General features: G+C 40.2%; 1 protein-coding gene, 1 long non-coding RNA gene, 1 other non-coding gene and 2 pseudogenes across 5 annotated transcripts; 2 read left to right on the plus strand and 3 right to left on the minus strand.

Annotated features, from left to right (window-relative positions):
• Positions 1-23,102: 23,102 nt before the first annotated feature.
• On the plus strand, positions 23,103-203,367 carry TAF4B (TATA-box binding protein associated factor 4b). 3 transcript variants are annotated; one of them, XR_001711287.4, is made up of 16 exons: positions 23,103-23,986; positions 60,965-61,110; positions 63,323-63,430; positions 70,375-70,536; positions 70,643-70,765; positions 77,664-77,753; positions 81,569-82,186; positions 87,948-88,083; positions 89,128-89,233; positions 115,605-115,774; positions 121,481-121,611; positions 127,416-127,541; positions 135,637-135,693; positions 158,118-158,222; positions 187,413-187,539; positions 191,533-193,379. XR_001711287.4 is itself a non-coding variant. In XM_054672158.2 (15 exons), exons 1-15 carry the CDS (start codon positions 23,644-23,646, stop codon positions 203,357-203,359), a joined length of 2,475 nt encoding a protein of 824 aa, XP_054528133.1. In that variant the 5' UTR covers positions 23,103-23,643; the 3' UTR covers positions 203,360-203,367. The 3 variants fall into 3 exon arrangements, 2 of the variants coding, with proteins under 2 accessions (XP_054528133.1, XP_016788970.1); XM_054672158.2 differs by lacking the exons at positions 187,413-187,539; positions 191,533-193,379 and adding an exon at positions 203,306-203,367; XM_016933481.4 differs by lacking the exon at positions 187,413-187,539.
• On the minus strand, positions 51,800-52,579 carry LOC104003112 (SIN3-HDAC complex-associated factor-like; annotated as a pseudogene).
• On the minus strand, positions 94,995-95,094 carry LOC112206324 (small nucleolar RNA U3; annotated as a pseudogene).
• On the minus strand, positions 166,716-166,821 carry LOC112206341 (U6 spliceosomal RNA). Its single transcript, XR_002940564.1, has one exon. It is a non-coding gene; the product is annotated as a U6 spliceosomal RNA (small nuclear RNA).
• A 21,254-nt stretch (positions 203,368-224,621) lies between the features above and the next one.
• Positions 224,622-227,603, plus strand: LOC134808590 (uncharacterized). The gene is made up of 3 exons (XR_010151876.1): positions 224,622-224,932; positions 226,562-226,741; positions 227,494-227,603. It is a non-coding gene; the product is annotated as an uncharacterized LOC134808590 (long non-coding RNA).
• The last annotated feature ends 24,010 nt before the right edge of the window (positions 227,604-251,613 follow it).

The raw sequence follows: 251,613 nt of genomic DNA on the forward strand, positions 1-251,613 counted from the left end.
TGTAATCCTAGCACTTTGGGAGGCCAAGGCAGGCGGATCACTTGAGGTCAGGAGTCCAAGACCAGCTGGCAACATGGCAAGACCCCATCTCTACTAAAAATATAAAAATTAGCTGGGCATGGTGGCACATGCCTGTAATCCCACCTACTCAGGAGGCTGAGGCAGGAGAATCGCCTGAATCCGGGAGGTGGAGGTTGCAGTGAGCCAAGATCATACCACTGCACTCTAGCCTGGGTGACAGAGTGAGACCTTGTGGCAAAAAAAAAAAAGAAAGAAAGAAAAGAAAAAATGCTAATGATGGCTTCCTATTTCTCTGTAGAAGAAAGCTAACTTACATAATCTAAACTAGTGCTTTTTATACTTTAATGTATATACAAATGTCTGAGGATCTTGTTTAAAATGCAGATTCTGACTCTATAGACCTGGAGTGTAATCCAATAGTCTTTTCTGTTAAGCTCCCGGATGATACCAAGGATGCACTAGCATCACCTGCAAACTTACTAGATCTCATTAGCTAAGTATTTAGGATAAATCTACATGCAGCCTGTACTTCGGCCTTTGTGATCTTGTCCACCCCTTTGATACACACACACCTCTTTGTTTATCTCTTGTCATTCCTCCTCTCCCTCCCTCAGCTGCAGCCACACTGGCCTCCCTGCTGTTCCCTGCTCCCTGAGGCATGCTCCTGCCCCAGGGCCTTGGCACTGTCTACTCTGCTTGGATCACTCTGCCTCACCCCATACTGGCATGACTTTCTTTCACTTGTTGCACAAATATCACCTTATTAGACAGGATTTTTCTGACCACAATACATAAGATAGACCTCGCATCCCCCAATACCTAATAACACCTGAAATATGTGTTTGTGAAATACATGTATGCATGTGTTTACTGACTATTTCCCCCATTTCAACTGTAAGTTCCATGTCATTTTATTCACTGGTATATGGCCAGTGCCTGGAAGAGCTCCTAGCACATAGTAGACACTTAATAGATACTCATTGAATAAATAGCAGAAAACCATTCATTTAGATTAAAACTTAAAAAATTCAAAATCAGGCTGGGTGTGGTGGCTCACGCCTGTAATCCTGGCACTTTGGAGGCCAAGGTGGGTTGGTCACCTGAGGTCAGGAGTTTGAGACCAACCTGGCCAATATGGTGAAACCCCATCTCTACTAAAAATACAAAAAATTAGCCAGGAGTGGTGGTGGGTGCCTGTAATCCTAGCTACTTGGGAGGCTGAGGCATGAGAATTGCTTGAACCCAGGAGGCGGAGGTTACAGTGAACCAAGATTGTGCCTCTACACTCCAGCCTGGGCGACAGAGCAAGACTCCGTCTTAAAAAAAAATAAAAATTCAAAATCAGATGCCAGCTGCTTTATGCCTCTCACTTAAAAAATGTATGAAATTACTGGCTAAGAAGATTTATTTTTTAATCTATTGTAGCACTTATATTTATTTATAATGGAGAAAACAATAGGAAAAGAGGTTTTGAAAAGTTCCCCAAATAGGTGATTCCGTCCTGAGCAGCTGCTCTCTGGAGCAGTAGTCGTTTATCTCTGTCCATCTTCTCTCCCCACTAAGTGCACGCCTCCACCCCATGGAAGATTCGATGGACATGGACATAAGCCCCCTGAGGCCCCAGGACTATCTTTTCAGTTGTGAACTAAAGGCCGACTAAGTGATCACTTTAAGGTGGATAATGATGAAAATGAACACCAGTTGTCTTTAAGAATGGTCAGTTTAGGGGCTGGTGCAAAGGTTGAATTGCACATTTTTGAACCTGAGGCAATGAATTACGAAGGCAATCCCATTAAAGTAACACCGGCAACTTGAAGTGTATATACAGCCAACGGCTTCCCTTGGGAGCTTTGAAATAACACCCCCCCATGGTCTTACATTTGAAGTGTGGACTTTGAAATAACACCCCTCCATGGTCTTACTGTTGAAGTATGGACTTTGAAATAACCCAGCCATGGTCTTTCAGTTGAAGTGTGGTTCAGGGCCAGTGTATATTAGTGGGCAGCACTTAGTATCTGTGGAGGAAGATGCAGAGTCAGAAGATGAAGAAGAGGATGTGAAACTCTTAAGTATATCTGGAAAGCAATCTGCCCTGGAGGTGGTAGCAAGATTCCACAAAAAAGAGTAAAATTTGCTGCTGCTGAAGAGGAAGAAGAAAGAGGAGGAGGAGGAGAAGGAAGAGGAGGAGGAGGAAAGAAGGAAGAAGAAAGAAGAAGAAGGAGGAGAAGAAGAGGAGGAGGAGGAGGAAGAGGATGAGGAGGAAGAGGAGGAGGTGGAAGAGGAAGAGGAAGAAGAAGAGGATTTTGATGATGAGGAAACTGAAGAAAAAGTGCCAGTGAATAAATGTATATGAGACACTTCTGCCGAGAACACCCAAAATTCAAACCAGAATGGCAAAGACTCAAAACCATCAACACCAAGATCAAAAAGACAAGAATCTTTCAAAAAACAGGAAAAAAACTCCTAAAACACCAAAAGACCTAGTTCTGTAAAAGACATTAAAGCAAAAACGCAGGTACAGAAAAACATGGTTCTCTTTCCAAAGTCGAAGCCAAGTTCATCAATTATGTGAAGAATTGCTTCCGGAAGACTGACCAGGAGGCTATTCAAGATCTCTGGCAGCGGAGGAAGCCTCTTGAAGAAAATAGTTTAAACAGTTTTTTATAAGTTTTCCATCTTATTTCACTTCTGTAATAGTTGATATTTGGCTGTCCTTTTATAATGCAGAATGAGAACTTTCCCTACTGCGTTAATAAATGTTGTCCAGGTTCCATGGCCAATAATGTGTTGTCCAAAATGCCTGTTTAGTTTTTTTTTTGTTGTTGTTGTTTGTTTGTTTGTTTGTTTTTTGAGACAGAGTCGTGCCCTGTCACCCAGGCTGGAGTGCAATGGTGCCATCTCGGCTCATTGCAACCTCTGCCTCCCGGGTTCAAATGATTCTCCTGCCTCAGCCTCCTGAGTAGTTGGGATTACAGGCACTCACCACCACATCCAGCTACTTTTTGTATTTTTAGTAGAGACAAGGTTTCACCATGTTGGCAAGGCTGGTCTCGAACTCCTGACCTCGTGATCTGCCCGCCTCGGCCTCCCAAAGTGTTGGGATTACAAGCATGAGCCACCATGCCCAGCCTAGCTTTTAAAGATGGAACTCCAGCCTTTACTTGGTTTTAAGTATGTATGGAATATTATGATAGGACATAGTAGTAGTGGGGGTCAGACATAGAAATGGTGGGGAGACAAAAATATACATGTGAAATAAACTCAGTATTTTAATAAAGTAGCACATTTTCTATTGAAAAAAAAGTTCCCCAAATAACATGTATTTGGTGAAGTACAATCCTTTCTTTGAAATACATAAAACAGGTGAGCGATCATGCATATGAGGTTGGCCTGGCTGCACTAGGAATTCAGGGACAATTCAAGACCATCTAATTCAGGCATGGTACTTGCATTTTGCTGCATCATGTTTTCTCTATGCCTATTTCAGTTGAGATCTTTTGGTTGAAAGAAACAAAGGTTAACTCAGGTGACCTCAAGGACACAAGGAAATAAAGGTTCTTGTGAAGAAATACAAAACTGGAAACTGTGGCATTGTTTTGCCTGCTAGGAACTGGCAACCCTAGCAACCCTAGAAATGTCAGCATCAAGAGCTTTTGGATTTTAACTGTAATATTGAAGCAATAACACGATTAGTTCCTTTCTACACATCTGTTCTGTTTTTCTCTCCTTATCATATCTGACTTTGTCAGCCTCATTTTATTTCTTTAACTTATTGCCTATGCCAACTCATAGCTTCTTCTTTTTATAACTTTGTAACATATACATATGCATTATGGTCTCTTTAGCTTCTATTGAATTTTGATCATGTAGCTTCAGCATTTTTTTTTTTGAGACAGAATCTCACTGTGTTGCCCAGTCTGGAGTGCAGTGGCACCATCTTGGCTCACTGCAACCTCTGCCTCCCAGATTCAAGCGATTCTCCTGCCTCAGGCTCCTGAGTAGCCAGGATTACAGGCGCCTGCCACCACGTCAGCTGGTTTTTTTTGTATTCTTAGTAGAGACAGGGTTTCACCTTGTTGGACAGGCTGGTCTGGAACTCTTGACCTCAGGTGATCCGCCCACCTCGGCCTCCCAAATTGCTGAGATTACAGGTGTGAGCCACTAAGCCCAGCCAACCTTTCATAGTTAACTCTCCTCCTCTTTCCAAAGTCTCCAGTTCCAATTCTACAAAGAGTAAATGTGCTTAGACCGGCTGATATTTTTTGTATCAGGGTCACTGTGGTCAGTCAAAGGATTGGCTGTCCTTGGGACTGCATCCTATTGTTTGTCCAGACAGCAGTGACAGCAGTATAGGGTCAAGTGGTCCCAGCTGGGGATGTCCTTTGTGTCACTAAAACAGTTCTCTTGCAAGGGACTGTGGATGGAGCAGGCATCATGACTTACTTGTGTAACACACACACGCTTCTCTCATTGAAAATACTTTTTTTTTTTTTTGAGACAAGTTCTCACTATGTCACCCATGTTGGAATGCAGTGGCACAATCACACATCACTGCAACCTCAACCTCCTGGGCTCCAGCAATCCTCCCACTTCAGCCTCTCAAATAGCTAGGACTACAGGCATGCACCACACACCCAGCTAATTTTATTTATTTTCTGTAGAGACAAGTTTTCACTATGTTGCCCAGGCTTGTCTCAAGCTCCTGGACTCAGGTGATCCTCCTGCCTTGGCCTCCCAAAGTGCTGGGATTACAGGAGTGAGCCACCATGCCTGACCCTGAAAAGACTTCTTTTTCTCTTCCTTTTTATGAAGCAGACTGTGGAAATGTCTCATGACTCACCACAATAATCCTCCTCCAAGGTGCCTATTCTCAGACTCAGTTAGAGGCCTGACCTCTTTATTGTAACCTGTGTCACATTGTCTAGTAATCCTATCATATTTGTATCTCCTGTTAGATTGTGAGCATCTCACGCTCAGATCTGTAATCTTAGAGTCGGGGCCTCAGTGAATGATTACTAAAAAAGCAAGCTTTAACTTGATTAAGTATTAGGCAGGGAGTGTTATTCACTCCCTGAAGAAAAAGAAGGGAGTGGGGACGGATTATTGTTTTTGACAGGAAAGGTGTGCAGCTCATTAAAAAGGTTGTCCTGGCCGGGCCCAGTGGTTCATGCCTGTAATCCCAACACTTTGGGAGGCTGAGGCGGGTGGATCACCTGAGGTCAGGCATTCGAGACCAGCCCAGCCAACATGAAGAAACCCCGTCTCTACTAAAAATACAAAAAACAGCTGGGCATGGTGGGGCGAGCCTGTAATCCCAGCTACTCAGGAGGCTGAGGCAAGAGAATCGCTTGAACCTGGGGATCGGAGGTTGCAGTTAGCCGAGAATGTGCCATTGCACTCCAGTCTGGGTAACAAGAGTGAAACTACTCTGTCTCAAAAAAAAAAAAAAGGTTATCCTTATTAAGAACTGGCTTTTTGGCCAGGCGCAGTGGCTCACGCTTGTAATCTCAGCACTTGGGGAGGCCAAGGCAGGCAGATCACCTGAGGTCAGGAGTTGGAGACCAGCCTGGCCAACATGGCAAAACCCCATCTCTACTAAAATACAAAGATTATCTGGGCGAGGTGGCACACACCTGTAATCCCAGCTACCTGGGAGGCTGAGGTAGACAAATCACTTGAACCCAGGAGACGGAAGTTGCAGTGCACTGAGATCATGCCACTGCACTCCAGCCTGGGTAATAGAGTGAGACTCTGTCTCAAAAAACAAACAAAACAAACTGGCTTTGGTGGGAAAATGTATGCTATTTGGCAAAGGAGCAGCCTCAGCAGTTTCCCAAAGCTTATCTTCCTAAAACTCCTTGTGCAATGTCATTTGATCAAATGTTCCTGGTTGGCGAAATTTGTGAAACATTGTCTTAAAGAAAGTAAAGCAGGCTGGGTGTGGTAGCTCACGCCTCTAGTTCCAGCTACTCTAAAGGCTAAAGTGGGAAGGTGGCTTGAGCCCAAGAGTTCCAGGCTGCACTAAGTCACCCAGCCTGGTCCACAGAGTGAGACCTTGTCTCAAAAAACAAAACAAACAAAGTAAAGCAGTTTTCTTTACTGTAGAGGTTATCAAAATGTGGTCTGTCTACCCCCAGGTATCTGAGTCCATTTCATGAAGTACATGAGGGTCTTAATTATTTTCATACAATACTAAGATGTTTGCTTTTTTCACTATGTGGAAAAAACAGTATGTGGCATTACATTTCTACTGATGGTATAAAGGCAATAGTGATTTATATTGCTGGAGCATTAGAACGTTAAGGCAATGACATGTGATGGTTAGTTTCATCATCATCATCATTATTATTATTATTATTATTATTATTATTTTGAGACAGAGTCTTGCTCTGACCCCCAGGTTGGAGTGGAGTGCAGTGGCGCGATCTCGGCTCGCTGCAAGCTCCGCCTTCTGGGTTCACGCCATTCTCCGGCCTCAGTCTCCTGAGTAGCTGGGACTACAGCACCTGCCACCGTGTCCGGCTACTTTTTTTTTGTATTTTTAGTAGAGACGGGGTTTCACCGTGGTCTTGATCTCCTGACCTCATGATCCGCCCGCCTCGGCCTCCCAAAGTGCTGGAATTACAGGCGTGAGCCACTGTGCCTGGCCTATTGTTATTATTTTGAGACAGAGTCTTGCTTTGTTGTCCAGGCTGCAGTGCAGTGGCGCATTCACGACTCATTGTAGCCTTGACATCCTAGGCTCAAGTGATCCTCCTGCCTCAGCACCTCCACCTGCCCACTGCCCCCACCCACATCCACCTTCAACAACAGCTGTGACTACAGGTGTGTGCCACCAAACCCAGCTAATTTTTAAAAATTTTTTGTAGAGACGGGGTTTCATTATATTGCCCAGACTGGTCTTCAACTCCTGGGCTCAAGTGATCCTCCCACCTAGGCCTCCCAAAGTGCTGGGATTATAGGCTTGAGCCACCGTGCCCAGCAATGGTTAATTTTAGATGTCAATTTGGCTGGGTGAAGGGAAGCCAAAAGAGCTGATACACCATTTTTTATGGGTGTGTCTGTGAGCTGTTTCTGGAAAGAGAGTAGCATTTGAATCAGTGGATTGAGTAAAGAAGATCTGCTCTCACCAATGTGGGTGGACACCAATGAGCTGCAAATCAGATAAAACAAAAAGGCAGAGGAAAGGCGAATTCACTCTCATCTGGAACTGGGACACTCTTCTCCTCCTGACTTGGACATCTGAATTCCCAGTTATCAGGTCTTTGGACCTGGGACTTGCACCAGCAGCCTCCCCAGGTTCTCAGGCCTTCAGCCTTAGATGGAGAGTTAACTCATTCTGAGGCCAGCTTGCAGGTGGCTATCATGGGACTTCTCATAGTTGTGTGAGCCAATTCCCCTAATAAATCCCTTCCTATCTATCTATGATCTATCTATCTATCCAGCTATTTATATGCTATTTGTTCTTTCTCTCTGCAGAACCCTAATACAGACACCAAACTTTAGAGTAGTACTGCATATTGTACATATATAGTAGTAATTGTATTACTTACTGCCAACTACTCACAGTTTAAAAACAGAGGCAGTTTTACTTTAAAATATTCTTGATGAAGCAGTAAAACATCATGTCTTTTAAATATTCTGTGCAATATAGTGGGGAGCACACATAAAATAGTTCTCTTTAACACAATAAGATGACTGATATAAGGAAAGGCCCTTGTGTGATTGTGTGAATTGCCAGCTGAACTAACCACTTTTTCATGAACCACTGTTTCTTACTTGAAAGAACAACCAACAAACTATTTTTGCTCAGACTTGGTTATGTGGCAAACATTTACTCAAAAATGAAAATAATAAAACTGTCACTGTTAAGAAAACAACTGACAGCATTTATTGCCAATGACAAGGTTCAAGATTTTAAGCAAAATTTAGAATTTTGGGAGACTTCCGTATACTACTGTGAGACTGACAGCTTCCCAATACATAAAGCTGATGAGATTGATGGTGTTATTGAGAAAAATAAATTTTTGGTATTGTATAATGAAATATGTCAACCTTTGGAAGATCTGAATAACTCAGTGAATCAATATTTTCCAAAGACATGCACAATTCAATAAAACCATGCATGAGTAAAAGATCCAGTCAGAGGTCTAATGTAATCAATGGACTCCAATGTGACAAAGTATGAAAAGTTAATAGATAGGATTTCAATTTCTACACTGGAATTCACCTTGAAGAAACTACCACTTGTCAAGCTTTGGTGTAACATAAGGAAAAATTTCATCCACAACAATCTGAAAAGGCTATTAAAATACTCTTCCTTTTTCCAACTACCTGTTTGTGTGAGGCCATATTATCTTCAAATACTTGAACTAAAATAATATATTGCAACAGAGTGAATGCAGAATCAAGATACACAATCCAGCTGTCTTCTACTAAGCCAGACATTAAAGATATTTGCAACAATGTAAAACAATGTCACTCTTTCACTGTTTTTTTGAAAATTATAGTCATATTTAATTTAAAATATTTATAAGGCTGGTTGTGGTGGCTCACGCCTGTAATCTCAACACTTTGAGAGGCAGAGGTGAGAGGATTGCTTCAGTTCAGTAGTTCGAGACCAGCCTGGGCAACACGGTGAAACCCCCATCTCTATAAAAATACGAAAAAAAAGAAAAAAATTAGTCAGGCGTGGTGGCACACACCTGTAGTCCCAGCTACTTGGGAGGCTGAGGAAGGAGAATCACTTCAGCCCAGGAGTTAGAGGCTGCAGTAAACTGTGATTGCACCACTGCATTCCAGCCTAGGTAAAGATCCTATCTCAAAAACAAAAAAACAACAAAAAAAAACAGATGAAAAAAAACTTAAGGCTGGGCACGGTGGCTCACACCTATAATCCCAGCACTTTGGGAGGCCAAGGTGGGTGGGTCATAAGGTCAGGAGTTCAAGACCAGTCTGGCCAGCATAGTGAAACCCCATCTCTACTAAAACTACAAAAAATTAGCCGGGTGTGGTGGTGTGTGCCTGTAATCCCAGCTACTCTGGAGGCTGAGGCAGGAGAATCAGGTGAACCCAGGAGGTGGAGATTGCAGTGAACCAAGATCACGCCATTGCCCTCCAGCCTGGGTGACACTGCGAGACTCCGTCTGAAAAACAAACAAACAAACAAAAAACCTTAAAAGTATTTTTTCTGAAATGTTATAAAATATTGGTATGTGTGTGCTAGTTTTCAATTTCTTGTCTGTCAGCTATAAAGCCACCTTCCTTTGCTCTCCTTTGTGATAGTGGAGCCTAGACCCTGTCCTGAAAACATTTCTTTGCCCACTGGTGAAATGTGAAGCTGCGTCAACAGAAGTCACTGAAGTGTTTCATAGAGCTAGAGCAGTAGGTTGCTACTTGGCTTCTGGATTCTGGTACTCCATTATTATTTATTATTTAGTGCACATGAACTCCACTTACTCCCTCCAGCCAGCTCTCTCCATCTTCAGTGGCTTTATAGACCCGCAATGGGCCATTATGTCTGGCAAGTTTCTTCAGCCAACCAGCCAGTGTTCCAGGCTGTCTTCGAGAGGTCTAAGCCTCAGCCCTGGGGAATGGCCCTCTTCCAGTCTTTGGTTTTATTTATTGTCCACTCTCTGTCTGGAAGGAGTATGTGCCTTTTTGCACCTGCCACTTCTTGATGCCATGGGGCTCCTCTTCTACCCTTTTTAGAGTTAACTGCCATCTACTAGCCAATCTTTTTTTTTTCTTTTTAAATACAAAGTCTCACTCTGTTGCCCAGGCTGGAGTGTAGTGGTGTGATCTCAGCTCACTGCAACCTCCACCTCCTGGGTTCAACTGATTCTTGTGCTTCAGCCTCCTGAGTAGCTGGGATTACAGGTATGCGCCACCATGGCCAGCTAATTTTTGTATTTTTAGTAGAGATGGGGTTTGGCTATGTTGGACAGGTTGGTCTTGAACTCCTGACCTCAAGTGATCAACCCACCTTGGCATCCCAAAGTGCTGGGATTATAGGCATGAGCCACCACACCCAGCCACCAGCTAACACTTCTTTATGTTAAAATATGACTCTTTAGATAACTAATGCAATAACTGTCTCCTGACTGGATCCTACCTATAGAACATGTAATGAAGCTTGTATTGTTATTTTAAAATGAACTAATTAAAAATTTATACTTTTCTCAGTTTTAATTTCTAACATAGTAAATAGTGGTAGATATAGTCCATATAAAGAAAATAGTTAACACTTTTAAAAGTGTAAAAATAGGCCTGGTGTGGTGGCTCATGCCTGTAATCCCAGCACTTTGGGAGGCCAAGACAGGTGGATTTGGTCAGGAGTTCCAGACCAGCTGGGCCACCATGGTGAAACCCCATCTCTACTAAAAATACAAAAAAAATATAGCCGGGCGTGGTGGCTCATGCCTATAATACCAGCTACTCGGGAGGCTGAAGCAGGAGAATTGCTTGAACCTGGGACGCGGAGGTTGCAGTGAGCTGAGATCGCGCCACTGCACTCCAGCCTGGGTGACAGAGCGAGACTCCACCTCAAAATAAATGAATACGTATAAAAATAAATAAATAAAAGTGTAAAATTTTCACAAGATGAAAAGGTTTGAGGGGCAGGTCCAGCGGCTCATGCCTGTAATCCCAGCACTTTGGGAAGCCAAGGTGGGAGTCTCACTTAAGCCAAGGAGTTCAAGACCAGCCTGGGCAACATGGTGAGACCTTGTCTCTATTAAAAATAATAATAATAAATAAAAATGTTGAGAACTGCTGCTTTACTGCAAGTCTTCTGCGAGTCTTTGATATACTAAAGCACATTGCAAATCTGAATTTAAACCTAAGTCTAATATATAATAAAGCTGTAGGAGGCAGGGAGGTTGACAACTTTTAAGTCTTGAAAACTTGAAATATTTCTTTTTCCTTATTCAGAAGTTCCTCTTTAAAAAATAGAAGAAAGAGATCACACCTTATCAACTAACAAAGTAATTAAAATGTAGTATATTTGCTGGAATTAGTTGACAGTAAAGGGAAGATATAATGGAACACTTGTTGATACTTAGAAGATGAAGTGTCTCTGGAGAGCAGTACCTGCGAAAAAATAAAAGAAAGGTGATGGTAGCTGAGAGGTTTTAGCCCAGTTACAACAAAATCTCACAGTAGTGTGTCAGAAACTGCAAGTTAAACAGTAAAATAACCCAGGCCCTTTTGTTAAGGAACTTAAAAGTGTTCTGGGAAGCCAGGGAAGTAATGAATATACCAGGAGGAAAAGAGAAGCACAACGAAGGACATTTGTTGGGAAGAGGGTCAAGGAAGACTTCCTTGGGAAAAGCTCTTCAGCTACCTCCTTGCCTGGCAGGAGGAGCATGGTGTCACGAGGAGATCAGTGTGGGAAGACAGGGGTAGCTAGAGTGATGCCAAGCAGAGGTCGCATCTCAGGACGGAACTTCTATTCTATATTAGGATTTTACTCTTGAGGCATTGGGAGGGTGTGGTAGGGTGTCTGAGGGGGCCATAGAAAGGTTTTTTTCTTTGTAGAGACGGGGTCTTGCTATGTTGCCCAGGCTGGTCTCCAACTCCCGGGCTCAAGTAATCCTTCTGCCTCGGCCTCCCAAAGTGCTAGAATTACAGGCATGCACCATGATGCCTGGCCAGAAAGTTTTTACCTATGGAAGAGCAATTAAATGTTTCTTTTTAGAGAGGCAAACAAACAATTAAACCACTTGAGAAACTAATGTATCAAGAACAAGACTAGAAAGCATGATATTGTTATTATTCAACATTTTTCTGGAGCTATAATCAATGCAATAATACTACAAAAACACATGATCTACAAATTTATTCATTCAAGGCTGGGCGTGGTGGCTCATGCCTGTAATCTCAGCACTTTGGGAGGCCGAGGCGGGTGGATCACCTGAGGTCAGGAGTTCGAGACCAGCCTGACCAACATGGCGAAACCCCATCTCTACTGAAAATACAAAATTAGCCGGGCGTGTTGGCACATGCCTGTAATCCCAGTTACTCCAGAGGCTGAGGCAGGAGAATCACTTGGTCCCAGGAGGTGGAGGTTGCAGTGAGCTGAAATGGCACCATTGCACTCCAGCCTGGGGAAAAAGGGCGAAACTTCATCTCAAAAAAAAAAAAAAAAAAAAAATTCAGTCAGTCAGCAAATATTTATTAAGCACTTACTATGGGACAGGCACTGTAAGAATACAGCAATGAACAACAGTAAGAAGATCCCTAGCTTCAGAAAGAATCATTCTGGAAGAGAAAAAGTTGAAATCCTACTGGTCTGTCAGCATTTTATCTAGTAAAACACTTTCATCTTGGCTTCCTGACTTCACTCCTTTTGCTTGTTTTCACCCGCCTCTGCAGCCTCTTCTACTTTACCAGTTCCCTTTATTGACTTCTTTTTTTATGTTACTGCTAAATGCTGAGGTTTGATGTGGGTTCTTCTCTCTTCCCCGTACCTTCTCTTTGTTAGTGATAACATTCAGTCCCATCACTTCAAGTAACATCTATACTGTGCCAGGAAGTGCAGGCACTGGGGTAACGTAAAACCTAGACTGCATTTCACTTTCAAGTTCCGTTTGATCTTTCCCATCAGAGCTGTTTCACCTCTAGTCTTCCCTATCACTGTGAATAAAATCACGAAATCACCCTCCACCCAAGTTCTTAAGCTGGAAATGTTGGAGACATTCATAACCATTCACTCCCTCGGCTACTTTATTTAATCTACTGCTAAGATCCATAGGTTTTACCTCTATGGATTGTGCTTTTGGCACTGTGGTTTTGCATTGTTGAAATTTGCCATCTGAGTCAGGTGCGGTGGCTCACACCTGTAATCCCAGCACTTTGGGAAGCTGAGGCTGGCGAATCGCTTGAGGCCAGGAGTTTGAGACCAGCCTGAACAACATGGCAAAATCCCATCTCTACTAAAAATACAAAAATTAGCCAGGCGTGGTGATGCATGCCTGTAATCTCAGCTACTCGGGAGGCTGAGACAGGAGAATCACTTGAACCTGGGAGGCGGAGATTGCAGTGAGCCGAGATCACACCACTGCACTCCAGCCTGGATGACAGAGCAAGATTCCATCTCAAAAAAAAAAAAAAAATTTTTTTTTTTGAGTCAGATTCTCACCCTGTTGCCCAGGCTGGAGTGCAGTGGTGTGATCTCGGCTCACTGAAGCCTCAACTTCCCTGACTCAAACAATCCTCCTGCCTCAGCTTCCTCAGTAGTTGGGACTACTGGCACATGCCACCACACCTGGCTAACTTTTTAAAATTTTTTGTAGAGATGGGGTTTTACCATGTTGCCCAGGCTGGTCTCGAACTCCTGAGCTCAAGTGATCCGCCACCTTGGCCTCCTAAAGTGCTGAGAATGCAGGCATGAGCCACCGCACTCTGCTGAAAACCATTTCTTCTAGTGGAATGGTAACTGACAATGTAAAAGAAATGAGTTAGAAAAATCACTATTTTGCAGCCATCATAGTGATAATTAATTCAGCCAAGAGTCATGAATGGATGCTAAAATTAATAGGTAAAATCTTAATGGAGAACAGGATATTTACATAATTGCAAATATGTTTCACATGTTTATTATTAATTACAGAGAGGAAAAATAATAACTTTACATAAAATCCTGGCAGATATCATCATAAACAAATGGCCACATTTAGCGTAAACAATGGTAAGACAGACCTACATCTTATGTCTCCTAATGTAATACAAAAGTCATAACATCATTTATATAGTATCCTGTCAAAATGCATAACCTCAGCTGGGCATGGTGGCTTATGCCAATAATCCCAGCACCTTAGGAGGCTGAGGCAGGAGGATAACTTGAGCCCAGGAGTTTGGGAACAGCCTGCACAACATAGCAAAACCCCATCTCAAAAAAAAAAAAAAAAAAGATTAGCTGGGCATGGTGGTGCACAAGCATGGTCCCAGCTACTTGGGTGGCTGAGGTAGGAGGATTGCTCGAACCTGGGAGGTCAATGCTGCAGTAAGCCATTATTGTGCCACTCTACTCCAGCCTGAAAGACAGAGCGAGCGAGATCCTGTCTCTTAAAAAAAAAAAAAAATTGGCCAGGCGGGTGGCTTATGCCTGTAAATCCCAGCACTTTGGGAGACTGAGGTGGGCAGATAACCTGAGGTCAGGAGTTCGAGATCAGCCTGTCCAACATGGTGAAACCCCATCTCTACCAAAAATATAAAAAATTAGCTGGGTGTTGTGGTGCACTCCTGTAATCCCAGCTACTCAGAAGGCTGGGGCAGGAGAATCACTTGAACACAGGAGGCGGAGGTTGCAGTGAGCTGAGATTGTGCTGCTGCACTTCAGCCTGGGTGACAGAGCGAAACTCCATAAAAAAAAAAAAATATATATATATATATATACAAAATATAAAATAAAAAAAGATGTATATATTGAAGTATTTAGGGGTAAGGGAAGGGACATGTCACAACTTATTTAAAAGTAGTTCAGGATAAAAGGTGTGTATAAAATTGGTTCTTATTATTTAAAGTAGTTATGTTCTGTAAAGGCACAACCAACACTGAATTAGCAAGCACCGAATTGCTGCTCCTAGAGTAAATATAGTTAAGCTCCTTCGAGCCTCTAGTCATGACATTTTTGACCACTGACCAATACATGACCTTATTTCATGTGTGTTTCTATTTAAAGACATCTTATTCAATGTAGATTGTTGATTCATTAACATTGAACTAACAGTCAACAGCACTACAACTCACGCTTGAAGAAGCTTCTCTAACGTGTGTATTATTTCTCTGTAAGTGCAGCTTCCTTGCACTTAGGAACACTAAACAGCTCTTCAACACTTTGCCTGGGGGCTGTTTTAAACAGCAAAATCACCAACAGAAAGCACAAAAATATGAAAAACATGGCACTAACTAGACTACAAAAAAAGGACGCTTGTTTACAGTATAAGAGTGAAAATAAGAGGCAGAGTGTCACCTTTTTCAGTCTCAGCTGGAAATATGCGGATCAGGCAACTCAAATTTGTGCTGCTCTGTGCATATCTATAAAAGACAGCAAAAGTCCTTTGATTGATGATTGATTTGGCGGTTATGAATACATTTTGGCAAGTAGACAAATTCACAAATACAGAATCTGCAAATAATGAGGACCGAAAGTGTGTGTTTGTGTGTGTGTATACACGTACACACAAACACATATATACACATGGAAAGAGAGAGCAAGAGCAAATGGTAAAACAAATCAAAATGTTAAACATTAGTGAACCTGGGTGAAGGATATATGAGAGTTGTAAGTAGTATTTATTTTTTGTGAGACAAAAATATGAAGAACATGGCACTAAATAGACTGCAAAAAAGGACACTTGTTTGCAGGGTCTCACTTTGTCATCCAGGCTGGAGTGCAGTAGTAGGATCAGGGCTCACTGCAGCCTCGACCTCCTGGGCTCAAGTGATCCTTCCAACTCAGCCTCCCGAGTAGCTGGAGCTACAGGCACATGCCACCACATCCAGCTAGTTTTTAAAATGTTTTGCTATGTTGCCTAGGCTGGTCTCAAACTCCTGGGTTCAAGCAATCTTCTTGCCTTAGCTACTCAAAGTGCTGGGATTACAGGTGTGAGCCATTGTGCCCAGCTGCAAGTAGGACTTCTTGCAACTCTTCTCTAAATTTGAAATTATTTGAAATGAGAAGTTTAAAAATTCAATAAATTCATATTACTCCTCGGCTTAAAATATTTAAATTGCTTTTATGTGCACATCACACATCCTTTAAGACCCTGAAGAGTCAGGCCTCTATCTGCCTCTCCAACATAATTCAGGCCACTGGCCCTCCAGCTTACTCTGGTCAGTCTCAGAGGCTTTCTTTTAATTTCTGGAACACTTCCCTAGCTCCCTATCTAAATTAGATTCTGTTTATTATTCTCTTTCAAAGCACAGCATTTATCAAAATTTGTAATTATACATGCAAACAATTATGTGTTCTTGTTTAATAAATGTTATGTATAAAATAATAATTATGAAGACATTTTAGAAATGGGGAATTATTGAGGTGACCAGCTTTAAATGTTTAGGCATGGAAAATTATTTAGGCAAAGTTAAGTTCTACATTACATACAAAATTATTCATACACTGCATATAGTAGCAAACATCAAAATGGACAAGAATTAGAAATAATATGCAAATGCCTGATGTGGTGGTTCATGCCTATAATCCTAGCACTTTGAGAGGCCTCAAACAGGAGGACTTCTTGAGGCCAGGAGTTCAAGACCAGCTTAGGCAACAAAGCAAGAGCCCCGCTGTCTGTACAAAAATAAATGAAGTAATATGCAAAAATGAGAATTCAGGAATAATGATGGAATTATAAACAGATGAAAATTAGTAAGTTTTTTAGGCTGCTTTTACTAAGAAAGAAAAATAATACCACTTCAAAGACTGACTAATTACAATGTTAATGCTAAATAAATATTTTGAATAAAAATCTCTGGCTAGCCATGGTGGTTTGGCCCTGTAATTCCAACACTTTGGGAGGCCGAGGCAGGAGGATTGTTTGAGGCCAGAAGTTCGAGACCAGCCTGGGTAACATGAAATACTGTGTCTACAAAACAAACTAAAAAATTAGGTAGATGTGGTGGTGTGAACTCTGTAGTCCCAGCTACTTGGGAGGCTGAGGTGGGTGATTGCTTGAACCCAGGATTTTCAGGCTGCAGTTAGCTATCATGGCACTACTGTTCTCCAGCCTATGAGACAGAGAAAGACTCTGTCTCTAAAAAATAAAACAAAATAAAATAAAATAAATAATAGACTAGAGTACAGAATGAAGAAGGAGCAAGGCTGGAGGTGTGGAGGGAACCCAGTTAGAATAATTCAAGTGAGCATTCTTAGGTATGAATTAAGAGAGTGACAGTGGGAATGAGAGAGACTGATGGATTCTAGGCATATTACAGAATTGATTACGAGATTGACAGGATCTAATGACTGATTGAAACAAGTGAAGAATGGGAAAAACTCAAGGTCAATTCTTTTTTTTTTTTTTTTTGAGCTAGTTTCCCTCTGTCGCCCAGGCTGGATAGCAGTGGCTCGATCTCAGCTCACTGCAACCTCTGCCTCCTGGGTTCGAGCAATTCTCCCTGCCTCAGCCTCCTGAGTAGCTGGGATTACAGGTGCCTGCCACCACATCCGGCTAAATTTTGTATATTTATTAGAGCCGGGGTTTCGCCATGTTGGCCAGGCCAGTCTTCAACTCCTGACCTCAGGTGATCTGCCCTCCTGGGCCTCCCAAACTGCTGGAATTACAGGCGTGAGCCACCACACCTAGCTTAAGGTCAATTCCTAATTTTACATTTTGGGTCACTGGAGGGAGGTTGATCTGGTTCACTGACATGGGGACCATAGGAAAAAAAGCAGGTTTGAAGATGAGATACAGCCGGTTTTCTGTATCCTTGGGTTGCATATCTGCAGATTCAACCAAGTGCAGGTTGAAATCTGCATATATGGAGAGGCAACTGCTGACCGTAATAAGTTTAGCTTTAACTTATGGGACACCCAGGTGAAGACACTAGGCAGTTGTTTGTATAGGTCTTGAGGCCAGGAGAGATATCTGGGGTCAAAGATATAGGAAGTCAAAAACATACAGATGGAAATTAAGTCATGGAGGTAAATGCCATCACCCAATAAAAATATAGACTGAGAAAAGAAAGCTGAAATATTTAAGCCCCTATTACTATATGAAGAATTGTAGGAGGCACCACGGGTACACAGACAGGACAAAATTTCTGTCTCTGAGGTGCTAAAGCTTGGGAGTGGGATAGGAAAGGGTCAGACAAGTGCTTTTTGTCAGGTATCTACTAATTATTTGGTTCTCTCTTCTCGTCCTCAAATTGACAAGACACAGCCCACTAAGCTATGGGAGAGGATAGGCAAGAAAAACTTGAATAACAATATAATGAGTGCTATGATAATGTGCTATGGGACGGGGAAGAGAGGCTTAGATTATTGACTTTTGAAGCCAGATAGGAATTGGCCAGGTAGAACATGGGGAAGGTCTTTGAAGAGAAGTGAAATAATGTATGCAAAGTCATGAAGTCAAGAGAGACCTTGGAATATTTGCAAAATTCCTGTAGTTCTCTATGCTGCCATTATAAGGTGCCCATGGCTACATGGCAGAGTAGAATTGATTGGACAATTTAATAGGTGCCAGATCATAATGAATGTTATATGCCATGCTTCTTGAGATTTTATCCTGTGGGTAACGGGCGGATGTTAAGAAGTGGTAAGTAGGAGAGCTGTATAATTAAATTTGCATTTTAGGAAGATTGTCCTAGAAACAGTGGGAGACATAGATTGCACTGGAGAAAGGGAGAATGATTAGAAAGGAATTTACACAAGTTCCCACCACCACAAATATCCATCTACCAGTGTCTATAGCCAAGAACTCTGCCTTCCCTTCTTTTGCCATAGATGAATGGTCTATGGCTCTTATCAAAGCTCAACCCCTCCACTTGTGCACTAGATTAAAAAAAAACTTTTTTTTAGCGATGGGGGTCTTACTATGTTGCACCAGCAACAGTGCAGTTGCTAATCACAGGCAGGATTATAGTGCACTACGACCTCAAAAGTCCTCAAGTGATCCTCCTGCCTCAGCTTCCCAAGGAGCTGGGATTACAGGCGCACACTTGTGCACTAGATTTTATCCCTTTTTTTGCCTTCAAGGACATGGCTCCAACAATTCAAATATTCCTCTTTATTCCTCTATCAGCAATTTTCCCTCCCTACTGGAACACTGCCATCAGCATACAAACATGCAGTTATTGCAAAGAAAATCTCTTTCTTGACCTCATCCCTTCCCCCATGGCCCCATTTTTTTCTCCCCTACTTTGCATTATAACTTTACATTTCCATCCATTCATTCATGAACGTACTCTAAATAGGCTTTCACGCCCACATTCCACAGGACTAACTACTCTTGTCAAAGTTACCAGTGATGCCCACATTGTGTTGCTCTATTGAACAGGCACTCCTCAGTCCTCATTTTATTTGACCTACCTGCTGCATTTGATACAGTCAATCACTCTCTTCTCTAAAGCTAATTTTTTTTTTTTTGAGACAGAGTCTTACTCTGTTACATGCTGTAATGCAGTGGCGTGATCTCGGCTCACTGCAACCTCTGCCTCCCGGGTTCAAGCGATTCTTGTGCCTCAGCCTCCCAGGTAGCTGGGACTACAGACACGTGCCACCACACCAGGCTAATTTTTGTATTTTTTGTAAACATGGAGTTTCGCCATGTTGGCCAGGCTTGTCTCCTGGCCTCAAGTGACCCACCCTCCTCAGCCTCCCAAAGTGTTGGCATTACAGGCATGAGCCACTGAGCCCAGCCTGACTGATGTATTCTTTATTGCCAAGCTCATAGTAAGCACTCAATACATATTACATAGATGAATGACTGAAGGTAGGTAGGGAGGAGAGGTTTTTGAAAATAATATAATTCAAGAAAATTGGTGTTATAATACAAAGTATAAAATCCTGTGTTTGCAGAATCTTTTACAAAAGAAATTCTATTTTTGGGATTTTTGGCTTCTTAAACAGTCTTATTACTTTTTCCACACTTAATGTGAAGTGAAAAGAAATGATTACTCTCACTGAGAAAATAGCCTGTCTTCTTAGGTTAAGACAGTATTTGTAATAAGTTTCAGCTTGGCATAGCTTCAGCAAGCTACCATATTTGTCCAGGTTCATGAGATCCATTAAAGGTACTTGGATGCTATGTTGAGGAGACTGGAGAGTATTTAGCTGTGCTTACAGATTTCAATTGTCACTAAGAATATGTATTTTAAGAAAAAGCTTGTTTTAATTTTGGATTATGCAAATAAGACGCATTCACTGTAGGAAAATTAGAAAATGCAGAGAGACAAAAATTATCACTTGGAATGTCTCTAAATAGAAATATCTTCCATTAATAGTTTTGTGTGTAATCTAATTTTTTATGAGTATCTGTTTATTGGTTAATAATTGTTTTTTTCTTTTGAGATGGAGTCTTGCTCTGTCACCTAGGCTGGAGTGCAGTGGTACGATCTCAGCTCACTGCAACCTCTGTCTTTCAGGTTCAAGCGATTCTCCTACCTCAGCCTCCCAATTAGATGGGATTACAGGTGTGTACCACCACGCCCAGCTAATTTTTGTATTTTTAATAGAGAGGGGGTTTCGCCATGTTGGTCAGGCTGGTCTCAAACTCCTGGCCTCAAGCAATCCTCCTGCTTGAGGCCTCTCAAAGTGCTAGGATTATAGGCAGGAACCACCACATCAGGCATTTGCATATTATAAACAATTATAAGAAAAATGGGTGGCTCACGCCTGTAATCCCAGCACTTTGGGAGTCTGAGACAGGAGGATCACTTGAGTCCAAGAGTTTGAAATCAGCCTTGGCAACATATTGCCGAAATTACTTTTGCACCAACCTAACAGTTAGACCGTTGTCTTTGCAAAACAAACAAACAAGCAAACAAACAAAATTAGCCAGGCATGGTGGTACAGCCTGTGGTCCCCAGCTACTTGGGAAGCTAAGGTGAAAGGATTTCTTGAGCCCAGGAGGTTGAAGCTGCAAGTGAGCCATGATGGCCTCACTGAACTACTCCGGGTGACAGAGACAGGGATACCCTGTTCTCCCTTGCACGACCTCACCCCCACCCCGCCCTGCCCTGCCGAAACACACACACACACACACACACACACACACACCAGAGAGAGAGAGAGAGAGAGAGAGAAATGCATAAGGTTAACTTTATGAAAAAATATAGTTCCCCAACCAAGTCTCTTTGTAATTTGATGGTGGAGGTTAATTGCCTATCTAAACAAAGTGCGTGAATTGAGGGTGGGGGTCTAGTGGAAATTTAGAAAGGGAGAGTTCTATAAACAAACTTTGATGCTTCCGTACCCAAGTATCTATTGAAACATACTATATGGAGGGAAAAAAATCGGGGATAATTTGGCCAGTTAGTGAAGAACATATCTAAGATTCAAATACACTACACCATTTTGCTTCACTGAAAATGTTGCATAGCTTCATTCAATTCATTACCTTAGCAAATATTTATTAAATGCCTTTTATGCTCAAGGCATTTTGCCAAGGGCACTGTGGGATACATGATTAATCAGACGTTTTGGAGTAATGGAAAGAGATGTACTTTGGCATCATACTGACGAGTTTGAATTCCAGCTTCTTGGAAACATTACTCTTTTAACTGCAGTTTTTAAGTTTGTAAAATGAAGCAGTTAGAAAAAGGAAATGCATCTCTTGGTGACCAGCACACAGGAGGTGCTCAATAAATTGAGTTTTTCTCTCCCCAACTCCACTTTGAGGCATTTGCTAGAAGGTAAGTGATCAGGGAATTCACCATAGAAAGGGAGGGTGATTGGTTTAGGTCATGAGATGGATTTAGACTGGTCAAGAAGTGAGAGACAGTAAAGGTAGTAAGTGTGTGGACTTTACTAGATCTTGTGAGTAGATCTTATCTAAACGTGCCGGCACAGGTTTACAGAGAGGTGGAAAAGCAGGAGCTGTAACCATCAGGTTGCCTGCTATTTTAGTCCACTCGGGCTTCTATAATGAAATATCATAAACTGGGTAGCTTATAAAAAGAGAAATTCATGTCCCATAATTCCAGAGGTTGGGAAGTTCAAGATCAAGGCAGATGTGGTATCTGATGAGAGTCTACTTTCTAGACAGCAGTCTTTTTACCATAACCTCACTTGCTGGAAGGGGTGAGGGATCTTTCTGAGGTTTCTTTTTTTAAAAAAATTATTTATTTAATGTATTTAACTAACAAATAATAATTGTATGTATTTATGAGGTATCATGTTACGTTTGTATGTGTCCTGAAATAATTAAATCAAGTTAACATATTCATCACTTTAACATGATTTGTCCTGAATGGAATCCCATTCATGAGGGCTCCACCCTTATGATCTAATCACCTTTCAAAGGCCCAACCTTCTAATATTATCAACTCCAGCTTTAGCATTTTAACACTCAGTTGGGGGTATAATCCTAGCACTTTGGGAGGCCCAGGCAGGAGCTCAGGAATTGGAGACCAGCCTGGACAATATAACGAGATCCCGTTTTTGCTAGGCATAGTGCCGCTCCCCTGTAGTTCCAGCTACTCGGGAATCTGAGGTAGGAGGGTAGGATGATCACTTGAGCCCAGGAGGTGGAGGCTGCAATGAGCCAATGGTGCCACTGCACTCCAGCCTGGGTGACAGAGTTAGATCCTGTTTCCAAAACAAAACAAAACAAAACAAAACACCACAACATTCAGATCATAGCATCTGCCTACTTGTAAAATCGCCTTTCAGTGCAGTGTTGGTTCCTACAAACATACAATATAATGACTTTAGCTTGAAATTAAGGCATCTTCTCTGACTGCATTACAAACAGGCAAGTTTTTTCATATCGATTCACTCAACACCTTTTATTTATCCAGATAATATCTAGGATAGCGCTTAATATCTAAGTGCTAGAATCTAATTATATAGATATCAAAAGGCATTAAGTTTTTCAGAAGACAGACATACAATTTTAATGTTTAGAGGTGATAGAGACACCTATAGCAGCACCAAAGAAGAAACGATTCTCCATTTAAGATTTTAGGCAGTTTAACTCTAAAATATGAAAATAGGCACATCTCACAGACTGTAAAACTATACACCATTTTAATTTTTACAATGTCAATTCTAACTGCGAATTTTAGCAACGCTTCAGTGTGAAGACAGCAGAGAAAAACAGTGAAAATGCGTGATTGAATTCTTATTGAGTCACTCTTCTCGGAAATCAGTCCTCCCCATTTTCTCCTTAAAAAATAGAATCCTGGAGATAGTCTAGTCCTGGCTTTTCGAGGAACACACTACAGGGGACACAAGGAGAGGAACACGGATGCCGCAGTTTTCCAAGTGCAGCTTGTCCCTCCCACGTGATAGGTTTCTGGCATCGCCCCTCCTTGCTGGCGATTCTGGGGAAGATTTTAACGCTCCCTGGAGCCGTCCCCAGTGATGTCACGGGCGCGGCTCCGCTCCTTGGCCAATCACGCGGCCGGATCCCGGGGAAACCCGGGGCGGTGGCGGCGGCCTGGGCGCGTGCGCGAGGTCTCCGCGTGGCTATATAAACATGGCTGGCGTGGCCGCGCGGCGGGGCCGTGCCAATCGCGCGTAGGGGGCTGTGGGCGCTCGGGGTTCGTAGTTTTGAAATTTCTGGCGGGGGAGCAGCTGCACAGTTAGGCTCGAGGTGTGAGCGACGACCTTCCGGGAGCCGCAAGTCCAGGCTCCCCCGCAGCGGGACCCGAGCCTGAGGCGCAGGGCTGAGGCAGCGCACGTGTGAGCGCCGCTGAGGAAGCTGCGAGAGGTCGGGCGGGTGTCGCTCCGGGGGCAGCCCAGGCTCGCGCGGACGAGAGGAAGGTCCGGGACGCGCGTGTCCTGCCGTGCAGCCGGCGCCCGTCACTGACTTCGCTGCTGCGGCCCCCGCGCCTCTCCCCAGCGATGCTGTGGAGCCCGAACCGCACCGGAGTCGGCTGCCGCGCGCCAAGCCTCCCCTCACCTCTGCTCCCGGAACCGCAGCGCCGCAGCTGCCGCTGAGCCCCTGGGGGATGCCCGCCGGCCTCACCGAACCCGCCGGCGCCGCTCCCCCGGCTGCTGTGAGCGCCTCGGGGACCGTGACCATGGCCCCGGCCGGGGCGCTGCCGGTGCGGGTGGAGAGCACTCCGGTGGCCCTGGGCGCCGTGACTAAGGCTCCTGTCAGCGTCTGCGTGGAGCCCACGGCGTCCCAGCCCCTGCGGTCCCCCGTGGGGACCCTGGTGACCAAAGTGGCTCCGGTCAGCGCCCCTCCTAAACTCAGCAGCGGCCCTAGGTTGCCTGCTCCTCAGATAGTCGCCGTGAAAGCCCCCAACACCACGACAATCCAGTTTCCTGCTAATTTGCAGCTTCCTCCAGGTATGTTGATAACCCTTTCCAGCCTTGTCTGTCGGTCCAGCTGGCGGCGACGGGAAAATTCGCAGCCCCAGATTGCTCCTAAAAAAACTGAGCCACGGGAACATTTCATAATCTTGACTTTACAGTTAACATATTCTTTTTGTGTCATTACTGCATAGTTTTTCTTTTCATATTTAAGGAAAGAATCTTTTCACCTAAGTGATACAGTAAAAAGCTGCATCAGCGTATTCGGGGGGGCTTTCAGGCACTGGCTCTTAGGTGGGGGAGATAATATAGCTGAAGTTAATTTCCATGTGGAGGATGGATCGGTTTATACCGTGGATTTCCATACGCTTAGATTATGTAGAAGTGCGTTGTACTTATTTTATTAATTATGAATGAATGAATGAACGAATGAGGTAGGGTTTCGCTCTGTCGCCCAGTCTGGAGTGCAGTGACACGATCATGGCTCACTGGAACGTCGAACTCCTGGGCCCAATCGATCCTCCCGCCTCGGCCTCCCAAAGTGCTGGGATTACAGGCGTGAGCCACCGCGCACGGCCTAACAGTGAAGTTCTTGTGTATTACAACCGAAAGAGATTTTTAAATTTAACCAAGTCAGAATCGGTTTACTGCTTTCTAGTACCAAGTACGAATAATGCTGTTCCTGCACCATCTTTAAATGTCTTATGATTCTAACTTTCAATTAGCAGAACCCCTGACTGGGAACACGTGCCACAGTTGACAAACAGATCAGTCATGCAACTGTTACAGTTGCAATTGAAGCCATGTGTCAACGCTACTGTTAATGAGTCTTTCACTACTTTCTATCCTAGGGCTTTTTACTCTATTGGGCTGTATTTCATGGTTTGTATAAAGGTTTTGCTTTGTGATAATTTACATATTGTAAATATGCTGAATGATTTTGGGGTGTTCAGCCTTTCTTTACTGAAAGTCTCTTGGAATTTGCTGTTAATTTTGTTTAGCAGTAATTGGAATTCTGAACTGCAAAGATGGTAAAAAAGGGGAAGCATTGATTCAAAAGATTCTATATCCCCTAATAAAATGACAGGGACCCTTTTTGTATCTAATGTTGTAGTTAGTCATACACGTTGTGGATAGATTTCACTTTTTATGAAGTTCTGTTTCAGTTTTATATGGTATACAAGGTATGTAAAATTGTTAAGGCACTGTTACGGCAGTGTGCAGCACCGAATACATTATTTGGCAGTTCTAAATTGTTATTCTGAGTTGTTATTCTGCATATATGTTTATAAAGTAGTTCTGAATGTGTTAGAATGAAATTACCCCCTAATTTGTTAAACTGTAAATCCTGTCTAGTCACTGAAGTTTGTTTATAAATAGTCAAAAAAAAAAAGTATTAAGAAAGAACTGTCTGAGAGGCTAAGGCACGAGAATCGCTTGAACCTGGGAGGTGGAGGTTGCAGTAAGCCAAGATATCTTGCCACTGCACTCCAGCCCGGGCAACAGAGTGAGACTCTGTTCCTCCCCATCCCTCCCCAACCCCCCAAAGAAAGGACTGTCAAGAGTGAAAATTTGCTGGTAAGTGAGAGTGAATCACTTACTGGAGGATTGGGGCCTTATCATGCTAAGCACTTTTAACAAATTATTTATATTCTTTTATTTGTTGGTCATAATAGGTAGGTAGCAAATAAGGAAAGAGGTCTCTAAGAGTAAATAATTTGTCCAATGCCAGGCAACCCATAGGTGTCGGGGGAGTTTTAGCTCAGGTTTGTTTATTCTTTCCACAACGCTATGCTTATTTTTTTACTTGTATGTGTACGGTATGCCTCATTGAGTGTCAGTACTGAAAGGTGATTCAGAGAACTTTAGATTCCAGTCTTTCATTTTATATACCAAGGAACCAAAACTGAAACTTGGCAGAGTTAAAATAATAGCAAACTAGGACCATAGTCTAATTATGTTCCTAGCACTGTATTAAAACATTGCATGCTATTTACCTCTGAGAAACCCATACAAAAGAGAGAAAGAAGATAATTTGTCTTTAGGAATTGGTCGTTATAGAGGAAGTGGGGATTTGCTTTTGGGAATTTTCTGCTGACGTGTGGCAGAAGGGTGTACTAACTACATCTGTGCTCTTATTGGATAGAATAAGATAACCAATAGTTGAAGAATGAAATGGAAACACTGATTAAAGTAACTTTTTAAAAAGGTTATGAATCTTATACTATTTCTTTTATTTATTTATTTCTTTCTTTCTTTTTTTTTTTTTTCTCTGAGACGGAGTGTCACTCTGTTGCCCAGGCTGGGGTGCAGTGGCATAATCTCGGCTCACTGCAGCCTCCGCCTCCCGGGTTCAAGCAATTCTCCCGTCTCAGCCTCCCGAGTAGCTGGGATTACAGGCACACGCCACCATGCTCGGCTAAATTTTGTATTTTTAGTAGAGATGGGGTTTCACCATGTTGGCCAGGCTGGTCTCGAACTCCTGACCTCAAGTGATCAGCCTGCTTTGGTCTCTCAGAGTGCTGGGATTACAAGCGTTAGCCACTGCGCTGGCCTGAATCTTGTACTATTTCCTTTGCATACCAAGAATTAGCACTTGATTACACAAGGGTGCTTATATATGTCAGTTTTTCATTTTTCAAGATAATGAATACTTTAAGTATTTGATTCTCTTTACTTCAGAGTTTCATCTATGAACAGAACTGGTTTAAAAAAAAATATATATATATACACACACACACACACACACATACATATACATATATATGCACCACAGGTTTTTCTAGGGAGCAGGAGCTTGAAATAAAAAGAATGCACAAGAGAATATTTGAGGAAATATTAATAAAAGGTTTTCAGTAATTTCTTCAGTCTTTTGTGAACATGTGGGGTTTTAGGCTGAACTGTGGTTCTTCTTGATATTCTTCATCTTGTCTATCACCTATTTGAGAATGATAAGCAAGGACTTGGTTCCTTCTTTTAGGTCATAAACTGGGATAAATTCTGCATGCCAGTCATACTGTACAAAAGTGTGAAAGCTACTTATGAAGCAGTGAGGTCCCTTTTCATCAGCCTGTTTTCATGCTGAGACAGGGCATAGAATTTGCATCTCCTTTCCCAACTTCTTGATCCAGTCCTTGGATAAGTTCTTTGTTTCCACTCTGGCTTTATCAAAGGGATACAGTGTACATGATCATCACTTCCACAGTTGTCACAGTGCTGCTGGGCTTCGTGAAATGAGGGGTATTCTTTTCAGTGTTCACCATACACCATCCACTGTTTGATTTTCAGACTGTAGAGTTGGCGTAAAGTGATAGTGGCCATGGCATTACTCTGTCGGTAGTCAGCCCACAGGAGAAAGTGCTGGTGCTCCTCTCCTGCGGATCTTCCTCAAGGTGAGGTTAGGTTCTCCTGTTACGTGTTTCCATTTGGATGCCGTGCTTTCACCCTCATAGTACTCCCACACTTTGTTTTCTTTTTGATTACAAGGTCCTTTTTGATTACAAGTCCCTGCTTCTGTAATCAGGGACTCTATGTCGCTATTATTTATCCTCGGGGCCTAGTAAGTTGCGCACGAAGGCGCTTAAGTATTTGAATGTAGGCATATATGGAGAGAGTAGGGGGCAATAGGGCTGCAGCCCCTAAGGGATTCTGAGGGTCATCACACATATCAGTGTGTTGAGTTTTGATTTCTTTGCTTATTCTACTTACAAAAGCAGTATATGTTCATGTGAAAATCACTAAAATGTAATTTCCTCTTCAAAGTAATTAACAAACTTGTGGTGTGTTGTTTTGCTTTTTTTTTTTTTTTTTTTTTTGATGGATTTTGCCCTTGTTGCCCAGGCTGGAGTGCAATGGTGCAATCTTGGCTCACCACAACCTCTGCCTCCCGGGTTCAAGCGATTGTCCTGTCTCAGCCTCCTGAGTACCTGGGATTACAGGCATGCGCCACCACCCTTGGCTAATTTTTGTTGTATTTTTAGTAGAGATGAGGTTTCTCCATGTTGGTCAGGCTGGTCTTGAACTCCCAGCCTCAGGTGATCCACCCACCTTGGCCTCCCAAAATGCTGGGATTACAGATGTGAGCCACCCGGCTGCTTGTGTTTTTTTTGTTTGTTTGTTTTTTTTTTTTGGAGACAGAGTCTCACTCTGTTGCCCAGGTTGGAGTACAGTGGCATGATCTCAGCTCACTGCAACCTCTGCCTCCTGGGTTCAAGCAATTCTCATGTCTCAGCCTCCAAGTAGCTGAGATTACAGGTGTGTGCCACCACACCAGGCTAATTTTTTTCTTTTTAGTAAAGACAGGGTTTTGCTAAGTTGGCCAGGCTGATCTTTGAACTCCTGGCCTCAAGTGATCTGCTGATCTCAGCCTCCCAAAGTGCTGAGACTGCAGGCATGAGCCACTGTGCCCCGTCTATTGTGTCTTTTAAGTATTAGTGTGTCCAGAGTTGGTTCCTTCTGGTGGGTTTGTGGTCTTGCTGACTTCAAGAATGAAGCCGTGACCTTGGCGGTGAGTGTTATAGCTCTTAAAGATGGCACAGACCCAAAGAGTGAGCGGTAGCAAGGTTTATTGTGAAGAGCAAAAGAACAAAGCTTCCACAGTCTGGAAGGGGACCTGAGCGGGTTGTCGCTGCTGGCTGGAGTGGCCAGCTTTTATCCCCTTATTGGCCCCTCCCACGTTCTGTTTCTTTCCTATCCAAGTGCACTTTTTTCAGTTCTCCCTGCGATTGGCTACTTTTAGGATCCTGCTGATTGGTGCATTTTACAGAGCGCTGATTGGTGCATTTTATAGAGCGCTGATTGGTGCATTTTACAGAGTGCTGGTTGGTACATTTTAGAATCTTCTTGCTAGCTACAGAGCACTGATTGGTGTGTTTTTACAGAGTGCTGATTGGTGCATTTTACAATCCTCTCGTAAGACAGAAAAGTTCTCCAAGTCCGCACTCAACCCGGGAAGTCCAGCTGGCTTCACCTCTCAATCTCCCCCCACCCCCGTCTAAACAGGACACCCCAGCTGCTGTTGGGAATTGGGTGATGACAGCTCTAGTTACTTCTTGCTGGATAGGGGCGAAGAAGGGGCCCTGCAGTTGTAGTGTCCTCTGGAGGTGAATGCTCTAGGCCAGTCAAAGGGCCAGTGGGTTGGTCCAGGGGTCCTCAGTAGAAGTTGTGAGTTGAGCTCATTTGGGGTGCCATTTGTAAGACCATCTGTAGCTTGATGGCCTCGATCCTGAAGGAAACAAATTTGACAAGGAGATTAAAAACACAGGGCCTGAAGGCGAGTAATAGCAAGATGGCTGTCACAGGACCTAGAAAGGGGAGAAGCCATGTCGCCCAACTCCAGAGGTTGGGATGAGTTTGAAAGGCATTGTCTGATTTCAGAAGCCTTTTCCTATAAACACCTGGTGGCATCTCGTACTATCCCTGACTGGTTAGTATAAAAGCAACACTCTTCCCCTAAGAAGGTGCAAAGTCGTCCTTTCTCAGCAGTGAGGAGGTCTAGGCCTCAGCGGTTTTGGAGAGTCACTGCTGCCAAACAGTCTATTTGGGATTGTAGAATAAGGATAGATTTTGTTATTTCTTGCAAACTGTGTGAGAAATCCTTTGAGAGTGTGTGGTAGTAGGATAATGAAGTAGATAAACTGGCTATTCTGGTTCCTGTAGTGGTGGCCATTCCTAACCCTATAAGTAGCGGTATTAGTTGTATGGCCCTGCGCTGATGGACTTGAGCTTTGAGGGGCACTGATAGGGTCTGATTTCCTGGGGCAATGTCAACGTTGGGACTTAGGAAGACTAAGGTGCAGGTGCCTGTCTAGTTGGTGGGGAGGCAGATATAGGTTGAAGTTCCACATAAGAGGAATATGGCTTCGCTGGGTAGACAGAACTGGTTGTGTATGTTAAAAAGGTGTGTGAATTTATTGTTTTCATTTTCCCATACTCCTAAAGTACTTGCCAAGGTAGCTCTGGTGAGCGGCTGGGAAGGGGTGTTGGGAGCAAACTGAGTGGCTCTCTGTGTTCTATTTTCCCATTGGAGAAAAAACCGTTTTGTATCTACTAGGAAGCATTCAAGAAAGTAATTGAAAGAAGGGAGGAGAAGGCATTCACTAGCGGTGGGGGCGCTGCTGCAGGGGGTCCAGAGGTGAATGGTCATGCAGGGAGTATGTTTGCCATTACAAAACCCGGACTGTTTGTTAAGCAGGGAGGAAGTGATGATTTTTGGAGGCCCTGAGAAGCAGACAGGCAATCTGAATGGAGCTGTTTGGGTGACTCAGAAGTTACTATGATCAGTTGGGGCTTGAAGTTGTAGGGTGTAATTATGCTGATGGGATAGTAGGTGCCCCAGGGGCGGGCCTGATAACAGGTTGCGCTGGATGCATAAAGGGGCTTGGGAAGTTAAGACGGTTTCGTGGTTACAGGGCTGTGTATGGGCTTTTCATTGCTCGTGAATTATTTCATGAATTAGGACTTAAACCACTTCCTCAGCCTTCTCTGTCTTGCAGGGGAAGGCTTCTATCCAATTTATAAAGGTATGAACACAGACCAACAAGTATTGAAATCCCCTTGACTTAGGCATATGGGTGAAGTCTAACTGCCAGTCCTCTCCGGGATAGTGCCCTATTCTTTGTTCCCCCAGAGGGGCCTTACGATGGACCAAGGGATTATTCCTTTGGCACACTTCACAGGTTTTGACTACTTGCTGGATGGTGTGGAGGAGATTTGGCCCTGTAAATAGGGATATGGCCATTTGATGAGTGTTCTCAATACCCTATATGAAAAGTTTGGTGGAGGGTCTTAAGTATTTTCCACTGGCTGACTTTGGGTATGAGTACCTTTCCCTCTTCTGTTGTTAACCACCCCGAGGGGAGAAAAATATGCCCCTGTGAAAGTCCCCATTCTGTTTCAGTCAGGGAATACTGGGGGTTAATCTCTTGGAGAGGGTTGTTCCATACCAAGGGTTCCTCCATAGGTATTCCTAATGGGAGATTCTGCCTGGCAGCAATTTTGGCCTCAGCGTCTGCCTGACGGTTTCCTTCTGCCTTTTCTCCTTCACCTTTTTGATGGCTTTGGCAGTGTAAGACTGCCACCTCCTTGGGTTTTTGCACTGTGTGCAATAACTTCATGATTTCCTTGAGGTATTTAATGGGGGTTCTCCCAGAGGTTAGGAACTCCCTTTCTTTCCGTATTGCAGCATGGGCATGTAGGATTAGATAAACATACTTGCTATCTGTATACACATTTATTCTTTTTTCCTTTCCCAGTTCTAAGGCTCAGGTAAGTGCCACTAGTTCTGCTAACTGGGTGCTGGTCCCTGGGGGAAGAGGCTTACTTTCAAGTACTGTTACATCACTAACTATGGCATAACCTGCCCTTTGTATCCCATTCTCCACAAATGGACTTTCATCGATATATAGGTTAAGGTCAGGATTAGCTAAGGGGACTTCTAAGAGATCCTCTTGGGTGGCGTAAGTCTGGGCCACAATTTGTTGGCAGTCATGCTCGATTGGTTCTCCATCCTCTAGGAGAAAAGTAGCAGGGTTGAGGGCTGCACAAGTACATATTTGAAGCACCGGTCCCTTAAGGAGTAGCGCCTGGTATCTAAGCAGGCAGTTGTCTGATAGCCATAAACTTCCTTTGGCACGTAGTATGCCATTTACATCATGAGTAGTCCAGACAGTGAGATCCTTTCCTTGTGTTATTTTGATACCCTCTGATACTAAGATGGCCACCGCTGCAACTACCCGTAAACAGTGAGGCCAGTCTTTTACTACTACATCAATTTCCTTACTTAGGTATGCCACTGGTTATGGGGTTGTCCCATGAGTTAGAGTAAGTGCTCCAAGAGCTATTCCCACTCTCTGTGGCGTATAAAGAGAAGTTTTGTCCTGTGGGAAGGCTTAAGGCTGGAGCTTGTACTAGGGCCTGCTTTAAGGTTTTGAAGGCTGTTTTTGCCTCTGGTTCCCATTCTACTAGATACAGTATTTGCCCTCTGGGTCTCCTTGATTAGCATATAGAGTGGCCTGGCCATCTTGCTGTAGCCGGAGATCCATAGTTGGCAAAAGCTGGTGATCCCAAGGAACCCCCGCAACTGTTTTAATGTCATAGGGCAAGGATAAGCCAGTATAGGTTGTATTTGTTCCTTGCGGAGGGCCCTGGTTCCTCTGGCTAAGATTAGGCGTAGATATTTGACTTGTTGTAGGCAGAGCTGGGCCTTCAATTTAGACGCCTTGTACCCTTGATTAGCTAGAAAGTTCAAGAGATCTAGAGTAGCCTGCTGGCATGAGGCTTCCAAACTGGTATCCAAAAGTAAATCATCCACATACTGAAGGACCAGAGTGCCTGGACTTGAGAAGTGGCCTAGATCTTGGGCCAGTGGCTGATCAAACAGACGAGGGCTATCCCTAAACCCTTGAGGCAAGACTGTCGATGTGGGATGTGTGGTCTGTGGGATCCTCAAAGGCAAAGAGAAACTGAGAGTCAGAGTGCAGGGGAGTGCAGAAGAAGGCATCCTTGAGGTCCAGAGCAGTGAACCATTCTGCTGCTTCTGGTATTTGAGAGAGCAGGGTATAGGGGTTGGGTACAACTGGATATAGAGGAATTACTGCCTCATTGATGAGTCTAAGATCTTGCACCAGTCTCCACTGACTGTTCGGTTTTTGTACTCCTAGAATTGGGGTGTTGCAGGGACTGCTGCATTTTCTTACTAAGCCTTGAGCTTTTAAATGTCTAACAATATCCTGTAATCCTTTAAGAGCTTCAGGCCTTAAGGGATATTGCCTTTGATAAGGAAAAGTGGTGGGGTCTTTTAGCCTGATTTGGACTGAGTGAGCATTTTTAGTCCTTCCAATGCCCAGACTTCAGGGTTGATTCCCTCCTCAACTAGGGGACAACAAATGGGTAACTTGTTATTCATGCAAATAATAACTCCAGCTTTGGCTAATATCTCCCTCCCTAATAAGGGTGTGGGACTTTCAGGCATAACAAGAAAGGCACGTGAAACGAGCAAAGTCTCCCAATTACAACTGAGAAGGTGGGAGAAATACCTGGTTACAGGCTGTCCCAGGATTCTTAGGATGGTAATGGACCTTGAGGACGGCTGTCTGGGGCAGGAGATTAACACTGAGAAGGCCGCGCTGGTGACCAGGAGGAAGTCAATTTCCTGGCCCTCAATGGTTGAACTTACCTGGGGCTCAGTGAGGATGATGACATGAGCTGGTGCTTGCCCTGAGCACCCTCAGTCCTGTTGTTGGATCATCTGGTCGGGGGCCTCTGGCTCAGAGAACCTTTGTTTTCTAGGGCAGGGTGCCTTCCAGGGATTGCCCTGGCATAGTGGACATGGCTGAGGGGGCGCTTGTTTCTCACCGGACAGTCTTTTTTAAAGTGTCCTTGCAAACCACACTGATAACAAGCCCTACCGGGTTATTGCCCTGCTCCATTTTCTGTCCTCTCTGAACCATCAAGGTTTGTTTGTCTGAGGGCCATGACTAAGGCTGCGGCCTTTCTCTTATCTTGCTTTTCCTTTTCGTCTTGTTCCTCTTGGTCCCTATTATAGAACACTGAGGTTGCCAGGTTTAATAATGCCTCCAGATTTTGTTCAGGGCCCAGGGCTCACTTTTAGAGCTTTCTCCTGATATCTGCAGCTGATTGCATAATAAACTTATCTTTGAGGATCAATTAACCCTCAAGGGTGTCGGGTGACAGGGGAGTATATTTTCTTAAGGCCTCCCGTAGCCGCTGGAGCAAGGCAGTAAGATTTTCTTCCTTTCCCTGAGTTATGGTGGACATCATTGAATAATTCATGGGCTTTTTCCTAATTCTCCTTAGTCCTTCTAGAACACAGGTCAACAGATGTTTGTGACTCCAGTCCCCATGATCTGAGTCTGGGTCCCAGTGGGGATCCATACTGGGGATGGCTTGCTGACTGGTAGTGAATTTATCCCTTTCTTTGGCTGTTATTCTGTCCTTTACTTGACTAAGAGACCAGGTATCTTTGAACTCTTGGGCTGCAGCTAAAGCCACATTCTTCTCATTAAAGGCCAGGGGTTGATCTAACAATAGCAAGACATCTCCCCAAGTGAGGTTGAAGGTTTGCCCTAGACCCTGTAGGACATCTGTATACCTATCAGGATTATCTGAAAACTTCCCCAGGTCTACCTTGATCTGCTTTAAATCAGAGAGGTAGAAGGGACATGTATCCAGGTTGGGCCAAATTTCCCTTCCCCTACAGCTTGAAGGGGATGTAACCGATAGCCTGGGGTTTTTTTGTGGTCCCTTGGAGATTTCTTGCTTGTTTCCTTCTGGGTGGGGGAGATTAGAGGAGGCTTATCATTAATAGGAAGGGGAGCTGTAGGGAAGCTAGGATATGGAGGTAAGCTGAGAGGTCCTCCTGTGGGATGTAGATTGCAAGCTTTGCATAGTTGTGAATTATCCTTCAATGAAAAGAAAGCTTGGACGTAAGATACTTCACTCCATTTGCCTTCCCTCTTACAGAAAAGGTCAAGCTGCAGGATAGTATTGTAATTTATACTTCCCTCAGTTGGCCATTTTTCCCCATCAGAGAGAGAATATTGGGGCCAGGCCATAGTGCAGAAAAAATAAGCTGCTGCTTTTTCAGGTTTTTTGGGTCAAATTGGTCCCAGTGGCTTAGGATACATTTCAAGGGTGAGCCTGTTGATGCCTGAGCGTTTCCCATCAGAAAAGAGAAAACTGCCTGTGGTTTTTTCCCCCTGCCAAAGAACCTGCAACGGTCCGTGGACCCTGCTGTTCAGAATAGTTGTGCTCACCGAAGCAGCAGCAGAAACAATAGTTTTCCTCTTAGACCACAAAGAGGACCAAGGAATGTCAGATTTAGTGGCCCTTACTGACGCATTCTCGAAAACCTGTACCTTTGCCTTTCCTCTTAGCTCACAAAGAGGACCAAGAAAAATCGGATTTAGTGGGCCTTATTGACGCATTTTCGAAAACCTGTTAGAGTCCTAAGCATTTTCTCCTGTTGGTATTGGGACCTTACTCTTGTCCTATAAAGCTGATGTGCCTCAAAATGGAGTGGAGGGCCATACCCTGAGGAAGGGAAGGGATCTCCAGGGTTGGAAGAGTGATGCCTTTTGTCCTCATTTCTTATCATATGAATAGGAAGGATATAATTTCTGAGGCTCCCCATATCCTAGCTTCAGGAATAGCCTTTGTTAGGCCTGCTAGTCTGAGGAGGGATCCTAAAATTCCAGATAGTCCCCACTCTGCAATCAGGCTTTGGGCAAAAATTATGTCTGATTGGTGAGCCCGGGTGCCTAAAGAAGGAAACAGAGTCCTGAAATTTATTTATTTATTTTTTTATAAGTAATGAACTAATATTTATACCTTATTTTTTTTTTAAATTATACTTTAAGTTCTAGGGTACATGTGCACAATGTGCAGGTTTGTTATATATGTATACACGTGCCATGTTGGTGTGCTGCACCCATTAACTTGTCATTTACATTAGGTATATCTCCTAATGCTATCCCTCCCCCTTCCTCCCACCCGACGACAGGCCCCAGTGTGTGATGTTCCCCACCCTGTGTCCAAGTGTTCTCATTGTTCAATTCTCACCTATGAGATAGAACATGCGGTGTTTGGTTTTCAGTCCTTGCAGTAGTTTGCTAAGAATGATGGTTTCCAGCTTCATCCGTGTCCCTACAAAGGACATGAACTCATCCTTTTTTATGGCTGCATAGTATTCCATAGTGTATATGTGCCACATTTTCTTAATCCAGTCTATCATTGATGGACATTTGGGTTGGTTCCAAGTCTTTGCTATTGTGAATAGTGCCACAGTAAACATACATGTGCATGTGTCTTTATAGCAGCATGATTTATAGTCCTTTGGGTATATACCCAGTAATGGGATTGCTGGGTCAAATGGTATTTCTAGTTCTAGATCCTTGAGGAATTGCCACACTGTCTTCCACAATGGTTGAACTAGTTTGCATTCCCACCAACAGTGTAAAAGTGTTCCTATTTCTCCACATCCTTTCCAGCACCTGTTGTTTCCTGACTTTTTAATGATTGCCATTCTAACTGGTGTGAGATGGTATCTCTTTGTGGTTTTGATTTGCATTTGTCTGATGGCCGGTGATGATGAGCATTTTTTCATGTGTCTTTTGGCTGCATAAATGTCTTCTTTTGAGAAGTGTCTGTTCATATCCTTCACCTACTTTTTGATGGGATTTGTTTTTTTCTTGTAAATTTGTTTGAGTTCTCTGTAGATTCTGGATATTAGCCCTTTGTCAGATGGGTAGATTGTAAAAATTTTCTCCCACTCTGTAGGTTGCCTGTTCACTCTGATGGTAGTTTCTTACGCTGTGCAGAAGCTCTTTAGTTTAATAAGATCCCATTTGTCAATTTTGGCTTTTGTTGCCATTGCTTTTGGTGTTTTAGACATGAAGTCCTTGCCCATGCCTATGTCCTGAATGGTATTGCCTAGGTTTTCTTCTAGAGTTTTCATGGTTTTAGGTCTAACATTTAAGTCTTTAATCCATCTTGAATTAAGTTTTATATAAGGTGTAAGGAAGGGATCCAGTTTCAGCTTTCTACATATGGCTAGCCAGTTTTCCCAGCACCATTTATTAAATAGGGACTCCTTTCCCCATTTCTTGTTTTTGTCAGGTTTGTCAAAGATCAGATGGTTGTAGATGTGTGTGGTACTGTTTCTGAGGGCTCTGTTCTGTTCCACTGGTCTATATCTCTGTTTTGGTACCAGTACCATGCTGTTTTGGTTACTATAGCCTTGTAGTGTAGTTTGAAGTCAGGTAGCGTGATGCCTCCAGCTTTGTTCTTTTGGCTTAGGATTGTCTTGGCAATGCTGGCTCTTTTTTGGTTCCATATGAACTTTAAAGTAGTTTTTTCCAATTCTGTGAAGAAAGTCATTGGTAGCTTGATGGGGATGGCATTGAATCTATAAGTTACCTTGGGCAGTATGGCCATTTTCATGATATTGATTCTTCCTATCCATGAGCATGGAATGTTCTTCCATTTGTGTCCTCTTTTCTTTCATTGAGCAGTGGTTTGTAGTTCTCCTTGACGAGGTCCTTCACATCCCTTGTAAGTTGGATTCCTAGGTATTTTATTCTCTTTGAAGCAATTGTGAATGGGAGTTCCCTCAGGATTTGGCTCTCTGTTTGTCTGTTATTGGTGTATAGGAATGCTTGTGATTTTTGCACATTGGTTTTGTATCCTGAGACTTTGCTGAAGTTGCTTATCAGCTTAAGGAGATTTTGGGCTGAGACGATGGGGTTTTCTAAATATACAATCATGTCATCTGCAAACAGGGACAATTTGACTTCCTCTTTTCCTAATTGAATACCCTTTCTTTCTTTCTCCTGCCTGATTGCCCTGGCCAGAACTTCCAACACTGTGTTGAATAGGAGTGGTGAGAGAGGGCATCCCTGTCTTGTGCCAGTTTTCAAAGGGAATGCTTCCAGTTTTTGTACATTCAGTATGATATTGGCTGTGAGTTTGTCATAAATAGCTCTTATTATTTTGAGATATGTCACATCAATACCTAACTTATTGAGAGTTTTTAGCATGAAGGGCTGTTGAAGTTTGTCAAAGGCCTTTCCCCCATCTATTGAGATAATCATGTGGTTTTTGTCTTTGGTTCTGTTTATATACTGGATTATGTTTATTGATTTTCATATGTTGAACCAGCCTTGCATCCCAGGGATGAAGCCAACTTGATCATGGTGGAAAACCTTTTGATGTGCTGCTGGATTCGGTTTGCCAGTATTTTATTGAGGATTTTTGTATCGATGTTCATCAGGGGTATTGGTCTAAAATTCTCTTTTTTGGTTGTGTCTCTGCCAGGCTTTGGTATCAGGATGATATTGGCCTCATAAAATGAGTTAGGGAGGATTCCTTCTTTTTCTGTTGATTGGAATAGTTTCAGAAGGAATGGTAGCAGCTCCCATTTGTACCTCTGGTAGAATTCGGCTGTGAATCCATCTGGTCCTGGAGTATTTTTGGTTGATAGGCTATTAATTATTGCCTCAATTTCAGAGCCTGTTAATGGTCTACTCAGGGATTCAACTTCTTCCTGGTTTAGTCTTGGGAGGGTGTATGTGTCCAGGAATTTATGCATTTCTTCTAGATTTTTTAGTTTATTTGCGTAGAGGTGTTTATAGTATTCTCTGATGGTAGTTTGTATTTCTGTGGGGTTGATGGTGATATCCCCATTATCATTTTTTATTGCATCTATTTGATTCTTCTCTCTTTTCTTCTTTATTAGTCTTGCTAGCGGTCTATTAATTTTGTTGATCTTTTCAAAAAACCAGCTCCTGGATTCTTTGATTTTTTTGAAGGGTTTTTTGTGTCTCTATTTCCTTCAGTTCTGCTCTGATCTTAGTTATTTCTTGCCTTCTGCTAGCTTTTGAATGTGTTTGCTCTTGCTTCTCTAGTTCTTTTAATTGTGATGTTAGGGTGTCAATTTTAGATCTTTCCTGCTTTCTCTTATGGGAATTTAGTGCTATAAATTTCCCTCTACACACTGCTTTAAATGTTCCCAGAGATTCTGGTATGTTGTGTCTTTGTTCTCATTGGTTTCAAAGAACATCTTTATTTCTGCCTTCATTTCGTTATGTATCCAGTAGTCATTCAGGAGCAGATTGTTCAGTTTCCATGTAGTTGAGCGGTTTTGAGTGAGTTTCTTAATCCTGAGTTCTAGTTTGATTGCCCTGTGGTCTGAGAGGCAGTTTGTTATAATTTCTGTTCTTTCACATTTGCTGGGGAGTGCTTTACTTCGAACTATGTGGTCAATTTTGGAATAAGTGCGATGTGGTGCTGAGAAGAATGTATATTCTGTTGATTTGGGGTGGAGAGTTCTGTAGATGTCTATTAGGTCTGCTTGGTGCGGAGCTGAGTTCAAGTCCTGGATATCCTTGTTAACTTTCTGTCTTGTTGATCTGTCTAATGTTGACAGTGGGGTGTTAAAGTCTCCCATTATTATTGTGTGGGATTCTAAGTCTCTTTGTAGGTCTCTAAGGACTTGCTTTATGAATCTGGGTGCTCCTGTATTGGGTGCATATATATTTAGGATAGTTAGCTCTTCTTGTTGAATTGATACCTTTACCATTGTGTAATGGCCTCCTTTTCTCTTTTGATCTTTGTTGGTTTAAAGTCTGTTTTATTAGAGATTAGGATTGCAACCCTTGCCTTTTTTCGTTTTCCATTTGCTTGGTAGATCTTCCTCCATCCCTTTATTTTGAGCCTATGTGTGTCTCTGCACGTGAGATGGGTCTCCTGAATACAGCACACTGATGGGTCTTGACTCTTTATCCAATTTGCCAGTCTGTGTCTTTTAATTGGAGCATTTAGCCCATTTACATTTAAGGTTAATATTGTTATGTGTGAATTTGATCCTGTCATTATGATGTAAGCTGGTTATTTTGCTCATTAGTTGATGCAGTTTCTTCCTAGCATTGATGGTCTTTACAATTTGACATGTTTTTGCAGTGGCTGATACTGGTTGTTCCTTGCTGTGTTTAGTGCTTCCTTCAGGAGCTCTTGTAAGGCAGGCCTGGTGGTGACAAAATCTCTCAGCATTTGTTTGTCTGTAAAGGATTTTATTTCTCCTTCACTTATGAAGCTTAGTTTGGCTGGATATGAAATTCTGACTTGAAAATTCTTTCTTTAAGAATGTTGAATATTGGCCCCCACTGTCTTCTGGCTTGTAGAGTTTCTGCCAAGATATCTGCTGTTAGTCTGATGGGCTTCCCCTTGTAGGTAACCTGACCTTTCTCTCTGGCTGCCCTTAATATTTTTTCCTTCATTTCAACTTTGGTGAATCTGACAATTATGTGTCTTGCAGTTGCTCTTCTCGAGGAGTATCTTTGTGGCGTTCTCTGTATTTCCTGAATTTGAATGTTGGCCTGCCTTGCTAGGTTGGGGAAGTTCTCCTGGTTAATATCCTGCAGAGTGTTTTCCAACTTGGTTCCATTCTCCCCATCACTTTCAGGTACACCAATCAGATGTAGATTTGGTTTTTTTACATAGTCCCATATTTCCTGGAGGCTTTGTTTATTTTTTTTATTCTTTTTTCTCTAAACTTCTCTTCTTGCTTCATTTAATTCATTTGATCTTCAATCACTGATACCCTTTCTTCCAGTTGATCGAATTGGCTACTGAAGCTTGTGCATCACGTAGTTCTCGTGCCATGGTTTTCAGCTCTCTCAGGTCATTTAAGGTCTTTTCTACACTGTTTATTGTAGTCAGTCATTCATCTAATCTTTTTTCAAGTTTTTAGCTTCTTTGCAGTGGGTTCAAACATCCTCCTTTAGCTCAGAGAACTGTGTTATTACTGGTTGTCTGAAGCCTTCTTCTCTCAACTCGTCAAAGTCATTCTCCATCCAGCTTTGTTCTGTTGCTGGTGAGGAGCTGCGTTCCTTTGGAGGAGAAAAGGTGCTCTGAATTTTAGAATTTTCAGCTTTTCTGCTCTGGTTTCTTTCCATCTTTGTGGTTTTGTCTACCTTTGGTCTTTGATGATGGTGATGTACAGATGGGGTTTTGGTGTGGGTGTCCTTTCTGTTAGTTTTCCTTCTAAGAGTCAGGACCCTCAGCTGCAGGTCTGTTGGAGTTTGCAGAAGGTCCACTCCAGACCCTGTTTGGCTGGGTATCACCAGTGGAGGCTGCAGTACAGCAAATATTGCAGAACAGCAAATGTTGCTGCCTGATCTTTCCTCTGGAAGCTTCGTCTCAGAGGGGCACCTGGCTGTATGAGGTGTCAGTTGGCCCCTACTGGGAGATGCCTCCCAGTTAGGCTACTCGGGCATCAGGGACCCACTTGAGGAGGCAGTCTATCTAATCTCAAACTCCGTGCTGGGAGAATCACTACTCTCTTCAAAGCTGTCAGACAGGGATGTTTATGTCTGCAGAAGTTTCTGCTGCCTTTTGTTCAGTTATGCCCTGCCCCCAGAGGTGGAGTCTACAGAGACAGGAAGGCCTCCTTGAGCTGCAGTGGGCTCCACCCAGTTCAAGCTCCCCGCCTCTTTGTTTACCTATTCAAGCCTCCGCAATGGCGGACCCCTTTCCCCCAGCCTCACTGCCGCCTTGCAGTTTGATCTCAGACTGCTGTGCTAGCAGTGAGCGAGGTTCTGTGGGCGTGGGACCCTCTGAGCCAGGCACGTGACATAATCTCCTTGTGTGCTATTTGCTAAGACCATTGGAAAAGTGCAGTATTAGGATGGGAGTGTCCTGATTTTCCAGGTACCGTCTGTCACGGCTTCCCTTGGCTAGTAAAGGCAATTCCCTCACCCTTTGTGCTTCCTGGGTGAGGCGATGCCCCTGCAGCTTTGGCTCACACTCCGTGGGCTGCACCCACTGTCCAACAAGTCCCAGTTAGATGAACCCAGTACCTCAGTTGGGGATGCAGCAATCACCGGTCTTCTGTGTCACTTATGCTGGGAGCTGTAGACTGGAGCTGTTCCTATTCGGCCATCTTGGAACCTCCCCCCGAAATTTATACTAGAAATTATCCTTATAAGAGAAACTAGAAGAGCAACAGGGACAGGGAGTGGTTTTTAGAAGTGGGAGTAGCCTTGGAGAAGAGAGGTGGGAGGAAGTTTGTCTGACAGGCATTAGGACGCAGGAGGCAAGTTTCAAGATAGATAGGATAGATGGGTGAGTCTCGCTTGGGCGACATAACTTTGAGAGTTCCGCTCACTGCTGCAGGGTCAACCAACTTTTTGTTGGGACCCCAGAGCTGAATGTCTTTCCCCTCTGTCGACCCTTGGCTCAGCCCAGAAGTATAGGAAAAGTGGAAGCTGGTTCCAGGCAAACCAACGCTCCGAACTCCAAAGAGTCTGGGGTTGTTAGAGAGCCCTTTCCCAGAAAGCCTGACACCCGTGTCTTTAGTCTGGCGGCCATGCTAGTCACTTTTAACAGGCCAACAGGTGCCCAGTATTTAGCCCCCGAATTCTAAGGAAAAATAGGACAGAATAGCAAGCAAAAGGGGTCCGATGGTCCTTATCACGTGGCAATATCCTGAACAAGCCCCCAAGATGTGTCCAGAGTTGGTTCCTTCCAGCAGGTTTGTGGTCTCGCTGACTTCAAGAATGAAGCTGCAGACCTTCGTGGTGAGTGTTAGAGCTCTTACAGATGGCACGGACCCAAAGAGTGAGTGGTAGCAAGGTTTACTGTGAAGAGCGATAGAACAAAGCTTCCACAGTATGGAAGGGGACCCAAGTGGGTTGCTGCTGCTGGCTGGGGTGGCCAGCTTTTATTCCCTTATTGGCCCCTCCCATGTTCCATTTCTGTCCTATCAGAGTGCCCTTTTTTCAATCTTCCCTGTGATTGGCCACTTTTAGGATCCTGCTGATTGGTGCATTTTACAGAGCACTGATTGGTGCATTTTACAAAACGCTGATTGGTGCATTTTACAGAGCGCTGATTGGTGATTTTTAGAATCCTCTTGCTGTCTGCAGAGTGCTGATTGATGCGTTTTTACAGAGCACTGATGGTTGCATTTTACAATCCTCTTGTAAGACAGAAAAGTTCTCCAAGTCCGCACTCGACCCAGGAAGTCCAGCTGGCTTCACCTCTCATTAGTACCTATAACTGCTTCATTTTTTCAACTGCATTGTAGTCCACTGTATTGACATAACATTGTTTTTTGACCACTTGCCTATTCGCAGGCGTTGATACCGTTTGCACTACTTTCTGCTGTTAAAAATGATGCTGTGATAAACATCTTCGCATGTGTATTTTTGTGCAGTTTGGAAACGTGGATTTCTATAGGATAAATTGCTAGAAGTGGAATTGTTGGTTCAAATGGTAATATTTCAATCGGCATTGCTAAATTTTACTCCCCAAAAATTGTTTAAATATGTAATCAACAGTATTAATACTTAATTTTAGAAAACTACCCATGGAATCTAAGAAGTCATTTTTCAGACATTAATTAATGGTAAGAATATATGAGCATTGTAATTGAGGGGGAAGGTAGGATTTCAATATAGAGAAATGTAGGCTGGATGATAATACCAGGGTATGGGTTTGTTACTTACTGAATGACTATGTCTAAGAAGGCTCTTGTTACCTTGTAGTAAACTAGGTATATGATACATAGTTGTCTAGAAAGTTCAGTCCGAGACCACAGAATAAGGCCTAGATGGTATGCCAATCAAGTTTGTAGATAATAATGGGCTTGGAGGGTTGGCTTTTTGTGGAATGTAATAGAGTGTAGCAACATAGGAGAGAACATTGGTCCTGGAGTTTGAATCCCAGCTCTACCACTTGATAGCTTTGTAATCTAGGCAAGTTATTAATCTCATTGTTTTCGTTTTTGTGTTTTTTTTTTTTTTTTGGATGGAGTCTCACTCTGTTGCCCATGCTGGAGTGCAGTGGCGCGATCTCAGCTCACTGCAACCTCCACCTCCCAGGTTCAAGCCATTCTCCTGCCTCAGCCTCCCAAGTAGCTGGGACAACAGGTGTGTGCCACCACACCTGGCTAATTTTTTATTTTTAGTAGAGATGGGGCTTCACAATGTTGGCCAGGCTGGTCTCAAACTCCTGACCTCAGGTGATCTGCTGGCCTTGGCCTCCCAAAGTGTTGGCATTACAGGCACGAGCCACTGCACCTGGCCTAATCTCATTCTTTTTTTTTTCTTTTTTGTTTTCTGAGATATAGTTTCACTCTTGTTGCCCAGGTTGGAGTGCAGTGGCATGATTTCACCTCACTGCAACCCTCTCCCCCCCCCCCACTGACCCCACCTGGGTTCAAGCGATTCTCCTGCCTCAGCCTCCCGAGTAGCTGGGATTACAAGCATGTGCCACCATGCCTGGTTAATTTTATATTTTTAGTAGAAATGGGGTTTCTCCATGTTGGTCAGGCTGGTCTCAAACTCCCGATCTTAGGTGATCCACCTGCCTCAGCCTCCCAAATTGCTGGGATTACAGGCGTGAGCCACCATGCCTGTCCTAATCTCATTCTTAATGTCAGCTATATTGTCTCTAAAATACGGTTAATACCTTCTTAAAAATATCATAAGTGTTAAATAGAATAAGTATACAGAGTCTGCATATCACAGAATTCTGGGGAACACCATTTATGTGGAATACAATGTTGCACAGCAGAAGTGTCATGAATATTTAAGGTAGTTATGCAGCATTTGTTGATAGGTACTCTGTGGTTGCTATTTAGCTAACATGTATGAGGACCCTCCAAATTCTCAGCCGTCTGAAAGTATGGGTCTTTAAGTTATCTCAGTGCCTACCTGTCCCAATTTTTTAAATTAAAAAGATGATGCTTACTATAGAAAATTTGGAAAACAGAAAAATTACACAAAAATATTACCCTCCCCCCAAAGTTTTGAGTATATTTTAAAAATCTTCTTTTAAAAAAAATTGACACAGGGTTGGGCATGGTGACTCACATCTTGTAATCCCAGCACTTTGGGAGGCCGAGGCAGGCAGATCACTTGTGGGCATGAGTTCGAGACCAGCCTCGCCAACATAGCAAAATCCTGTCTCTACTGAAAGCACAAAAACTAGCCAAGCGTTGTGGTGCGTACCTCTAATCCCAGGTACTTGGGAGGCTGAGGCACGAGAATCACTTGAGCCCAGATGTATGCAGTGGGCCAAGATCGTGCCACTCCACTCCAGCCTGGGCAACAGAACAAGACTGTCTCAAAAAAAAGTAAAAAAAATTGAGACAGGGTCTTGCTGTCACCCAGGCTGGAGTGCATTAGTACAATCAGGGCTCACTTCAGACTGACCTCCCTAGCATAAGCAGTTCTCCCACGTCACCCTACTGAGTGACTGGGACTACAGGTGTGCTTCACTATGCCCAGCTAATTTTTTTTTTTTTTTTTTTTTTTTGGTACATTTGGGATCTCACTGTTTCCCAGGCTGGCCTTGAACTCCTGGGCTCAAGTGATCTTCCTGCCTTAGCCTCCCAAAGTGCTGGGATTACAGGCGTGAGCGACTGCACCTGGCCCCTAATCTCCTTTTTAAATGTCATCTTTATTGAGGTAAAATTTTTGTTATTAAAAAAGGGGAACCCAGGCTGGGCGCAGTGGCTCACGCCTGTAATCCCAGCACTTTGGGAGGCTGAGGTGGGTGGATCATGACGTCAGGAGATCAAGACCATCCTGGCCAACATGGTGAAACACCATCTCTACTAAAAATACAAAAATTAGCTGGGCGTGGTGGTACGTGCCTGTAATCCCAGCTACTCTGGAGGCTGAGGCAGGAGGATCACTTGAACCAGGGAGCTGGAGGTTACAGTGAACCGAGATTGTGCCACTGCACTCCAATCTGGTGACAGAACGAGACTCCATATCAAAAAAAAAAAAAAAAAAAAAAAAAAAGAGGAACCTGGCTGGGTGCGGTGGCTCATGCCTGTAATCCCACCACTTTGGGAGGCCAAGGCAGGTGGATTACTTGAGGCCAGGAGTTCGAGACCAGCCAGGCCAACATGGCAAAACCCGGTCTCTACTAAAAATACACAAAAATTAGCCAGCGTACTGTGGTACATGCCTGTAGTGTGAGCTACTTGGGAGGAGAGGCTTGAGAATCGCTTGAACCCAGGAGCAGAGGTTGCAGTGATCCAAGATTGCACTCCAGCCTGGGCGACAGAGCAAAACTCTCTCTCTCTCTCAAAAAAAAAAAAAAAAAAAAAAAAAAAAAAGCCCATTTACGGTGAATTGAGTGCTGAAACATTTAATAAAGGTGTAGCACCAATGAAATTAAGATATAGAGCATTTCATTCCAAAAGCTTTTTGTCTCTTTGGAAATAAAAATGTTATGCACACGTTCTCTATTTTTCACATAATTGGGATTCTGTGATACCACTTTTATATCCTGATTTTCACTTATCATTATATGGTGATAATTTTCTATATTATGAACTCAACACTTTATTTTTTTTTTGGAGACAAAGTCTCATTCTTTCTTTCGCCTAGGCTGGAGTGCAGTGGCATGACCTCAGTTCATTATAACCTCCACCTTCTGGGTTCAAGCAATTCTCCTGCCCCAGCCTCCTAAGTAGCTGGGATTACAGGCGCATGCCACCATGCCTGGCTAATTTTTGTATTTTTGATAGAGATAGGGTTTCACCATGTTGGCCAGGCTGGTCTCAAACCTCTGGCTTTATGTGATCCACCTGCCTTGGTCTCCCAAAGTGCTGGAATTACAGGCATGAGCCACTGCAGCCGTCCAGTTTTTTTTGTTGTTGTTGTTGTGTTTGTTTTTGAAACAGGGTCTCACTCTGTCCCCCAGGCTGACGTGGAGTGGCTCGAACATGGCTCACTGCAGCCTCAAACTCCTGAGCTCAAGTGTTCCTTGCCTCAGCTTCCCAAGTAGCTGGGACCACAGGCAGGTACCACCAGGCTTAGCTAATTATACAAATTTTTGTGCCGGGCGCGGTGGCTCACGCCTCCTATCCCAGCACTTTGAGAGGCCGAGGCAGGCGGATCACGAGGTCAGGAGATCGAGACTGTCCTGGCTAACACGGTGAAACCCTGTCTCTACTAAAAATACAAAAAATTAGCCAGGCATGGTAGCAGGCGCCTGTAGTCCGAGCTACTCGAGAGGCTGAGGCAGGAGAATAGCGTGAACCCGGGAGGCGGAGCTTGCAGTGAGCCGAGATCACGCCACTGCACTCCAGCCTGGGCAACAGAGCGAGACTCCATCTCAAAAAAAAAAAAAAAAAAAAAAATTTTTTTTTTGTAGAGATGGGGTTTCACCATTTCGCCCAGGCTGGTTTTGAACTCCTGAGCTGAAGCGATCCACCCACCTCAGCCTCCCAAAGTGCTGAGATTACCGATGTGATCAGTGCTAACTATATCCTGGATTCTACACTAAGTGCCATAGATGCAGTAATAAATAGGGTAGATATTCTGTGGGTTTAGTTTTTGTCTAACAAACTTATTTTTGTAAAATAATACATACATATAAAAAGACCAACAAATATGGAAAGTAAAAAGAAGAAAGTAAAAATCACCTGAAATCTAACAACCTATCCTTAAAAAATGAAATTTAATAGAGATAAATAGAAGCTCAATTTTGGCAAATCAGCTGTGTAAATGGAGGATAGGGGAGATATACCATAACTAATAGCACGACCTGGGATATAAACTTCTTGATTGCTTTAATTTTTTCTTTTATTTATTCAATTCAGGAAATGAGGGAAATTTAAATGACTTTAAGCTCTTTGTAAGGAAAACTGTGACGTGAAAAATGGAAGAAATTTGGCCTCTAGTGCCTGAGGAAGGAAACAACTTAGCGTCTAAGTGTTTCCAGTCCTATGGAAATGAGAGTGGGCTTATTTTGTGTGGTTGCAGAAGGTACCCTCACATCTCTGGATATTAATGGGAGGCACGTTTGGTTCCATATTAAGGAAGGACTTATATTCGTGATCTGCTTGTGAAAGAGTGACACAAAGAAATCTGCGTTTTCCTAACCCTGGACTATTTGAAAAGAGGCTAAAAGGTGACTAGTGAGGCATTCTGTATATGTATTAAATTGTACTAGATGAATTCTAGCATCTTTAAGGCTCTTAGATTTGTAAGGATCTGCTATTTTTTCAGGGGCAGTATTTACAAATGCTGTGAATGTGGAGAAGTCAGAGAACTTCCATTCAGATCAGCTTGACACCAAGAAATTGGCATTTTTGGATATTGGGATGTAGCAGTTCACTGGGCTGAAGGGTAGAATATGTAAATCATGTACCAAGTACAGAGTGGACACTGGACCACGATACACTTTAATATCTTAATATTTATAGAGGAACGGTGCTATGTAACCTAATATATGATTACATTCTGTCAATACGCTTGTAGAATAAACAGGCCATTCTTTTATGATTGGAAAAAGTGAGTCTCAGATATTTATCAGGATTGGATTCAAAGAAACTTGGTCACTGGTCTTCAGAGAAGAGACTAACATTCAGTTTCCCTTTGTTTTTAAGTGCTTTCTATTATATTATTGCTTCTCATTGGCATTGGGCCTTTGAGATAAATAATTGGTTAAGGTTGCAAAAGGAGTGTTTTGCATCTTGAAAACACTTTGGTCTGAAGATGAGCTGGTTATTTTATTCTCAGCATTGCCTGTCTACAGCTATTCTAATATTGCCTCCTACTGATGTTTTGAGTACTTAGTTGAAGAAAAGTTTGAATTGTGGACCTCTTGGCATTAATAGCTACCTGCTCAAAAATTCAAAAATCCTCTCACATATATTGTCTCATTTGGTTCCTTTAACAATCCAGTGAGGTAGGTCTGAGGTTTACCCATCCATGAACATGGATATCTTTCCATTTATTTAGATCTTCTGTAATTACTTTCAACATACGTTTTTCAACGTGTTTTTTACATGTTGAAAGTAATTAAAGTATGAAGACATTTCTTAGTTTTCATAGTGTTAGTTTTGTACTTTGTTAAATTTATCCTTGAAGTATATTATTCTTTTTGGTGCTATTGTGAATAGAATCATTTTCTTAATTTCATTTATGGTTATTCATTGCAAGTGTATAAAAATACAGTTGATTATTGAATATTGATCTTGTATCCTGCTACCATGCTAAATTGATTACTTCTAATTGTTTTTTAGAGGGTTCATTAGGATTTTCTATATATAGTAGTTCCTCTTCCCTTATCTAATGGTTTCATTTACCCATGGTCAACTGCCTCCAAAAATATTAAGTGGAAAATTCCAGAAATAAACAATTTGTTTTAAATTGTGTGCCATTCTGAGTATCGTGATGAAATCTCCCTCCATTCCACTGCATCCTGCCTGAAATGTGAATCATCCCTTTGTCCAGTGTATTGACACTCTGTACACTTACCTACCTATTAGTTACTTAGTAGCCCTCTTGACTGTTATAGTACACAGTATTACAGCGTTTGTGTTCAGGTAACCCTATTTTAATTAATAAGGGCCCCAAAGCTTACAAGAGTGGTGATGCTGGTGGCATATTTTTTTATTCTATTCTATTTTTATTTTTATTTATTATTTTATTATTTTATTTATTTATATATATTTTATTATTAGTTATTGTTGCCAGTATGTTACTGTGTGTAATTTATAAATTACATTTTATCATAGGTATGTATGTATAGAAAAAACATAATATGTGGGGTGTTCAGCACTGTCTGAGGTTTTAGGCATCCACTGAGATTGTGGAACCTTATGAGATCATGCCATCTGTAAATAATTTTACTCATTCCCTTCTGATTTGGATGCCTTTTATTTCATTTTCTTGCCCAGTTACCCTTGGTGGAACTCTGAATATAATGTTGAACAAAAGTAGTGATTGTAGGCATCCTTGTCTCATCCTTCATCTTAGATATCCTTGTCTTATTCCTGATCCTTGGGAGAAATTCAGACTTTCACCAAAAGTATGATGTTATCTGTGGGTCTTCTGTAAATCCATTTATCAGGTTGAGAAAATTTCTGTTTCTCTTTTTTTGGGTCTTTTTATCTGAAAGAAAGGCTTGTTGAATTTTGTCAAATGCTTGTTCCGCATCTGTTGAGATGATCATGTGGTTTTTGTCTTTCATTCTATCGATAGGGTGTTTTATAGTAGTTAATGTTTGGATACTAAACCACCCTTGTATTCTTGAGATAACTATCACTTGGTCATGATATATAACACATATAAAACATTGCTGGATTCAGTTTGCTAGTACTTGGTCAAGAATTTTTGTGTCTATATCCATAAGGGATATTGACCTGTGGTTTTCTTGTGATGTCCTTGTCTGTTTTTGGTATCGTTAATACTGACCTTATAGAATGAGTTGGGACATGTTCCCTGCTTTTTTATTTTTTGGAATACTTGGTGAAGGATTAACATTAAATTTTCTTTTAAATATTTGGTAGAATTGACCAGTGAAGTCATCTGGACCTGGGCTTTTCTTACAGATACTCTTTTGATTCAATATCTTCATTTCTTAAAGGCCTATTCAGGTTGTCTATTCTTTCTTGAGTCAATTTCAGTAGTTTATGTGTTTCTAGGAATTTGTTTCATCTAAATTGTCTAATTTATTAGTTTATAATTGTTTATAGTCTTCCCTTATAATCCTTATTTGTGTAAAACTTATGCCCCCCCCACCCCCCCATTTTATTTTGTTAATTAATTAATTTTTTTGAGATGGAGTTTCGCTCTGTTGCCCAGGCTGGAGTGCAGTGGCATGATCTTAGCTCACTACAACCTCTGCCTCCCGGGTTCAAGCGATTCTTCTGCCTCAGCCTCCTGAGTAGCTGGGACTACAGGCATGTGCCACCATGCCTGGCTAATTTTTTTGTATTTTTAGGGGAGACGGGGTTTCACCATGTTGGCCAGACTGGTCTCGAGCTCCTGACCTCAAATGATCTACCTACGTTGGCCTCCCAAAGCGCTGGGATTACAGGCCTGAGCCACCATGCCTGGCCTCACACCTGATTTTAATAGTTTGAGTCTTTCCTTTGTTCTTAGTCATTCTAGGTAAAGGTTTGTCAGTTTTGTTTATTTTTTTTCCAAAGAACAATCTTTTGGTTTTGTTGATTTTTCTTTTTTTTCTCTTTTAGTAAATTTTAGTTTTAATACAGAGTGAAAGAAAATAGAAACTTAATAGGCTAAAACAAGTCAGACACCCATTCTACACAGATAAAAACCTTCACAAAGGTCAACTGAAGTAATCCGGAGCTGGAACTGAATTGTGCAGATTTTCAATGAAGTCATCAAAGTCATGTAACACAAAAATCAATTACATTTACACACTCAGCAAGCCCTCTAAGAAATGTGCCCCAAGAAGCATTAACCTTTGTTTTGTGCCATCCCGAAGACTTGCACATTTTTTCAGATAGCTTAACATTTTTAATAGAGTGTGTTTTCTACTGTGCGGTAATGCTTTGGTACTATTCATACAGGGTCTCGCCTGTCCTAGAGACTTGCCATTTCCCTAAGAGGAGCTTTGATTCTGCTTTAGAAGTTTTATATAAATTAAAATCTTTATCAAATATTAATATGAAGGGAGGCACAGGATGCAACATATATAGTCAAGTTACCTTTCTGTATATTTAGAAATTACTTTCTCCTCCAAGGGATTTGCAACAGAAAGCTCAGTCTGTCCTGCTTAATAATCAGTAGTACAGGTTTGAATCATCAGAAGCTTGGCAAGACCTTAATATTTCAAAATTATTAACAACTGCCTCTAGGGGCAAGTCCATGTTACTGAGTTATGACAAACTTACTATCATGAGGGAAAACGAGTAGCCAGCCATCTTAAAAAATGCCCCAACCACTGCTTCTCAATACAGAAAGACTGAAAACTACATACAGTTTATCATACAACAAATCCCATCTCTGTCCCCTGAAATTCCCCTGGTTTCATTCATTAGAAGGGGATTAAAAAAAAAAGACTGAAAGAGCACTTTACAGCAGCATTAAGCTTTCCTATGAAATACTCAGCATCTTAAATATTATGTACAACTCTTTTTTTAGTAAGTTAGACACTGGCTTCAGAGTTTGTGGGACTGGGGGAAATCAACCCATTCAAAACTACTCTAGAAATTGTCTTTTGGCAGAATAGCAGGTATCCAAGTTAAAAATAGGAGGGTCATTTGAGACCAGCCTGGCCAACGTGGTGAAACCCTGTCTCTACTAAAACTAAAAAATTAGCTGGGTCTGGTGGTGGGCACCTATAAACCCAGCTACTCGGGAGGCTGAGGCAGGAGAATCACTTGAACCCGGGAGACGAAGTTGCAGTGAGCCAAGATCACGCCACTGCACTCCAGCCTGGACAACAAGAGCAAAACTCTGTCTCCAAAAAAAAAAAAAAAAAAAAAAAAAAAAAAAAAAAAAAAAAGGTCAGTTTGTTGCTTTGTGGTCTTCAAAATTTAGATGGTTTTTTTTGTTCCCCTTCTACATAAAAACCTCAGTCACCACTCCTGAGTGGAGATGGGCAGAAGCTGTGGCCCCTGCTCCTCTGGCTTCTCGGCAGCTGCTTTCTTATTGCTGCAGCAAGGCTTGAAGAGATGTGTGTCAATGAGGACTTCCCCAAAACGGCCTTTATAGATGATCCCACAACATGTCTTCTGTCTTTTCTAGTATGTGAGATCTAAAAAGGAAACAACTGGTGTTCTGTTAGAACCAGAAGCCATCTCTGTATCTGAGCCGTCATCTGACTGGTTACTGTAACAAGGAGATTGAGCTGGGAGGCACTGGAGGTGGTACTGTGAGCATCAGAATTACGATGTTTAAATTCCTTCTGCAGTTTACTGATATGGTTGCTCTTTATCCTGTTCCCAGATAGAGTCACTTTCTTTGGTTTCAATGTAGTCTTTAGACTGGGTCCAGCCCTTGCATCTACCACATGATTCCAGTTTTTTTTTTTGATCCTGCTGGCAACTTCTTCCATCTTTTCACAAGCAGGACACAGGCATTGCAGATGTCTCCTGAAGGAGTCTCATGCAATCCAGAACAGCTCTGAAAGTCCTTTTCATAGCGTTTACTGTCAGTGAATCGAGAACTAGAGGACTTAGCTCTGCAAATACAGCAGCCCTCTATACTTCGGTACATCTTCGGCGTGTGAAAACCAAACATCTTTTCTTCTGGGCAAAAGTCTTCCAAAAGCAGCCGTTCCACGCGCAATAACGTCCCCGAGGTGCAGAGTGCACGCCAGGCCAGTCCCCCTCAAGCACTCCCTACTCCAGTTTTGTTGATTTTTCTCAGTTGTTTTTCTATTCTCTATTTGCCCCTGCTCTTAATCTTTATTATTTCTTTTCTTCTGCTTGCTTTAGTTTTCATTTTGCTCTTCTTTTTCCAGTGTCTTAAGGTAAAAGGTTGTTAGTGATTTGAGATATTTCTTCCTTTTTAAGACAGGCATTTATAGCTGTACATTTTTCTCTGAATATTGCTTTAGTTGCATCACATAGATTTTGGTATGCTGTATCTTCATTTTCATTCATCTCAAAAGTATTTTCTAGTTTCCTTTATGATTTCTTCATTGATCCATTGGTTACTTAGAAGTGTGTTTATTATGCACATATTTGTGAGTTACCCCACTTTTTTTTTTTTTTTTCTGTCACTGTTTTCTAATTTCATTCCATTGTAGGTGGAGACCATACATTGTATTAGGTTGGTGCAAAATAATTGTGTTTTTTTTGCCATTACTTTCAATGGCGAAAACCGTGATTACTTTTGCACCAACCTAATATAATTTCAATTTTTGAAAGTTTATTGAGGTTTGTTTTGTGTCCTAGTATATGGTCTGTCTTGGAGAATGTTTCGCATACACTTAAGAATGCTATTGTTGTTAGGTGAAGTACTCCATAGATCTGAGTTAGGTTTAGTTGGTTTATAGTTTTTTCAAGTGGTTGATTTCCTTGCTGCTTTTCTGTTTAGTTCTATTCTTCATTGAAAGTGGGGTATCGCAGTGTCCAAGTAATTGTTGAATTATTTTTCCTTTTATCACTTTTTGCTTCATGTATTTTAGGCTCTCTGTGTGAGGTATATGTGCTTAAAATGTTACATCGTGTTGATCTGTTAGCCCCATCATTACAAAATGCCCTTCTTTATCTCTTGTTTAAAGTCTATTTTGATATTAGTATGGCCACTACAGCTTTCTTGTGGTTCTGTTTGTATGATGTCTTTTATTTTCAACTCTTTTATATCTTTGAGTCTAATGTATGTCTCTTGTAAGGAGCATATAGTTGAATTTTGTTTTTTATCCAACCTAGCACTTTCTGCCTTTTGATTGGATTATTTTGTACATTCACATTTGCATTTAATGTTGTTATATATATATAGTTGGACTTAGGCCTGCCATTTACTTTTGTTTCCTATATGTTTCTTTTACTTTTTTCTCTATACTTTTCCTGCTTTCTTTTGTATTAAGCAAATATTTTCTAGGGTAACACTTATCCTTTGTAATTTTTTCAACATGTTTTTGAGTGTTTTTCTTAGAGGTTGCTTTAGGGCTTACAATATGAACCTCATTGGAATCTCCTTCATGTGTATATTAACTTATTTCAGTGAGACAGAGAAGCCCTTTCTTTTATATAGTTCATTTCTGGCTTTCCTCTGCGTGCGCGCGCGCGCGCGCGCGCGTGTGTGTGTGTAATTATTGCTTTATACCTTGCATCTAGTTATATTACAAACCCAACAATTATTATGTTACATAATTTTATGTCTTTTAAAGAAGCTGAGGCTGGGTGTGGTGGCTCATGCCTGTAATCCCAGCACTTTGGGAGGCCGAGGCAGGCAGATCACGAGGTCAGGAGACTGAGACCATCCTGGCCAACATGGTGAAACACCGTCTCTACTAAAAATACAAAAATTAGCTGGGCGTGGTGGCATGTGCCTGTAATCCCAGCTACTCAGGAGGCTGAGGCAGGAGAATTGCTTGAACCAGGGAGTCGGAGGTTGCAGTGAGCCGAGATCGCACCACTGCACTCAAGCCTAGTGACAGAGCGAGACTCCATCTCAAAAAAAAAAAAGCTGAGGGAAGAAGAGAGCAAGGACATGTTTATGTCATTTGTTATATTACCTTATTTGTCTTTTCTGGATTTTCTTCATTTGTTCCTTTGCTTCTGAGCTACCATCTGAAGTACCTTTAGTACAATACAGCTTTGCTTCCACCCATTTCCTCTGTGCTTCTATTTGTAAAAATTTTACATTCCTGTATGTTAAATTTCCAAAGATGTAATTCTATATATATTGTTCTATACAATAGTTTTTAAAAACCCGTTATGAAAGAAGAAGTAATAATACATTTATACTGCCAAATTACATAATTACCAGTGCTCTTTGTTTTTTCCACGTGAATTTGAATTACTGCCTTGGTCACTTGTTTTCAGCCTGAAGAACTTCATTTAGTGTTTTTTGTATGGAGTATCTGCTACTAATGAATCTTCTCAGTTTAAATTAAAAAAAATTTTTTTTTCGAGACAAGGTCTTGCTCTGTTGCCTGTGCTGGAGTGCTGTGGTGTGATTATAGCTCACTGCAACCTTGAATTCTTGGGCTTGAGTGATCCACCTCAACCTCTCCAGTAGCTGGGATTACAGGTGTGCGCCACCACACTGGGCTACCTTTTAATTTTTTTTTTTTTTTTTTTAGAGATGGAGTCTTGCTTTGTTGTCCAGTCTGGTCTCAAACTCTTGGACTTAAGCAGTCCTCCTGCTTCAGCCTTCCAAAGTGCTGGGATTACAAGTCACTGTGCCAGCCTGTTTTTAAATTTTAAATGTCTTTGCCTTCCTTTTTTCTTTGTTTTTGAACATTTTTACTACCATGTGTCTTGGTGTGGGGCTCTCTTTGCATTTAGCTTACTTGGGGTTTCTTGAGCTACCTTGATGTCTGGATTATTTTCCTCCAAATTTGGGAAGCTTTCAGCTGTTATTTCTTTGATTTTTTTTTTTCTGTTCCTTTCTCTCTCCCCTCTCTTTCTGGTACTAACATTATGCCTATGTTGGTGTCTTTAATGGTGTTCCATGTTTTCTGAGAATCTGTTTATTTTTCTTCTTTTTTTTAATTATACTTTAAGTTCTAGGGTACATGTACACAACATGCAGGTTTGTTACATATGTATACATGTGCCATGTTGGTGTGCTGCACCCATTAACTCATCATTTACATTAGGTATATCTCCTAATGCATCCCTTCCCCCTCCTCCCACCCCATGACAGGCCCCAGTGTGTGATGTTCCCCACCCTGTGTCCAAGTGTTCTCATTGTTCAGTTCCCACCTATGAGTGAGAACATGCGGTGTTTGGTTTTTTGTCCTTACAATAGTTTGCTGAGAATGATGGTTTCCAGCTTCATCCATGTCCCTACAAAGGACATGAACTCATCCTTTTTTATGGCTGCATAGTATTCCATAGTGTATATGTGCCACATTTTCTTAATCCAGTCTATCACTGATGGACATTTGGGTTGGTTCCAAGTCTTTGCTATTGTGAATAGTGCCACAATAAACATACGTGTGCATGCGCCTTTATAGCAGCATGATTTATAATCCTTTGGGTATATACGCAGTAATGGGATGGCTGGGTCAAATGGTATTTCTAGTTCTGGATCCTTGAGGAATTGCCACACTGTCTTCCACAATGGTTGAATTAGTTTACATTCCCACCAACAGTGTAAAAGTGTTCCTATTTCTCCACATCCTCTCCAGCACCTGTTGTTTCCTGACTTTTTAATGATTGCCATTCTAACTGGTGTGAGATGGTATCTCATTGTGGTTTTGATTTGCATTTCTCTGATGGCCAGTGATGATGAGCATTTTTTCATGTGTCTTTTGGGTGCATAAATGTCTTCTTTTGAGAAGTGTCTGTTCATATCCTTCACCCACTTTTCGATGGGGTTTGTTTTTTTCTTGTAAATTTGTTTGAGTTCTCTGTAGATTCTGGATATTAGCCCTTTGTCAGATGGGTAGATTGCAAAAATTTTCTCCCACTCTGTAGGTTGCCTGTTCACTCTGATGGTAGTTTCTTACGCTGTGCAGAAGCTCTTTAGTTTAATGAGATCCCATTTGTCAATTTTGGCTTTTGTTGCCATTGCTTTTGGTGTTTTAGACATGAAGTCCTTGCCCATGCCTATGTCCTGAATGGTATTGCCTAGGTTTTCTTCTAGGGTTTTTCTGGTTTTAGGTCTGACATGTAAGTCTTTAATCCATCTTGAATTAAGTTTTGTATAAGGTATAAGGAAGGGATCCAGTTTCAGCTTTCTACATATGGCTAGCCAGTTTTCCCAGCACCATTTGTTAAATAGGGACTCCTTTCCCCATTTCTTGTTTTTGTCAGGTTTGTCAGAGATCAGATGGTTGTAGATGTGTGGTACTATTTCTGAGGGCTCTGTTCTGTTCCATTGGTCTATATTTTTCATCATTCTTTTTGTTCTTTGGATTACATAATTTCTATAGATTTATCTCCAAGTTTGCTGATCTTGGTCTTTTGCCAGTTTAGGTTTACTTTTGAATCTCTTGTGAATTTGTTACTGTAATGACAGAAGTTCCATTTTTTAAAAATAATATCTATCTCTAGTGATATTCTAGGTGTATCACACCTTTCTTCTTTAAGTATGGTTCCTTTTATTCCTTTGAACATACTTATAATTGTTACTCTGACATTTATTAAATCTGACATCTAATCTGTCTCACAGGTGGTTTCTGTTGCCTGCTTTTCCCTCTGTGTTTATGTCACACTTTTCTGTTTCTTTACATGTCATAGCTTGTTGTTAACTATAGTGTAGCAACTCTTAATACTGGTCCCCACTCCCTTGGGTGTGTTACTGTTTTTTGATTTTTAAAAAAGGTCTGGCTAGACTGTTTTAGTGAGGTCTCCTTTTGCTACAATAAGCAGCTGCTGATGTTACTTTTTAGAGGGCACATCCTTGAACATGAGCACTGTCATCTTTAGCAGGACTCTGTCTCTGCCTCATCTCTCTGTTAAGCTGTCTGCTTATGCTGGTATCACAACTGGCTGTTAGGATCCACTCATTGCCAGCTGATTGCCCTATTGTTTTCAACAATGCCCTAGAGCCTAACTTGTTCCACAGTCTGATCCAATTAAATTTGGGCTCCTTTACAGAGATAATTTTTTAGGCCAGTGTTTGAGGTTTGTTCTGACCCAAGGAGGACCCTTAGTTGTCTCTTTGGTTTTCTTTGGTAAACTAGTAGACTTATGGTTTAGCTTGTATCTCTCATGAAGCTACCAGCCTCCTCTTAATTGCTACTTTGTATTTGAGGGTGCCTTTAGCCTTGAACTTCTCCACTCTGTTTAACGTAAAGACATTTCATTTAGGGAGATATTGGGAGCAGAGGTCGGGACTGTGGCTTTCTTCTCTCTGAGTGATATCCCTGCTCTAGGAACAAGGTACTGGGTGTGGGCAGTACTCAGGTCTTTTCTGCTCACCTCTCCCAACATGGAACACCTCCACCCTGTGAAAGAGCTGGGGTGAGACACTTGAGGTCCAAGTGTTCCCAGTGTGCTGTCCTTGAAGTACAGATTTCCTTTTATGAATGGGAATGGGTGAAAGAAGGGAGACTTGAACCCTAAGATGCACCTGTCTCAAGTTTATCCTCTTCAATATGTAGCTGGGATGGGGGGTGAGGATTGAGGGTAGATGAGAAATGCAGGTGACTTCCTCCTCCCGGGAAGATACCATAGCCTTAGATTGGGAGGTTAGGAGAGAGGGAACCCTGTCTTCTTGGCCACACTCCCTGGAATGGAATTTCTGTCATGTTGAGCTGAGAAGGGAAAGAGAGGGGAGTTGGTTGCAGCAAATGCCACATATTCTTGCTATTCTTACTGAGTTTTAGCAGATCTCCAATAACTGTAGTCATTTTCTGCATGCCTTAGGACAGTTTCCAAACACTTTTTTTTTTTTTTTTTTTTTTTTTGAGACAGAATCTCTCTGTGTTGCCCAGGCTGGAGTGCAGTGACGTGATCTCGGCTTACTGTAACCACCGCCTCCCAGTTTCAAGCGATTCTTGTGCTTCAGCCTCCTGAGTTACTACTCAGGATTACAGGTGCCTGCCACCACCCTCCACTAATTTTTGTATTTTTTTAGTAGAGACGGGGATTCACCCTGTTGGCCAGGCTTGTCTCAAACTCCTGGCCTCAAGTGATCTGCCTGCCTTGGCCTCCCAAAGTGCTGGGTTTACAAGTGTGAGCTACCATACCTGACCGGTTTCCAAAAACTTTGAATGATTGTTTTATAAAAATAATTTTCACCAGTTATGCCTATTTTACTGGGGAACAGAGTTGTAGAGATCCTCTTGCCACCATCTGAAAGTGGAACTCCAGCTGTGAATATTTTTGTCTATGCCTCCTTTTGACACAAAAGACTTTTTTTTTTTTTAAAAAGATTTTATTTAGAGGCAGTGTTGTGCTCTGTCACCTAGGCGAAAGTGCAGTGGCACCATCATAGCTCACTACAGCCTTGAACTTTTGGGCTCAAGTGAGCCTCCCACCTCAGTCTCTTGAGTAGCTTGGACTACAGGCACATGCCCACTGCATTTGGCTAATTAAAAAATTGTTTTTGTAGAGACAGGGTCTCACTTTGTTGCTGAGGGTAGTCTCAAACCCCAGGTCTCAAGAGATCCTCCTGCCTTAGCCTGCCAAAGTGTTGGGATTACAGGCGTGAGCCACCATGCCTGGCCAAGAATTACTTTAGGCTAGAAATACTGAGTTACAGGATATGCAAATGGAAATAAATTTGATGTAAAGTTGAAGAAAGTAGTTAGTTGTACTAAATTGTACTACCACCACCAAGATGTTAGAATTCCGTTGATACACTTTTCTCTAACCCTTGGTATTGTCATTGGTCATCTTAATCTTTGCTTGTCTATGTAGATATGAAGTGATATTTCACTGTGGTCTTAATTTACCTTTCCTTGTCCTTGGCCTCTGTGTTTCTTTTGTGCATTTTGGATACTCATCCTTTGAATATATGTGAACCAAAATTTTGCTTCATTTTATGGCGTGTCCTATTACCTGATGGTGTCTTTTGCTGAATAACAGTTTTTACTTTTAATGTAGTTGAGTTTATTGAACTTTAAGAAATTCTTCCCTATCCCAAGTTCAGAAAGCCCTTTCTTTCTTTCGCTCTTTCTCTCTTTCTCTCTCTCTCTCTCTTTTTTGAGACAGGGTCTTGCTCTGTGTCCCAGGCTGGAGTGTAGATGCGATCATAGCTCATTGCAGCCTCGAGCTTGTGGGCTCAAGCTGTCCTCCTGCCTCAGCAGTTGTCCCAAGTAGCTGGGACTACGGGCTACAGGCATGCAGAAAGATAATTTTCTACATTGTCTAAGAGTTTAAAAATTTTTGCCTTTTACTTTTATATTCTTAATACACCTGGTTTTTGTGAATGTGTGTGAAATAGGCATCTGAAAGGTCTACCCAAAAGAAAGAAGCTGAGGCAGAATTAATATAGAGAGTTTATTTGGGCCGAGGTTGAGTACAGCTGCCCAGGACACACAAATTGCCTTGGGGAGTGCCTTTGTAATAAACAGGTTTTTAAAAGCAGAAAAAAGATAAAGAGTGGGTTGATTAAAATATTATTTGTCAGCCGGGTGCAGTGGCTCACACCTGTAATCCCAGCACTTTGGGAGGCTGAGGTGGGAGGATCACCTGGGATCAGGGATTTGAGACCAGCCTGGCCAACATGGCAAAACCTCATCTCTACTAAAAATACAAAAAAATTAGCTGGGCATGGTGGTGCATGCCTGTAATCCCAGCTACTGGGGAGGGTGAGGCAGGAGAATCTCTTGAACCCAGGAGGCGGAGGTTGCAGTGAGCCAAGATCGTCTGGGCGACAGAGCGAGACTCTGTCTCAAAAATAATGAAAATAAAAGAGTTATTTGTCAGGAATCCTCATTGGTTTACAGAAATAACATTGATTGGTTATAGATTGTTGAACTATAGAGTGTGGTTTATGTTATCTGGCATGTGGCATTGTTAGGTTACTTTAGAGCTACTTGTGGCTATAGCAAGCAGTTTCAAGAGAGGATTGATTACATAGCAAAGGAGAGTAAGACCTAATTGCTGTCTCATTTTAATGCCTCTCTGGGGGAGATAATTTTAAAGGGCCCACATTTACATATATTTTTCTTTCTCAAATTTTATCTTTTCCGTATAGATAGCTAATTGACCAGCCCCACTTACTGAATAGTCTCCTTTCCTCATAAGTCTACAGAGCCTTTTAGGAAAATGTGATATGATATATCTACATGAGTTGATTTGGGGGTTCTCTATTCTATTCCAGTGGTCAGGTTATTCAGTCTTATGCTGTTAACTACACCATCTTAATTACTGTAGCTTTATAGATAGTTTTGATGTCATGAAGGAAAAGTGTTTTGCTTTCTTCAGGAGCATCTCATTATATTCATAGATTTTAAATTTTTAAATAGCTTGGAGTAAAAACATTTGTTCATCTTTGTATATAAGTAGCAGACATGAAATTCAGTATGTATTGAAGACATCTTTTTAAAGTGTTGAAAGAAATGGGAGAAGAAAATATGTGATGGTTATGCTGTATTTAGTGGCTCAGAGGTCACTTTTTTTTTCTTTTTTAAATATAGGAACCGTTTTGATTAAAAGTAACAGTGGTCCGTTGATGTTGGTATCTCCTCAGCAAACTGTAACAAGAGCCGAGACCACAAGTAACATAACCTCAAGGCCAGCAGTACCAGCGAATCCTCAAACAGTCAAAATCTGTACAGTGCCGGTAATATACCTTAAATATTTTTCATCTTTCTTTGTTTGTCAGCTATAATTTTCATATAAATGTTGTGTATATGTTTGCTAGTAAAAAATAATGTAAGACATGATTCTATTCAGCTTTTTAGGTCAGCTTGCCTTGAATATGTCAATTTAATAAAGATTTTTGGCTTTGTCCTCTGATAATTGCCAAAATAGTAAATTCAGTCTTCAGATTTTATGTCCTCAAAGGAATGTTCAGAGGGCTATCTGCATCTTTTTTGAGACAGGATCTCACTCTCTCTCCCAGGCTGGAGTACAATTGCATGAACGTGGCTCACTTGGTTCACTGCAGCCTCAAGCTCCCGAGCTCAGGTGATCCTCCTGCCTCAGGCTCGCATATAGCTGGGACCACAACTGCATACCACCATGCCCGACTAATTTTATTTTTTGCACAGATAGCATGTCGCTTTGTTGCTCAGGCTGGTCTTGAATTCTTGGGCTCATGACAGTCCTCTTAGCCTCCCAAAGTGCTGGGATTATAGGTGTGAGCCACTGCACCTGGCCTATTTGCATCTTAAATGGAAAGAATATAATAATTCTGCCTCCCGAGTAGCTGGGATTACAGGCGCCCACTGCCATGCCTAGCTAATTTTTGTGTTTATTTAGTAGAGACACGGTTTTGCCATGCTAGCCAGGCTGGTTTTGAACTCCTGACTTCAGGTGATCTGCCTGCCTCCGCCTCTCGAAGTGTTGGGATTACAGGCGTGAGCCACTGCACTTGACCAGTTCTGCTTTAATTTTAATTTTTGGTAAAATAGTAATATTCTTTTTTTGTTTTTTGAGATGGAGTTTTGCTCTTGTTACCCAGGCTGGAGTGCAATGGTATGATCTTGGCTCACCGCAACCTCTGCCTCCCAGGTACAAGTGATTCTCCTGCCTCAGCCTCCTGAGTAGCTGGGATTACAGGCATGTGCTACCACGCCCGGCTCATTTTGTATTTTTAGTAGAGATGGGGTTTCTCCATGTTGGTCAGGCTGGTCTCGAACTCTTGACCTCAGGTGATCCGCCCACCTTGGCCTCCCAAAGTGCTGGGATTACAGGCTGAGTCACTGTACCCAGCCTATAGTATTCATTTTTATTTGTATCTTACAGAAATTATCTTTAAGAAATACAGAAATCTGCTGCATTTCATTAACTTGGCATTGTTAGAATGACCTATTTTACATCCATGGTGATCTTTCTAGATAACTGAAGCTTATCTTGTTTGATAGAGTTAAAAATATTTTTATGGGGCTGTGCGCGGTGACTCACGCCTGTAATCCCAGCACTTTGGGAGGCTGAGGTGGGTGGATCACGAGGTCAGGAGATCGAGACCATCCTGGCTAACACGGTGAAACCCTGTCTCTACTAAAAATACAAAAAAATTAGCCCGACGTGGTGGCAGGCGCCTGTAGTCCCAGCTACGTGGGAGGCTGAGGCAGGAGAATGGCATGAACCCAGGAAGCGGAGCTTGCAGTGAGCCGAGATCGTGCCACCTCACTCCAGTCTGGGCGACAGAGCGAGACTCTGTCTCAAAACAAAACAAAACAAAACAAAAAAAACAAACAAAAATTATATATGTATATTTTTTAATGGGTATTTTATTTAAATAAAAATACTGAATGTAGTTTAGCATTTTCTTGATGACTCAGGCTCATTGTAATGACAGATTGCATTGTTTTTTATAATAATCATTCTCTGCCAGTGTTTTTCATTTTTGTGCCCTACTAATTTGATTCTAGGTCCTGAAACAGTCATTTTCTCTGTTACTGTATCTGTCAATAATAGCCACTCCTTCCCTTTCTAGTTTGGTTTAACTGCTGTGGGTTGAGAATGTAGATTAGCAGGTTTTTGTTTATAATTAAATATTACATAAGAATCTATTTTTTCTGTATGAACCAAAGAGTCAAGATTAAGATTTTAATGTTGAATACTGTAATATTTATTTAGTTTGAAATTTCAGATAAATGGGTTATTTATTGAATCAGTTGCCACCTTAGAAATATGAAATGAGTGTCATCTGGGCAGCTGACCAGTTAGGTTTATAGTATAGAATGTGCGTAAAACACATTAGGTTATAACTCCAGTCATAACAAATACATTTGCTGTCATAAAGTGTTCTAATGTTCACTGTAGTACTGATCTTAAATTACTAACGCTAATGACTTTGTGTTATCTTGCTCCCCTCCACCGCCAAGAACTCTAGCTCACAATTAATCAAGAAAGTGGCAGTGACACCTGTTAAAAAATTGGCACAAATAGGAACTACTGTGGTAACCACTGTTCCGAAGCCTTCCTCAGTACAAGTAAGTTGTGCTGGCCATTCGTGCACTCGTTGTTCTCTTAACTTTTTAAAAAATCATTTAGCTATCTCCTGTTAGATATATAAGTTACTGTGTGACATTGAAGATAGCAATTCAGTAATATATGATGGCACTTATCAAACTGGGAACTGTTGGAGGTATGGGAAACAAGATAAACATGGTGTACATTCTTGGAATACCAGTTTTACTTCAGTGTATTAAGTTAATACAAATCTGCCTAATAGCCATGTGTTGCAGTATCTGGAAGCAGGTTCTGAGATAAAATTTGGGATATGTAGGGATAAATACCCATGGAAGGAAAGGAGAGTAGATAAGGGTTTAAACTAGATGCAGGCCCAATAAAGCCTTAGCCATCCTAATGGAGAACTTTGGAGGATATATGGCCGGTCAGCATTGTCCCACTATGGGTTAACATGGTTGGCTGGGCCTTAATTCCTACTCTCTGTTCAGTCATTGGATGTGGACTTTCCTGGGAAAGTTACCTTTGGGCAAGGTGATCCTCTGCAGCTGAGGGAAGCCTGATGGAACTTGTAAATGGAGGCTGTCTAATATCATTCCTAGCAGCTAGCTAGGACAGTACATATCACTCCTTGTCATGGTTCATCACAGGCTACTCCTTGCATCACTTGTATGTGTTTCCTCATACATGTTGGAGATCAGCTGTTCTGGGATTCTCATGGTTTTCGTCTTTGGGGAAACAAAGAGGAGGTTAATACGATGAACTACAGTCCCCACTGCTGCAGCTGGTTTCTGGTGGCACCTGATATTAATTATTTCCCTCTTCCACTGTGCCTTCCTAGATTCCCTTCCCCTCAACTACCAACTATACTGGTCTTTGTTAACTTAAATGATAACATGACCAGACCCTCATCCCTGAGGGACCTGTGGTCTTAATAACCATGTTCATTTGAGGTCAGGGTTGCTACGGCTTGTCTATTTATCATCACAATTGGGCAAGGAAATACAAGGAGGCATTTAAGTGAATCACCTGAATCACGTGGATTTGCCACACATACTTCTTTTTGCCTCCATTGCGTAATAGCAACCCTACCTCCTCCAGATGATGGGAGTCGATTACTCTTCCTAAGATAATTACTCCTGTCTTTCCTGCTGGATCATGGTTACAAGGAACCATAGTGCAGCCATAGTGTCTATTTTATTTTATTTATTTTTTATTTTGTTTTGTTTTATTTTATTTTTGAAGACAGAGTCTCACTCTATCACCTAGGCTGGAGCGCTGTGGTGCGATCTTGGCTCACTGCAACCCCTACTCCCTGGGTTCCAGTGATTCTCCTGCCTCAGCCTCCCAAGTAGCTGGGATTACAGGTGTGTGCCACCATGCCCAGCTGATTTTTTGTATTTTTAGTAGGGATGGGGTTTCACCATGTTGGCCAGGCTGGTCTTGAACTCTTGACCAAGTAATCCGCCTACCTCAGCCTCCAAAAGTCCTGGGATTACAGGCATGAGCCACCGCACCCGACTCTTAGTGTCTGTTCTTAGTGTCTATTTACAGGAACTCTTGCTTTGTCCTCTGGTAGAGGTGTTTGCTTCCTGTGGGCAGAAATGGGAAACACAAAGTCCTCCAGTGAGTGTTTGTTGTGAGTGATGGTAAGTGGGGGCCATTCATGCTTCTTCTCCTTGATTCCTTGATCTATGGGTTTGTCCTGTTGGGGACATAGTACCATATGGAAATTTTTGATTCAATGAGTATGCTGAGTCTTGGAGGATGGAATCCCATACTCATAGAGTATTGCCTCTATGTTTGTACTTCACCTGTACCTCTTGCTGGCTGTTCTAATATTTTACTAGACTCCTAGTTTCCGAGTCAAGACATACGTGATAAAACCAGTGGATCTGATAGTCCTGGGACTATGCATCTTCTTGGAGCATGCTATGTGGAATCCCATGCTAGTAGATCAGACCTTCTTTTGGTGTTCCAAACTTGAACCATACTGCTCACGTTCTTTTCATCTAACAGAAATGATGAGCAGTGAATCTGATTTTAAACATAATATTTTTCTACTAATACCATTTGTTGTCACTTAACATGCTTGACACTTTTTTAGGTGCCTTACATTCATCATCTCGTTTCATCCTTGTGACTATACTATAAGGAAGTGTTATCTCTATTTTATATGAGAGGTTAAGAAGCTTGCTTGATTTCTGCTAGTATGTGGCAGAGTGAGGATTTGAGCCTTTATCTGACTCTGGAAACTGTTCTTAATGACCTATGTACTGATTATCTCAAAACCTACTGTATTTTTTTCCTTAGGATAAATTCTAAGGAGATTATTGGGCCAAAGAATATAAATTTAGGCCTATTGATAGCTACTATCATATTGTTTTATGAAGAAGTTAACCACTTTAGACTATCAGTACTTCGAGTATATCAGTTTTTCATTGGATATAGTTCTTAAAGATTGAGTACATAAATAACACCACAGGTTAAAAAAATATATTGCGGAGAGAAAACATACTTAGCAACATGATCTTAGATACTTAAGACTGCTGTTTGTACATTATGGCTCTTCAGGACACAGAGAGCAAATTATGTTGTGCTGGGATAACTGAAGGAACTCCACTACACTACTTCTTCAGGGCCCTTTTGGGAGCCAGTTTAGTGGTAAAGTGAGTTTCTTGGATATTACTTCTTAGAGTGTATTGGGGATTCTCCACATCCATGGGCTTTAATTTGTCCCCTGCCAGCTACAGCCACAATTCTATTTCTGTGCTCTCTGAATATTCGTTGAAGTCTTAATAGTTCTAGAACATGAAAGCTTGTGTTCATTTACTTAGTAATCATAGCCAGTGATCACTAATTATATTTGTAGTTTTTAAAAAAATTACTTTATTTAAAAAATAGAGATGAGGTCTTACTCTGTTGCCCAGGCTGTTCTTGAACTCCTGGGGTTCAAGCAAATCCTCCCGCCTCTGCCTTGCAAAATGCTGGGATTATAGGCATCAGCCATTGCACCCAGCCTTTATTAGTAGTTTTTATAAAAGAGACAACCTGGAGCCTGTGAATTCAGGTGAAGGGGAAAATCTTTACTAAGCTTAAACTAAAACTTAGAATTTCTTTCAGCTACAAATGTAGGCTTCAAACTACAGAACCATGGAGTATTACATTGTGTTAGTACATATCTGTGACTTTGTCACAATAGAAATAATTGAAATTTGTATGTTTCCTCATGTTTGTAGTTATTTTAAAATGCTCATGTTAATCTGTCATTGATATTTTTGTGTGGACCATTTATTTTTCTTAGCTAATTTAGGTTGATGCATATTTTAAGTTGGGCTACTCCTTAGTGGTAGCCTAGAACAGTGGAATTAGTAAAGAATGAAGTTAATGATATCTGTCCACTTTAAGGGATAAGCATCTCAGTTTTAGGCATGGAAATAAGGAGCTAGAACTTAAAAATGAGAGAAGATACAACTCCTTGTACTTGATTGTCAGACTGTAAATGCAAATGTGTGTGTTAAGAAATTTTGAAAGTATTTTCCTATTAGGCTTAGTCTGATAAATATAACACAAGAACTAGTTAGAAATCTTGTGTTCACTTTTACCTTGTATTTGATGAAGATGTAGTTTGGCCCATTGTTAGATTGGAATCTAATGTGCAAGTGACTAGTATTTCTAATTAAATGTGAATAAACCTAAAGCAATTGCTGTTTCAGACAGGTACAGAAAATGACCCTCCTTGAAATGCTATTTCATCTTCTAAATTTCCATACAACTCATTTTATTGGCTCTGTGTAGAATTGGTTTTCACACATTTATTTCACATATACTTCAGTCCGTTTTCCTCCTGTCCTCAAGACATGCCTAGTCAGTCAGTGCAGCCTTGAAAAGCATTGAAGTTACCATTGGCTGGTCTGTTGAGTCAAAGGCAGAGTTGTGATTGAGTTTAAGACACTTTGGGCCAGGCATGGTGAGTCACACCTGTAATCCCAGCACTTTGGGAGGCCTAGGCGGGTGGATCACCTGAGGTCAGGAGTTTGAGACCAGCTTGGCCAACATGGTGAAACCCTGTCTCTACTAAACATTCAAAAATGAGCCGGGTGGTATGGTGGGGGGCGGCTCTCATCCCAGCTACTCAGGAGGCTGAGGCAGGAGAATCACTTGAACCCAGGAGGCGGAGATTGCAGTGAGCCGAGATCGCACCACTGCACTCCAGCCTGGGGGACAGAGCCGGACTCCGTCTCAAAAAAAAAAAAAAAAAAAGACACTTTTAAGGGTGAGGGGGAATGGAATTTATTAGGCGAAAAGAAAAAAAAAACTCAGCAAAGCCAGAGGGGTTCCCGTTAGCAGGCCCCCATCTCACAAATTGAATCTCGGGTCACCACACAGGAACAGGAGAGGCCAGGCTCCTCCCCCTTGCAAAGGGCCTGATCTTCCCGAGGCTCCACCCCTCCTCCTCCCAGTGGGCAGGCGCGTGGGGGATTCTTCTGGAACCTTTCCCCTAATCTTCCGGTTGCGTCTATCAAGATCATCAGGCATTAGATTCTCACGAGGAGAGTGCAGCTTAAATCACCTGCATGTGCAGTTCACGAGAAGGTTCATGCTGCTATGAGACTAATGGCACCGCTGACCTGACAGGAGGCAAAGCTCAGGCAGTAATGCTCACTTGCCTCCTCTGTGTGTCCATATTCCTGACAGGCCACAGACCTATACCCGCCCGCGGCACAGGGGTTGGGGACCCCTGTGGTAAGATACAAGTAGTAGCTATACTAGAAAGTGTTATGAAGGACAGATTTTTTTTTTTTTTTACTGGAGACAGGATAAAACATTGACAAGGAAAATAGAATTCCATAAATGCCCCCTCTACTTATAAACGATAGGACGTTTTTCCTAAACTCACATTTCAGTTGGACCTTAGTTTGCTTCCTGAGGGAGGGGGACAGTACGCCCCCAAGGAACCTCTCCCATCAGTCCTCAGAGGTGATCATAACCACCAGCTAAAATTCCAGATTACACTTTCTTAAATATGGCAGTACATAGACTAAAGAAAGAGGCTTATTTACTGTATAGAAAACTAAAAATTTATTAGAAAATCTCCACAAGAATTCAGAAGAAACTGAGTGGTAGGTTGGAGAGCAGGACTAAAGATATGAAAAGGAGGGAGACTTCCTTTTGAATGTGCCTTTGAGGCTCTATCTATATTTAACAAAATTGTACTAACTTAGGTGTAATTTTTAATTTTATCTCTTTTGTTAAAAACTTTATTGTTCTAGTCCTCATCATTAATCAGTAATTTTAAAATCTTATTAAAGTTTTTGCCAGGTGAGTCTTTAAGTTTACTTTTCTTTTATTATCCTTATTCAATACTGAAATATGTTACAGACCTTTCTCATAAAATGAACTGAACAGCTTTCCCTACTCTGTTTTTCTAGAACATGTTGTATAAGACAGGAGTTATGCAAAAGTGTGGAAAAATCACATGGAAAATATCTGAGCCTGGAGACTTGAGGGAGGGAGGTCTTTTTGGGTATCATTTCAATGTCTTTAATTTGTCTATTCTAGTTTCTGTGTTTTGTGCTAATTTTGTCATTTCATGTTTTTCCAAAAACCCTTTTGGTTTTGTTTCAAATGTATTAGCATATGGTATTTAATATTTTTATTATGCATTATGAAATATACATGCAAACAAGACTACATGTGATATGTACACATATGTAATATGTACACATATGTAATATGTCTGCTGTTGAAAAAAATAATAGTAAAATGAAGGCCCATATACCCCAAACCCATGTTAGGGCCACCATGTGTCCCCACTCCTCTCCTTCTATCAATTCTCAGCATTTTAAATGTTCTTCCTGTTTGTAAAGAAAATTTTTTTCTAGAGACAGGGTCTTGTTAGGTTACCCAGACTGGTCTCGAACTCCTGTCCTCAAGCAATCCTCCTGGCTCAGCCTTCCAAAGTGCTGGTATTGTAAGTGTGAGCCACTGCACTTGTCCTTCTTCCCATTTTTTACCCTCAGAACATTCTTGTCTAATACATATTCCAGTCTCTCTAATGTGGGAGATTTTATTGTACATTCAAATTCACCTATCTTGACTATTATAGAAGGAAATTTTCTTGAAGGTGATTGCAACTTGACCTTTTTGTGTTGCATGCTTGTAGAACATAGACATTTAAATTAAATGATGGTGCATTGTTCAGTTTTCTGTGTGAATTGTATGTAAATACTATTCCTTATCCCTGATCCCCAAACTTTTATTATGTTCTGTAACTTTTAGTGTTTGTCTTTAAGATTGTTGCTTTATCTCAATGTGATTTTCTAAATTACTGCCTGACTTGTGATTGCTTGTATGAGGTTTTTGTCCTGTAGGTGATGCTAGAGTCACACCTCATTTTGATGGAAGGTAGAGAAACAACTGAAATTCTTTTCAGTGTGAATATAAGATACCATGTTTTATAATATTCTTCATGCTTACTACTTTAATGGTCTACATAAAAGCAGTTTATCTAAATTTTAGATAATAAGTAGATTGCTCTGCTTTGTTCTTAAGAAAAAGCAGAATATTCTATGTTCTTATAAAGACTTTCAGATACTTCTTGGAGTATTAATAATATTTTTTGAGGACTTATTTGCTTTAGCACTGTTTTTCACAAAAAATCCTAGGACAGCAGGTACCGTTGCAATCCCTATTTTTGCAGAGAGTAATCAGGATTAGCAAGATTAAGTAACTTGCCTGCAGTCAACACTTGGTAGGTGGTAATGAAATAGTAGATGGGGTGAGAATGAAACCCAGATCTGCTAGACTCAAGAGTTCCTAGAACTGTATTATATTGCCTTAGACTACTAGAGCATAACATAAAACCACAGATGTCAAAATTAACTTGTCTGATGAGTGTGAAATGAGGCACCCACTAATGTATCATAGTAATACATGCCTAAATATTTAATACCTTTAATTTCAGTCTGTGGCTGTGCCAACCAGTGTCGTCACAGTTACTCCTGGAAAGCCATTGAATACTGTAACTACCCTGAAGCCTTCAAGTTTGGGAGCATCATCCACTCCTTCAAATGAGCCCAATCTTAAAGCAGAGAACTCAGCAGCTGTTCAGATTAATCTTTCTCCGGTAAGCTCTTACTTGCACCTTATATAAATCTTGTTCCTTGCAAGTTCTTTTGAATTGTTTGCTCACTAACACTTGTGTTTGCTTATATTTACATTTTCATATTTAGACAATGCTAGAAAATGTGAAGAAATGCAAGAACTTCCTTGCAATGTTAATAAAACTAGCATGTAGTGGATCACAGTCCCCAGAAATGGGGCAAAATGTGAAGAAGCTGGTGGAACAACTTTTGGTAAGTAGTGCTATAAAATCCTGCAAATTCTGGGGGAATCCATATAACATGTTTTAATTGGGAAATGGATATTTTTAAATGGGATTTATTTTATTTATTTATTTATTTAATTTATGTTTTGAGACAGAGTCTCGCTCTGTTGCCCAAGCTGGAGTGCAGTGGCGTGATCTAGGCTGACTGCAACCTCTGCCTCCTGGGTTCAAATGATTCTCCTGCCTCAGCTTCCCGAGTAGCTGGGATTACAGGTGTGCATCACCACGCTCGGCTAATTTTTGTATTTTTAGTAGAGACGGGGTTTTGCCATGTTGGCCGGGCTGGTCTCAAACTCCTGGCCTCAAGTGATGCACTTGCCCTGACCTCCCAAAGTGTTGGGATTACAGGCGTGAACCACCAAGCCCGGCCTGAGATTTATTTTAAATGTAGTTCTTGATAAATTTTGTTTTTTGCTTCTTGAAAGCTTTGTAAAGACTATAAATCTTGGCTAGAAAAACCTATTGTATATTTCTTTTGAAAATTTACCTTTTTTAAAAAATTGTATATGTTTAAGGTATACAACATGATGTTTTGATATATATATTATTTCTGTACATCAGTCTTGCCTCCCTTACTCTACAAAGGGCCTTGGAGAGAAGGTTCATTATTTAGTCAATAGGAAATTGTTATTAGAATTATGAAATCTCTGCTGGGCACAGTAGCTCATGCCTGTAATCCCAGCACTTTGGGAGGCCGAGGCAGGTGGATCACCTGAGGTCAAGAGTTTGAGACCAGCCTGGCCAACATGGTGAAATCTCTTCTCTACTAAAAATATAAAAATTAGCCAGGTGTGGTGGCGCACGCCTGTAATCCCAGCTACTTGGAAGGCTGAGGCAGGAGAATGGCTTGAACCTGGGAGGCGGAGGTTGCGGTAAGCTGAGATTGCACCACTGTACTCTAGCCCGGGCAACAGAGCAAGACTCTGTCTCAAAAAAAAAAAAAGAAAAGAAAAGAAAAAAGAATTATGAAATCTCAGAAAGCCAGGCTATCAATAGATAATGAAATTCGGTTCTTATATGTCCAGATAGACACCAAGCTTTGGGACCACAGAAGTTAGTTAATGCTCTTAGGCCTCACTTTCCTTATCTATAAGATTCTCATCTTGCAGATGAGAATGTTAAACATGATGATCGTTGATGTTTATATGAGTGCCAGGATGCTGTGTCTTTTAGCTACCAAATTATATGCCTTTGGTTTCTTACATCCTCTTTCAGGTAAAATATGTAGGTGCACTAAAAAGAGTGAAGATAGAAGTTAGCAAATATTTCATATTATATGCTTAAGACATGCTGAGGATATAACAAACAAATGGATTTGGATTTTTTGAACTACTATAATATACAGATTTCTCTCACCACGTAATTAGAATTATATTTTTCACATAAAAATTGTCCCTTTTTCCAAGTATAAAATGTGTATATTTCAAATATTATACAGCAAAAACAAGCATAGTTTATAAATATTAAAATACCTTCTTTACTACTGTTTTTAATGCTGCCTGTAAGATGTTAGAGCACACTTGAAATGGTTAGTTTTTCATTTGGGAAGATGTTTTTATTACAGATGTCTAAAATACCTCATACCAACAAATTTTTAATTCAACTTTACGGGTGTCTTTTTAAAAGTAAACATTGAGCTTTTGATCTTCCCTTTTCAAGGTATGCTAGTTTTGAAAGGGGATATGATGACTTGTTTCTCTGAAATGGAGTACTCTAGATGAAGAGACCTGTTGGAAATGAACACGTATCCCATAAAATATTAAAGACTTTTTAACCACAAAACATATGTGTGAATTTTATGGACAGATAGAAACAGTTAGGAATTAATCAAATATTGCCTCTAGTTTTAAGATCTGTTTACTTTAGAACGACAAACAGCAGTTCTAAAACATTTTGGTTTTAGGATACCTTTGAATTCCTAAAACTTGAGGACTCCCCAAGGCATTTTATTTTTTGTGGGGTTAACATTAAAACTGAAAAATGCTTAACTTTTTTTATTGAAAAAAATTTTTTTTGAGGTAGGGTCTTACTCTGTCACCCAGGCTGGAGTGCAGTGGCGTGAACAAGGCTCCCTGCTTTCTTGACCCTCCCGGGATCAAGCAATCCTCCCGCGTCAACCTCCCAGGTAACTGGGACCACTGACATGTGCCACCACACCTGGCTAATTTTTTGATTTTTTTTTGTAGAGACAGGGTCTTGCTATGTTGCTCAGGCTGATCTCAAACTCCTGAGCTCAAGTAATCATCCCACCTTGGCCTGGCGAAGTGCTAGGATTACAGGCATGAGCCACCGTGCCCAGCTTGTTTATTAACAAACAACAGTAAACCCATTAAATGTTAACACAACTGACATTTAAGTGAAAACCGAGTTTCAAAACAACAACAGAATTGAATGAGAAGAGTGGCATTGCTGTACCAATTTTGCAAATCTTAGTGGCTGACCTAATGGAAAACAGCTGGATTCTCATATCTTCTGCATTTAATCTGTTTTGTGATATGTTATTTTTTTGGGAGTATTTGGAGAATATCTGGTCTTGTGAAGAGAGGTGGTTGGAATAGTGATTATTTTTTTAAAAATAGCTTTTCTCCAGATCATGGTGGATATTCTTTAGAGTCTACTGGTTTATCCTGCATGCTGAATGGATCTTTTACCCACGTATGATTTTTGTAATGACATTCATTGTTCATTGGGAAAATACTGGTTCACTGAGTTATGCAGATCTTTCAAATGTTTCCAGATTTATTATTTAAGATATCAAAATAACATGCTCATTAAATTCACCAACCTTATTAGAAAATTCTTGTACCAGGAAGCTATCAAGCTCAGAATAGTTGTTACACATTTTTCAAAATTGTAATTTTGGCTGGAGAGCTTTAATTTTTATCATTAGCAACAAATGCTATCCATTGTTTTCTTTACTGTTAGTGGTTTAGTTTGTTGTTGAGAAAATATCTAACAAATACCCGAGTCTGAATAACCACAATTGCTTTGCCATTCTTTTCAGTAAAAATGGAAAAAAGTGGCTAGTTTAGCGACTCAATTACAGTGCTTTTCCTTGATCCTCTGACTTTGATCTGCAACAAAAATGCTCTATGTATGTTTCCTATTTGTTATACACAATATTAAAGAGGTATCTACTGAAGAGTTGAGATTTAGTAAAGTTAATTTTTACTGCTTCATCCAAGGATGTTTCAAAGTGAAATTGGGTCTATTTTTTTTATTTTTATTTTTTAGAGTAAGAGTCTTGCTCTCTTGCTCAGGCTGGAGTGCAGTGACATGATACTAGCTCACTGCAGCCTCAAACTTACGGGCTCAAGGGCTCCTTCCACTTCACCCTCCAAGTAGCTAGGACTAAGAGGTGTGTGCCACCATGCCCAGCTAGTTTTAAAATATTTTTTTGTAGTGACAGGGTTTCACTATGTTACCCAAGCTAGTCTCCCAACTCCTGGCCTCGAGCGATCCTGCACCCTTGGCCCGCCAAAGTACTGGGATTACAGGTGTGAGCCACTGTGCTTGGCCTTCTGTTTTTTTTTTTTTTTTTTTCTCCAAGCACATAGCACTGTAGAATGTGATGATGGCTGTTTCACTTTGCCATTGCCTTTCTTACCGGTAGTTTTACCCATTGTTGCCTTTGCACCATGTGTGCAAACATTAGCTTAGTGAAAAAGGCTTTCTCTCCAAGATGTTAGTATTAATGGAAAATAGATCACACATACCCCTGAAATGCTTAATAGTGTAAGCAATGTGTAAATGTTCCTCAGTTCTTTGGAACTGCTGTTATGGATTTACAATGTCATTCTGAAAATAGTCTTGCAGATTCATAGCCAACATCATATTGAATGGGCAAAAGCTCGAACCATTTCCCTTGAGAATTGGAACAAGACAAGGTCTCACCATTCCTATTTAACATAATATTGGAGGTTGTAGCCAGAGCAGTCAGGCAAGAGAAAGAAATAAAAGGCCTCCAAATAGGAAAAAAAAAGGAGTAAAACTCTGTCTTCACTGATGATGTGATTCTATGCCTGGAAAATCTTAAAGGCCAAAAGGCTTCTAGAACTGATAAACGACTTTAGTAAAGTTTCAGGGTACAAAATCAGTTTTCAAAAATCAGCATTTCTATACACCAAAAATGTTCTAGCTAAGAGCCAAATCAAGAGCACAGTCCCATTTACAATAGCCACACACACAAAAATGAAGTACCTAGGAATACAGCTAACCAAGGAGGTGAAAGATGTCTGCAAGGAGAAATACAAAACACTGTTGAAAATTCATGCTTATGGACTGAAAGAATTGATATCATTAAAATAGCCATACTGCCCAAAGCAATTGACAGATTCAATGTTACTCCTGTCAAACTACCAATGTCATTTTCCACAGAATTAGAGAAAACTCTTTTAAAATTCATATAGGACCAAAAAAGAGCCTGAATAGCCAAAACAATTAGAAGCAAAAAAAAAAAAAAAAAAAAACAAAGCCAAGTGGCATCACATTACCTGACTTCAGACTATACTGTAAGGCTACAGTGATCCAAACAGCATGGCACTGATACAAAAACAGACACATAGACCAATTGAACAGAATAGAGAACCCAGAAATAAAGCTGCACACCTACAACTATCTGATCTTTGACATTGTCAACAAAAATAAGTAATGGGGCCTGGCCACAGTGGCTCACACCTTTTATAATCCTAGCACTTTGGGAGGCTGAGGCAGGTGGATCGCTTGCAGTCAGGAGATTCAGACCAGTATGGTCAACACGGCGAAACCCCATCTCTACTAAAAAAATACAAAAATTAGCTGGGTGTGGTGGCATATGCCTGTAGTCCCAGCTACTCAGGAGGCCGAGGCAGGGGAATTGCCTGAACCTGGGAGGGGGAGGTTGCAGTGGGCCAAGATCACGCCACTGCACTACAGCCTCGGTGACACAGTGAGACTCTATCTCAAAAAAAAAAAAAAAAGTAGTGGGGAAAGGACTGATTCTATACATGGTGCTGGGATAACTCATTATCTATGTGCGGAAGAATGAAACTGGACCCCTACTTTTCACCATATATAAAAATTAACTTGAGATGGATTAAAGATTTAAATGTAAGACCTCAAACTGTAAAAGTCCTAGAAGAAAACCCAGGAAATACCCTTCCTGACATCGGCCTTGGCAAAGAATTTATGGCAAACTCTCCAAAAGCAATTTCAACAAAAACAAAAATTGACAAGTGGAACCTAACTAAACTAAGGGCTTCTGCACAGCAGAAGATACTATCAACAGAGTAAACAGACCACCTACAGAATGGAAGAAAATATTTGCGAACTATATATCTGACAAAGGTCTAATATACAGAATCAATAAGGAACTTAAAAATCAACAAGAAAAAACCCCATTAAAAGGTAAACAACATGAACAGACATTTCTGAAAAGAAGACATACAAGCAGCCAACAAACATGAAAAGATGCTCATCATCACTAATCATCAGAGAAATGCAAATCAGAACCACAATGAGATACCACTCATACTAGTCAAAATGTCTGTTACTAAGAAGTCAAAAAACAGATGCTGGTGGGGCTGCAAAGAGAACAAACACTTATACGCTGTTGGTGGGAATGTAAATTAGTTTAGCTACCGTGGAAAGCGGTTTGAAGATTTCTTAAAGAACTAAAAATAGAACTACCATTTGACCCAGCAGTGCCATTACTGGGTATATATCCAAGGGAAAATAAATCATTCTATAAAAAAGACATATGCACTTGTATGTTTATCGCAGCACTACTCAAAACAGCCAAGACATGGAATCAGCAGAGGTGTTAATTGACAGTGGGTTGGATAAATAAAAAGTGGTACATATACACCATGGAATACTACACAACCATAAAAAAGAACAAGATCATGTTTTTTGTAGCAGTGTGAATGGCCATTATCCTAAGCAAATTGGTGCAGGAGTAGAAAACCAGATACTACATGTTCTCACTTACAAGTGGGAGCTAAACATTAAGTACACTTGGACGTAAAGATGGGAACAATAGACACTGGGAACTACTAGAAAGTGGGAGTGAGGGGGTGTGTGGGCTGAAAAACTACCTCCTAGATAACTGTGCTCACTACCTGGGTGACGAGATCATCTGTACCCCAAACTTGTACTTGTACCTCTTGAATCTAAAATAAAAGCTGAATTTTTTTTGAAATCTAAGATCATAGTTACCTTTCCTTGAATGCTCCTTCCACAACTTCATGAAGAAAAAACCAGATGTTCTCTGTCACCGCACAATTATAATCTTTATTAAGTATATAATATGTCCTATTAGGCAAAATTTTTAAAACTATATTTTATACATTTGAAAAGAATAAGATAATTCAATCAGCTACATCTTACACATTATCACTGGCATCAAGTTATTTTGAAAGTACTTCTACTAATTCTGGAAATGTTGTCCCTGGCTCTTGTGTGCAAAGAACACCAGCAGGCTAGCAGATTAATTTCCAAATCGTTTTAGAGAACTTAAACCCTAAGGTCTCCAAACTGAGTAACTTCCTGTTGCCCACCCTAAGAAATTTAAGACACGCGTGCCTTCAATTCTTAATTGTTCTTAACAGATTGTAATAATGTAGTATTACTCAGCCCATCAGCTCTACTCTTTGCTTCCTGTGATCTTTAAAACAAAAAAAATCACCCCTTCGTTGTATTCTCTATGAATAAACATCTCTATCATTTATGCTTACACATTTCATAGCTGGCATGAAGAAAAAAGCCTATATTTAATTGACTTTATCATTTGTGAAAAGTTTGCTATGTCTACAATCATGAATTATATACTTTGTCTCTTTTAAAAGATTTGTAGACTTAAAATTGTTTCTATTTCTCCCATCCCTCAGGATGCAAAAATCGAAGCAGAAGAATTTACTAGGAAACTGTATGTTGAACTCAAGTCTTCACCTCAGCCTCACCTGGTTCCTTTTCTTAAGGTAGAGTTATGTGTCACTTAGAAGAAATAATTTGGATTAGATTACTCTAAAATAATTAAAAATGGGAATATTTCAATATGACAGCAATTGAATGTGAAGATACTGACAGTGTAGGAGAAACCTCTGAGTGCTTTTGTAAGCTATAAAGCGTGTTCATAATATTATTTTAATTTGGACACTTTGAAAAAAGAGAAGTAACATTTTATTCATGAACATAAGTTCATGATTATATTGTTTAATACTTGTATGAGAATATACAGACATACCACAGAGGTACTGCAGGTTTGGTTTCAGACCACCATAAGAAAGCTAATATCACAATAAAGTGAGTCATATGAAATTTTTGGTATCCAAATGCATATAAAACTTTATGGTATACTTTATTAGGTATACAATAGCATTATATTTGAAAAAACAATTACATATGTTAATTAAAAAATATTTTATTGCTAAAAAGTGCTGACAATCATCTGAACCTTCAGCAAGTTATAGTATTTTTGATGGTAAAGAGTCTTACCTCAATGTTGATGGCTTTTTGCTGGTCAAGGTGGTGGTCACTGAAGGTGGTCACACCCAGCTGTGGCAATGTCTTAAATTAAGACAACAGTGCAATTTGTGTCATCAGTTGATTCTTCCCTTCACAAAAGATTTCTCTGTAGCATGCAGTGCTGTCTGATAGCATTTCACACACAGCAGAACTTCTTTCAAAATTGGAGTCAATTCTCTCATACCCTGCCATTGCTTTGTTAACTAGTTGTTGTCATATTCTAAATTCTTTGTTACCATCCTAACAACATTTATAGCATTTGACCAGGGGTAGACTCCATCTCAAGAAACCAGTTTCTTTGCTCATCTGTAAGAAGCAACTCCTCATCTCTTTCAGTTTTGTCCTGAGATTGCAGCAATTCGGTCACATCTTCAGGCTCCACTTTCAACTGTGGTTCTCTTGCTATTTCTAGCATATCTGCAGTGACTTCTTCCACTGAAGTTCTGAACCCCTCATAGTCATCTATGAGGATGGGGATCCACTTCTTATGAACTCCTGTTAGTGTTGATATTTTGATCTCCTGCCTGACTCATAAATATACTTAATGGCATCTAAAATGGTGAATCTTTTCCAGAAGGTTTTCAGTTGACTTTGCCCCCGGATTCATCAGAGGAATCACTGTCTATGGCAGCCGTAGTCTTACAAAATCTATTTCTTAAATAATAATTGAAAGTAAGAATTACTCCTTGATATATGTGGGCTGCAGAATGGAGGTTGTGTTAGCAGACAGGAAGACAATAATGATCTCCTTGTACATCTCTATCAGAACTTCTGGGTGACGAGGTGTATTGTCAATGAGTGGTAATATTTTGAAAAGAATCTTTTTTTTTTTTCTTCTGAGCAGTAGTTCTCAACAGTGGGCTTAAAATATTCAGTAAACCATGCTGTGAACAGATGTGCTGTCATCCATGCTTTGTTCATTGATAGAGCACAGGCAGAGTAGATTTAGCATAATTCTTAAGAGCCCTAGGATTTTTGGAATAGTAAATGAGCATTGGCTTCCACTTGAAGTCACCACCTACATTAGCCCCTAACAAGAAAGTCACAGCCTGTCCTTTGAAGCCTTGAAGCCATGCATTGACTTTTCCTCAGCCAAAAGCTATGAAAGACCTAGCTTCCTCCAATAGAATGTTGTTTTGTCTCCATTGAAAATCTGTCGTTGGCCAGGCGTGGTGGCTCACGCCTGTAATCCCAGCACTTTAGGAGCCCGAGGCAGGCAGATCACCTGGGGTCAGGAGTTCGAGACCAGCCTGGCCAACATGGAGAAACCCTGACTCTACTAAAAAAAATAAAAAAGTTAGCTGGACGTGGTGGCGCATGCCTGTGGTCCCAGCTACTTGGGAGGCTGAGGCAGGAGAATTGCTTGAACCCAGGAGGCAGAGGTTGCAGTGAGCCAAGATCGTGCATTGCACTGTAGCCTGGGTGACAAGAGTGAGACTCCGTCTCAAAAAAAAAAAATCTTAGCTATATCTTCTGTATGATTTGCTGCAGTTTCTACATCAGTACTTGCAGCTTTACCTTGCACTTTTATGTTAGTTATCAAGAGAGCTTCTTCCCTTAAACTTCATGAGCCAGCCTCTCCTAACTTCATACTTTTCTTCCGCAGCTTCCTCACTTTTCAGCCTTCATAGAATTGAAGAGTTAGTGCTATACTCTGATTTAGACTTTTGCTTAAGGGAATGTTGTAGCTGGTTTGATCTTCTGTCCACACCACTCAAACTTTCTCCATGTCAACAATAAGACTGTTTCATTTTCTTATCATTTATGTGTCACATGGCGTAGCCCTTTGAAGTTCCTTCAGGAATTTTTCCTTTGCATTCACGACTTGGCTGTTTGGCACAAGAGTCCTAGCTTTCCATTTCTGTTGGCTAAACAAATGAAAACTCCAGGAATGAAAAGGCACAACCTATTAGTTTTTAGTTTGAACTGCCTTTACTCTTTAAGTAGGATACAAAGATAGATGCTGACAGTCAGAAAGTATGCTTGGCTGGGCGTGGTGGCTCACGCGTGTAATCCCAGCACTTTGGGAGGCCGAGGTTGGCGGATCACCTGAGGTGAGGAGATGGAGACCAGCCTGGCCAACATGGCTGTCTCTACTAAAAAATACAAAAATTAGCCAGTGGTGGCATGTGCCTGTAGTCCCAGCTACTCAGGAGGCTGAGGCAGGAGAATCTCTTGAACTCAGGAGGCAGAGGTTGCAGAGAGCCGAGATCAAGCCACTGCACTCCAGCCTGGGCAACAGAGTGAGACTCCGTCTCAATAAGAAAAAAGAAAATATGCTAGCTCAATTCTTTCAGATCGTAAAATTCACTTTGTATTTAATTTTATTTTGATGTAAAGATATTTCTTTATTTTTATTAAAAAAATTTTTTTTTGAGATGAGGTTTTGCTCTGTCACCCAGGCTGGGGTGTAGTGGTGCGATCACAGCTCACTGCAACCTCAACCTCCTGGGTCCAAGTGATCCTCCCACCTCAGCCCCTGTGGTAGCTGGGACTACAGGCATGCACCACCATGCCCTGCTAATTTAATTTTTGTGTTTTTTGTAGAGACGAGGTTTTACCATGTTGCCTAGGCTTTTAAAGACTATTTCTTCCTTTCCTTTTTTTTTTTTTTTTTTTTTTTGGAGATGGGGTCTTGCTCTGTCACCCAGGCTGGAATGCAGTGGCATGATCTCAGCTCACTGCAACCTCTGCCTCCCGAGTAGCTGGGACTACACGTGTGTGCCACCACGCCTGACTAATTTTTGTATTTTTTGTGTAGATGGGGTTTTGCCATGTTGCCTAGGCTGGTCTCAAACTCCTGGCCTCAAGTGATTGCTTACTTTGGCCTCCCAGAGTGCTGGGATTACAGGCATGAGCCACTGCACCTATTTCTATCCAAAGTTTGAAAGTTACTTAATGAAGAGACCTAGATTCTGCTGTGGTTTAAATAAACTTATAGATACTGAAGTTATTAATGATCTATTATAGGGTTTAGATGATTATAGAAAAGTATAATACAGTGTTTACCAAATTGATATTGAGGGAATACAAATAAGTTGAATACTGAGATATAGTAATTTCATATTGGAAAACAGGCACTTGGGCTTTAAATTGATTGTATCCTGGATATTGGCAGGATATAGGTAAGTGATACAAGCTGTCTTCAACTGAAATACTTGATACACTTTTGATTGGTTTTAAGTTGTAAAGGTATGAAATACCACATTTTGTTTCACAAGTAGTTGATTTGTTAGCAGTGTTTTTTTCCATTCCTCTGCATTTCCAGAAAAGCGTGGTTGCCTTACGACAACTTCTGCCTAACTCCCAGAGCTTCATCCAGCAATGTGTTCAGCAGACTTCTAGTGACATGGTCATTGCTACCTGTACTACAACAGTAACAACTTCTCCTGTGGTGACAACTACAGTGTCCTCAAGCCAGTCTGAAAAGTCAATTATTGTTTCTGGAGCAACAGCACCCAGAACTGTGTCAGTGCAAACTTTGAACCCACTTGCTGGTCCAGTGGGAGCAAAAGCTGGAGTTGTGACACTTCATTCTGTGGGCCCAACTGCTGCAACAGGAGGAACAACAGCTGGAACTGGTTTGCTTCAGACTTCAAAACCACTTGTGACATCTGTACCAAACACAGTGACCACGGTCTCACTGCAACCTGAAAAGCCAGTTGTCTCCGGAACAGCAGTAACACTGTCCCTTCCAGCAGTAACTTTTGGAGAAACTTCAGGTGCAGCTATTTGTCTTCCATCTGTGAAACCTGTTGTTTCTTCTGCTGGGACCACATCTGACAAGCCTGTTATTGGGACTCCAGTTCAAATCAAACTTGCCCAGCCGGGCCCTGTCCTTTCACAACCAGCTGGGATTCCACAGGCAGTTCAAGTCAAGCAACTAGTGAGTAACATTTTGTTTCTTCCCCAGTTACTTATTTTGAAAATTTTGAACATTCAGAAAACTGGTAAGACTAGTAGAAAACTAGTAAGGCTATATACTGTTTACGGGTTTGACCAATTAATTTTTTTTTTTTTTAACCTCATTTGCTTTGTTTTCCTCTTTCTACTCACACCCACAAACACACATATAAGTCCTTTTTTTTAAAGACAGAGTCTTACTCTGTCGCCCAGGCTGGAGTGCAGTGGCACGATCTCGGCTCACTGTAACCTCCACCTCCCAGGTTCAAGCATTTCTCATGCCTTACCCTCCTGAGTAGCTGGAATTACAGGTGTGCACCACCACGCCTTTCTAATTTTTGTATTTTTGTTAGAGATGGAGTTTCTCCATGTTGGCCAGGCTAGTCTTGAACTCCTGGCCTTAAATGATCCACCCGCCTTGGCCTCCCAAAGCCCTGGGATTACAGACAGGCAATGAGCCACCACGCCCAGCAGCAAACACACACGTAAGTCTTTACTGAACCACCTGAGAGTGGTTGCAAAAATTATGACCGTGCATGGTGTATATCTCCTAAAAGCTTTTTTTTGTAAAACATAACCACAACATACCTGTTGTCACACACAGGAAATTAATATTGGTACAGTATTTCTGTAGTTGTCCCAATAATGTGTTTTTATTTTTATTTTTTTGTAGAGAGAGGGTCTTGCTATGTTGCCCAAGCTGGTCTCAAACTCTTGGCCTCAAGTGTTCCTCTCGACTTAGACCTCCCAAAATGTTAGGATTACAGGCATGAGCCACTGTACCTGGCTCATTTAATCTAGAATACTTCTCTAGCTTTTTGTGGTTGTTTATTATATTGTAATGTTTTAAGTGCCCAGAATATTTGCAGAATAGTCCTTTGTTTTGTCTGATTGTTGTGTTTTTTTGCTAAACTTGGTAGGTTGGGAGGTTCTTGGGTGAAAGAAGGAAATTTTAGCTGTTTGTCGATTAGTGTTTAGGATGTTCTTCTTTATTTAAGAAAAGGTAAGTTTTACCAGAAGGCTATGAAAGTATTGTTAACTCATGGGAGATACTACATGATGCATTAATTAAAAATCATAACGTTTTTAGTAAAGTTCTTCCCTATCTTCTACGATAACAGAGCTTGCTGTTCTTTTGGTGAATGTCCTTGTTCTCTTTTGTAATGCTTTGCATTAGAGGCTGTGTTTTAAATCTCTGTTGTGGTTCATTCTGCTTCTTGGGTAGCCTTTCCAGCCCTGTTTGTGTTATCAGAATAAGAGGTATCTGAGTGATTGTCGTCTGAGGCAACAGGGCAGCTTTGGACATAGAATGAAAGGGGTTGATCCGTGACCAGAATTGGAGAGTAGTCAGACTCTTGAGCAGATAAATAATGGTCATTTCCTGGGCACTAATCTTTTCTCATCCCTTCCCACTCTGCATCTCATTTTCAAGTGGGGAAATGTAACTGCCTTGCAGGATTTCTCTTGGGTACGTGAATTTAATCTCAGAGATGAAACAACATTTTTAGAAGCAGTGATTCTTAAACATTGTTCTGGGCAGCCAGGTTTGAGAACCACTGGAATAGAGGAATTGCCCCAAGGAAAGGCCTCTTTTTGGTAGCACTGAACAGAATTGAAATCCTCTTTATATGTCATAGTTGTTTCTTGAATCAATGCTAATCTTTATTGAGCATCTATAGCATATAGGTCCCTGGGGTGAAATAATACTTTATAGCTACATAGTTTTAAAAGCATGTCATTATATGCTATGGATTTTAAAATAATTTTATGATAAAAAGGTAGGGAGAAAACTAAGAATCCAGAAATTCTGAGCTGACTCATCCAGTAACAGTTAAGTGGCCGGGCGCAGCGGCTCATGCCTGTAATCTCAGCACTTTGGGAGGCCGAGGCGGGCGGATCACCTGAGGTCAGGAGTTTGAGACCAGCCTGCCCAACATGGCAAAGCCCCGTCTCTACTAAAAATACAAAAATTAGCCAGGTGTGATGGTGGGCACCTGTAATCCCAGCTACTTGGGAGGCTGAGGCAGGAGAATGGCTTGAACCCGGGAGGCAGAGGTTGCAGTGAGCCAAGATCGCACCACAGCACTACAGCCTGGGTGACGAGCGAAACTTGTCATCTCAAAAAAACAAAAACAAAACAAAACAAAAAACAGTCAAGTAATGGATCTCAGACTAGAACCCAGATGACTTTTCCATTAGGGTATGGTGCTCTTAGAAAGAACTTCTAGGTTTCTGGAATGTCCTGAAGCAGGAAGCTGTCTCATGATAATATCTTGACAGCATTTTTGTTTTGTAGGTTTGACTTGTTATACATTATAAATCATTTCAATAAAGAAATAATGCAACAAAATTTGATGGTAAATTTTAGGGTGTTTTTACTTCCTACCTTCATTTTTAATAATTTCATTTTCCCTGTGAATTCTGCTTTCTTGTTTGTCCTTTGTTTCAAGTTTAGCCAGTAAATTTGATGTTAGTATTTACACCTACCTGTTTAAAGTGGCAAGAGCCAGAGTGGCCAGACCCTGAAGACAGATTGTAATTTATTTCACAACAGATTTACCTGGAGCAAAACAACATAAACCATTCTATATGGTAATGCCATAGAGAAGATTGAACTAGGGCATTCTTTCAAATAAACTAAGTTAGAAAATTAATATTACTCGAGTTTGAAAGTAATTAAAGAATACCATCAGTGAATCCATTATAAACCATAGTCCAATTTAATCCTAGTTCTAAGTGAGGAGGAAAACACTCAAGTTGCTATAAAATAACGTATTCTATGCAGCTTATAAGAAATATGGCAAATAATCATTTAAAATATAAGAATTACTGCACTGTATCAAATCTGGGGTTCATCTAACTCCATATGGTCTGAAGAATACACACTTATTTCCTTTAATAATCATGGATTTAAAAATTCCTTTTTAATGTTTATTTCTCATTTGCGTTTGTTTTGTTTGTTTTGTTTTGTTTCGTTTCGCTTTGTTTTTTAGACAGTGTCTTACTTCTGTCACCCAGGTTAGAGTGCAGTGGCATGAACATGGCTCACTGCAGTCTTGACTTTCCGGGCTCAGATAATCCTCCCACCTCTGCCTCCTGACTAGCTGTGACTGCAGATGCAGACCATCACACCCGGCTAATTTTTCTGTGTTTTTAGTAGAGACGGGGTTTCGCTGTGTTGCCCAGGCTAGTCTTGAATGCCTGAGCTCAAGTGATCCGCTTAGTACTATGGTTTTATTTGGTGCTTTCTTTGAAAGAACATTAATGAATTCTCTTACATTATCACTCATTTTGTTTTTCTCAGCAGATGTTCAGGAGTGTACCTCCCATATTTTTGTTAGACTAGACATATACATTGTTCCAGGTGTTAGAGTCATTAAGATGGGAAGTGATGGGGATTGAAGGTTGTTAAGTCCCAATACAAAACTGTATTATAAAATAAAACTGTGTTATATTTTTGTGTACCCATCAAAAATAGTATGAAGACTAACTGGTGTCAGCCTAAATAACAGAAAGGCTTTTTAAAAGAATAAGACATTTAATTGGTAATGGAGCATTGCAATGGGAATACAGGTGCCATAGTAAACTATGTGTATTCGGGGAGGTAAAGGAAGACAAAAGTTTTTTTATTTTTAATTTTTAAAGACTCAGGGTTTCATTTTGTTGCCTAGCCTGGAGTGCAGTGGTGCCATCATGGTTCACTGCAGCCTCGACCTCCTGGGCTCAAGCAATCCTCCTGCCTCAGCCTCATGTGTAGCTAGGACTACAGGTGCATGCCATCATGCCTGGCTAATTAAAAAACTTTTTATTTTGATTAGAGACAGGGTCTTGCTATATTGCCCAGTCAGGTCTCAAAATCCTGGCCTCAAGCAGTCTTCCTGAGTAAAGGAGGATGGGTTTTAAAAAGAAAAATGAGAATTATATAGTTGTTTTGAAATGATTATCCTTGACTGCAAAGCTCAGTAACAAGGGCGACAGCAGTCTGAGTTTAAATAGGCAGTTGCTGAGCAGATGATGTCCTTGCAGAAGTATTTTTTGTGTACTGTTGCTATGGCCTTTGTGCAAGGTTGTGGTTTTGGTGGTCTATTGGGATAGTTTTTGTGATTAGGCATACAAGCATGAGAACCCTCTCTTAGTCTTCCGTAGCTCTATTTGTTAGAGTTTTGTTTTTGGTTTTCTTTCAAACACGAGTGACTTCATTTTGATTCTGACAACTTTCACACTGGTAAACAATTTTTGAATATTACTGTCTTTCATAATTAAAATACTGACAGGAATACCTAATAAGGAGCATCAAGGAGGACAGTGCATATAATAAGGAAATAAGCTGGGAGTGTTTCTCTTGAGTTTCAGTCTGAATGCATAAAATGAGACCTATATATTACTTTGTAAAATGTAAGCCTGGTCCCTAGAACTATAGTACATGAATATGATCTCAGCTTCATTGAAATGTATCATTTTTAAAAGAGTTCTTGTCTATTCTCAAAGAATAAGGGCAATTGAATTATTCTAACTAACATTTCTTCTCTAGGGGCATTAGTTGCTATAGGATTACTTACCAGGACTGTTGTGTTTCTTGTTACTTTTTTTAAAGTAATACACATAAGTTGAATAAATTGAACTCTAAAAATTCTGTTTAGAAGTCTGTCTTTTGGCAAGACCATGGCACATTTATATTTGCCATATATGAGTTAAAGTTCACTATCAATAGCTGGCTCAAATACATGATGACTGTTTTTCTACCTGTTTTGTTTTGTCTTGTTTTTTTGAGACAGGGTCTCACTCTGTCACCCAGGCTGGAGTGCAGTGGTGCAATCTCAGCTCACTGCAGCCTCCGCCTCCTGCTTTCAAGCGATGGTCTAAGAAAATACTTTAGACCGGGCGTGGTGGCTCACACCCCGTGTGATCTCCGCTGGGATTACAGCTGGGATTACACCTGTAATCCCAGCACTTTGGGAGGCTGAGGTGGGCGGATCGCTTGAGGTCAGGAGTTCGAGACCAGCCTGGCCAACATAGTGAAACCTAGTCTCTACTAAAAATACAAAAATTAGCCAGGCCTGGTGGTGCGTGTCTGAAATCCTAGCTACTCAGGAGGCTGAGGCATGAGAATCGCTTGAACCTGGGAGGCAGAGGTTGCCGTGAGCTGAGATGGCACCACTGCACTCTAGCCTGGGTGACAGAGCAAGACTCTGTCTCAAAAAGAAAAAAAAAAAAAAGACAATACTTTGTTAAAATGGCACATGAAAAGTCCTTATCTTTTAAAGATATGTTTTGAAATATTAATGGATACAACGATATATCTGAGATTTGCCTTAAAATAATTGAGGGCGGCAGGGAAGTGAGTAGCGGTGTAGATGGAAACAAGATTGATCAAGAATTAATCATTGTTGAAGCTGGGTAATGGTATAGATGGTTTTGTTTTATCCTGTCTGTTTTTATACATGCTTTAAATTTTTCACTGTAAGTTAACAATTGGAAATCGGATTTATAGGGAGATTTAAATTGAGTATGGTGAAATAAAATTTAAATTCCACTCTGAAAATAATGTATGTGAGATAGTAACGTTTTTCACTTTTGAACAAGATAATTTTGCTTCATACAAATTTAAAGTAGGCATTCTTGTTATGTTAAGATAAAGGTATATTTATGGCTGGGTGAACACAATCTGTTGTTTAAAACTGAAATCTTATCCTTTTCTAAAGCTTTAAGTTGAACAACTATATTGATAGTTCTCATTGTTTCAGGTAGTTCAGCAGCCTTCAGGAGGCAATGAAAAACAAGTGACCACAATTTCACATTCCTCAACATTGACCATTCAGAAATGTGGACAGAAGACGATGCCAGTGAACACCATAATACCTACTAGTCAGTTTCCTCCAGGTAGATGCTGGTCTATCTCAGTCCCATCATGCTGGGTTAGAACATGAAGGGGTTTTGTATAACTTTTTTGTTGCTGTGTTAAGAGAAGAGAGGTTTGGTCTTTTAAAGTTGGCACCCATTGAGAGAAAACAGAAAGATAATCATTAGATTTCTCTCCCCAGACGGAGTCTTGCTCTGATGCCCAGGCTGGAGTACAGTGGCACGATCTCAGCTCACTGCAACCTCCACCTCCCAGGTTTAAGCAATTCTCATGTTCTCAGCCTCCCGAGTAGCTGGGATTACAGGCGTGCACCACCACAGCTGGCTAATTTTTGTATTTTTAGTAGAGACTGGGTTTTACCATGTTGGCCAGGCTGGTCTCAAACTCCTGACCTCAAGTGGTCGATCCACCCACCTTGGCCTCCCAAAGTGCTGGGATTACAGGTGTGAGCCACTGTGCCCAGCTATGATCACATTTCTTTTTACATACATAGAAACTTTTTAGGGTTATACGTTGTTTTGGAATAAAAAAAGCAACTATTCATGGTATTCTGTAATTTGATAAAACAACCTATTAGTAAATAAGGACTTATTTAACTTATAAAATTTGCTATAGATTTTTTCTTCTTAAAAGGTAGTTCTTTCTCTATGTACACACTTGTGTGCATGTACATGCATGCATATGTATGGAAATCAGTCTTACCCAAGTCAGGTAGACTGGGAAATCAGTCTTACCAATGTCAGGTAGAGCTTTATGTATTTTTAAAAAATACCAATATAAGCAATGTATTATTAACATGTTTCAGGTGCCTTTTACTCATGATATTTTTATAATACTGCTAACATAGACTATCTAAAAAGAAATGGAAAGATTCTTATTTTATACGATTATTTCTTATTCAGGGAATAAATTCATTGTCATGTTTGAATTTAAACATAGTTCTAGGGCAGCTTGGAATTTTCTTTGATTATTCTATATATATAAAAAACTGTTGTCCTGGATTTTTCCTAATGTGATGTGATTGCTTTTTTTGTATTCTATTTTTTCTTGTTTTGTTTTTATAGCTTCCATTCTAAAGCAAATTACTCTGCCTGGAAATAAAATTCTGTCGCTTCAAGCATCTCCTACTCAGAAAAATAGAATAAAAGAGAATGGAACATCATGCTTCCGGTAAGAAAATAAATAGTTAAATTTGGTTTAAGGAAGTAATATTTTTTTTAAAAAGGAGAGATGACAGAATAATACCTTACTAAAATAGATATACTGATGCCTTTTTACAAAGCTAACAGTACTTTATTGAGTATAATTTATAAACAATAAAATGCACAGCTATTAAATGTACAGCTTGGTGAATTTTGTCAAATATATATACCTGTGTAATCATCATGCCGATCAAGATACTGAACATATTCATCACCTTTATGCACCTTTGAAATCAATTACCCTTATCCCCTGCCTCTGGCAGCTACTGTTCTTACGTCCATCACGATAGATCATTTTTGTCTATTCTTGAACTTCACATAAATGGAGTTTTACGTTATTATGTACACTTTTGCATCAGACTTTTTTACTCAACATGTTTTTTAGAGCATCTGTGTCATTTGGAATATTAGACGATGGTTCTTTTGCATTGCTGGGAAGCATTTTATTTTATGAAATTAAATTTGTTGATCTTTTTTGCTATTGATGGACATTTGGGTGGTTTCCAGTTTTTCTGATGATTATATAATAAAGCTTCATGTACAGAATTTTGCGTGAACATATGCTTTTGCTATCTAGAAATATGATTGATGAGTCATTAGGTAAGTGAATTTTGGTAGGGAAACTACCAAATTGTTTATCAAAATGACTGTATCATTTTGCATTTCTATCACTGATGATGAGCGTTCTAGTTCCTGTCCAACTTTGTGAGCAATTGGTAATTCTTAGTTCTTTTGATTTTTTAAAAATCCATTTTAATAGGTGTATAAGTGGTTATTATTGTGGTTTTAGTTTGCATTTTTCTAATGGCTAAAGATGTTGATCATCTATTTTTGTGCTTATTTGTTATTTATATATCTTTGGTGAAGTGTGTGTTCAAATTTTTGGCCCATTTTTGTTTCTTGCATTGGTTTCTTACGATCAAGGGTTTTTAAGAGTTTATATATGCGTAAACAAATGTTATATTTGTATATATTTCTTATATATACAAATATATAAAATAAATTTTTATATAATTTCTCCCTTTTGCATTTTTATATGTACAAATATATAAACAAACATATAACATTTGTATATATATGTATCATACATATTTATTTATGAATATTTATATTAAAAATATGTATATATACAGAAATATAACATTTGTATATATAGAAATTATGCAGTTAAAGTGGGGGAAAGCAGAGAAAATAGAACATGTACACAATAGTTTTTACATAGGTAATAGATGGGAATTAAAGGATGACGATTAAGAAAAAGGGCAAGCCTGAAACGAGATCTTCTGGAACAAAGCATAGGAGAAAATCTTTGTAACCTTGGGTTACACTCATTTCTTAGATAACACATGAAAAGAGTGATCTACAAGAGGAAAAATTAATGAACTGGAATTCAGAAAATTAAAAAACTTTTGCTCTGTGAAAAACACTGTCCAGGAAATGAATAAACATGCCACAAGGAAAATATTTCCAAATTGTTTATCTGGCAAACATTTGGATCTTAAATATATATAATATATATTATATATATTAAATATATATAATATATATTATATATATTAAATATATATAATATATATTATATATATTAAATATATATAATATATATTATATATATTAAATATATATAATATATATTATATATATTAAATATATATAATATATATTAAGTATATATATTAACTGCATAATTTATATATATATTTCAATATAATATTTGTATAAAATTTGTACCTTAGTCTTCCTCATCCCCCCATGTACATTTTATTTGTACGTCTACTTTTATATGCGTATATTAAAATGTTCACCATCGGTCTTTTTTTCTGTCATGTTCTGTCATCTCTTGGTTGGATGAAGTTCATCTGCTGGTAAATTCCTCAGGAAAGGCTCATAGGTATAGAATTCCCTAAGTCATTGGTCCCTAACATTTTTGGCACCAGGGACTGATTTCATGGAAGGCAATTTTTCCACAGACCAGGATTGAGGGGGAGGGGATAGTTTCCACTTCAGATAATCAGGCATTAGATTCTCATAAGGAGCACACAACCTAGATCTCTCATTTGTGCAGTTCACAGTAGGGTTTGTGCTCCTATGAGACTCTAATGCTACCACTGATCTGACAGGAGGTGGAGCTCAGGCAGTAATGCTCGCTTGCGCACCTCTCACCTCTTCCTGTGCAGTCCAGGTTCTAACAGGCTACGGACTGCTACCGGTACATGGCCTGGGGGCTGGGGACCCCTGTCCTAAGTTGTTGTATGTTAAAACTATTTTTCAGTGTCTTTTGATACTTGAAGGACAGCTTGGCTGGCTGTGAAATCAACACTTTTTGTATTACCTTTTTTTAAATGTTGCCCCATCGTTGTCTTATTCTTATTTGATCTTTTTGTCTGAAGAACTTCAGGATTTTTTATTTTTGAAATCTCATAGTTTTGCCCTAGGATACGTTGTAAAGGTGGTGGTTCCTCAATTCCTATTTGGCCCTTTCAGTATGTAGATTCTGGTCTTTTGTAATTTTTGGAAAACGTTCTTGGAGTATAGTTTTAAATATTAGTTCTTGTTCACGATTTTGTGTGTGTGTGTGTGTGTGTGTGTGTGTTTCAGGGAGTGTAATAGTATGGATTTTAGTCCTTTTGCCTCTCTTTCATTCCCATTACTTTGTCTCTGACCCTTTTTTTACCCTTTATTTATGTCAATTTTTCCCTTGTTTTTCCACCTTTCTTCAATGCCTCTTTTATTAGAGTTTTGTTTGTATCTATTTGCCCTGGGAAACCTGTTTGGTCCTTTTTTGTCTTGCAGCACTCTAAATTTTCCCCTTTTGCATTTTCTCCGCTTCCAAATGGTGCTTCTCCCTCTCCTTTTTGCCTTTTATTCCTTCCAAGAATCTACACATTTCAGTCTGCCAATTTAAATTGCATGTAGTCATGCTTTGATTTATGGGAACACCTTTTTAGCATTTTCTGACTTGGGATGTATTTAGTCTTATGCCCACCACTGGCTCTGCCCTGTCTCTCTTTTCTGCAGTTTTTTTTCCATCTCTTTTTGCCTGTAGCAAGCCTTGAGGCATGGGGTGGGGTGGGGAGGGGTAGATGAGATTGAGAAGATGAAAAAGTTTGCATGGGATTTGTTTTTTTTCCTTTATAGTTTGGAGTTTGGGTATTCTGGAAGACAGTAATCCAGGCAGTCATCATCATCTTTCAGTTTAATGACTCTTGACAAAAAGCTAAACCCATGTACCAAGTATCACTGTCAGGATACATGGAATATTTTCAATACACCAAAAAGATTCCTTTGCACTCCTTACCAGCCAGTCCCCACATTACACCTCAGGTTCTGCACAACCATTGATCTGCTTTCTATCATTGTAGATTGGGTTTGGATTTGTCCTTTCTAGAGTTTTGCATGAGTGGCATCTGTCAAAGTCAAATCAAAAATGTAGAGGTAGGCCGGACACAGTGGCTCATGCCTGTAATCCCAGCACTTTGGGAGGCCGAGGCAGGTGGATCACTTGATGTCAAGAGTTCGAGACCAGCCTGGCTAACATAGTGAAACCCTGTCTCTACCGAAAATATAAAAATTAGCAGGGCATGGTGGTGCATGTCTGTAGTCTCAGCTACTTGAGATGCTGAGGCAGGAGAATCAGTTGAACCCTGGGAGGTTGCAGTGAGCTGAGATTGCGCCACTGCACTCCAGCCTGGGTGACAGAGTGAGACTCTGTCTCATTAAAAAAAAAAATGTAGAAGTGAATCTCTAAATTTAACATTTTATTTGGGGAGAAAGAATTGCAGTTCAAAGCATACACACAGATCAGATCATCTCTGGTATGTATGAAGAACAAAGAGAAGGCTGGAGATTAAAAAAGAGACATGACATGAAATCCTCTTCGAGAAAATTCGTTGGCACTGTTAAGGTTCTGGGAAGCTGGTCGGCTCTGATTGACATGTGAAGGTGGTAGGCAAAATAGTTCTAGAGTTGCAGCAAGTTGTCTCAGCAGTTATAGATTAAACTGGTCTCAGGTTACAACAGGCAGTTTCAGCAGCTGGACTCGTAGAGAATTACATTTCTAGAGCAATGTTTTGTGCCCTGCATGCTTTCCCCCCGGCTTCTCTATTCTGTTTTAGTTGGGTATGACATGAGTGACCCAATTCATATCATCAATATTCACACATCATACAGTTCATGTTGTGTCTGGCTTCTTTTGGTAGCGTAATGTGTTTTATATATACCATGTTGTTGTATGTATCAGTAGTTGCATTTTTTATTGCTGAGTAATATTTTATTATACAGGTATATTGCTTTTGTTTGCACTGAATTATCACTTTATCTGTTGATGGATATTTGGGTTGTTTACAGTTTTTGGCAATGATAAAGCTTGCTGGGAACACTTGTGTCTATATCTTTGTATGGACATAGATTTTCTTTTCTATAAATACATAGAACAGAATTGCTGAGTCGTATGGTAGGTATATAAGCATATGTTTAACTCTATGGGAAGCCACCACACTAGTTTCCTAAATGGTTATTCCATTTTTCCATTCCCACCAACAAAGTATGAGATTCTGTTCTAGTTGCTCTGCATCCTTGCTAACAATTGATACTGCAGTTTTACTTTGTCTCTCCCCGCCCCCCCACCCCTCCAATTTTAGCTATTCTGGTTTGGTATGTAGTTGTAGCTCACTGTGACTTTAATTTGCATTTCCCTAGTGACTAATGATGTTGAGTGCATTTGTTCTTATTGACCATTTATGTAACTTCTTTTGTGAAATATGTGTTCAAATATTTTGACTGTTTTTGTTGTAATTAATTAATTTATTTATTTTGAGACAGAGTCTTGCTCTGTCACGCAGGCTGCAAGGCTGGAGTTCAGTGGCACGATCTCGGCTCACTGCAAGCTCCGCCTCCCGGGTTTATGCCATTCTGCTGCCTCAGCCTCCCGGGTAGCTGGGACTATAGGCGCCCGCCACCACACTCTGCTAATTTTGTTTTTGTATTTTTAGTAGAGACGGGTTTTCACCATGTTAGCCAGGGTGGTCTCAATCTCCTGACCTTGTGATCCGCCCTTCTCGGCCTCCCAGAGTGCTGGGATTACAGGTGTGAGCCACCGTGCCCGGCCTGTTTTTGTTTTATTTTAAGAAACAAGGTCTTGCTCTGTTGCCTAGGCTGGGGTGCAGAGGTGCAATCCTAGCTCACTGCAGCCTCAGACTCCTGAGCTTAAGCGACCCATCTGCCTCAGGCTCTCAAGTAGCTAGGACTACAGGTGTACATTACCATGCCCATGTAACTTTTTTTTTTATTTCCCATTTATTGTAGAGACAGGGATTTCACTATGTTTCCCAGGCTGGTCTTGAACTCCTGGCCTCATGAGATCCTCCCACCGCAGTCTCCCAGAGTGCTGGGATTACAGGCATGAGCCACCATGCCCAGCCTATTGCCTTTTTTTTTTTTTTTTTTTTTTTGAGATGGAGTTTTGCTCTTGTTGCCCAGGCTAGAGTGCAATGGTGCAATCTCAGCTCACCGCAACCTCTGCCTCCTGGGTTCAAGCGATTCTCCTGCCTCAGCCTCCCGAGTAGCTGGGATTACAGGCATGTGTCACCATGCATGGCTAATTTTGCATTTTTAGTAGAGACGGGGTTTCTCCGTGTTAGTCAGGTTACTCTCCAACTCCTGACCTCAGGTGATCTGCCTGCCTCGGCCTCCCAAAGTGTTGGGATTACAGGCGTGAGCCACCATGCCCAGCCCTTTTTTTTTTTTCTTTTTTAAGGCACAGTGCTCTACATGTTCAGAGAAACTTCTCTAGTAAAGAACTATAGAAATGATCCCTGAAAGTATAGTCTTCCTATTGCCTGTTTTTAAATTGAGTGTTTTTGTCATGAACTTTTTCTGCATCTATTTAAGGTGGTCATTGATTTTTCTTATTATTCTAGGATCGTGAATTACATTGATTTTTTAAATTTCTGAATGTTCTTGCATTCCTGGAGTATTAGCCTTTTTATTTATTGCTGCATTGATTAATGTTTTGTAAGGGTTTTGTGTTGATATTCATGAGGGATTTGGTCTATAGTTTTTTGTTCTTAGAGTGTGTTTGCCAGGATTTGGTATCTGTGATTATATTGGCTTAAAAAAAATGAGTCATAGTCTTCCCCCCTCCTTTGTTTTAAGCTTTTGTGTAGAATTGTTATGATTTCTTCCTTAAATGTATGAATGAATTTACCATTGAAACTAGATAGGTCTGTTTTCTTTGGGAGAATGTTTTTTGACAAAGTCAATTTCATTGATAGATATAAAGGTATTTAGATTTTCTTTTTCATTTTAATGCCAATTTCATGAAGTTGTATTTTTTTAAGGTTTTTGTACATTTCATATTGATTTTCAGATTTATCAGCAAGAAATTGTTCCTAATACTTTTCTTTTGAATGTGTATAGATGCTTTAATGGTAGTATAGTATATACATTTTTCAAGGATTTTATTTTTGTAGTTGACTTTTTCAGGCATGAAATTAATTTTATTTCTTTATCCTTTTAATGTCTATAAAATATGTAGTCTCCCTCTTTTTATTAGTAGGCTTTTATCAGTTAATTTTTTTGTTGTTGAGACAGAGTCTCACTCTGTGGCCCAGATTAGAGTGCAGTGGCACTTCAAACTCCTGGGCTCAAGCCATCTTCCTAGCTCAGCCTTATGAGCAGCTGGGACTACAGGTGCGCATCACCATGCCCGGCTAATTTTTTTAATTTTTATTTTTTGTAACAATGAGGTTTCATTATGTTGCCCATGCTGGTCTTGAACTCCTGGGCCCAAGCAGTCCTCCCATCTTGGCCTCCCAAAGTGCTGGGATTACAGGCATGAGCCACCATGCCTGGCTTGTTTTCTAATGTAGGCATTTATTATTATTATTATTATTATTATTATTAATGTAAGCATTTAAAATTATACATTTCCTCATTTGAGCTGAGGCTACAAGATAAAAACAACAACAACAAAAAATCCTATCAATTTCTCCCTAAATACTGATTTAGCACCCAACTGATTATAGGGTGTGTTTTTTTTTTTTTTTTTTTTTTTTTTTTGCCTTTCCATTCATGTCAAGATAGTTTCCTTTTTTAAATTTATTGGTACAAATATTTGATGCTTTTCTGGAATATTTTATTTGTTTTCTAATACAGTTTTGTGATCAGAGAACATATTCTTGAACATATAATTTCAATTTTATTAAATTTATTGAGACTTCTCAGTGTGACTAATTTTGATTAATATCTCATGAGCACTTGGGAGAAAATACGTATTATTCAGTTTGGGGAAGTAGTTTTTTGTTGTCTACATCAGTTTGGTGTAGGTGGGTGACAGTGTTCACATTTTCTATACCCTGGGCTTTTTTTTGGTTTTATTTTTCAGACTGTTTCCATCACTTACGTAGAGTGGGTATTAAAATCTCCCACTCTGATTTTTTTTTTTCCTTTTGCTTGTTTTTTCCTTTAGTTCTGTCAATTTTTGTATTATATATTTGAAGCTCTGTTATTGGGACATCTCAAGCCACTAGTCATAGACTAGGGAGTGCATAGACTAGGGAGTGCTTTCAGACCAAAAGACATAAACTCACAAATTTTACCCATTACTGTTCCCATCATCCAATGGTTGACTTACCTCTGTTTTCTGCCTGCCTTTATTAAGTCTCCAAATGATTGCCTTTTAAAAACTGTTTGTAGATTTTGTAATTGTTATTGATCAAACTATTGTAGCATTACTAGAAACCACGAACATCATTTCTTTTTTAATGGATTATTGTCCTGTGGTATAGTTGTTTGCCTCTATGTTCTTGAACAATTAATTGTAGTTATTTTATTGTGTGCATGTGTGGTTTTCTTTGGTTGTTGTTGTTGTTGTTGTTGTTGTTGTTTTGAGACAGTCTTGCTCTGTTGCCCAGGCTGAAGTACAGTGGCACAATCATAGCTCACTGCAGCCTTGAACTCCTAGGCTCCAGTGATGCTCCTGCCTCAGCCTCCCAAGTAGCTGGGACTACAGGCATGTGCCACCATGCCTAGCTAGCTTTTTTAAAAATTTATTTTTGTAGAGGTGGGGTCTTGCTTTGTCTCCCAGACTGGTCTTGAACTCCAGGCCTCGAGTGATCCTCCTGACTCAGCCTTCCAAAGCGCTGGGATTATAGACATGAGCCACCACACCCTGCCACTTGTGGTTAAAGTCAAATGCTTAATGTTTCCAATGCCTGGGTTACCTGTGACTCTATTTCTATTATCTGGCTTTTTAATCCCGTTTCTTTGCTGCACTTGGTAATATTTAATTAAATGTCAGATCTGTATGAAAAACATTGGTAAATGCCTCACTTATTAACAGGATCATGGTCCATTCATCCCTCAAGTTCTGGCAGCCTTGGACTTCAACTTCTTGTCTCTCTCTCTCCTCATGAGATTGCCTAATGCTCTGTTGGCTTTTCTGCCTCTTAGCAGCTGCTGTCTCTGTGGTTTCTTAGTGTCTTGTTCCACGTCAAGAATCAGCATGTGCCCAGAGGAAAAAAAAACATGGAGAAAATTGGGGTTACTTCAGTGAGGTTCTGTTCTCTCAGGGCTGTCGTCCCTCAAGACCTGGCTCCCTCGGCAGCTCTCTGATGCCTTCAAATAAACTTAAAATTGTTCTGGCTTTATTAGTTTCTTGTCCTCAAAACAATTGTCTGATTGTTTTGAGGTTACAATGGTCTGTAACAGAAGCAGAAGTCCTTTTTAATTCTTTATACTTTTTTTGTGTTACACATATCTACTAGAGTTAGTGTTTTGCAATTTACTTTCTTTTATGGTATATTTTGATGAACAGAAATTCTTAATTTTAAAGTTGTTGAATTTGGCAGTTTCTTTTATGATTAATACTTATGCCTTATTTTAGAGATCCTTCTGGAGATCACAAAGATAGTCTCCTATTATTGTCTTCTAAAAGTTTTGAAGTTTCATATTAAATTTTTTTTTTCTTTTTTTTTTTGAGAAATGGTCACTGTCACCTAGGCTGGAGTGCATTGAGTGGCACTATCATGCCTCACTGCAACCTCAAATTCCTGGACTCAAACAAGCCTCCAGAGTAGCTAAGACAACAGGTACACGCCACAACAATTGGCTAGTTTTTAAATTTTTTGTAGAGATGAGGATCTCGCTTCGTTGTCCAGGCTGGTTTCAAACTGGTGGCCTCAAGTGATCCTCCTGCTGCATCCTCCCAAAGTGCTGGGATTACAGGTGTGAGCCATCATGCCCAGCCTATTTGAATATCTTTTTGTCTTCAGGAGTTAAAATTTGGTTTTTGTTTTTGCTATGGTTTGGAGGTTTAGAGATCCTGATTCGTTTTTCCCCATATACGAAACCGCTTGTTCTAGCAGCATTATTGAATAATTTGTCCTTCTTCAGTGATCTGTAATGTCTCCTATGTCATATATATATGGGTCTTCTCTCTTTTTTAATCTTTCTTTTTTTCAAATGCCTCTAATCAATAGTTAATCTTTTTTATCTCTATTTCATTTTATTGGTTAATTTTAAAATTTCCAATAGCATACAGTTTAATTTACTATAATTTCAAAAGAAGTTTTATATTTGGTAATGCATATTTTCTACCTACTTCTCCTTCTTCTTTATTTCCTTTTCTTCCTCCACTTTCATACCCCCTCCACTTTCATACCCCCCCCACTTTCATACTCCCTCCACTTTCATACTCCCTCCACTTTCATACCCCCTCCACTTTCATACCCCCTCCACTTTCATACTCCCTCCACTTTCATACTCCCTCCACTTTCATACCCCCTCCACTTTCATACCCCCTCCACTTTCATACCCCCTCCACTTTCATACCCCCTCCACTTTCATACCCCCTCCACTTTCATACTCCCTCCACTTTCATACTCCCTCCACTTTCATACTCCCTCCACTTTCATACACCCTCCACTTTCATACCCCCTCCACTTTCATCCTCCCTCCACTTTCATCCTCCCTCCGCTTTCATACCCCCTCCGCTTTCATACTCCCTCCAATTTCATATTCCCTCCACTTTCATACCCCCTCCACTTTCATACCCCCTCCACTTTCATACCCCCTCCACTTTCATACCCCCTCCACTTTCATACCCCCTCCACTTTCATACCCCCTCCACTTTCATACCCCCTCCACTTTCATACCCCCTCCACTTTCATACCCCCTCCACTTTCATACCCCCTCCACTTTCATACCCCCTCCACTTTCATACCCCCTCCACTTTCATACCCCCTCCACTTTCATCCTCCCTCCGCTTTCATCCTCCCTCCGCTTTCATCCTCCCTCCGCTTTCATCCCCCCTCCGCTTTCATACTCCCTCCAATTTCATATTCCCTCCACTTTCATACCCCCTCCACTTTCATACCCCCTCCACTTTCATACCCCCTCCACTTTCATACCCCCTCCACTTTCATACCCCCTCCACTTTCATACCCCCTCCACTTTCATACCCCCTCCACTTTCATACCCCCTCCACTTTCATACCCCCTCCACTTTCATACCCCCTCCACTTTCATACCCCCTCCACTTTCATACCCCTTCCACTTTCATACCCCCTCTACTTTCATCCTCCCTCCGCTTTCATCCGCCCTCCGCTTTCATACCCCCTCCGCTTTCATACCCCCTCCGCTTTCATACCCCCTCCGCTTTCATACCCCCTCCGCTTTCATACCCCCTCCGCTTTCATACCCCCTCCGCTTTCATACCCCCTCCGCTTTCATACCCCCTCCGCTTTCATACCCCCTCCGCTTTCATACCCCCTCCGCTTTCATACCCCCTCCGCTTTCATACCCCCTCCGCTTACGTACCCCCTCCGCTTTCGTACCCCCTCCGCTTTCGTACCCCCTCCGCTTTCGTACCCCCTCCACTTTCGTACCCCCTCCACTTTCGTACCCCCTCCACTTTCGTACCCCCTCCACTTTCGTACCCCCTCCACTTTCGTACCCCCTCCACTTTCGTACCCCCTCCACTTTCGTACCCCCTCCACTTTCGTACCCCCTCCACTTTCGTACCCCCTCCACTTTCGTACCCCCTCCACTTTCGTACCCCCTCCACTTTCGTACCCCCTCCACTTTCGTACCCCCTCCACTTTCGTACCCCCTCCACTTTCGTACCCCCTCCACTTTCGTACCCCCTCCACTTTCGTACCCCCTCCACTTTCGTACCCCCTCCACTTTCGTACCCCCTCCACTTTCGTACCCCCTCCACTTTCGTACCCCCTCCACTTTCGTACCCCCTCCACTTTCGTACCCCCTCCACTTTCGTACCCCCTCCACTTTCGTACCCCCTCCACTTTCGTACCCCCTCCACTTTCGTACCCCCTCCACTTTCGTACCCCCTCCACTTTCGTACCCCCTCCACTTTCGTACCCCCTCCACTTTCGTACCCCCTCCACTTTCGTACCCCCTCCACTTTCGTACCCCCTCCACTTTCGTACCCCCTCCACTTTCGTACCCCCTCCACTTTCGTACCCCCTCCACTTTCGTACCCCCTCCACTTTCGTACCCCCTCCACTTTCGTACCCCCTCCACTTTCGTACCCCCTCCACTTTCGTACCCCCTCCACTTTCGTACCCCCTCCACTTTCGTACCCCCTCCACTTTCGTACCCCCTCCACTTTCGTACCCCCTCCACTTTCGTACCCCCTCCACTTTCGTACCCCCTCCACTTTCGTACCCCCTCCACTTTCGTACCCCCTCCACTTTCGTACCCCCTCCACTTTCGTACCCCCTCCACTTTCGTACCCCCTCCACTTTCGTACCCCCTCCACTTTCGTACCCCCTCCACTTTCGTACCCCCTCCACTTTCATCCTCCCACCACTTTCATACCCCCTCCACTTTCATACCCCCTCCACTTTCATCCTCCCTCCACTTTCATACCCCCTCCACTTTCATCCTCCCTCCACTTTCATCCTCCCTCCACTTTCATCCTCCCTCCACTTTCATACCCCCTCCACTTTCATCCTCCCTCCACTTTCATACCCCCTCCACTTTCATCCTCCCTCCACTTTCATACCCCCTCCACTTTCATACCCCCTCCACTTTCATCCGCCGTCCACCTTCATCCTCCCTCCGCCTTCATGCTCCCTCCGCCTTCATCCTCCCTCCGCCTTCATCCTCCCTCCGCCTTCATCCTCCCTCCGCCTTCATACCCCCTCCGCCTTCATACCCCCTCCAATTTCATACCCCCTCCAATTTCATACCCCCTCCACTTTCGTACCCCCTCCACTTTCGTACCCCCTCCACTTTCGTACCCCCTCCACTTTCGTACCCCCTCCACTTTCGTACCCCCTCCACTTTCGTACCCCCTCCACTTTCGTACCCCCTCCACTTTCGTACCCCCTCCACTTTCGTACCCCCTCCACTTTCGTACCCCCTCCACTTTCGTACCCCCTCCACTTTCGTACCCCCTCCACTTTCGTACCCCCTCCACTTTCGTACCCCCTCCACTTTCGTACCCCCTCCACTTTCGTACCCCCTCCACTTTCGTACCCCCTCCACTTTCGTACCCCCTCCACTTTCGTACCCCCTCCACTTTCGTACCCCCTCCACTTTCGTACCCCCTCCACTTTCGTACCCCCTCCACTTTCGTACCCCCTCCACTTTCGTACCCCCTCCACTTTCGTACCCCCTCCACTTTCGTACCCCCTCCACTTTCGTACCCCCTCCACTTTCGTACCCCCTCCACTTTCGTACCCCCTCCACTTTCGTACCCCCTCCACTTTCGTACCCCCTCCACTTTCGTACCCCCTCCACTTTCGTACCCCCTCCACTTTCGTACCCCCTCCACTTTCGTACCCCCTCCACTTTCGTACCCCCTCCACTTTCGTACCCCCTCCACTTTCGTACCCCCTCCACTTTCGTACCCCCTCCACTTTCGTACCCCCTCCACTTTCGTACCCCCTCCACTTTCGTACCCCCTCCACTTTCGTACCCCCTCCACTTTCGTACCCCCTCCACTTTCGTACCCCCTCCACTTTCGTACCCCCTCCACTTTCGTACCCCCTCCACTTTCGTACCCCCTCCACTTTCGTACCCCCTCCACTTTCGTACCCCCTCCACTTTCGTACCCCCTCCACTTTCGTACCCCCTCCACTTTCGTACCCCCTCCACTTTCGTACCCCCTCCACTTTCGTACCCCCTCCACTTTCGTACCCCCTCCACTTTCCTCCTCCCTCCACTTTCGTACCCCCTCCACTTTCGTACCCCCTCCACTTTCGTACCCCCTCCACTTTCGTACCCCCTCCACTTTCATCCTCCCTCCACTTTCATACCCCCTCCACTTTCATCCTCCCACCACTTTCATACCCCCTCCACTTTCATCCTCCCTCCACTTTCATACCCCCTCCACTTTCATCCTCCCTCCACTTTCATCCTCCCTCCACTTTCATCCTCCCTCCACTTTCATCCTCCCTCCACTTTCATACCCCCTCCACTTTCATACCCCCTCCACTTTCATACCCCCTCCACTTTCATACCCCCTCCACTTTCATCCTCCCTCCACTTTCATATTCCCTCCACTTTCATCCTCCCTCCACTTTCATACCCCCTCCACTTTCATACCCCCACCACTTTCATACCCCCTCCACTTTCATCCTCCCTCCACTTTCATACCCCCTCCACTTTCATCCTCCCTCCACTTTCATCCTCCCTCCACTTTCATCCTCCCTCCACTTTCATACCCCCTCCACTTTCATACCCCCTCCACTTTCATCCTCCCTCCACTTTCATCCTCCCTCCACTTTCATACCCCCTCCACTTTCATACCCCCTCCACTTTCATACCCCCTCCACTTTCATACCCCCTCCACTTTCATCCTCCGTCCACCTTCATTCTCCCTCCACTTTCATGCTCCCTCCACTTTCATGCTCCCTCCACTTTCATCCTCCCTCCACTTTCATCCTCCCTCCACTTTCATCCTCCCTCCACTTTCATCCTCCCTCCACTTTCATACCCCCTCCACTTTCATACCCCCTCCACTTTCATCCTCCCTCCACTTTCATACCCCCTCCACTTTCATTCTCCCTCCACTTTCATACCCCCTCCACTTTCATACCCCCTCCACTTTCATACCCCCTCCACTTTCATACCCCCTCCACTTTCATCCTCCGTCCACCTTCATCCTCCCTCCACTTTCATGCTCCCTCCACTTTCATCCTCCCTCCACTTTCATCCTCCCTCCACTTTCATCCTCCCTCCACTTTCATACCCCCTCCACTTTCATACCCCCTCCACTTTCATACCCCCTCCACTTTCATACCCCCTCCACTTTCATACCCCCTCCACTTTCATCCTCCCTCCACTTTCATCCTCCCTCCACTTTCATCCTCCCTCCACTTTCATACCCCCTCCACTTTCATACCCCCTCCAATTTCATACCCCCTCCAATTTCATACCCCCTCCACTTTCATACCCCCTCCACTTTCATCCTCCCTCCACTTTCATACCCCCTGCACTTTCATACCCCCTGCACTTTCATCCTCCCTGCACTTTCATCCTCCCTCCACTTTCATACCCCCTCCACCTTCATCCTCCCTCCACCTTCATCCTCCCTCCACTTTCATCCTCCCTCCACTTTCATACCCCCTCCACCTTCATCCTCCCTCCACTTTCATCCTCCCTCCACTTTCATACCCCCTCCACTTTCATACCCCCTCCACTTTCATCCTCCCTCCGCTTTCATACCCCCTCCGCTTTCATACCCCCTCCGCTTTCATCCTCCCTCCACTTTCATCCTCCCTCCGCTTTCATACCCCCTCCACTTTCATCCTCCCTCCACCTTCATCCTCCCTCCACTTTCATCCTCCCTCCACTGTCATCCTCCCTCCACTTTCATACCTCCTCCACTTTCATACCCCCTCCACTTTCATACTCCTTGGCTCTACTTGGGCTTTTGCTATTCCCTATACATTTAATGATCAACTTGTTAAATTCTACCAGTAATCTGTTAGAATTTGAATTGGCGTGGCCTGAGTCCATAGGCCCACTGTCTTCCAGCTGATTTATTATAATTTGGATCCTTCTATGAACATGATTTGTATCTCCATTATATATACCTTTTTAAACATCTTTCAATAAAGTAGTATAATTTTATTTATACAGATTCTGCATGATTTGTTGCATTTATCTGTTAGATTTATTCCTAGATATCTTTCTTGTTGTTATTATAAGTAATATTTTTGGTAACTGCCTTTTCTTTTACTAGCATAGAGAAATTCAGGACTTAAAAAAATCATATACCAACAGCCTTGTTATTATTTCTAATAATTTCTAGATGATTTTAGATTATTTATATAGACAATGTCAAGATTCAGATTAGAATTATAGGTTGACTGTTTTTTTTTTTTTTGGAATGGAATAACAATGGAAGATGTTATTCCATTGTTTTTGGGTGTTCATATAAAATATATGTTCACATTTAAAGATAAACATGCAAGGAAGTATCCTTGAGTCAAGCTACAGGGAAACAGTAATACATTTGGAATTCCAGTGACTTCAAACATAGGATGATCAAATAGTAAGTGTTAAAAAATAGTATAAAGTATTTAAAAATAAAATACGGAATCTCAAGAATGAGCAAGAAACTATGTTTAAAAATGACTGCAAATACTTGAAAAAGAACCAAATAGGACTTTTAGAAGTAAAAAATGTAGTCAATAAATCTAAAACTTTGTTGGACAGGTAAATCAGATTAAACCTGAGGGTCTAAACTGAGTTTGCTTTCTTCCAGAGAGGATTTGTGACTGTTTCTAGTAGACCCAGGGATTACTATTGACTTGGAACCACTTTAGTCTTCTTCCTGGGAACTTGACTTACCCAGGAGTCTCAGATACACTTTTCCCATTGTAATCAAGAACTAGTGCTAGCCACAGTCATTTGCCCTTGAGGCAATTCTTCCTTTAGGATATGCTTATTGCTGATTTTTACTGACACCTTTTTTTTAACAGGTCCTGTGAACCAAACAATGGAATGAAAATGTCTTATGCTGTGTAATTGCTCCTCAGTAAATCTAGTCCACTTACTGCCTGAAGGAAAAATGTCACTATAAGTATTTTCTTTGGGAAATTTCTGACTTATTACTTTCGCCCATTTATCTGTTGACTACTTATTGCTTTCCAGACTTATGTACATATGCTGGACAGTAGTAATTCTTTGATGTATAAGTTGTAAGTATTTTTCTCCTAGTTTTTTGTTTAACTTGGAAATTTGTTTTTAGTGTTTCATATATGGAAAATTTAAATTACAGTATAAAGTTTAGCAGTCTCTTCCTTTATGGCTTTTGAATTCTAATGTATCCTTTCGTATTATGAGCCCAGAATGATGTGCCTTCTGTATCTTCTTCTAAGATACTTGTATGCACTTACCTCAAATACAGATATTTACCTTTATATCTTCAATAATTCTTGACTTTATTTTTGTAAATGTGTGAGGCAGAGATTAAATTTTCCTCAAATGAATTGTCTCAGCAATAGTTAGTAAAGAGTTCATCATCTTTAACTTTATTTGCAATGCCACCTTTATCTTATAGTAAATTCCCATTTATAAAAGGGCAAATTTCATTTTAGTGATATGTTTTTGTTTTATTTTATTTTATTTTTTGAGATACAGTTTCACTCTGTTGCCCAGGCTGGAGTGCAGTGGCGCGATCTCGGCTCACCACAACCTCCACCTGCTGGGTTCAAACGATTCTCGTGCCTCAGCCTCCCGAGTAGCTGAACTACAGGCACGCGCCACCACTCCCAGCTTATTTTTGTATTTTTAGTAGAGACGGGGTTTCATCATGTTGGCCAGGCCAGTCTCAAACTCCTGACCTCAGGTGATCCACCTGCCTCGGCCTCCCAAATATTTGTTTTGTTTTGATATTACTATTTTGGTGTTTTCGATTGTTATAACATCTTTATTTATTTTTCTAGCCCATAGTTAAAGTCCTTTTTCTATATTCCTTTTTATCGAGGGTATCTTAATTTTACTCGTTATTTTTCTCTCGTGCATGAATTTTAGAATCAGCATGGCAGTTCCATGAAGTTTGTATAGAATTGTGTGATTAGGTTAATTTGGGTGGTGGGGGCAGAGAATTGGCTTAAAGAATTTTCTTTTTACGATATAGAAGATTCCCATCTGAAACCATGGTTATATTTGTTAGAATTTGGTAAGGTTGTAGGGAACAGAAAAACTGAAAAGCGATTGCATAAGCAAATTATCTCTCATGTTCAGAAAAACTGAATTGCAAGGATCACGGTCCGTGGTGTTAGGGATCCGTGCTCCATGTTTGCCTCCTTTCTGTTCTTCGGACACACTAGTCATGGTCCTGATGTACAATTTTATTTATTTATTATTTTCTTTAATGTTTTTAATGTTTAATTTTGGGGGGTACATAGGTGTATATTTATGGGTTACGTGAGATTTTGATAAAACCCACTGTATAGTTTTCGATGTGGTATGCAGTGAAAGCTGTCCCTCAGTCTTCATATGACATGGTCTTTCATATATCAAATCTACCTCCTTAGAGAGGTAAATTTTGCTTGGCCAACCAACATAAAGTAGCTTCCACAGTGATATCTGCTGTCTTGAGGTACTTATCTAAAATTATTTTGTTCATTTATTTGTTTACCCCTGCTTCCATGTATTTCCCACTTCTTCTTAATCGTCTATGAAAGCTTACAATGATTGTTTACCATTGTATGTATACCGAGTGTTTAGAACAATGCCTGTTTCATAATAGGCATTCAAATATTTGTTGAAATGGTGAGTTTTGGAAAAGGAGTATTTATAATCTCAGCTATTTCTTACATATTTTTGTACAAAGGTGCACTTTTCATTTTTTGTACAGTACTTTCTAGTAATTCACAGTCACACATGGCTTTATGCATATCTTTCCATAGTGATGTCTTTTTAAATTTAATTTTGCTTCCCTGGATACTTACATCACTTCAGTTATTTATTTATTTATTTATTTTTTAAGACGGAGTCTCACTCTGTCTCCCAGGCTGGAGTGCAGTGGCACGATCTCGGCTCACTGCAAGCTCTGCCTCCTGGGTTCACGCCATTCTCCTGCCTCAGCCTCCTGAGTAGCTGGGTCTACAGGCACCTGCCACCACACCTGGCTAATTTTTTTTGTATTTTTTTAGTAGTGACGGAGTTTCACCGTGTTAGCCAGGATGGTCAGATGGTCTCGATCTCCTGACCTCGTGATCCACCTGCCTCGGCCTCCCAAAGTGCTGGAATTACAGGCATGAGCCACTGTGCCCAGCCCTACTTCAGTTACTTTTTAAATGAAACTGATAATAGACCCTCGATGTTGGCTCTTTTGTTAAATAAGAAGAAATAGTAGTGAATAATATTAGCTCGTCTTGACCAAACTGTATGACATTTAATAATATAGAATGATATTTTCATAGTTTTTTAAAACTATTTTGTTAACTTACACTTTTCGGGGGGATTCATTTGTGACTTTTTCTGCTAAGAAGATTCTGTTTTCTATTCTGCTTGTCAGTATAGCTGGGGTGAATTTGGGAAGCTGTATTGTGCTTAAACACCAGAGGGTGCCAGAGATTCATGTTCTTTCCATCATACTTCAGAATCAGAAGTGGCAAGCAGGATAGTACCTCTGCATGTTTGCATAACCGTATTTCAACTGAAGATGTGATGATAATAAGGAATTAATATCAATATTTTTATGTGATCATTTATTTAAAGTCCTTATATTTTAGAGATACATAATAAAATATTTATGGATAATATCTATATACTATATCTGGTAGTGAAGGTGTTTTAACAACTAGGGGTTTTAGTGTGATTTTTATTACTTTAAAAAGACACTCTTGGAAAATAATATAGGACCAGATTATGTGCTATTTGCATAGATGGTATTACTCTATCAATTTTAATGTCCATTTTTTCCATACTGCAGGAATTAGATTGTCTAGTGTATATTAACTTATTTAACTTTCATCATATATAATTCATTGTTTTATGTATTATGAGTCTATTTGTCCTTGTGTATGCTCACGCTTGTAATCCTAGCACTCTGGGAGGCTGAGGTGGGAAGATCACCTGAGGTCAGGAGTTCGAGACCAGCCTGACCAACGTGGCGAAACTCCATCTCCACTAAAAATACAAAAATGATCCAGGTGTGGTGGTGCGCCTGTAGTCCCAGCTACTTGGGAGGCTGAGGCAGGGAGAATTGCTTTGAACCTGGGAGGCAGAGGTTGCAGTGAGCCGAGATGGAGCCATTGCACTCAAGCCAAAAACAAAAAAACCCCCAAAATTAGTTGGGCATGGTGGCGCACGCCTGTAATCCTAGCTACTTGGGAGGCTGAGGCGGGAGAATGACCTGAGCTCCGGAAGTGAAGGCTGCAGAAAGGTGAGATTGCACCGCTGCACTCCAGCCTGGGTGTCTTAATAAAAAAGAGAGAGAGAAAAAAGAAATGAGGTTGTTGAACATTCCAAGTGAATTATATGAGTGAAGACTTGGAGATTATATTGTGAAGTCTTTCAAAGTTTTTAGTCATATTTTGTCATAGTAAAGTTATGTTCAGGAAAATTTATCTGTGTACTTTAGTGCAGAATAAACTGAGAAGGAGGACGTTAGAGGTAGGTACACCATGAAGTGAAGGTTGAAGTTATATAGGTAGGAGATAGGGCATATCTTATTTATTTGTCACGAGCATTCTCAAGAATGATCAAAGCCAAGAGACAGTTATAATGCTGTGGTGTGAAAAATCTAAAAATTTCTTGTTAAGAAATTAAATTAGGCCAGGCGTAGTGGCTCACACCTGTAATCCGAGCACTTTGGGAGGCCGAGGTGGGCGGATCATCTGAGGTCTGGAGTTCGAGATCAGCCTGGCCAACATGGTGAAACCCTGTATCTACTAAAAATACAAAATTAGCTGGGTGTGGTGGTGCATGCCTGTAGTCCCAGTTACTTGGGAGGCTGGGACAGGGGAATTGCTGGAACCTGGGTGGCGGAGGATGCAGTGAGCCGAGACTGTGCCATTTCACTCCAACCTGGCAGCCTGGGCAACAGAGTGAGACTCTGTCTCAAAAAAAAAAAAAAAAAAAAGAAATTAATAATTGAACTGAGAACATGAATATAGGAAAGAGCTAGTACATACTTTAGGAAACAATTGATAACTAAATATTTCCTAGTATACTATAGATCAGCAGTCTCAGAGTTACCCAGGGAATTTGTTAAAATTTTGGTTCCTGGAGCTGATCTAATCTAGAATAAAATCTCTGGAGATTGGGTATGGCAGGAACTTGTATTTTAAAAATCCTTATATTTCTGATGTTCGTTATAAATTTAGGAACTATAAGTATATATAGACCAGCATTTGACAGACATTTTCATGAAAATGAATGAAGTGAGTCTGTCACTTTAGGGAAAAAAACCTGACAGTATTTTTTTTTTTTGCCAATGATAAAGTTGGAGCTATCAAGCAAAAATGAAAATTTTGCAAAACATATCTATTACCATGACTTTGACAGCTTTCCAATAGTTATATTTTCTGATTTGGTTGGTGGAGATACATGTAATTTTGGATTATGTATTAGAATCTAAATTTGGAAGAACTGTATAACTCAGTGAACTAGTATTTTCCATATTACCAATGGATGATGTTGCAAAACCATGTCTGAGTAACAGATCCCATTCAAAATGCAAGAGGACCCGTGGATTTTAAAAAGATTTGTAAAAATAGAAGGCAGTACCACTCTTGATCTATTTTTAAATTTTGATATGTTAATTTTTGTTAAAGTATGTTATTTATGGTAATATATATTTGTTATTTTTCATTGAATAAATAATACCAATTTTTAGTTTCTGATGCAGTTTTAGTTTCTAATAGTTTTCACACAAAATTACATGAGAGGGTCATTTTCACTCCCATTTTACAGATAAGGGGATCAATGAATAGACGTGGGAAGAAACTTGTCCATGGTCATCCTATTAATATTTATTTTTTATTTTTTATTTTTGAGATGAAGTCTCACTCTGTCGCCCAAGCTGGAGTGCAGTGGCGCGATCTCAGTTGCAAACTCTGCCTCCCGGGTTCAAGAGATTCTCCTGCCTCAGCCTCCCGAGTAGCTGGAATTAGAGGCATGCAACCATGCCCAGCTCATTTTTGTATTTTTAGTAGAGATGGGGTTTCACCATATTGGCCAGGTTGGTGCTGAGCCCCTGACCTCAGGAGACACGCCCACCTCGGGCTCCGAAAGTGTTGAGATTACAGGTGTGAGCCACTGCACCCAGCCATCCTGTTAATAATGGTCAGAACAGGGACTGAAACCTTGACCTCTTTAGAATCAGTACTCTTAATTTTTATAACTCAGTATTTTTCTTAGTGTGGTCCTTAGACCATTTGTATCATGATCATTTAAGTGTGCCTGTTAGAAAACTCCAAATCCCTGGTCTCCATCATAGGCCTACCAAATGAGAATCATGGGTACTGTGTGGATGTGTGTTTGACATTGAGACCTGCATTTTAAATATACTTCCTAGGTGTTTCCTAAAAACACTATTGCTTGAGAAGTACTGCAGTATGCTACGCTACATTTGAGTTAATAAGAAGAGAGGGAAATTCCCATGAGAAAAACAACTTTAAAGCATAGAAGAAGGAATAAGCAGGATATTGTGTGAATTTACTGGCTCACTGTGGTAGAGAGGCTCTGCTTGAGAGAGGTGAAAAAAGAATATTGAAGGCAAACTAATTTTATTACGGATTTAGTAATCTAAGGAAATAACTAGATCTTAAAATAAAAGTTTTTGTTTATATTTTTAAAACTCATTTATTTGAGTAGGTAATGTGAACATTTTACACAAAATTTATAAGGTACAAGAAGGTATGCAATGGGAAAAGTAAGGGTTCCCCTGACTTCTTTATCCCCCTGTTACCCAGGTTCCCAGCCTAGAGCCAACCAGTTACCACTTTTTTTCAGTTTCTTATGTATTGTTCTAAGTATAGTATTTTTTTTTTCTTGGGTACAGTATACTTTATTGATGGTACATGACAAGATGGAGCTCCCTAGATATGGTATTCAACACAGATGGTAATATATAATACATACATAATGTTTTGCTTTTTTTGTTTTTTTTTAACCACTTAATAGTAATCTTGGAGATTGTCTCGTCAGTACATATTCACTGTGATTTTGATATTTTTAACAAAGTTCCATGATGATGGACATTTAGGTTGTTTCCATTGTTTCATACTAGGAAAAAAGCTGCAGTGATAGGTGATGAAGATGATTAATATGATCAATAAAATTAGTTGGAATTTAAGGCAAATACATTGATTAGAAAAGAAGACAGAGTAAGAACTACCATAACAGAGACAAACATGTGCTCTCAGGAGTTCAGCATTGTAGCAGTTGGACAAATGATTTAAAAGTATAAAACCAGCATTTCTAAAGTAGGCATTCAAAGTGGATCTGGGACATAGATAAGGCTTTGAAAGCTTTGAAAATAAGAAAAAAGCAAAGGGGCTGGGCGTGGTGGCTCACATCTGTAATCCCAGCATTTTGGGAGGCCGAGGCAGGCAGATCACCTGAGGTTAGGAGTTTGAGACCAGCCTGGCCAACGTGGCAAAATCCTGTCTCTACTAAAAAAAATACAAAAATTAGCCAGGCGTGGTGGTGCTACTCAGGAGGTTGAGGCATGAGAATCGCTTGAACCCAGGTGGTGGAGGTTGCAGTGAGCCGAGACCTTGCCACTGCACTCCAGCCTGGGCGACAAAACGAGACTCAGTCTCAAAGAAACAAAAAAACAAGCATAGGAAGTTGAAGACTAGAACAGGAAGGGAATAGTCTAAGCAAAGTCCAGAATCAGGAGGAGTTATTCTATAGTGAGTAATGGAAGGAAGGGGGAAGAGTGCTAACTACGGTCATTACCTGGAAGACCTTGGATGTCAAGTTGAGTTCAGGGTAATGTGAAAGATTTTTGAACAGGAAAATAACGTGACTGACTTTACTTTAGAAGAAGTAGTCTGCTGTTGTTAGAGAAGTTAAGGGGATAGAAGAAGACATTGTAAGAAGGCAGGCATGAGCAGGCATTCTCAAAAGCTAAAGAATTAGATCAGTTTCAGAAGCTAGAATGCAAAGCATTTGTGATAAATTAGTGATATTTTTGTAATATTTGCCTAGTTCCCTGTAACACTCCATAGAATCTTGAGTTGGAAGGCTTTTTCTACTGAGGCACTATTAAGTTTGTTTTTCTGAATATCTTTTAAAACAAAACAGATTGTCTTTCACAGCACCTTCATCGAAAGACACCACATCAGACCAGAAGACTTGAAGACTTGGTTTGGTGATTCTTACTTACTTCTTGAAAATTAAAACCAAACCAGAATCACAAATATCTCTAAACATCAAAGCCTTTGCTAGTGTCCTGACCTCTTATCTAGCCTTACTGATATGCTGCTAGAACACTGCTTTCCTTTAGTCTGCCTCCTTGACTAAAGAAGTTTTAAATAGCTTGGGTGCTGTTTTTTTGTGGCACCTTTTCCTCTTTCCTCAGTAGGGGTCCTCCTCTACGCCTGCCACCATCTGTAACCATGGTAACTAGAGGGAGTTGTATTCAGCTTGGGGCTAGATAGAAGGAAAGATGGCAGGCAAGAACAAATCTTATTGAGTAGTTAGTTCCCTGCTCATTTGCAGGGAAAGGCTGCAAGATTCTAAAAGACATGGGACTGTCTCCTCATTGACTGAATTCTGTTCAGTGCTAATACAATGCTAGGTATTGGTAGTAAGTAGGCCTGGCACTGGTCTTGCCAGCCTGTGTGTGAGATGTCAACAAAGGCTGTACAGGGACCTTGCTAGAGAAGCAAGGTGCAATTTCCAGGGGCCTGTGTACCTGGCGCACATCTTAGTTGACAGGCACTCAGTGTTGTATGTATATGTGTAAAGGTCATGTGGAGTTACCCGCACGTTAAAACTCCAGTTTTACTTTAAAGCAGGGATGAGGTTATATCTCTACACTTCAATTTTTCTATCTTTTCTTTATCTGAGTGTTTACTTATGTTACTTTCAATATCACCAATTATTTTGATTGGGCAATCCATATATATAGTACAACATTCAAAAGATAGAAAAGGGTATAATTGGTATAAAGTAAGCCTTCTTCCTATCCCTGGTTTTGTATTTCCCTCTCCAGAAAATTTCTTATGTATCTTTCCAAAAATATATTATGCCTATGTAAGCATATGTATTTTCAAGGTGCAGTCTCTTTGTTCCATGTCAGTCCAAAGAGAGCTGCATCATTTTTTTAAGTGGTTGAGAGGGACCTTAGAAAGCACCTAATCTGAGTTATGTATTTTTTGGAGGCGGAAACTGAGTCCCAGAAATGTTAAATAACTGGTTAGGATTCTGTTTTGCAGTGATCTGACTTTTCATTTATGTTCACGTGTTCTTTTGAAAATAAATTTTACATAGTCCCATTAAAATTTTTTTACTCAGATTTTGGTCCATCTTTAGGCTTATGATTCCTTACATTCTTAATGCTTTCGATGTTTAAATGTTTAGATGTTTAAATCTGGACACATTGATTTATTTATATAGGTGGCAGAGTGATTCTTAAAATCGTTCTTAGCATCCCATATCTCTGAGGATACCTTTGTGACATTTCTTTGCTCTGCATATTTCATTTGGTGGTTTGAGAAATTAAGTTTTTACTGTTTTCTTTCCCCATTACAGAGACATGCCTTTTAATTTTGAGCTTTTGGTATACTGTTCATGTAAGACCATTGTTACTTCTCTTCATTTTTTCAATTGCTGTGTTTAGCAGTTTACTTTCCTTGAGTTTTTTTTTTAAACACAGGGTCTCACTCTGTCACCCAGGCTGCAGTGCAGTGGCCTGATCACAGCTCACTGCAGCCTCTACCTCCCAGGCTCAAGTGATCCTCCCACCTCTGCCTCTCAAGTAGCTGGAACCACAGGCATATACAGCCATGCCTGGCTAATTTTTTTTTGTTTTCTGTAGAGGTGGTATCTCCCTATGTTGCCCAGGCTGATCTCGAACTCCTCACCTAAAGCAATCCTCCCACCTTGGCCTCCCAGAGTACTGGAATTACAGATGGTAGCCACTGCTCCTGGCCTACTTTCTTTTATTTTGCTCACATCTCTTATATGTGTTTGAGTATGAGTTCTTTTCCCCCTCATCCCTAATGTGTTGTTTTTTAAAGTTGAACACCAGAGGCCTTCATTTTTTGAGCATTTTACACTTTATTTCCTTTTTCTGTGCACAGATGCATTACCACAGAGAAATTTGTAATTTAAATCCTATTGACAAAAGACCATATTATATACCATTTGGCCCCTGCAATAAAGAGAAACAACATCTTTTTATATAATCACATTATTGTAACTTATGTTATACATTGTCATATAACACTGGTAAGATGCTTCTTATTACATATAGTGACAAGGATGCTATGAGGGAATTTTAGTATTTCTTTCCTCTCCCTCTTCTCTACCCTTAAATATATATACTCATCTTAGTGCTGTGGCCATGTAACAATTCCATTAGATAAAAACAACTGTTTAATTTTGCTGATACAAAGCAAGGAGCCCAGACATCTTTTGTATTTTTTATGCACATGTATGTGTGTGTGTGTGTATATGTACATGAGTGTGTTTTATATTTTATATATAGGCCATTTTTGGGTAATTGCTGAGGATGTGGTTTAACGAATTCAGTTGGTATAGATGGAGCACACCAAAAGTCTGAAACAGAAAAACAAAACTAGTTTTATACCATTTGGTTTTAGAATGGCTAGTCTAGTAAGCTTCTTCCCAAGGGTCTTTATGTGGATATGGACCTTTCAGGACCAGAGAATTTCTGCTGCCCTTAAGTGGAATGAATGGTAGAGTACACTGGGGACAGCTGATGGACTTTTAACCATCTTGGATGAAAAGAAAGATGTCTGTTTTCATTTCTTTGTCTTTCATTGCAGAGGATTTATGGATGACTTGGTGTAACTCCAAATGCCTCTTGGTGTTTCTTATTTGCCAGACTGAGAGAGGGAAAGTTGGGACCTAGAAGACAAAGTTACTTCTCATTCATCCTTCTGTTATTAAATATACATTGGTGGTTAGAGACACTAATTACTTTCAAAAGCTTAAAGGGAAAGGTAGCCATTCTTCACTTCTCTTGATTGGATGAATTAAGTAAAATAATGCCGTTAGTTACAAGGAGAGACCTCTAATTCTTTTGCTCTCTGAAACTCTCTGTCTCTCTCTCTGTCTCTGTCTCTCTCTGTCTCTCTCTCTCTCTCTCTCTCTCACACACACACACACACACACAACCTAAAATGTATAACCTTTTTTTTTTTCTATTAGAGATGAGGATGACATCAATGATGTGACTTCTATGGCAGGGGTCAACCTTAATGAAGAAAATGCCTGCATCTTAGCAACAAACTCTGAATTGGTTGGCACACTCATTCAGTCATGTAAAGATGAACCATTTCTTTTTATTGGAGCTCTACAAAAGAGAATTTTAGACATTGGTAAGTGTAGAGTTATGATTATTGACCTGATAGAAATGTCTGTTTGAGGGAAAATATTATCAAAAGAGATAACCTGGGTTGGTTGTCCTGGAACTCTGAGGCTTAAATAAGATTCTAGAAATAATCAAGATTTCATGGGCATTACAGAAAGAAGTAGTTTATTTTAAAAATTATTAATATAACATGGTATTGGGTTTGGTTAATATTTTACTCATATTTCTTAATGGAGGAATAGTGGAATATATTTTTGCATGAATATATAATATACTATTTTTTTTTTCTGTCCTGTTCCTTCCATAGTTGGACTTTTGGCATATATATGTACAAATGCACACTTACGTTACATGTTTGTGTTTGTGAAATACAGGGACATCCAAAGAAAGTAACTCCCTTTCCCTTTTCTTAACCTTGAAGTTTAAACCCATTCTTACTTTAAAAAACTAGATTAGAGTCTTAGGGTCCTCTCTAGGCCCAGGAGTAGTTGTTAGATAGCTGCAGTGTGAAAGAAAATGTAAGAAAACACGGCCAGACACGGTGTCTCATGCCTGTAATCCTAGCACTTTCGAAGGCCGAGGTGGGCAGATCACATGAGTTCAGGAGTTTGAGACTAGCCTGGCCAACATGGTGAAACCCTGTCTGTACTAAAAATACAGAAAATTAGCCAGGTGTGGTGGGGGAGCGCCTGTAGTCTTAGCTACTCGGGAGGCTGAGGCATGAGAATCGCTTGAACCCGGGAGGCTTCTTCACCTATGTCAAATTTTTGGGGCCAGTACTAATGAGCTTCAAATATACTTAAGTAAGACCTTTATATTTTATAACGAAGGCTTGATACAAAAACGTGAAGGTTTCGATTTTTATAGACCTATGGTATATTTAAGGACTACAAAGTTCATTATTATTACAGTTTTTAGGTCTACTTCACAGGTACTCAGTAAATAAATGTTTTAGCTGCTGTATGCTATATAAATGACCAGGGTTTTCTTCTTCTTCTTCTTCTTTTTTTTTTCCTCAAGATGGAGCCTCACTCTGTCACCCAGGCTGGAGTGCAGTGGTGCCATCTTGGCTCACTGCAGCCTCTGCCTCCCAGGTTCAAGTGATTCTCCTGCCTGAGCCTCCTGAGTAACTGGGATTACAGGCACCCACCACCACACTCAGCTAATTTTGGAATTTTTAGTAGAGACAGGGTTTTACCATGTTAGCCAGGCTTGCCTTGAGCTCTTCACCTCAGGTGATCCACCCGCCTCCCAAAGTGCTGGGATTACAGGCGTGAGCCACCGTGCCTGGCTTACATTTCTAATTTAAATCGAGAATACATTATTATGAAAAACTAGAGCTTTCAAGTCCAGAAGAGCTGATTGTAAAATGTGTTTGTTTTCTATTTGCTTGTGTTTCCCTCCCTCCCTGTCTTCCTTCATTCCTTTGCTTCTTCAATTTTCTTTTTTGCATATGTATTTTGTATTATACAGAAACCAGTTCCTTAATTTGGAAACAAGTCTCAGCACTAAACCTTCCTGTGATGGCTTGGGAAATCTATTGGTAGCTTAACTCCTTATTGCCATATAATTATCTAGTGCTTTGGTAAAATATAAGTAGATACTTAGTTTTATCGGTCACCCTCCCTTCCGATTTTTTTTTTTTTTTTTTTTTTTTTTGAGACTGAGTTTTGTTCTTGTTGCCCAGGCTGCAGTGCAGTGGCGCGATCTCGGCTCACTATAACCTCCGCCTCCCGGGTTCAAGCGATTCTCCTGCCTCAACCTCCCGAGTAGCTGGGATTACAGGCGCCCACTACCATGCCCGGCTAATTTTTTGTATTTTTAGTAGAGATGGGGTTTCACCATGTTGGCCAGGCTGGTCTTGAACTCCTGACGTCAAGTCATCCACCCGCCTTGGCCTCCCGAAATGCTGGGGTTACAGTCGTGAGCCACTGTGCCCAGCCTCCTTCCAAATTCTATTTCCAGTGTGGTTTAAACCTTGATTATATGATAGAAAATTTTTTGGCATTAAAAGCATTTTTGATCACTTAGGACAGGGATAAGCAACTTTTTCCTTCAAAGGGCAGATAATATTTGCCACTTTTGTAGGTTATATGGTTTCTGTCACAATTGCTCAATTCGGCTGTCATAGTACAAAGCAGCCATAGACAATGTGTAAACAAATGGGCACGGTTATTGTCTTAGTCATCTTGGATTGCTGTAACAAAATGCCATAAATTGGATGGCTTAAACAACAAATGTTTATTTCTCATAGTTCTGGAGGTTGGCCATTTGAGATCAGGGTGACAGCACGGTCAGATTCTTGGTGAAGGCCTTCTTTCTGGTATTCAGACAGCCATCTTCCTGCTGTGTTTTCATGTGGCAGAAAGATAACTAGCTAGCTCTCTGGTCTCTTCTTAGGGCGAAGGCAGTACTTTTATGACCTAATTGTCTCCCAAAGGCCCCAACTCCAAATACCATCTCACTGGCATTAGAGCTTCAACATGAATGACTTTTGGGGAGATGCAAACATTTAGTCCATGCAACTGTATCCCCGTAAAACTTCACTTACAAAGAGTGATCAGATTTGGCTTGTTGGCCATAGTTTGGTAACCTCTAATTTAGCACAGTAAGGGAACAACTATTTGCATTTTTACTTCTTTTTTAAATAAATATTTATTTTTGGGATGTGGTCTTGCTCTGTTGCCCAGGCTGGAGTACAGTGGTGCTATCACAGCTCACTGCAGCCCTAACTTCCCAGGTTCAAGTGATCCTCCTGCCTCAACCTTTTGAAGTAGCTGGGACTACAGGTGCGCACTACTAAATCTGGCTAATTTTTGTATTTTTCTGTAGAGACAGGGTCTCACTAGGTTGCCCAGGTTGATCTTGAACTCCTGGTCTTAAATCATTTTCAGTTCTTAATGATGAAGTACAAACCTGTCGAATAATATGGAAAACTTCAAGAATTCTTACTTCTGAATTAGCTAAGCTTTTTTTTTTAAAGTAGGATCATAGAGTGAATGGAGTTACATATTTCTAGGAATGCTTTCCATTTATAATAAAATTCCTTCCTTGTAGAATAGGTCAGAACCAAGGCTGTTTCTTAAAAATAGAAGTTACAAATTTACCCAAAGATTTTCTTTTTGGAAAAAGGATTTTTCTACTTGAATAATGTTAACAGATAAAATGCCAGTGTTCTTTTCTTTTTTTCCTAATTACCTAAATTAAATTGCACGTTCAGTAAAATCATATAACTAGTGTGCAAGAACCAACTAGATCTTAATCAGTTTTGTTGATTTTGTTAAAAATCAACAAACCCTTTTAACCTTGTTAAAAAGGGTGTTTTGTTTTAAAATGGGAATTTTTCTACAGTATTTTACTTTGTAATTTTTAAGTTGTATTTTATTACCAATTTAGTGAAGACATTACAACATTTGGTTGTTCCCTAAACCCTGGAATTGTTTAATCTCAGCACTTATTTCCAATATTTAAAAGATATGTGTGTTTTTATGTTGGATGAATTACCTCTGTTTTATGAATACATATGAAATTATTTTCAGAGGTTCTTCTTCAAACACTAAGGTGCCTTGCACCTGTAATCCCAGCACTTTGGGAGGCTGAGGCAGGAGGATTGCTTGAGCCCAGAAGCTAGAGACCAGCCTGGGCAACATAGTGAGACCCAATCTCTACAAAAATTTAAAAAAGTAGTTGGGCCTGTTGGCTCATGCCTGTACTTCTAGCTACTCAGCAGGCTGAGGTGGGAGGATTGCTTGAGCCTGGCAGGTCAAAGTTGCAGTGGGCTATGATTGCTCCACTGCATTCCAGCCTGGGTGACAGAGTGAGACCCTGTCTCAAAAATAATAATAATAGGCCAGGAGCGGTGGCTTACACCTGTAATCCCAGCACTTTGGGAAGCTGGGGCGGGCAGATCACTTGAGGTCAGGAGTTTGAGACTAGCCTGGCCAACATGGTGAAACGCCATCTCTACTAAAAATACAAAAAAAAAAAAAAAAATCAGCCAGGTGTGGTGGCGCTTGCCTATAAGTAATCCCAGCTACTTGGGAGGCTGAGGCAGGAATGTTGCTTGAACCTGGGAGGCAGAGGTTGCAGTGAGTGGAGATTGCACCACTGCACTCCAGCCTGGGTGACAGAGCAAGACTCCATCTCAAGAAAATAAAAATAAAAATAAGAAATAAAATTGTACTTTTTCTTTTATAGAAGGCCCCACTATTTGTTTATGCTGAGGGTTTTAGTTTAATTTTTATTTTTTTTGAGATGCAGTTTTGCTCATGTTACCCAGGCTGGAGCGCAATGGTGCGATCTCAGCGCACTGCAATTTCCGCCTCCCAGGTACAAGTGATTCTCCTGTCTCAACCTCTCGTGTAGCTCGGATTACAGGCATGCACCACCACGCCCAGCTATTTTTTTTGTATTTAGTAGAGACGGGGTTTCACCGTGTTAGTCAGGCTGGTCTCGAACTCCTGACATCAGGTGATCCACCTGCCTTGGCCTCCCAAAGTGCTGGAATTATAGGCGTGTGCCACCATGCCTGGCCTATGCTGAGGGTTTTATTAAAGTAGAGTTGACTTTGTAGAATTTTTTTCCCTGCCTGAATCTGAGATTAGAGAGGATTTCAGCTTTGTTACAAGTAATGAATTACATTTTGAAGGGTTGGTTTAGGAGAAGTTGATTAATTTTGTATCTTCCTATTTGCTTTCATTATATAATATCAATGTATTTGAGTTATTGACTTTTAATTCAAGCATATTTTTTCTGTAGTTCACCCTTTGATGAGAATATAAGAGTATATTTCAGGTAAATTAGAATATAAAATCAAACTATAATATTTTAAAAATTCATGTGTATATGTTAAAAACAATCACAGTAGTGCTTTTTAAAAAGCCTATTTAAAACAGATTACCTAATTGCCTGTATCTTTAGATTTAAGCCTCTGTTGATATAAGTGGTTTCACTGGGGCTGAGAAGTACTATTTAAATACGGACAAGGTTGATTTATAAATGAACTTCTGACTCTTTTGAGTACGTGGTCCAAATTGTTTTCCTGAAACTTTCTTGCTAGTTAGCAGAAGGAAGAAGTTTGATTTTTTTATGGAAAGGAAATCTAGTGAGAGAGAAGTTATTCAGATAGGTAGGTGAAACGATGAGGTTTTGAACCCATTTGAACTTGTAAATTGACTACTAAGTGAATATATCAGAACATCAGTTAATGCAAAGTAAACATGATTGGTAATAGACAAAAGGAATATAGGTATGTCTTGTAGACAAGGCATTAACAGAGACTCACAATCTGAATTCATTTAAATAAATGTCATAAATTGTTAACAGTGTCAAACAGGGCAAAATGTAATTTTCTATTTTTTTAATTACTAAAATTAACAGAATATGGTACTAATTTCTGCAGTTACCATTTTCCTCCCTGAACAGTAGACTTGATTTGTGTTCTTATTAACTTTGTCCTATAAATGACCTTGCAAGGAGAATGATTCTAGAGGCTAAGTGAAACAATGTCTATATTTTCTGAGGCTTCAGGCTAGGTTTTATTAATGTAATGTCTAAGATCTTTGAAGTTGTGACTTTACTAGGAAAATCATAATCTCCAAACCTTTATTCATAATGGGTATGACTTCCAGGGGGAACAGAATACCTGCTGTGCTAATTATTTCAATTATCAGCCACTACTAAAACACGTAATGGATTTTCTCTGCTTCTGCAGGTAAAAAGCATGACATTACAGAACTTAACTCTGATGCTGTGAACTTGATCTCCCAAGCAACACAGGAACGACTACGAGGCCTTCTAGAAAAACTGACTGCAATTGCTCAGCATCGAATGACTACTTACAAGGTAAAGGAAATCGTTAAAGAAGTATAAACTCTCGAGTGTTATAGGTAGTCTTTTGGGCGTGGATTGATATTCTAAACACGTTTTTAAAGGAATGGTTGAGGCTTATATTTCATATTAGTGGAAAATCAAAGTCTCATTCTTATTTAGATAAGCTTACATGACAAATAAAATTAAAATGGAGTTTAAAATGATATTAAAAGCTTCTGTGTCACTGTAGATTGAAATATGTATCTGTTCTGCATGAGGCTTCTCTTAAGCTTTTGATGGGGAAGGAAAGATATGTTAGAATGGAATATTGGCTACTTGTGTTCTCTTCAGTGTTCTGCACTCTCCTCGCATTCCTGTTCCTTTTTTTTTTTTGCCTTTCAGTTTTCCAGAGATTGATTTATTTTAAAATAAATTTTATTGTATATATTAATATTTAAGGTATACAACGTGTTAAAGATACACATGTATAGTAAAATTATTACTATTTAGTTGAATAAATTAACATTTCCATTATCTCAAATCTACCCATTTTCTCCCCTGTGGCAAAAGCAGCTATAATCTACTCATTTAGCAGAAATCCTGAAAACAATATATTACTAACCATAGTCCTTATGTTCTACATTAGATCTTTCCACTTGTTCATCCTCTGTTCCTTTTAATAAGTTAAATGATTGCATTGAGTGCTCATATTGATGCTACTAAGTGTTATTGGCTACTTTTATTAAAAAAACTAAATACGGGAATAGCTTGTATCCCTAGTGGTATGAACCAAATGACTTGCTGTTATCAAGGTAAAATAACTTGATGTAGTTTTGGAGGAGGGCGAATATATTGGGTGATTAGGGATGAAAAGAGAAGGTAACCTGAGTTGAAAATAAATAAATAAATCAGATAACTGTTTCCCTCTTTCCAAGAAATGTTTATAGCTAGACTTTGAACAAGATGGTATGTAGGTAACCTTAAGAGATTTTGAATTTGGAAGAATGGTCATTGCCGTGATATCCTAGTCAAAGGTTAAAGGAAACTAGGAAATTGTCAGCTACTACACCACCAGTAAGTTCCCTGGAGGAATCATATTATTTTATTTTTTTTTCCTTTCCATTTAGAACTTTGGAAAAACTACATATGATTGCCGAGGTCCTCACTTGCATAAATCTTTGTGAGAATTTGCTGGACTGACTTAGGAATATGTGATCAACAGGAGAAAAAGCTATGAAAAAAACAAAAAATTAATATCAGTATTTTATAATTCCTAGAAACACACAAAAATAAATAAAGATATTAATTTTGTGTTTCTAGGAATTTTTTCATTTCTCCTAGGTTATCTAATTTGTTGGCATAGGACTGTTAATAATACTGTTTTGTAACCTTTTATTTCTGTAAGGTCAATGGTAATGATCCCCCTTACATTACTGATTTTTGTTATTTGCATCTTCTCTCTTTTTCTTCTTTGCTAGTAAAGCGAATGGTGTGTTGATTTTGTTGAGCTTTTCAAATAACCAACTTTTGGTTTTATTAATTTTCTGTTTTTCTGTTTTTGATTTCGTGTATCTCCACTCTAGTTTTTGTATTATTTTCCTTCTAAGCTTCAGGCTTAGTTTGCTTTTCTTTTTTTTTAGTTTCATAAGATGTAAAGTTAGGTTTTTTATTTGAGATCTTCCTTTTATAATGTAGGCATTTACTACTATACATTTCCCTCTGAGTACTGCTTTCACTGCATTCCATAAGTTTTGGTATGTTGTGTTGTCGTTTTCATTTATCTTTAAATATTTTCTCATTTCTTTTGAGATTTATTTGATTCTTTGTGACTGTAGAGTATGTTGTTTAATTTCCAAATATGTGGGAATTTTCCAGTTTTCCTTCTGTTGTTGGTTTCTAGCTGCATTCCGTTGTGGTCAGAGAAGATACTTTGTATGAATCATTCATTTAAAATGTACTGAGGCTTGTTTTATGACTTAACATACATTGTATCCTGGAAAATGTTTCATGTGCACTTGAGAAGAATGTGTGTTCTGCTCTTGTTTCATAGATGTCTGATAGATATAGTTGGTTTATAATGTTAAGTCCTCTGTTTCCTTATTGATCATCCATCTGGATATTCTATTCATTATTGAAAGTGCAGTATTAAAATCTTCAACTATTGTGGAGCTCTATTTTTCTTTTTGTTTTAGAGACAGGGTCTCACTCTGTCATCCAGGCTGGAGTGCAGTGGTGCAATCATAGCTCATTGCATCCTTGAACTCCTGGACTCAAGCACCCTCCCACCTCAAGCCACCCTCCCACCTCAGCCTTTCCAGTAGCTAAGACTAACAGGCGTGTGCCACCACACCCAACTAATTTTTTTTTTTTTTTGAGACAGGGGCTCACTATGTTGCCCATGCTGTGGAATTGTTTTTTAAACAAAATTCTGTCAATGTTTGTTTGCTTCATATATTTGAGAAGTCTGGTTTGATGTGTATATCTTCTTGATGAATTGACCTTTTTATCAATATATAATAATGTCCTTGTTTGTCTCTTTTAAGAGTTTTGTACTTAAAGTCTATACTGTCTGATATTACTTTCTTTTGTTTGTTACTTGCATGGAATATCTTTTTCCATCCTTTCACTTTCAGCGTATTGGTATGGTTTCAACTAAAGTGTAGACAGCATATAATTTGATCATTTTTTAAAATTCATTCTGCTAGTCTCTTTGAAGAGCTTAATCCATTTACATTTAAAATGTAATTACTGATAAATAACTTCTTTTTTGCTATTTCTTTTCTGTATGCCTTATAAGTTTTGTGTTCCTCACTTCCTCTGCTGCTTATGTTTGTTTTTGTTTTGTTCCATTTTGATCCCCTTCTCATTTCGTTTTGGATATATTTAGATATCTTCTTAGCAGTTACCATAGAGATTACAATTAACATCCTAAATCTACAATCTAGTTTGGATTGTTATCAGCTTACTTTTAATTTTGTGATGTGGGAAAATTATAGACATATTTTTGGCTTTTTACTATAACTCTTTAAAGTATCTTACAGTTTTTCAAACTTGGATTCTCCCTACTTCTGCCTTAATCACACTGTTGTTTCAGACATACATGAATACCTTTTTTAGTAGAGATGGGGTTTCGCCATGTTGGCCAGGCTGGTCTCAAACTCCTGGCCTCAAGCAATCCACCCGCCTCGGCCTCCCAAAGTGTTGGGATTACAAGTGTGAGTCACCATGCCTGGCCACGTGAGTACATCTTGATTTATAGTAGGCAGTTTCTGTATAAAACATAATAAGTATAATTTACAATGGAATAGAATTTTTAAAGTAATATTTATTGAATGGCATTCAAAGCTCTATTGTGTATAGCTTTCAGCTGGAATTCTTTTGTTGTATATCAGTAGCGTATTTCCAAACATTTAGTTGCACTAGGCAAAATGGATGGTATCTCCCCCACCTAGAAGACCTCACTAAGTTAGCTTGAAGCTAACACTTCCTTAACCTGCTGTCTTGTATACTACCTATTCTGACTGATTTTCCCGAGCTTTCCTTTTCCTACACTCATTTGTTAATACAGCTAATGCCACTGTCTACATTTGCGTATATAGAAAATAACAAAAGATTATCAGCCCTTTTAAGTCAAAATAATTATCATTTGGTTATATTTGGATTCAGTTTGAAATCACCATTATTTTGTAGACTTTGTTTGTAATAATCTTTATGTCACAGCTTTAGCCCTGTCCTTATATTTCAGTTCATCCCTGATAGGATTTATTTTTATCTGTACAGTGTAGGAAATTCTACTCCATAGATTTTATAAAAGTGAGTTACTCTTTTTAAAAAAGTGAAATCCCCCCATCTCTTTCCACTCTTGAACATCCATTTACTTTTGATAATCTTTCACCTGGTTTGATATAATTCTTTAATCATTAGTCATAAACTGAGATCTAAGTGAATAAGTAGAAAGTGACATGTAGTACAGAGCTTTTGATCTGGCTACCAGGTGTTTTCCCACTGAAGATATGTTATAGTCGCCTATATGCCTATGGCCCTGAAGAAGCTTCATTCAATGTTTTCCAGTTGAAAGGTGCTATTTGGGTTGCTTTAGATGGGTTTCATTTGATGGTGTTGATATCATTTGGTCTGGGTCATTACATTTTCTTGGCTAAACCATTTAATATGCAGTGGCCTTAACATTGTAAAGCCCTACTCTGTTGGTGCATGAAGTCTTCAGTTAGGCCAGCTGGGTATATAGGAAGGAACATAAGATTGGGGTTGCTGTTGTTTAAATAAGGTTATAGACTTAATATGAATAGGGAGGGCACTCATTTGTTTAGTGATATGGAAGAAAAAAGGATGCGAATGTCAGAGGTCATTGTATATGAGTTGGGGGAGAGAGGGGAAGGAATCTTAGCATGGGAATATGATTGGGCTAAAATTTAAAAAGTCTGTGACCCTTTTTAATTTAGTATTTGCTGTCCTTTTTAAATTAAATCCCATCATTAAACCATTTCCAGAGTGTCTAAACACAAAAATGGTAAAGATTAAGTATTTAAGAAACCACTGGTTATTATATTTAATCTCTATGGTTAGCCTATAATGTATTCCATATTCTATCTTGTGTTATTTAACTTTAAAAACAGTTGAGAATTCTTTTTGTATTAAACATGAAGTAAAATAAGTAGCACTAATATATCCTTGTTCCTTAAACTATGTAATACTCTTTTGATCTAGTTAAATACCAACAATAAAAATTTAATTTAAAAAGAATCTTGGGCATGTGAAATCCCTCAGTCCCAGTTAATTGAATCAACCATAAGCAGGGGGATAAAACAAAGATGGGAGTGGTACAGTACTCATGATTTCCAGGCCAGGCACTGACTGTTGTTTAAAGACATTCGGTTTTTCTACTATACAGTTTCTCTTGAATATCCGAATTACTGAGATGAATAGATGGCAAGATGTCTTAAACATTGATTAGAAAGCTCTCCCTGTCCCATTGCCTCCCCCAACCCTGTCCCCACTCCTGCCTGTACACACTCGTAGAGGAGAAAGGGGCAGCTATATAGGTGAAGAAAATTAGAAAATATTTAGGTGGGAAAGCACTGTTTTACATCCACAGAATAGATTGAGCAATTTGCATTTTATCATTTTATGGGACAATTAAGACAGTTTATACTTCTGTTATGGCTGTCATTTATAAATTGTATACTAAATTTCTTTGACCACAGTTTCTGTCCAAATTCACACCCCTGAGTAATCCTCAAAATAGCATTTCAAGATTTTAATGTTTGCCATCTTAACTTAGATTATATTTTGATAGAAGTTATATTCAGTTGTCAAGGTTAAACCAATCTAATCATGGTAACCAAGGTGATAACTTTCATCTTTGGTATATTTTTTAGTGAGGTGATTGTTTCTTGCTTTTTGTCTTTCACAAAACTAAGATTTAATTACTTATATTAATGTCTGCTGAGGTAGATAATAATCTAAAAAGATTTTGGTTATTGGTGAATGGGGCACTCTTTAGTTTCTCCTTCCTATTGTTGGAAGGATCTGCTTGGCTTAATTCCTCCCCCTTCACCCCACAATGATGTTTACTAGCAAAGTTCTTTGAAACATAACTGGTTAATCACCTCTCAAATTTTAAGAATGATTAAAGTTTCTTTTCTGGTGGAGTGGATGTAGGGGGATGTTTGCTTAATAGAAACAAAATCATTACCTTCTGAAAGTTTAGCTGCCTATTTATGTTGGTATTCCTGCCTTTAGCTGGTTTATACAATACCTAATGTAGAATGTGTGGCCCAGGATCATTATAAGACTTTCTGTTTTCTTTTTTTTCCCAGGCAAGTGAAAATTACATCCTGTGTAGTGATACCAGGTCACAGCTCAAATTTCTTGAAAAGCTGGATCAATTGGAGAAGCAGAGAAAGGATTTGGAAGAAAGAGAAATGTTACTTAAGGCAGCCAAGGTAAGGGCCAGTGTGATTTATGAGTGAATGTGGCCTGGCAATGTGGTCAGAGGTGGCTTTATCGTTGGTTGACTGTCTTGGTTTTATTAGGCCTTTAGATTTCTCCAGAGGATTTCCTAAAACGAAATTACTAATAGGATGTCTCACAGCCAGGATGGTGTGGTGGCTTTCAGTTAATTTAGTTTAATGAGTCATAATCTTTTGTCTTCTCACATTTCCTGTGTGCTCTCCCCATCCTCAAACCCAGGTAAAATGTTTCGTAAAATTTCAGGGTCTTTTTAGGAATCCAATTTGATACCTGCCAAGTTGAAGTTGATAGGGAAAATTTGGAAACTAGACAGGAAGGTTATGGGTAAAATTAGTAATTTGGATTTTGTGGAACAAAATACAGGCTGGGTGGAAATAGAGTAAAAGAATAGTGAGGCTTCTTTATTTAATTTTATTTTTGGAGACAGAGTCTTGCACTGTCACCCAGGCTGGAATGCAGTGGCATGATCTCGGCTTACTGCAACCTCTGCCTCCTGGGTTTAAGCAGTTCTCTGCCTCAGACTCCTGAGTAGCTGGGACTACAGGTGCCTGCCACCACGCCTGGCTAATTTTTTTTGTTGTTGTTTGTTTGTTTTTTAGTAGAGACAGGGTTTCACCATGTTGGCCAGGTTGGTCTTGGAACTCCGACCTTGGGTGATCCGCCTGCCTTGGCCTCCCAAAGTTTTGGGATTACAGGCGTGAGCCACCCGCCTGGCCAAGGCTATTTATTTATTTCCCTTCTCCCTTATTTAAACGTTTTCCTGGGCTATTAGTGTCACATGAGGTAAAAGCTAATTCCACTACAGTTTCCATTTTGAAGCTCCACATTTCTTCGTAGGCTTTGGGCCATTGTGAGAAATCTTAAAGGCTGAGCACTGGAGTCTTAATTTTTGTTTTAAGCACATTTGTTTTAATTTCTAGTGTTCTTGATAGCTTCCCTTTTTAGAGTATTTGTTCCTAATCACATAGCAATTACTTTTTTAAAAACTAACGTATTTTGAGGCCGGGCACAGTGGCTCATGCCTGTAATCCCAGCACTTTGGAAGGCTGAGGTGGGCGGATCACGAGGTCAGGAGATCGAGACTATCCCTGGCCAACATGGTGAAACCCCATCTCAACTAAAAATACAAATATTAGCCGGGTGTGGTGGTGCACGCCTGTAGTCTCAGCTACTCAGGAGGCTGAGGCAGGGGAGCCTCTTGAACCCTGGGAGGTGGAGGTTGCAGTGAGCTGAAATCGTGCCACTACACTACGGCCTGGCGACAGAGCAAGACTCCATCTCCAAAAAATAAATAAATAAAAACAAAACAAAAAAACTCCAGAAAAACCTAATTTATTTTGAAATTGTTTAATACAGAAAAGTTGCCAAAACTGTACAAAGTACTCTCAGTCCCCTTTCCCAGATCCCCCCATTTAATACAGAAAAGTTGCCAAAACTGTACAAAGTACTCTCAGTCCCCTTTCCCAGATCCCCCCAATTTTAACATTTTACTGCATTTGCTTCATCTCTACCATTTTTGTTTTATTTTTTGTTTTTTGAGCAATCTCTCTCTGTAGCTCAAGCTAGAGTGCAGTGGCACGATCTCGGCTCACTGCAACCTCTGCCTCCCAGGTTCCAGCAATTCTCCTGTCTTAGCCTCCTGAGTAGCTGGGACTACAGACGCTCATCACCACACCCGGCGAATTTTTTGTATTTTAGTAGTGACGGGGTTTCACCATGTTGCCCAGGGTAGTCTCGAACTCCTGAGCTTGATCCGCCCGCCTCAGCCTCCCAAAGTTCTGGGATTACAGGACTGAGCCACCGTGTCCAGCCTTATCTGTACCCTTTTCATTACCCTTTCTACACATACAATCATTAATCCCCTCCCTGTTTTCCTCCCTTCTTGCCTTCCCCACTTCCTCTCTTCCTCCCTTTCTTTCTTCTTCTCTCCTCCTACCTTTCTTTCCTCTTTCTCTTTCCTTTTCTTTCTTTTTGAGACAGAGTTTCACTCTGTCACTAGGCTGGAGTACAGTGATGTGATCGTGGCTCACTGCAGCCTTCACCTCTCAGGCTCAAGCAATCCTCCCACCTCAGCTTCTTAAGTAGCTGGGACTACACGCACACACCACTACGCCTGGCTAAATTTTGATCTTTTGTAGAGACAGGATCTCCCTACAGTGTTCAAGCTAGTCTCAAATTCCTAGACTCAAGCAGTCCTCCTGCCTCAGCCTCCCAAAGTGCTGGGATTACAGGCATGAGACACTGTGCCCAGCCATTTTTCTTTTCTTAAGCTTTTTGAAAGTAGTCTTCAGACATGATGTTCCACCACTCCTGAACATTTTCATATGTAACACTATCATCTAATGCACAGCACCCATTCTGATTTCACTAGATGGCTTAACCATGTCTCTCTTTCATGGTCCATTTTCCCATTCAGGAATTTGTATTTCATGTAGTTGTCATCTCTTTTCAGATTCTTTTAGGGTTTCTCAGTCTTTCTCTTTTATGCCCTTGACAGTTTCCAAGAGTATAAGCCTTACCTTCTGTAGGATGACCTTCAACCAGGGCTCATCTGATCTTTCCTTATGATTTGACTTAGGTCAAGCATGCTTGGCAGGAATGCACAGAAATGATGCTGCACTCTTCTCAGCTGATCATTTCAAAAGGGTCATATTGGTACCTACTAGTTCTCTCCATTTTAAACTTGCCATCTCCCCCACTTTTTGATTTTTATTTTTTTGAGACAGGGTCTCACTTTGTTGCCCAGACTGGAGTGCAGTGGTGTGATCACTGCTCACTGGAGCCTTGGCCTCTTGGGCTTAAGCAATCCTCCCACCTCAGCCCCCCAAGTAGTTGGGACTACAGGCACATGCCACCACACCTGGATAAATTTTTTTTAATTTTTTAGAGATAGAGTCTCACTATATTGCCCAGGCTCATTTTTCCCTTTGTAATCAATTAGTTTTTCATAGGACGGCATTCTAAGATGATACCAATATCCAATTCCTCATCAAACCTCCGTGTGTTAACCATAACATCTGTTGTGATGTCTGCCTAAATCAGCTACCTCTGTCATGGTTGCAAAATGTCAATTTATTCCCATCAACTCTCCTCGTTTTATTAGCACCCTACCATGTGGAAGAGCTTTCCTTCTTTATTCATATTAGTATGGGCTAATGATTTCTCTTTGTCTCAATAGGTTGTAATTCATTACTGTCATTTATTTTGTTGCTCAAATTGCCCCTGAGTGGAAGACCCTTCCAGCTGGCCCTTCTGTCCCTTAGTCATGTGTCCATCCATCACTCACTGAGCATGTCCTCACTTTCAGGCACAAGGCACTCCAGGCCCAGCTTATACTTTTCGTGCTCTAGCCCCAAAATCAGCCATTTCTCTAAGAAGCCTGCCTTCTTTTCTGTTGAGGATGACTTTCAGAAACTGAGCTTAGGTCATACGGTATACTCATTGTTAAAAGGGTGTCATTACATCTAGGCCTTCTCAATGGACAGATCTAGGAAATGTATATATGGTATGTGTATATGTACACGTTTATATATATACACACAAATGTCCATCTGTAACTATTTCTATATCTGTGTATATATTATAAAACCGTGAGTTCATATGGATACCTGCAACTCCAATCCAGTGCCTCAGAGTTCCTTCTACCCTTAATCTCTCCATGTTTGTAAAAACATTCTCCAGTCTTGAGAAACTTGGCTCCCATTATCCTTGATATATTTAACTTATGTCCTCTATCAGTTATTTAATCAATGTAACTAATCTCTCAACTAGCCATGCTGGCTGACTCCTCTGTCTGCTACTACTAATTTCCCCACCCCATTTCATTGTCTGTGTAATTGGCCACCATGCTCACAGACCCATTCCTTGATGAGACCCCCACTCCCTCACCACCTTGTATTCTTCACCGCTGGCCTATACCTTCACATGCCCCAGCTCCCCATAAGGATATGGAGCACCACAGCCTTGTCACTGTGCTGCTTCCTGCTGTCCTACAGTCTCAGTCCCCACAATGACACCCACTGCACTGGGAAGAGCAGGAAGGTGGGACAGAAAGATGCTCTTTCTTGAGCCCTCAAGTGTTATAAGTAAGCACTTAGTCATTGTAATGAGGTGGTTTATTGGTATTTTATTTCCACTTACTGTGCTGTAAACAAGGTCATAAACTATTAAATACTAGCTTAGTTATTATTGAATATCATAATGTATTATACTTTCTCTTTATCTCCTTTGGCTTTTCCTTCTTTACCAGATGTCTAAATGTTGGATTTAGTAGTTTTGAATCCTATGCCACCTTCTCTGTCTTCATTCCCTTTTATGTTTGTATCTCCATTTCAGCCTGCGTTACGAAAATCTGGACTCATACTATTAACTCCCTACTTGACATGACTTCATTGGCTAATAGTTATTTCAAAATTAATATGTCCAAAACAGCTCCTGTTATTCCTCTCCCCTCTAAATACCTTTTACTCTTATAGATTTTCTTGACTCAATAAATTACACCACCATCTTCCCAGATGTTCAAGCTGAAAAACATAGGCATCATCTTTAACTCCATTCTGTGTCTCCTCTCTCCCTGCATCCAAACCACCTATCTTATTTCTAAAATGTACCCAACTTTTCTTCATCACTATTGTCATTACTCTAGTCTAATTCATCTTTCACTTGGACTTTCATACTAACTTCTAAGTAGCCTTCTTTTCCTTCTACAGTCCATTCCTCTATTTCTCCTACTGTGGTCAGAATAATGTTTTTATAACAAATCATGTGTGTCTCTTTTGCCTAAAAGCCTCCAGTGGCTTCCTGTTGCACTTAAATGTAAACTTCTTACCAAATTTTAAAAGGCCTTATATTGTTTGGCACCCACCTACCTCTCTGAGCTTGCCTTGTCAACTACTCGCTCCAGGCACACTGACCTTTCTGTTCCTTGAATGTGCCCAACTTAGGATATTAGACTTCTAACTAGGCATCTTGAACTGACCATTGAGTTCCCTTCCCCTAAGTCTGCTTTTTCTTAGATCTCTACTCTCTTAGAAAGTTGCAATTACCATCCTCCAAGATGCTTGGGACAAAATCCCAGGAGTCATCCTTGATTCCTCTCTTTACTTCATAACTGGCAACCAGCCCGGCAGCAAATCTGATCAACTTTACCTGCAAAGATATGTTTTGAATGCAACCATTTATCATCTTCTGTGCTTTGATGCTAGTCCATGCTTCCCTTATCTTCTTTCCAGTCAGTCTCTTCTTCACAACAGTTGTTTTAGAGCAGTCTACAAATTGCTCTGTGTGCCTTTCTGTTCAATCTTGGATCCCTACAGTGCACCCTCTACAGAGTGGCCAGAGCCTTTTGTTTTGTTTTGTTTTGTTTTGTTTTTTTTAAAGTGTTACATCAGTGGCATCTCACCCCTGTGCTCCAAACACGCCAGTGGATTTTTGTTGTTGTTATTGTTTTTGAGACGGAGTTTTGTTGTTGCCCAGGCTGCAGTGCAATGGGGTGGTCTCGGCTCACTGCAACCTCCGCCTCCCAAGTTCAAGCATTTCTCCTGCCTCAGCCTCCTAAGTAGCTGGGATTACAGGTGCCCGCCACCATGCCTGGCTACTTTTTGCATTATTAGTAGAGACGGGGTTTCACCATGTTGGCTAGGGTGGTCTCGAACTCTCCTGACCTTTGGTGATCCACCCACCTCAGCCTCCCAAAGTGCTGGGATTACAGGCGTGAGCCACCGTGCCCAGCCCAGTGGATTGTTTTTATAGCTGGAATTAAAGCCCCAATTCCTTATCATGGCCTACAAGGCAACACATGATCTCCAGCCTTTCTCTTTCACCTTTTTTCTATGCTTCAACCACATGGACCATCTTTCTTTCCTCGAGTATATTCCCATTTTAAGGCTTTAGCAATTACTGTCCCTTCTGCTTGGAATGTTTTCCTCCAGATCTTTGCATGACTACATCTTTTTTGTTGTTTAGATATCTACTCAAATATCACTTCTCAGAGATGTCTTCCCTACTATCCTAGCTACAGAAGTACACACCACACTTCTCTATCACATTATTCTATTTATTTTCTTTATTTTTGTTTTTAATTTAATTTTTAAATTTTATATATTTTATTTTTAAATTGTTATTATTTTTTTTGGAGACAGGGTCTTGCTGTGTTGCCCAGGCTGGAGTGCAGTGGCCCCATCTCAGCTCACTGCAACCTCTGCCTCCCGGGTTCAAACGATTCTTGGGTCTCAGCCTCCCAAGTAGTTGGGACTACAGGTGCATGCCACCATGCCCAAATTAAATTTATTTTATTTTGAAACAGGGTCTCATTTAGTTGCCCAGGCTGGAGTGCAGTGGCATGATAATAGCTCTCTACAGGCCTTGATCTCCCAGGCTCAAGCAGTCTACCCACCCACCTCAGCTTGCTGAGTAGCTGGGACTATAGGCACGTGTCACTATGCCTGGCTAATTTTTTAAATTTTTAGTAGAAATGGGGTCTTGCTGCATTAGATAGGCTGGTCTCGAACTTGAGCTCAAATAATTCTCCCACCTTGGCCTCCCAAAGTACTGGGATTATAGGTGTGAGCCACTGCCTCTAGCCTATTTAATTTCCTTTTATAGCACTTAACAGTGTCAGCAATTATTTGTTTTGTATTTTTACCCATCACTAATATTTTACATATCATAAATGTGTTTCATTTTTATAAAATTTTTTATTTTTCTCTTCTTAAAATGTAAGTTACTTGAGTTACTACTATTACTTTGTCTCCTTATATCATCTGTCTCCAAAGGCTAGAACAGTAGCACACAGAGTAGAATCTGTACTATGGATGACCAATAAATATTGGGTGACTGACAAAGACTTGATACTGAAATGTGCCCATTTTATATTGGGGCAAAATATTATATACACACCCACATATATATGTATATATATAATGCATATTTTAATATAAATACATATATACACAGACTCATTCTCTGGTGATACTATAGCTAGAGTAACAAAAGAGTTTATCTTTTCGCTTGAAATGAAATTTTCTTAGTAGATTGGGGACTAAAATGAAGAAAAATTTTACCAGCTTTGGGTTGAATTTTGTGTAGATATTTAAGATGTTTGAAATTAGTAGGCACTCAAATTTAAAGACTATCTCTTATATTTTCCTTTAACCAAAGGTTCTGGTAAATCAATAAATGTATCAGGTAAACTTATTAAATATGAAAATACTTTTAGCTTTTATTTAGTTAGCTATCTAGATATTACCTTAGTTAACGAAGGTTTCATTTTATGGAACAAATATTCAGATTTATAAGCAATTAAATAACTTTGTCATGGTGAGAAAAAAGGATATACGTATCCCAAACATGTTTTCCAGTGGACAGATATTCATGGTGTCAGAAATAAAGTTCCCTACCCTTTGTTCCATCATAGCTTGATACATAGAAAACAGCTCTCTTCTTATGCCAGTTCTGTATTATGGAAGGCGACATCCAATAAACAATTATTGAACATGGTGCACAGCATTCTATTAAGTGCTATTGAGGACCCAAAGATGATAAGACATTCTAATTAAAATACTGAGATGTATTTTCTACTTATAATTTTAGAAATTATACCTTTAAAGAGAGATTTGGTTCAAGGTTAGTCAGGTTCTTGATTTTAATAGTCCTCGAAATACCTATGTTTTCCCAAATGGCTTCACCTGAAGATCAGCCAGTATTGATTGTTTTTATTCATTTAAACCAACAATTATTCTTTTTTTCTTTTCCTTCATCTGTACCATCAATTTTTTAGTTTTCAGTGTTCCTACAAGAACAACGTCATGCCTCAACTGGACCTGACTGACATCGTTAGCATCATTTTCAGTATAAGCTTCCTCCAGGCTAGAACTGCAGCAGCCAGCCCAGATGATGAGGGGGCAGGGGAAACCAGGGTGGGAGTGCAGCTAGACTGGATTGAGGTATTTTCCCCTGGAGCTAAGATATTCAATCACAAGAGAAAATTGTCATTTATTAAATATTTAATGGCAACTATGGTGTTCAGATGCTAGTAATTTCTATTAAAATTTTCTTTTCCTTTGATAGAGTCGTTCTAATAAAGAAGATCCAGAACAACTGAGATTAAAGCAGAAAGCCAAAGAGGTAGGACTTTCAAGTTACCATGCTTGTCTTTGTGTTTGAGGGAAGATTGGCAGCTCTCTCCTGGCAATTAGGTCAGGGTTTATTTTGCTGTTGCATACCATTTGCAGAAGCCTTGGGGAAGGACAGGAACTGCTAAAGGCAAGGGCAGTACTTCAAATGAGGTCAATGAGTTATGTGCTCTCTTTTTAAAATTTATTTTCAAGGCTTAGGCCTGTCTCGAAATGGGTCTTTGTAAACTACAGCAGCATACTTGGAGGAATATAATGTGAGATTTAAAAAAAAAAAGAAACTTTTGAGATTTAGCATCTGGGACTGTACAATAGGCTACATTTTTCCAGGGTAATTGTTCGTTTTGTAAATCTGATACTGCTTATAATTCTTTGGCTGGGAGGCGGTACTGGGATTTAGTTTTAAATGGAAAATGCCTCTGGCTTTTAATTTTCTGGGCCCAGCAGTTTTCTGTTCTGGAATGGAGCCCTTGTTTCACACAGTTCATGTTTAGCTGCAGGGGTTTTAGTTTATAGCTTAGACTGGTTAAGCTTTTACTCCCAGAGGCCTCTGCATAGCAACTGTAGAAATCAACAAATAAGTTCATTTATGTCTGCAGCCTCCTCTCAGTAGCTGACTTTTTACATTTCCCAATATCCATTTCCTGACTTTTCTAGCCCCAGAGAAAAAAGCTCCACTAATTGGAGCTTATTTTAATTGAGCCTTAATATTGGATCTCACTGGAGTTGCCCCCAGAGCTGCTGAGAACAGAATGAAATGAAAGTACCTAAGGTTGAAGATGCAGTGTGTGTATGGGTGTGTGTGTGAAATTTTTCACTTGACCTACAGATTCTTTTCCCTCCTGAATAAATCATCAAGCCTGTTCACATTTCTGATTAAGGATCTGACAGCAGATGATAATAAAGACAATTGAGGTGTGAGACGTGTGATATGGAGCTGAAGAAATTGGTTTCTATAGTTACTTCACTGATTTCATGCAATTTTTAAGGATCTTTGTGCTAAATAAGAGTGATTTTCTGAGCAACCTTTTCCCTTAACTGTGCCTCTTGAACTATGAAATTTGTTGTTGCTTAACATTGCTGCAGTTGGCTCCTAGGTGCCAGCAGCAGCAGGTTATTTATGAATGTTTTAAAGGCCCTTATTGTTTGGATTAATGTAGGAATTGAGGCAAAACAAGTGGAAATCTAGTAAGATTCTTACAATCAATGTGGTGTGTTTTCATTAACATAGAGAAGGAAAATACATGAACTCTGGGTGGAGGGATTTCAGGATTGGGACAGGGAACGCTGGAAAGGGATAACACTTTAAAAAAAAAGTTGAGAGCAGAAACATTTTATTTTCAGCAACAAGATATTCCTTATACTGATGTCTTTCCAGTGGAAAATGTATCTAAAATTATTAGTATGAGAACTGTACCTATAATTCTCTTTAAGCAAACCTGGCATGAGGATAGATTATTTAGGGATGGGCAACCTACTGTTGCTCTGAATCATGGGTATCCCACCTTGTTTTAATTAAGGACTGACTAGATGCTTATCTTCTAATTGCATTCCCTTTTTGGAAAATGTGCAACAGAAAGCTTACCCTTTTAACCTTACCCTGTCTGTTCCTCCTTCATAAACCTTCATGAGCATCTGAATCTTAGATTAATTCTTCCTTCAGCTTTGTATGGGATGTTTTGTTTTTGTTTGCATTTTATTTTAGTATGTTGTTTAATAATTCCCTAAGGGATGAATAGGTAGACAACATTTTTCAAAGAAATCTGTGAGAGGAAATGTACCAAAAAAATGCCTCTGTTAATGAGAACAGGTGGTAGCAAACCTGTGTTTTTCTCTTCCTTTGCACCTCCATTTATTTCTTTTTCCAAACAAGGTTAAAGGAATTCAATATAACTTCTTTCCAAAATATTTTGAAAGTTTTCTGGTTGCTTCCTATCATAAATCCTCTTTGATCAAAAAAATGAATCAAATACATTGGCCCCTTTCCAAGAGCAGAGCCACTCTGTTTTGCAAATGTTTGGTGAAAGTCAAATATTGTCATTTTTGTCATTCTCCTGCCCCCTAGAGTTCTTAATAACTTGAGTGTTCTAAGGGGCTGTAGTTGAGAATCAAATACACAGTGGTAGTGTATATTGTTTGATTGCATAAATATTGACCATATCTTTTTTCTTTTCTTTCTTTCTTTTTTTTTTTTTTGAGATGGAGTCTCACTCTGTCGCCCAGGCTGGAGTGCAGTGGCATGATCTCAGCTCAGGCAGCCTCCACCTCCCAGGTTCAAGCGATTCTCCAGCCTCAGCCTCCCCGAGTAGCTGGGATTACAGGCGCGTACCACCGCATCCAGCTGATTTTTGTATTTTTAGTAGAGATGGGGTTTCACTATGTTGGCCAGGCTGGTCTCAAACTCCTGACCTCAGGTGATCTACCCGCTTCAGCCTCCCAAAGTGCTGGAATTACAGGCGTGAGCAACTGTGCCTGGCTGACCATATCTTAATAGAGAGTTGGATTGCTTGCTTGATGGTAATTTGTGAGGTTAGCATTTAGGATGCACTAATCACTATCATGCTGGTATAAACTCTGATGCTTTGGGTTGTGAATTTTTGGTATTTGGCTGTCTGAGAAGTTTTCTTTGTTCACTCATGAATTTTTTATTTAGCACAGATGCCTTATGCTTGCTTGATTTAGAACTGATCTGTTTTCCCTTTCAAACCTACCTACCAGGCTTGTCATAGAAAAAAAGATTACTGGCTATCTTATAAATGCAGAACTTCGAAGAACTGTTTACAGAAGCTGTAGGCTTTATTTATGCTGAGAAATGTTTCAGCAGTGATATTTCTCATATAATTTAAATCACAATCTGAATCCCCTTCATTCATAATCTTATCCATATTTGCTTTCAACTGTTAAGGACTAGAATTCTTAAGCCAGGTGTAGTGGCTTACACCTGTAATCCTAGCACTTTGGGAGGCTGAGATGGGTGAATCACCTGAGCTTAGGAGTTCGAGACCAGCCTGGGCAACATGATGAAACCCTGTCTCTACTAAAAATACAAAAAATTAGCTGAGCGTGGTGGTGCACACCTGTAATCCCAGTTACTCAGGAGTCTGAGACATGAGAATCACTTGAATCTGAGTGGCAGAGGTTGCAGTGAGCCGACATGGTGCCACTGGACTGACTCCAGCCTGGGTGACAGAGTGAGACTCTGTCTCAGAAAAAAAGAACTAGAATTTTTTTTTTTTTTTTTTTTGTGAGACGGAATTTCGCTCTTGTTGCCCAGGCTGGAGTGCAATGGCACGATCTTGGCTCACTGCAACCTCTGCCTCCCAGATTCAAGAGATTCTCCTGCCTCAGCCTCCTGAGTAGCTGAGATTACAGGCATGTGCCACCATGCCCGGCTAATTTTGTATTTTTAGTAGAGATGGGGTTTCTCCATGTTGGTCAGGCTAGTTTTGAACTCCCGACCTCAGGTGATCCTCCTGCCTTGGCCTCCCAAAGTGCTGGGATTACAGGCATGAGCCACTACGCCTGGATCATTTCTCCTGTAGTTTTTCTTTCCTCTAATAAAGTTTTAGAGGCTGTTCATCTTTGCATTCCACATGTAAGGACAAATTGTGTTAAACTGGACAGGTTTTTATAAAAGCGTCAAATAATTTCTTTTCATTCTTCCTATCGACTTCTACCAATTTTGTCATTCTCTTTTGGCTCTTAAAAACAGACTGCCTTTGGGTTGGCCTCCAGCCTAGTCTTATTCCATTGAAGAAGTTCCTGCTGCATAGTGTTCTTATTAACCTGACAGGTTTTCTGTCTATTTGAAAACCAGCTGATATGTCTGTGGATATTCCTGTAATTCAAACGTTTTATTTTCAACTTACGGGCTGTCTTCTTTCCGTTTCTCTGTTGCCTGAAAAAACATTATAAGCGTCCTCTCTCTTTTTCTCGCTATTATAACTTTATATTTTCTATACTAGCCCTTTCAAATTCTGAAATGTTTATGATTTTTCTAGATACTTTTCCTAAAATGTAAGTACCTGCATTCTTTCATTTTACCATCTCTTTGTGAAAGTTTTGTTTTAGTTGGTTTTTTTTGTTTTTGTTTTTGAGAAGGGTCTCACTCTGTCACCCAGGCTGGAGTGCAGTGACGCAATCTGAGCTCGCTGCAGCTTTGACCTCCTGGGCTCAAGCGCTCCTCCTACCTCAGCCTACCAAGTGGTTGGGACCACAGGCACATGCCACCATACCTGGCTAATTTTTTAAATTTTTTGGAAAGTGGGGGTCTCCCAGTGTTATCTAGGCTGATCTCGATCTTGTGGCCTGAAGTGATCCTTCTGCCTCAGCCTCCATAAGTTCTGGGATTACAGGCGTGAGACACTGTGCCCCGCTGAATTGTTTTTTAATAAATAGGTTACTAATTGCTAAACTCTAACTTCAGACAAGCAGGCATATCTTTATTTAATGCAGCTGCAAACTTCTATGATGTGTGTTATGTGTCCTAGATTAAAATCTGGCCCTCGGTATTTTCTTTTCTTACACATCGTCCAGAATTTTGTAGAGCTATTTGTCTGACTTTGCAGTTGAAACATTCTGATTTGATTGTTATATATTTTCTGACCCTTATTTCCTTTTGAATTTCTTCTTTCTCCTTTGGGAAATGTGAGTTCAATGCATCTGTGCAGGGTGAGACAAAGAATTCATTTACTTTCTTTTTACCAATTCCTAGCATTCCACTTTGATTTGTTATCGGACGGTGAGGGAGAAAAAGGAAATCAAGACCTCCTGGTATATTTGCTTCACAGTGCAACCTATAGGAACTGGGAAAAAGAATAAATACTAAATGATTAAAATGTAGACCAGATTAGAAGCCCTGTATCCTAAAGTTTTTGGGATTTTTGTTTATAGAAAATATAGGTTATAAAAACTGTTGGTGCAATTCTTCATAAAACATTGTACAAGAAATAAAATACTGAATCATAAGGCTCATTACTGATTAGAAAATATTTAGGTACGAGAACAGCACAGTATATTTTTAAAATGAAATTTGAAAATATATGAAGTCAATGAAAGGTGATAGGTAAACTATTAAATTATATCAATTTGTATTTAAACTTCATGCAAGTTCTACATGGCCAAAACTCATGGAGTACTGGACAGGGACAAATGAAACTTGTCATAAAAAGTACATTCTAGCAATCAAATTAATATAGCAAGAGGAAGACATTCTTAAAATGACAAGTTATAAATAACTTGTGTATGACAGCAGAGAAACAGATTGAAAGGTTTCAAAGCATTGATAGTCTAGGACAGTGGTTCTCAAACGTTGACATGCATAAAATTATCTGGAGAGCTTGTTAAAATACAGATTACTAGGTCCCACAACCAGAGTTTATAATACTGTAGTAGGTCTAGGGTAGGACTTGAAAATGGGATTTCCAATAAATTACCAGATGTTGCTGCTATTGCTGCTGCTGCTCTGCAGATCACACTGAGAACCATTGATCTAGGATGAGAAAGAAGGGGGGCTTTAAAAGTCATCACTTTTATTTTCCCACTAACTAAATGGTCAAAATACTGTGATTTGGGAATCTGAGATTTGGCCTCTTGAACTGTCATAGTTCATTTATCATCCAATTATCATTCATTAGGTTCTCTTGGAACCATGAAAGCTTCACTAGGTTTCCTTCATGGATATTTTTACAAGATAACTTTAATGGTAGTATTTCTTTACTGGTATACCTTAAATGGAAAAGAAAATATTAGAGATTCAATAGAAGATTGCATGCATACTTTATTTTGATGTGTAGGATCTATGTGTTTTGAGAGACTTATTACTCTCTTAGTAGAAAGATGCCTGTTTAAAAAAAATATAGCATTGAACTGGAAGTAAAGTATCTTGGATTCTAGATTCAGCCTGCCATTATCAAGAGCTTGCTTTAATTCTTTGAACTTACCTCTGTTTCCTCGTATTTAAATGAACTTAACGATTCCTGCTCTGCTTATAAGATTGTCATAATTTAGGGGAAGGCGAGGCATAAAAGAAAAAACCAGTAGTTTATAAACACTAACTGTAGGAACATTTAAGATAGATGTCATTGAGCTCTTAGATTTAGGTTTGAGATAGACCATGAATATGTTCTTTCTTTCCTTCCAGAGGACTGGAAAGAAAATGAGAAGAAAAAAGCGTGTAAGGATGACAACTGAAAAAAAAATTTTGTAATATAGAATAACTGTAGCACATTTATATTTTACACAATTTATAAATCAAATGTTATTGGTTTAAGTTAAAGAGAGAAGGTGTCTAATTGAGATTATGAGGAATATACCATTTTTTTCAGGAAGGTAGGGATGGATGAGTAGGGTTGACCAGCAAGGCACCAGAGTTTACGTATCAAATTCCAGGAATCTCAGATGTTCTGGACAGTGTCCTGGTATCATAATAACCAGCCTTAGTGGTTGGGAGAGAAAAAAATAGATTCTAAACTGTTTGATTTGGTGGAATGACTGCTAATAATTGTCTTTGAGGGCTTAAAAAAGATCTTGTATTTCGGTTGTGGTATCCTTGAAGTTAAGATAAGGTGGAATGGTGATTTTTAAAAAATTTGCAACTTGCTTTTTGGTTCCCTTGACTTAAGATTCAGCTGTTAATGTTTAGTAGTTTTTTTTTCCTGTTTGTTTGTTTTGTTTATTTTAGCATTTAACCTTGCATTCCCTGGTAAACTTGATCTTTTAAGTAATGATTCAGATGTAATTATCAGCATTGTTAAGAATTTTAGAGTTTGATCCATGAAATTTTCCAAAGTATATCTAATTCAATTTAAATTTTTACTATTTAAAACATTTCCATTGTTTGGTGTTAGAGTTTTTCCATTGTAGGTGTTTACCTTTATGTGTACTTAACGTTAATTGTGAAATCTAAGCAGGACATTATTCTTAGTTCTTTTATCCTGAGTTCAAAACCTGGTGTGATACACTTTGTTTCTCTAATTTCTTTAGATTTTTTCATACATTCCTATTTGGTGGTGTGATTATTTTCATTGCTACTAACACTTTCCTTAAGCATGAGAAAGAAAAACATTTTTTGATTTCCCATATTGTCTATATCATAACTATCTAGATAAATTTGGTTCTTCCTGTTAAATGTGCCCCTGTTCCTGTCCAGGCTGTTAGCTAATATGAAACTTGGTTTATTCATTCTTCAGCTAGTACCTCTGATTCTGCTTAATCTTTTGGTTTCTGTTTTCAATAGTTTTTAATTTTCCTTTTATTCTTGAAAATTATGTGCTTAGCATCAAGAAGTACCTCTATTGAACGTTACCTCTGAGAACTTGTGTGATCTTCAAAGTAATTTCTTAATGTTTTTTGGGTCTTGATTAAAGGCTGTACTACCATGAGTTATACTTATAAATGAAGAGATGAGTACCTAACACCAGAAATAAAATAATCTTCAATTACTGTTGCTTAGTTGCCTTCTAGGGCACTACCTTGAATTTTAGAGACTTCTACTTCCTATCATAGAGACTGTGAAAAGAGAAATGAAGGCGTCTGCCTTTTTCATTAGCCATAAAGGAAATAGCGTATTCTTAAAAGAGAACCTCCCAAACCTGTTTGGTCTCTTTGGAGCAAGGTGTTTGTTGCTGGTGTTGGTGAGCAAGCAGTCTTACATTTTATTAAACAAAGGCTAGTCAGTGTATAATATAACAGAAACCAATTGTCAGAATTCTGGCTATTAAAGAGTTCCAGTTAAGATGGAGTAAAAACACTTCATATTTTCTCTCCCACTGAATACAACTATAAAACCTGAACAGATGCATGGAGCAGCTATTCGAGGACATTGAAAGGTAAATAGTAAACAGATTGGGGAAGAAGATAAGAACTCAAAATACTACTTGAACTGGTGGTGAGGTTGCCACCCTCCATCCCCTAGCCCCATTCTTCCTACTGCTTGATTCTAGACCTGGATGCAATCACAGACATGGGTGGGAAAGTGGGCTAAATCCCCAGCTTTCTGGCCAGGAGGAGCTCCAGGGAACCAGAAATTACTGAGAAGATGACAGAGAGGGAGGAGCTCAGGAAAGCAACCCCATGTGATTGTGTTAAACTCCTAGACCTACTCCTGAACTATACATTTGCCATATGTAGATCTTATTCTAATGAGCATACCAAAGCCTTTAAGAACTGGACCAACAAACCACCACCAGATCCCAGATTGACCACTGGGGGATGCACAGGGCAGATCCAAATAACATTGCGAAAGCTTTGAAAACTGAGCTGACGTTGTAGCCACAGATCACAGAAGTCACATTGGAACCTGTGGCTTGAACCTGTGTTGATTGCATGCTAAAACAAAGGTATTAACATTCTCCAAAGGATTTCTAGAATACCCAGAGTTTCATAATACAGTTGACATAGGTTTGAAGTGTACAGGTCCACTTATATGTGGATTTTTTTCAACCACTTGTGGATGGAAAATACACTATGTGCAGGATGCAAAACCCACATATGTGGAGGGCTGACTTTTCATATACACGAGTTCTGCAGGACTGACTGAGAACTGAATATACATGGATTTTGGTGTACCTCGGCATCCTGGAATCAATCCCCCATGTATACCAAGGGACGACTGTATTCAAAATATTCAGGATACAATACAAAATCACTTGACAGAAAGAACCAGGAATATCTTAACTCCCATAGGAAGAGACAATCAACAGATACCAGCCCCAAGATAACATAGATGTTGGAATTATCTGACAAACACACTACTATAAAAATGCTCCAAGAAGCAAATTATAAACACTCTTGAAATGATAGGAAAAATAGAAACTCCCAGCAAAGGGCTAGAAAATATAAAGAATAAAGTTATAAAATGGAAATTTAGGAACTGAAAACGACAATAACCAAAATAAAACACATTCAGCTGAATGAGCTGAATAGCGGATAGAAATGACAAGAGTCAGTTAACCCAGTCAATAAACCCAGGTTCAACTCACATCATAATCAATCTCTGAAAACTATATAGATGTAGAAAATAAAAATTTTGAAAGTAACTGAAGAAAGGGACACATCAATAGAAGAACAATAATTACAATGACTAGATTTCTCATTAGAAAGCAAATAGAAAAACTTTTAAAAAAAAAAAAGGGGAAAAAAACCTGTGGAGATCAGAAGAAAGTGGCAAAACATTTTTAAAAGGAACTTTCAACTTAAAATCCTATATATCATGAAAATATCCTGCAGAAATGAAGGTGAAGTAGATATTTTCTGGTGAAGCAAAAGGAAGAAAATTCATAGCCAACAGAGTTGCTGTAAGACTATTAAGGAAATTATTCACAATGAAGTCAGATGATACCAAAGGGAAGCTGAACTTCAGGAATGAAGAAAGCACAACAGAAATGGAAAACATAATAGGCTATTCTGCTTTTGAATTAAAGTATGTTTAAGTGAAAGCAGATTTGAGGACTGACATTGGCAAGATGGCTGACTAGAGATGCCTGGTGCTTGTCTCTTCTACAAAAAAGGACTGAGGCAATGAATAAACAGATAGGATTTGACTAGAATGTCAGAGAGAGCGCTGGAGTGTGGTTGGGGAATGGAGACACACCTATAAATGATTAGAAATCCAGGAGGGCAGCATGAGGGTACCTAGCATCTACAGTCCTGTCTTCCCCACCTGGACTGAATCTGGAGTCAAGAGAGACTTCCCATTGCAGGGAAAAGGCAATCAGAATAACCCAGCCAGCCCCTGTTGCCACCACAAACGCATACAGTCCTTACTACAGGAGAATCCCACAGTCCTCAAAAGCCCTGAACCCAGTTTGGAGAGCTACCATGAATTCACACAGCTGCATTGCCCTGGATTAGGAACACCAAGATATGCCTGCTTGTACACAGCCCTCCAGTGTCCTACCCCCTACAGATAAGCTCCTGGTCTACCCAACAGCCCTGCACCCACAATCAGGGTCTGAAAAGCCGCTCCACTGGCAGCCACACTCCAAGGCCTGCTGAACAACTGTGAGCCCACATCTCGGGCCTGAGAGACCAAGCCATCCTCACCAGACATGTCTTTAGACCAGTCAGGCATCTGTGCACCTGTGTTTTTCGCAAAAGTAACAGCCCTGTGGGCTGCTCCTTGCAGGCATGTCCTCGGGCCGGCCGAGCAACCATGTGTATGTCCTCCTGCCAAGAATAAGAGCCCTGTAGCCCAAATCCACGCACCAAGTTGGTGGACCCACCATTTGTATGTATATGCCTCTGACCTGAGAAACAGCCCAGTGAGCCCACACCCAGCAAAACTGCACCACCTCCACCACAAACTCAGCCCAGGCCACTGAGGCATTTGCATATGTCACTAGTATGGATTACAGCTGAAGAAACTACACTAGTGTGTCCACCTAGAACTCAACAAACTGACACCCCAACACCTGTTCATATGAGTAAATTTTTCTCTGTGAAACCTCCTCCATAAAATTGGAAGAGGCGACTTTTCTACCACATGAATGGAAATCAGTGTAGGGATACATCAAACATGAAAAAACCACAGATAAATACCCATGAAAAGGAACACAATAATTTTCCAATAACAGAGGCTAATCATAAGGAAGTACATAAAATGCCAGAAAAAGAATTCAGAATAATAATCTTAAGTAAACTCTGTGAGATACAGAATACTGATGGACATTCAGTGAAATCAGAAAAACAATTCACAATTTGAATAGAGAAAATTTTATTTTTATTTGTCTTTTTTAGAGACAAGATTTTATTTACCCTGTCACCCAGGCTGGAGTGCACTGTTTGGAGCATAGCTCACTGTAACTTTGAAGTTCTGGGCTCAAGCTATCCTCCCACCTCAGCCTCCTGAGTATCTGAGACTAGAAGCATGTGCCACCATGCCCAGCTAAGTGAATGAGAAATCTAATAATGAGATAGATATCATAATAAAGAACCAAACAGAAATCCTACAGCTGTAGAATTCAATGAATGAAATAAAAAATACAGTTGAGACCTTTAACAATACCCTACACCAAGCAGAAAAAAGAATTTTTGAACTTGAAGAGATTGAAGCAACACAGGCAGACCCCCCCTCCCCCCAAAAAAAGAATGAAGAAAGCTACAGGATTTATGGGACACCATGAAGCAAACAAATATTCACATTATGGGCATTCCGGAAGGAGAAAAGAAGTGAAAAGATGTAGAAAACATATTTAATGAAATAATAGCTGAAAATTTCTCAAGTATTTGGAGAGAGACATCCAGGTTCAGGAAGCTGGAAGAACCCCAAGTAGATTCATCCCAAGCAAGTCCTCTCCTAGGCACAGTATAGTCAAATTGTGAAGTCAAAGTCAATTCTAAAAGCAGCAAAAGAAAAATGTCAATTCACAAATAAAGGTATTCTTATCAGATTAACAGTAGACTTCTCAGCAGAAACTATACAGGCTAGGAGAGAATGGGATAATATATTCAAAATACTGAAAGGGAAAATTTTAAAAAACTGCTAGCCAAGAATATATTTATATATATATATTTATATACATATATATTTATATATATATTTATATACATATATATTTATATATATTTATATACATATATATTAATATATATATTTATATACATATATATTAATATATATTTATATATATATTTATATATATTGTTTTTTGTTGTTTGTTTGTTGTTTGTTTTTTGACAGAGTCTTGCTCTGTCACCCAGGCTGGAGTGCAGTGGCATGATCTCGGCTCACTGCAACCTCCGCCTCCTGGGTTCATGCCATTCTCCTGCGTCAGCCTCCCGAGTAGCTGGGACTACAGGTGCCCACCACCACGCCCAGCTAATGTTTTGTATTTTCAGTAGAGATGGGGTTTCACCGTGTTAGCCAGGATGGTCTGGATCTCCTGACCTTGTGATCCGTCCGCCTCGGCCTCCCAAAGTGCTGGGATTACAGGCGTGAGCCACCATGCCTGGCCCAGCCAAGAATATTATACCCAGCAAAACTATCCTTCAGAAATGAAGGAGAAATAAAATGTCTCACAATAAAAAAATAAGGGAATTCATCACCATTAGACAAGGCCTACAAGAGATACTCAAGGGAGTTTTACATTTGAAAGTGAAAAAATGACAACCACCGTCATGAAAGGATGTGAAGCTATAAAACTCACTGGTAGAACCAATACAGAAAAGAGAAATAGAAAGGAATCAAACAAATTTTTCTTTACAGGAAAAGATCCACCTACACAAATAGCCACTAAAAGATGAAGAAAGGAACAATGAATATAGAAAACAACCAATAAAATGATAGTAATAAGTCCACACCTATCAGTAATAATCCTGTGTGTAAACAGATTAAGTTCCCCATTTAAAAGATACAGACTAGCCAAATGGTTAAATAAACAAGACTCAACTGTATGCTGCCGACAGTAAATTCACTTCAGCTGTAAAGACACACATAGACTGAAAGTGAAGAATAGAAAAAGACATTTCAACAAACAGCAACCAAAAGCTAGCAGGAGTAGCTATACTTACATGAGACAAAACAGACTTCAAGACAAAATGGTAAAGAAACAAAGAAAGACATTATACAATAAGGGATTAATTTGGCAAGAACATATAACAATTGTGAATATATATGTGTACCCAACATTGGACCACTCAGATATATAAAGTAAATATTATTAGATCTAAAGGGAAAGATAGACCCCAATACAGTAATAGTTGGAGACTTCAACACTCCATTCTTAACATTGGACAGATCATGTAGACAGAAAATCAACGAAGAAACATTGGATTTAAACTGTACTGTAGACCAACTGGACCTAGCAGGCATTTATGGAACATTTCACCCAACAGCTGCAGAATACATATTCTTTCCAGAAGTACATGGAACATTTTCCAGTATTGACCATATGTTAGGACATAAAACAAGCCTCAAACATTTTAAAATATCAAAATCATATCCTAAGTATCTTACCTGACCACCATGGAATAAAAGTAGAAATCAATAATAAGAGGAATATTAAAAACTGTGCAATTAAACAACAGTCTCCTGGACAACCAATGGGTGAAGGGAAAAATTGTCCAAGCCTTACTAACCATCAGGTAATCCATATTGGAGAGAAACCTTATGAATAGAATGAATGTGACAAGGTCTCTAGTTATCTCATATCTTTGAAAGGCATCTGAGAAATCACACTGGAGAGAAGGCTTACAGATGTAGTAACTTGGCAAAGCCTTTACTGAGTGTGCAAGCCATACTAAACATCATGTAATCCATCTGGAGAGAAACCTTACAAATGTAGTGACTGTGGGAAATTTTGTCTACTGTAGTCATACCTCCATCCATACTGGAGAGACACCTTACAAATGTAATAAGTGTGTCAGTGCCTTTAGTGAGCATTCAACCATTACTAAATATCAGGTAATCCATAAGGGAGAGAAACCTTACAAATATAATGAAAGTGATAAGTCCTTGTCTTGGCAACCAGACTTCACCAGACGTCAGATAATCCATACTGAAGAGAAACCTTAAAACTGCAATGAATGTGGCAAGATCTTCAGTCAAAATTTACACCATGCACAACATCAGAGAACTTACACTTGAGAGAAAGCTTCTGAATGCAATGAGTTTGGTAAATCCTTAATCATTTGTTTAAGCATTAATCTACCTCAGAGCGGCCATACTAACGAGAAACCCCATAACTGTAATATATGTGGCAGTGGCTTCTTCCAGGCCTCAAAACTCTAGGCACCTATATATATGTCTTTGAATTAACCAAATAAACAATGTGCATGCTAAGACCTTGACCCAAGGATCAAAACTGTTTAATAACAAAGGATTTTTTAAAAAATAAATTCAACTTTAATTTTAGATTCAGGTGTGCACATACAGGTTTGTAACATGATTATATTGCATTATGCTGAAGTTTGGGGTATGATTGATCCCAGCTTCCAGGTAGTGAGCATAGTACCCAGTAGTTAGTTTTTCAACACTTTTTCCTCTGTTCCTTGTTTCCCCTTCCGAAAGTCCCCAGTGTCTATTGTTGCCGTCTCAAAGGATTCTTATTGACTGCCAATGCAATAAATGCATACAGCTCTTTGTTTAAAAAAAAAAGAATCAGTAGTATTCCTTACCTAATGAACTAGCTGAAAAAACAAAATCAAGAAGGCAATCCCAGTTAAAATCCCTGCCAAACAAACAAACAAACAAACAAAACCACCTGGAAATAATTTAACCCAGGAGATGAAGGAACTCTGCAAGGAAAATTATAAAACGCTAATGAAAGAAACTGAAGAAGATACAAGCAAATGTACAAACATCTCATGCTCATGGATCAGAAGAATTAATATTGTTACAATGACCATACTAGCCAAAGCAATCAACAGAGTCAATGCAATCTCTGTCAAAATACCAAGGACATTCTTCACAGAAATAGGAAAAGTAAATTTGAAAATTCATATGGAACTGCAAAAGACCTCAAATAGCCAAAGCCATCCTGAGCAAAAAGAACAAAGCTGGAGGCATGACACTACCAGACTTCAAAATATGCTTCAAAACTGTAGTCACCGAAATAGCATGTGACTGGCATAAAAACAAAAACATAAACATAGACCAACGGAACAGAATAGGGAATCCAGAAGTTAATCAAGGTGTCTACAGCAAACATATTTTTTGACAAAGGTGCCAGGAACATATACCAGGGAAAGCATGTTCTCCTCAAAAAATAAGGTGCTGGGAAAGCGGGCATCCATATGCAGAAGAATAAATGTACACCTCCACCTCTTACCCTATTAAAAAGTCAAATGGTTCAAAGATCTAAGTGTAAAACCTGAAACTATAAAGCTACTAGAAGAAAACGGAGGAAATGCCTCAGGACATACTTTATGTCAGGAAAATATTTTATGAATAAGACGTCAAAAGTGCATGTAACAAAAGCAAAAATAAATGGGATTATATTAAATGAAAAACTTTTGCATAGCAAAGGAAACAATCCACAGAGTAAAAAAAATAAGACTACAGAATGGGGGGAAATATTTGCATACTATTCATCTGATAGTGGATTAATATCCAGAATATACAAATAAGCATCTCAACAGCAAAAAAATCAGTCTGATTAACAGATTGGCAAATGAGCCAGGTGTAATGGCTTATGCCTATACTCTCAACACTTGGGAAGGAAGATGTAGGAGGATCACTTGGGGCCAGGAGTTTGAGATCAGCCTGGGCAACATAGAGACCCCGTCTCTACAAAAAATTTAAAACTGAAGGTTAGCCAGGTATGGTGGCATAGGCCTGTAGTCCTAGCTGCTTGGGAGGCCGAAGTAGTGTGATCACTTGAGCCCAGGAGGTTGAGGCTGCTGTGAGCCATGATCATGGTACTACATACTATCATGGGTAATACAGTGAGACCCTGTTTCTAGAAAAAGAAAATTAAAAACAAACAAATGGGCAAATGATCAGAATGGACATTTCTCAAAAGAAGACATGCAAACAGCCAACAGGTATGGGAAGAAATGTTCTATGTCACTAATCATCAGAGAAATGAAAATTAAAACCACAACTAGATATCATTCGACCCCAGTGAAGATGGCTATTACCAAAAAGACAAAAAATGAGTAATGTTATCGAGGATTCAGGGAAAATGGAATTCTTAAACACTGTCAGTGAAAATGTAAACTAGTATAGCCACTGTGAAGAATGGCATGGAGATTCCTCTTAAAATTACAAATAGAACTACTGTATGATCCAGCAATCCCAGTACTGAGAAAAGAAATCAGTATATCACAGAGACATCTGTACCCCCTTGTTCATTTCAGCACTATACATATTAATAATTGCTGATATGTGGAATCAACCCAGGTGTTCAACAACAGATGAATGGATAAAGAAAATGTGCTATATATACACAGTGGAATACTATACAGCCATAAAAAAGAATGAAATCTTGTCATTTATGATAACATGGATGGAAACTGGAGGACTTATGTTAAGTAAAGTATTCCAGGAAAAAAAAAGTTAAACACTGTTTTCACTGATCTGTGAAAGCTAAAACAAAGTTGGTCTCATAGAAGTAAAAAGGAGAACAGAGAATAGTAGAGGATGGAAAGGGTCTGGGGGAAAAGGGGATAGGGAAAGATTTGTTAAAGGATACAAAATTACAGCTAGATAGGAGAAGTAAGTTCTATAGCACTGTAGGATGACTATAGTTAATAATGCATAGTTTCAAGTAGCTACAAGGAGGCTAGTGAATGTTCTTAACATAAAAATATGATAAATATCTGAGATGATGGGTATACTAATTATCCTCATCTGATCACTGTGTATGTATTGCAACATCACTAAGTACCCATAAATATGTACAATTATGTGTCAGACTTCATAAAAATTAATATTCAATAATCAGTTATAGTTATAAACACCAGCAACAAACAGAAAATAAATAAGATATTAAAGGATCATAAATCTAACATGCAAATAAAGGTTTAATGAAATATATATGACTGATGTAAAAAATGATGATTGGTGAAATTCATTAAGGATAAATTGAGATTTACCATATGCATGGATTAGAAAAATTAACACCAGCGATTTTCACTGTATGTACGTGTAATATATAAGACAACTACAGCAAAATGTGGAGGATAAAGAGCCATATATATGGCCAAGGTTTTTCTATTCCACTTGAAGTGGTAAAATATTGATGCTGAGCAGATTGAAAATTTAAGTATGTATATTGTAATCCCTAGAGCCATCACTAAAAATTAATATAAAACATTTAGAGTTACTACAAAATACAGTAGATAAATTAAAATGTTAAAAAGTTCAAATAATTCCAAGTAGAAAAAGGGAAACAGAGAAATGAAAAACAGAGGGAACATACAGAAAACAAAATGATAGACCTTAATCTAATCATAATTATTACATGAAGTGTAAATGATTCAAATATACCATTTCAAAGATAGAGACTCAGGATGGATTAAAAATCTGTAATGGAACTATATCTTTAAGCAACTCAAATCACAGGTAATGATATAGGTAAGCTAAAGTAACAAGATAGGAGAAAATGCTTACATTAGAAAAGAAGAAAGGCCTCAAATCAATAAATTAAACTTCTTCCTTGAGAAATTGGAATAGGAAGAGCAATATAGATCCAAAGCAAGCAGAAGGAAGCACATATCTTTGACTACTAATCAATGACTTTGGAAAAAAGTTCCCAAAAGCTGGTTCTTTGATCAACAACATCGAGAACTTTTCATAAGACTGAGAAAGGAAAAAACAAAGAAGAGAAATCACTAATATTGCTCTGTTGCCCAGGCTGTAATGCAGTGGTGAGATCTCAGCTCACTGCAACCTCTGCCTCTTGGACTCATGGGATCTTACCCCCAGATGCCATCCTCCAGAGTTAGGATCCCATAAGCCCAGGAGGTGAAGGTTGCAGTAAGATGAGATCGCATCACTGCGCTCCAGCCTAGACAACAGAGTGAGACCCTGTCTCCCCGCCACACCCCTCTCTCCAAAAGCAAATATAACAAATAACTGTGCATAAGTTTAGCAACTTAGATAGATTAAATGACCAATACCTCGAAAAGCACAAACTATCAAAACTTACCCAAGATGATATGGTTCTCTAATCTTTTTTTATTTTTTTAGTTCTGTAATTATTAAACAAATTGAATTTGTAATTAAAACCTTCCAAGAGAGATACCAGAACAGATTTTTAGTAAATTCTACCAAAGATTTACAGAAGAATTAATACCACTTCTACACAGCCTCTTCCAGACAATAGAAGAGATAGAAACACTTCCAGTTCATTTTATGAGGCCATTGTTGCCCTAATAGTTAAACCCACAAAGATGTTACAAAACAAGAAAACTACAGGCTAATATCTCTTATGAACATAGATATAAACATCCCAAACAAAATGTTAGCAAATCAAATCTAGTTTAGATTTGATATAAAAAGAATGTATTGATCTTGACATATGAAAGAATAATATACCATGACTATGTATATTATACTCTAGAAATGAAAAGTTGCTTTAATATTTGAAAATCAGTCAATATAATCTATCATATATTAATAGTCTAAGAAACACCATGTGATCCTATCAATTAATTTAGAAATATGTTTGATAAAATTTAAAATCCATTAATGATTAAAAACTCTCAGGAATCTAAGAATAGAAGAGACTTCCTTGGCTGGGCATGATGGCTCATGCCTGTAATCCCGGCACTTTGGGAGGCCAAGGCCGGTGGATAGCTTGAGACCAGGAATTCAAGACCAGCCTGGGCAACATAGCGAGATTCCTGTCTCTCTTAAAGTAAGAAATTTTAAAAATGAAGAGACTTCCTCAGGCTGATAAAGGATAGCTTTAAAAACCCTGCTAATATTGTTTTTAATGGTGACTGAATGCTTTCTTCCAATGATTAGGAAAAAGGCAAAGAAACTTGCTTTTACCAGTATTATTCAGCATTATAGTTTAAGTCCTTATCAGTACAATGAAGCAAGAAAGACAAATAGATTGGAGACATGGAAATAAAGTAGCTTGTCCTTTAATTCTTTTAAGTGTGTCTTCCATAGAGCAAAAGTTTTAATTTTGATGCAGTCCAATTTGCCAATTTTTTCTCTTATAGATATGCATTAGGTGTCACGTTCAAGGACTCTTTGCTGGACTCCAAGTCATGTTCTCCTATGGTTTTTTCCTATACATTTTTATAGTTTTACATTTACATTTTGATTAATTTTTTTATAAGGTGGGAGGTTTGGATCCAGATTGATTTTTTAAAAATTTTTGCACATGGATGTTCAGTTGTTCCAACAACATTTGATGTTTGTTTGTTTGAGATGGAATCTCACTCTGTTGCCCAAGCTGGAGTGCAGTGGCATGATCTCGGCTGACTGCAGCCTCCGCTTTTGGGTTCAAGCAATTCTCCTGCCTCAGCCTCCCAAGTAGCTGGGATTACAGGCGTCCCCACCATGCCCAGCTACTTTTTGTATTTTTAGTAGAGACGGGGTTTCACCCTGTTGGCCAGGCTGGTGCGAACTCCTGACCTCAAGTGATCTGCCCACCTTGAACTCTCAAAATACTGGGATTACAGGTTTGAGCACAGCGCCCAGCCCCACAACTTTTGTGTAAAAGACTGCCAGACACTAAAGTGGTAAGAATAGACTTTAATCAGCTCCTGCCTTTCCATAGAGGCTGGAAGATGGGGCCTTATCATCAGATGTTGGATGGAACAAATAGTAAATTATTCTAGCAGTCTTGAGTTTTTTCAGTTAGGCTCTTTAAGGAAGTTAAGGCCATCCTACAGCTTTAGCTGTTAGAAACTGTGTTAATGTTTTTTAGGCCAAGGTTCAGGCCTGGTTGATAAGAGGGCTCAGAAGTTTGGTCAAGGAGAGAATTTTTGTCATTTCTCAACTGCATTCCTTTCTAACCTGGCCAAAAATCAATTGGCCGTATTTATATGCATCTTATTTGTGGATTCTCTGTTTTGTTCTGTTAACCTATGTGTCTGTCCCTTTGCCAGTATTACATTATTTTGATTACTGTAGCCTTATAAGAAGTCTTAAAATTGCATGGTATGATTCTTCCAATTTTGTCCTTCTTAAAATAATGGTTGTAGCTATTCTAGTTCATTTTTCTTTCCATATAAACTTTAGAATCAACTTATCCATATCCACAACAAAATTTTATTAGAATTGTGTTAAGTCTGTGGATGAATTTGGAGGGAATTAAAATCTTTGTTGAGTCTTACAAGCCTGGACACAGCATGTCTCTCCATTTGTTTATTTATTTTTTTATTTCTTTCATAGGCATTTTGTGATTTATAGTATAGAAATACCTGTATGTGTTAGATTTATATCTCAGTATTTCATTTGGGAGAGAGCAATTATAAATGACATTTAAAAATTTTAAGTTTCCAATTGTACCTTAATGATATTTAGGACTCACTTATTGCATGTGTCAACCTTGCATCTTGTAATATTGCTAAACTCACTTATCAGTCTTAGGAGGATTTTTTTTATATGTAGATAACTTGGGGTTTTCTGCACAGATAATCGTATCATTTGCCATCCTGTTTCCACAGGCAAGCCTCTAACTCAATGGCCATTTTTATTGAACTGAGGTTACTTATTGTAGTCTTTATCCTCGATAAATGCCAGATTTGCATTAATGCTCAGAACTTCCTCCTTTTCTGGTTAAAAGTGGCTGGTTTTACTCTTTTGTGCTTGTCAAGATGCATTGGTTTTGAGAAAGCTTGTTATAAATACAGGGCCAATGAAAACTATGGTCAGTTTCCATTTTTGTTAGATTTTTGTGAAATTTTCTAAAATTTTGTGTGAGAGACTTCAGAAAACCAAAGTATAATTTGCAGAATGGGAGAAAATGTTACACTACACATAGGGGAATTTGAAGACAGTGGTCAGTTTAAAAACCTTTTATTTGGTTTGACTATCTTGCAGATGCCATTTCTCTACAGGGAAGGACTTTAAAATATAGCTTGTGGTTTGATTTGTACTGCAGGGTAGATTAACTAAAATCATTATTTTGTCACCTAGAAGTTCTGAATTGTGGCAGCATTAGACTCTAAAACTATATTTTTTATTAAAAAGGCCAGCAGCAACAAGAGATATTTTATAACTTCTGAAAACACTTTTCTAACAATTTATTTATAAGTAAACACACAGTTTAAAAGGATTTCTGTCCTATAATTTGTGAAGCAAGTGGAAAATGGTTCTTAGTTCATTTTCTTTAATTAATTGTTGTCTTAGTTCATTTGGGCTGCTATAATGAAATATCTTAGACTGGGTAGCTTATACACAACAGAATTTTATTTCTCACAGTTATAGAGGCTAGGAAGTCCAAGATCAAGGTGCCAGCAGATTTGGTGTCTGGTTAGAGCCTACTTGCGCACTATGTTCTCACTTGGTGGAAGGGGCGAGGGGTTTCTCTTAAGTCTCTTTTATAAGGGCACTAAGTCTCCACCCTCATGACTTAATCACCTCCCAGAGGCCCCATCTCCTAATAACAGTCACCCTGGGTGTTAGGATTTCAACATTAGAAGTTTGGAGGGATACAGACGTTCAGAACATAGCAATTATTTTCTGCTTTACTAAAGATTCAGTTACCTATTCAGTTATTCATTCTTTTCCCTAATATTAAAATAATCTGAAGTAATCTTAAAGTGGAATTTATGTACTTGGTATCTCCTTAAGACTGACCGTTTCACCACAAACTACTTTTTGTTTTCAACCTGCTCTATTTTTAAACATGTGTTAAAAGATTTTGGTTAGTACTCTTTTGAAAGAATATTCTCAGTACATGTATAGGGTTTCTCAACAGGTTACTTTCAGTTGACTGTCTTGATCTTGTTTGAATATGTGACTGTCAACCAGCCCCAGATTCTTTCCTCTTTTCCCTCCATAGTATTAATATTAATAATAAGATTTTGATGGGAATTGAACATTATTCTTCTCTTCTGAAAAAGCTTAGGGATTTATCTAGTGGTGTTCTATTTTGACTTTCTCACTTGGTTGTTTTTTTTTTTTTTAACAGAATACCTAATTTGACACTTAGTTGCTTCAATGAAATAATGCAGTTTCTGCCTTTTAATAGGACATCTTTCATGCATACCCCTGTATAGTTTTGCCCACATAAAAAAAAATTATACCCTGTAGATTTGGGCATTCTTGATTAAGTATGACGAAAGCTGTACAATAAAACAGTACTAAATCACTTTAGAATTTTGCCATGAAGATTATAGAGTAAATCTAAGACTTTTATTTGCAGATGAGAAAGTGTGATGTACTAAAGAGGTTTTTAATGAGAGCATTTTGCTCCACATGCTGTCTCCACCGCTTACTACTTGTGTGGTGCCTTTTATGAAGTTGCCCTAACCTCTTAGAGCCTTACTGTCTCCATTAATAAAAAGAGGATGATGTATAATTTTTATATTATAGCAATCACCTTTCAATATGGTTGTGAGAATTAAGAAAGTGCTTTGTAAATTATATAGCATAGTAGAACTGTGTGCAATAATGTACAAAAACTGTCTTTATTTTAAAGTGAATTTAATCTGAAATGGTTTACTATAGTTTGACCAATCTCTCTCTGACTTACTGTTCAACTTAATTCTTCAGGCATTTCTTATCTGTGTTATACTGGGAGAAATTAAGCTTTAGATGCCTTTCTTCTTTTCTGTACTTCTCCTTTACCTGAGTTCTGCCTCTTCCATATAGAGATTAAGAACTAAAGAGTTTGTTGGTGTAAAAGAATCAGAAAATGTGCCCTTGGCTGTTATGGGAATCTAATGTTTATTTTATATTGTAACTTTATTTGGTGAATGCAGAAATAGGCTTAGTAATCAGTTTCTTTTTCCCTCTGAGCATGAATGTGTGTAAACATTGATTTTTTTTTTTCTTCCGTCTTCTAGTTACAGCAATTGGAACTTGCACAGATACAGCATAGAGATGCTAATCTCACAGCTCTTGCAGCTATTGGACCAAGGAAGAAGAGACCACTGGAATCTGGAATTGAGGTATTGAAATAATATTCATTATTTTATTTTTAATGTCAAGAAAGCAAGCCAAAAAGAAGCAAAGACTTAAAAATAGTTTACCCTGTTATGCACGCTGTTGCTGCCAGACACTTCTTAAAATTCATCTTTGCCAATTTTATAAAATCTTAATTTTTGCCAGGTTTAAAGATGTTTATCACCTTGAACTTGTTACTTATTTCATACTACTTGTTACTTATTTCATACTTTTTCTTTCCCCCATCTCCAGTCATATTGAATCTTCCAGTATTTAAATTTTTTATTTCTGTACATTGTTTCTAGTGTTTTTATGCAGTCCTGTTCCCTCTGTCTAAATCTGGCTAATCTTGTAAGACTGAATCTGCCCTCTTACTTCTTTCATAAACCCTGACTATTCATTCCCATACCAGCTTCTCTTTTTCTGAGTATATGTGTTTGCATGGCATTGTTTCCTTGTATGAACATTTTCTCTTCTGTTAGATTATAAACTTTTTGAGCAAGGACTATAATAATAGTCTTTTGTATTCCCCATAGAATAGGCACATGTATACTCAATAAATGACCTTAATTGTTTGGTTAACACCAAGAAAGGATCTTACTTACATCTTCAGAGTAATTATTTAAGATAATATTAGGGCCGGGCGAGGTGGCTCACGCCTGTAATCCCAGCACTTTGGGAGGCCAAGGCGGGCGGATCACAAGGTCAGGAGATCGAGACCATCCTGTTTAACACGGTGAAAACCTGTCTCTACTAAAAATATAAAAAATTAGCCGAACATGGTGACGGGCACCTGTAGTCCCAGCTACTCGGGAGGCTGAGGCAGGAGAATGGCGTGAACCCGGAAGGCGGAGGTTACAGTTTGCCAAGGTCGCGCCACTGCACTCCAACCTGGGCGACAGAGCGAGACTCCGTCTCAAAAATAAAAAATAAAAAAAAGATAATATTAGCCTTTTGGCTTTAGGAGCAATCATTAGGGCTGAGATAGAGGTATGCTAAGGGCTCCGAGATAAGGTCAGCAATAAAAGAGCCATAGCTCATCTTATACTTCTCTATGGAATTTAAATCTACTTTGAGGCAAACTTCCTACCATTGTTGATCCTGAACATTGGTAGTTTCTAAATGAACGCCACTCACCTTAATAGATGAAAGATTTAAAAATTCTAGTTCTTTTTCATTTTAAATGTAACATATGAAATATTCTCCCCCTCTCCTGCCCAACCAGATGTAACCACTGTTAAGTTTTTCACATATCCTTCCAGGATATATGTGGGCACATATATGACATGCATTCACAAATCTACATGTGTGGTTTTGTTTTTAGTTAAATATGATCAAACTGTACCTATTATTATGCCCTTAATATTTTCCTCATTTCCACAGTCTACCTCATATAATTTACTTCCATACTTTTTAAGGGTGTATGACATTACTGTATTTAAGTAAACCATAATTTATTCAACCAACCCTCCAATGGACATTTAGGTTGTTTCCAGGTTTTTGCCTTTATTGCCTCAGATAACATTTTTGCACTTATATTGTTGTGTGCTTGTACAATGTAAGTACAGGCAAAATTCATAGAAATGGAATTCCTGACTTAAAGGGTATGAACATTAGGAAAACTCTATGGGAAAAAATTCAAATATATACAAAAGTGGAGAGAGCAGTATAATGAACCCTCATATGGTTGTGAAAGTTAAGAAAGGGCTTTGTAAATTATATAGCATAGTAGAACTGTGTCCTGTATAATGTACAAAAAACTGCCTTTATTTTAAAGTAATTTTCTCTATATCTGAAATGGTTGACTGTAGCTTGACCAATCTCTCTCATACTATTCAACTTATTCTTCAGGTATTTCTTATCTGTGCTTATACTGTTATATAGCACCACCCTGCTCCAGCGACCGTCAATTTAATTTTGTTTATTTACTTATTTGTTTATTTATGTAGAGATAGGTCTTGCTCTGTCACCCAGGATGGAGTGGCACAATCTTGGCTCACTGCAGCCTCAACTTCCTGGGCTCAAGCAATCCTGTCACCTCTCACCCACCCAAGTAGCTGAGCTACAGGCACACACCACCATGCCTGGCTAATTTTTTTTTTTTTTTTTTGGTAGAGATGGAGTTTTGCCATGTTGCCCAGCTTGGTCTCGAACTTCTGAGCTCAAGCAGTTCACCTGCCTTGGCCTCCCAAAGTGCTAGGATTGCAGGTGTAAGCCACCTCACCTGGACAGGACCATCAATATATGCTTAATCTTGTTTCATTTATATTTGCACCAACTTTCTTAGGTTAAAATTTTCATCCCTCAGATTATTTTAAAGTCGTTCCCACACTCAGTATTATTTAACACATAAATATTATTTGTTGCTCATGATTTTTATTAACAATTTAAAAATTACCCTCTAAGTTGTATCAGTTTTCATATTCATTAGTGTGCCTATCTCACCACACTCACATTAACACTGAGAACTATCTTTGCCATCTCATGACTGAAAATGCAAGTTTTAATTGTTTAAGTTATGAGTAAGTTGAGCAACTTTTCATGTATAAATAGGCATTTTCAATTTTTCTTTTTCCCATGGAGTTACATTTTTCAATCCATTAAGGAAATAGAACAACCCATTTTCCCTAGCCCCATTTTCTTTCAGTTTGGGCTTTATTCATCTAAAAGTTTTTATTTTTCCTTTAAAAAATGCCACAGTCTTTCATTTTTATTTTTGTCTTTTGGGTTTATATTCTATTTAGAAGGCCCTTTCTTAATTAGAATTATGTGTTACTACTTTGATCATTTCACTTTTTAAGCATAAATCTTTGATTCGTACCGAACTTGAGTAAGAGTTGACGTGTGTATTTAGCTTTAGTCCCTCAGTCCTCTCTCATTCTCCCTTAGGCTAGATCATTGTCCCAACACCATTTACTCAGTAATTCTTTCCCTGCTGATTTTAAATGCTACCTTTATCACACACAATTGTATATCAAAAATACAAATTCTTGTATGTATTTGGGTCTGTTTCTGTACACTCTGAACCAGTGTTATCTAATGGAACTTTGTATGGTTTTGAAAATGTTTGTGTCTGCAATGTCCTGAATAGCCACATATGGCTGTCGAGATCTTGAAATGTGGTTAGTGTGACTAAAATAAATTTTTAATTTTTTTAGTTTAATACAAATTTTAATAGTCATATGCTGCTAGTGGCCACTATATTGGGCAGCACTGCAGGACTGCCCAATATAGTAGCCCAATATAGTTCTATTTATGACTATTTATATATTAGTATCAAACCTTTTTTTTAACCATCTTATTTTTACGTGTATAATTAAGTAGTGTTAAACACATTCACATTGTTGAAAAAACCTCCAAAACCTTTTCATCTTGTAAAACTAAAATTCTATACCCGGTAAACAATTCTCCATTTCTCTGCCAGCCCCTAGTAACCATCATTCTACTTTCTGTTTCTATGAGTTTGACTACTTAAGTACCTCAGATTAATTTTATTTTTATTTTTTTGTAGGGACAAGGGTCTCACTATGTTGCCCAGGCTGGCCTTGAACTCCTGGCCTCAAGCAGTCCTCCCACTTCTGCCTCCCAAAGTGCTGGGATTATAGGCATGAGCCACACTCTTGGCCCCAAATCTTAATATAATATGTTTGAAAGTATGGAAAAACTGGCCGGGCGTGTTGGCTCACACCTGTAATCCCAGCACATTGGGAGGCTGAGGTGGGCAGATTGCTTGAGGTCAGGAGTTCGAGACCAGCCTAGCCAACATGTGAAACCCCGTCTCTACTAAAAATACAAAAATTAGCTGGGTGTGGTGTCATGTGCCTGTAGTCCTAGCTACGTGGGGGGTTGAGGCAGGAGAATCACTTGAACCCGGGAGGCGGAGGTTGCTGTGAGCCGAGATCGCGCCACTCCCCTCCAGCCTGGGCAACAGAGTGAGACTCCGTCTCAAAAAAAAAAAAAAAAAAGAAAAAAAAGTATGGAAAAACTAGTTCAGCATAGAATTTATCTTTCTGCTAGAAACAACTCTACTGAGTTGTTCTAGTACAGAACAACTCACTGCTCTTTGTTTTTGGTCCATTTGTATATGATATGTGTAAATATTTTATTTAAATTGGGGTGTGCTATTTCATCATTAAGTATATTCCTATAAATATGCTTTGTTAGCATACATTTTATTTTGTGGCAAGAGTAGTTATTTGTAACTTTTAATTCCTTTGAGAATGTGTTACAGGCATGTCTAAGTTCCTGACTTTTCTACTACAGTAACATTATACAACAAATTATGTTAAATGTTTGCTTTGTGAGAAATCATCAGAGCACATGGGATAAGTATATGTGCTTTGGACTCAGAAAAATCTGGGTTTGCTTCTTGACTCTGTTAAGCTTTGTAACCTTGGATGAGTTCTTTAAACCCCATACCTCAATTATCCCCACCTGTAAAATGGGCATATTGCCTGTCTTATGTTTTAAGGATTGGTTTATGTGAAGTACTTAATTAGTGTCTGGCCTCAAGTAAGTGCTTAATGAATTGTCATATTTGTAATCATAGTAATAATTCCATGATTTCGGCTTTTAATAGTATTTTATCAGTAGCATTAATGGCCCATAGTGAATTTGCAATGTTAATCGTTAATCTCTCCTGAGCATCAATTCTTATTCTCCTTTGAATTTGTCACAAATTTTAGAGAATACTTTCTAATTTATAATAAACAGATTTTTAGGTGTTTTTATTTATTATATGTTTGAATCTGAGAAAATCCATTGGTTAGGGAGAAAACCGAATGTGCTGTTTGTGTTCAAAACAATGATAAAAACCGTTATGTGATTTATCTACAATAAAATGCAAAATTATTTAATTTTTAGTTTCAAAACAAATGTTTACTAACTTGGATATAAATATATTGAATTGTCTGTCACTTGGTGCTTCTTTAGTTTTGAGAACTCAGGCATGCATATTTTCCCCTGTACTTCCTGTACTTTAAGCTGAGATAATAGTCATATAATCAGTCCTTTGGATCTGTGGGTTCTGTCCACATCTGTGTATTCAGCCAACTGCAGATCAAAATTATTCGGAGGAAAAAACATCACATAATAAAAAATAACACTACAACAATTAAAAACTATACTAAATTTAAAAATACAGTATTACACTATTTATATAGCATTTACATTGTATTATGTAGTACAGGTAATCCAGAGGTGATTTCAAGTATACAGGAAGATATGCGTAGGTTACATGCAAATACTATGCCATTTTATATCAGGGACTTGAGCGTCTTTGGTTTTTGCTATCTATATCTTGGTGCCAGTCCCCCAAGGATACCAAGGGATGACTATAATGTCAACTTGAATTGAAAATATCTATTTCTTTAATCAGCTGGTGACATTTTTAGTACAATTATTATTTTGAAATTTGCTGAACACTAGTTTCCTTGTTGTTGATTTTTATTCATGGTGTTTTAACTTTAAAGGCATTTTTGTTTTCAAAATGAGAGACAGGCTGGGTGCAGTGGCTCCAGCCTGTAATCCCAGCATTTTGAGAGGCTGAGGAGTGTGGGTCACAAAACCCTGTCTCTACCAAAAAAAAAAAAAAAAAAAGGCAGCGCGTGGTGGTGTGCGCCTGTAGTTCCAGCAACTTGGAGGGCTTAGGAGGGAGGATAGCTTGGCCCAGGAGGTCAAGGCTGCAGTGAGCTGTGATCAGGCCACTGCACTCCAGCCTGGGTGACACAGTAAGACCCTGCCTAAGAAAAAAATGAAAGAAAAAAGGAGAGAGAGGAGAGAGCCCTATTGCATGCTCCTTCAATGTTTAGGTATACTGCTGATTTGCATTAGTTACAATTGTTAAAAACCCTTTATTCACTTGCTTTATTTCTTCACAAATAACACAAAAATGATGTATGAAACCATTTTTACTTTCAATATTCTGTACTCTGGAAACAAAGGCTTTACTTTTTGTTTGCTTCTTTATCGATGGGAACCTGAAATCTTAACATGTTTGAGTTAAATTTTTTAGAATCAGCATATAATCCCAGAGAGAAGTGGGAGTAGAATCTAGTTCTTCAGAGGGTAGCTCTTTAGTTTGAATGCAGGTTTTTTCCTACTAAAAGGGAGCACTCTCAGTTGGGAAGATTGAATAGAATGATGGTAGTTTTTAAAAAAATGTAACTTTCAAAAACATAGCGCTTTAACATTCGAAGATTACCTTTATTGTTGCTAAGAAATTGGAGAAATTAGTTTTAGACCTTTGTCCTTGAGTATTTTTTGTTATGATAAAGCAAAACTTTTCTCATTAAACATGATCTATTTGTATAATTTATATATTAACCTAGCCTTTGGAAATTTACACTTGATATTCTCTGAAGTCTTGGTAAAATTGAATAGCATCAGCTGCTATCTCCTTATGTTATCCTGACAAAGAGCAGCAAGTGCCAATTACAATTTTGAATAAGATATTTGTACCATAAGCTTATTGGCTAGTGGGTCGCAGGAGGGTGGAGAAATAGTTAAAATGTACTATTTGGGAGTACTTTGAAATGTGTCCTTTCCTTTTGCTGCTGTGGTTTGAAGTTATATATATGAAATTAGTTTTTAAATTAATGTAGGCCGTACAGATATTGATACAGTAAAATAAAACCTACTTTAAGATTTAGAGTATTTGTATGTGTGTATTGTTTATGTGTATTGTATCGGTGATGTGTTTGGGGTTCTTTGGAATTTTAAAACATTAATCACTTTACTTCCTGTGTTAATTAGAGATCCTTGGATTAGAAAGATTCTCTTTTCCCCCATTAGCTATACTTTCAAATATTTTGCATGCCTTATTAATGATCCAGCAACGTTTTTTTTTTTAGCACAAAGATAAGTTATATTTTAACCTTATGTAATAACATGTCTAAAAAATTATACAAAATCAATTTTTGGAGCTATGAAAGTATATATTAAGGAATTTCAGCATACTATTTTACTTTGAATGCTTTTTTACTAACATAAATAAATGAAGCTTCCCAAGATCGTGTAATTCAGTTGATTTCATAATGCTGATATTTCTGTAACAATCAGGTTTACAGCACCAGATTAGCTACATGGTGCTTATAGTATCATTTTAGTTGAAATAGAATTTGCTAACCAAAATAAAGAAATTGCAATATGTATTAGTATATGTCCTCTCTTTCTAGAAGCAGGTTAAAGTGCTACTCTATAATTCTATTTTTTTTTTTTTTTTGAGATAGAGTCTCGCTTTGGCACCCAGGCAGGAGTGCAGTGTCGTAATCTCGGCTCACTGCAACCTCCACCTCCTGGATTCAAGCGATTCTCCTGCCTCCGCCTCCCAAGTAGCTGGAACTACAGGCGCATGCCACCACACCCAGCTAATTTTTGTATTTTTAGTACAGATGGGATTTCACTATGTTGGCCAGGCTGGTCTTGAACTCCTGACCTCAGGTGATCTGCCCTCCTCAGCCTCCCAAAGTGCTGGGATTACAGACGTGAGCCACCGCACCTGGCCTATAATTCTGTTCTTGAGGATAAAAGTAGAAAGGACTTTTTTGAAACTTCAGTTAGCAATACATTAGAATATTTGATTGAAAATCAGAATTACATGAATCTGATTTTCAGCAGGCAGCAGAAGCTTCCGGCTTGTAGCCAAAAAGAAAGTCTGGAAAGCTAGATGGGAGTGTCTTGGAGAGGAGGGATGGTACTGGAGAGGGGTCTGTCCATGAACCGTAGGAACTCTGGTGGTTGACATGTGTGTCTATACCCGGTAAGAGGAAAAAGCAGACGGCAGAGTGAGACAGAGTCCGTGGCTTTGTCATCTTCAGAGAAGGTGGTAGTAGCGATTTGTGGACTTAATTATTTTCTACACTATTGTCTTTCCATGAATCACTTCAGTATGTAGCAAGATAGGGCTTCCAAAGCAACAGACTTGTGGTGGTCTTCTCGAACTCAGTGCTGTACATAGTTCTTTGACTGTACCTGATAGAATGTTTTTGGTTTTGTTTTTTGTTTTGAGATGGGGTCTTGCTTTATCACCCAGGCTGGAGAGCAGTGGTGCGATCTCAGCTCACTGCAACCTCCACCTCCCAGGCTCATGCCATCCGTCCACCTCAGCCTCCTGAGTAACTGGGACCACAGGCACACGCCACCTCGCCTGACTAATTTTTTGTATTTTTAGTTGTGACCAAGTTTCACCATGTTACCCAGATTGGTCTCAAATTCCTGAACTCAGGTGATCCGCTGCCTCGGCCTCCTAAAGTACTGGGATTACAGGTGTGAGCCACTGCGCCCGGCCTATTATTTTATTTTTATTTCTTGACTTCTTTATTTCTGCTCATTTTATAAAGGAAGAGTTATAGAATTTTTAAAACCAGATCTCTTTGGATTGTAATATTTAGATTAGATTTGATGAATAACTTCCTGGCAGTGTTTAAACTAGCATGAATTTACCTCAGTGTACAATCTCTAACATGTTTTCCAATGCCAACATTTTATGAAATATATATAAAAATGTGGAATGCTTCATGAATTTGCTTGTTATCTTGTGCAGGGACCATGCTAATCTTTTCTGTATCATTCCAGTTTTAGTATATGTGCTGTCAAAGTGAGCACGCTAGCATTCTTTAAGTTTCTCTAAAATGAAGTGGAATCTCCCTAGAAGAGTAATAAAAGAAGGTAGATTGCTCGGTCAACAAATGATTATTGATTTAGGGGGAAGGGAAGGGGGATCTCCTATGTCTGCCATGCTTATAAGATAGTACTGCTTAAAGCAAGGGGTATAGATAGCTTTTTATTTGAGAGGAGGGAATGTTTAACTATGTTCACATTTTAAATGTCCAAATGGTAGAGAAGAGTATTTTTCCCTTGTAAGGAAACAATAGAAGAATATTTAAAACAGCTTTTCCTTGGATATTCTTTCTGAAAATTTCCATGCATATGTTAGGTTAAACCATACAAACTTGCCATTTTTTTAGGTGAACAGTTGTTAATTAAGTATTGGCAGTTTCAGATAGTTCAACCTAATACAATCATTATATATACATGTGCTTTTAAAATATATATGTAATAATCACAGTTTAGCTTTATCAAGCAATTAGAATGTATTATCTTCATTAGTCCTCACAATTCCTCTGTAAGATCATACTGTTGTTTTCCTCAAATGAAAAAATTATGGTATAGAGAGGATTAGTTGCTTCCCCAAAGTTCTATAATTAGTAAGTAGAAGAACCCAAGTACATGTCCAAAGAAATGTGTGCTTTTAAGTACTCTAATAGGATCATCCTAAAAGCACTATTCTATAATTTGTGGGACAGTGTGTCTTGGACATTAATAGGATTCTCCAGAAGAGCATACCAGTAGGATATACATATGTACATGTATGTACAGGGATATTAAAAATGAGAATTGGCTGACATGATTATGGAAGCTGAGAAGTCTCACGCTATGCTGTCTGCAACCTGGAGACCCGGGTAAGTTGGTGGTATAATTCAGTCTGAATGTGAAGTCCTGAGAAACAGGGGAGTCAATGGTGTGGTGTAACTCTCAGTCCAAGGTGGAAGGCCTGAGAATGGGTATGGGGAATTAACTGGAGGTGGGTCACTGGTGTAAATACGGGAATGAGAACCTGGAGCTCTGATGTCTGAAGGCAGAAAATGCATGTACGAGCTCTAGAAGAGAGAGTGAGTTTGCCCTTTCTTTATCTTTTTGTTCTACCCAGGCTCTCAACTGATTGGGTCATGCATCCTTACATTGGTAAGGGTGGTTCTTCTTTATTCAGTCTGCTGATTCAAATGCTAATCTCTTCCCAAAACACTCTTATAGACACACAGAAACAATGTTTTACCAGCTATCTGGGTAACCCTTAGCCCAGTCAAGTTGGCACATAAAATTAACCATCATAGACATTTTCCCATACTGTTACATATCCACCGATAGACATTTAGAATATTTTCACGTGTTTGTTATAAATAATGAGCATCCTGTTTTATCTTCATGTAATCATTTGTTTTACAGGATTGATTTCTAGAAGTGGAACTTTTGGGTCCATGGACATGCACAAAATTTAATAGACACTCATAATGCTTACCAAAAGCATTCCAAAAGTTTCCACTGCTGATTGAGTGCCTATTTTTCCATTTTCTTGCTAGCAGTAGATACGATCAATCACTTAAAAATGTTTGTCACTGCAATTTTTTATTTATTGCATCTCTACCGTTCCTTTGTGCTCTCTTCAAAGGTCAAAGTTCTGTTTTTACATGGAAACATGGTGTAGAAGTGTTGAACAACCTCTAAAATACCCTATGTGAGAAATACTTAGATTATAAAACATTTATTTAAGTATTAAAATCATTTAGGGATAGTTTTTTTTATAACTTAGAAATGTGTACATTTTCAAATAGAGAACCAGGTTGAATTCTTATGGATATTTAAATGATCTTAAGTAGGTGTCATTTTCTTTACCATATTTGCTAGTTTTCATCATTTGAGGATAGGGTTAGATTATAATTGAAATACTAAGCCTGAAATTATTTTGGAAAACCCAAAGGCTTAGAACCTTTTGGGGACAAACAGTATTTCTTAAAGATAATTGTCTGTTTCTGGTTGCTGTTACAGGTGATTCTTCACTCTGAAAAGGTGCATAAGTAATTTAACTAAAAGTCTATTCACATGAAAGGCCCAGATTTAATTTGCATTTCCTTAAGGGGCACAGATAGCAGTCCCTCTTTACCTCCATTTTCTTCTACCAGGCTACAGGGGACCACAGTTTTCTAAAGGGTTCCTTATTTGTTTATTATAGCTGACTTGTTAGATGTTTAAACAGATTTATTGTCATCTAACTCTTTTTATAAATATATAGATTCAGTAGAATTTAGAACATGCTGTTACCTTAGACAAAGCAGCTCCTTATATTTTAAGATTTTTTTTTTTTTTTTACATTCTGTTTTGTTCACACTTCATGAACAAATCTGCCTTGCTATTCATAAATGACCTAGACATAAATCTGAATTTTTAGTTTGGTCTTTAAAATTTTCCAAAGACTTAAAGGTTGACTCTTTGTCAGCTATCTTTATGGACTTACTATGAAATATGTTAAGTTGCATATTATTGGCTTATCATTTTTTCACAAGTCCCACATAAATGAGAGAGGCTGAAAACATATATTAACAAGAACAAAGAAGAAAGGAGAAAAATGGCAGTAAGGGTATTCAGTAGAATTTGAGAGTTGATTCAAACTAGTGACTAGAGGCATTCTTTCTGAGAAAAATAACTAGCCTAAGAGAGGAAAGAGGAAGCTTGAAATACTAATAGTCAGGTGCATTACTTTTAAATAACAACAGATTGGCAAGGATCGCCAGATATTTGAGGAAAAACCTTTATGTGAAAGATAAAAGGGAGAATATGGAAGAAAAACAAGGCATGAAGCAGAAGGAAACTAAAAAAAAGGGAAAAGAAAGGAAATGGAATATTTTGCAACCGTTACACTAGACTAGAAGGGTATTTGAAAGAAAAGCAGTTGGGGAAAATGAAATACCCCTTTGGAAATGTAAGGTATACTGAAAGAAATAAGCAATGATAAAAGAGTTAGAAGTTAAGACTCAGGACTGCTCCAAGAAAGTTACCTGTTTTTAAGACAAAGATGGTGTGCTGGACTTGTATTGTGTCAAACTAGCTAAGCTGGAACCGTTTCCCAGATTTCTTTTTTCTTTTGCATCCTTAGCAAGGGCCATGAAGCATTTTGACTTTGAAAGGTAAGTGTGAAACTGCAGCCATATTCTTTTGCTTAGAAGATCAGGGTGAGGACAACAGATGCTGTTGCAGCTCAAAGGCGTTGCTGGCATGGGCTGGCACAGGCATTGCCCAGCAGCTGGGCTCCTTAGCTCCTCTTCTCTTTTGGCTCTTCTGAACCGTGGGCCAGACCTAGCACCAGATGCAGAGTTACAGCTGAACATGAACTGTTTAACTAGGTTAACAATTACACATGGCCAAATCTCTGGTAATGCCATATTTTGTATCATTTCTAGTCTTCTCTGGTCAAATGCTAACTAATACAGGGCTTATACCATTGGTAGCTGCAGAGGAGTAGCACCTTAAAAGATGGGTTTCTGAATTAGTTCTGGGTTTTCCAGAATTGGTTCTCTGGTCTAATCAGATCTAACAGCAATGATGATCCTGTCTCTAGTGGTAAAAGGGACACTGATGGTCTGTGGCATGCAGTGGCAAAACTTGTAGACAGTAGAAATTAAATGCCCTTAGAAGGCAAGTTTTTGGGAGAACAAGTATTTATTACCACAGAACATTTTAGTGACAATAATAATGAGATAGATTGGTTCCTTCAAAGTACACTGGAGAACTTAAGGAAGAAAAGGGCTGTAAATTCTGAGCTCAGAGTCCACATAAGGGAGTGAAATCATCTGTGATTGCCCTAAAAGAAATCCTTATGTCTTGTAGCCAAAGGCAGAGATTTCTGGACGCCAAACCCAAAGTCTGTTCCTGCAGGTGGCTGAATTACAGCGCAGATTGAACTTCCAATCTTGTAAGATCTCTTGGGTTAAAGTGTACCACATTTATTGGGAAAGAGTGGAAAATTAAAAATTGCATGAGAGATATTAGCAGATTCCAATGAAACTGGGTATCTTGAACTCCTCAGTTCTATTTCTATTGAACCGCCCTTGCCAGTCCTTCTACCCCTGTCTGTCTGAAGGAGGTTAATCTCCTGTAGCACCTGTATTGACTTCCCTTAAGGAAGTTGCCTTACATGGGACTACTGATCTTCCTCAGGACCTATCCTCACCACCTCTCATTGCTTCTATACCTATAATCAGCCTCAGGTTCCAGCAGCCCCCAGAGAATGAGGTACGAAGCACCTGATTTTGCCTGCAGTTACCTGAGGGGATGGTGTGGGAATGGATCCTAAGGGTGTAGGTTCAGGGTAGAAGGAATATAAAGTTGGATCAGGCTGAAGTTATTGATATGGACTCACCAATAGAGATACTAGACAGAAGACATTAGATCAGAGAGAAGGCTAGGAGTGGCTTTAACAGTTAATTCAGTTGGTTGACTTAAAGCTAGATCAGAAGGTGGCCTGAAAGTGAAATTGAGATAGATGATAGAACTTTATTTGTATATTGTAAATATTTGTATCCAAAGGCTTGGGGAAATTGGGATGCTAGAGTGGATTTATCATGTAGGTCCTGATCACACATGTGGGTCCAGAGGATATTCATTTTATCAAAGCTGTGAGAAATTAGGAATTCTCAAAAAAGACCCAACTAAAATTCAGATTTATGTTTAGGTCATTTATGAATAAGTGAGGCAGATTTGTTCATGAAGCGTGAACAAAACAGAATGTTAAAAAAAAAATCTTAAAATATAAGAAGCTACTTCATCTAAAGTAACAGCATGCTCTAAATTCTACTGAATCGACGTCATATTTATAAAAAGTGTTAGATGACAATAAATCTGTTTAAACATTTAATAACTCAGCTATAATAAGTAAATAAAGAACACTTCAGAAAACTGTGGTCCCCTGTAGCCCGGTAGAAGAGAATGGAGGTAAAGACCTGTGCCCCTAATTCTTACCATTTCCTTATTTCTCTATTCATGAGGGGAGCCTCACCACCCTTCAGGAGCTCTGTTGGCTATTTACTTTAAATTAGTAATGACAGGGGAACTGCTGACATCAAACTAGGTCCTGGAATTCATTGGGAATGATAGGATTCCAGGTGGCAGAGGTAGGAGTGTCATTTAATTGCTAAAGACAAGGTGAATGTGGTTACCGTAATGGTCAGCAAAGTCAGTGCAGTAATCAGAATAGTCTGAGCTGCAGAGATCTTTGATATTGGCTAGGTGATCATGGTATCCCTAGAACGGAAAAATGGGCAATCTAGTCTTCCTTGATTTGTATAAACATATAAGCCCTAGGTCTGGTGAACAGATGGGTGACTTTGATGATCTCAGTAAATGATTATACCCCCGCAACTAGTCCCCAGATTTAAGCCAGTTTACAGACCTCCAGACCTTTGAATGAAGGAAAAGCCAGGTCCTCTTGAGGAAAGACCCTGCCTCACAGTGAGAAATTCTACTGTGAATTTCTTTCTAGCCTTTCCTCAAAGGGCCTGCAGCCATTTGCCAGAGTGATTGTGCACTGGGGAAGGGGAAATAATTAGACACTTTAGGGATTGGTAGACACTGGGGCTCAATGTATAGGAAATCTTAGGAGACCCAAAACACCGTTGTTTTCCATTAGTTAATGGAGTTTTGGCATAGATCTGCCTCACAATGGACCCTGAACCCACAACATGGTTATTTCCCCATTCCTGGAATGGAGAATTGGAATGAATAAACTCAGCGACTAACAGTTCCCACATTGGTTTCCTGACCCATGGAAGTGAGAGAAAGTAAAATGGAAGCTACTAGAATGGTGTCTACCTACCAAAATAGTAAACTTTCCTGGAGGAATTGCAGAGCCACCATAAAGGATTTGAAAAACGCAAGAGTGGTGATTCTTATTACATTCCCATTCACCTTGCCTATTTGGCTTTGGAGAGTGACAGTGGATTGCCATAAACTTAATCCAGGTGATTTCAATTGCAGGTATTTTTTCCAGATGTGCTTTTGTTGCTGGAGCAAATCTATACAATCCCTGACTTTTGGTATGCAGATATTGATCTGGCATACACTTCTTTTCTGTATACCTATTAGTAAAGACCATCAGAATCAGTTTACTTTTGACTGGCAAGGTTTGCATTACACTCTTACTAACCTACATCAGGGCTATATTAAGTCTGATGACGTATCAAGTCTTATGCAAAGGACCTGGATAGCCCCTTCCTTCCACATATTTTGCCTATCCGTTATGTTAATACCATGCTGATTGACCTGGTGATCAAAAAGTAACAACACCGGCTGGGCGCGGTGGCTCATGCCTGTAATCCCAGCACTTTAGGAGGCTGAGGCGGGTGGATCACGAGGTCAGGAGATCGAGACCATCCTGGCTAACCCAGTGAAACCCCGTCTCTACTAAAAATACAAAAAAATAGCCGGGCATAGTGGCGGGTGCCTGTAGTCCCAGCTACTCGGGAGGCTGAGGCAGGAGAATGGCGTGAACTTAGGAGGCGGAGCTTGCAGTGAGCCGAGATCGCACTCCAGCCTGGGCAAAAGAGCTAGACTCTGTCTCAAAAAAAAAAAAAAAGTAACAACACCTCTTGACAGTTTAGTAAGGTGCTTGCATACCAGAGGGTGAGCAATGAGTCCCACAGAAATGTAGGGGCCTACTATCTTGGTGAACTTTTTAGGGCTTCAGTAGTTTGGAGCTTGTTGAGAAACCCTTTCCAAGGCAAGACAACTTGTGTCAGCCCCTCTCCCTTCACAAAGAGAGAGACACGTTTGGATTTTAAAGGCAACATGTACCTCATTTAATCTGAAATGGGGATTGACCCCCTTTCTATGAGCCTTGCTCCACCTTATTACCCTAGTCAGGAGGTCCAAAGCTTGCCCTCTTCTCTTAGTTTTAGTGTGTGGAATCTATCTCCCACTTTCTCTTAGTGTTTTATCTCCAGTGGGCTTTTCACTGTCAGCTCTTCCCAGGTCCCTTTCCTGTTATTGTCACTCATACCTTTTGATTCCTTAGACTGGTGATTTCTTTTAGTTCCTGCCTTCCTCTTTAATGTTAATTTTTAAATTTAAAATGTTTATATTAATCAAAATCAATATATGTATATTGTAGAAAATATAAAAAGAAATTAAAGGTTATCTAAAAAAATGTTTTGCCAATTGCTTTCCTCTTAAAGTGAACTAGTTTACATTCCTACCAGTGTTGTATGAAAGTGTTTATTAGCATCTCATCAATACTGGATATTATTATTTTAAAAAATAATCCATGATGGCATTTGTCATCTCTCAGTCTTTTGAATTGAATTGGTAATCTTCTTTCCATCCTTTTTTTAGGAGTTGTAATATACTTGTTGAGATGGCATTTGTATTCATTCATTCATTTATTCATTCCTCCCTCCCTCCCTCTGTTCACCCAGTGTTACTGAGTACAATGGCTAGGTCTCAGCTTGCTTGGAATTTAGTGGTCCAAAAAGTTAGCTTTCTTTATCATAGCAGTGCTGGATTTATGCCACTATAGCCTTTTCTGCCTTAACACAAAGCATGATTACGGATGTACGAGGGGAGCCCATGATGTACCTTGTTAGCATGGTGGCCATGATAGCCAGCCATAGATACTTGTTAAACTGAAAATTATCAGTTTATTATTAGCAAAATATTGAGCTCACAGAATTTAAGATTCCCATGTCTTTTCCTCAAGTATTTCTAGTGTTGCATTCCACTGTCCCATTAAGTATTTCAGTTACTGTTCTTCCCAGGGCAAATTGTGTGTTAATGGTGTTTTATATGTAATATTTGAAGCTTTACATGGTATTTTTTTCTTCATATCACTTTAATTATAGTTAGCCTAATCATGAGCTTATGCTAAGAAATTTTTTTTTTAAAAGGCTGTCCAGCTTTAAGATAATTTCTATGAGCTTTCAGGCTCCCAGGAAACAGTTTTTGAAGCACTCTGTCTGCCTGCTTCTTCTATAATTTAGAGTACTATTACTCTCCTTAAGTTGTAGTATTCTCACAGGACCAGTTATATTGTTATTATTCCATAATGTTGTACCTGTCTCTTTCTGCCTTTATGCAGCTGTTTGGTTTACACTTCAGTGACTATGAGAAGCATGAATTGCCTGTTATATAGGATTGCCTATAATAAGTATCAGTCAGGTCTTAGAGGGTTTTCCAAAGTGATCAATGAGTGTTGATTAACAACAAACCAACGTTTATGGGAAAAGTGGTTGGTAACTGTATTACCTTTTCATAGTTTAAATGATGGTTAATTTCTCTGTGAAATTTGTCCCAGTTAGATGTTCAGATTTTCAATTAATGTTATCCACAATACCGAGTTTACATGAAAAACAATGAATCTGCTTAGGTATACCTTATAATGATATTTAGTGTACCCTATTTAGCTTCTGTTTATGTATGCATTTTTCTCAAGAATTCCATGGAATATTGAAGGAAAAGTAAACATAAGTTGATTTTGAAGTGTTTATTTGAACTTGTTTTGGCTTATCAGGTGTGTGCCAACTTTTTTCATCGAGATATAATTCATATACAATAAATTCACTTTTGTAAAGTGTCCAGTCCAGCTCTTTTTAGTATATTCAGAAGACTGTGTAATCATCCCCACTATTTAATCCCAGAACATTTTCATTACCCTACAAAGAAATAGCTTGTTTATTTGGCCATTAGCAGTCATCCTCTCAGTTCCTGACAACCGCTAATCTATTTTTCAGTCTGTAAGGATTCACCTATTCTAGGCGTTCATACAAACGGAATCATAGAACATGTGGCCTTTTGTGTCTGGCTTCTTTCACTTAGCATAATGTTTTCATGGTCTGCCTCTATTGTAGCATGTATCAGTACTTCATTCTTGTTTCTGATTGAATAATATTCCATTGTATGAATATGCATTTTGTTCATTCATCAGCTGAAGGACATTTGGTTGTTTATACTTTTTGCTATTATAAGTAATGCTGCTATGTACATTCATATATAACTTCTTAGGTGGTCATGTATTTTCATTTCTCTTGGGTATATCCCTAATGTCTGGGTCATATGGTGACTATGTTTGGTGTTTTTGGGAACTGCCAAACTGCTTTCCATAGCAACTGCATGATTTGACTTTTCCATCCACAATGCACAAGGGTTCCACTTTCTCCACATCCTTGCCAACACTTGTTATTGCCTTTTAAAAATTTTATTACTGCCATTGTAATGTGTGTAGAAGTAGTATCTCATTGTGGTTTTACTTTGCATTTTCCTGAAGACTAATGATGTTGAGCATCTTTTCATGTGCTTGTAGACCATTTGTACATTGACTTTCTAGAAATAAGTTCAATTTATCATTTTTTTCTTTGGTTACTTGTATTTAGTTGTCATATCCAAAAAAACCATTACTTAATCCAGTGTCACAATAATTTATGTTTTCTTCTAGGAGTTTTATAGTTTTAGCTCTTACATTTACATCTTTGATCCATTTTGAGTTAATTTTTGTATATGGCGTCAGGTAGGGGCCCAAATTCATTCTTTTGCGTGTGGCTATCCAGTTGTCCAGGCATCATTTTTTGAAAACATTATTCTTTCCCCATTGTATGATCTCAACAGCCTTGTCAAAACTCAGTTGATAGTAGATATATAGAATTATTTCTAGGCTCTCGATTCTGTTTCATCAATCTATGTATCTGTCCTTACACCAGTACCACACTGTCTTGAGTACTATAACTTTGTAGTAAGTTTTGAAATTGGGAAGTGTGAGTCTATTTGTTTTCAAGATCATTTTAACTATTATGGGTTCTTTATATTTTCATGCGTATTTTAGGATCAGCTTGTTAATTTCAACCAAAAGAAAAAAAGGTAGACAGTATTTTGATAGGAATTGGATTGAATATATATAGACAAATTTGGGTAGTATTGCCAACTCAGCAATATTAAATAGTCTTTTCATTGATATTCCTCAGTTTCTTTCAACAATGTTTATAGTTTTCAGTGAACAAGTCTTGTACCACTAGTTAAATTTTTTCCTAAATATTTTACTATTTTTGATGCTGTTGTACATAGCATTGGTTTCTTAATTTTATTTTTGGGTTGTGCATTGTCAGTGTATAGAACTACTATGTAGTTTTGTACATTGATTTTTTTTTTATCCTGCAGCCTTGCTGAACTCGTTTATTAGTTCTAATAATTTTTTGTGAGTTTCTTGGGATTTTCTATATACAAGATCATGTCATCTGCAAATAGTGGTAGTTGTATTTCTTTCACTTCTGGATGCCTTGTTATTTCATTTTCTTGCCTAATTGTCCTGGCTAGAACCTCCAGTACTAGTTGAGTAGAAATGGTGGAGCAGACATCCTTTTTTATTTCAGAATTTAGGGGAAAAGAGTTCAGTCTTTCACCAGTAAGTGTGATGTTAGCAGTGGGTTTCTCATAGATGCTTTTTTTTAAGGTTGAGGAGGTTTCCCTTCTATATTTATGGTTTGTTTAGTCTTTTTATCATGAAAGAATGTTAGGTTTTTTCAAATGCTTTTTCTGCCTCTTTTGAGATGATTGTGCTTTTTTTTTCCCTTTATCTAAAGAAGGTGTATTACATTGATTGATTTTTATGTATTGAACCCACTTTGTATTCCTGGGATAAATCCCACTTGGTTATTGGTGTATAGCACTTTTTATATACTGTTAGTTTCTGCTTGCTAGTATTTCATTGAAGAGTTTTGCATCCATGTTCATAAGGAATAATGGTCTGCAGTGGTTTTTTCATGATGTCTTTAGCTTGTTTAGGTATCAGAGTAATACCATTCTTGGAGAATGGATTAGAAAGTGTTCCCTCCTCTCCTATTTTTTAGAAGAGTTTGTGAAGTATTGGTGTTAATTCTTCTTTAAGTGTTTGATAGATTTCAATAGTGAAGCCATCTGGCCCTGTGCTCTTTGGGAAAACTTTATTGATTACGATTCAATCTCTTCCTCTAGGATCATGTGCCAGTTTAATTCATCTTTTGCTTCTTAGCACTAGGCATATATGTGGTCTTGTATCCTTTTTTATTCTTTGTTCCTCAGTGTTCCTTCTTAACTCTGCATATATGAGTAGATGCTAGAAGCCTAGCAAACCTTGTCATTACATGGTTATGTTGTGTTTTGATTGCAACAAGTTTAAATATTAAAACCGTAAAGTAGATTAATTAGTATCTGCTTGCTTTAACTTGAATGTGTTATCAAGGAGATTTAGTTGTTTGCTACTACTCTTCTGGCACAAAGAACACCATGGGAATACCCAGGCGTTTTGTTGTTGTTTTGTTGTTTTAACCCAGTATTATACGTAAATGGGCCATTCACTAGGTCTGTTCATGACATGTTGTTCATCTTCTGGATTTATTACTCCTCTCAGTAGTTTGCTAATGTTATTGTGCGTTACAGTTTGTTGCTGTTGACATGCTTTCAGTGGTTGTATTTGGCTTCCCTCATTAGGGATTTCAACAAAATCAGTTATTCTTCATCGTCCCACACTAGTATTACATGTAGCAAATAAAAGTATGTACATTTGTCCTTGGAAGTTAAGTAAGTAAAGGTAATTGTTAGTTAAATTATTAGCTTTGGAAATAAAATGGCAAGCTAGATTAAGTCTAGTAATTAGATGTTTTTTAAAATGCTGCTTATATGTGTTTTTGACCATTAGCTTATAGACCGTTCTCAACTGTACTCCTATGGGGCGTTTGGAAATGTGTGAAGGGGTGGTGTTTTGACACAGTGATTCAGTGAAGGGTGGGGTGGGTTGTGTGCTGTTGGCATTTTGTGGCTTGGGGCCAGCAGTACTAAACATTGCACAGCGTGAGGGGGCAAATTCACTTAATTTAGCTCACCCAAAATTCTAATAATATCCCCATTGAGAAACACTGATACATAAATTTCTCAAGCATTTCAGTAATATTTATAAAATTGAGTTACCATACTCTAGGATCTTATAGTATCTTTCAGGTAACTTTTAAAATTTACAAACATCTTTTCACATAAGTGTTGGAGTAAACATTTCTGTAGCTATCATAATGTTTGTGGATGTAGAATTCCAGCTTGACAAACTTCTCATACTTCTATACCAAAGTACACCAGATCATAGGAAAGAGTAACCATGTTCCTTTGGGGAAGTCTTCAGGAAGGGTTGACTTTGAAATCTCAATTTTAAGTTAAAAATTCAAATTAACTTTGCGTTTGCTTTTCAGATTGAGGTATAATTTATATACAATAGAATGTATTGGTTTTAATTGTAACCACTATCCCAGATCAAGATATAAAACATTTCTATGATCCCCAGAAAGTTCTATTATGCCTTTTACCACCTGCAACCCCCTCTGCAATTACTGATCTAATTTCTGTTACCATAGTTTAATCTTTCCTGTTTCAGAACTTTGTAGAATTGGAAACCATATGATAATGTAGTCTTGTTTCTGAATTATTTCACTCATAATGTTTTTGAGATCTATTCACATTATGCATATCAGTAGTACATTCTTTTTAGTGCTGAGTTGTCTTCTGTTGTGTAAATACTCCATAATTTGTTTATTCAGTGTTACTGGACTGTTTTCAATATTTGGCTAGTATGGATAAAGGTGCTTTATCCATATAAAGCTACATTCTTGTAAAAGTCATTTTGTGGCCTATGTTTTCATTCCTCTTTGATAAATACTTAGGAGTACTACTGTTGGATCATAGGTGTATATTTAATCTTAAGAGACTCTAAACTGTTTTTCAGATGGTTGTACCATTTCATACTCCCTTTAGCAATGTACTTTTATTTTCATAGTGGTGACTTTTGGAGGAGCAGAAGGTTTTAATTTTGACGAAGTCCAATTTATCATTGTCTTCTTTTATAATTAGTACTTGCTGTATCCTAAAAAAATCTTTGTGTACCCCATGTTGTGAAGATTTACCCTGTGTTTTCCTAGAAGCTTTATAGTTTTAACTTTTATGTTATAGGTCTTTGATCTATCTTGATTTAGTATTTGTGTCTGCTGTGAAGTGGGGGTTGAAAGTTTATTTTTTCACATACAGGTATCCTGTTACTCTACCCCATTTATTAGAGAAGGCTTTCCCCATTGCATCACCTTATAGCTTATGTTGAAAACCAATTAACTATATATGTGGACATATCTATACACATACTCTATTCTGTTTGTTTATTTTTCTCTATTTATGCCATACTACAATCTCTCTTGATTACTGTAACAGTTTAGAAATCAGATAGTGTGAGTGTTCCAGCTTTGTCCTTTTTTAAAACAAGGTTATTTTTGGCTATTCTGTGTCCTTTGTATCTTCATATGAATTTTTAGAATCATCTTGTCATTCTTACAAAAATGTCTGGGTATTCTTTATTAGGATGGCATTGAATCTATAGATCAATTTGCAGAGAATTTATATCTTAGCAATACTGAGGCTTCTAATATTGTTCCATTTACTTCTGTCATCTTTATCTCAATGTTTTAGTTTTCCATGTACAAGTCTTTGACATCTTTTATCCATTTATGCATAGGTATAATTTTTTGATGCTATTGAAAGTAGTATTTTAAAATTATATACTTTCCAATTGTTTGTTGCTAACATATCAAAGTAAAGTTGATTTTGACATAGATCTTGTATCCTCCATTCTGCTAAATTCACTTAATTGTTCTAGAGGTTTTTTGGAATAAATGTCTTAGGATTTGCTAAGCAAATCATGCTGGCCACAAATAAAAATAAGAGTACTTCTTCCTTTCCAATCTTTATGCTTTTTATTTTATTTTCTTGCCTTAGAGCACTGGCTAACATCCCCATTACTATGTTTAATAGAAATGGTGAGAGCAGACATCCATGCCTTATTCCTGATCTTAGAGGGAAAGCATCCAATATTTTACTCTCAATATGACATTAGCTATAGGTTTTACATAGAGGAAATTTCTTTTTTTCCTAGCTGACTGAAAGCTTTTACTATAGTGGGTATTGAATATTGTCAAGGCTTATACAAATTTATTTGATTATTTAATTTTCATATGAGTTTTCTCTTATTCTCTTAATTTGGGTTTTAAATTAAATTTAAATTAACTTAGTTTTCTCTTTCTTTCAATTTATTCTCTTACGCTGATATTTTAATTTTAACTAACTTTTTTTTTTTTTTTTTTGAGATGGAGTTTCACTCTTGTCACCCAGGCTGGAGTGCAGTGGCACGATCTCAGCTCACTGCAACCTCCGCCTCCCAGGTTCAAGCAATTCTCATGCTTCAGCTTCCTGAGTAGCTGGGATTACAGGCATGCACTACCACATCCAGCTAATTTTTGTATTTTTAGTAGAGATGGGATTTCACCATGTTGGCCAGGCTAGTCTTGAACTGCTGACCTCAGGTGATCCACCCACCTCAGCCTCCCAAAGTGCTGGGATTACAGGCCTGAGCCACCACACCCAGACAATTTTAACTAACCTTTTAATCCTGGGATAAATCCCACTTGGTCATAATATACAATTGATTTTACATGTTACTAGATTCAATTTTGCTATTCATTTAGTCTGTTGAGGATTTTTGCATCTATGTTCATGAATAATATTGATCTGTAATTTTATTTTGTTGTAATGTCTTTGTTAGCTTGCTTTGAATTGTGCTTATACAATGTGCTGGGAAGTATCCCTTCTTCCTTTCCTTTTTGTTTGAAAAACTTTTTGTAGAAATGGAGTTACTTTCTCTTTAAATGTGTGATAGAATTTATCAATGAAGCCATCTGGACCAGGAATTTTCTAGGCTGGGAAAACTCAATATTGGATTTTCTTTCTTTTGGTATCAGCTTTTGAAAATTGTGTTTTTCAAATAATTTTTACACTCATCTAAGTTGCTGGAATTGTTTACTTGAAATGATTAACCATGTCTCCTTTTAATGTCTGTAGCAATGTTATCCTTTCTTTCATTTCCGATTTTGATAATTTGTGTTTTTTCCCTTTTTCCTGATCAGTCTAGGTAAGGGTTTACAAATTTTATTAATCCTTTCCAAATACTAACTTACAGCTTTAATTTTTCAAAAAATTTGTCTGTTTTCTATTGTATTGATTTCCACTCCTATTATTTCTATTATTTTCCTTTCTTCTATTTATATTGAGTTCTTTTTCCAGCCTCTTAAGGTGGAAGCCTGTAATTAACCTTACACATTTCTTTTCTACATTTAAAGCTATACAATTCCATTTGTTTTCTACTTTAGCCTCAACCCTACAAATTTAGATATGTTGTGTTTTTATTATCAACTTTGAAGATATTTCCTAACTTCCATCCTGGTATCTTTTTTGACCTACAGATTATTTAGAAGTATGTTGTTTAATTTCCAAATGTTTGGTGTTTTCATTGTGGTCAGAGAACATAGCCTGATTTTAGTCCTTTAAGTTTACTATGACTTGGGCTTTGCATGGTTTATCTTGATGAATACTGAATGTCTTTCTCGTGAATTGCCTCCTTCTGTCCTTGCGAATTGATCTTCCTTTCTAGTAATATTCCTTGTCTTGAAGTCTGCTTTGTTTTTTTAAAAGTTTTATTTTAGTGCTTTGCTTGCTACTATTATAGCCATGTCAGCTTTCTCACCCTTAGTATTTACATAGTTTATCTTTTTTCCTTTGGTTTACTTCCACCTTATCTGTGTCTTTGTTTAAAGCAGGTCTCTTATAAATAACATATAATTGAGTTTTGATTTTTTTTTTTTTTTTACCAAAATGAGAATTCACTTGGAGTGTTTGGTTCAATAATTAATGTAAATACTGCTATGACTGGATTTAAGTCCATCATCTTGCTGTTCATTTTTAATTTTCCCAGTTTTTTTCTCCTTTTCTGCCATCTTTTGAGTTAATCAAGCACTATTTTAGTATTCTATGCTACGTTGTCTGTTTCCTTTTTAGTTAATAGTCTTATTTATATACCTACTTATCTTTTGAGACAGAGTCTTGCCCTGTCGCCCAGGCTGGAGTGCAGTGGCACAATCATTGCTCATTACAGCCTCGACCTCCTAGGTTCAAGCGATCCTCCCACCTCAGCCTCTGGAATAACTGGGACCACAGGCACACACCACCACGCCTGGCTAATTTTAGCATTTTTAGTAGAGGTAGGGTTTCACCATGTTTCCCAGGCTGGTCTTGAACTCCTGGGCTCAAGGGACCTGCCTGCCTCGGCCTCCCAAAGTGCTGGGGTAACAGGCGTGAGCCACTGTGTCTGGCCCTTTTATTTTTTTTAATGGTTGCTGTGACTCTGTTCAGAGGTACAGTGTGCATCCTTAACTGACTACACTTGGCTTTGAATTAATACCACTTCACACAAAATGGAAGAGTCTTTTAAAACCAAGTAATTTGGCTGGGCGCGGTAGCTCACGCCTGTAATCCCAGCACTTTGGGAGGCCAAGGCAGGCGGATCACCTGAGGTCAGGAGTTCGAGACCAGCCTGACCAACATGGAGAAACCCCATCTCTACTAAAACTACAAAAGTTAGCCGGGCTTGGTGGCAGGTGCTTGTAATCCCAGCTACTCGAGAGGCTGAGACAGGGGAATCGCTTGAACCTGGGAGGCAGAGGTTGCGGTGAGCCGAGATTGCGCCATTGCACTCCAGCCTGGGCAATGAGCGAAACTCCGCCTCTAAATAAATAAATAAATAAATAAATAAATAAATAAATAAATCCAAACCAAATAGTTAATTATACACACCCTTCCATCCTTTGTGCTATTGTTGTCACCTACTTTACTGCTACATACGTTCTAACCTCCCTGATATGTTATTATTAATGGTCATATATCTTTTAAAGAATTTATGAAAATAAAAATGGTTTTTTTATGTTTCCAATTTCTAATGGTTTCTCTTTTTTTCTATAAATTCATATTTCATTCTAGAGTTATTTTTCTATCAGCCTGTATGCAACTCACCAACTCTAGAACTAGAGTTTTAAACAAAGCTACTGTTAATACATTTAAAGATATTGATAAATTCACCTTTAGTTTTGAGGCACAGCAACCCTTATTATATTATAGCTCTTACTTATATTCACAGTTCTCCAAGGAAAAATCAAAGCTAATTCTTAAAGAAAAATGTTTAGCAGTCCTTTGAATAAATTTTAAGAAAATAATAGGTAAAACCGATCTCTGGACATAGTTTATGTGAGTTTTCAGAGGTCTTTGCAAGTGTCTTAGTAAAAGTTTAAAGAAAATAACCATAGTGTAAGTAGGAAAGTCTTGACATGAGGTTGTCAGCTTGGCCATAGGAAATAATCAATTTACTGCCTTTCAGAATTCACTGTTTATTTGGCTTTTTGCTGTTCTTGTCTGTCGAATTCCTTGGTGGGCTGAAGCACTTTCTTAATGTTTGGAGAAAATGGCAGAAAATAGTCTTTTGAACAAATTCCATCTAGTGGCAGTTTGGTGGGGATGAGTAGGTGAGGTAAGATGTTAGAGGGCTGGGTAATAGTTGTGAATAAACTATCAAAGGACTTTACATACCCCACCTTTCACCCCAGATTGGTTTGGCTTAAAGCTGACAATGACAGCAGGATCTTGAATTAGAAGGTCCAAAGCTCATAGCGTGGTTTATTTTCACTGTTTATTCATATAAGTGATGTTATTGGGTGACTCCAAACACATGGTTCTCCTACAGATGATATCACCTAAATGCCAAACACTGTAAAGTATTCACAGGTACAAAATCTTTTTATTCTAGTAAGTGATAAGTTAAAGAGAAAATTACATTGCACTGAAGACGTATGATGGTAGAGGGAAATAAAAAGTACTACTAAAGTGCGTAGGAGTTGCACCTAGGCTAGACCTGGGGTAAGTTTGTGTTTGTAGGCACTGGGGAGACTTGATATCCTAGCTGAATCCAAAAGAACTTAGATGATGTGGCAATAAGGATAGGATCAGTGGAGTTCAGTGAAGAGAGAATGCTATGTGCAATTAATTGTCTGTATCAAAAAGGAAAAATATTTTGTTCATAATCAATAGTTTGAGACAAGAAGAAAGGAATGAGAGATGAGACTAGGGAGAGAAACTTTGGTGTGGTCATGGATGGCCATATATGTCATGCTTAGATGTTTAGACTTGGTTCTTATAGGAAAATCTTAGCCACTGGAGCATTTCAAGCAAGAAAACAATTTTGTCAGATTATTTTTGAAAGATCCTTCTCACTGCAGTGTAAGCAATATTAACACTGGAAATAGGGAGGTTTTTTAGAAGGCTGTTGAAGTAATCTAGGCAGAAGATAATGGAAGTGAAAATGTAAAAGTAGATGGCTTAGAAACTATTAAGGGGGTAGAATAGATAAGTGGCAGATGGACTATAGAGAAAGATTTGAGGATGACATCCAATTTTCTGGCTTAGGCATTCCTTGAAATGAAGAGGAGGAAGGGAAGGAATGATAGTTTGAAACATGTAGAATTTGGGATACTTATAATACATTCAATTGGAAATCATTAAGAAATTGAACAGTGGCATCTGGAAAATGAGAGAGCGTTCTGTTGGAGATAAAGATGGGGGTGATCATTAGCTATGACAGGCAGTATATTATCTTTATAGCACTCATAATTACAGAGCTAGAATTGTAACTTGAAGCCAGTGATTCCGTGTTACATCAGTGTTTTCTTCTGTAAAGTACTATTGAAACATAGACATTTAGGAGTGATAAAATGGGGCAGAAGTTAACATGCAGTGTTGTCTGTATTCTGAAATAACTAGAAAGGAATAAAATGAAGGTGATAAAGATGAGAGATCTGTTGCTTCAGAAGTTCTGCTTGTTGACCAGCAGAGGGCAGTCAATTTTGAAGCTCAGTATTTTTCTGTCCTGTGTTCCCCTTTAAGGCCTAGAAGCTTGGGTGTTGTGAATATAGATTTTCAGTGTTCTTGTTACACTGGGTCAGGTATCCAGGGCACATTTATTTATTTTTGCTTCTGAGACTTAGAAGATGTTCAGTTTTGTTTTTTTTTCTGGAGCCAAGTCTTCATTCTACTCCCTATTTCTCACATTTGGACCTTGTTTCCTCCTTAAAGCTGAAAAGACTTGAGCCATCCCTTAAGAGCTGCCATGGTGGCATGAGGTTGGGACTTAGTGTAAATCAGGTAGAATCTGAGAATGTCATGAATCTTTGCCTCTTGATTCCTCTATTAAGAAATTCTCAGTTTTTGTGTTTGGTTAACTATTCAGATTCAGGGACACAAATTTTGCTTTTATTAGTCGTAGGATTCAGGGAATTGAATGAAAGAGATTGACTTTTAGTTTCTAGAGACAATATTGAAAAGCTTAGTTGATTCTGTACAGCAGCAGGCTCCTCCACTATTTAATTTGAGGGGTGTAAGAAAAACTTACTGTCCACCCGTCACATGTCTGAAATGGCAATCAGTCTACTTTGGAGCTTTAGGCATTCAAGGCTCCCTTAAAATTCAGAAATTTCACTGAGAGGGACAAGGTAAGTATGGCAGCACAAATGATTTCTCTTGAGTTCAGTAACCAGTGATTTAGTGAAGACTTGAGAGAATAGGAACTAGGTAGGAAAAGTTTAACTAGTTTTAACTACGGGATGGGAAAAAAGGTCTGGAGCTAGAATTACACTGTTTCCTGTTTGTAAACCTTCAGTGCCTTCCTACTGACTAGGGAATTCATTATGAGAATAGGGCCAACATTTAGAGAGCGTATGCCATTCTCATTTAATCTTCAAACCAGCCATATGAGATAATTAGTGTTACTATCCCTATTTTGCAGATTCGGAAACTGAGGCACAGAGAAATTAAGTAATTTGAGATTGCCTATGGAGGAGACAACGAGTGTTTGCCACCATTCAGTTCTGTATATCTTATGCCACCTAGCACAGTTCTTGCCCATAGTAGGTGCCCGGTAACCCAGATAATTTTGAATGGAATCAGAATGTAGACTAGCATGAAGCTACATTACCGTGGATGGTGGCTCTTGGGAGGAGAGGCCCGTATGGAGTCACTGCAAACCCCAACAGGATTCCCGAAGCCACTGGGTTCATAAAGATGTCCTTTCTGCTTCTGACTTAGAGCAGTCATCCAACTTAAGGAAATGTGGAAAAAGAAGTAGAAAAATCTTTAAAGGTTTTATTTCACAACACTGCTGTATTAAGTTGAGGGATAAAAATTGGATTACTAGTTATTTTTGGTTATTTAGTATCATTATTAAAATGGTGTTATTTATCTAAAATTGATAACTGATGATTTTCCATTTTTTCTTGTTAGAGCAATAGAGTTCCTCAGAAGTTTCATTATAAAAACAAGAAACTTAGTTCAGTGGTATAACAAAACAAATTAGGTGAGATAAGTTGTTAGTGGGCTGGGTAACATTAATGAGTAACAATTATGAAGGCTAACATAATTGATCTGGCAATTTTAGAAGATGTTAACATTTAGGTTTGAGTCGGCTTCCTAGGACATCTTTTGTGCACCTGGGAAATGAATTGGTCGTTTCATCTTTCATTTTCATCCAGGTGAAGAATCCAGATTAAGGAATATCCTCATGTAGAAAGTTACATGGGAAAACCTTCTATTTCCGAAGTGAACAGTACACTAACAGTGAGAAGAATAAACAGCGTTTTTTTTTTTTCTTCTTCTTCTTCTTCTTGCAGACTCTGGGCCCTTAACCACATTAGTATTCTTTGTGATTTCTAATGTGACCAGAAATCAGTCCTAGTCAACTCTGGGGAAAGGACTTGGTGAGGCAGAGGAAAATTAAAACTGATGGTGAAAAAGCAGGTTTGGTTTTTATGGCTGTAAGTTATCTGTGCACTGTCTACCCCCTTGACTGTGGATAACTGAGAGTAGCTGGTTATTCTGGCCAGGTCATTGTGATTGACAAGTTACAGTTGTGGACTTTGCCAAATCAAAGCTCAGGAATAAAAATGCTATATATTTTGTATTCAGATTCAAGAAAGATTGACTTTCTAAGTTAGCTGCTATTTGGGGGAAGAGAATGCTATCACCTTCGTAAAGTTGTGAATTATGAAAGACATTTCTGTTGGGTTACTGAATGTCCCTTGGGGTTTTTTTCATTTATAACATTGCCTCAGGCTCTCTGCTGCATCCTGTTGGAATGACCTTCTTTTCAACTCTGTGCTGGCAGCTGTAATATGGCTCTTTCCCCTGAATCCTTCAGGCTTGTCACATGACAAACATGAACTGTGACCCCTTTGTTCCTTACTCAGATGATTAGGTCTCTTTATTTTTTTTTTCTGTTTGACAATTTTGCCTTATTGTCTTTCCTTTCCCCCCTCTCTTTGCTTCCATGTTAATTTCCTCCTGAGGCAAGGTTTTTGGGGTAGCAATTTAATTTTTTATTGAAATATAGCATCAATATAGAAAGTACACAAGTCATAAGCTCACCACAGTTTTCACAGCATGAACACATTCATGTAGGCAGTAGTTAGATCAAGAAGGAAACATCACCAGAACTCCAGAAAACTTCAGTCTCTTTCTAATCACTTCTCATCTCCCCCATGGGAACTCACTCTCCTGACTTTTTTTAAGCTTTGCCTGTTCTGGGACTTGGTAGAAATTGAATCATACAGTATGAATTCCTTTGTGTCTGGTTCCTTTCATTGAACATTTTTATGATACTCTCTCATGTTACCCAGTCGTTATTGCTGTGTATTATTCCATGGTATGACTATTCCACAATTTATTGTACTCTTAATGTACTCACTCAGATTGTTTCTAGCTTAGGGCTCTTGTGAATAGTAGTCATCCTTATACATATCTTTTGATGAACCCATGGCATATTTCTGGGTATTTACATAGATGTGGAATTGCCAGGACATTATGTCTGTCTAGCCAGTTATTTTAAAATCTCATATAAAACACCAAAGTACTGATTTTAGGAAAACTCTTAGAAGATTTATAAACATATAGTTACAGTTTTAGCATAATGTATCTAATTTATGGCTAAAGAAATTGCCTCTAGTTAAATGTATTGTAGTTGTTTTTTGTTTTTTAAGACAGAGTCTCACTCTGTCACCCAGACTGGAGTGCAGTGGCATGATCTTGGCTCACTTCAACCTCTGCCTCCCAAGTTCAAGCAGTTCTTCCACCTCAGTCTCCCGAGTAAGTGAGCTTACAGATGCACACCACCATGCCTGGCTCATTTTTATTTATTTTTTGTTAGAGGTGGAGTTTCACCATGTTAGCCAGGCTGGTCTCGAACTCCTGACCTCAAGCGATTTGCTTCCCTTGGCCTAAATATGTTGTAGTTTTAAATGGGTTACTCCTGTAAACAACAAAATTTCCACTCACTGCCAATTACATGTTTTAGTAACTTTCTTCCTAATATGTACTTTTTATTCAATTTTCCAAACAAAACTGAGCTTTTGGTCCCATTCTGCAAAAATCTTATGAAGATATTTTGATGGTAATAATTTACAATAGTTAAAGTTACATCTGAGTTACACCATCTCTGAGTGTTGATGCTAGCAGAGTAACATGCTAGTGCTTCACTGCCAGGCTTAGCTGAAGTACCAGAGGCTTACACTTGTACAAATTGCATTCATTACCAAGAACCCTGCAGAAGTGGTGAGAGACTGGCTCTATACTGTAGATGGGCTCTGGGATAAGTAGCCAAACAATTGTGCAGCTGAGACCAATTTTTTCCCCTCTTTTAGAACGTGGACTTTCCAAAATTTTTTCCATGGATACTTATGAACAAGTTTAACTTAATGAGTATAAAAATATGACTGTGACATCATGTCCCTCAAAAACTGGGTAGTATCTCTTAAAGAAGTTTTATTTGTCCGTCAGATAAAGTACCCCTAAGTCATGCTGTGAACATGCATGGAATTAAGTTTGACTGATTTTGACCACGGTGTTTTGGAGACCTTAAGAGATTTCCTTCCCCTCCATCAGAACAAGAAACCCAAAAAGGTGGAAGGAGTAATTAAAATTTAATTGTTATAAAAGGACAGTAACAGAACCAGATTTTCTTCCTATGTTATCTTTCCTTATGTATGTCTTTCGGGTGGATAAAAGAGAGTTGCCAGTCCTATCGAGACTTTTTTTGAAACAAAGGATTTTGTTTTGAAACAAAGGTAAAAAGAATTAAAGGATTTCATTTTTACAAAATTATCTTTTGAGAGTTCTGTGTTTTCTTTTCTTCCAATTAAAAGTAATAGTATATAGACATATTGGTAATTCATATTGGTAAACATATTCAGAAAACTGTCCTAATTACAGGAGTGTTGTGTTTTCGTCATTTTAAAATGACATTTAGAATGCATGTTGTTCTGTTTTAAACCAGTACATTCAGTTTAGAAAATATTGCGGATAACTTGTGTTGTTCTGTGAACTCTGCTAAGCCCTAGAGGAGACAGAAACCATAGTCCTTGTCCTCAGAAAGCTTATGGTCTAGTGGGTATGTAGTGGTGGTGGGAGCATATACAAATTACTATAGTACAACGTAAGGTAATTGCCACAGTGAGATTTCCTTGGATGAAGGACAGGTAGACCCATTTGAAATGGGTCTTAAAAGATGAGTAGATTGGCCTAGAATGGCCTCTTTGCTAATCTCTGCCTATTGGCAGAGGAGCCATGTGGCTGCAGTTAAGATGTCTTGTAAAGGAGCAATGGGAAGTGAGGCTAGAGCGAAGGAAGCCAGAGTGATGGGTTTATACGTGATATGGTGGATAATATAGCACAGTGGTTAAGAGTGCTTTATTTTTATTTTTATTTTTATTATTTTCATTTTTTTGAGACAGAGTCTTGCTCTGTTGCCCAGGCAGGAATGCAGTGGCGGGATCTCAGCTCACTGCAACCTCCGCCTCCTGGGTTCAATTCTACTGCCTCAGCCTCCCTGGTAGCTGGGATTACAGGCATGCGCCACCACACCCAGCTAATTTTTTTATTTTTAGTAGAGACGGGGTTTCACCATGTTGGCCAGGCTGGTCTCAAACTCCTGACCTCAGGTGATCCACCCACCTCGGCCTCCCAAAGTGCTGGGATTACAGACGTGAGCTACTGTGCCCAACCAGAGCACTTACTTTAGGTCAAATTAGAAACTGAGTCACAGCTCAACTTTGCTGTGTGACCTTGAACAGATTGCTTAACCTATCTAAGCTCAGTTTCCTCATTTGATAAATGGGGACAGCGCTTATATAACTGGCTGCAATTTTGTATGATAGAAAAGAGATAATATATGAAAAGTGCTCAGCGTGGTTCTCAAGAACCTGCTCTGAGCAATGGGAACCATTGAAGATTTTGGAACCATGGCCTGGTGGGATCTGAACCGTGAAAGGCCTTCATTGTTATTTTTTATTATTGACATACAAAAGACTTCATACATTTAAAGTCTACATTTGATAGATTTTTATGTATGCATACAACTTTGAAATCATCACCACAATCAAAGTGATAAACAAGTCTTTCACTCTCAAAAGATTTGTGTAAGACCTTTAAAGAGGGAAAGTCTGGCCTGCAGTGCACCGGGAAGAATGGAGCAAAGTAGAGCCTGGAAATGGAGAAACCAGTTCAGAGGCTATTGCCATGCTGCAGGTGAGCAGGAAAGAATGAATGAGGTCAGGTGATAGGTTTAATGGCCATTTGAGATTGGCTGCTGGAGGACAGGGTTAGGTCTTCATCATTACATTATCTCCAGTACCTAACCCAGTGACCAGAGGGTAGTGGGCTCTGACATGCTAGAATTGACAGGCTTTCCCTTTATGAAAGATTTTTATTTCAAATTGCTTTTCCTTTTATTATTTTTAGGGCTTAAAAGACAACCTTCTTGCTTCTGGGACATCCAGCCTGACAGCCACCAAACAGTTGCATCGTCCAAGAATCACGAGAATCTGCCTCAGGGACTTGATATTTTGTATGGAACAGGAACGGGAGATGAAGTATTCTCGAGCTCTATACCTGGCCCTTCTGAAGTGACCACTCCACTCTTCCATCCAGATCCTTGCTATTTACTGCCAAAGAAGACACAAAGAGCATTGTTGCACTGTCCTGAAATTTCAATTTCTGGAAAATAATCACCAACATGAAAGAGCATTGTTTACAGTTAGAAACTTTATTAACTCTTACCTATCCATCTCATGGGACTCTTACAGACTCAGATTCATCTTTGTCTTCTGAAAATCAGTTATGAAATACACTTTGCACAGAATTAGGCATCTGCCTATCTGTGCATTAAATTAAAGCAAGTTAAGGCCCTATTTGTTACTACCTGCCTCATTTGCCAAATTGTAGCAGGTGAGGTGTCCTTCCCTAATACAGCATGCATTGAGATGCAGGAGAAAGGAAGAGGCATAAGAAAATACAAGATTGACTATTTCATTCTATATTGAACCTGTCCCAAAGTGGTAGGTTTTCTGGGCTGGAATCAGAAGTTGCTTAGCTAACTATGACAGTCACCTTCTGTACGTGACAGGCCACTGTGGTGACTTTGGTCGGCTGAGTTCCAGTGTTGTCAAAACAAGACAAATGGGGATAGATTGTGCCTGGGGTTGCTAATTCTCTGCTTCATATCACCATATGCCGTTTCTGGTACCAAGTGAGGGGACATGCTTGTCAGGGAAACCTTAAAATTGAATCTACTGATATATCTTGTTGAAAAAATGGAAAAGGTGCAAAGTATTAGAAGGAACGTTAGGGCGTTGCTTTCAAACTGATGAGGGGAATGTGAAAATGGTATCATAAAACAGGAAATGTGCTTCATATGCCCAAGAGGGGAAGAGGTAGAATCGGAACTCCAAAACAACTGGTACATGTTTTGTTGATGGGCAAAAAAAATCACAGCACAACCAGAAAGGAGAATGTACCAGATGTTTTCAAATTAGAGTATTTCAAAAGGAAAATGTTATTTTTTGTTTTGTATTGTTTTACATCCCAAGAAGGATAGTTTTTATAGTTCCTTCTGTCATAATATATTTTAGTTATCCTAATTTTTAAGCATGTTGGCACATTTAAAAAATCCTAATTGATGATGAGAAATTTTTAACAATAGGACTTTATGTTGGATTCTGTACTTAAAAGGTACTGTCAATATCTCACTCTTGGGGATATGAGCTCTAAATATGAGAAGCAAGTTATATGTGTTCACCTGAGGAAGAAGCTGACGGACAAAGCAAACCCTCTTTAAAAAAAAAAAAGAAAGAAAATTCCACGTGTGTGGAATACAGCCGGTGAAAAATAATCACTGTAGTTAGAATCACATACAGAAAAAAGTGATTGAATCCTCCAAGAAGGTATTTCAAAAATGGGAAATGCTATACTTATAAGAATTGAAGGGAAAAAAAAAAAACACCTCACGTATGTTATTCTTCATCCTGTTCTTCCCATTGGGACTGTTATGGCCATATTCTACAGTATAGTAAATTTTAAATTGGCCACATTTTTTTTTGTTTCAGCAAGTTATGTAAAATGCTATAAATTATGTGTATGTTAAAGGAGTACTTTAAGAAGAGATCTTTATCCAAAGTTGTTTTTGTATATTTAAATGCTTACCTTTATTTTTTGTAAAGTGCAGCATACTCATTTGTGTATAATCTTACTGATCAGATGTTTAAAATTATTTCAAATACTTCATTAAAATAATTATTTTATTATAAGAATAACTTTGCTCAGTCACTGACTTTGAAAACCATTGTCCTTAGTAGTTAGCCCCTGATGTGCTCAAATTGCTGGGCTGTGAATTTTTCCTAGCTCGGATTGTGAATTACTTTGGAGTATGGGCATTTTGGTTCCAGAAAGTCACTTCAGATCCAAGTTGTTGTATCACTTTCTTTGAAATAGTTGTAAATTTGCATGCTATTTGATTCACAAAGAAAGCTAGGCATACTCATTACAAAAGATTTTCTTGCCTATCAGAGTTTTTTAACTGAGGTATTTTTCAAAATTTATTTTTAATATTCATTTTTAAACTTTGTCTTGTGAAATATATCTTACACAAGAAAGAAAAAATAATGTATCCAAGGTATTCTTCTGTGCAGCTTGCAAAATGGTGGGCTTGGAGTAGATTTGATCTACAAATGCATTCTCCTTGACTCACACGGTATTGCCAATGTTTTAATTCATGAGAATCTATATTTCCATTTCTTTTGAGAAATTAGAAGATCTGGAATCCCTAGCTATATCCTTTTGTATGGCAACAATCCACCAGAGCTAACCAGCAGCTGTCTACTTGAGATACACAGGCATAAGTTTACCTTCCCTTGCCTGATTCATTTAGGCATTGGAGTTCATGACCCTCTGCCTTCAATATTTATTTTGCAGCTGGGCCTCACACCTGTAATCCCCAGCACTTAGGGAGGCCAAGGTGGGAGGATTGCTTGAGGCCAGGTTGAGACAACCTGGGCAACATAGCAAGGCCCACCTCTACAAAAAATGAAAGAATTAGCTGGGTGTGGTGATGTGCACCTGTAGTCCCAGCAACTCAGGAGGGTTAGGCAGGAGAATTGCTTGAGCCCAGGAGATTGAAGCTGCAGTGAGCTATGATCACACCACTGCACTCCAGCCTGGACGACAGAGCAAGACCCCATCTCAAAACAAAGTGTGGCCTGGCACGGTGGCTCACACCTGTAATCCCAGCACTTTGGTAGGCTGAGGTGGGTGGATCACGAAGTCAGCAGTTCAAAACTAACCTGGTCAACATGGCAAAACCCCGTCTCTACTAAAAATATAAAAATTAGCCAGGTGGGGTGTCAGGCACCTGTAATCCCATCTACTTGGGAGGCTGAGGCAGGAGAATCATTTGAACTCGGGAGGCGGAGGTTGCAGTGAGCCGAGATCATGCCATTGCACTCCAGCCTGGGTGACAAGAGTGAGACTCCATCTCAAAAAAAAGTGTGTGTGTGTGTGTGTGTGTATGTTTATATACACACATATACATATATTTATCTTGGGTGATGAACAGTTAAAAAGTACCAGAAATTCTCCATCTGTTTACTTTTTTAAAGAAACTCTACTGAGGTGTATTTTACATTAAACTACCCATTTCATCTATTTACTTTGATTTGTTTCTATATTTTAGATATAGGGTCTTACTCTTTAGATCCAGGGTCTCACTCTGTCACCCAAAGCTGGAGTGCAGTTGTGTGATGATGGCTCACTGTAACCTTGAACTCTTGGGCTCAGGCGGTCCTCCCACCTCAGCCTCCCAAGTAGCTGGAACTACTGATGAGTACCACCTTGCCCAGCTAATTTTGTAATTTTTTTGTAGAGATGGGTCATTGCTGTGTTGCACAGGCTGGTATTGAACTCCTGGGCTCAAGTGATTCTCCTGCCTCAGCCTCCCAAAGTGCTAAGATTACAGGTGTAACCACCATGCCCAAACCCATTTCCTTTTTTTTTCTTTCTTTTTTTTTTTTTTTTGAGACGGAGTCTTGCTCTGTTGCCCAGACTAGAGTGCAGTGGTGCGATTTTGGCTCACTGCAACCTCTGCCTCCTGGGTTCAAGCGATTCTCCTGCCTCAGCCTCCCAAGTAGCTGGGATTACAGGGTTGTGTCACCACACCCGTCTAATTTTATATTTTTAGTAGAGGCGGGGTTTCACCACATTGGTCAGGCTGGCCTCGAACTCCTGACCCCAAGTGATCCACCCACCTCCCAAAGTGCTGGGATTACAGGCGTGAGCCACCGTGCCCAGCCCCCATTTACTTTAAATATGACTGAACGATCTTTTAAATGGTCTCCTGCTGAACATCTTTGATTCTTCTCTTTAAAATAAAAAAGTAAAGTTTAATATTTCTTAAGACCTGCATTTGAGGTAAATTTTGTAAGAATTTTGGAAAAACTTTATTTAGAATTAAGAATATTTGTATTAGTTAGTCGTGGTTACAGCAGAGAACACAAGTAGTGTTAAGGCATATTCTTTAGAAAAATATGGAACCAAGTTCTCAAGCTGATTAAGTTGGACTTTATCTGTTTGCCTAGTTGTACTGTCAACCAACTGTTTATAAAACTTTCCTCAGCAAGACTCAGTGATTGTGCAGAGATAAAACTATAATGTGTCACATGTTTATACACGACCTAGTAGTCGGTTTTTATTTTGTTGTTAACATATCTTTTTAAACACTTTCATATGCCTCTCTGAACTATTTTTTTTACATGTGGACATGATTTATAGCTGATATCAGCATCTTTTTCTGACTTTTTAATACTGCTTAGTATTTTCATATGCATTTCAGCTGTATCACATTGGTGCATTTGCTTTTTTGCCAAAATTGTTTCACCAGTTGGAAGTTGGTCTTCAGTAGATATTTTTGTTATTTTTCTTCCAGTAAACAATTGAGAGACTGTGCTGTACCAACAAGAAACCGAAAGTGTTGATCATCATATAGCTGAACACTGGCTGGTTAGGTGAGATATAGAAATATAAAGTAATAGAGTATATTACTATACACTGTATATAGATATAGAAAATAATACAGATATATAAAGTAGAAGCATCACAGCCTATGTAGACCTTGCCACGTTGAATATTTGTAGGAAGAAAATATTCCCGAGGAAGTCATCTGAAGACTTTTGGCTTTGTTGGTAAACCACAATGAGAGCAATTTTAATGGCAACTCTTAAAATAATGTTAGGTTGCCATCTCTCCAAGTTCTTTTACCATGGGTGGTACTGAAGCAGTATTGCTATGGGTGAGAGCACACCCTGGCTTCCCATCTTAGTCCTGCCTCTTTCCAGCGTGTGACCTTGGCAAATTATTTAACTTTGCTGTGCCTTTGTTTTCTTATGTATATATAATAGGAACCACCTGTGAGGTGGTTGGGGGACTTCAATGCATTGTCATATGTAAAGCACTGTTCTAAGTGCTTTATATGTGAGCAGTGCTAGAACATGTAGTGAACAGTATACAGTCCTGCATCACTTAATGACAGAGACCATGGGCATATGTTCTAAGAAAGCATCAGGCAGTTTTGTCATGCAAATATCATAGAGTATACTTAAACCTGGATGGTGTAGCCTACTACACACCTAGGCTATATGGTGTAGCCTATTTCTCCTAGGTTACAAACCTGTACAGCCTGTTACTGTACTGAATACAGCAATTGTAATACAATGCTATTTGTGTTTCTAAACATACCTAAACATAGACAAGGTACTATGAAAATACAGTATTATGTGGCACATGGCTATGTATGTTGGTTATTATTGTTTTACAGATTTTGAATGGCATAGTTCTACTTCCTGTCTGCCTCTAGTACCTTTTTTTTTTTTTTTTTTTTTTGAGACAGAGTCTCACTCTGTTGCCCAGGCTGGAGTGCAGTGGCACCATCTTGCCTCACTGCAACCTCCACCTCCCAAGTTCAAGCGATTCTCCTGCCTCAGCCTCCCGAGTAGCTGGGTTTACAGGTATGGACCACCATACCCAGCTAATTTTTGTATTTTTAGTAGAGATGGGGTTTCTCCATGTTGGCCAGGCTGGTCTTGAACTCCTGACCTCAGGTGATCCTCCCGCCTTGGCCTCCCAAAGTGCTGGGATTACAGGCGTGAGCCACCATGCCTGGCCTCCAGTACCATATTATACTGATGAAAGTCACTGGCCGAATGCATGCACCTTAGTGTCTTATTTATAGATAGTCTAAGATCATGTGAGATTGTTATATATTGCATTGGGGATTGGGTAATGGGGAGGCTAGAAGGAGAAAGGTACGATAATACAGTGGAGCCATTTGACAGAATAATTGTTATGTCGGTGGCTTTGCCTAATAAGTTTCCTGTGGAATTGGAAGCAGTGAAGAAACCATGTCATTACTTGAAAACGCTATAGATACATGGTGAATATTCAAGCAGTATAAAAAAGCATAGCAAAAAAACTATCTTACTCAGACCTTCCCAGGTCCCCTGCTCCCCTCCCTAGATTCACCCACTTTTGCCAATTTCATACATCTTTCCAGCATAGTCAATATATATATAAGCCCATAGTTATATATTCCCCCTTATTTGCATATGACAGCATACTGATCTGTCCTTTGCCATTTTCAAAACCCTGTTATTCTTAATTCAATTTATACTGTGTTCCAGGTCAGGAGTCTTGGTAGAGTCTTGCTGTAATCTTTGGGAAAACAACACATGAATGTTTCCTCAAGGGGTTTAGTCACAAGTTTTCTTACTATTTTGTAGATCACAGTGTTTCTTTACCAAAGAGGCATGCATCATAAGGGGAGTAGAGATTTCCCAAGATGAGGAGGTGCAGAGAGGGAAAGAAGAAAAGTCATTTAAGGGAAGGATTGAGTATTCCAGTTGTAATTATAAAGTTTCTCTGACAGCATCCTCCCACCATGAACCACTAGTATCCTGGAAACCAACCTGAATTTAGGATCGCTCCAACCTCTTTTCTGTAAGATTTATATTTCTGATTAAAAATTAATGAATAGATCAGAATAGGGATGATCTAAATCTGAGATTCCTCGGAGTAATCCCTGATGGGATGCCTGATACCCAAAATACTCTTAAGTCTTGTATTCTAGGGCCTTCTAAGGCAAAAGATTGAGAGGCCCAAAAAGAGAAAATATGTTTAGTAAAGAAAATATTTACTTTGACTAGTTATGATGGTCATATAGGGGAGAAAAGGCAAATTTTGGAAATGTAAGATGGGGACAATTAATGTATATACACTGTCCAAATTCAAAAGGTACAAAAGAGGATACAGTAAAGTCCCCCACCTTTGTTGTCTAGGTAAATTGTTCACAGTTTCTCTTTCTAAGAAATTTTAGAAAAGGAGTTAGAGGGTTGCCTGTAAACCTTTCATCTTCCTCAAAGATTTTTCCTTGATTATGAGTGATATATTCTCATTGCAGAAAATTTGGAAAATAAAAATATAAGGAAAATGAAAACACACGTGGCACTGTTAATATTTTGATGCATTTCTTTCTAGCCTTTTTTTCCTGTGCTAACTCTGTGGATGTTTTAGATCACACTGTTGAGCCAGCATTGTGTCTTACTGATGTACTTTTGGAAATGCTGGGGGAAATGAGAAGAAAAACAACTAGGAGAATGAAGCATCGCTTTTGAATTCTGTCCCTCAAAGTGATGTTGAGGCCATGTTTCTCATTTCCTCAAACAGCATATGGATTTGTTTAAGGTGTTTCAATTTGCTGTCGTTATGGGTGAAATGAAAGTACCCATTTAGTCTCGTCATTGCTTGCAGGGTTCTCTACATGTTAAGGTATTGTGGAAGAAAAATTGCCATAACTCTATGCAAATTATTTAGATTCAAAGCTAGTATAGAAATGTAACTTTTGAGGTTTAGGCTATAGGACTGATAACTTTTCATATTTGTGATATTAATGGAGGCTTTGCCTGAGAATGAAGGAAAGGTCAGGACTTGATGGTTGGCTTCTTGACGACATCTTATGGCTGAGGCCTCCAATTCCCTAAATACAAGTGGGAAGTTGTGCTGGGGGTCTCCACAGGTCCTTTAAACTTTCAACTCTCAATAGTTTAATCTCACTGGGTACTTCTTTGCAATCTTAATTCTTATAAAAGTGATACTGGTTGCCTTTAATGCTAAGGGAAGGAAGAAAATTGAACAAATAGTGCTTTGTGTCTTCTGTACTTTCTGCCATTATCAAAAAGTGTGTGTGTGCTGCTGGACCAGACCCAATTAAGGATACAAGCATTGCCATTGACCTATATTGGCTGCATCCGTTTTCTAGGGCTGCTGTAACAAATGACACAAACTGGGTGACTTAAGGCAACAGAAATTTATTCTCACAGTTCTGGAGGCTAGAAGCCCAAATCCAAGGTCGGCAGGGCCGCCCTCACTCTAAAGGCTCTAGGGGAGAATCCTTCCTTGCCTCTTCCAGCCTCTGGAAGCTGCTGGTTGTGGGAACAAAATGACAATGTCTGTGTCTGTGTTCACATAGTCTTCTCTGTGTCTTTCTGTGTCCTCTCCTCCTCTTATAAAAACACCAGTTGGAGGGCCCTCCTCCCTGAGGGCCGTCACTTGGACTACACACAAGTGTATAATCTCATCTTCACATTTAACTAGTTACATTTGCGAAGACACTGTTTCCAAATAAGGTCCCCTTTTGAAGTTCTGGGTCAATGTGAATTTTGGGAGGATAGTGTTCACCCCACCAAAGGAGCATATGCCTTGTGACTTTATATTCCCGATAGCTCTTCTACTTTCTATCCTTGGCTTTAATAATAGCGAAAATCTTATGGCTAAGATGTGTAGGGGTTGATTTTGTGTCTCTTTACACTGGAAACAGAATCTTGAGGTCTGTCAAGAGAGTGGTTTTCACCTTTTTTCACTTCTCTTCCACTTCAGGCAAGGTTGGGAAGTTCCTAGTAGGTGACTGTCCTGAGAAATGTCTTTGGTGTGGTTAACACAGTGTCGTCCTGGTGTTTAGAGTAGTACCGTATAGTCAAGTGAAGGTATTCAGAAGACTTGAGATTTCGCATGCTATTTACATGTTAACAGTTCTTAAGGAAATTCTCCACACCATGAGCAAATCATAAATTTATTTCATGTGGAAGTGTTGATTCTAACAGATACCAAGTATTAGAACATTTTAAATATAAATATACCAAGGTTCTATCTCCAAGAACTTCAGGAGACTCTAGTTCTCCTAAAATGAGAACATGCTAATATTTGGAAAATATCAGTTACTGTTCTCTGTCTGCTTCCAAAAGCAGCTAGGGGTCTGGTACCACTAAACCAAACAAGTTAATTTATCTGACACTGGCAGGCTTGCTTTTCAGGTGGAGACCTGTGTTATTGGAGATGGAAAGGAGGGAGCAAAACTCAGAATGACTGGGGAGAGATGCATCACTGAGGAGACTTGGAAATTAGAGAAATATCAAGAGTAGCTTTATTGACTTAACTGCAGATGCCACCATTGGGCATTAGCCTCTGGAGCTGGGAGTTGGTGGCAAGTTGTAAATTGAAGACCACTACAGGCAGTGCAGATTTTTATCAGATTTCTTTTGTGCCTAGAATATTAAACAGATCTTAACTAATTTTTAAAAGAATATGTGTTTTGCCTACTGTAATTTAAAAAAGCCATCCTCTCTCTACTATGTGTGAATGTATTGAATAACTAAACCAATAGTTGGCAGGGGTTTGGGGAAAAGGCCCTTAGAAGTTTCCACATACTCTAGGGAGAATCTTGCAGAAAAATCTATCTGATGCAGTATGGAAAGATCCAAAAACAGCAGGCTTGGCCTAAGATGTTAACATAGGAACAATCAGCTACCAGATTCTCACATTTCTTTCATGATCAGTCTCTTCGGTTATCTCTAGGGAGTACTCAGATCTGAGGTTCCCAAGATGAAGTTTTAATTCATCTTTTGGAAAGATGCAGAGGTAGGCATGGAGATAAGGAGAGAAAGATGTCAAACCAAGCAAAAGATAGGGTTTTGTAACCTCTATCTGCTTAAGTCTATTTCAAGTTTACTGAGTGATATTGATTATTAAGATGCAGACTAGGTTACAAAGAATGACGATGCTGATGTGGTCTAGTCTACCACATTTAAGCATAAATCCACTTAGAATCAAGCCACATGTGTGAAGCCCAAGGTTCTTGATATTCCTCAGCATATCTAAAGTTTACCCAGCTCAGCGTTCCATCTACTAAAGGAATTCCCTTCAGCATCCCTGAAACAAGCCTTCTACTTGAATAGTTCTACCTTATCCTAGAATTCACAATTGAACTGTCCTGTTACTCTTTATGTTCTGTCTTGGTTTGATTTTGAAATCTGCCTTCCTACAATTTAATATTTGGGACTTACTTTTTTCTTCCAAAAGCACATAACTAGCAATTTGCTGATCCCTATGTATCAGATACTATGTCAAACTAAGCATCTTACCTGCATTATCTAACTTAATCCTCACAACAGCCTTCTGATAGAGAGTGGCAGAGAGGGGCTAGCAGTTCACTGAACTCGTTTTCCCTTGGCTGTGCAGCTAGACCACATTTTTAAGCCTCCTCATAGTTAAATGTGGCCTGGTGCCTGAGGTCCAGCCAATGAGATGTAGGCAGAAGGGATGTGTGACACTTTCAGATATGGCTCATGATAACCTGCCATGCATGAGCTTTTTATTTATGTATTTGAGACAGGGTCTTGCTCTCTCACTCAGGCTGGAATACAGTGACACGATCTTGGCTCACTGCAGCCTTGACTTCCCAGGCTCAAGTGATTCTCCCACCTCAGGCTCCCGAGTCACTGAGACTACAGACACATAGCACCATGTCCAGCTAATTTTTGTATTTTTAGTAGAGACGAGGTTTCGCTATGTTGCCCAGGCTGGTCTCAAACTCTAAGCTCAAGCGATCTTACCCCCTCAGCCTCCCAAAGTGCTGGGATTACAGGCATGAGCCACTGCGCCCGGGCTCCACACATGATCTTGCATGCTCTTTCCCTTTCATGGTGACCTTGGAAGGTTGGTGATGAAAATGGCAGAGCCACCAGATGGAAGGAGCCCTACGTCACTGAATCTTCGTTTAGTGCAAAACTGCCTGCTAATCCAGAACACCCATTTTGGACTACATACAAGTGAGAAATAAGGCTCTGATGTGTAAGACACTAACACAATATTTCTGTGATAGCAGTTAACAGCCGAATTAACTGATACAGATGGCTACTGCTCTTAATATTTTTATTATATGATAAAGACACTTCTGTGTCAAGCGACTAGGTAATTTACTGGAAGTCAGTCACAGAGAAAGTGGTGTTAAGATTTGAACATAGATCTGTCTAACCTCAGAGCCTGGACTCTTGATCCCTACACCCTACACTGAGATTTTCTTTAAATGCTTAGGGCTACTCTCTCCCACCTAATGGTATTTTAAAAATCTAAGGAAAGCTACCCATTTTCTTTCCTACACTTATTATTCCCTTCTCCAGGCTGATGGATCCCAGCTCTTTCAGTTCTCACAGTGGAAATTCTAGATTTCTCTGTATTTTTATTGTTTTCTTGGTTGTATTCTAATATCATAAAGGCCACATTAAAATATGGCTCCCCACACTAAATGCAGCACAGCAGGTGGGGCTTGGGGAGTAGGAAAGACAGTGTGCCCATTTACTACTTAGAATTCCATAATTCTGTAGGTACAAAGTTAAGACTGTGATTAATCATCCTAGCGCTTTTCACTCTCACTATTCAGTGTGGCCCATGGACCAGCAGCATTGGTATCAACTGGGAACTTGCAAGAAACGTAGGATTCAAGCCTCACCCCAGACTTGTTTTTTTTTTTTTTTTTTTTTTTGAGATGGGGTCTTGCTCTGTCACCCAGGCTGGAGTGCAATAGTGCAATCTCGGTTCACTGCAACCTCTGCCTCCTGGGTTCAGGCAATTCTCCTGCCTCAGCCTCTGGAGTAGCTGGGACTACCAGCGTGTGCCACCATACCCGGCTAATTTATATATATGTGTATGTGTGTGTGTATATATATATATATATAAATATATATACATATATATTTATATATAAATATATATACGTATATATATTTATATATATATATAAATATATGTATATATAAATATTTATATATATATATACACACACATATTTTCTTTTTAGTAGAGATGGAGTTTCGCCATGTTGCCCAGGCTGGTCTCGACTCCTGACCTCAAGTGATCTCCCTGTCTCGGCCTCCCGAGTAGCTGGGACCACAGGTATGTGCCACCATATCCTGCTAATGTATTTTATTTTATTTTTAAATTTATTTATTTTTGAGACAGAGTCTCTCTCTGTTGTCCAGGCTAGAGTGCAGTGATGCAATCTCAGCTCACTGCAACCTCTGCCTCCTGGGTTCAAACAGTTCTCCCGCCTCAGCCTCCTGAGTAGCTGGGATTACAGGCACCACCCACCACACCCAGCTAATTTTTTGTATTTTATTAGAGATGGGGTTTCACCAAGTTCCCAAGGCTGGTCTCAAACTCAGCTCAGGCAATCCTCCCACCTCAGCCTCCCAAAGTGCTAGGATTACAGGTGTGAGTCACTGTGCCCGGCCACATCCAGCTAATTTTTGGGTTTTTTGTAGAGATGGGGTTTCACCATGTTTCGCAGGCTGGTCTTAAACTCCTGAGATGAAGCGATCCTCCTGCCTCGGCCTCCCAAAGTGTTGGAATTACAGGCGTGAGCCACCACGCCCAGCCCCCACCCCAGACCTTTTGAATGAGATGCTTCTTTCTAGCAAGATCCCCCGGGGATTGTGATGCACACTGAAGTTTGGGATGGGCCTTTCTAACTGATAGTTGCCTTGATCAACCTAAAGAGGAAAGTTTAAATATATCTGGTTATACTTCATTTTGTTTGTTTAGGCCTGTTATTCTTAGCTGGTCACAATCATTTTGATTCTGTCACTTACTGAGAACATTTGAGTTCAAGTTCTTCAATCAACTATACAGTTGGTTTTCCCTCTCAACCTTGTGTCATCCACAAATTTCATAAGCGTACTTTCTGTGTTCATTCAACTTGTGCATAAATGTGTTGAGCAAGACAGGGCCAGCAATAAAACCATGAAGCATGTTGCTGCCCTGCAACATCAATCTATTAATTAGCACTGATATCACTCTACAGTCAGCTGTGACTGTATCTAACTGATGGTACTATTGCAGAGTCCACAGGGTTTATGAGCAACTCTGAAGAACAAGTTGCTTGGTTCTAAGCACTATGCAGCATGTGGCTAACCCGTCTAGCAGCCATCTCAAAGAAGAGCAGGACAATGGGTGGAAGATCCCCATCTGTGATGGGCTGAATTGTGACCTTCCCAAATTTATGCATTGAAGCCCTAACCCCCAGCACCTCAGAAGGTGACTGCATTCTGAGGTAAGGCCTTTAAAGAGATAAGTCACAGTGACAGAATCAGGATGGGCCGTAATCCAATGACTGGTGTCCTTATAAGAGGAGGAGATAAGGACACAGAAACACACATAGAGTGTGCGTGTCCTTACTTCATGTGAAGAAAGAGGGAGAAGTTGGCCATCTCCAAGTCAAGGAGAAAGGCCTGGATGGACCAGTCTTGCCTCACAGTCCTCAGAAGCAACTGCCCCCTGCCAACACCTTGATCTTGGATTTTTGGCCCTTCAGAACAGTGAGAAGATTAATTTCTGTTGTTTAAGCCACCCAGTCTGTGGTGCTTTGTTATGGCAGCCCTAGCAAATGAATACACCATCCCCTCCTCTCTTCCACTATTGCTTTTTGGTGAAATTGGTCATCCTGGCCTTAGCAAGATAATCTGAGGTTTTAGCATAGCAGGCATGTTACTCAAAGTATGGTCCACGGACCAGCAGCCTAGGCATCACCTGGGAGCTTATTAGAAATGCTAACCCTGGCCCCACCTCAGAGCCACTCAGTGAGAATCGGCATTTTAACAAGATCCCTAGGTGACTGGCATTATAACTTTGAGAAGTGCTGTACTCCCAAACCCCTTCATTGATTTTTAGTAAACCTGGACTTTTCTGTATATTAGATTTGCTTAAAACTGCATTGCCTAAGGATCAGATCCAATCCAGGCTTAGGAATTTTAAAACTGGATTGAACTCTAGCCATAGAGTCAGATTTCAGAATGAGGACTTGAAGCCCAGAGAGATGAGGTAGTTTGCCTGAGGACACAGCACTAGAATTAATTTTGATTTATGCACAATTTCTAGGAACACTGGTAGTATTTAAAAAAATTTTCGTATGCACCCTGGCAATGTCACTCAGTTTTTGAGCCAGACAAATGTAAGAACTGGGTCTGAACCTAAAGCAATGGACAAATTAGCTGACTACATACATTAACTGCATTTAAAGAGGTTAGTGCAATGAGGGGTTGGAAGAAATCCGAATTGTCTGCTAGACAGAAACACCACCATTCTTCCAGTTAGAGGGGCTAACACCCCACAGTTCACTCTATCTGGTCTTACTTTCAAAGGAGAGATTATTAAAGTCTGTCCTGTCTCTAACATTTCTAAGCAAATTCTCACACTTTTTTTTTTTAAGATGCAGGATCTGGCTATGTTGCCCAGGCTGGTCTTGAACTCCTAGGCTCAAGTGATCCCCCCAACTTCAGCCTTCCAAGAAGCTGGGACTGCAAGTGTGCACCACTATGCCCAGCTTCACACATCTTTCGTATTCTGAATTTCCATTTTGATTCACATCAGAATGCCTTTGTGAGGCACACACAGCAGGTGACGGTGCAGGTAGTGTATGGCCCGAGAGCTGTGGGAGATTTGTTGTTTGTCTCAACTTCTATTTCTTTCACATTCTGCCTTTCTGTTTCCTTGTCTTCTCGAAAAGAGTGTTTATCGAATAGCTTACAGTTAATGATACCCTTATTTTGTCACATGTCCATTGTACCCCCAGCACTGTGATGGGTCCACAGAGATGAGCCAAATCAGGGAGACACATCTATCACTAAATAATGACATGGGGCATGCTGGGTGCTGTGAAGGCATGTGCCAGGTCCTGTGGGCCATGCAGGAGGAGGGCCTACTCTGGAAGAGACAGGGACTGGGGTGTTTTTTACATGAGACCTGGAGAATAAATAGGAGTGACTTAGGCTAAGCAGGAAGGTTTTCTAGGCAAAGGCTGAAGGTGTCATGCCATGTCTTATTTGGAGAATTGCTTAACTAAAGCTGGGGCATGTCTGGTTCAGAGTGCAGAGTGACAGCTTTTGTGAGCTAAGCTAAGGAGTACAGGAGTTAACTAGACTGTCTTGTCAGACCCCGCTGGTGGTTTTGCACAGAACATGTATCTCAAACTCCCTTGACTCGGGTGCTCCTGAAAGATAGTGCCTATTCGAATGTAAGTATGGGTGGTCCCGGCTTTCATGTAGTTTCTACTTGGCCCCCCATTCATGCACGTACACAACCACCTTCGTCCATCTGATTTGGTCTTTCACAGGTCGGAGATCTAATGATAAAGCATCTCGGGGTGGCCCCGCCTACCTGCCAGGTACCACCACAGAGGGAACAGCCAGTGAGGGGTCACTGCCTTGCCGCCAAATCAGTATTTGAAGAGAATCCTTGCTGCTCCCCATTCTGGGGTCTCCTCCACCCCAATACCATCCTTTCCTCCTCCTTGGTAGGGTTGGTGGGGGTGGGTGAGGGCAGGGACAGCTCGGGGTTATCTATAGACAGCCTCACACGTATCCACTAAGGTCCCACTTTTGGGATTTGTGTTTTTGGTAACAGGCAACAAGTGCCCCTTGACTGCAGCCTCGCTTGGGGGAGAACTCATGACTGGTGAGAGGTTTGGAGATGGAGGGGTTGTGGGCCCAGGCTGGATCAGAGGTCTCAGCCAGCAAGGCCTCCTCCCTGGGCACTCAGCACCCAGGGAGCCTCTTAGCTGCCTGGCAGCTAGCATGGGCCTGAGGGTAGAAGTACCTACAGAGACCATAATTAGGGATTTTATCATCTTGTTTTAGCTCCTCTGGAGCGGAAAGTCTGGAAGTCAGCAGGACCCCAAGCAGCTTGGCAGAGCCTGGCAGTGTCCTCCTGACAGTTGGTGGCAGCACAGGCCACCCTTTGAGTCACAGGCATGTTCTTCTGGGCTTCCCCAGAGGGGCCAGGTGGAAACTGAGCACAGGAGACCCTTTAAACTGGCCTTGTGAAAGCCACAGGCAGCAGGTTTGCTTGTGCTGTTTCAGTGTTAAACCCGGGTTAAGCATTTTCAAATGCATCCTGCCCCAAGCTTTCTAGGCATCTGTCAATGGGCATCCTGAAAGCCCTTCTTATTCACATGCAGTTCTGACCAGAGAGCTCCCTGCATCTCCTTACCTGCTGAGACCCTTCTCCTCACGCAGGTTGATAGAAGTCTGGTATCCCAGCCATCACTCCCCAAAGGGATTCCCTGTTGTCTCTCAAGCTAGAAACTCGAGGAAGATCGGTGTCTCCCCTTTCATTATCCTATTGTCCGGGGGGATGAAGCCTCCGGCTCTACAATCAAGACAAATAGACTTGTTTTACCTCCAACCCTCTGCCTCTAACTGGAGCCCCAAGTTTTATACCCCTGCACCAACTAAAGGCCCTAATGGGACCAGCAACTGGCTCCCTAGTCATTTTGCTAGAACTAGTTTGTTATCTACTAGGCTGGTCTGTCTGTTATACGAAGGGATTTGAGAGAAGAAATCCCTTCCAAGTATAGCCATGGGTGCCTGGTTGAGCCCCGAGGAGGTTATGCCTTCACTGGGTGTGCACTTCGGGTGCGAAGGAAATTAGTTCTCTCTCCCCAGGCCTGCACAGAGCTGCCGGTGTGGCAGTCACGGTCCAGGCTGGAAGAGGAGGTCTGGGTTTCACCTGGTCCCTGGACACCACGCAGGGGGCGGATGCAGGGCAGAACCCAGCAGAGGAGCAGCTGCCTGCGCCCCGCTCCCCACACCACCTCTCCTGTTTCCACCCTGGCGCACAGGCCACGTGTCAGGCCACATCTTCTCACAGCTCAGAAACGTGGTCATGGAGATCAGGAGGATAAATACATTCATTCTCCACCTCAGCGTGGGATGGGAGTGGGGGAGCTGCCCTGAAATGCACTCCAGGAAGGTCTCCAAGGGAGGCCTTTAATTAGCGCCTGGGGGATATAAAACTTGGGGCTCCAGATAGAGGCAGAGGGTTTGAGGTAAAAAGTGCAGAGGGAGGGTCCCTGTGGCCCTATAGCCAGGGCTCATATTTCCCTACTCAAAATCTAGATCTGTGATTTGACTGGAGGACCCACAGCTGCTATATCCATAGACCAAGAAGAGCCTGAGGAGCCGCCTCCAGGTGGGTCCATGTCACAGCTCACGGGTGCACGTGTTTCTCCCCCACCTGGATAGTGGAGAGTCCTGAGGAAGGGGAGCAGGAAGGGTTCTGACGGGAGAGATTAGGGACAGGCGCGGGCAGCCTCCCAAGGCCCCAGTGACTGGGCAGCATGTGCTGTTGGGCAGTTACTCCCCTGTTCAGCCTCAGCGGACTGATGAAAGGTGCCTGCTGTATATGCAAATTGGGATGATTCAATATGCAAATGTCCTCACAGAGGCCAGGGCAAGTGAAGTGCTTAGTGAACTAAAAACATAAGTGAACAAATAAGCTTCTTACCAAATCGGACCCCTCACAGACATTTCTCTCTTAGCCAGAACAAACTTGCAGCTTTGGGGAAGTTTGAGGGAAAAAAAAAAAGTTGTGCCGTTCTCCCTGGTAGGGAGCCTGCAGTTTGGAAATCTTAAGAGGCCAAGCAGCAAGTTTGCACAGGAAAGAACAGAGTGCGGGGGTTTGTTGCCTCTGTCCTGCCCCTCTGTGAGCTCACTCGTGTCCCTGCTGAATCTCATCAGGGTCTAAATAACCAAGATCGAATGCAGTAAATAAAACAGAACCATAGGAGTATCGTTTCATCGTGGATTTAACAATTTCAAACTTTCATCAGAGGTTTGTTCAGAGGAAGGGGAGGAGGCTCTTCATTCTCCATTTAAGAAAACCAGACCACAGCATCTTCTTTAGATCCAAGGCCTCTGGTACTGGACCTGGAGCCTTTGAGCTCTGGGAGTTTATTGTAAACATCAATGTCGCCAAAACCCACAACTGAGGGCTGTTCCTGGGAAGTGGGTGGATGGGCGAATTTTTCTTTTTTTTTTTTTAATTCCAAAAATAATGTGATTTCTCTCTCTGTATCTTTATGTCACATGGGCTCTGAATGTGCCCAGCTGGTCATTCTCTTTTATGGGTAAATATGTGCCCATTTTATTTAAAGAAAGGCCTCTTACAATGCAGCTGGTAAGCTTCCTGCTTGCTAGTCCTCACAGATTCCTTGTTGCAACCGAAGCGGGCGTGTTACTTTGATAGTCATATGAAATAACCCTAACTTTGCCTGGGGATATTTATAACAAGACATGCAGAATTATTGCACCATAAAGGCTGCTTTGCTGATTCTTGCTGATTAGAAACTTAAAAAAAAAAAAAAAAAAAAAAAGACGAATGGGATAAAAACCAAAAAGTCCCAACCGCTGGAGTTCTGAAGTCAGGCAAGCTGGAGCCACAGTGGTTCCCCCAGCCCTTTGATACCAACCCTGAGGTTGGAGAAGTTGGGCCAGCTCCGTGAGCTAGCTCTGTGGGCTACTTTCCCGAGGTGCTTCATGCGTCTCCTACCTTCCCGCCCCAAGCTGAGGCCAAGAATGAATGACCTGGGAGGGACGGGCTTGTCTTTCTGCCACGCTGGGGGCCAGTGCCAAGTTTTGCTTTAGGAGAAATGAAGGCAGAGCAATCCCTGGTATTAGATGAGGCAAGCGTATTCCACCCTGCCCCCTGGCAGACAGGCCAAACAGGACGGGGCATTTTTAATTGATGCTAGGACCTTGCATGGATAAGAAGTTGGCAGGAATGGACAGAACCCTTTATTCTTCCTTCCAAGGTACCCATTTACCAGGCCCATCCTCAAGGGCATTGTGAAAGTGGGCCCAGTGGGGTTTCTTCCCCTGGCTGTTGGCCAGAATCAAACTGGTTTCATCAGGCCCTGAGTGTAGACGCAATGTGCGGTAATTGGTACATTCAGCGTTGATCCTCGTGTTCCTTGGGTGCCGTGAGGAGCTTTCCCATAACCTCTCCTATTTTGCGGCTTGTCTTTGGCCCTAACCAGCACTCTTTCTTCACCTCTGGTTGTCCTTCTCCACTCCTCCTCTGGCCACACGCACAGTTCACACATACGTCACCCTTTATCCAATGGAGTCAGAGATTTCCCTGGATGTAGCTCAGGTGGAAAACCTGCTTGGAAAGGAAAAGAGAAGTCTTTTCTTACTCCTGGGAGGTGACTGAAGAATCCGGCAGCATGTTGCCCTGGCGGCTGTCTGACTCAATGCTCTGGTCACAGTGGGAAGAACTGTTCTGTAGTGGCACCTTGGACCATGCCAGTAGCCAATCCTGGGGTGGGTGGCGGGTGTGGGGGCTCCCCAACAGTGTTAAATAATAATATTGAATAGAATAAAAGAATAATGATCCTGGGAGCATTCATGCACCCCACACCCTCCTTTCATAAAAGGCTACTGCTCCTAACTTTGGAGATTCCTGTGTGGCCTCCACCCCGTTCCTTGTCCCCTTGTCTCTACACTAAAAGTAATTAATCATCCTGAGTTGTGTATTCACCATTCTCTCGCCTTTCTTCATCTAACTAGAACTTTCTGTTTGCATATCTTTGGGCTTCACATGATGGAATGATACAGGACATAGCCTTCTGCAACGTGCTTCTTTCTGCTGGACACCAGCCTCCTGGGAAGCATCATTTGGCCACAGCTGTGAGTTGTTCAGTTTCCTGCTGCCTTGAGTCCCGTTGTGTGGAGACATTGATTGTGATGGACACATTGATTGTGATGGACACATTGATTGTGATGGACACTTAGGTTGTTTTCAGGTTTTTACTCTCCCAGACTCCCTTGCTATGCTATGTACATTCTAGACACGGCTCCTTGTTCAGGACTTTCCGTAGAAGTAAAGTTGCTGGATGATACGATTTGTACATCTTCAGTTTTCCAAGTAGCTAGGTCAGTCTACATTCTGACAGGTGGGGTATAGATCTACCACTCATTTCACATCCTTACCAACACTTGATATCATTTTTAATATTTGCCAGCCTGGTGGGCATGAAGTGATAGCTCACTGTGGTTTCTATTTGAATTTCCCTGTTGGTTAACGAGGATGGGTTTTTTCACATGCAAATTGGCCATGGTGACACACCTATTCAAATCTTTTGCCTATTTTTCTTGACAGATTAATAGGTGGGTGTTCTTTATATGTTTTGGATACCAATCTTGAGTCACTTATGTGTATTGCAAATATATTCTCCCAATTTTGGCTTATTTTTTTGTTATGGTGGCTTTTGCTGAACAGAAGTTATTAATTTTAACAGTTACATTCTTTAATCTTTCCCTTTATAGTTTGTATAATTGTGTCTGGTTTCAGAAATCTTCCCCTTCTACATACAAATTCATAAACATAGTTTCCTCTAATGTCTTTTAAAAGTTTTATAGCTTTGTTTTTCACATTAACTCCTTAGCCCACCTGAAATTTGCTTGTTTGTTTGTTTTGTGACAGGGTCTTTCTGTTGCTTAGGCTGGAGTGCAGTGGCACAATCATGGCTCACTGCAGCCTCAACCTCCTGAGTTCAAGCAACCCTCCTGACTCAGCCTCTCAGGTAGCTGGGACTGCAGGTTCATGTAACCACACCTGGCTCTTTTTTTATTTTTAGTAGTTACAAGGTCTCTCTATGTTGCCCAGGCTGGTCTCAAACTCCCAGCTCTGCCTCCCAAAGTGCTGGGATTACAAGCCTGAGCCACTGTGCCTGGCCTATAATGATTTTATGTAATGCTGGAGTTCGTGAGTGTTCTGGTTGTCTATTGCTGCATAACAGATTACCCTCAAAACTTAGTTATTTAAAAAACATCCAGGCTGGGCACAGTGGCTCACACATGTAATCCCAGCACTTTGGGAGGCCAAAATAGGCAGATCCCTTGAGCCCAGGAGTTTGAGACCAGCCTGGGCAACATGGTGAGGCATCTCTGTAAAAGAAGTAGCTGGGTATGGTAGTGCATGCCTGTGGTCCCAACTACTCGGGAGGCTGAGGTAGGAGGATTGCTTGAGCCTGGGGAGGTGGTAGGGGGAAGGCAGAGGTTGCAGTGAGCCGTGATCACACCACCGCACTCCAGCCCGGCTGACAGAAGAAGGCTCTGTCTCAAAAAAATAAAAAATAAAACAATATCCACTTTATTATACCTACCATTTTGCAGGTTAGGAATCTGGGCAGGATTCAGCTCAGGAATATTCCCATTCCCTATGGACTCGTTGAGGTCACTTGGTGGTATTAAGCTGGCAGATGGGCTGGTCTGGCGGGTTCGAGAGCCTCATTCACATTTCTGGCCCATTGATAGAAAAACTGGAATTGCCTGGGATTGTCACTGCAGTGCTTTCACGATGCCTCTCTAGCTGGCGTTCTCAGGGCAGTCTTATATCTTACGTGACAGCTCAGGGCTCCTCGACAGAGTGTTCTGAGACTAAGATGAAAGCCACACGCTTCTGCTCACTAGCCTTAGAAGTCATTCAGTGCCACTTCTGCCATATTCTATTATTAAGTACTTTCCTAGAGCCAACCCAGATTCAAGAGGAAATAAATTAGACTCTATGTCTCAGTGGAAAGAGTAGCAAAAAAAAAAAAAAAAAAAAAAGTGGGCATCTTACATTTTCCATAGGTAGCTAGTAGTTCATGATTTTTATATCTACATTTCATAAGTGAGATTGCAAACTTCTTTTCAGCTACTGTTCTTATCTGGTTTTGCTACCAAAGTTATGCAAGCCTCATTAAAATGAGATGGTGAGTCTTACCTACATTTCTCTATTCTGAAATAATTTAAGACTAGTTTTCCTTCTTTCTTTTTTTTTTGTTTTGTTTGTTTGTTTTTAGAGACAGAGTCGCACTATGTTGTCCAGGCTGGTCTCAAACTCCTGGTCTCAAGCGACCCTTCCACCTTGGCCTTTCAAAGTGCTGGGATTGCAGGCATGAACCACTGTGCCCATTTCTTGAATGTTGGTAGAACTTGTGGCTAAAAGCATCTGAGCCTGATGTTTCCTTTGTAGGAAGATTTTTAAACTGTTGATTCAATTTTTGTATTGATTATGGCTATTTGAGTTTTCTGTGTTCTCTTGAGTTTGAGTTTGTTATGAAAAGTCACATTTATCTAGTAATTTGTTTCATCTACATTTTCAAATTTACTGGTATAATGTTTATAATAACCTCTTAAATCTTTGTAATGTCTTGAAGCATCAGTATTTATGTCTCATTTTTTGTTTCTGACATTGTTACTTGTGTCTTCTCTTTTTCTTGATAAATCTTGCCAGAAATTTATAAATTTTATTAGTTTTGGCAAATAAATGATTTTTGGTTGTGTTGATTCTATTATATTTTTGCCTTTTATTTCATCAGTCTCTTTCTTTTAGCTTTCTTTGGGATTATCCAATTCTTTTTCTATCTTAAATCATATGCTTAGATGATTAATTCTATTATAAATTGTATGCTTTATGGCCAGGTGTGGTGGCTCATGCCTATAATCCCAGCATTTTGGGAGGCCGAGGCAGGCAGATCACTCGAGGTCAAGAGTTTGAGACCAGCCTGACCAACATGGTGAAGCCCCGTCTCTACTAAAAAATTAAAAAAAAAAAATAGCCAGGTGTGGTGGCGCACACCTGTAGTCCCAGCTATTCAGGAGGCTGAGGCATGAGAATTGCTTGAACCTGGGAGGCAGAGGTTGCAGTGAGTGAGATTGCACCATTGCACTCCATCCTGGGTGACAGAGCAAGACTCTGTGGCAAAATAAATAAATAAATAAATAATAAACGTATGCGTTAGCTTATTTGAGGCATTCGTTATTTATAAGCACATTTAAAACCTTTCAATCATTGGGAAATCATCTTTTTGCTATTAATTTCTCATTTAACTGCCTTGTCGTCAGACAGTGTGGTCTGTATAATACCAATACTTTAAACATTGTTGAAACTTGTTTTGGCTCAGTTGTCATTGAAAATAATGTCTCCTATAGTTGTTGGGTACAATTTTCTGTAAATATATATTGAGTCAACTTTGTAGTGTTCAAATCTTCTATATTTGTACAGTTTTGGGTTTTATTTTTAGTATTCTTGATATTTTAATTACTGGGACAGTTATAATAAACTCTTCTACCATAAAAGCAAATTTCTTCTTGTAATTGCATATATTTTTGCTTTATATGTTAGAGGCTATGTTATTAGGTATATACATGTTTAAAATTGTTATATTTTCCCAGGGGACTAAAATTTTAATCATTGTGTAGTGATTCTGTTTCTTCCTAGTAATGCTTCTTACATTAGAGTCTACCTTGTCTGCTATTAATTTAGGTATACCAGCTTCTTGGATTAGTATTTGCCTGAAATATTATTTTCTATTCTTTTTACTTTTAAACTTTTATGTTTTAAATGTGTTTCCTATAAGTAGCATATAGGTGGATTTTTAAAGCTGAAACTTAATTTAAATTAATTGTGATCACTAAAATATTTGCACTTACATTTACCATTTTATTAAAAGCTTTCTATTTATCTTATCTTCTCTGTTCCTTTATCTTTCTTTTCTTGTCTTCTTTTATTTTTTCAATATTTATTTTCTTATTTTAACTTTTCATTATAAGTAATTGACACACATAACAAAAGTGGAGAAATATCTCTCAACTTCAGCAATGATCAACAAATTTCATATTATCTATCCTCCATACCTTCCCCATTACCCAACACTGGATTGTTTTTAAGCAAAACCAAGCCATCATATTATTTTATTCATAAATTCTTCAGTATGTGTGTAATATTTAAGAAGTCTTTCATGAAACAAAACTACATTACCATTATTACATCTTTAAAAATAGCAGTTCTTTAATATCATTAAAGATGCAGTGAGTGTTCAAATTTTCCTGTCTCACACACAAAAATTTTTTTTGTTTTGTTTTTTTCTCTTGGATTGTCTGAATTGGATCCACCCATTTCTTTCTTCTTTTTAGAATAAACATTATTTTTCTTGTGTAATTTTATTCTTACTAGCTTGGGAATGATACACTTTATTCTTTATTATTATTCTAAAAATTCTAACTTATCAGTCTGAAGTTAATTAGTATTTTTTCTCTCTAAATAGTATACAGTTCAGAATACTTTAAATCCTATCAACAAACCCCTTCCCTAATCTTAGATCATGTGCTATTGGTGTCTTATATTTTGGTTCCACTTTTTAACTCTATAAGACATTATTATTACTTTTTTTTTTTTTTTTTTTTGAGACAGGTCTCACTCTGTCACCCAGGCTGGAGTACAATCATGTAATCTTGGCTTACTGCAGCCTCAACCTCCTGGGCTCAAGCAATTCTCCTGTGCCAGCCTCCCATGTAGCTGGGACTGGAGATGCGCACCATCATGCCTGGCTAATTTTTTTATTTTTCTGATTTTTTGTAGAGCTGAGGTCTCCCTGTGTTGCCCAGGCTGGTCTCGATCTCCTGGACTCAAGTGATCTTCCTGTCTAGGCCTCCCAAAGTGCTGGGATTACAGGCATGAGCCACCATGCCTGGCCTATTTCGTGATTTTTGACTGTGAGCTCATATCTGTAGAAATTATTTGATGCTAGGTTGAGTAAGTTTCTCTTGGGAAGGTTTGTACTTACCTCTTCCAGGCATCTGGGGGAACCACCAGTCATAGGCATCTTTTAACTAAATATTCAACTTGAGGTTTTTTTCTTCTACTCAGGTTCAAGGTTGAAAGAGGCAAACTCCTTGCATCCCCTTGAGGGAGGGAGTGGGTGAATCTATTTCCTAGTTAATTAACTGGAAGATATAACCCATTAGGGTTCTAGATTTATGGAGGGGGCTCTTCTATTGGCCTCCCCACCTTGACCAGGCCCTGTTTTTTTCACCCAGCAAGGCTGTGAAAATAAAAATTCAAATTTACTTTTAGAGTAAATGTTATTAAGATATAAGGTGGCATTAGAATTCTGCTTATTTTTCTGGGCTTTCACTCTCACCTTTGCTCGGTTTTCAGTCACTTACTTTTTTTTTTTTTTGCCAAACTCATCAATGCTTTCTGTATATCAGCATTGTTCATTATTTTCCATATGAGGATAGGCCAGAGTATCTTCTCCATCAGACTTCCGGAAGCTACAGTCCTCTTGACAGTTACTATTCTAGTTCCTATTCCCAGAGTGCCAATTCTTGCTAGACAAAGTTTTGGGAGTTTCTAACTTCATTCACCTGAATGTTCACTGCTATTTAAAATCTTTTTCCTCTTGGCCTTGACCCCTGGCCCTCTGCTTTCCTACAAGTATGGAGACACCATCAGGTATGAGTTCTCTCCTCTCCTATCCTCTCTACTTTACAATACCTCTTTATCCACTTAATCTTTCCTACTTATTCTTCCCCCCAAGTCTCCCTTGGAGAATTGCCCCTCCTTTCTAAGGCCAAATCCTCTACCCTTGCTATGAATTCCATTTTTGTGGCCAAAATTCCTCTTTCTTTGCTCATGATCTTTTGCCAATTATATTCTTACTAATCGTTCAAGGCTGAGTTTAGTACTGTCTCCCCTGTGATGCCTTTTGAAATGTCCCTTCCCCCTTCATCCCAAATTTCCTCTCGACTCCAAGAGCACTTTATTATTAACATAACATTAACACAGGACTTACACTGTTGTAAAAGGGAATTATTTGCATAACTGTCGTTTCTCCTTCTAAATTGTGAGTTCCTTAGAGAAGACACCATTTTCTGCATTATTTCTTACTGTGCGAAACATAATACTTTGCATATAGTGGCTCATTGTAAATGCTTCTTGCCTTCCTTAGAAATCAGTCTCTTCAACAATCTCTTTTCTTTACTCTGTCTTCATTTTCACTAGATCCCTCCTTTCTATGGTCAGACACATTCGAGTATTTTGGAACTTGAAGGGAAAGAAAAAAATCTCTGCTTAATCCTGCTATTTCCCTTTTTATCTTTCTTTTTCTAAATATCTTAAACATATGGTCTGTGACTTCTGTCTTCTTTCTTTACCCTGCATCTTTCTTTAACCGTCTGTAATCTGACCTCCACTCTCACCACTCTACTTAGACTACACTCTTAAAAATGAGTTTCCTTCCGATTACCACAGCCATGTCCTATCTGCAGCTTCTGTTTGATACTCTGAGCACCCCGGGTGGGAGAGCGACCTCTGCCTAGTGTGGCCCTGGGGTGCTGCCAGGGTCTCCTGCCCTCTGACCACTCTTCCTCCCCTCCACCCAAGCCTGTTCTCAGCTCACAGCTTTCCTTCCTATACTGAGGGACCCCCGCCCCACGTTTGTGACTTTAGCTATTATGGATGGGGCTGCTTTTCGCATCTTCATTCTCCTTCCCTAATTTCTTCGAAAACCAAAATCTAAATTCTTAAATTTTTTCCAGACATTTTCATTTGATGCCCCTCTGCTCAAGAAGGCTCCCTTTCCTCAATATGTTCATCTCTTCCATCACTTCCTGGTTCCTTTAGGCTCAACAATCTCAGTTTTGTTTGATCTTTCCCAATTTCTTACTCCTCTCTTTCTCACCCCCTGTGAAGGTGGCTCAGCCTCCACAAAATCTCTCGATTCCAGCTGTCTTTGCTTTGGTTTAGGACTCATCCCTGGATGAGTGCACCAGGCTCCCTGGCTATGCCTCTGCTATCAGGTTCTTTCCTTTCTCAGTCCTCTTGCATATCATTGCCTAATATTATAAAAATTCCATTCAAGGTCTGATGGAGGTCTATGGAAAAAGATGATGGATTAGAGAATCCGACAAGTCAGGATTTGAATCCCAACTTCACTACTTACTGGCTGTGAGGTGTCAGTTTCCTTCATTTCTGTGAGAGGAATGTCACTCATCGCATAGGATTTTAGTGAATATTAAGTAAGGCAATCTATTAATAATAAAATTACCTTTCTACATGTTTTTATTTTTAACAGATCAATAAGCATTTTCAGAGCAATTAGGTCATTTCTCCAAGGTCACAGTCTATAAAGCAGAGCAGGGTTTTTCACATATCTCACACGGCAAGGTGAATATAAGCTTTAAATTTGTCTGTATTAATTAATGAATCCATATTCCTAATGCCTAGTAACAAATCCTACATTCACTCAGTTCTTCAGGAGCCAAGAGAAGATACTGATCCTGAGGGGGCTGGAGCAGCTCCAGGTCAGTGTCAGGGGCTGAGACCAGCAATGGAAGAGAAGGCGTGCGGCTTAGCATGGAGGCCAGGAGGGGAAACGGTGAGGAGAGAAGAGGGCGTCCCAAGATGCCCTGCCCAGCATGGCTATCACTGGAAAATGAGAAAGGATGTGGAGCTCATTGTGTATTTTTATGACGTTGAGCGGATTTAATCCTTTTCTGCCTAGGGCTGTTCACTCTTCATGAATGTCTTGGGGATTTGGCCAATTGTGAGAATGTTTCTGGTGATATTAAACCTCATTTTATGAGGTTGGCGGCCATTACTTTCAAACCATAAATCTTATCCTCTAAAAAAATGAGAATGATCCCTTCGAAAAATCCCATTTGATGATGAGAAGTTTGGTCATGGAAAATACATAAAATTCGGGATCCCCTTTTTTTGCCTCAGGCCTGAATGTGGGCTGGGGTCAGGCATTCGGAGCCGTGTGAGGGGCTAGAATCTCAGGAAAGCCTCTCTGACTGATGCTACGGTGGAGCAACGAGAACACCCGGTGGCATAAACTTTCAGAAAGACAGTAGAGAAAAAGGAAGGAGGATGCACCCCAGTCCATGACACCCGCCCTGCGCGTTGTTAGTTGGGGTCACGTGTCCAGCTTCTCCAATATGGCGGCTGCGTGGCCCTGGCCCACTTGCTGCACTCTCCTTGTGGCCAGAACTGTGGCTCTCCTTTCACCTCACGCCCTCAGATCAATGGCTGTCGGTGGCCATTCATTCAGAACTCCCTCAATAAGAGTATTTTGTGGTAAATTTTGTTTGGGGGATGCTGCAGGTTATTTTCCGCTTCTGGAGATTCCCAGTGAGTATCAGCAGTTTTGATAAAGACTTTTTTTTTTTTTTTTTTTTTTTTTTTTTTAGCAAAAAGCCAGCAGAGCCAGCTGCTTGGACCCAGGGGTCCTTGGTTGTTCCCAGGGCCCAGGTCATGCCCTGTAAGAGTGGAGCTTATGAAGTTACCCACACACCTATCTCCAGAGACTCTCATTTCCAACCTGCTGGGGACCCAAGAAGGCTCAGTTGTTCAGATCTAAAAACGCATTACATAATTTTCCTCGCCATTCATTCTTCTATATGATAGCAGGGAGAAAATCCGCTTTCGTGCCTTGACAGATGTGCGGTTGCTAATTCAACTAGGTAAAGTATGGTTGAGGGATGTCAAACCTGAGGCAGTGTTCTTGGGACTAGCTTCTATTGTTATGGCCCCTGAAGACACTTGCTGACTTAAACAGGGCAGGGGCCGCAGGGATGGGCCGTTGTGCTCAGGAGAATCTCTGAGGCCCCCACCCAGGCCCATTGCTAGAGGCCAAAAGACACAGATAAAATCCATGGCAGTGAGTTCACAGGAGACACCTGGTGCCACTGGGCAGTATCTCATATGGGGTCTTGGGGGAAATGAAAACAATAATTGTATGAAAAATCAGCCTTCCTCCCCAGTCATTGCTAACCCCTTGCCATCTCTGAATATTTCAATTTTAGAATATTTGTTTTAGGGAACTGGGCAGAAATGACAGGAGTTAGCCCATATTTGTTAGACCTTCCCTGTGTGCCACATATGTTTTTAAAAAGGCTTCATGTCCATTTTCCCAATCATGGCACTGCTGTGACTCGTGGCAATGGAGTATAATGCCCATTTTACAGATGAGCAAATCAAGGCTTAGCCCTCCGTGAAGCCGTGTGCCTCCAGAGCCCAGGCTCCCCCTTTCTGCCTGTTCTGCCTCAGGGTAGTTTTGAGTCTTCCATGGAGTCTTCTACACATTCCAGTGGAAATGTAAGCACCAGAGAAATAACCTAAGAAATCGCACTTACCTTTGCAAGGCTGCCACCTTCCCTGCTGCCTTGTGGAGAGGGCCTGGCTAGCTTCTCAGCACCATGAGCACAGCAGACCCTTTTTCTTTCCAGGGCTGCTTGGAGGAGGGAAGATTCTGTCCTGCTGCGGGCCCTGCTGTGCAACTCAACTCATGACCGATCCTGCAGATCACAGGAGACCCTGCAGTGCTGGAAGAACCCAGAGCTCAGGGCAAAGGGGAGCTTCGAGCGCTCCTAAAATATAGGTCTTCGCCTATCATTTTAAAATGAGGTTTCTTTTCTTCTCCCCAGCTTCTGCTTTCTCCTAGGTATGGGGTAAGAGAATTTCTTTTTTCTTTTGAGACAGGGTTTCACTCTGTCATGCAGGTTGGAGTGCAGTGGCACAATCACCACTCACTGCAGCCTTGACTTCCCAGGCTCAAGCAATCCTCCCACCTCAGCCTCCCAAGTAGCTGGGACTACAGGTGTGTGTCACCATGCCCAGCTAATTTTTTTTTTTTTTCGTATTTTTATAGAGATGAGGTCTCTCCGTGTTACCCAGGCTGGTCTTGAACTCCTGGGCTCAAACGATTTGCAGGCCAGGCCCTCCCAAAGTGCTGAGATTACAGGTGTTAGCCACTGCGCCAGGCCAGTAAAAGAATTTCTTAGGAAGTTTTGGGATGAATTTGGCCACTTTTGCTGTAGAATATGTAGAAGGAGAATTTAAAAACTTCTTTGTTGGCAGGACTTAAACCTTCTGTGTTGCTGTTCTGTTTGTAAGGGCAGTGCCAGCTCCTGACCCCAGTGGTGAGTTCCGTGCCTTCTTTCCCGGCTGCAGGGAGGGACCCTGGATCATTGACTGGGCCTCACCATCTGGAGAAGAGATTCTGGAGAAGTTGTCGCTGGAGTGAGTTTCTGTTTAGTTGGATAATTTGCGTATTTAATGACATACAACTTTTTTTTTTTTTTCAAAGAACCTTGTCAATATCCCACAAAAGATCAAAATATATATTTTAAAATCTTACATTTGAATAAAAAGTAATATAGCAATAATATAAAGACACTCCAAGTACAATCCAAGTATGCTAGGTTAGACTGGAGGTTGCAGTTGCTTCAGGCAAGATTCATACCCCGAACTGCACCAGGCAAGCAGCTTCCCAGGCCAGCAGCCCGTACAGTGACACCGGGCCCCCCATCAGCACCCTGCACTTGGTTTAATGCTCTCATGTTGCCACTGTGACATTCTGAACACTTTTTGAACAAGGGGACCTTCGCTTTCATTTTGCTCTAGACCCCATGAATGGCGTAGCTGGTCCTGCTCTGCTGGTTCCCTGTTCCCTGCAGAATGAAATCCAGATGCCCTCCACGTCCATCCCCACTGCTGGGTGAGCCCCTCTAGGCAGACAACATGGCCCAGCCGTCGTCACCCTGAGGTCTGGCACGGTGCCTGGTAGGACTCAGCCAGTATCTGAGGACTAAAGGAAATTTTGTAAAACACCATAAAAGGGCTTGTTCTGTATCCAGATAAATTGGAAGCTCTTTCTATCCTCTCAAAATATCCCTTTTTCAAACCAAACTCATTTCCTAGCTAAAAGCCATTATCAAACACCAGGCTCACCTCTTGGTTGTACTCGCGGGTGTTTATTAAGGCCACCCATAAACTTAAAACACCTTCTTTCAAATCTGACTTCTTTCATTTCTTTTTGTGTTATTCTTATAGTGGAGCTTCAGTTTTTGTTAAAGGAAGTCTGTCTCTAATGTACTGTTTCAGCACAAGTTTCTTTTAATTGACTAACTGAACACCCCAGGGTAAGTGGCTGGCCCAGCCTAAGGAGGATGGGCTGTAGGCTCTTGAATTGTCCTGGTCTCAGGGCAACTTTTCCAGCAAGAGCAAACACAGGGCCTACGGCCTACAAAAATGTTTTAACTTAAAATTCTTTTGAAATCAGAAGAAGTGATAAATTTGATTCATATATATAATATGTAACATGTAAACCCAGCCTGGATTATATTTGTCTCCTGCTCTGCTGTGAATGTCCCCACCGAAACTCATGTTGAAACTTAATCCCCAATGTGGCAGGATTGAGGGGTGGAGCCTTTAAGGGGTGAGTGGGTCACAAGGGCTCTGCCCTCATGAGTGGATTAATCCATTCAAGGATTAATGGGTTGATGGATTATCACGGGAGTGGGACTGGTGACCTTATAAGAAGAGGAAGAGAGACCTGAGCTAGCATGTTAGCCCGCTCAGCCCCCTCGTGGCGTGATGTCCTGCAGCAACTCTGCAGCGTCCCCACTAGCAAGAGGGCCTTCACCAGATGTGGTTCCTCAACCTGGCACTTCTCAGTCTCCGTAACTGAAAGAAATAAATTCCTTTTCTTTATAAATGACCCAGTTTCAGGTATGCTGATATAAGCAACAGAAAACAAACTAAGACATCTTCATATCAATGCAATTGCAAAATATATTTGTAATGTTTTTTGGAAGAAAGGTCTTATGAAGGCAAAGATGCCTCGGGGCCCCAGAAGTCACCATGCAGCTCTGCGTGGTCAGCATTACCTATGTTACTGGACCCCTCACAGCTTCTGCCCTCCGGCTCTATCCACAGCAAGAAGGTAAGCCAGTTATTTTGTTTGTTTGTTTGAGATAGAGTTTCACTCTTGTTGTCCAGGCTGGAGTGCAATGGCATGATCTTGGCTCACTGCAACCTCGGCCTCCCGGGTTCAAGTGATTCTCCTACCTCAGCCTCTCGAGTAGCTGGGATTACAGGTGCCCACCACCATGGCTGGCTAATTTTTGTATTTTTTTAGTAGAGACGGGGTTTCACCATGTTGGCCAGGCTGGTCTCAAACTCCTGACCTCAGGTGATCTGCCCACCTCAGCCTCCCAAAGTGCTGGGATTAAAGGCATCAGCAACTGCATCTGGTGGTGAGCCAGTTTTGAAGGTTTGGTGACAGTGGGTGGGAAAAGTGCTCTGTGATTTCCCATCCCCCAGAGCAGCCTCGCGAGAGAACACCACGTTATGATAGTGGCTTCAGGGACACAGGGCTGCTCTGACTGCCAATCCCATGAGGTCGGAGGGCCTTCAGAAAAGCCTGAGGTGGTCAGGTCAGCGCCCAGCCCAGTCTGGGTGCCATTTCCTTTGGGTTTACACATTGGAGCTGCCCCAGCCCTCCAGGTGAGGCACAGAGCGGGGTGCATACGCCCCTTCCATGGGACAAATGCCCTCTCATAGCCTGGGGACCCAGGCAGCTCTCAGGAGGAGTCTTTGCTGGCTTGGATTCCTATCAGACAAGCTTAGTTTGTGCATTTTTTGTTTAGGAAAATTCCTTTTAACCTCTGGATTTGTGACGTCCTGAGAAGTGTGTATTAAACAGAAAAGGTTCTCTGTGCCTCATGAATACATTAATTAGCGCCTCTGTATCCTAGGGCAGCAGGTGCCTTGGGACAGATGTCATTAAACAGCTCTGAGGTCAAGCGCATGGAGCAGATGGTGCACTGGGCACAGGGAGGCAGCCCCGTGTCCCTGCAGGGGCCCTGGACAAGCACCTAGGCCATGGGTCAAGGTCTCCGCTCCAGCTCTTCTAGCTGTGGGTACAGGACCCTTTCCAAGTACTGTCTGGAGGCCAGGTTCTGGGCAACAGATCTTCATGTACTTTTCATTTTGACCCTCACCACAATCCTCTGAGAAGGCAGATGAGGAAACTGATCTTTTGAGAGGTTGCAGAGACGTGTGCCAAATCGTTCAATGGGTGACCCTCAAGTGGCCTGGTGGCTTCCTGCTTGCTGTCTCCATGTCCTGGGCAGCTGGCATTCCCAGCACCTCGTGAAACAGCCCACATCTATGCTCAGACTGCCCTGTGCTCTTGCGCCATTTGTCCCTCCCCCTAAAGACTCCCTTTATGCCCAATACAAAGGAAGAACAAGGGGGACAGGACCCCTCTCCTCCAGCACAAGCATAGCACAGCCCGCTGTGCAGGCTCTGAGCAGGATGCTGAGAGAATGCAGGACAGACCCAGGCACCTGCAGACCCTCCTCCCTGTGAGGTCCCACCTGCCCCACATGACACTGTGCAGTTGCCTGTGCCCCTTAGCATAACCAAGGTCAGGCACTGGTCCCAAGGTCACACAGGGCCAGAGTTCAGATTTAAACAAAGCTGAGTGATTCTAGAACCTGTGTGTGCCAAAGCACTGCATTCTACCTAAGTGCTGGGTTTTTTTGTTTTTTGTTTTTCGTCTAAAACAGCCTACAGAATCCTGGCCTTGGCTTTCTCACCAGACTTCTGGGAAGGTCAAATGAGATAATATATGCAAAAGCACTCTGTCAGTGAAAAGTGCTCTGTTTCTGGTCTAATAACCCTCCCCAACCCACTCACAGTTCTTCATTTTCAAATTCCTTAGTGAGCAGTTGGTTTCGTTGTCTTGATTTGGGGCAGTAATGATTTCTGAGAAGCAGGTGATTGATACGCACAAATTCAAAGCCCCTTGGGGGCTGCATTGTAGCATGGTGTGGAGATGGGGAGACAGAGGGCTGGTAGGATCCCGAATTCCTAGTTTTTCTCTCCCTCTCCCTTGCTTCTTTGTTTTCTTCCTTCAGGCTTTCTTCCATCAAATATTTGTGGAGCTGGAACTGGGCTTCACTATCATATTCCAAGGCCCTGTACTGGGAACAGACGAAGAAGCTCCTCCCAGAGACTGGAAGAATGGTACAAGGTGAGTGGACAGGGAGGTCAGCCGCAACCTGTTATTCTTTCACATGGAAATCTGAAATAGTGGGAACATTCTCTTATTTATTTTCAGTTATTCTAAATGTAGACCTCTGTGTGGAGGTGAGATAAGATGGAAAGATGAGGGGATGAGGAGGAAAATGGTAACAGAAAATCATGATTAGTGACTTTTTCTCCTGGAAAATCACTCTGTTGGTTTATCTAGCTTAGCCTTGGGGTCTTTCAAAAGTTGAATCTAGATCCTTAAGTCCAGTGCCTTCCAGAATTTCCACCAAGTGGCCCCGGAGGCAGAAGAGAGTGAATTACTGTCCCCAGAGGAGACTCAGACTGAGCATGAAGCTGCCAGACACATGGGAGATTTCTCTGAAATGTCTTTTGTGATTTAGAAATTAATGTAATTTTGGCATGCTTTTCATAACACAACTGTTTGTTTTAATATAAAAATCAGCCTTCCAAGAACACATAGTGTATGATTCTATTTATATGAAATGTCCCAAACACGCAAACCTGTAGAGATGGAAAGTAGATTCGTGGTTGCCAGGAGCTGGAAGGACTGGGTGGTGGGAGGTGGTGGCCAAAGGGAATGGGTTTCTCCCGTTTGGGGTAATGGAAATGATCTAAAATTGATGGTGGGGATGCTGGGACAACCCTATGAATACATTAAAAAGCACTGAATTGTACATTTTCAATGGGTGAATTGTATGAGATGTGAATTATATCTCATAAAGCTGTTTAAGAAAATGAAAAACTGTTTCTTCCAATCTCCAAGTAAAATTGGCATTCTGGGAAGATGAGTAACTTTTAGCTTTTTGCCGCTGAGTAATGGGCCTAAATGCACCCATCTGAAAAGCAAGATTCTGGTCCAATCCATTAATCTATAGAAACCTGGGAAGGTGATGTGACTTGCCCAAGGCCACACAGAGTAGGAAGAAGAGCCAGGTTTCCTGAGTCCCAGTCCAGGACAATGAGGTGCACCTCCACGTGTACTGGGCCTGCCCAGTTGGTTCAGCCACACACGCTCCCTGGCCCGTGTCATTAGCTCTCTTCTATGGGCTTTCTCTGGCTTGCCACACCCTAGTTGTCCTCAAAACAAGTGGCTATGCCTGTAGATCCCTCATGCCCACCTTGAGTGGCAGGAGAAGGCAGGGCCCCACCCATTCCTGCCTTTGGCCCTGTTGAACCAAAGGCCAGCTCTGCTTTGAGATGCTTTGGGAGTCAGATGCACTGTCTGTTTAATCTTGGAAGAGCCAGTGGTATCTGGATGGATTCTCAGCCAGGACACTATTATCCTCCCTGCCCGGCATTGGGCAAGCTGTGAAAGTGAGCTTTAGGATCAGACATGAGGATGGATCATGTAGGAACCTGCAGCCCCATGTCCTCTCCTTCTCCAAATGACTTCATGCCAGAGGACCCACAGATGTGTCCAGAGAATGGCCCAGCCCCTTCCTGCCACACCAGCCTCCTCAGTGAGGGGCAGGCTCAGGTGGTCTCTGGTAACCTTGGGCCTCCCTTCTGTGTGGTTCTATCTGGTTCTGACATCCAGTCTTCAATGGGCTTCTTACAAAAAAGTCTTGTGAGATAAGCAAGGTGAATGCTGTTTACTTTCATTTTTCAGGTGTGAAAACCAAGGCTTAAAGCATGCAAGTTATTTGCCCAAGGTTTTTCAGCCACAAATGAAGAAGCTGGGTCTGCTCCACACCTGTGAACCAGTCTATTTCCACCATAACCTGAACTCAGATTAGCACCAGCCCATGGAGAATAGTCCAGAAGGCTGCCCATAGCCTTAAAGGACAGTGTGAGCATTAATCACAGCCTGGTGCATTTGAAGACCACCTCCGGAACAATGTCGTTTTAAATCTATGCCCAAGGCTGAACTTGGATTGGAAAGATGGGAGAGACAGCAGGCCTGGGTGTATTCAGGATTATTTCCTACTAACTCACTCTCTCCTCCCTCCTCCCTTTCTTGAAAGTGAGTGGTTAGGGATGAGCGGTTGCAGGCAGAGATGACAGCATGAGATATTTCACCGAAGAGTGGGTGTTTAACCACCACTTGTCTAGGAGATGGGCAACATGTCCCAGAGATGATTCTAACAGGGAACTCTTCCTGGCAGAGTCCAGTGAAGGGAACCAGGAAATTCGAGGGCAGGGCAATCCCACTTTCTCTGTCAGGCGAGATCACCTGCGCAGTGGTTTGAGTTCAGGCATCTTACTTTCTTTTAGTTAGATTCATAGGATTAAAAATTATCTGCTTATCTAGTCCAATATTTTTAAGGCACGTCAAAAAATCTGCAGAATCCCCCCCTTTTTTTTCATAAGAAATAAACATACATAAATCTGAGAAAAAGCAGAGCTGGAAAAAAAGTGGGGGCATCTCGGAGGATGAACTACCTGGAGCCCCATTCTGGCAGCTCTTGAGAATTCTGGAATTCCTCTGGAAACTACTGATTTAGTTTCTCATTTCCATTTGAGAAAACAAAATATAATAATAGCGATCAAGGTTATATTTTATGGAAGTCTCACTGTGTATGCGTCTTTTTATTCTTACAGCAGCCCCACAAAATGAGTGTTATATTCTGGATTATCAGAAGAGAAATGTGAGATGCAGGCAGGTTGAGAAAATTGCTCCAAGTCACTTCGGGAATGTGTGCATGGACAAGGTAGGTCCACCTGGGATTGTTCAGCTGCAAGATCAACACAGGGCCAAGTCAGAAAACACAGATTTCCCATCAAACCTGGGTTCTGTGAAAATAAGATCTTAATGGAAACTCAATGTAAATGTGTTTTTCTACCTCTAAAAGAGCCACCTTTCCTTGACACCTACTTTGAACAGCAGAAGGGCCTTGACTGGTGAGATTCTGTAATGTACGTGGCTTTTGGTATCCTAGAGGAGATGTCGGCAGTTTGCCCTCATTGAGAAAAAAAGTCAGGCCAAGTCCCCAAAGTCACCTTGAAGCTGCATGCATCTATCCCTGATTCAGATTCATGCTGTGGCTTAGAAATGACTTCAACCTAGTAGCTGGCATTTAGGCAGGAAAATCAGCATCATAGAAAGTTAGGAACTTTGGGCCGGGCGCAATGGCTCACGCCTGTAATCCCAGCACTTTGGGAGGCTGAGGCAGGCGGATCACCTGAGGTCGGGAGTTCGAGACCAGCCTGACCAACATGGAGAAACCCCGTCTCTACTAAAAATACAAAATTAGCCAGGCGTGGTGACGCATGCCTGTAATCCCAGCTACTCGGGAGGCTGAGGCAGGAGTATTGCTTGAACCCGGGAGGCGGAGTTTGCGGTGAGCCAAGATCGCACCATTGCACTCCAGCCTGGCAACAAGGGTGAAACTCCGTCTCAAAAAAAGAAAGAAAGAAAGAAAGAAAGTTAGGAACTTTGGAAGCATTCTGTCCAATGTCCTCATTTTACAGATTAGAAAACTGTAGGATGGTGTAGCAAAAAAAAAAAAAGAAAAGGAGGAGAAAGAGGAAGAGAGCATGTCCCAGTGGGCCAGAAGCCCCCAGCTGCATGGCATGGTCATGGGCTAAGAGCGCCTGCTTTGGAGAGAGTAGTGGTAACAGCAGCCACAACTCATTCATCAGCAACTATCCATGAGAACTTACTGTATGCCAGATACTGTACTGGGGGTATGGGATACACAGATAAACAAAACATATGGCCGGGGTGCTTGGTGGCTCATGCTGTAATCCCAGCACTTTGTGAGGCTGAGATGGGAGGATCATTGAGGCCAGGAGTTTGAGACCAGCCGGGACAACATAGCGAGACCCTCCATCTGTAAAAATTAAAAAAAAAAACAACTAAATAAAACAAAAAAAAACCCAAAACATATGAAGATGCCTGTTCCTGTGGAGCTCACAGCTAGTAAGGTGAGCTAGACATCAAAAAATAATAATACGAGTCCTGGAGCAGTGGCTCACACCTGTAATCCCAATACTTTGGGAGGCCAAGGTGGGAGGATTGTGTGAGCCCAGGAGTTTAAGACCAATCTGGGTGACATGGTGAGACTTCATCTCTACAAATAATAAAAAAATTATCTGGGCATGGTGGTGTGTGCCTGTAGTCCCAGCTATTTAGGAGGCTGAGGTGGGAGGATCGCTGGAGCCCAGGTGGTAGAGGCTGCAGTAAGCCAAGATGGTGCCACTGCACTCCAGCCTGGGGGACAGAGCAAGACCTTGTCTCTAAATAAATAAATAAATCATAATAAGAGAAATTGCTTAATGGATACAAGGTATATTATTCAGATGATGGTTACACGAAAAGCCCAGACTTCACCAAAAGCAATATATCTATGTAACAAAACTGTACTTGTACCACTTAAAGCTATACAAATTAATAATAATAATGGTCTTCAAGGTTTGTTGATTATGCAATCCAGGAGTGTAAAGTTTTGGACAACATTCCTCCAATGTAAATCTAATTGTTTCTAAATTATCTACATGTGCTTCTATAGTATTATATATGTTTAAATATACCCCCAAAATAGAAAGTATTAATATATATAAATAGAAGTTGTAATTTGCTTTCCTCTCTCCAGTTGGACTATTTTATAAATAGGTCTGGAGCACTCACTTTGGAGAGCTCTGGACCAGGCAGCCACCCCACGAGCTGGGACATTAAGGAGTCCTGAGAACAGATGTTTAGTTTTAGGATAAAAGAGAACTGAGCTCCACTCCTCTTTTCTTCTATCATTGCTTCATTGAATTTTAAAAAATTGTAAAATACACATAACATAGATTTTACCATTTTAACTATATTTAAGTGGACAGTTCAGTGACACAGAGAATATTCACAATGTTATGCAACCATCACCACCATGCCTCTCCAGAACTTTTTTTTTTTTTTTTTTTTTTGAGACAGAGTCTCACTCTGTCGCCCAGGCTGGAGTGCAGTGGCGCGATCTTGGCTCACTGCAACCTCTGCCTCCTGGGTTCAAGCGATTCTTGTGCCTCAGCCTCCCGAGTAGCTGCGATTACAGATGTGTGCCTCCATGCCTGGCTAGTTTTTGTATTTTTAGTAGAGATGGGGTTTCACCATGTTGGCTAGGCTGGTCTTGAACTCGTGGTCTTAAGTGATCTGTCTGGCTCAGCCTCCCAAAGTGTTGGGATTACAGGCATGAGCCACCGCGTCTGGCCTCTCCAGAACTTTTTTATCTTCTAAACTGAAACTTTGTACTCTGTACAGAAGTACTCCCCATGCTTCCTTCAGCCCCTGGCAACCACCTGTCTACTTTCTGTCTCTATGAATTTGGTTGCTCAAGGTCTGTGTCTATATTCTAGGCCTATTATTAGTTTTAAGCTGCTATGATGCTCCAAGTAGAGCTTTGGCATTTAGGATTCAGTGGTGAGCAAAGCAAATGAGGATTCTACCCTCCAACCTGCCTCAGTCTGCTTTAGCTAACTTTATGTGTTTTGGTTTTTTGTTTTTTTGAAACGGAGTCTTTCTCTGCTGCCCAGGCTGGAGTGCAGTGGCGCAAACTCGGCTCACTGCAACTTTGCCTCCCAGGTTCAAGCAATTCTCGTGCCTCAACCTCTGAGTAGCTGGGACTACAGGTGCACGCCACCATGCCCGGCTAATTTTTGTATTTTTTAGTAGAGATGGGGTTTCTCCATGTTGGCCCAGCTGGCCTTGAACTCCTGGCCTCAGGTGAACCTCCCACCTCGGCCTTCCAAAGTGCTGGATTACAGGCGTGAGCCACCATGCCTAGTCTGCTTTAACTAACTTTAACTAGCCTAACCTAGTACTGCTTTAGGTTAGTCTTTGGAGAGGCAAGGAGGTGGGCTATATCCAAGCTTGTGACAAAATGTGATAGATTTGGTGAGAGCCACAGCAGATGAGAGAAGAGGGGATGGGAGAGTTGAGACTGGAATTGAGTGAGATATAAAAAGTGACTATGGTCCTGGTGCAGTGGCTCATGCCTGTAATCCCAGCACTTTGGAAGGCTGAGGCAGGCAGATCATGAGGTCAAGAGTTCGAGACCGGCCTGACCAACATGGTGAAACCCCGTCTCTACTAAAAATACAAAAATCAGCCAGGCATGGTGGCATGCACCTGTAATCCCAGCTACTCAGAAGGCTGAGGCAGGAGAATTGCTTGAACCTGGGCGGAGGTTGTGGTGAGCTGAGATCGCGCCACTGCACAGCCTGGGCGACAGAGCGAGACTCCATCTCAAAAAAAAAGAAAAGTGACTATGGGGAAAGATAAATATCCAGGGAATTCCTCAGAACTTGGGAGAGAGATGGGACTTCCTGCACTATGAAGATTGGGGTTGTATTTATTTCAATTGAATGCTGTAGGAGAAGATGATCCCAAAAGTGCGTTCCTTGATGGACATAGGAACATTAGGGTGTCATCAGTATTCATAACCTTGGAATGACTCAGGACTCAGAGCCTGGGAGGATCAGGTTTCAGGCTGGGAGGAGAGAATATGAGAGGGAGAGGCTGTGCTTCCCAGGCTAAAGCTTCGTTGCATGGCTGACAGCCTGCCCACACTGGAGTGGATTACACACTCTGCTCCCTTCTGCCTGCCTTTACCTTGGGATAACATATACATTTCCAATTACAGGGCTGGTTAAAAATCAATAAGAAGGTGGGAGAAAACAGATCATTTTTCTTATGGAAGTAACTGTTTTCATTAATTTTTCATTAGTGCTGCCTTTGTTTTGCTATCCATCACTGGCAGAGCTGTGGCCTGCATTTCAGCTAGTGTGCGTGTTTCTTGGATTCAGGAGATACTGATTGATAAAGCCAGCAGTTTAATGTTCATGACTACTGATTGTGGAACAGGTTTAGGCGACTGGTTTTTAAAAATATTTTTGATTATTAAGTTTTATAGGTACATAGTCAATGTAGGTATTTATGGGGCGCATGAGATATTTTGATACAGGCATGCAACGTGTCATAATCTCATCAGGGTACATGGGGTTTCCGTCACCTCAAGCATTCATCATTTCTTTGTGTTATGAACATTCCAATTTTATTCACTCAGTTGTTTTAAAATGTGCAACAAATTATTGCTGATTGTAGTTACCCTCTTGTGCTATCAAATACTAAATCTTATTTGTGGTATCTAACTATATATTTCTACCCATTAGCCATCCCCATTTCCCACCCCTCTCTCCCCACTATCCTTCCCAGTCTCTGCTAACCATCTTTTTACCCTCTATCTCCATGAGTTCAATTGTTTTAATTTTAGTTCCCACAAATGAGTGAGAACATGCTAAATTTCTTTCTTTCTGTGCCTGAATTATGTCACTTAACATAACATCTTCTAGTTCCATCCATGTTGTTGACAGGATCTCATTCTTTTTAATGGCTTAATAGTACTCCATTTTGTGTATATAACACATACACCTTTTTTGTTGTTGTTTTTGAGACAGAGTCTTGCTCTGTCTCCCAGGCTGAAGTGCAGTGGTATGATCATGGATCACTGCAGCCTCCACCTCTCAGGCTCAAGTGATCCCCCTACCTCAGCCTCCCAAGTAGCTGAGACTACAGGCGTGCACTGGCTAATTTTTTTTTTTCTAATGTAGTGTAGATACAGCGTTTTACCATGTTGCCGAGGCTGGCCTTAAACTCCTGAGCTCAAGTGATCCTCCTGCCTCAGCCTCCCAAAGTGCTGGGATTACAGGCGTGAGCCACCGCACCCTGCCCATAACACATTTTCTTTGTCCATTTGTCTGTTGCTGGACACTTAGGTTGCTTCCAAATCTTTGCTATTGTGAATAGTGCTACAATAAACATGGGAGTGCAGATTATCTCTATTCAATATACTGATCTCCTTTCTTTCGGGTATACGCAGCAGTGGGATTGCTGGATCATATGGTAGCTCATACGGTAGTTTTTCAAGGAATCTCCATACTGTTCTCCATAGTGATTGTACTAATGGGAGTGTATGAGGGTTCCCCTTTCTCTACATCCTCCCCAGCACTTGTTATTTCCTGTCTTTTGGGTAAAAGCCAATTTTACTGTAGTAATTGTAGTACAAATTTTATTGTAGTTTTGATTTGCACCTCTCTGATGATCAGTGATGTTGAGCACCCTTTCATATACCTGTGTGCCATTTGTATGTCTTCTTTTGAGAAATGTCTATTCAAACCTTTTGCCCATTTTTAAATCAGATTATTAGATTTTTTCCTATTGAGTTGTTTGAGCTCCTAATATATTCTGGTTATTAATCTCTTGTCAGATGGGTAGTCTGCAAATATTTTCTCTCATTCTGTGGGCTGTCTCTTCACTTTGTTGATTGTTTCCTTTGCTGTGCAGAAAATTTTTAACTTGATGTGATCCCATTTGTCCATTTTTGCTTTGGTGCCTGTGCTTGTGGGGTATTACTCAAGAAATCTTTCTCCAGTCCAACATCCTGGAGAGTTTCTCCAATGTTTTCTTGTAGTAGTTTCATAGTCTGAGGTCTTAGATTTAAGTCTTTAGTCCATTTTGATTTGATTTTTGTATATGGTGAGAGATAGGGGTCTAGTTTCATTCATCTGCATATGGATATCCAGTTTTCCCAGCACATTTATTGAAGAGACTGTCCTTTCCCCAATGTATCTTCTTCGCACTGTTGCCAAAAATGAGTTCATTGTAGATACATGGATTTATTTGTGGGTTTATTCTGTTCTATTGGTCTATGCATCTGTTCTTATGCCAGCACCATGCTGTGTAGGTGACTGTTTAAAGATCACTGTGTTTGTCAAAATGTGCTTAAAAGCATCATGTTTCCACTCACCAAAGCTTAGTCCATATTCTGTTGTAGAAATTCTGTTTGTAGGCTAAGTATGTGTTGAGATTGCATCGTATTTATCTTCAGGGGTGTATTGAAGCCAAACTCTTCACGGATACTTTTGATGTTGATTGTTTTTACAGGTCCATTTGGCTGGTGCTCTTCACTAAGGGAAGCCAGATTTGTACCCCTGAGCTCCCCATCTTGGATGGGGAGCAGGGGGAGAGAGTTTCTTGCATCTCTGTGCATGTGCTTGCCTGTGCTTTCAGTGGGGTGATTCTATCCCTAAACCCTTCCCTTCAGTTCTCTGACCTCAGCCTGCCCCATTCTCTCAGAGGCTTAAGGAAGACTTCTCAACTCCTCACCTTAGCAGGATTGCTTGAGTTCTGCTTGTGCCGTCAGTAAACCTTCTCCCCTCTTTCGTACTCTGGTACTCATCTCTAGTGTGTCATCTACTCATGTGAGTCTCACCTCACCAACCTTAAGTTATCTGAAAACAGGGATAGTGGCTTTTTCTTTTTGGATTTTCAGCACCTAACAGCACCTGGCCAGTGATAAGTGATTGACGAATGTTTATTAAATGAAGATACAACTGGAAGTCATTCATTTGTTTTGAGTAAGCAAGGGTCAGAGCCTTCATTAGCAGTGATGGGAGTCAATGGTGGGAAGTGATGCAGGGTCGTGCATTTGAGGAGGCTCTGACACCACCCCAGTTGACTTATTCTATTGATGTAAAGGAACTATGTGCTGATTCCAGCTCTGTGACTAATTAACCATGTAACCATGAATAAGTCACTAACACTGTGTCCTCATCTATAAAAGGGGGTTGTCCCAGATCTAACATCCTTGGCCCAAGAACATCTACCATTGGAAAAGTATTCTCCTATATTCTTACTCCTCCAGCTGAAATGATGGACGAGCCTTCTGATGTCAGCTCCCTCGGCTGGCTGGCCATGGAACTGGCTCTCCCTCCTTCTCAGGCATTAGGGCTTAGGGGCTTCTCTGGAGCTAGGCCTGCATCTGTGTTTGTTAACTGAGCCCCTCAGCCTGCTCCTTGGCCTTCCTCCATTGTACCTCTGACTCTCTCTTGTTTTCTAAAGTTCATTTACATGTGACTTCATTTTGGACTACCACCCTCATATAAGACACTTTCCTCACCTCAGAAAATTCCCCTAACCCCTTTCACGAGCCTACCATGCTCTCACTCCTGTACCCTAGTAATATCTATTCTGACTTCTATTATTGGAAATTAGTACTTCTGGAACTTTATATAAATGGAACTGTACAGTATATATTTCTTTGGTAGTTTGATTTTTCATTAAATGTAATTTGTTTTACTAAATAAAAGTTATTTTACTTTTAACTTTTATTTTAAGTTCAGGGGTTCATGTGCAGGTTTGTTACATAGGTAAACTTGTGTCATGGGGGTTTGTTGTACAGATTATTTCATCCCCCAGGTATTAAGCCTAGTACCTATTAGTTATTTTTCTTGATCCTCTCCCTCCTCCCACCCTTCACCCTCCAATAGGCCCCAGTGTGTGTTGTTCCCCTCTATGTGTCCATGTGTTCTCATCATTTAGCTCCCACTTATAGGTGAGAACATGCAGTATTTGGTTTTCTGTCTCTGCATTAGTTTGCTAAGAATAATGGCCTCCAGCTCCATTAATGTTCCTTCAAAGGACATGATCTTGTTCTTTTATATGGCTGCATAGTATTTCATGGTGTCTATGTACCACATTTCCTTTATCCTATCTGTCATTGATGGACATTTAGGTTGATTTCATCTCTTTGCTATTGTGAATAGTGCTGCAATAAACATATGTGTGCATGTTCCTGCCTGCCTTTCTTTCCCTTTTTGTCTGCTTGCTTGCTTTCTCTTTCTTTCTTTCTTTCTTTGTCTGTCTCTCTCTCTCTCTCTCTCTTTCTTTCTTTCTCTTTTTCTTTTTTTGAGATGGAGTCTTGCTCTCTCACCCAGGCTGGAGTGTGCAGTGGCACAATCTCGGCTCACTGCAACCTCCACCTCCTAGGTTCAAGCGATTCTCCCCACTCAGCCTCCTGAGTAGCTGGGACTACAGGCATGCACCACCACTCCTGGCTAATTTTTATGTTTTTAGTAGAGACAGGGTTTCACCATGTTGGCCAGGCTGGTTTAGCCAGGCTGATCCACCTACCTCGGCCTCCCAAAGTGTTGGGATTACAGGCGTGAGCCACCATGCCCAGCATGCCTTTCTGATAGAACAATTTATATACACTTTTGGATATATACCCAGTAATGGAATTGCTGGGTCGAATAGTATTTCTGTTTTTAGGTCCTTGAGGAATCGCCACACTGTTTTATACAATGGTTGAACTAATTTACACTCCCACCAGCAGTGTGTAAGTGTTCCTTTTTCTCTGCAACCTCTCCAGCATCTGTTATTTTTTGACTTTTTAATAATAGCCATTCTGACTGGTGTGAGATAGTACCTCATTGTGGTTTTAATTTCCATTTCTGTAATGATCAGTGATGTTGAGCTCTTTTTCATATACTTCAACATAATTTTTGAGACTCATTCATGTCACTGCATATATCTGTAGTTGATTCTGAGTTGTATTTTGTTGTTTAAATAAACTACAATTTGTTTATTGATACTCTTGTTGGAGGACATTGAGTTGTTTCTGGTTTTGGCCCCTTTGTATTTCTAACTTCTTTTACATTTAGCCATTTCCCCTTAATTTCTAAATTTAATAACATCATTTGGAAATTCATCCCTACTTACTAGCTATGTGATATTGAGCAGGTTACTTTAGGCCCTCTGAATTACGGTTTTCTCATTTGTAAAATGGGATAATAATAGTATCTTTTTCATAAGATTGTTTTGAGTATCAGGTGGGATTACATATTGAAGCACTTAGGATATTGCCTGGAATATAATAAGCACTCTATAAAGGTTTGCTATTATTTAGGAAGAACAACTGAACTGTTGTGAGGATTAAATGGGTCACACACTATTAATACCAACACATCTGTGATGCAAGGGTTACCCAAGGAGGATGGAGTTTGAACCTCATTCTTATTGCTTACATCCCTTCTTACAAACATCATGCAAACTCCCTTGTAACCCTGGTGTTCATGTTTTTTACTGCAAGAATATGAGATGATATGAATCCATATGGCCATTTTCAAATACTCAAACTGAAAAAAAAATTCTCACCCTAACTTGCTGAGATTGTACCCTCTGCAAATACAGTGTTAGGAAGTGCTGGAGTAGAAAATATTTCTAATCATTTTGGATATCTATAGAATGTAGGAAATAATCATTATATTCAATGATTCGTGTTAAGGCATGCTATTTTAATAAAGTGAAAAGTTTAAAAAGAGGGGAAAGGCTCCATATATCTCACTCTGCCATTCCCTCTGGTGACTGTCCTGTCTCTTTTCCTTCACAATAAAAGAAGAGTCTGCAATTGCTGTCTTCTCCTCCTGGCTTTGATTTACTTCTCAGCCTGCTGCAGTCTGGCTCCGGATCCCAGAACACCACAGTCGCCTTCTCTAGGGTTGGCAGTGGCTTTGGAATTGCCACACCTAATCTACGTGTTTCCGCTCTATCCCTATCTGACCTTTCTTGGGTGTTGGACATTCTCATTCTCTCCTTGAAACTCTCTCCTTTCCAGTTTCCCACACTATTTTAGGTAGGTTTTCCTCCTTCTTTGCTGTTCCTTCTGGGTCTCCACCCACCTCTCCTGTTGGAGGCATCTCCAGGTGCGTGTCCACTCTGTCCACTCTCCCTGGGCGTCCTCAGCCTTTCCTTGCCAGTTATCACTCCAAATCCGCATGTTTAATCTCGGCTCCTCCCTGCAGTGCCTGTGGCTTCCTGCCCCCATCTCTGGACATGCAGTTATCCACAGCCATCTCCTGAGCCGCACACCCCAACTAAACTCCGTGGAGAGTTCTCACTGCCTGCCCCACAAATGCAAGCTTCCTCTTGACCTCCATTCCCTCTTTTTCCTAAGGGCTCTCAACCCTTGGGGAGCCTGAGGTGGAAACTTTGGAATTATTTTGACTGTTTTCTCTCCTTCACCACCCACATGTAATTGCTCATCAAATTCTGTTGTTTGTACCTTGGAAATATCTCATGATATTCACCGCCTCTTCTCCCTCCCAATTGCTTTCATTTATCGTGGCTCCACAGGACAGCTGGAATCATCTCCTGATTGATCTCTTCTTCAGGCTCTGCAAGCTCCACTTCCTTCTCCACTTTCCCACAAATATAGTGTTTCTTAAAAGCAAATCTGGTTGCATCACACTGCTGTTTGAAAATGCCAGTGATTCCTTGTTGTCTATGACTCATTCCCACACTGGGTCCTCAGGGCCACCTGGATGTAGACTTTTGGGTCCCACCCTAAGGACTCTGAATCAGTCTGTGGGGCTTGAAAAGCGGCATTCAGGAGGGCCCCCATCCTAACTTCTCCTGATGCTGGGTGTCCCTGCTCTTTTCCTTGCCTGGCCCTGCCCCACAGGGAACTTGGCTATTCTTCCTGTACTCAGCATCGTGCTTTTCAGGTGTCTGTCTTTGCACAGGCTACTGTCCCTGCCTGAAACACCCTTTGCTTCCCACTTTCCTCCTCTTGTCTTCCTGGTGGGCTCATCCTGTAAGATTCTGCTCCTGCCCCAGCTCTGTGAGACCTTCCCTGGCTTCCCCAGGATGAGCTAGTAGTTTGTTCCTGCCTCATGTTCCCAGAGCAGGCTGAACAGCCGTGTCAGGCAGGGCATCTATCAACTCTGCTGTGGTTGTTTCCCACTGGCCTCCCCTTGCTGGGAGCGCGCCCCTCCCAGGCAGGGCACTGTCTCCTGGCTGCCTCCCGCAGCCAGGCAGTACATGAATGAGCCTCCCTGCTTCTTTCTGTCTTATTTTAAGCACTGCTTGTCAGCTAGCGTGATGGGCAGAGCTAATAGTAAGTGTGTTGTTTTGCAAATGTTGCTTTAGTTAGGACCTCTAGCTTCTCTGAGTCAGTTTTGAAACATTTTATTTCACTTACTTTTTTATTTCAGTAGAAGAAAATTAAGGAGGGGTTGAGGAGGGGCAACAGGAAGGATAATTCAGAGCCTCCCTTGGGCGCCTTGTCAACCCTGTGCCCATCAGTGCTGTATTACCTGGGCATAATGAGAAACTTCCCTATTTCACTGTAAGGAACTTCCAAGGTGAAAAGCTTCACTGAGGTAGTCCTCCTGGTTTCTAGGAGATAACATTCATTTCTTCAACTAGCCGGGCGCTGCAGCCTGCCTGATCTTTGTAGCCTGGGGAGGCCTCACTGCCTGGGAAAGGTGATGTCTGGAAGAGAAGAGCTGTCTGGAAAGACAATGGCAGGGTCAAGTGCCCCTTTGGAGAGTGTGGTGGGACAAGCCAGGAGTGAACATTTCTTATCAGGGGCCTATGCCTTTTCAATTAGTAGTTGGAGCTGGGCACAGTGGCTCACACCTGTAATCCCAGCACTTTGGGAGGCTGAGGCAGGTGGATCACTTGAGGTCAGCGGTTTGAGACCAGCCTGGCCAACATGGAGAAACTCTGTCTCTACTAAAAATACAAAAATTGGCTGCACATGGGGGTGTGTGCCTGTAATCCCAGCTACTCAGGAGGCTGAGGTAGGAGTATCACTTGAGCTTGGGAGGCAGAGGTTGCAGTGAGCTGAGATTGTGCCACTGCACTCCAGCTTGGGCGACAGCATGAGACTCTGCCTCAAAAAATAAAATTAAATAAATAAATAAATAAATAAATAAATTTGTAGTTGACCTTGGTTTTATTTTCCCGCTCACAAGGAAGCAGGAAGATCCCAAGGAAAAAGAAGCAGCATGAAAAATGACAAGAAGACTACAACAGAAGTTTCTAGGAACTTTGCACACACAGAAGAGGGTTCTTTTAGTTTTAGTCAGGATAGGAAAAGAACAAAATAAAAGTGAACATTTATTGAGCCAGGCCCTGTCTTCTACTTGTGTTAATCCATTTGCTCAAATCCTCGCAGGAGCTCTGTGAGGTAGGCACTGATGTGATTCCCAGTTTTTAGATGAGGACTGTGAGGGACAGAGAGGTTCCCTAACTTTCCCAAGGTCACACAGCCAGTAAGCAGGAGACAGGGATCTGAACCAACACTGGTAGCCATGGCGCCACAGCTTAGAGCAGTCAGTGTAATGTGACTGGTGGCCAAGACAAGGCAGACACACGTCACTGCTGTTTTATTTCTGCCTTCCTCATCTCAGAGAATGGACTTCAAATTGGAAAGGGTGGAACAAAGTGTGGAAGGAACTGGACCTCAGGACAGGGGCAGAGTGTGGGCTGGCCCCTGGTGGCTTCCCTGAATTGGAGCTTCTCGGTTTAGATGAAATACATTTCCAGATAAGGACAGACCTGTAGATGTGTTAACTACTGAGATTTCCCGGAGAAAGTGGAAGAGTGGCAATGGAATATCAGTAACAATAAAAAATCAGTAACTAGGAACAAAATCAACAATGTTCCTAGTTATCTAAAAGGGTATAAAAACATCTAAAATCAACTATTAATGGCACCTTTTCTGCATTATGTATTAGGTGGAATTTTTATTTTTATTTTTAGACAGAAGCTTGCTCTGTCACCCAGGCTGGAGTGTGGTGGTGTGATCTTGGCTCACTGCAACCTCCACCTCCTGGTTCAAGTGATCCTTGTGCCTCAGCCTCCCAAGTAGCTGGGCTTACAGGCATACGCCAACACACCCAGCTAATTTTTGTATTTTTTCTAGAGACGGGGTTTTGACATGTTGGCCAGGCTGCTAGCAAACTCCTGGACTTAAGTGATCCACCCACCTGGGCCTCCCAAAGTGCTGAGATTACAGGCGTGAACCACTGTGCCCTGCTGGGTGGAATTTTTTAATTGCAAATAATATAAACCAATGTATATAGCTTAAAGAAAGTGGAGCTTACTCCGACAGTACAGAGCTGTCTCACAAAAGTGACAGCAGGGACCCACCAGGCCTCAGGAGTCAACCAGAACCAAGAAATCAACTGCTGTTGTTGCTGCTTCTGCTGTACCCCGGCCTCTGAATTTTCTCTTGCCCGTGAACTTGGCAGCCCACAGAGCTAAGGCTGATAGTTCCTCTTTTTGACAGCGCAGCCAGACAGAGATGAGTCTCCTAGACTCAATTACATATTTGCATGTAAGAGACCTGACACAGGTATTCCCTCTGGGCCGATCAATGAGGGTGGTGGTGTCCTGGGTAAATGTAGCTTCTCCATTTATGGTGCAGTGGAGGAAAGGGTGTATGTGTGTGTGTGTGTTCTGTTCAGAAAGTTGGGCAGGGGATAGGGAACTGTTCTCAGATGCAGTGTTGTCTAAGCTGACACCCAAGTTTCTTGATAAATTGTGCCCTGAATGTTTATGAATAGTGTATCAAAGAAAGCAGATGCCCAGGCCCTTCCAAAGAAGTCATTTCCTTCTTGATGGACATACTAAAGGGATAGAAAGGGAGGATGCAGGGATTTGTAATCAGGAGGATCTGAGTGGAAAAGCCGTAAGTGCGCCAGCTTCCTCCTCTTTTTCTTGGGGGGCTAGTGCCAAGTGCAGGGCTGGCTCACAGTGGGTGCTCAGCAGCTCTGAATGCATGAATGAATGAATGAACGAATGAATGAGTGATAGCCTAGTCCTGTGGGTTCACAGCTGTTGGGAACACCCGTACCCAAGTAATGCTGGTGAAGAGGCTGGCATTATCCTAGAGGGAGAACTTTGATGGTGTGCTTCAAGTCAACAGTGATGTCTGTGGCTCGGATGAAGATGGACAGGCCATGCTCAGAGAATTCTCAGATGACTCAAGACTTGAAGGAGTGAATAGCTTCCTGGAGGACAGATGGAAGAACCCCAAAGCATCCAAAACACTAATCCTGTGAAATTTCATGGGGAATAAGGGCCAGTTCTTTCTTTGGTTATAAATGATCAATTGCTCAAGGGATGGGGGATATCTGGCTTGATCAAACCCAAGGTCCGGGTGGTGTCTGCTTCTTAGGCTGCACTAAGTTGAGTACAGTGTCCAAATCAAGGGCATTTTAGTTGAAGAAAATGGAGCTGCTTAATCTGGTGAAGAAAGCAGTAAGGACTGATTCAATGCCTTTCTTCTTAGTGGAGGACAGTGGACCCAGGGGAAGAGCTGTTAGGGCAGCAAAGGCACCCAGCGTGACAGTAGCAAGCTCCTTGTCAAGTCAGTGATGGCTGACCTGGTGAAGGGTGATGCCTTCCCACATTCTTTCTTGTTTGCTCCCCTTAACAGTCTTCAGGTGCAGTTGAGGCAGATGGCAGTGTGCTCTCATTAGCTAAAGAAGCTGGGCCGCTAAAGAGTGTTTAAGTGACCCGCTCAATGTCACATAGCTAAGCTGGAACCCAGGCATTCTGGGTTCCAGGCTACCCATGATAAGCATTGAAGGCGAAGCTGGAAGACCGTGGTGGGGTCTTCCGTGGGATGCCTTCCATGGGAGGGAGAAGAGCTACCTTGAAAGATGCCTAGCTCCCAGTGTCTGTGACTTTGACAAGGTCAGAATGTCAGCCTCTGCTGCAAACTGTCTGTGTCCCTGACTACAGACGATGAGAGGTGGTGAGCAGTTAACATTTTTCCTGCCTGTATGCCCTGCTCCATTTCTGAATGAGTTATGTCATTTATTCAACAGGATAATTTAATGATGTAGCCACTTCCGCCGTGTGGAACAGTATGTTCTGATACTCATGGCTGTACTTCAAGAGTTGTAACTTCCGGATTAATTGCAGAATCAAGCTTTCATTTATCTGAGATTTCTTAATCAGTGAGAGTGACAAATCAGACACACGTTTAATGCGGGCTAAAAAGTGCTCAGCATTATAACAACTAAATGCAAGGTGTGATACTGGACTGGGTCGAGTCAGCAAACAAAACAAAACAGCTTTTAAAAGAATTACTGGCCTCACGCCTGTAATCCCAACACTGGGAGGCTGAGGCGGGTGGATCACTTGAGGTCAGGAGTTTGAGACCAGCCTGGCCAACATGGCGGAGCCCCGTCTCTACTAAAAATACAAAAATTAGCCGGGTGTGATGGTGCCTGTCTGTAGTCCTAGCTACTTGGGAGTCTGAGGGGGTAAGAATCGCTTGAACCTGGGAGACGGAGGTTGCAGTGAGCCAAGATCGTGCGGCTGCACTCCAGCCTGGGTGACAGAGTGAGACTCCGTCTCAAAAAAAAAAAAAATTATTGGGACAGTTGGGGAAATTTGAATATTGACTGTGTGTGTGTGTGTGTGTGTGTGTGTGTGTATTATCACGCTGAGAGTTAAGAGCATGTTCTTGTTCTTAGGCGATTTCGTGCTGAAGTACCTGGGGTGATTGCTGCGCTGCCTGCAATTTACTTTCAAATAGCTCAGCAGAAACGATACGCAGTGACAAGGAGAGAGCAGACTTGGTGAAACGTTAACAACCGATGAATCCAAGTGAAGAGTGCATGGCCTTACTTGTACTGTTGTTTCAACTTTTCTGCAGGTTTGAATATTTTAAAATGAAAGCTGGGGGGAAATGGTTAACACTGAAATAAAGGCAAATTTCAGGAAATAGTTTTACTGTATAGTAAGTCTAAAAATGAAAAGCGCCAGTGGTAAGTAGGCAAGTTGAGGCAAACCATACTGCCTCTTTTCTTTTCCTAGCAGTGGAAAGCCAGAAAGCTACAGAATGAAACAAAGGCTATTTTGTGTGGTAGATGAACTCATTTATCAGCTGCATTCAGACTAGAAAGGCAGAGGGAGAGATCAGTCTGTTGAAGTTTCTTTTCTCCACCCCATCCCATCACTCTGATTAACCCTGTCGTTATTTCCCAGTGCTTGTCAAGGAGGCAGCCCTATCCAAAACTTGGATATAGCCAGGATTCAAGCATGCAGCCAGGCGTAAAACATCTTTGAAATATGAGCCATAATGACTTGTTTTTCTGGCAAATGCTTTTTGTTTGAAGGAAGTACAGAATTTAAGAATCTATTTTAAAAAAAAATGTTAATGTTGAAAAGTCAGATAATTTACCAAATAAAAAAGTAATGTTTGCTTTTCTAATTCATTACAAATTTATTACAGTTCATCTAAGAGCAACAAAATATAACAATCTTTACAAATAAGTGCTGCCGGAAAGTGTTTGGGTGGTCAGCGTTTAATTTGGAAGGTTATTCAGCTTGTTAGAGACCCATTTATGGATCAAGGAAAACCTTATATAAGCCCAACCCGATTGTCCATCTGGTATGCCTCACTCAACTCCCAGGAGTCAACTTGGTGTGGACTTGATAGTTGGCCAGATCTGGGTTAGAATCTGGACTCCAGTAATTTACTTATTCCTGATATTGACTATCTGTGTCCTCTTGCTTTTCTCCCCAGTTAGTTTGGTTAGAGGTTTATCAGTATTATTAATTTTCTCAATAACCCAGCTTTTCATTTTATTGGTTTTCTCTATTATTTTTTCTTTTTCTATTCTATTGATTTCTATTCTGATCTTTATTATTTTTGTTCTTTTGCTTACTTTGGATTTTCTTTGTTCTTCTTTTTCTAGTTTCTTAAGGTGGAAGCTGGAGTTGTTGATTTGAAAGTTTTCTTCTTTCCTCATGTAGATGTTTAGTGCTATAAATTTCCCCCTAAGTACTGCTTCAGTAGAATCCCACACATTTTGGTATGTTATATTTGCATTTTCATTCAGTTCAAATACTTTCTAATTGCCCTTTGATTTCTTCTTCGATGGGCTATTTAAAAACATATTTAATTTTCAAATATTTGTGGATTTTCCAGAGTTCTTTAATTCCATTGTGGTTAGATAATTTCTTCTTTATAACTTCTTTTAAATCCATTGAGATTTGTTTTATGTTTTTAGAGTGTTCAAGTCTGTATTTTTACTGAATTTCTGTCTATTTTTCCTATCACTTCTTGACAGAATGGTGTTCAGATCTCTGACTATACATGTGATTTGCCTATATTTACCTGTAGTTGATACCAATTATTAGTTTCTATATTCTAAAGTCCTGTTATTATGTGAAATAAAAAGGCTAGAAGTATGTCCTGTTGACCCCTTTATCGTATGAAATGATCTTTTTATTTCTGGTAATACTCTTTGCTCTGAAGTCCACTTTGCCTGATATTAATATAGCAACTCCAGCTTTCTTTAGATTAGTGTTAGTTTGGGATATGTTTTTCTATGCTCTTACTTTTAACCTATTTTTTAAAAAAATTGAAAATTGATTTCTTTTAGGCAGCATATAGTTGGGTGTCATATTTTTAGCCAGCCTGATGATCTTGTCTCAATCGAGGTGTTAGACCATTTACATTTAATGTGGTTATTGATATGGTTTTGTTTAATTATATCCTTTTGCTAATTTTTACTTTTCCCATCTGCACTTTGTTTTGTTTTTCTTCCTTTTCTGCCTTCTTTGGATAAAATGAGTACTTTAAAAAATAATTTCACTTTAGTGGCTTCTGTTGCATTATTTTAGTAGTTGCAAGGTTTATAGTATTATCTTTAACTTATCACAGTCTTATTTGTCAAATGATTTGATATTGCTTAACATATAGGCATCTTATAATTTCATTTCTCCCTTCCAATATTGTTGTTATGAATGTTACTTCTACATAAGCTATAGACCCACGATGTGTTATTATTTTTCCTTTAAACAGTTATTTTTATTAAAATGTTAACAATAGAGAATAAAGCCCTTTATGTTTACCCATGTAGTTATCATTTTTGGTGCCCTCCATTCTTTGTATAGAAGCTGATTTCCAATTGCCATCATTTTCCTTCTGCCTGAAGGACTTCTTTTAGCATTTTTTTGTAGAGAATTCTGCTGGTGATATATTCTGTTAGATTTTGTCTTCCCAAAAAAGTTTTTATTTTACCATTGTTTTTGAAAGGTAATTTTACTTTGTTGTTCCAATGTCTCTGGCTTGCATGTTTCTCATAAGAAATCTGCCATCATCCTTATCTTTCCACCTTTGTCCATAAAGTATCTTCTCCCTCCCCCACTAGCAGCTTTTAAGATTTTTTTTTTCCTTATCATTGGTTTTAAGCAATTTGTTTATGATGTGTCTTGGTGTGTTTTTCTTTATGCTTCTTTTGCAGAGTTCATTAAGGTTCTTGGATCTGTGGGTTTATACTGTAGTTGTCATCAAATTTGGAAAATAGCCATTATTTCTTCAAATATTTTTCCATTTGCCCCCTTGACCCCTTGAGGGAGATTGCAATTACATGTGTATTAGGCTGCTTGAAGTTACTCCACAGTTCAATATGCTCTGTTCATTTTGTTTCAGTATTTTAAAGACAAGACTCTGTGTTTCATCTTAGGAAATTTCTATTGCTATTTAATATATCTTCAAGTTCACTAATTTTTTGTAATCTGCTGCTAATCCCATCAGGTGTGTGTTTCAGACATCATAATTTTTATTTCTAGAAATTTGATATTGTTCTTTATATTTTCCATGTCACCATTTAACACGTTAAGTCTTTAGCTCCTTGAACATGTAGAATAAAGTTTATTAACTGTTTTAGTGTTTTTGTCTACTGATTGTGTAATGTCTCATCATTTCTAGGTTGGTTTATTTATTTTTATTTTTATTTTTATTTTTTGAGACAAAGTCTTGCTCTGTTGCCCAGGCTGGAGTGCAGTGGCATGATCTTAGCTCACTGCAACCTCCTCCTCCTGGGTTCAAGCAATTCTCCTGCCTCAGCCTCCTGAGTAGCTGGGATTACAGACACACACCATCATGTCCAGCTAATTTTTGTATTTTTAGTAGAGATAGAGTTTTACCGTGTTGGCCAGGCTGGTCTTGAACTCCTGGCCTTAAGTGATCCACCCACCTTGGCCTCCCAAAGTGCTGGGATTACAGGCATGAGCCACCTGTGTCGGCCTCTGGGTTGGTTTAGATTTATTTATTTTATTTTATTTTTTACTATGAGTTATATTTTCCTGCTTCTTTGAATGCCTGGTAATTTTAAAAATTAGAGACCAGTTATTGTGAATTTTACCTTATTGGGTGCTGAATATTTGTGTATCTCTATCAATATTTTTTGACTTTGTTTTAGAATGAAGTAGAGTTAATTGGAAACACTTTGATCCTTTTGGGATTTGCTTTTAAGCTTTGTTAGGTAAGATCTGAGCTGTGTTTAGTCTAGGGCTCATTTCCCTCCAGCACTCTGGCATTCTGAGTACTCTAACCAATGCCCCATTCATTATGAGGCTTTCCACTCTGTCTGCTGAGAGCAGGAACTGTTTCTGGTCCTGGGTGGGCTATGGGGATTGCTTTCTCTTATTCTTCTATGTAGCTTTTCCCCTAGGCTTGGGTGATTTCTTCCAACACATGCACTGATCAGTACTCAGCTGAATAGTCTCTTCTGTTCTTCAGTCTTCTCTTTTTTGCACGTATCTCTCCCCTGTCCATTGCTCTGCCCTATGAATTCTAGCTGCCTTGGCTTCCCTGTACCACCGTCTCCATCTCTTCAACTCAGGCAAAGCATTAGCCTCTGAATGGGTTACCCCTCCCTGCAACATGGCCTGGAAACTTCCTCAAGGCAGTTAGCCAGGGCAATCATAAGGCTCACCTTGTTTGCTTTCCACCTCTCAGGGATCACTGTCCTCTGCTGCCTCATATTCAATGTGTTGAAAATCATTGTTTCATATATGCTGTCCAGTTTGTGAGTTGTTTCAGGAGGGAGAGTAATCTGTTACTTCATATTGGCCAAATGTGGAACACTTGAATGACTTTAGATTAGTCAAAATCCAAAGTAAACATCAAAAGAACCAAAGTGCTTGAGGGATTTAATATTACTAGTAATTGATTCTCTATTGTATGTCAGTTATTATACTTTACATTAATTCTTATTTAATTGAGTGCTTATGAGTAGAAATAAGTTCTCTAAGAGTTGGAGTGAGGAACATGAAACCCATACTCTGCCTAGTTCTACAAATAATAGACTTCAGTTGTGCATTTCATCTGTCATCGACAATCATTTAGTTAGCACTTACTAGGTGCTAGGACATAAAGAAGTCAGATTTCTTCCACTGAAGATCTTAAGGATGGCCATTAGATTAGTAAACATATACATGTAGATATTTCAATATTAAGTTGTAAGTATGATAATAAAAGTATAAATCGGGTGCTTTAGGACCATAGAGATGGGTCACCCATCTGAGGAGCACATGAAAAAGTGGTGATGGGTAAAGAGGGTCTTGAAGGATGAGTGGCAAGTGATTAAACAAATAACAAGATAAATGTATTACCAAGCAGGGAGACTCGGAACAATATGACATACAGGGCATGGTGGCTCATGCCTGTAATTTCATCATTTTGGGAGGCTGAGGCAGGAGGAGCGCTTAAATCCAGGAGTTTGAGACCAGCCTGGGCAACATAGTGAGACCTCATTTCTTTCTTTCTTTTTTTTTTTTTTTTTTTTTTTTGAGACGGAGTCTTGTTCTGTTGCCAGGCTGGAGTGCAGTGGTGTAATCCTGGCTCACTGCAACCTCCGCCTCCTGGGTTCAAGCGATTCTCCTGCCTCAGCCTCCTGAGTAGCTGAGATTACAGGCACGCGTCACCACGCCCGGCTAATTTTTGTATTTTTAGTAGAGATGGGGTTTCACCATATTAGCCAGGGTGGTCTTGATCTCTTGACCTTGTGATCCACCCGCCTTGGCCTCCCAAAGTGCTGGGATTACAGGCATGAGCCACCACGCCTGGCAATGAGACCCCATTTCTACACACACACACACACAAAATTAGCCAAGCGTGGTGGCGGGTGCCTAAAGTCCTAGCTACTCAGAGGCTGAGGTGGGAGGATCACTTGAACCTGGGAGGTCAAGGCTGCAGGGAACCATGATTGTGCTACTGCTGCACTCCAGTTTGGGCAACAGAGTGAGACCCTGTCTCCAAAACAAACAAACAAGACAAAACAAAAAACAGCAAACAAAAAAAACCGAATATGACACTAAAAGTATTTTGTAGGAGGCCAGGGGTAGCCCCAGGTGAGGCTGAGGGGTAAGTAGAGTTAGATTAAGGGGGCTTGGATGCCACACTAAGGAGAGAAGATGATTCTAAAAACAACAAGGAAACACCGTCAGGCTTTTAACAGGGGAGTAACCAGGCTGCAATGTGGAGGATGGATTTTAAGGGGTGACAATCTCAATTCTCAAGAGAAAAACCAATTAAGATCCTTTGGAAATGGTCCATATAGGAGGAAGTGATAATATGACATTGGTAAGTGGAGATAGGGGTGGAAAGGAAAAGACCAATTTAAGAAATATTTAGATGATACGTTCTGTAGAACTTGGTGACCATGTAAGTGTGGGGATTGCAGAAATGGCTCCCTGGTGTGAACAGAAAGGAGCATCCTGAACTGAGATAGGAAATCTAAAAGGAGAGAGGAAAGGCCCAGGGGCCAAAATAAGCTCGGTTCTTGATAGTCCAATGGGAATGCTTGGCAGATCCTACATCTATCATTGCTTATGACAAAATATATTGAATCAATGGGTTTACATGGCTTATCCTCCTGCCTGACTAAAAGTCAAATGGCAAGGTCATGCCTTATTCATCTTGTATCCTCAGGGCTGGCTACCCCACCCGAGCTCTGGGAGAGGTCTGCCTGCAGCACAGGTGACAGGAAAGCCATCGATGGTTGAGATCTCGCAGGGAGAGTAGAGGAGACTGAGAAAAGCAGTGACATGCAAGAAAAAGACATTCACACCTGGGGTGAGAATTTGAGAAGTAAGTGGCCTGGTGGCCTTGCATTGTCTGTGGCTCTTCCATGGGCCCTGTGAAAGGCCACCTCAATGCAGGCCTGCAGCCCTGTCAGTGTCCAGGCAAGTCATACCCTTTGTATGCTTTTAATATCTACACGAAGGCTCCTAGTGATTGTGCAGAAGTCATCTCCATCCATCACTTGACTAACTTTGGAAGAAAAGTGGGGAGTGGATGGTGGAGGAGGGGTGTTATTGCAGACTGGACAGAGGCAGGAAGCTATTGGAAAGAAGAATTTGGGGTGTGTGTGTAGTTTTTCTACCATTCCTTTCCTACCTAGAGGAAAATACCTGATTTTGATATTGTAATGGCAGTAGGGAAAAGATTATACAGGTCAAAATTCTGTTTTATAAACACATCTACCATGCTTAAACTAAGAGCTATAGCTGAATTATTTTCATGAATATGCATTCTACTTAGAATTTCAAATTTTCTAGTGTTTATGTATTTAAGAGACCAAACATTTAAGAATATGACTTATAGAAGAACAACATCTTAAATAATTTTTAAAAATTTCAAATAAAGAGCAATAATGGATGAACATTTAAATTTTAGGGGCACATAAGCCATCTGCCTCCCACCATTGCCCCTTCCCAAGCCAGGTTCCCATTACTGCTGATTAACTTAAAAACCCAGCTGCATCAGATTGCTCAAGTTGCAGACCTTTAGATGATCCTGTAAGGCCTCCTCAAACTGGATTTAACCAACTGATCTTGCTTCTTTTCCAACGAGTGTGATCCTCTGTGACAAGGATTTGATCTTCAGCTTTTGGGACAGGCTTTCCGAGTCAAGTTCCAAAGTTTGAATGGAACGCACAATACATGTTTCTGTGGCTTTTTCAGTCCTGATCAACAGCATAATTTAATACTTGTACTATCTGTTCCCTTTTCTGACAAGCACAATCTGATAAACAGATTGGGAGGAGCAGTGCAGCACTGTGTGATTCACACTGGGAATGAGGGGAAAAGGAGAGACGGAGAGAGAATGAACCTGGAGTCACATGAAATGCAGTCAGATTGAGCTCTCTGACGCGAATGTTTTAGCGCATGCAAGGGAGCTTTGTGGTCAGTCGTTAGGGTCATCGATTTACATTCCCCTTCAAATGCGGAAGTTTTGAAATCATTAAGTTTCAAAGAAACTCACCTAGATTAAAATACAAGGGAAAAGACGGACCTATACACCTACAGTAGGCTATTGTTACAGGTGGTAGATGCTATGGTAATTACTTCCTGTGCTGGTTTCTGTTCACTTAAGCCTCTGACAGCTTTTTAAGAGGAGGTATAAGAATTCTGTAGCTGGTGGGCTATTTCCACAGGATTGGGCAGTTTTCTGCCTAATTAGGAAAGGATGAAGGCCCTTGGATTAAATGTCACTTAAGTACTCCCTGCAACGCCCCCAACACACATCCCCTACCTCCTCCATTAACTCCATTTGGAAGTATTCAGTCTGAACTTCAAAAGAATAGCAGATGCCAACTATTGTTTACATCAGTGAAATCATAAAAAGGCACATCACAAAAGCACACTCAGAAGATCCTTATTTACTGTTCTTAGGCTACACTAGGGAGCACAATGACATTACCCAGTGTTTTTAATACTTGTCTGAAGAGTCACTGTATTGGGCATTATTAAAATATGGAGTCCCAGCCTCTTCACTTACAAAGTGGAATTCAGGCTGGGCATGCTGGCTCACGCCTGTAATCCCAGCACTTTGGGAGGCCGTGGTGGGCACATCATATGAGGGCAGAAGTTCGAGACCAGCCTGGCCAACATGGCAAAAACCCGTCTAAAAATACAAAAAAATTAGCTGGGCATGGTGGCGGGCACTTGTAATCCCAGCTACTCAGGAGGCTGAGGCAGGAGAATCACTTGAACCCAGGAGGCGGAGGTTGTAGTGAGCTGAGATCGCGCCACTGCACTCCAGCCTGGGTGACAGAGTGAGATTCCATCTCAAAAAAAAAGTGGAATTCAGAAATCTATGGGGAGATGGGGTGGCGGGGTGGTGGTGGGCTGGAATTATAACTTAAAAACATGCCTTTTGTGTGTCTTAAGAACAGGCAAGTTTGGAAATCACTGACAGAACCCATGATCAACTTTTATGGAAAAGAGCTGCCTGACAGTGACAAAGTCAGACACAATGCATATTCTCAGGGTTTTAGTCCTATATATGAATATTAGTC

Source organism: Pan troglodytes, chromosome 17 (genome assembly GCF_028858775.2).
Source record: "Pan troglodytes isolate AG18354 chromosome 17, NHGRI_mPanTro3-v2.0_pri, whole genome shotgun sequence".
NCBI classification, from domain to species: domain Eukaryota; kingdom Metazoa; phylum Chordata; class Mammalia; order Primates; family Hominidae; genus Pan; species Pan troglodytes.

Coding starts and splice junctions, on each gene's coding strand:
- TAF4B (XM_016933481.4), top strand. CDS start 23,644: ATGCCCGCCGGCCTCACCGAACCCGCCGGCGCCGCTCCCCCGGCTGCT. Junction 89,234..115,604: donor AATGGAACATCATGCTTCCG/GTAAGAAAATAA, acceptor TTTTTCTATTAG/AGATGAGGATGACATCAATG. Junction 115,775..121,480: donor AAAGAGAATTTTAGACATTG/GTAAGTGTAGAG, acceptor CTGCTTCTGCAG/GTAAAAAGCATGACATTACA.